General features: G+C 43.0%; 3 protein-coding genes across 7 annotated transcripts in view; all 3 read left to right on the plus strand.

Moving 5' to 3' along the window:
- Positions 1 to 45195: 45195 nt before the first annotated feature.
- RNF217 (ring finger protein 217) lies at positions 45196 to 136577 on the plus strand. 4 transcript variants are annotated; one of them, XM_059733471.1, is made up of 7 exons: positions 45212 to 45763; positions 86272 to 86505; positions 100427 to 100591; positions 115000 to 115201; positions 126183 to 126254; positions 128748 to 128817; positions 130737 to 136577. In XM_059733471.1, the coding sequence occupies exons 1-7, from the start codon at positions 45359 to 45361 to the stop codon at positions 130768 to 130770; spliced, it is 1182 nt and encodes a 393-aa protein (XP_059589454.1). In that variant the 5' UTR covers positions 45212 to 45358; the 3' UTR covers positions 130771 to 136577. The 4 variants fall into 4 exon arrangements, 2 of the variants coding, with proteins under 2 accessions (XP_059589459.1, XP_059589454.1); XR_009464394.1 differs by having other exon boundaries at positions 45218 to 45763; positions 128748 to 129751; XM_059733476.1 differs by lacking the exon at positions 86272 to 86505 and having other exon boundaries at positions 45196 to 45763.
- A 7201-nt stretch (positions 136578 to 143778) lies between these two features.
- On the plus strand, positions 143779 to 176317 carry LOC102567042 (synaptonemal complex protein 1). The gene is made up of 11 exons (XM_059733477.1): positions 143779 to 143878; positions 148069 to 148113; positions 150970 to 151060; positions 151234 to 151312; positions 156194 to 156308; positions 163425 to 163609; positions 164461 to 164615; positions 166977 to 167139; positions 169419 to 169577; positions 172762 to 172929; positions 174764 to 176317. The coding sequence occupies exons 3-11, from the start codon at positions 150972 to 150974 to the stop codon at positions 174986 to 174988; spliced, it is 1338 nt and encodes a 445-aa protein (XP_059589460.1). The 5' UTR covers positions 143779 to 143878; positions 148069 to 148113; positions 150970 to 150971; the 3' UTR covers positions 174989 to 176317.
- Positions 176318 to 187224: 10907 nt separating this feature from the next.
- Positions 187225 to 288358, plus strand: part of TPD52L1 (TPD52 like 1) — a 102337-nt gene continuing 1203 nt past the window's right edge. The window contains exons 1-7 of one of the 2 annotated variants that reach the window (XM_014611028.3): positions 187225 to 187385; positions 220560 to 220675; positions 228943 to 229091; positions 266362 to 266463; positions 277687 to 277725; positions 281122 to 281182; positions 284114 to 288358. The exon at positions 284114 to 288358 is cut by the window's right edge and continues 1203 nt beyond it. In XM_014611028.3, the coding sequence (XP_014466514.1) occupies positions 187367 to 187385; positions 220560 to 220675; positions 228943 to 229091; positions 266362 to 266463; positions 277687 to 277725; positions 281122 to 281182; positions 284114 to 284239 (612 nt within the window). In that variant the 5' untranslated portion in view covers positions 187225 to 187366 and the 3' untranslated portion in view covers positions 284240 to 288358. The remainder of the gene's footprint in view (positions 187386 to 220559; positions 220676 to 228942; positions 229092 to 266361; positions 266464 to 277686; positions 277726 to 281121; positions 281183 to 284113) is intronic. The other variant, XM_014611029.3, reaches the window with a different exon arrangement.

A 288358-nucleotide genomic window follows, 5' to 3' on the forward strand; every position in this document is an offset into this window, starting at 1 on the left:
GCCTCCTGGACTGCTGTCACCGAATAGCTGTCCTAAGGTTGTGCTTTCTGACTCTTTCATGGCCTCTTTCAGGGTGCACACTTAGAACTCCGGCTTTTCCTTCCAACCCATTTTGCAGAATTGTGATTATTCCCACGGGGCATGAATTTAGTTCACTGGCTATGACTCTGCTTTCTCATACAGAGGCAATGACTCTCACCAAGTATGGCATATTTTAGTAGGATAAAAACATTTTGAAGGCCACACAGAAAGCAATAAGCAGTCTTTACTCACATGAGCTTACCAGGTATCAACCACCTGCTACCTGGGTTCCTGGCAGGTACAGACACAAGTTTATTAGCACGTTGTTCCAGCGTGAGTCTCTGTGCCATAGCCTACATCAGGTCTCAGATCTAGGGAGCCTGACCCCTCCCCAGCTATAGACTTGTCACATTATACCAATCTGCTGGCTGGTGCAGACCCCGCTGGGCTCCTTCCTCCCATCCCCAGCAGCACATGGGAAGCCAGCTTCAGCTGCATGCCACTTTTCCTGGCTGATGCTGACCTGGTTGGGTCCATCCCATCCGGAGCAGCATGCAGCTGAAGCCGGCTTCCCACAAGCTGCTGGGGACGGAAGGAGCCTGGCCGGGTCTGCACCAGTCAGCAGAAGTGGCAGCAGAGCCGTGTGCAACTCGGGATGGGAAGAGCCCAGCCGGAGCAGCACGGACTCAGCTGCATTTTCCCCCTGCCTGTGCCAGTGAGTCCCGAGTGGCACACAGCTCTGCCGCCACTTCTGCTGGCCAGTGCAGACCCGGCTGGGCTCCTCCCATCCCCAGCAGCATGTGGGAAGCCAGCTTCAGCTGCATGCTGCTCCGGATGGGACAGACCTGCCCAGGTTGGCACCAGCCAGCAGAGGCGGTGGCAGAGCCATGTGCCACTCGGGACTGACCAGTGCAGGTAGGGGGAAAGTGCAGCTGAGCCCCTGCTGCTCCAGCCAGGATCATCCTGTCCCGAGCAGTACATGGCTACTCCTCTTCCCATACGCACCGCATTGGCAACGTCAAGCTGACGCGGTGAATGTAGGAACCTTGTCCCTTCCCCAACCCTTCAGCAGCCATTAGGAATCTTCTGAGGGGCTGGGGGAGGGACAAGGGGTGGGAACGAAAGTAAACCGTGTTTACCTGCATTTCCCGTTGCAGCACCGCGGGCCACAGAAAATGGCTTGGCAGGCCACATGGCGGCCCGCGGGCCGTATGTTGGACAAGCCTGGTCTAGCTCCATGTACTTTGTAACTACCCCTCAAGCAGTTGAAGGCTGCTATTAATTTTCCTCTCAGTCTTCTCTTCTCCAGACTAAATAAGTCCCCTCAGCCTTTTCTCATAAGTAATACGCCCTAGCCCCTTAACCATGTCTGTTACCCTCTACTAGACTCTCTCCAATTTGTCTACATCTTTTCTGTAGCAGGGGGCCCAAAACTGGACACAGTACTCCAGATGTGGCCTCATTAGTGCTGAGTAGAGGGGAATAATCACTTCCCTCCATCTGGCAATGCTCCTACTAATACATCCCAATATGCCATTAGCCTTCTTCTCAACAAGCATACACTCTTGGTTATCTATCATGTACACCCTGCGTCCCCTCACAGCTTCTGTGTTCTAAGCAGGCTGTGCATGTGCTATCTGCTCAAGGTGGAAGAACATACTCCATGTTTGCAGGAATAGAGCAGAATTTTCTCAGCAGTAGCTTCTTCCTGAAGGTTGGGGAGCAGCTGAGGGCTCCCTGGAACCAGAAAAAAACTGAGAGGAGGAAGACTCTCTCTTTGCTGATAACGCTCTTCTACTGGCACTCAAGCAGTAATGAAAAGAAGACTGACAGCCTGACTGGACTGCAGAGAGGTGAACAGGAAGCCCAGGTGGTCAGGAGACGGGGGACAGGCGCTGAGGGAGTTACAGAAACCAGAGGATGGGGGAAGCAGAGCAGGGAAAGGACAGAAATTGAGAGCTGGGAGGCTAGATAGGACAGAGAGTTAAGAGGCAGTGAAGAGCTAAATCCTAAACATGCCACCTTCAAATCTACTAACAGTAATACTGTTGCCTGTGCAACTTTAAATCTCCTCTAAAGCGCTAAAATTCTGCAGGACAGCCTTAATTATGTGAGCACACATTGTTTTTTCATGGGATCCCTGCCTTTTAACAGCTCTGGGAATGAATCAGGGTCAGGTAGGGCTCATTTGTGGCTGATGTTAGCAGGTGAGTAGTGAATGAGGTGGAAGTGTGCAAGTAGAGAAAGGATGGTCCCATGGTTAAGTTAAATGCCACCCTTGCCATCCATACAAAAGCCCATGAGGAAATAAATAATTCCACATTCATGGTAGGTTTGGAATGGTGCTGGTAAATGCAGCCACCCATATTGAATGGGGAAGAGAGTCATTGGATGCTTAATCACTGACTAAGACAGTTTAACCAACTACCATTTGTGCTGTTTCCCATCCACAGTCCACAGTACCCTAGATCCAAGCTAGACCCAGACTTCTCCAAAGTAACTATGCAAAGAACCAGTATTTCAGAGCTGATCTGATTCTTGTTGTATTCCTCATGCTTACAATACATAAACAGAAGAGGGAGCTCCAGGACCAGAATGATTCTCAATAAATAAACTCAGTAAATAAACTCCCTCCCTTAACCAAACTCCTGAAAAAATAAGAAATATTTGGCAAACCAACAAGGGCAGTTAGAACAAGAAAATGTTTTTGGTTCTTATTTCAGTCAATATTATGTTTATGTTTATGTTATTGTTTCATAGCTTTGGTGCACTGTGAGTACAAGCAGTCCCTGGACTTACGACACAATTGCTTCTTGAAAACCACATCTTAAGTCAAAACTTCATCACTCGGAACCAATTTTCCCATAGGAACAATGTTATAAATGGGGAATTGGTTCCTGAACCAAGGCCTGATACCCTATTTTCACCATAATAACACAGAATGTTGTACTCAATCAATTAGAGATGAGTAATATAGCTACATTAATGTACAGGCAGTCCTCAAACATGTTCGCTGTGTCACTCATCTCCCTGGAGAACATCTGTCCAAACTTCCTTGGACACTTTCTTTAGGAAAGCAGACAAAACTCCAGAAAAACCTTCAGCCAAGACTCCTGAGAAGACTCTAGCCAAGGACCCTTCAAAAAGTCCAACCAAGAGCCTTTCAAAAAGTCCAGCAAAGTCACCTCAAAGAAATCCTTCCAAATCAATATGATTGCTATTTACAATATAAATACATTAATGTAGCTATATTACTCATCTATAATTGATCGAGTACAAAATTCTGGGGTATTTTAGTGAAAATAGGTTATCGGGCCTTGGTTCAGGAGCCAATCCCCCATGCATAACATTGTTTCTTATGAGAAAATTGGTTCCGAGTTACAACGTTTTGACTTAAAACGCGGTTTTTGGGAACCAATTGTGTCGTAAATCCGAGGACTGCCTGTATTTATATTGTTAATAGCAATCATATTGATCTGGAAGGACTTCTTTGAGGTGACTTCGCTGGACTTTTTGAAGGGCTCTTGGTTGGACTTTTTGAAGGATTCCTGGCTGGAGTCTTCTCAGGAGTCTTGGCTGCAGGTTTTTCTGGAGTCTTGTCTGCTTTCTTAAAGAAAGTGTCCAAGAAAGTTTGGATATATGTTCTCCAGGGAGATGGGAGACACAGCGAACTAGTTCACTGGCATGGCGTCATGTCGGATCAAGCGTAGTAAGTCGAAACTGACATCAGAAAGTCAAAAGTGTCAATTTATAAACATTGTAAGTGCCGTTTGTTGTAACTCGAAACGTCTTAAATCAAGGATTGCCTGTAAAAGCAAGTCACCTAAACATGGCTTTAGGCTGGGTAGGTACCATTAACAGAGCTATGTAAAATGTCATAAATGCAGAAATGCTTGCTTAGGGTTGAGGTTTTTTAGTTAGCTTGTTTGTTTCTTTGTGCTATAGTAGGATTCTCTGCTGCTTTGCAGCAACACTAACTCCTCTGTTGGGAGTTGGGCACCAAATGTGATGGGATCAGAGGGTCATTGATTTATTTTATATTGGCTTTAGTCAATAACTGAAGAATGGGTCAGGTTCCAGAGACCACAAAGGATCAGGCTGTCTTGACAGACAAAACAAATTAAATTGAAAGAATAGGAATGAGAGGGCTCCTAGTAGAACTTTACTCTCAGAGAACTATGAAGCACAGTTGGCAAGTAAGGATGAATTTCCCTAGCTTAATCCTTCTATGACTGGTGCTTTGGCATGTACAAGGGCCTGTATAAGCTGCTTGGCTTTAAATGTTTATCTTGTCTTGTAAATCATGTAGAAACAAAGATTATCTTTCCCCCTCATGACTTTTTGTACAGGTATCACTGAACTGGTTACTGTGGCTTGAGTCCTTACATGCAGATTGGATCCTTAGCCAGCTTGGTGCATGCACGTTTACTGACTCCATACTATATTTTGACAAAAATTGTAAACAGGTCTGTTCCATCATCATTAAAATAGGTTAAATGAACTCATTGTGTTATAGCACACACGTCCCACAATATGCAGGTTAAAAGACTGTACTAGGGCCAGCCATTTTGGTGGGAAGGTTTTCACCATCTAGTGCACTATGAAAAGGAAATAAAAAATTACTGATTTATATTATGGTATTTTCCTAAAAGGGCTGGATAGAATGTCACTAGACTCGAAGCAAGAAGAAGGCTTGGAGGAAAGAGAGAACTGACAAAAGATCTAAATGTACTTTTTTTCCTTGGTCTTTATTCATCCATTTTTTCCCCATGGACTAGAAGCCAAATACTGTTTGTTGTTCACCATCATGACCAGAAAGTATCTGAATCATCTCCTTGAACCAAGAGATGGAGCATCTTATTTACTACTCCTGGTGAATTCCTGAACCAAGAACCTGCTGGATTAAGTGAATCCTGAAGGTGTAGGGGACACTTGTTGTTTTCCTTTGCTGGAAATGCATGAATGGAGTGCATTTTAACAATCATTGCTTGTTTAACCACCGATGTCTTCCTGCTTCATCTGTGTCCAGTTAGGGTGCTTTCGGTGTCTCTGGGCAATATACTGTGTAGTTGATTGTTCAGTTTCAAGAACAGGTTAGACAAGGTCTTGTATAGGATTGTTTAGATAAAGATAATGCTGCCTTGAGCAGGGACTTGGAATAAATAACCTCCAGAAGTCCCTTTCATTCTTATCTTTCTATGGTTGTGTGATTCTGCATATCAGTGGAACTGGGTTTGTGCTCCAGGGGTGCCTGGGACACCTCCTGGTGGCCCTGCAACCCTTGTCCTGTACCAGCTCTAGGGTGCCTTCCCCTTCCCACTCGCCTACCACATCTTTGATGTAATTGTTTGCCTAGAAGGGAGGCTGCAAGGGTGGGCAAAACAGCAGATCCAGCTGTCAGCTGGACTCCATTTTCAAGCAGCCCTAGAAACATTGCTACAGCCAGTTGCCATGAAGACCCCAGTAGCAATGGCACTATGACAGCGCGGGGTCAGGGTTTCCATGAAGAACCGTCCCAGCAGCATTGGCAGGGTGTGCCTATGTCTCACAGAAGTTACCAATTAATGACTTAGGTGGGCACTTGGCCCAGCCCAATACCAAGCCACCTCAGCCCTTTATACCCTCAGCCTTCCTAGCCTCAGCCCCTTTTCTCTTGCCAGTTCCCTTTGCCTAGGGAAGCCCACTGTGCTGGGTCTGACTTCTGGGTCCCAGGCCAAGTCTCGCCCTCTCAGGTTGTGCCCTGTTTGAACTATAGGCCACTGGCCCTGATCTCGCCTCTCTAGGACTGCCTCGACCCTGCCTCTGGCACTGAGCCTGCTCTGGCTCCATTTGGGTCCTTGGCCAGATTTCACCCCTCTAGGGCTATTTCTGCCCTGCCTCAGGCATTGAGCCTGCTCTGGCTCTGTCTGGTCCCCTGGCCCCAATGTCCTTTGCTCTGGCTCCCTGGCCCCATCTCTCTCATGCACAGAATGACCCCTAGCCCTGGCTCTGCCCTCCCCAGGCACAACCCCTCCCTAGCTGATGCCCAGCTCCTGTCCAGACTAAGCTTCAGTCTTTCTTTCTCTCTCTCTCTAGGTTTGGACCTGCTCCTCAGGTCTGAGCCTCCAATCATGGCCCTTAGCAAGACTCTAAACACTGGTATCCTCCTGGCACTCCCCAGGTACCAGTCAGGTGCCCCACCATGGTCTCTTTTCACTCCCCAGTTCACTCCCCTTCCAAACCACCAGGAGTGTAACCCAGGAGTAAGCCTTCTAGCAAACAAAAATTAAGTCCCTTCTGGGTCCAAACATAAACAATGGCTATCTGCCTGCATAACAAGGCAATAACTCCAGGCACTATTATCCCAGGCAATGTTCCCTTGTAGGGCATCAGCACTCTGATCACTTTCCTCAAGGTAGCCCTGGTGCCCACTAAGAGAGCTCCTGCATTCTTCATTCCCCTTGCCCTGGAGCCTCCAGGGCCAGACTGCCTGCTCTGGCTCAGGCCCTGGGTTCATATAGCTGGAAGCCATGCCCTATTTGGTCATGTGGCTCCCTGAGCCATGATCCGCTGCCTGCACATCCATTCCCAGGCTCCAACCATACAAAAGGTATTTCCCGAGTAGGCTTGCTAAGTAGCCTCCAGTAGAGCTTGTTGCTGCTGGTCTCTGCTGCAGCACAGCCCGTGCTTCCCAAGCAGGGTTCTGCCCTGCTGAATTATGGAAGAATAAGCAGCTCTGTGATAGGTACTGCTAGCTGCTGCATCTTCCCCTGGTTGGCTATTCTTTTTGTAGTCACCTCCACCTGCTACTCTTTACTCCTCAAGTAACAGGAGCCTCCTGGCTCTCTGTTATAATCAGGAAAGTATTTATTTTTATGTAGTGCATGATTATCTGGGGCTTTGGGCAGTCAGTGAGATTTTTGGCGGGGAAAACTTTTGATTTGACTGGTTTTCCGACATTAGCTAGTTCAAATTTACCCAAGCCGGGTACTGTCATGAAGAAAATGCTGCAAAGGTTCAGTCATGGAAGCTTCTATGTATTAGTGAAAAACTATGCTAAGTTTCAATATTAACTGCCTGTGTCCACATGAATTTAAGGATGTTTAGCCAACTGATGAAAAAAGGTCATTTGCAAAAGTTTTAGCAGTCCTACAAAACCCAAGAACAGTAATACCTTCTTAAGCACCACAGACTAGCCCTCATCTATACAGTCTTGTATGGTTCAGACAGAGACAACCTTGTTCCAATTGTTTGACAGCATTTTATCTTTTCTTTATTGTACCCTTGTTAAGAGTTACCATCATGTGTCTACATCATTTAGTAGCTAAATCCGTGCAATGTAAAATTAAACATCCTTTTGCAGGAGCATAGCTTTAAAAATTACTTAGGTGCTTTCCTCCTCCAAAATTGCAGATGCTGATACAGATTAATGTGATTCTTAGAGAATGGGCTTGATTAATTAGAAGTGCTAGTTAAATTTGGCAGCCTATCATTAGGGATTTTTCTTCCATTCTTGGAAAGAGGTCTTAAAAAGAGACTAGAAAAAACTGAGGGTACTATTAATAACCATTATTCCTATATTTTGAAGGTATTTTGTATAATGTTTACTGTATTTTGGATTCCTACTTTATCTGCATATTTCAACTGTATAGCCATCTTATGATTTTTGCAGTCATAACAAAGTATATAAGTGAAATGCGCATGTCTTGGGGAGGAGGGTTAGTAACGATGCTTACCTACCTTTGTAATGCGATAAGAGATGTACTGAGGTATCATATTCATAGAATCATGAAAACTTTAGACCTAAATCCTATTTGGCCTCTGAGATGTCTAAGTAGTGTTTAGAAGTTACTAGGCGTGATACTATTTCACCTCTACTCAGTAGCCATAAAAGCATAAAACAATGAACCCTGATCCTTTTCCACCTATGTCTAAGTCGATGTAGCTGCCTAAGTGCAGTTCCTTTCCACCCTAGTCAAGATCCTGAAAATCCAGATTGAATCTCTTTGGTAACACACCATCCTCTGCCCCTTCAGACTGAGTTACAAAAGAGAAGCAAGAAGAAGGACCCACTAGCCTTTTTCATTTATAGTTTTTCAGGGACTCAATAGAATTCCACTAATTCCACTTAGCCTAAGTCCACTTAAGCCCCTAATAGGTGGAACAGCATCTTGGCCCAAATCTTTGGTCTCCTGAGGGAACCAAAATGGCCACATAAGCATCCAAATCCCACCTAAGCTTTGTCACAATCCAATTCCATCTAGAATGCACAGACATTCTGCATAAATCTCCAAATCCTCCGACAGGGAAAATTCAAATCAACTTACTATTTGATGCTGAGATCATGCAAGCAGTAAAAAAATCTAGTGCTTAGGATACATGCCTAGGAAATAAGAGGCCTTGGTTTTAGACTGCACTTGCTCTATAGGCTGTTTATGCAATAAACAGATTGGGAGCAGGGAGCAGAACCCAATGATTGCTCCTACCAAGTTGGATATGTTCTAGGCCACATATTCAGGCTCCCTCTTGTTTCCTCTCCTTTTGGCCCCATGACTCTTGCATTCCTTTCCCTTCAGCAGGTCAAGTTCAACAAGAGAGAAGAAGGACACCCACCGCCCTCCATATGCCATAGCTTTTAGCACTTTTCTAGGAAAGCAAGAGATGTGGTTTTCATTCCTTCAAGTTGGTCAAAAAGTAGATGGGTCCTCCTTCTTCTCTTTCTCCATGTAACTACATAGGCCAGCTCTGGTCCCGCTGAGCAAACTGGGTGCTGATATGACAGGAATGAACAATGTTGCCCATTGAGCAAGCTGTGTGCCTCTCCAGGGGTGGAATAAGCTCTCTTGAGCCTTGACAGATGAATTTGGAGTGACTGGGTGTGTCTATATGTTCAGTAATGCACAATAGCTACTGCCCATTTAGTTTAGTACTTGCTTAACAAAGTGCCAACTAAATGCTCAGTGACTACAGTTACTGCACAGTAGCGCCAGTACACGATTTTTCTGTGATGCTTACTGCACAGTATCCTAATACTACTGCCTGAAAAAATGCAAATTCTCTGTTTAAAAACTCCAAAATAGATGCTTTTCCATGATTGAAATGAAATGCCACTATATATATAGGTATCCGTTGAACACAATGCTTTATTGATATATTTACAATTTTAAAGCAATTTAGAAACCTACCAGTGCCTCAATAAAATAAATTCTAAATACCTATAAATGTTGGCGTTTCATTTTGGATTTTTTATCATGGAAAATCAGAAGTCACCCTTCCCCCTTCAGTCACCAGGATGCAGGTCCAGCTGTGGCTGTCCCCCCACGCACTGCTTTGTGGCTCTAAGTAGTCCTGATATGCCCATGCCATTGCCTCTCGCTCCCCACCCCACACAGCTCCCTGGACCCTGCCAGGGCCCCTAACTCCCCACCCACAGCCCCCACCCTCCTCCCCAGCCCTGCCAAAAGGAGCTCTAGCTGCCAGGGCTACAAGGCTAAGGACCCAGGCCCACAGCCCTTTGCCCCCCCCCACCCCTCCAGCAGCACCCAAGCCCCAGCTGCTGCCTGCAGGAGGTGGTGGCTGCTGCAACAGAGCATAGCCCAGAGCCCAGCTTCCCCTCCCCAACAGGTGACTGGCTGAAGCGTGAGCTGCCTGCTGTGGGCTTGGCCTCCCTGCCACGCTACCCTCCCCCTGGGGCCTCCATGGCCCTGTGGGCGAGATCCAGCATGGCAGGGCACAGCAGGGCTGGGCAGGGAAGCTCACTGTCACAGCTGGAAGCTCCATACCACCATGGCGAGGTGCTCCCTGCTTGCCCAGGAGCAAGTGGCACAACTCCGCACCATTGCTCCACTGCTGCCAGGCAGGCAGGGGCACCTCACTATTGCAACCTGGAGCTTCCAGTGGCATCAATAAACTTCCCTGATGCACTCTACACTGCTGTGCTTACTCCCAGCTGCCAGGTTGCCAAGGCCCCGTAGGGACGGCAGCAGGGTGAGGAGCCCGACCCCACAGGGGGCAGCCTGCCCCCTTCCCACACAGAAATCTGGGGAGCATGTGTCCCGCATGATCTCCTGGGAGTGCATGCAATGATGGGAAGCCAGTCCCCACACCCTGCCTCAGAGGAGCCACCCACAGCCCCATCCCACTCCCTGCCTGGGCCCTGCAGCCGCACATTCCGGCCCCAGGCCCCAACTCCCTCCCTCCCTCCCTCATTCTGGGGGCCTCAATTCCCACCCCTCCCTCACCACTCCAGACTTACCTGCAGGAGCTGCTCTCCAGGCTGCCTGGCAGCTGCCTGATCTCCCTTCTCCTGCTCCCTGCAGCTCCTCGCAGGCTGAAACTCTGCCAGCCTGCAAGAGAAAACCCACAGTTTCCCATGTGCTTTTCCTTTAAAGGATAAAATCTGGGCTTTTCTCCTTAAAATGAGAACATCCAGGTTTTTCTTCTTAGAATAAGAAAATCTGGGTTTTATCACATTTTTCTATGGCAACAGGAAAACCCAGATCCCTGGTTATTAGGCTACTGCGCATTAAGTGTCTCATGTAGACATGCCCACTGAGCATGAAATCATAGATCTGTAGTAAACAGAACATGGACTTGGATTACAAAATATATATAAAAGGCTTAGTCCGTCTGTCTGTGTGTCCATCTATCTGTCCGTAATGCTCCTGGGGGCGTGGCGCCCAGCTGGCCATGGCTTCAGCCAGTGTTGCATCAAGAATGCCTGTCAAGAATGATGGGCAGGGTGTGGCTCCAGCAGAGTGGGCCCAGCAGACATGGAGTGGGGGGATCAGGGGGTGGGTGGCGCAGGGCCAGACATGGAGCGGGGGGAGGGTGGTGGGGGGCCAGACTTGGAATGGTGGGGTGGGGTGTGCTGTGGGGCCAGATGCAGACTGGTGGCAGCTTGGGGTGGCGGAAGCCATGTGCAACCTTCCCCACCCCCTGCTCCTGGGAGGTGGCAGTGGCGCAGGGTGGTGGGTGGTGGATTCATCCCAACCCACCCCTCCCCGACCCTGTCATTCTTTACAGGCAGTTCGCTAGTGTGTGTGTGTGTATATATATATATATATATATATATATATATATATGCATGTGTGAAACGTTTTAGAAAAATGTAACACCGTATTTAGCAAAACTAGGCTTAGGGCCAAATCAATGTGTTGTATAACTGTACTGCAAAGTTAAGTAGTAGATGCCTTTCAGAACCTATTATGAATCTTAAGGTTTTTTGCAATTGTTATTTTCAATATGTAAGCAAAGTTTCTATGCAGTATTCTGAACATGATGTTCTCTGCTTCCTAGATTGAAAGCCATCAAACTGGAACATTTTTACCTAGCAGTGATGAATATTTGGCACAAGTTCAGGTATTTTCATTGTGGACTGCACTATTCTCCTTATTCTGCATCTAAAATCAGAGATACAAATTCCTTTTGCTGTATGTGGCATGTAGGTACCATGAAAACAAAGACAGAAACATTCATACTGGTTTGGTTTTTATCAGAGTTTCTGACAATGATTCTGGCAAAAATAGCCAGGGGACTCCCCTCCCCTAAGCTCTATTTTGTGTGTCACTGAATAAACCTTAGAGGGAGCCAAACTTCTGAAGTTTTAAAGTGACTGGGGACACCCAATGACGTCAATACTCTTGGAATGTTACTCGACCAGTTTGACTAGATGAGATTGTTTACTTTATCCTTGGTGGCAGCCACTGCTTGAGAAACATGCAAACCCTCCAAAATAAATCATTAAGACTTTGCATTCTGGTAGGCTTTTGAGGATGCCGAACTAATTGTGCCGAATGGAAAATCAACAGAGCAGGAGAAAGATTTAGAGTCAAAAGTTAGTGAGAAAGAATAACTGAAAATCATTTAAGTATCAGACTATAAGCCACTCCACCTGACTGAATTCATCTGTAAAAAAGTACATACATTTGTTCAGCAAGTTCTATTACAAATACTCTATCTCTAAAAAAACAATCGAAACCACTGGCCAATGTGAAGCTGCAGGAAAACCAGCAAATATGATGCACTGTTTTTGTTTATTTGGCTGCTTTTGTAAGCAGAGGGAGAATTTAAGGAACTGAGTGCAGAATTTCTGGCTGTATCATTGAAGCAGTGTCTGAAAGGACAAGAGCCTCCAGGAAAGGAAGAAGTAGGGCTTTCTACAGGGCGCTGACAAAGGTGACATTTGTCACGGATTGGAGCCACCCCACCTCATGCCCCACCTCCCCAGGGCCATCCCCTTCCAGCTCTGGCTGGGCAAACCGCAGCATGTAGCGCACTACCCCTCTCCCATCCCCACTCTCTTCCTGAAGACAGCACTGGAGCTGCTGGGGGGTGCTGGCTAGGGAATAGAGGCTGCAGACACGCAGCTCCTTGGTTGGATTGGCTCCAAAGTGGAGCTTGATTCCCCGCACCTGACCCAAACAGTGAACGACTGTTGGGTCGAGGGGGTCACTCTAACTCTAGAGCAGGGACCGCACATCTGTCAGCGCTCAGCAACTGTGTATACTGATCCTGAAAAGTGCTGCTGGGCTCCCATTCAGGAAGGCACTTACGCCATAATTGAGGGAAATCCTTAGATTGCATTGTACTCAGTGGGAACATGTTTTAATTCCACTAGCTTCCATGGCATTTAAGCATGTGCTTAAAGGAAAACATGCTTAAGTGCTTCCATAAATAAGAACACTTTCTCTGAATAGGAAGTCCTCTGCTTTCCCACAGCCGAAACTCAATCCAAAAACCTCCTTTGGCTGACACCAGATTTTCAGGGGCTTTTTATCTTTTCATAACTTCTCTGAGTAAACCTATAAAGGAAACTAAGTCTACTGTCATGCTTCTAGATCTCTTACACAGATTTTGTAGCTTTCAAATAGGAATTTCTCAGTAGTCACCTGGAAGTAAATTCAGGTTAAGCCCTTAGGCATCTCCAAATTGGGCTTAAAAATTCAGTGCCTGCCTACAAGAGATTGATTCGAAGAAAAAAGGATAGAATTTGGCAGCTCCATAGGGTGATTCAGAGAACCAAGCCCCTAAGCAAGGAACCATGGGGAATTAATCTGCTGGAAACCCTAGACGCAGAAGAGTATCTGAACTCTCACAACACTCTGGGGCTTAGGCACTTCTATTCACTTAGGATCCAGAGTGCTAAGTCTTTCTGTGAAGACAGATACAGGTTCTGACTCTTTCACAGGACTAGGTTCTCAGTTTTGGTAAGACATGACTGATGGTAGTGGTGATGACATTTTACATAACAACCTAGTGATTTGATCACTTTCCCAGGAAATGGGAGACCTGGCTTGTAGATCTTCAGCTTGAGTGGATTCAGAATGCATCTCTTATTTAGCAAAAGAGTGCCTTAATCAGTCATTGCTAATTTCAGAATGCAAAGAAATGTGCCTTTTCTTCATCTCATGAAGCTCTGTTTAGGTTTAACTTAATTACGTCACGTGTGTTGTCAGCACAATTTTGCCAATATGAAAAAATAACAACTGAACCTGAACACTCTAAACAGCTCAGCCTACTCCAACAGCACCAGCACATGCTGCACTGAGATCACCAGCACCAGGCAGCCCGCTGCTATTGGAGCAGCTGTAATAGGGTTTAAGAGGAAGGAGAGAGATGCAAAGGAGACTCTCTTGGGAAGAAACCTCATGTGCCTGTCACAAGGGCTGTGTCAATTCAGGCACCTTGAAAATGAGAAACATACAATTAGTGACCACCTGACAAAAAAGACAGTGACAAAGGCAAGAATAGAACAAGTTCTCCTGCTTTTATCCATTTTATTTACTATACATTTTCTGACTTCAGCAAAAATGTACTTTTTCTGGGTTGTGCAGAAAAAAATATATTGAAATGCTCTGATTTTTCAACAAAAATGAAAACACAAAAGAGTTTAGGTTTCTGGTATTCTCCTTTTTTTTCCCCAGAGGATAGACAGAAACAGGCTGGCAGGGAGATGGCCCTGGTAATATCAGGGTTTGGATTGGTATGGCCAAACTGACCATGGCCTGCAGACACTTGAGCCATGTTACCTTGGGGTAAGGGTGAGCATGGTTGTTGCCTGCAGGCAGATGCCCCTGGAAAATTTGGGACTTGAGTGAGGCATGACCAACCAAGCTGGGGTGGATGCCCTGAAAAGTTTGGGGCTTGAAGGAGTACATAACCAGCCATCCATGCTGGGGCTGGTAAGTGGATGGATGGCCCTGGAAAAATTGGGGCTTGGGAGAGCATGGCCAGCTGTGATGGGATGGGCTAATAGATCCCCCTGGAAAGGTCAGGGTTTATGGAGCAGGGAAAAGGTGGGGAGGACACAGCCAGCTGCGCTATGTATATGCTAAACCCATCTGGACCTAGACTTAGTTGTAGTGAAAGAGAGATATATGCTGATGTGACGGGCTTTCAAGCTGGCTCGGCATGGGCAGCTGGCATGCCGGCTGTAATAGTTTATAAACTTTCCCTTGCCACCCAGGTGGGGGGCTTGGTCCCACCCTCTACCTGAGATGAGGCAAAGGACCCAGACCTGGGTGAAAACCTGAAATCCCCCCTCCCTGATTGGACGGTTTGAACTCTGGGGACAAAGGCCCAGAGGATAAAAGTATGGCGTGCCTGACTTTGGGGAGAGATTGACAAGGGACGAAGAGGAGGGACCTTGAAAAGCTGGTGAGAGCTGGCTAGTGGGGGCGGAGCAGTTGCCCCAGAACAGCCCCGAGGCAGGCGGTAGCAGCAGAGCTTGGCTGGAAACAGCTGGCGGTGGTTCCCCACCGCATTCAGGGCAGCCCACAAGGAACCCCCAGTGGGGAACCCCAGCCTCAGAGCTGCAGGGGCAGCTAGGGGTTCTGTTTTCCCAGCAAGAGCCCAGGCAGTGCGCGGCATGCAGCCCTTTGGCATGCAAAGCCTCCATGAAGGACAAAAGCCTGAGCTACAATCACCACCTCAGGCTTTGATGGCTTGGGGAGGGAATCCCTGTTTGCCATACTAGAAACCTGGGTTTGATCCTTGGGCAAGGCAACTGAGAGGTGATTTGATTGAAGAGGGAATCCCCTCCTGAGAGGTGGGTTTCTAAACTTAATTCTCCCACCCCTATGGGGTACCTGTGTCTCTTATATGTTGTTAGCCTGCATCACATTTCATATTTTGTTAACCTGCCTCTTATATTTTGTTATCTATCTCATGTCAAATGAAGGGGGATACCTAACCACTGCTGAGTTCTTCTGTCCCTCCTGGGTACTTGAATGTATTCTATACCCACCTTGTATCTATGTTATGTCCCAAACCCTATCCCCCTTCATTAAAGGGTATATGGTTAAGTCCTAACTCGCATCCTGGCTCTACCCCATAGAGAATATGAAGAGAGCTGCACAACTCAGGCAACCACGTCTCCCACAACGCTCTGGCGCCCATTCTGAATCCCTTCAATTGGAAAGGGGGGTACATCTTTGAGTACCACCTGGGTTACACTAATATCCACACCAATGTACCCAACCTACACCTTCATGGCCAGATCCCCACACCCCATGACAACTGGATCTACCCATGGACACCCAGCCCCCAAGAGCACCATCAAACACCATGGAAGACCCTTGCCCATCTTTCTCTGCTATCTAGAGCTGGAAACAGAACTGGACTATAGAGGAAATGGAGAATCTCATTACCATCTGTGGGGAGGATGAGATCTAGGAGCAGCTTTATAGAAGGCACTGCAACAAGGAGGTGTATGAGTAGACTGAAGAGGAGATGAGAGCAGAGGCCACAATCAAGGCTGGTCACAGTACAGGGGCAAAAATAAGTGGATGAAGACCAACCTCAAGTGGACTTCCAATACTAACCAGACCTCCAAAGGCAAGAGGCACACCATGCTTTTCTATGAGGAGCTGTCCAACATCCACGATATAAATGCCTATCATCATCATCTTCTACTGAACCAACTGTGTAGATAAAGTTAGACAAGCTTTTGAATGCAAGACATTCTTCCTCGGGTCTCTGAATATAGGAAGCCAGGCACAGCAAGTTGAGCACAGCATAGAGAAGGGGCTGAGAGAAATTCTCAGGTGTAGTAGGCACACAGCGTACAAAAGAAAAGAAGCTGAGTACCTTGAGAGAGCTTATGAGAAATATGCCCAGCCCCTCCACTCCTGGCTTTCAAACAGCCCCCCAGCCTTGCCCAACTCATCATCAGAAGCAAACTCTCCACTGCCCAACAGACATCAAGTGGGACACAGGCTTGCCTTGGCAACAAATGCTTAACCTGTCAGCACATCTCCACTGCCACTACTATCAACACCCCCATAAAGAAGTCACCAGAATCCATGTTCCTACACATGCCTCTCAAAATGTGGTATACCTAATCCAAAGCACAAAATCCCCTCATGGCAACTATATGGGTGAAACTAAACAGCAACAACACAAGAGAATGAACTCTCACCGAAAAAAAAAAATAAAGGACAGAGATATACACTCATCATTAGGAGCACATTTCTTAAAGAACAACTACAATGGGCACAGACAGAATTGAGATTTTTCATCTGATCTGACTCCTGAAAGTGCTCTCTATAGCTGTGTCATAACACATGTGTATGGCTGCGGAGAATTTTTTTAATGGCCAATTGCACAAAAAAGTAACCCTCATTCAATCAGGTAATAAATGAAGGTGCTCTAAATTAGAGTGCCTTAGGGAACTTGTATACAGTTTCCTACAAGGGTTACCTGTCATGTCCCTGGTCTGCCACAGGGAGAAAGCAGAGTTTCCTTGCTGTGCAGCCAAGGAAGGAAGGGCAAAGTACAGCCATCAGGGGTGAGGATCCTGTCTGGCACCCCCACCCCCAGGGAGGGGGTCCTCAGTTCCCTGAGAGAGCTCCCCCCACCCCATGCACACACATGAGGGATCCCCTGGCAACCCGGTCAGCTGCTGGTGTTTCCCAGGTGGGCAGGGGAGTGAGCCTGGAGGCGCATCCAGCAGCACAGCTGTTGGGGATGGGGGGGGCCCTGGTCAGCACCCCTACCTCCAGGGAGAGGGTCCCTGGTGCCTGATGACACTGCTGGGGGGGGGGGGCACATCCAAGAGAGTCCCCCTACATAGGGGAATCCCTGGCAGCCTGGCTGGCTGCTGGTGTCTCCAGACAGGTGGGGGAGCGAGCCTGGAGACACCAGCCAGCCCGGCTGTCGGGCTTCCAGAGCAGGTTGCACCAGCCAGCCCCCTGCCTCAGCCAGCGCATAGAGACTCAGAGCCCCCACCATCAAATACCGAATGTCTGTTCACTTGTGATGATGCTGTAACTTTAAGTGCTTTGTTGAAGGTGCTTAAAATTACAGCATGATTGATAACGTCTGCAAGTACCCTCTGTCTCTGACTTCACTATCCTTGTGCTCAAGGGAAATCTACCTAACACTTTTAAAAGGTGAACTTGGGAACAAAAATTCATAAGCTGGCTAGACACTAAGAATCAAGGACTAAACACTGATATTGGATTTATGGCCCATTATAATTTATCCAACTCCTGAATACTTTCCACACAAGGAAGGTGAGACTGACCACCCCATTTGATAGGCCTTGATCTCCCAGTATTCAGCTTCTTTCCTTTTGCTAATTGTGTGTCTGCTACACCTACAAATTTCTCTCAGCCCCTCCCCTATGTTGTGCTTAACTTGCTGTGCCTGGCTTCCTATATTTAGAGACCTCAGGAAGAATCTGTGGACACAGAGACCTGTGTCCACTTCTGGGCACCACACTTTAACAAGGATGTGGACAAGCTTGAGAGAGTTCAAAGAGGAGCCACCTGTATGATCAGAGTCTTACATGGCAAGCCATATGAGGAAAGGCTGGGAGATCTGGGACTCTTCAGCCTGAGGAAAAGACGGCTGAGAGGGGACCTGGTAGCAGCTTACTGCTACACTAGGGGTGTACATCAAGGGCTCAGTGAGCAACTGTTCACCAGGGCACCTGAGGGGAAAACCAGGAGTAATGGCAACAAACTCCTGGAAGATTGATTCAGGCTCAACATTAGGAAAAACTTCTTCACAGTCAGGGTGTCCAGACTGTGGAATAAACTCCCTCCAGAGGTGGTGCCATCACCTACCCTGGAAATCTTCCAAAGGAGACTAGACAGTCATCTTGCTGGGGTCCATTGGCAATGCATAAGGGGTGCATGCGGGTGCACGTGCACTCCCTGAGATCGGCTGTGTACCCCCTGCAGGCTCCAGCCACGCAACCAGAAGTGCACTGATTATCCGCTGGGGGACTCCCCCGGTCAGCAATCGGCTGCTGGAGGACCTCCCCCAGCCAGCAATCAGCCGCTGGAGGACCCCCTCCCCCCCATTGGCAATCTGGTGCCCCCCCCAGACTCATGTCAGTCACCCATGCTGGGGTCACCTGACCTCCAGGTATCTTTCCTGCTTGGTGCAGGGGGCTGGACCCAATGATCTTCCAAGCTCCCTTCTGGGCTTACAATCTATGAATCTATGGCTGTCTTGCATTCAAAAGCTTGTCTAACTTTATCCCAACTGCACAATTGGTCCAATAAAAGCCATCACTCTAAGAAAACCTTGCCTTTTGCATAATTTCTGGACCATCACAGCTACAGAATCACTCTTACACTATCATCATCATCACCATCTTCTTTCCAGTCTTTTATTTTCTGGAATATTGAATTCTCACCTTTCTTCATTTATAGAAAAGTTGAGAATTCAATGTAAGACGTCTCAGCACCATGTGCGTTCTCTGAGTGCTTAGAATCATGCGGCACCACATGGGTGTGAATTTTTTGTTCAGTTTGGTTGATACTTTGGTTCTTACCTCTGTGGTAAGTACATTGCTATGAATTTTAGTTGAGTCCTCAGCAAAAGGGGTAACAAAATTATCCCTGTTTGGGAAGTGGGTTAGAGCTTTGGTAAGAGATTTGGTAAAATGATTCAGAGGGAAGAGTGAACTGTTAACTCAAACCTGCATCCTATAAAATTAAGGCTTGATCAGTTACAGTGCTATGAGGCAAAATCACAAAAATGATGACACAGGAAGTATACTTGTTGAGGTGTAGGAAGGGGGAGCCTAGAAGAATGACTGAAGAGACAATATACATGCTTTCCCTTTGTATTCTCTATTAACAGGATTTCCTTGTCACATTGTATGAAGTCATGCAAATATGCCCCCTTTGGCTTAGTGGCAGGAACCATTTCCTCCCCAATGCTTACAGGGAAGAGAAGCTGAAAGAGAGGTCAAGATCTTGGAGATTTGTATTAGCAGATAGCATTTGGTCAGGAAAAAGATAAAGATTACAGGGAAACTTGCTTTCATATGTTCATGGGCTTACACACAGTGAGGTACATAACTTTCTTTCTTAATTTGCAGAAGCCCAACTGCTGTTTTACTGATTTTCATACTTTTGAGTCTACACAGTTTTTAAATTGGTTTAATTATTTTTCAAGGGAATTAATTTTATACCAGACTAGCTAAATCAGTACAATCCCTAATGTGGCTATTGGTTCATCAGTAAAGGAGTACTTTAAGTCTGCATAGCTCTTTGTCTTCTCTACAGGAATAAGTTGGAAACACATTCACACCATATCACTGTACCAGCACAGTTACAGGAGTTCAGTATGTATTTGTAAATAGAAATGTCTTTAAAATTTTACTGTTTTAAGAGACCTGAGTCTTTTCAGCTTCCTTTAGAATTGAGTTTTCATATTCAGCAGCCTGAAGAGATGTGTGTCTTGTCTACTTATATCTAAAGTGGTATACACTTTTTAAAGTTGTACTTTTTAACTATGCTGGAATAGATACAGCATGCAACTACTATAGTATCTATGAATCTATGGATGTATTCAAAAGCTTGTCTAACTTTATCCCAACTGCACAATTGGTCCAATAAAAGTCGGACATTAAATTCTGAATAAAAGTACTTATAAACCTACAGTTTATTTCTAAATGGGAAGGGAAATGTGCTTTTCTATCAATATAACTAAATCAACACTAGAGGCTGTACCAGTGTAACTCTTGTTAAAAAGTAATTTAAAAGTTACAGTGTATAGACCACACCATGATCACTTATCTCTGGCCTGCTGTTAACTGGCTGTTGTCATGCCTTCCCCAATGAATTAAGGACTGCTTTCATACTCAATATTTTTCCCTGAAAAGGAACTGTAACCATATCCATCTTCTTTCTAAAAAATTAAACAGAGTGAGTTCTTTCATACTCCCATAATTAAGCATTTTGTCAAGCCCTTTAGTCAGTTTTGTGGCTCTTTTCTGCACTCTCTTTGAACCTCCAACATGTGTTTAAAATGTGGACCCTGGCCCAAGATTCTAGCAGTGGACTGTATACTGAGGTAGAATTAATTCCCTACTTCTACTCACTACCCTCCTGTTAATGAATGTGAAGATTGCATTGCCCATATTTTTCCACAGCATCAAACTTGGAGTTCATCTCAAATCACTTGTCCCCTGAGTCTTAGATCCTTTTCAGGGTTTAATTCCCCATTCCATGGGACTGACCACTATTCCTGCATTCTAGAGATATAGCTTTGGCTGTATAAAAAGCCACTTTGTTTGTATAGCTTCCTCATACCAAATAATCCAGATTGTTCTGTATGACCAGGCTGTGCTTATCATTGTTTAACATTCTGTCATTCCTTGTTGTACCATGTGCAAATTTTATGTATTTCTAGTTCACTGATGAAAATATTGAATAGTGACAGATCTACTATCAGTTTCTGTGGAACCCTGCTAGAAACACTACCATTTAATGACTCCCCCTGACAACTGCTTAGATCTCTGCCAGTTTGACATGTGCTTTATTGAGATACTGTGGTGCTGTTTTTTAAAAATCTGAATGTTATGTGATCCTAGAGCAGATGACTTGCAATGTCTAAAGATATTACATCTATTTGGAGAGATTTTTTGATGCAATAGGAAGTAGTGGGATTATTGTAGATGGGGGCAGATCTCACACTAGATACAGTAATGAGTAGGCACACATACTGATTTAGTTAAATTAATTGTACTTTGTTTGTGGGCATTTTTACATTGGTTTAAACCCTATTTATATTTTGCACTCGAAGTTGCACTAGCTTAATCTCATGCCATTAGTTAAACCAGAAACTGACCATACACCTATCTTTGTATTCTAAAGGAATCTTGGATAAATCTATTCATAGTAAAATATTCCCAATGATATTTAGTGAATGACACTTGGTTAGTAGTGTCAGCACATTGCAGCATGCAGTTGTTTCACATCTGAAATTCTTAGCCAGCACATTCCCACCATTAGATCCATTTAGCTCTGAAAAGCACATTGGCAATAAGAATGCAATGTTTGTTTTCCTCATCTTCTATACTGTGTATTCTTCCTATATTCTCTTTATAGTAGTCCTCCCCTTTTGTAGAGGTCAATTCCTCCTAAATATGGTCAGATTCAGTGAAGCAAAAATGGACAGGCAGAGATCCCTGCTGCTTCACAAAGATAGGGAATGCCATTTGTTTCCAATTATTTTTACTGGTTTCTAATACTTATTAAAATCTGGCACCTCTGAAACAAAGGGAAATTGCATGGTTCATGACCGAGCAATAAGAAAATAAGATTTGAGCTTCTTCTTACATGTTAAAAGCATTGTTTCAGGTGTTCAGAGACTTATGGGATGTGAGTTGGTCTTAATTCTATTCCTGATGAGCAAGGACTCACTTAACAAAAACATTTGCCATTATCATTGGCAGTCTTTGCAGACAACTTTAAGTGAAATCATAGAGACTTGTGTACAAACGAGCTGTTGCTGATGTTGTTGATTAGAATACAGGATCCATAGGACCAATTTTGAGACCTAACAGAGGGCAAATACATCTTGGACTTTGCTCTTCTATTCTGATGTATTCTTATTTAAATACTTTGGGCCAGATTTTATTCCCCTACTTCACATGTAAGTGCATTTAGGTATCTAAGTGTGATTCTGTTCTAGCTGCTTGAGCCCCTAAAAAATCCATTAATGTGTGTGCTTTTGAAACAACCACCATCATGCCCTTAAGACTGAGACACACAAAGGTATGAGGAGGAGGACAAGGACACACACACCTTTTTATTAACAGTTGTTCAGGGAGCAGGGGGGATAGAGTCATGCTCAGGTGCTTAAGTCCACCTACATGGCTAATACATGGAATAGAATCTAACCCTTTCTTTCAATCTGGACAGCAACATTTGTATGTTACGTTCTCCCCCTACAGTAAGAAGTCTATGGAGCCTAGGTATGTAAATATAATTTTAAAAAAATATTCATTTAGCCTCCTCTAATTATATTGGTTAAATGAGTAACCAAAACATAGTAGGGTTACCATACGTCCAGATTTTCCAGGACATGTCCGCTTGGGTCCTCCAATCTCTATCTGGGAAATTTTTTGAAATAGGAACAAAAGTCTGGGATTTTGCTGATAGAACTGCATTTCCTGGCTTGTCCTAGTGGCATGCATGTTTACCAGGGATCCAAGTTTTCCATTTGCTGTGGAAAAATGTGGATTTTCCTCTTTAAAGGAGGAAACTGCAGGTTTCCCCTTGCAGGCTGGCAGCCTTTCAGCCTGCAAGGAGCTGCTTGGGGTGATTGGAGGCAGGGGGGACCATGTGTGTCTAACCTGCACATGCATGTGGCCAGCATACAGCCAAGCAGGGTGATGGAAGCAGCACCAGCAGCTGGATGCAGGTAAGTCTAAGGGGGGAAGGGGTTGGAGGACCAGAGCTAGGGGACTGTCCAGGAGAGGCATGTGTGTGTGTGTGTGCGCGTGTGTGTGAGCATATATGTGTGTGGAATGGGTGTGGAGGGGATGGGTGTGTGTGGGGCAGTTGCTTTTTGGTGCTAAGAAGATGACTGGATGCTGGGGCTGTAACAAGGCACGGGGGTGGGGGGCAAGGGAAAGGCACCTGCCCCTCCGGTAGGGGAAGGGGGTAAGGGGGTATTTTAGGGGTGGCAGGAAACTGCGTGGCCAGGCCAGCAGCACCAGAGCCGGTGCCTGTGCTCGCAAGGGCAGGTCGGCTGGGGAATACTGCCCAGAGGGGGCTGTGACCAGGCCACCTGGTGCAGTGTGGGAGCCCCAACCCAGGATGGGGGGTGCCACAGGCTTCCTTTCCTCCTGCCTCCAGTCTGTGCCAGGGCTATACTCACTGCTGCTGCCCGCACAAGCCACTGAAGCCCCCACACTGGCCTGGTCAGGATGGGGGCAGCTGGGGGCTATGGATCAGGATTGGGGGGCACCTGCAGGGTTAGGAGGGCTGTGGCTTGGGAGTGAGGGGCACTGGGGATGGGAGGGACTGGGGGTTGGGAATTCAGGGCACTGGCAGCGCCAAGGGGCTGCAGGTCAGGAATGAGGGGCACCAGCATGGCCTGAGGGTGGGGGGCAGGGGTACTATTGTAAGGAGTGACTTAGAAACCACTACTCAGAGATGAAGCAGAAGAGAATGTTATGTGACAAATGCCCATCCGCGATGATAAGTAGGAGACAGTCCTAGATAAAGGGGGCTTGAAAACAAAAGCAAGAAGCAAAGTACTGGGTTAAAGGGCTCATTAAAATACTAAAAATCACGCCCCTAGGTGGGGAAAAAGTATGCTAATGAAACATACAAGTATGTAAATGAGATACATGGCTAAAACACAGATATAGAGACATGCTCAGTAAAGAACTCCTTGCGTCACTCCTTTATAACCAATCAGCAAACAAGGATGCTTATGAAGGCTCAAAAACTCCTGTATAAAAGATGCTTAGAAATAGTAATCTGGTGTGCTTGTTATGTGAAATATTCCGCTCGCACCTTTTATTGCTAGCAATAAACCTTCTTTGTACTTTCACCCCTGGTATCTTTATTGGCCTTTGCATACCGGGCACGATCCCAGACTTGAACTGGGGCTCAACACTATGGATTTGGCCTGAGGGGGACCAGCAGTACCCAGGGGATGGGGGATTGTCCCCACACAACCATATACACCACCAAAAGTGCCCTCTTTTTCGGAACTGGAAATATGGTAACCTTAGACAACACAGCAGCTCAGACACAGCTGCTGCTGGGAGCCGCTACTGACTTCCAGAGCCCTTTGACTAGGAGGAAAGGTGGGGGAGGAGGCAAACCCAGCCAGACAACACAGCCCACCTAAAGCCCTGTGTTTCAGGGAGCACCTGTGAACAACCAACTAATTGCTTAATTGATAAGTGATAGGCTGCTCCCTGTTTTCCTGTTAGGCTACAGGTATTAGTCCCCCTTGTTTCTTCTTCCTCTCTTCCCTGCTCTTCCCTCCTTCCCTCCCTCCTGCCTGCCTGCCCGCCCGCCCACCCTGTTGCCTTCTGAGTCCTGCTAGGGTACTATGTGGCTTCCCTTTCCTACCAGACTGTGCCTGCTCTCAGCTAAAGGTAACTGGTAAGTTAACCTGTTATTATTGGACTTATCAGTTAAATGATTAATCATGTAACCTTTCATGTCCCTAATGGAGACCTCTAGAAGCTCAAGGATAGTTTCAACATCTTTGTTCTTTTTAAATTTTTTTTCTCTGCACTTTTCATCCAGGCCATGGCACTGTACTATCTAAGGAACTATCCCTCTAGCAGAGATGTATGGTAATGCCACTGCCAAAATGGTTAAACTCATTTCTGTATCTACAGTGCACTCATTGCCCCCTTACATTCATTACAGTATTCACTGTCACTACCAGTTTTGGGTCACATTGATTCAGTTTTAATGGTTATATTTTTATTTCTTAGTTAAAAGCAATAAATGCTAGTCCATCAACAACTGAAAAAAATGTCATTAGTGACTGACTTTAAAAAAAAAATGGTGCTCAGGGTTGGGTGCAAAAATGCATGTACTGTTGTGTAAGGAATTATTACTGTTGCATGTACTAATGGACAGATACTTAACTGCCTGTTATGAAAAATCAGGGAACTGTACATATGATGTGCAATAGTAGTAACTGCATACATGAATTGCATGCAAACTGCAAGTGCATTTTTGTTTGGTCTTTTTAGTCAATTGACCTTTACAGGATTAGTGTTCCAACCACTTAGAAAGTGCTTGCTAAATAAAAAATTGCCTCTAGTATCTTATTTTAACCTGTTTCCATTGCCTGTAGTTCTCACATACAGAGATAAAGTTTGTTACTGTATTAAGCCCCAGTAACACTTTACAAGAGATCCACCATCTGACATTGCATTCATTTTGCATTATGTGCTTGATACATACAGTAGTAAGCAAACTGTTAAGCATGTGGTCAGAACCATTTGCTGCCTCTTCCAGCCTACTAATTGCCCTTGATTTCCATTAGTCCTGCTTACGCTGCATCCTATCTATAGAATAATCAATATACAGTTGGTCTACTTCTGCCGACTCAGTAATAATTAAGGCAGAGAGAATTACCCCCCTTCTTATTTTCCATGATAGCTGAGGGTTTTGGGGAAGAGCATGGCACCTCTCCAGTAAGGCTGTTATTTCAGCTGGAGAAATATCATGGAACAGTGTAGGGTCTGAGTTATCTTATGAATGTAGTGCCAAGCATTAAAATGCAACTTTATTTTGATAAGTGACTATGGGTGCCTACAGATGTTTAGGGGGGGTTCTCTAACTCATGAGCTCATGATGCTTTACACAAAGAACCATGAGTTAGAGCCCCACCCCGCAAAAAAAAGACATTCACCTGTTGGCGAGGGGGGCTTGAGCCTGCCTGCACCAGCCCTGGCCAGCAGGCAGGGGTACTCCAGCAGGCCCCCAGGAGATGGCCAAACTGCTTCACCCCCCAAGCTCCAGTTGTGATAAAGCCAAGCCAACAGCTATGTGTTGCACATGTCAAGAGGTTTGGGTAGGAGATGCTGGAAAGGGGGGCTCACTTCCCCCACCCTTGGCCCCAACTTCTTCCCAGTGGCAGAATGTAGCTGTCAGCTCACAGCTGCCAGCTAGGCTCTGCTGTGAACAAAGATGGAAGGGCAGGGGAGCAAATAGAGCCTCCTTGTCTTGCAGGCCCAGCCCAGTGACCCCAATATTCCAGTCTGGGTAGCTTGGGGAGGGGGTGACTGCAAGGCTAGGGGACTCCATTGCACCCCATCACCCCCAGCTCCTGCCATGGCAAAACCCAGCCAGTAGTTGCACACTGTCCTTTCCCTCCCCCTCTGCACAGGGAGACTTCCTCCTGTGACAGCCCTGCATGCAAAAACTTAACCCTCAAGGGAACCTGAACAGAAGTTCCCTAAGGCATTCTGCTTTAGAGCACCTTCAGCTAATAGCTGATTTATTGAGGATTAATTTGTCATACAATGGACCATTTTAAAAGTACTCTGCAGCCATGCACATGTATTATGTTGTGACTGTAGAGTACTTCCATGGGCCTGATCGTGCAAAAAATGTAACTTGTGTCTGCCTACTATATAAACCTGACATCATCTTGCTCCAGAGAATAATCCATAAACAGTTACTTTTCATTTTGCTGACAAAATAAAGTGGGCAGCATATTTTTTAATAATATTTTATTCCTATGATCCCTGGAGAGCCATCAAAGTAATAGGATAGAGGGAGCTAGATACTCTTCTGATCTGTGCATCATCTGTGGAAGTGTTTAGCTAAATTCAAGCTATGGAGCCAAATTGTGTTCTCAATAGAATTATAGTATCGTAGAAAATTAAGGTTGGACACGATGGACCTCAGAAGGTCATCTAATTCAACCCCCTACTCAAAGCAGAACCATCCCCAACTAGATTGTCCCAGCCAAGGCTTGGTCTACCTGACTTAAACCTTCAAGGATGGAGCTTCCATAGCCTTTCTGAGTAGCCCGTTCCAGTGCTTCACTTCCTTCCTAGTGAGAGACTTTTTTTCCTTATATGTAAGTTAAATGTCCCTTGCTACAACTTGATACTTGTTCTGTCATCTGCCAGCACTAAAAACAGTCTAGCTCCATCCTCTTTTGAACCACCCTTCAGGTAGTTGAAGGCTCCTATTAAGTCCCCTCTCTGTCTTTTCTCTAGACTACATTAGCCCAGTTCCCTCAGTCTTTCCTCGTAAGTCATGTTTCCCAGTCCCCTCACCATTTTTGTTGCCCTCTGATGGACTCTCTCCAATTTGTCCACATCCTTCCTGTATTTGGGGGGTGGGAGCAGGGGCAAAACTGGACACAGTACTCCAGAAGTGGCCTCACCAGGGCCGAATAGAGGGGAAGAATCACTTCCCTTGATCTGCTGGCAACACTCCTACTAATGCAGCCCAGTATGTCATTAGCCTTCTTGGCAACAAGGGCACACTGATGGCCCATATTCAGCTTATTGTTCGCTTTAACTCCCAGGTCCCTATTTTTTGCAGAGCTGCTGCTTAGCCAGCTGGTCCCCAGCCTGTAGTGGGGCATGGGTTTGTTCCATCCTAAGTGCAGGACTTTGCACTTGTCCTTATTGAACCTCATGAGATTTCTTTTGGTCCAATCCTCCAATTTCTCTAGGTCTCTCTGAATCAGTCCTATATACCAGTGTATCTACTACTTCCCCGCCCCAGCAGTCATCCGCAAACTTGTTGGGAGTGCATTTCATCCTATCTTCCAGGTTACTGATGAAGATATTCAACGAAACTGGACCCAGGACCAACCACTGGAGCACTCCACTTGAGACTGGCTGTGAACTAGACAGAGAGCCACTGATTAAGCCAGTTTTCTGTCCACCTCACAGTCCCTTCATTGAACCTGTACTTCCTTAGGCTTCTTTCGAGAATGTTGTGGGAGATCATATCAAAAGCCTTGCTAAAGTCAAAATATATCATGTCCACTGCTCTCCCCACATCTACAGAGCCAGTCATCTCATCATAGAAGACAGTCAGGTTGGTCAGGCATGACTTGCCCTTGGTGAATCCAATACACTGAGGAAATCCTATTACTAAGATGGCTGCTTACAAAAAAATTAATATTAAAAGTGCATAGAAAAAAAAACTCATACAATACAAAAAATAACTGCATGCAGTACAACAGTGTTGCATATGTATTTTTGTTTACTTCCATAATTTAGGCAAGGTGTTTTGCTAGAAACATTGCAGCAACTTTTTCCCCCGCAAATGTATGCACTTCAGTTAGCATATTCATCATGAGGACCAGTATGTGAAGAGTGAAGTCTTATGATGCAGAAGTATTTTATAGAGCTTCAGGAAAGTCCTTTATCTTATCTTTTTCATCTACTGTATTTCCTAGACTACACCAACTTCTCCATCTTCTGCTGACTTATCGCAGACCCTCAAATTAATCAGTTGTCTTATCAGTCTCTATTCTACAGGGGCGGTGTTTTGCATTTCTATTTGACCCATAAGATCTTTAAAGACACTGTAACAGGTGGGCTGCCAGGGGTTGCTGTAATACCCTCTAACATTTGCCTCCACCCAGCCTGGCTCTTGCCCTCATCCCCTCCAAGGTCCCACCGTGGTTCCTCACCTGCCACATCTTGTTGTAAAACTTGATAAAGGGAGGCTGCCCTCAGAGGTTGGTGAGCTGAGGTGTTCTCTCTTTCTCATGGTTCTCTCTCTTTCTCTGCTGCTCAAGGGCTAAATCTGTGGCCTCCTTCAACCCCTACAACCATGGCCATGCCTCATCGAAGTTACTCTATATATTGCTTTGTCCCTTGTAGAGGCCTCAGCACTTTTGGCTTCCTCCAGCTGCGGATCTCCAGCCGTGGCCCTCTGATTCAGGACCAGCTCTCTGTCTTAGCCCTATCAGTTCTTTGCATCTCTCACTTCTAGGAGGCAGGCCTCTGCATCTCTCACTTCTGGACCAGCCCTAAGTCCTCAGGGTGCCTGACCCCAGGGGCTGGGCTGCCCTCACTGTTTCTGCCCTAGACTCTCTGATCCCTTACCTTGGCTGAGCTACTTGCTTCTCCAGTTCTCAGCTCTCTAGTCCTTGACCCCAAGCCAGGCTGCTTGCCCTCCAGCCCTTAGCCCTCTGTTCCTTGACTCTGGCTAGGTTGCCTTAATCTGAGTGCCTTACCAGGCACTCCTCTGTGGCCTCCAGACTTACCCTGTAGCCACAATCCAGGCCCCTGGTCTAAAGCCTATCTCGCCACATAAATGGAAGTCCCTGCTCCACAGCAAAAGAATCTACCCAGCAATGTGTCATGGCCTCCCTACAGGGCCATCAGCTCCCTTTAGTTCCCTCTGGGAAGCTCCAGGAAACAGCTCAGGTGCCTGCCAGTCCATCTGCCGCAAGCATCTTCCTCAACAGCTCCTCACTATTCAACATCAAGGGTTAGACTGCCTGCTCCAACTCGGGCCCTAGGCTTATATGCCTAGAAGCCACACACTCCCCTTTGGTCACATACCTTCCCCAGCTCTGTACAGGGTTTTCCCTGCCAATCAAGAGCCAGCCTACTCTCCTACAGCCATGGCCCGACAGCCAAATAAGTCTTCTACATCTTCTTATGTGGGCAGGAGCTTCCTGGTTCCCTGCCACAATTCCTTCTGCTCTCCTACCCTTACACCCAAGACAGAGTCTGGGTCCCCTGTTACAGTCACCAATTGGCACATCTAAGGAATACTCTTCCACATCACTCTTCATTCCTTCAAAAGCAATCCAAACCTTACAGAAACATTTTGTGATACTATCTGGTCCAATTTGTTTAGTAGCAATGGAAATACAGCAGATGGTAACCAGCACTGAAATCTTTTTCATCAGTTCAGTGACATTTTTACAAGATGTCAAGTGTGCCACTAATGATTGCAATTCTGGCTTTCTTTAATGACCAGGGATCCTGCTTTTTCTCTTATTTTAAAAAAGAAAAAAAAAATCCCCAATTTTTAGAGTAATCCACATTTTTCTATGATTTAAAACAAAACCCCACATATATTAGTGGTTTCATTTTAAATCACAAAAATGTGGATTTTAGGTTACTTTTTAAATTTGAAAACTGTAGATTTTTTAAAATTTATTATTATCAGAGGAAACCAGGATCCCTGCTAATGACCCTTTAGAACAGGGGTCAGCAACTCCTGGCACATGTGCCAAGCATGCCACCACCAGCCCGGGCTCTGGGCTGGCTACAGCCAGGAGGCTACAAACATCTGTTTCAGGCTCTGGCATTGGCTCCATACCAGCAGGTGCACTCGCGCATTGAAGCAGACTTTGTCCAGTGGCCCAGGAGCCCAGCTCCGTGTGCCCACGCATCTGCTTCTGTGCATTTGTCTGCCTCTGGGCCTGTATGCCTGTGTGCACACATGTCTGGTTCTGGATGCGTATGTGCGCATGTGTCTGTTATGGGTGTGTTCTGGTTCTCTGTGTTTGTGTACATGGTTCTCAGTGTGCGTGTGCCTCGTTCTCTTATTTGTCTTTTTTTTTTTCCTCTCTCACTGCAACATGCTCAACAAAAAAGAAATACACAATAAAGGCAACATTTATGCTTATTAAATATACTAATATGCAGTGCATCCTGCCGTGTACACCCACCCCACAACTTTGTTTTTCTGACATGCGGCACTCTGGCACCTTCCAAGGTAGACATTTTGGTTTTTTCAGCACTCCGGCCAAAAAATGTTGCCTACCCCTGCTTTTAGACATTTGATAACACCTTTGTCCATGAATTGTTACATTAGTTGTGTTGAAAGAGAAGCAAATTAACTTTACATTCGAAGGTTCTAGGGCAGGGTGGCATGCATTGTTAATTAAAAAAGAAAAAATATGCCTTTTCCTTAATTGTTGTTGTTGAAAATTTGAGACCAATTTTCTATTGAACTAAACAGCATCCATGTACCCCAATTTACAGGCAAGTCATCCTCCTTTAATGTTTTTGAAACATCATGGGTTTAGAGATTTCCCTGTTACTAGATGTTTCTCCAGTTTGCAATTTGAAAAACCACACACCAATGAAGTCACTCTTTTGAAAACTGTAAAGCACATCAAGGGAAAAAAAGCAAAAAAAAAAAAAGTTCACATTCTTTTAGGCAATGCTCTAAAAACAATCCTGTCTCATCACAATTTGCTACCCTTCTAACCTTGTAACCTTTGATCAACAGTTTAACACAATCTAACTATTCACTCACCAATTCTTTGTTAACATTGTTGGCCCTGATGTACACTTGGTTGAAAACTCTGTTACATCAGCCTCAGAAACTCTCCAACCATCTATCTGATGCTTTAAATTTTTGCTTTCCAAGCTTCTCACCAACTAATTTTCCTTGCCGTTGCAGAATTGTCCCTGATACAGACAGATTTCTTGCACAGGCACTTACAACTATTAGTTAACAACTGCATTCAAATTAGTTGTGTGTGGTCCAAGATTTACATTTTGATTTTGTATGATATGCACTTTGCAACCACTCATCCCTAAGCTTGTCTTTTAAAGAGTAACGTCTTGAAAATCTGTGTCTTCTCACACTTAGAACTTACCTGTCAACTGTGTAGTACTTGGCTTTTCTGCTTCATTAGTGATATGGCCTCAATCTCTTGTTTCAGTCTTAGTGTGTTGGTTTTCCTGCCTTTTATCATGCCAGGGATGTAGTCTACTGAATAGCCTGCTATGTGCTACTGCACTATGAACTAGTTTTAGGGAAGACACTAGTGTGCAAATAGCAAAAGGAATTCTAGTGGTCCCATATTCAAATCCCAGTCTTTCCTGTCGCACCATTAATCTGTTTAATAAATACACATACACACAGTTTCCCTTTTTAATTTCAACATTTTTACATATTCTCCAACCCTATTCTCACAAAATGTAGACTCACTTTCTGTGGTATACAGAGGGATTCTACAAATGGGCCTTAAACTACTTTTTTGGTAATACATTAGTTTCCAATTTATACTGACCAAATATAAATAATTCCCTTTAAGACATACTGGGACCATATACATTTTCTAATGACCAGGTTTCACTATATTTGGAAATTCAGACAAGTGGAAATGTTAAATTTTCCCAAGGCAAAGGTGGGATATAGAGGATGAGTCAGTTCTCATGCTTTTTGGGAATGTAACCCAGAGTTCATGCACTTTGCCTGCACTGAACCTGCACTAATGGCTCCTACCCATCAAGACTGGTTAGGGTGCATTAGTGACTTTTAACAGACTCTACTGTGCTCTAGTTAAATGAACAAGGTAAAGGTAGAGAGAAAGAAATAGCAACGTGGGTGTATGTATTTATATGTGCATGTCTCTTGCTCAGCCTAGCCATGGTTACTTGTATACTATCTCACAGACCGTAACAGTATTGGGTCTTGAGATGATTATTATGTATGTTGCAGTAGTACTTAGAAACCACAACTGAGAGCCTCACTGGGATAAATGTTCTCTCTTAATATGTGCATGTGCAATTCTTGCCACAAACAAATTGCATTTTAAAAAGATGAGAGAGGGTGGAGAAGAAGCAAAAACACAGTATAACTTGCCAGAGGTCACACAGCTGGTCAGTCACAGAACTGAGATTAAAAACCAATGTACCTAATTCCTATTCATTTGCCATATTTATGACACCACAGTGCTTTTCCTTGTTGTTTTTTATAAAGAAACATAGTGGCCCTTCTCAAAAGCAGTAACTCTCAGTAGTTCACACATGAAGTAAAATGAGATTCTGCTAATAACAGCAGGTTAGTTGTTATAGACATGATTAAAAAAAATTCTTATGCTTATTCTGAAATTCTGCTATAAAGGAGCATAGAACCATAATTAAATAGCTCATTTGAGAGCTATGTAGCCCTACAGTCTAATTAGGTTAATAACTTAATTTAATTATATTCTGGAATCCTTCTAAATTACTAACATTGAGAGAACCCTCTGGCACCAAATGATAAAGTATAATTTCATAATCCTGAAATATGGGCCGACAATTGTTTTAACAAATAGTCAGTCGCTTTTTAGAGCTCAGGCCAAGAATAAAAACATAGCAATTGGTATTTGCACATCAAAGAACTACACATTGAATTTTGAAAATGTAACTTAGTTTTACTTAGCAAGCATTCCATTTCGGTGTTATTGTGAGCAGTTACTTTATTGGGTGATTTTAAAAATAAAATTTTTTCCTTCATAATTTATTTGTCAGGTTATTCTATTGAGAGGTGCCACTTAAAAAAATCACTTCCAGGGGGTATTGATGGCAATGATACCAAAATAATGGGTTTCTATCTTTGGGAGAATCTAGAAATAGAGGTAGGGTTTGAAACTCATAGTTCTGTAATTGGTATTTTCAATGGATTGTTACTTCAAAATCCAAGAAAAATACCAAGAACATGCCTGGAGTACTGGCACTGATGGGTATAATCTGTTCAGGAAGGTCAGAAGAGGAGGAAAAGGAGGTGGTGTTGCCCTATATATGAAAGGAGATGTACACATGTTTTGAAGTGCAGTACAGAGTGGAAGGTAGGCCTATTAAAAGCCTCTAGGTAGAGGTCAGAGGGGACAGCAGAAGAGAGGTTGTTATGGTCAGTGTCTTCTATATGCCACCAAACCAGGAGGAATTACTGGATGGGGCCTTCTTTAACGAACTAATGAAAATTTCCAAATTGCAGGACCTGCTTTTCATGGGAGGGGCAGGGGGGCGGGGCATAACTATTGGGATACCTGCTGGCAGGGAAATGGTAGTGTACAAGCAGTCCAGTAAATTCCTGGAGTGTGTTGAAGATAACCTTTTTGATACAAGTGGAAGACAGGCCAACCAGAGGGGAAGCTTTTTTTTAAGAGCAGGTTGGACACACTTGGCCAGAATGGTTTAGTCAGGGATAATCTCAATGAGAAAGGGAATAATTGGTTGAGAATGCAAAGGTGGAAGGTAACATGTCTGACAGTGACCATGAAATGATGAGTTCAAGATCCTAAGAAGAAGGAAGAAGAGCAGCAGAATGAAGCACCGAGTTTCAGAAAAGCAGATTTCAACAAATTCATAGAACTGGTGGAAAGGATCCTTCAAGAGGCAAGTCTGACAGAAAAGGTTCAGGAGAGCTGGATGTACTTTAAGAAAAACACATTAAAAGGGGGCAGGAGCAAGCTATCCTAATGTGATGAAATAATGGGAATCACAACAGGAGACCAGCCTGTCCAGACAGAAATCTCTTCAAGAGTTGAAACTCATAAAGGAGTCCTACAAAAAGTGAAAAATTGGTCATATTACTAGGAAAGAGTATTAAAATGTTGCATGAGCATGCAGGGATAAAAATGTGAAGGCCGAAGCACACTTTGAGATGCAACTGGCAATGAACTTGAAAGGCAATGAAAAGGGATTCTACAAGTATGTTAGAAGTAAAAGGAAGACCAAAGACACTGTACATCTTTAATAGACTATAGAAGGCAATCTAGCTATGGATGATGCAGAAAAGACTGAAGTATTTAGTGCTTTTTTTTATGTCATTCTTCACAAATAGGGTCAGATATCGGATGACAAACACAGCTGCCAGCAGAGAGAGGAAAGGAGACAAACAGCTTAGGAGTAGAGGAAGAACAGGTTAAGAATTACTTAAAGATGCCAAATGCTTGCAAGTTGGCAGGGACAGATCGGATGCATCTTAAGGAAGGAATTAGTTGAGGTAACTTCTGAGTCATTGACTCTTCTCCTTGAATTCAAGGAAGATGAGTGAGATCCCAGATGACTGGAAAAAGGCAAATATAGTGCCCATCTTTAAAAAGGGAAGAAGGAGGATTTGGAGACCTACAAGCCAGTCAGTCTGGCCTTGTTATCTGGAAAGATCATGGAACAGGCCATCAGGAAATATATTGTGAAGCACCTAGAAGAGAACAAGGTGATCAGAACATCCAGCATAAAATTAACAAGAACAAGTCATGTATGATCAACCCGACTTTCTTTTTATGATATGGTGACAGGCTCTGCAGATGTGGGGAGAGCAATGGATGTGATATACCTTGACTTTAGCAGAGCTTTTGACACCGTCTCCCATGCCATTCTCATTAAGCTAAAGAAATACAGACTAGATTAAAATACTAGAAGATGGACACACAACTGGTGTACACAACTGATCATCAGGGGCTTAATGCCTAGTTGGGAGGAGTTGCCAAACAAGGTTCCCCAGGGGTCTGCCTTGGGTATGGTACTGCTTAATGCTTCATTAATTACTTGGATGATGGGATTGAGTATGAATTTAGCAAATTTGTGGATGGAGTTGCAGACACTCTGGAGGGCATACCTAGGATCCAGAATTACCTGGATAGTCATTCCAGACCATTCTACAAATAGTATGCAATCAATCAGATGAGATTCAACAAGGACAAGTGCAGAGTTCTGCACTTGGGATGGAATGACTGCATGCACATATGCAGACTGGGGAATGAGTGGCTAGGCTGCAATGCTGCAGAGAAGGACCGGGGGTTATAGTAAACCATTAGCTTAATATAAGCCAACTGTGGGGTTTTTTGCAAAAAGAAGTCAGCAGCATACCACTTTGTATTGAAATAAGTGTCTCTTTCTATTTGGTATTGGTGAGGCCTCATCTAGAATACTGTATCCAATTTTTGGCCCCACATTTCAAGAAGGATGTGGACAGATTGGAAAGAGTCCAGCAGAGACCAATAAAAATTACTAGAGGCCTGGGAAGACTGATTTATGAGGAAAGGCTGAAAGAACTAGGGTCATTTAGTCTAGAGAAGAGAAGACTGAAAGGGGGAGGTAGATGTGATAACAGAAGGGGAAATTATAGAGAGACTTTTTCTCTGTGGCCATATGGGACAGAACTAGGAATAAAGGCCTGAAGCTTCAGCAGGGGAAATTTTGGTTGGAGATTAGGAGGAACTTTCTGACTATATAAAGATGGCTAAGCAGTGGAGTAGGGTCTCTAGAAGTGTTGTGGAATCTCCATCCCTGAAAAATTTTAAGAGCAGGTTGAACAGACACTTGGCTAGGATGGTTTAGTCGGGCATAATCCTGCCTCAAGCAAGGAGCTGGACTACATGATCTTGAAAGGTCTCTCCCAGCCCTACGGTCATGGGCATGGCCCAGATGTGGGGATTCCTGGATGGTAAACTATCAAAAAGCTCTTGAAATAACACTAACCATGCATCTTGCAGCTACCTGAATAATTCCTCTCATCCTCAACCAGAAGGTTATAGTAATGGATGAAATTAGTCCCACAGGGGAGATGCCCATGATAGAGATGGGTGCCTAACAAGATTTTCAAAAAGCACTTAGGCACTCAACTTCCATTAATTTCAATTTAAAAGCTGTACAGTTTTTCCTTTCCTTCCTTAAGCTATTGAAGAGATGGGAGATGTCCGAGAGATGGACTCAAAGATGGAATTGGATAAATAAAATTGGGCAGGAAATGCAAATATAAATTTGTTGGCCTTTCAAGTAAAAGTGGCAGCTGAGGAAAGTGGGTGGTAGATTCACAGAAGTTTAGGGCTGGAAGGGGCCTCATGAAATCACCAGGTCCAGCCCCTCTCCTCTGGGTAGGAAAGACTGCAGGGGTCAAATAACCCCAGTAAGGTGTGCGTTCAGTCTCCTCTTGCAGATCTCTAGGGTAGGTACCTGTACCACCCCTGCTGGGAGTCTATTCCAGAATTTGGTCACACAAACTTTGAAGAAGTTTTCCTTATATCCAGTATGAAACCTTCTTCTAGGAGTTTATGACCGTTGCTCCTAGTATTCCCCTGGGGTGCTTTGATGAAGAGTTGTTTGTCTAGTCCCTGATGTTCTCCCCTGATATATTTGTAAGCTGCCAGCAAATCCCCCTGAAGTCTTCTCTTTCCTAAGCTGAACAGTCCCATATCTGTCAGCCTTTCCTCATATGGCTTGCTCTTCAGGCCTCTAATCATACAAGTGGCTCTTCTCTGAACTCTCTCAAGCTTCTCCACATCCCTCTTGAAGTGTAGCACCCAGAACTGGATGCAGTACTCCAGCTGCAGCCTCACCAATGCAGAGTAGAGTGGGAGAATAACTTCTGTAGTTTTGCTTGAGATGCATAAGTTGATGCATGCCAGCATATTGTTTACTCTGCTAACTGTAGCATCACGCTGATGGCTCATTCATTTTATGGTCAGTTATGACTCCCAGGTCCCTTTCGGATGTGGTGCTAGCTAGTGTCACACCACTGAGCTATGTTTGATATGGATTTTTCCTCCCCAGATGAAGCACTTTACACTTTTCAGTGTTGAACAGCATCTGGTTCTGGTCCACCCATTTAACTAATCTGTCTAGGTCCACCTGGATCATCAGCCTAACCTGGTGCATGGCCACACTTCCCCAAAGCTTAGTGTCATCAGTGAACTTTGCCATTGTGTTTTCACCCCCATATCCAGATCATTGATGTAGATGTTGAAAAGCACTGATCCAAGTACTGAACCCTGGGAGACCCCACTAGCTATCTTCTGCCAGGTGGACACAGATCCATCTATTAATACTCTCTGGGTCTGACCCCACAGCCAGTTTCCCACCCATCTGACCATTGAATTCTTGAGCCCATAGAACCCTGGTTTTACTTTGAGAGCTTCATGGGACACCAAGTCAAAGGCTACTAAAGTCCACTTCTCTTTGAGTTAGGAAACAGACAGGTGGAGTCCAGTGTTAACCTTCTCACAGGTGTCAGTGGACCTGGCTCAGGGCAACTGAACTTCTGTATGTAGTCTGTACAGAGATAGGCAACCCCCAGCATGGGTGCCATGCATGCTAAGCGTTGTGCTTAGCATGCATAGCTCCCACCAGACGGCAGGGAAGAGGCCAGAGAGCTGAGCTTCCACAATCAGGATCAGGCCCCTTGCAGCTCCCCTGCCATCTACCCCTGGCATGCCAACATATTCCAAGTCAGTTGCAGGTGTTTTTGGCACTCTGCCCAAAAATGATGCTGACCCCTACTATAGTATCTTGATGAAGCTTGTGGTGTAGAAATCAATACTTTATTATTTACAAGAGCTTATTTAAAGAACTCTTTACAGTAAAGAACAAACAGTCTTGAAATTGCCCTTGCAAAAGTTTGGGACCTCATGTTGTTGCCGTTCTACCGCACCAGGAAGCTCCTGTCGCCTCATCTAGACCATTTCCTGGGATGCCACATGTACTGGACATTCTTAGCTTCCAGAAGCACTTGCTGTATGTCACACAGCCAGCTATGACAATGGAAACATCTCTTTCTCTATATTCTGTTTTCTAAAACAAATTGTATACCTGTATCTTATTTGTGGGTGTGTGCTATACGAAAAAAAATATGGTTCTAGGCAAATGTCTAGGACTAGTTTGGATCCTTTCAGGAACAAACCAAAATGCTGTATTCTGACAACTGCTTTCATAGGTACAGATACAAATGCTGGCACAGTCTATTGTCAAAATGCCTTCTACAGCAATTAAATTGGATATACCATCATTTATCCTACTTCATTCATAGATTATCATAAGAAATTATTATATGTCGTTCTTTCTTTCTTTTTTCCCCCCACAACTGCTCTGGAGAGAGAGGAAAGAATAGAAACCCAACAAACTAAATTCTAGCTGCAAATCATTAAAACTATACTGTTAAAGTACCGTTTTTTTTTGGTTTTTTTTTTTTTTTTTTTTTTTTTTTTTAGACCTATTGTACTTTAGATGCCATGAGATTTTTCTTGTCAGATGAGATGAAGAGTAGAACCATGACTAAATTCCCTGAAGGCCTTTTTTATTTTTTTTATTTTTTTCTCTCCCATGACACAAAATATATCCAGCCTATCCTAACTCATAAATATAGGATGACTTTCAAGAGTTTTGTTCTCATTGGATGGTCTTAGAAAACTTTTGCCATCACAATAGTGTTGGCTTTAAAAATTTCCCTCCCAGAAAAATATAGATATTATCTAACTGAAAACCCCAAGTCATATGAGGAAGTAATACATCTTCCAAAAAGAAAACCACCATGTAGCCAATTAATAGCATCTGAAAAAAACAGAACTGGTTCTGAAGATTTATAGGCTACTAATTAAGCATATTCTTCTTTATCAGTACCACATTGAGAATATGAGACAGTATTATAGAGTATGCTCAAAGTGACTTGGCTGTGAGTGTATTTGCTCTGATGAAGGGTAGTTATAGTGAAAAGCGTGAGTAGATCAACCATGAAAAAGAGATGCAGTGTGTCTTATTGTGTGTATTACTATATAAAATAATGCAGAAAAACAGTTTTCCTCCTATTGTGATAAATGATAACCAGCTTATAACTATTTCTTTTTCAGAAAAGCATATCAGAAAAACATTTTTTTTTTTTTTTTTTTTTTTTTTTTTTTAAAGACACTTGATATAATATAAAATGCTTTGGCAGTAAGAACACAGGAGGTTTCATACTGGGTCAGACCACAGGTCCAGCTAGCCCAGTGTTCTGCATCTTACAGTGGCAGAGTGGGTGCTAAGGGGAAGAGTATATACACAAGGCCTATTCAGATTGGTCTGTCCCTGCCCCTCTTCCCTTGCAGCTTCTAGCATTCAGAGGTCTAGGACATCCTAATTTGTAGATTTCACCCCTGACTACAAGGCTTAATACACACTGATTGGCCTACCATGCATGGACTTGTCCAGTCTTCTTTTTTAACCTTGTTAAATCATCAGGCTCTACATCATCTTGTGGTAAATGGTTCCACAAGTTAATTACACTCTGTGAAAAAAGAGCTTCCTTATGTTTGTTTAAAACCTTCTTCCTAATAATTTGTGATACTGGGAGAGGCAGTAGAAGCATATCCTTATTTACTTTCTCTGTATCATTCATGATTTCATACTTTTCAGTTGTATCCTGCCTTTCTCATCCTTTACCTAAGCTAAAAAGTCCTAACCTAGTCTTTTCTCATAAATTCACTCCATACTCCTGATAATCCTTGCTGCCTTTCTCTATACCTTTTCTAGTTCTACTATATCTTCATGGAGATGAGGCGTCAGAACTACCTACAGTGGTCAAGGTTTGGACATACCATGGATTTATACAGTGGCATAATGACATGTTTCAATTTTGATTTAAATTCCCTTCCTAATCCTAACACTCTATTTGCCATTGTGATTCCTCCTAAAAACCTGGCTGATGTATCCACAGCAACTAACAATAACATGTGAAATATTTCATAAAATACAAAATATAAAGACAAAAAAATCACTGTGAAAAGAGGATCTCAGAAAGAGCGAGTTCAGTACCCTGTAAGCTGCTGCAGCAATGCCAATGCTGTAAATCAAAGAACAATTCTTCTCTGACTTCCTGAGAGGCAAACGACTTGTGCCATAAAGGCCGAATGTTATTTACTCAGATTAATTGTACAAAATTAATATTTGTAGATGTTGTGAATTCAAATAATGTTCACAAAGGGTGCCAGAATAACAGCTTTGGAAATTGGATCCCTGCAGTCAGGTGCAGAAGAGGTAGAGACTAGCAGTGGGCCACAGACCTGTATTACACCCCATTTAAGATGCATTATAATCTGCCTGACAACTGACTCCCCAGCCCAGCCCCTGATTTCTTTACTTTTCATTCCATCCAGGAAGAGTACACACCAACTTCTGAAACTTCCTTAGCCTGACGAAGGGTTTTTGAACCCGAAAGCTTGCTTATTAACTATTCTCCAACTATTTGGGTTGGCCTAATAAAAGGTATCAGATTCACCCAAGGAGCCTTGTCTGCCTATGTCCTTAGACCAACACAGCTACAACCTATACCCCTACCCCATTTAAGAAGCATTTCTAGAAGTAGAATTTTTAAATTTAGTGAAAGCCTAGTTTCCTTGTAACAGTGAACTGCACAATTTGATTACAACTGAAAATACCTAAGCAATAAGTCATGATGGGAATTGTCAGCTAAATGTTTTTGGTTCCTTCAAAAGTTTAAAATATAACTGCAGCTGCCCATCCAGAGCCCTTGATTCCTGTTCGATATATAATAATAAGATCATAAGTAAAAGCACTGCCCACAAATCTCTCTCTCAACCTTTTCACTCCTCAATGGTCTTACCAGACAGATGACTCTGTGCAAAGGCATAATGGGAAAGGCATTACACTAGTGTTGGACCTGTTGCAAGGTCATACCAAAAGAGAAATGTCCGTTATTTTCCTTGATTGATATTTCCCTCCGATATTATTTGACTCTGGGACGTTCAACACTTTACCATACAGTCTACATAAATGAATCCATATAAAATGAATACCCAGACAGCTTTGTTGTGAAGTGGGCTGCTACATATACAACGTATGTGGCACTAATCTGCAAAATCAGGTAAATCAGGTTTTGTAACAATATTTAGGTTACGAAGAGACAGTCAAAAAGTCTAAAGCTAAATCGATTCAATCTTTGCAGGTTAGTTTAAGCTCCATAGACTGAACCCGCCCTGCAAGGAGGGGTCTATGGTAGAGGTGCAAAGCATCCTGGGATGCTAGGGGACTGAGTTAACTTGAACCTGGAGAGGATCTGGGACAGAAGTTCAACAAACCACTTTAACCTAAATCAGTCAAGTCTGATACTACACCCATGCAGTTTTACCTCTAACTGGTTTCAGCCATTTTGAAAGCAGTTTATGTGTACTGAACTTCTGTTGTGTTACAGATTTGAACTGGTTTCCGATCACTTATACTGGTTTATGTGTAACCTCTGTCCTTAGCCCATAGGTCTACCCACAGACTCACTTGACCATTATCATGTACCATAGACCACAGCTCTCAACCTTAATTCAGCTCCCACCTTTCACCCTTCTGATTACCCACCCCTTCCAAGACAATCTCTCTTTACCCCCCCAGTGACAGTTGTGAATCCTTGCTACAGTGAGTGAGTATGTTTGCAGAGGGTGGTTAGGTAAAGAGTTGTCTGTGGGAGAGTGGCTAGAAAGGGGGATGAAAGGCTGGCATTCCAATGGTGGCACCATTGAGATTATCGTACGTGGTCTGTGATCTGTAGTGACTGAGGTAATGGTAAGGTTTATGTCTGAAGGAGGGGAAGTAGAAGGAATGTATTGTTTATTGGCCTGTCTTGCCATTTCCTTGCTTTTATGTGTGCTTCAGAGATACTGTATGCAACAGTTCTAAGGAAATTTTCTTTGCATGTGAATTTAAATATTTATTTTGTAGTATTTTATTTTTAAAAGGTAAAGATAGACTATAGAGGCTAGAAGGACAGCTGCTAACGTTTCTTATTTGTCACTCATCTCATGAGCTCTAATATTCCAGCAGCTGCAAATGAACCCTGTTGTTGGATAAAAATCTGATCTGTCGGAGAAGTTTACACATGCCCTGCTCTCCCGGTCAATAAGGTTCATTTACTTCAAGTTCCTAAATGTTGTGTGCACAGCACACAACTCTTCAGCTGAAACATGCAAAATTCCTAATTTAACCCTTCGGGATATTGCCTTCTACCAAATTTTGTGTGGATAACTCCTTAAAATACCACTTAACAGTCAACAGTGAAAAAGTAGGATTGTCCAAGAAAACTCCAAGCCAAATCCTGAGATCAGCTCTTTCCTACTAAAATTTATGAAGATGAACCAAACTAAAATATATAAAAATATCAAAAGATAAAATACTAATACTTTAACGTTTTGCATCAATCGGCCATGTAGTTTGTAGATGAACTATTTTAAGCCTATATCAAAATGAAAGCCTCATATGGAATTGCTACTGGGCACTGCCATAGAAAAAGCTGTAGCGCTGGGTTTTTAAATTCTGGCTCCAAATGAGAGGGGAAGAGGAACTACAGAAGGGTTATGGTATTGAAGACAAAATTAATAACCACACAAAGCAACCATTTCATCAGAAACTGAGCAGCATTAAAAGTGCCCTCAAGTGTGTGGGGTGCATATATGAGAATTACTTGGTCATTTCAAAGTGAATCAGAAAGGCTTCATTTTGAAGGGCTGGGAAGCCACAGAAACCACTAAAGCTAGACTGAACTGACCTCTATCCGCAGGCATACTGAAACTGAAACGCAACAGACCACTAAATTATCTCCAATCTAGATTTTGTATCCTGTTGTAATTACCCAGAACCTCAAGGTTAACAACACCATAACCATTTACAACCTAGAAAGTCTACAACCATCTGTTCCTGACAGTCTAGGCCAGGGGTGAGCGAAACGGTGGATCCAGGCCATGGCAGACTCCATTTCCCAGCAGCCCCTGCCAACACTGCTGCAGCTGGTTTCCATGGAGACGCCAGCAGTGGTGGGGCAGGGGGCCAGGGTTTCCATGGAGACTGGCCCCAGCAGCATTGGCAGGGCCACAGCTGGACTGGGAGCTGTTGCGCAGCCAAGGCAGGAATCTTGCTTTGGCAGTGTGGTCCGGAGCTGGGGCAGAGCCGTGATCCAATGCCTGCGGGCCCCTGCCCAGGGTGTGCGGGCAGCGGATTGCAGCTCTGCCCCAGCTATGGACCGCACTGCCACCACTGCAAGGTCCCAGCCCTGGGGCATCTTCCCGCCCAGCTACACGTCCTCCCAGTGCCACTGGGACTGGTCTTCGTGGAAACCCTGGCCCTGTGCTGTCACAGCCCCACTGTTACTGGGGTCTCCGTGGAAACCAGCCGCAGCAATGCAGGCAAGGGCTGCTGGGAAATGGAGTTGGCTCCAGGCCAGACTTTGCTTGCCCGGTCCAGTCTCTAGAAGAACTAATATTTGTGAGCAGTCTAGGTTATAGTTGAGGCAGCGAGAGTGTGATTTTAGTGCAAGTCTCATGATACTCAGCTGCCCCTTTTCCTGGCTTTCTTTAAAGCCTCAGCTCCTGAAGTCCCGAGTATGTGAAAGCCTCTGGCTTTGTCCTCGGGTTTCACAGACATACTTGAAAACATAAATCCTAATGTGCTTTTTAAAAGTCTTGTTCTTTTAATCAATGTAATGGTTACAGCTATTGTGATATTTAATCCAACTATGTGTTGTTTTCATAGGTCTCCTTTTTTAATGTTTGAGGTTGGCAATTCCAGACTATTGAGCTACAGATGGATCAAAAACTCTAGTCTAGACAAAGTCTAGAATGAAGAACAAGTGCCTCTTGTTAAATGCTTCCACTGGTCCAGGGTCAGCTCTGCTATCTTCTGCGTCTGTTTTGATGTCAAAGATACCTTAAGAAATTGTTTGCTAGCAGCAGCATCTGGCTCTTTGGCAGGCTTTCTTAGCAGAATGCACAGATGTTTCTCTAATCCTTTTATTTGCAAGTGCTCCAACCTACGAGACATGTTCTTGGGCCTATACTGATCAACCTGCCCACAATTTGTTATTAAAACCACTGTTTCAGATCTTATGGTGCTACTTGTATTTGGTATGCAGATCCTGAAGTTGTAGCTCACTCTTAAACCCTGATGGCAGCAGAAAGGTAAAGCCGCTGCTTTTGTTTTCTGGGGTTTGTTTCCTTTGGAAGTTTTTTGATCAGACACTGGTCTTTTTATTCAAAATATGTCACGGGCAAGGGACAATGCTTTGAAACCAAGTGATATTTGCTTCCCAATGAGCACGCTCATCTTCTCTGGCTTAACTGTAGACAAATAAAAGTGGGCTAGGTCCTAGGTGACAAATGCTTCCCAGAGCAGGATGAATGATGGTGTCTTGCCTCTTCAAAGGACCAGCTGCCCCTTCACACACTCACCTATACCTTCAAACTCAGCTGCTCCTTCATAGACTCAGATCAGGCTTGAAAGACTCAGCTGCCTCTTTATAGCTCCAGGGCCACCTTCACAGACTGAGAGCGTGGAGGGTCCTGCAAACCATGCTGCTGAATTCACAAACGAATGTAGGTTTGCAGGATGCAGGTTGAAGTTACGAACCACACTCAAGTCCCCTTCTCTGAGGTGGGGCAACCGGGTGCCTGGATAGACTCAGCTGCCCCTTCACAGACTCAATCTGCCTTGAGTGGCAGATCATCTGCCCCCTCATAGCCCCTGGGCCACCCTGATACATTCAGCTTCCCCTGGGGCTATGAAGGGGCAGCTGAGTCTCTCCAGGCACCCGGCTGCCCCCACCTTGGGGAAGGGGGCTTGGGGTTCAGCTTTGTAAGTCTGACCCGTGTCCCACTAAACCTATATCCATTTGGGAATTCAGCAGCATGGTTTGCAGGCCTCTGTTTGTTTGCAGCACTTCCCAGGACCTGATTCTGGGACGGGGTAGCCGAGTGCCTCGGGGTACCCCTGGGGCTACAAAGGGGCATCTGAGCCTACGCGGGCGCAGTCGAGCCTGCGAAGGGGCGGCTGATCATCAAAGTCCACCGGAGTTTGGGAAAGGGCAGCGGAGCGTCTCAGGTGCACCTGGCTCCCAAGCCGCCCCCTCAGGCTGAGGGATACGCCGCTCCTTCAGCAGCACCCCGGCCGCAGCCGAGCCCCTTCGCGGGCGGGGCGGCCCGCGAGCCAGGCCGGTCCCCGGAGGCGGGGAGGAGCCGGGCCGGGCCGGGCCGGGGCGGCGCATGAGGGAGTGGGGCCGCGGGCCCGGCGCGGCGCGGCGCTGGGTGCCGGCGCGGGGCACCCGGAAGGACAACGGGGCGGCCGGGCGGGGAGGCGGCGGCTGCATGGACAGCGGCGGGGATGGGGCAGCAGCAGAGCGCGCCGAGCGCCCCCCCGCCGCCGCCGGAGCCTGGCGAGCCCGAGCCCCGCGGCCCCGTGGAGGAGGAGGAGGAGGAGGAGGCGGTGGCGGCGGCGGGCGGCAGCGGGCTAGCGGCCGGGCGGCGGCACGTGTGCTGCAGCGTGTACTGCGTGGAGAGCGAGCGGCCCGGCCCCGAGCCCGACCCCAGCCCCGGGGAGGAGCCGCGGGGCCCGGACCTGGACTTGTACCTGCTGCCGCAGCCCTTCCCCGCGCTGCTGGCGGCCGGCTGCGGGCCCGTGCTGCTGCTGGGCTGCCGCGTGTGCCTGGAGGAGAGGCCCGTGCAGCCGCTGCCCTGCTGCAAGAAGGCGGTGTGCCAGGACTGCCTGAGCCGCTACCTCGGCTCCCAGGTCAGCCCGGCCCCTCCGGGGCTCCCCCCGGCAGGGACACAGGCGCTCCTCGAGGCGGGGGGAGGCAGGTTTCAGGGGCTGCTGGACTGGGCCTGACTTGAGCCCCCGGCTCGGGGGGGGGGCACAGCTGGGTCTGGTGGAGTCAGCTGAAGAGGGCTTCTCTGCCTTCGGGGCCTCGAGGCTGGTTGTCGGATACCTGGGTGGTCTGCTTGGAGGCTGGGCCGCTCCCAGGGTTGTTGCCTTTGACCCATGTTGCTGGAGCTGCCGGGCTGCTCAGTGTGCACGGGCTCCCAGTTCAGCCGTCTCCCTCCCTTTCCGTGCATGGGGTTAGGGCAGGGGTAGGCAGTGTGTGGCACGGGTGCCAGAGCGTGCCATTTTGTTTGGCGCGCACACCTTCGGGTGGACAGTGGGGAAGGGACTGCCCTGAAAGGATCAGGCCCTTCACAGCTCCCACGCCATCCGCCCCACCATCTGACAGGTCAAGGTTGCAGGTGTTTTTGGCCCACTGTGCCCACAAATATTGCCAGCCCCTGGGTTTTAGTGCCTTATGCCTCAAGTATGCAGCCTGTTTGCGGGGCCTTGCAGTGGATAGCCATCTATGAGACACGTTATTGGACCTGTATCGATCAGCCTGTCCAACACTTGTTATTTGGAGCTCTTTTTCAGATCTTGCGGCGTTATCTGTATTAGGTACGCAGATCCTGAAGCCAGGTGATAGCCAGCAATCACCTTGTCACCTGAATAGGCTGCTTGCTTGAGGCATAAGGCACTCTGAGAAGAAAGAAGGTAACGGGCCTTAAGAGAAGGGAGAAGTTTAAGGAAGCTTTTTCCCGTAGTTCAGTGCTGTCCAGCCTTTTTGGCAGGTATCCTACAAATTAAGCCCTGGGTAACTCTGCCAATTCCCTCAGGGTGTCCAGACTGCAGCTCAAGGTGCTTTGGGTAGATGTGATATCTTTTATTAGGCCAACTAAATAGTTGGCAAAATTGTTCTCTGCAAGCTTTCAGGCACAAACTGCATTGTGTGTTGCTGTGCTGTGCGTCTCCTCCTTGGTCTGCTGCTTGCCACACAGAGGTCAGGTCAACGGTATCACTTGTGTGACAGGTTGGCCAACCCTGTTGTAGTTTAATGAGCTGCATTTATAGTGAATTTTGGGTGAGAGAACAGCATTTCTTTTCAGGTTGGAGATTATGAAGTTAGACCAGTCAGTTTTGCTACATATTTCATATTGCAAACATATTGTGTATTGCGGGCCAGACCTGATGCCAGTATATTGCCTAAAAGTATATTGTCCAGTATATTGCCTAAAAGTATGGTTGAGTTTTGTGGTGCACTTTATCCTGCTTTGCAGAAAACCACTAGTATTTCCCAAACTACTTCCAAACTAGATGACACTTTGACTTTGTGCTGTTTGCTTATTTTAATAGCATATTACTGAAACATTCATACTTTGCCGTGCTGTTGACTTGCAATGAGTCTAGCTACTATCCACCTTTGTATTTTCATCTTTTTTTTTCTAAATTGTTTCTGATATCATTTAAATTGCTTACTGTAATATAACATAATACATAGTTTCCTCCAACTTTCTTGAAATTCGAAAACAGGGCATAACTATTGCATTTGGGGGTTCTTTTTTGAGATGATTATTTGCATGGATACAGGCATTGCAATAAAATTAGCTATGATTTCTTAAATTCTAGTACACAAGAAATGTGTGTTTACAGTGGGCAAAAAAACTATCAGTTCATACACAGCCATAATGGATTTGTGCACAGCGTTCAAATTGACATGGGCTAGTTCTGCTTCCAGTATCCTGGCTCTGGCTGGAAGAAGAATTCATATCAAACTGAAAACTAGTGAAAAAATGTGAAAGCTTTAGCTCAAGTATTTGTAACTTAAAAACATGTCTCTGCTTAAGAAAACACCAGTTAAATGGTTCCTTGCAACTCAAAAAGGAATATCACTGAGTAACACTGTTAGTAAATGAGTAGAGGCATTATGGTTAGATACTTTCAGGGAGTGCTGGAGGAAAGCTGTGAGCAGTGTTCCTATCACACCAAGATGCTTGAGTTAGGACCATCACTATCCTATTATTTTCAGGTTGGGGAAATCCTGGTCATATCTCAGTTCTCCCCAGCATTTTCAGTGAAACCAATATTAACAGTATGAATGCTCTGTCTCTGTATTCTAGGGTGTCTCTGTGTCATTATCGTCAAAAGATTTCCAGAGTCCAGTTAACAGTTCTGTGTTGTTTCAAGTGAATAGCTTGGAAGCTGGTTAGTCGCCTTCATGGTCTTGTATCCAGTCTGGGAAGCAAAATACATTTCCTGTCCATACAAACACTGGGAAGTAGCCTGTAGCCTCCCCAGGTTGAATCTCCACTACAAAATCTCAGACTTGGGGAGAATAACAATGGAGGCTTCAGGTAGTGCATCTCTTTCTGGGCCAACAGGAGTGGGATTTTTATCAGAAGTGTCTTCAACAACAACAAAAAGGATCCTTTCTAACAACAATATCTTCTTTTATTTGCCTGATCGATGTTGCCATTCTAGCTAGTTCAGGAAGCACTACTTCACAGTCACGGCGGCTAGGATCTGGAACCAACTTCCAAGGGCCGTGGTGCTTGCTCCTACCCTGGGGGGTCTTCAGAAGGAGGCTAGACAGTCGCCTAGCTGGGGTCATTTGACCCCAGCATTTTTTCCTGCCTAGGGCAGGGGGTCAGACTTGATGATTTGCTCAACCCTACCAACCATGAAACTAGTCTGACCTGGACTACTCCATCTTTCAGGAAGTCTTAATAATGAAAGGCTAATAGTTCAGAAAATCAAATGAGATATGTGTGTGGGGGGGATGGGTAATTCCAATACATTAAGAGAATTAAAAGTCAGCTGGAGCCAACCAGAGACCTATTGGCAGCTTCAAGCATGAATGACACCTACATTGAACTAAGCCAGATCTTGAATTTAATCATGTTTGCTTTCCTTATGGAATTGGTTTTGGTCTCCCTTTCTTTTCCCTTCCCCCGTTCCCTGTGAGTTCACTAATCGCAGAGACCAACAGAAATACTTGGCGCTAGCATGTAGCTGTGCTGCCTGCATTCTTTGCTGATATTCCCAGAAGACCTTTAATCTAGTAGTGTAAGACTGTTACCACTAGATACCATAATACCCTTTGATTGCAGGAAATCAAGAGATGCAGATCCAGACAACAATTGACTGAAGAGTTCTATAGAAAGTTAGGAAAAAACATGTTGCTTCCCTTTCAGATCTCTATCAGTGTTGTATTTCTCTTTTATTCTTGGACTTTAACATGGCAATGAATTGGAATGGCAATACTTTTTCTGAAGTGTCACAAAACTGCTGGCCTAGAACTTGTATCATTTTTCAATAATTTAGGCAGTAGATTGCCTCTAAGCCAATCTCCAGAAATTATGCTTTGAATGTGACTTCTCACTCAAGGCAGGACCTTGTTAGTTTTAAAAATTGATTTGTATTACAGTAACACTAGGCGGCATCAACCAGAATTGTCCAGGCTGGTAGAGGGCATTGATCTAAACCTGTTGTGCTCACATTTTTGGCCCCAAAGGTCAGATGAATGGTGCAGGGCCTATGAGGCCCTACACTGCCCTTGCAAGCCAGGATTAGGCTCCATTGCCCCTTGCTGCCTCCACCTGGAGCCTAATTTCAGTCAGGCTGGGGTGGTACAGGGCAATGGAGCCATATTGCAGGGGTGGTGCAGGGCCTCAAATGTGGCCAGCTGGGATTGGTTTCTGGGGCTCCATACCAGCCCAGCCTGACCAGGATTGGGCTCCGGGGCTCCATGGTGCTTCACATACCCAGTATTGGGCTCCGCATTGCCCTGAACACCTGATCTAGCACACTGGGTTGTGACCTGTGGAGAGCCCTGTGGGCTGAATTATATGATGCCAGGGGCTGGATCTGGCCTACAGGCTGGGGATTGAGCACCCCCCTGGTGTAAGTAGTTGGTATACAGATTACTGAGAAGACTTTGTGCACTAAGGAGCTCATAACAGCTCTCTATGCTTTTCTGAGCAATGAAGTGAATAATATGACAATGTTGCAGAACACAACAGAACAAGGCAGAAAAGGAGAATTGGGTAACAGGACCATTTAAAGGCCTTTATTCCTAGAGGAACAAAATGTCTGAAGACATTAGTTTTAAGGCAGGCTTGTCCGACATACAGCCCGCCGGCTGCCATGCGGCCCATCAAGCCATTTTATCTGGCTTCCCGCAGCGGCGCTGCCGCCGCCACATAACGTGAAGCTGCGGCCGCAGCAGCACGGAGCCGGTGGCAGCGGCGTGGAGCTGTGGCAAAGGCGAGGCGGGGAGGGAGCACAGTGAGGTGGGCAGGCAGTGCTGTATAGTGGCAGCGGTGTGGAGCTGCAGCGGCGAGACAGGGAATGCGGAGGCGAGATGGGCAGGGCTGCGGTGAGGCAGGCAGGGCCGGCCCGCGGGCCCTAGCCAGTGGGGAAGGGGAGCTGCTTACCCCTGCGAGGTCCGGGGGAGCGGCCCCACATGGGAGACCAAGCAGCGGCTGCTGGCAGTGCTGGCCCGCTCCTGCCTCCTAACCCTCCCCTTCCCCTCCCCCCACTTCAAGCCTGCCCTGCCCTGCCCTGCCCTGCCCCACAGCAAGGCGACGCCTGCTCCCCCAGCCAGTCTCCCCCCAGGCACTGCTGCTCTCCAGGCCCAGCTGCCTGCGCATGAGGCCCCAAGGGGGCTGCTTCCCATGTCCTGCTGGGTTGGGAGGAGCACGGATGGGTCTTCTCCGGCCAGCAGAAGCGGCGGCGGAGCCATGTGCCGCTTGGGACGGGATGAGCCTGCACCAGTCAGTCCCGAGCGGCACACGGCTCCACTGTCTGCTGGCCAGTGCAGACCTGACCGGCCTCCTCCGTCCCCAGCAGCACATGGGAAGCCGACTTCAGCTGCATGCTGCTTTTACTGGCCAGTGCCTGACCCGGTTCTGCCCAGGCAGGTCCTGCAGCACCATGTCAACCCAGGCATGGCACCGGCAGGCTGGGCGGGCCCCCAGGTTAACCCCGGGCTGGCCCTGCGGCTTCTCCGGCACCAGGTCAACCTGGTTGTAGCCAAGCGGCTCCTGCAGCACCATGTCAACCCAGGCATGCGTGCCATATCAACGAGCACCATGTCAGCCCCTGCAACTTCTTTGGTGTCAAAGGTCACGTGACATCACTTCCTGATATGATACCACTTCCTTTGACGTCTTTGAATATGGCTTGCCAGCCCACTGAGTGATAAAAGTTCGTGATCCGGCCCCACATTCAAAAAGGTTGGACACCCCTGCTTTAAAGTACGTTGCTATTTTTCTGTTCTTTGTGTGAGGGATGTGTGTAATTGTAAGTCCTGATCTAAATAAAGATGACTGCATATGAGTATGTGGAGACCCATCTCAAAAACCTCAAATGGCTGGTGACATCTGTTTTCAAGACTGGCTTTTGAGTTTTTGAGGATTGGTGCAAAAGTGGATAAGATAGATTTGCTTTTACTCTTCTGACCTAGTCTTGTTCACTGTGACTGGGCTTCTCTTCTTTGGGTCATTCTGGGGATTTTGGCCTGACTAGTAAGATTATTTGGTTTAAATTTATGGTTTCTCTCAATCTCAAATTAAGGGACCATGTGCAAAGGTATCTAGGCTCCATCCTTTTGTGGAAGGCTACCCTACCTTCTGTCTTACTTCAGACTAGCGCTGCTAGCTACCGTTCTTCATCCTTTTGAGTTAGTGGAGATGAGCTGCTTGTTTTTGTTAGTCCTGCTGATTAGATGTTAGCAGTTTATATCTATTTTTGAGGCTGTCTTTACAGGAAAAAAGCTAGAAGCCTCTTTGACCCTGTTTCTCCTTCCTATTTCTAACCTCCCACAACAGAGCTATCTGCTATTGCTATGGCTTTTGCATGTTCAGAGTGTTTATTCTATGTGTTGTTGCTCTTACTGAAAAGTAACTGGAAATGTTTTCCGCTGTATAGTGGGCAGCAATCTGAAGATAAAGTTGTTTTCTGCCATTGGCCTTCTGTTTTGCTTTTGTAGAAACCTTTGCATTAAATTTATCTGCTGTTTAATTTTGCCATTGCATCCTATATGAATAGGAGTAGGTACTCAAGCAAAAGGTGTGTGCATCTCTCAACTGGAGAACCTAGTTTGAGGCTTATGAAAAGAGATGATATTTACATGGGTGCCAAGTGGTGAACTTGTTATGAAACTATATTGCCATTCCTTCTAGATGTATATTCCATTTAGTTACACATTTGCTCCCTTTTGTTCCACTTCCCCATACACACTGAAGGAAATTTTCAGCTTATATAGCAATAGAACGAAACGTAATATTATGAAGCATTAGTCTGTGCACATAAGGACTGACAGGAATTTCTGCTGTGAATGTTAATCTTGTGATGACTGTGAGCCACCAATGTGATAAATGACAAAGTTGCATGCAATCTTAGAATGTATGGGACAAAGGATAGGGAAGTATGCATGTAATTGTGCAAGGAAATGGTGAGACCTCATCTGGAATGCTGGGTACAATTTTGGCTAACCATTTTCAAGGAAGGTAACTTCAAACTGGAACATTTCTTGAAGAGGGGCGCTAGGATGAATAGAGGAATGGTCAGTCTGTCTCACCAGAGAAAACTAGAAATCTTTAGGTTGTGAGTGGGTGTGGTATTTCCCTATGAAGACACTAGGGAGGGAGAAGAGTTTAAACCAGGCTTGTCCAACATACAGCCCGCGGGCCACCATGGGAACTGAGTACTTGATTCTGGGCAGTCCAAGGTGATCCAACATAATGTCACATGGCTCCCTGAGTGCTTTTCAGAAAGAAGCTTGTGTGCCCTAACTTTGCTGTCCCTCTGTGCTAGTAGGGAAACTTGTGTCTCCTGCATGACCACACAAGTGCTTGGTATTATTTTTTGCTGCTTTTTATATATATATATATATATTTTTTTTTTTTTATTTTAAACCACATTTCCAGACCCATTTCATTGTCACTTCCTGCAACTTCATTGGTGTCAAAGGTCATGTGACATCACTTCCTGATGTGATACCACTTCCTGTGAGATCTTTGAATATGGCTTGCTGGCCCACTGTGTGATTAAAAAGTTTGTGATCTGGCCCCACATTCAAAAAGGTTGGATACCCCTGGTTTAAACTAAACAACAGTATTTCCAAAGTGGGAAAATAAACTAATCCTGAATAAATTTAGACTGGACGCTTTAGAAGAAAGTGAAGTTGTGGAACACACTTCCTTCAGGAATAGTGAGGAATAGTAAGTTTGCAAATTGGTTTGTATAAAATGTTTACTTGCAGCAGCCAGTGACTAGGGGTCTACCTAAATCATGGGGGACTTACCAGTTTTCACGGGTTGATCACGGATTTAAAAGTTCTCATTCCACAGTCATTTTGCATTGGCCCTGCCCTGCCCCTCAGCACTGATTGGCTGTGAGGCCCTGGGGAGGAGGAGGGACAAGGGGGTAGCTGCTGTCTTGATTTCTGGCTGCCCTTTGTGTGGCCTTTTTGGTGCTGATTGGTGGAGTAGTCATGGCAGGAGGAGGGATGAGTGGGCAGCAGCCATCTTGTCTATTACCCCTCATGTCACCCTGCCAGCCAGTGTTTTCCCCTCCCATTGGGAAGCCAGCATTTTATTTTGATTACAGTTTTTCTTATTAATTTTGCAGATTTGAGATTTGGTTTCCATGAAATCAGCAAAACCGTGAATTAAGTAGCTCCCTACCTATGACTTCAAAGGTCCCTTTGAGTCCTATACTTATCTGATTTAAGGAACATGAATCCAACATCTGAATGGCTGTTTCTAAACCTAAATCAAAGAGGTATGTGATATCTGCAGGCATAAAATCTGGCCTACTTTGTCAAGAATTTATCGAATCTTCCCGTCAGCTCTGTTGGAGATAATCTAAACTTAATGAGAAAATGGTTACAAGGATTCAGATTGCATGACATCTGATTGTATTGTTTCTTGTAGCTGCTCAAGCACATCCACATATCAAGGGGATTTCTAACAACTCTCATGTGTAGCCACTTGTGGTACACTGTACAACTGCAGAGTGAATTTTGTAGCTTGTAAAGCATTTACACAGTATTATCTGGTACTTCAGAAGAAAGGTAGCTCTTTGGTAATTTTAAAACGTTGCATTAAATATTCTTTTAAACTAAAATAAAGGGACATTTTCCAGTGTTTCCTTTCCACACAAAGGAGAGGTTGCATTGCTTTTACTGAATTTGAACTAAAGTATAGAGGAGATATTACTTCCTGGAATAACTTTCCAGGAGAATTGATGCAAGTGGCTTTGTGCAGAAGCTTTAAAAACAAAAATGGATATGCTGCTAGAAAATAAATTGGAGATGGGGAGAGAGAGGCACTAAGGGAAAAGCGCAAATGCTCATTTACTGTCATTCTGTGATGATCTTATGGAATATATAGAAATATTTTGTATCTAATCCTTGTTAAATTCAGTTAATAGTAAATGTACTGCACTCTTAATTTAACTCTCTACAAGGTTTTGACTTGTAGTCTAGCTGAGTTTGTGAATTAAGTTGGTCCCATGAATCTCTTAGAACCTGGGTGTCAAACATATGGCCCTCAGACTTTTGCCCCAACTCTGGCCATGATGAGGGACCTTGCCATGGCAGCAGCTAAATGCCCAGGATGCCAGGCATCTTCCCACCACATTTTTGACTGGCTGGAGCAAGCACCATGTGTCTTGGATCCATCTAACATGGAGGGGAAGAAAGGTAGTCTGTGGGCGTGGTCCAACCGGCAGGGCTCTCCCTGCACCATTCATCAGGGAATGATGGACTAGTCTCATACCACCAGGTGAGTTTGACACCTTTGCCCTAGAAGAACTGCATGATTTGATCCCTGTCCTAGCAAATAAACAGCTTTATTGTTGTTATAGTCTAGTTTCCTTGTGAAAAATCTGTTGCCCAATCTGAACAAACAAAATTTAGCATTTTGAGGCTTAGGCATTGCATTACATACAGCTTCAGCTAGAGAGGTTAAACTTTAAAATGTTTTTTATGTTGGAATCTGTTGAAAGTCTTTTTGAAATCTGGATGCTAATAATGTTTTAAGTGCATTTGATATGCATAGTGAAAAACTAATTGAAGAGTGCCTTATTCTGGAATGTATCTCATGACAGAACTTTTTAACAAGTGGTCTCTTGAAGTACTTCAGAAAGACTGAGCTGTGGCATTGGAGGCAGGAAAAGTCTGATGGAATTAAATGACTGTGGTTTTTTAGTGTGTGGATCTGGAGTGGGATATGAAACCTGTATTTATGAGGAAGCTCAGCTTCCTACCATAACCATAATGTTTGTGGTTAGCTGACAAATGCTGTGAAGTTACTGGTGAATAATTTGTCCTTCATGACTCACTGCCTTCCTGACCTTCCCCCAGATAATTTTTCCCTTCCTCCCCTCCACCTTCAGTAGCTCTTTACTGTGGCCTTTCCCCTCCATACCAGTTCTTTCTTTACAATCTCCCGAGTCTCTACAATGAAAATACACAACTAAGTTTTGCAACTGTAAGGCTGACTTGGCTGTGTTACAGGTTATTTGCGAGTGTGTTTAAATGAAAATTGCATATTAAATTAAACCAAACATCTGTGGTAAATCATGTGGCTTTGTTTTAAATGACTTGGTTATCTATACACTCTCATAGTCTGTTTATCAAGAAGGTGTTTCATCTCTTACATTCTCCCATTTACTGTATACGTTGAAAATAAATCCCTCATAGGAGCAGGTTACCTTAATTGTGCATAAAATGCTATTATTGTCTGTCTTGCTTGCCTTATACCAGCATCACTACAAATTTTAAATTCTTCTCTGGTTTTTTTTTCTTAAAGCTGGCCAAATTTGGTGGTGATGGCACCATGCCAGCACAGTTGCAAAGACTAGAGGTACTTAAATGCACAGTAATCTCTGTTTTTTAAATACGGAAGGGGAGGTGCTCGAGTCATATTCTTTGGGAAGGGTATCTGAACGTGTTATTCCTTTGTGGCCCTTCAGAGCCAGCCAGCTCTCCCAGCAAGGGAGGGGAGTTGAAGTTAAATGCTCATGACTTTTGAGTTAGTAATGTGATTGGGATGCAGCAACTTGAGCTGCAGGAGCTCATCAGATGCTAATAGGATCATTCTGCATAACTCTAATGTAGTGTTCATTCATACCATCTGACTGACAAAATAGATTATTGCCTACAAAGACTCTCTGAACCAGATAGTCTCTAACATTCCCTTCACTACTCTTTGTGTTGTTTCTCAGTGGGGTTGTCCTTGAGCTAGGTTGAATTAACATGTTCAGGTTGCTTCACTTAAGCTAACTGTGGCAGGGAAGACAGAGCCTTAGATACTTTAGGAGCATCCACTCTGTCATTACTAACTTGTGTGTTTGTAACTCTTTATTAATTCAATAAAGATTGATTTGATTTGTTTTGCTTTTCTTTTTTCAAGAGAGTGCAATGGGGGGAGAGGCTGCCTTTGAGAGATGCTTTCATCTGAATGTTGTAGCTGTAACACATTGTGCTTTTTGAGCTGCATTTAAAAAAAACAAACAAACCCATCTTATATGGATTGTTGCCTTTTTTGCTGTATAAAATCAGGTACATTTCTGACCTTAATCAAAAGTACGTGGATAAATTAGAAAGGAATGGAGGACAATTGAGGAAGTACCAACTTTGAAGGAAAGACTGAAAGTTTAAGTATGCTAAGGAATGAGTTCATAAATATTTGAAAGTGTAAATACCCAATGAAGGAAAAGAAGGGTAATGAAACAATAGAAAAATTTATGGACACAAAAGCCTAGGTTGTAGAAGAGTCTCCCTGAGAAAAGAGATGAAATCCTGATTAATGCACTTTAAACTGAGGCTGACCATAAGAAAATCCGTGACATATGGGACATTCATCCAGGGCACTTCCCCTGCTTCCCTTCCTTCCCCCTGCACTCTCACAGATCGGCAGGGTAGGGTAGGATGACGTGTTGGGCAGGCAGCAGTGCCTGCCTGCTAGCCTCCAAGGCTTACTGTGCCACTGTGGCTCCGGGCCAGATGGTACCTTGCACCCCTGTGTGACCAGGATGCCCATTATAATTCTCAACAGCTGGCTGGGACCAGCCTCTGAAATCCGGGACTGTCCTGGCTAAGCCGAAAGAACATATGGTCACCCTATTTAGACCTAGACTGGAAAAACACATTGTAAGGAAAATTGAATTATCCAGGTTTCTTCAGCTCTCACAATTATTGTGTTGCCTAGGAATGGCTCTCGTGCCATCCCTTAAGTAAAGATTACTTTTTTTAATATTCAGGGAGCTCTCTTTCAATCTATTATTTTCATATTTTATCAAACCAAATTCAATAGACTACCTTATTCCTTTGAATATAAAACATACTTTTCAAATTAGTAATTCTTCTAAAAAATGGCCTGTCTTAAATTAAATTATGAAAAAAAAATTTTTATAGGCACTATAGAGTTTGTATTCCTATAAATGTGTCTCTATTTGATATTTTATTCTTTTCTTGTTGAGAATTGGAGAATGTGGTTGCATCTTTAAAATCAATGGCATCTTGTGTTCAAAGGAATGTGGCATGTGCAGTAGGGGACCAACATACCACATTTAGAAACTTTTGTTTCTTTAACTATTTTTGATTTACTAATAAGCAATAAAGTCAAATGTTAAAAGTGTATCTTTGTAACTCTCAAACCGCTAAGGGGATGTTCCACAACATTGTTCAGGAAGTGGAGGAGAAGACTACTAGGCTGTGATTAGGGTTGGAAAATTTTCACCTTGAAGGAGAATGGATAATAATAGGGAGGTTTTATAACAAATTCTACAGTTAGAACTCTGAATTGTGAAATGCAGATAGTTTTCAATGAACTGGGCTAGGGGAGCCTAGCAACTTCTATATCACTTATCTCATGCTACATAAAATGAAGTAACAACCCTATTTCAGGGGTGTTGATTGTAGCCATGTTGGTCTAAGGACATAGGCAGACAATATTCTTTGGGTAAATTTGATATCTTTTATTAGACTAGTTCAAATAGTTGGAAAATTTCTTCTTCACAAGCTTTCAAGTACAAACACCCTTCTTCAGGCCTGCTCGAAAACTTGCAAAGAAGAATTTGTCCAACTATTTGAGTTCGTCTAATAAAAGATATCAGATTTACCCAAAGAACCTTGTCATAACAACCCTATGGAATTTGACAGATGCGCTTCATTAGAATACCTGGTGCTTCATTTTGAATGCATTTGGACTTTAATACAAAGGCATTTTGAGTCAGGGTAGGAAATCAACCAGGTAGATCGGGGTGGGCAAAATGTGGCCCGCGGGCTGGATACGGCCTGCCAGGCCATTTTATCTGGCCTCCAGGGCCCCTAAAAAATTAAGAAAATTAATATTTATTTGCCCCTGGCTACCTGTCATGCAGCATTTGATGGCTTGCCAAAACTCATCAGTGGCCCTCCACCCGAAATAATTGCCCGCCACTGAGTTAGATAGTATGAGGTGGCCAGTAGGCAGGGATGCGCTTATGACAAACTAGGAAGAAATGGGGCTTGAGAAGGACAGGACAAATACAGGCTTAAAGCAGGGATGTCAGAGATGCAGCTTGTGGGCTGAATCTGGCCTGCTGAGCAGTGTTGTCTGGTCCACAGGACCCTCTACAAGGCTGGAAATATGGCGGGAGGGGATGAGCTATGGTGGTAGTAATTGCTGTAGCTCCAGGAGGTTCCAGGAGCTGAGGCAATTAATGCTGTTGCCATTCTTTCTGCCATCAAATTTCCAGCCCTGTAGGAGTCCTGAGGGCCAGATCCCACTAGAGCAGTTTCAGGGCTCATGGGGCTGTCTGCAAGACTGGAAATTTGACAGTGGGAAAAGCAGCAGTTAGTTTGCTCTGGAAACCATGGCAATTAATGCGGCTGCTGCCAAATTTCAAGGTGTGCAGAAAACTCTGTAGGGCAGATGATGTATACCTCTGCACTCTAGGGCTAACCCCATGCTACTTGTCTGGCCCATGGGGCCAGATGAGTTGATATCCCTGGCTTACATGTTTGCAACATTATGACTAGCAAAGCATATATAATTATGGTAAAAGTGTATTGGTTTACTGTACCACTCTCTGAAGCTTTTATTTTTTATTCTGAGAACTAAATTACAGTATCACTGGTCTCTCTGAAAAAGAAAATGCATAAATATCTGCTAATATAGTCACTTCTGGACTCTAAACCAACTGTTTCAGTTTTCGTTACGATTTGGATTTGTTTTACTTTTTTTAATATTGAAGGCCATTGCAGAATATGGCTGAACTATGGTTCCCTTCCAGAAAATTTAAGAAAACAGATGAAGATATTTTTGTTAGTATGGTTTAATTTCTACTCTGTACTACATTGTGTGATTTGTTACATTATTAACATCTATCTACATGTGGATTTCTCAAAAAACACAGTTTCTACTGAATTTTATAAAGCTGGATTCACTGTATTTTACTTCCATTTGCTGACCATAAAAATATTTTAGACTCAAAGTCAGATTGTCTTTAAAAAAATACTGCTGTTTCTACAGCATTCTGTCTGCTCTCTATTTGTCATACTAGTTATGTAAGACTGAAAACAGCCAGCTTCTGTTACAATGGATCCATCAGTTGCCCTGGTGCCTTAAGGAGAAGAAAACTTGCTTTATAGAGAAAAAGATTCTCTCATGTATCCTATTGGAGTTGACAGCATGGTTGTAAAAAGACCCTATTTTCAGTTGTTCACAACTGCCAAACTTCAGCTGTGATGCATGTACAAGTGTATTAAAAAAGTTCAGCCATTCTTAAAAATGAGGTGATGGGGAAAGTATATTTAATTTGCATATGTGAATAAAAGCAAAACAGAAGGCAAGGTAAAGGTGCAACTTATAAAGTAATTGAATCAATGATGCATAAACTTCAGATGCATTTGATGAAGCAAGCACTTGCTCTACCCATGTGCATCTCTTTCCAGCCTGCTGCCTGATTTCAGACTACCATGGCTAGCACTCTGTGTTGAAAGCAAAACATAATATTAATAGGTATTTAGGTGAGAATCTAATGCTTCTGTGATTTGGAGCAGGGACTTGAAAGTTAGCAGGCTAGCTGTCTTTGTACCAGGATGTACCTTTAAACATCCCTATGGAAGACCTGCCCAAATTTTAGCAGGTTAAACACCTATGGAAAATTGCAGTTAACTCGGATGTGTTAGTTTAGATAATGTTAGATAGTTTAGAGATGTCTTATAATCCTTTGAGAGCTGTAACTTCATCATTCAAGTCTGGACTTGTCCAGAGTTTGAGCAAGATTAACCACAGTTGTTGCTTCTGGCTACTCTAGGGCACTGGGCTTGCAGTTGCTGACACAGAACCAAGACACAGTTCTCCTGTGTTCCTCTGTCAACTTCCAGGCAACATGGAGGAAGAGAGCCATAACTCAAATGCAGATGAGGCAACTGAATGTCCATAGGGAGGTAGAGGGAGCAGACTTACTGGGACAGGGAACCTTGTGGCTGGGGTAGACTGGGACAGGAACAGGGAATTCATGGTTGGCCCAGGGTATTAGTAGCACATATGTGGATGAGAGCAGGGCAGGCTGGGCAAAGATAATGGGAATGAGATGATGGGGTGAGGGCAGCTGATACAAAAATGGACTTGGAGGAGAAATTAATTGAAGAGGTCAGTTTGGGCAAATGAGAGAAAGTGGCAGAGGAGTCTGTTCCGACTAAAACGTGCAACAGAATCTGACGTTCCAGGGTCTCAAAATGCTTCTCTGCAAGTGAGAATCCCATTGGCAACTGTCTCCATTTCCATCTAGTGGCTGGTCTACAAAATATGGCAACTGCGCTAATTCAAGTATCAGTTTTGTGCAATACATATACAACTTGCAGATAGCCAGTGTCATAGCAAGGGCAGGGGGCGAGCGGGGCGACTGCCCCAGGTGTCAAAGCGAAGGGGCATCAACAAGTGCTGCCCAGCCAGGGTGGGCATGGAATGGAGCTGCAAGCATCTCATTTGGGGGCATGGTGGCTCCTGTGTGCACTTCCGAGCAAGCATTGGGGGGGGGGGGGCATGTACCCTCCTCCCCCCCCCCCCCCAATCTGAGTGCTGGGCGAGGGCTGGCTGCCACTGCAGGCTTTTCCCCGGGTGCCAGACTTCCTTGCTACAGTACTGCAGACAGCAAATGAAGTATAGTATGTGGTATAAATTGATACTTTTTGATGTCGTAGAACTGTTGCTTGCTGTTTAAAAACAAAGCAAGGAAACTTCCCCCCAAAGTGAGAAGCTTATTTATTGAGGCTGCAAATTCAGACAGTCAAATTATGGAATGCCAGGATTAGGTTGCCTATATAGCCTTAATATGGTCTCTTATGCCTATGTTGTCTTCAGTTTTGTATGTTTGCACAATTTTTTTTTCTTCCCAGCAGTACCTCTTCCTCATTCAGCATATAGGGCTCGGTTTGGGAATGAATCAGGCTTGTGTAGTGATGCAGGGTATTGTCTGTCAGCATCCCATTTAACTCACTTGCTGCAGACGTTAGAAAATGTTTAATGAATGTGAGGTAGGGTACTGTAGGAAAAATGGTCTTAATGCTGGGCAATCCAAGTAGTGACCTGCGGGCTGTATGATAGCCCCTAAGGAGTTAAACTGCAGCCCCCAGGTTCCTGGTTGGGTGCCACTCTCCCCTTTGCTTTTTGCTGCTGCCTTCCCCTCTTTCTTCCAGCTTCTGCTTCTTATCCCTAGATCTGGGGTGGGAGCAGAGTAGCACAACCTGTGAGGCTGACGGACCTGGAAGGATCTGGGGACTCATGGCATTCCTGCTGGTGTTGTGCAACAGGATTTACCTGCTGTGCAGTGGGCAAGGTAGGGGGTGAGGGCAGCATGTGGGGGTGGAGGTAGTGTTGCGTGTTCACGAGCACAAGATTTTTCCCTGGTGTGGCAAGCTAATGTGGCAAGGGCGCATGTAGTGTGGGGCTGAGGAAGAGGTTGCACGACAGCTGGGGCCTATGTGATACGGTGTTGCAGGGAGGTTATGACATGTTGGGGGCCTTTACAGTGCAGTAGTGGGGGGCTTGCAGACTGCATGGCATGCAGCTTGGGAGTGTGTGGTCCATGGGGTGTGTGCTGGGGGGCGGGGCGGGGGGGTGGTTCTGCATCCCCTGGTCACTCAGAAGTTGGACAACCCTGGTCTAATGGTGAGGGCTGAGCAAAGCCACCCTGGAGAATTAGGTTCTTTCTGCCTGTCAGACTTAAGTGATTCTAGTTAAGTCATTTAAATCTAACTTCTCACAGGGACAGCTAATTACGTGTGGTGCATTTGATGTTTGTTCAAATTAAGCACTGGATAAGAGCCACACTTTGAACAACTAAAGTGCTGTGTAATGCTGAGTGCTTTTGGCTGAGGAGTGGAGGATCAGGTCCTAAACACCTCAGATTGGGTTTATAAGATTAATGATAGCTGTGATCCTCATGCCTATGCCTCAGTTTTTCCCATTTCTAGAACTGGGATAAAATTACCTTAAAGGAGCCCTTCTCATCACTGCCTCCCCTCCCCCACCTTCTTTCCCTCACCGTCTTTTGTATTCAAATCTCTCTCTCTCTGATAGCCAGCACTGTACATGTCCTTTCATAGCATCTGATGAAGTGAGCTCTTGTTCACATAAGCTTATGCATCTCTTGTTCAGTTAGTCTGTAAGATGCCTTTACCTTGCCTTCTGTTGTGAAGCAGTGTATTATAAAATACATTCACACTTGTGAAAGGTTCAGATCCTATAACATAAGTGTTAGAAAAACCTTTGAGAAATTAATCATTGGATCTTTGGAGCATATTTGATTTAATGTGCAGTACATCATGTGAAATCATATGCTGAATGAGTGGCTATCCAGTTATAAAATTATTTCCAGTTATTTTATTATCTACCCTTATTCAATGAATGCAAGCCATCCTGCTTGCGAAATGAGACAGGGGTCTTGTGGAAAGAATAGTATGTGGGCATATGTTAAAAATCACATTGTAATGCATAAGCATACTGAGAACTGCATTTAGCATTGCTCATCTTTGTTTTGCCATTTCCTAACTTTTGACTCTTGTAATTTTAGCTGCATTCTACTGTTTTTGTGTGTGAACTAGATCATATATAGCACATGCCCTTTTGGTAGGCATGCCACAAATTAGACCTGTAGATGCTTAAGTGCCACTCTGATTCCCTTCTCCTGCCGGATATGATGCTTTGCTTTCTGCTTCCTGCCCAGTTGGCTGTTGTCTCTCCCATTCCATCTCCAGTCTGCTGCATGTTACGCGTGCGTGCGTGCGTGCACACGCACACATGCACACACAGAGTCTGCCCATGCCATTTTTAGTGTCTCCATTGAAGGTTGGCCACCTGATATAGCACATCATGTCTGGCATCATAGTCTCATACTGCCGATGTGCAGTGTGTCCAGAAAGCTGAACATTTAAGGATTCCACCTGTGTAACAGACTTATGAGATGAGTTATTCATTATAACGATTTTTAAACTATTCCCCTGCAGTGCAGTGAAAGTTTTTTTTTCCTCCCCTTCCTACACCCAACGTTGGATGATGCCTTGGGACTGTTGGAAGGTTGACAGTAGTTTGGGAAGTTGCTGCAATCTCTAGAGATGACTATGCTTAAGAGAGTAGGACACTGGTCCTTGTATAGTTAGCCAGACCAGAGAATCTCTGGAACTTGATAAATTTTGCCTAGACGCTCTTACGGTGAGTCAGTTAAGTGTTTGGTGATGGGAATCTAAATGGGATGGAGTTTTGAGAAGTGGTGGCCTTCAGTGCTTGTGTATATGTGTATTAGTTCACACCCTAAACCATTATCTAAGATCTTATACAAAATTTTAAATGCATATAAAAGCTACATTAATCTGCCCACAGTTAAGAAACCCATGAAGCAATTTAAAAACAAACAAAAACATATATAAGACTAATTACTCTGTTGACCTGCATTTGTTATCTGAGGCCTCACTCTTACAAGTTAAAAGTCAGTGGAACTGCTTTTGTTCTTAAAGTTAAGCATAACGACAAGATTAAAGCCTCGATTTAAGTGCAATATGACATGAAACTACACAAGATAGTGTGGCTATTGCATTCCTAATCAGTTAAAATTAGATCAGTTTTCCCTAATTTTTTTTATGAAGTCCAGTTTCTAAACTGAGACAAATATTCTGTATGTGAAAATCTGAGTTCTCATTGAATCTATGCCAGTAGTCTTGGGCTCCAGTTACACTGTGGCTGATATTCATTTTATTCCACAGTAGGGATCCAATTAATTTTATCACAGAACAAAAAAATTGCTTGTCCTGAAATGCCACACGTGTGTGGCAGAATGCACAATTTTGGGGATCTGGAACAAAATTTATCAGATCACAATTGAACATCTGTTGGGACTTGCAGCTGGCTGCACCCACCCAGCTAGGCACCAGGATCATGGAGCTAGCTCCCCAGTACCCAGCAACCTGAAACCAGCATGGATACAGCTAGCTGCCTATGTGCTGGTAAGCGTCCTGTGACACAGGCAACTGTGGATTGAGGAGCTCCTTGATCCGTAGCTGGCAGCAGATGTGCCTATGACAGTTCAGCACTGTGAGCAGCTTGGAATGGGGGAGACTCTGGGCTTTTCCTGTGCAGGCACTGCACAGCATCAGGCTACATGGTGGGGCTATAACTTGTCACGTGTTCAAAGTAAACTACAACATAAACCAGCCACCAGTATGTTTTGCGTCATATATGTGGAATGTCTTGGTTTTAATCCACAACAAACCTAACATCTACAGAGGGCCTTAGTTTCTTTTCTGTCTTTATTGATATTTAGCATTCTTGCATGTTTACATACACATTTTTAAAGGAGATTTCAGAAATGGTGAGAGTTAAGCTCCAGTAGCCATCTTGCTAAAATCAGCTTCATAATTAAAGTACTCTTTGCACCAGAATTCAACAAAAGATCAGTTTGGGCTTTAATATAAATGTTCTATCAAATTGAAATGATTCTTTTAACATGCTCTTAAATTTTCCCTTGATGCTGTTTCATGCTTCTTGGCATTGAATGGCTTGCAGATATAAAAGTAATCCTCTTTCTGCTTTGTGATGTTTGTCATTTTAGTACTTGAGTGACCCAGAAGGAGACTTCAATAAATAGATTTTTAGTATAAATCTTAAGATATGTTTTTCTCACTGTCATGGAGTTGGCCACACAATCTAACTCTAGCAGCAGAATATGGCTTCAGCGCCTGTGGTTTTATTTGTTCTGGCTGGCAGGCTTTTTCTGGAGGGGGGGCAGTTATCTGATGCGAAGCTTTTCTCCATTTTACAACACACACAACGTATTACAGTATCAATATAAAATGTTACAGCATATTGGAAAAGGAAATTCGGCTTATATGAGCCAAAAATTTCAAAATGTCATTTATATTGAATGTACTATTACAATAAAAACAAATGTAGTGTTTGTATTAATTCACTGAAGTTCTCAATCTATTGCAGAAAATTCATTGCAACTCGGAAGTTGTCATAGAAATGAAAGTTAGTTGTTAGGGTGCTAGAAATATATTGGTCCTTGCATATAATCCTTTCCCCCCTCACCACTAGAATATCACCTTTAACTTTCTCTTGTAATTTGTTTCTGCTTCCCTTGTCCATATCTACATATCACCCTCTGATGACAAAGTGTTCTCTTCAAAATAACTTAAGTATACTCATGGACAATTTTGATTTTGGCATCAGGAGTGGGGCATCAGGAGGAGCTACATGGGCAGCTCTAGGATTTTGAAGAGAGGGATGCACATAGTGAGATGCATCATTACATTTAAAACAACAGATTTTTCCAGGCAAAGAAAAACGAGAAGCTTTTCTGATGTGGTAGGGCTACATTATTCAATTTAATACTTGAAGCAAAAACAAATCAAAGCTAGAGACTCTGGCGGGAGCATGGAAATGGGCGCGATGGGACCGGGCAGATTGGTGTGGCTCACTTCCACCATGTGCACCTTGGGAACCAGGCAGAAATGTGGAAATATGCACTATGCAGCCAGGTGGGTCTGGCCCTGCTTGCTGCCCCCACAAGCCACCAGAAACTGAGGCAGGAGTGCAGAAATGCACATCATGGGGCTAGGCAGGCTGGTCCCACTCACTGCCACCATGTGCGGCTGAGGAATCAGGCAGGAGTGCAGAAATGTGCACTATGTGGCAGGTGGGGCTAGCCCCGCTTTCTGCTGCCATGTGCAGCCCCAAAGACTCTGGCGGGATCACAGAAGTGGGCACTATGGGGCCAAGCAGGCTGGTCCCACTTGTTGCTGCCATGTGCGGCTGGGGACTTGGGCATACAGTGGGGCCAGGCATGGCTGGCCCTGCTCACTGCTACCACATGCAGCTCCAGGGACTTGCACTTCAGGGACTCTGAGGACCCCTCCCTCCCGCACACACATCCTCCCACACGTCCCACCCCCACCATACCCACACACATTCCCACATACCCATATATACACCCACCCACCATACCCACACACCTTTTTGCCCAGCCACATACAATATACAAGAGTAAGTCTGTATTTTAAGCTAGTATGCAATTGCCTATATATACACTATGCAAATGCACACATATCAGGACAAAAGGAAAATTAAAATATGCTATAGTAGATATTTGATTTTTTTTTTTTTTTTTTTTTTTTAAGTATAATATTTGGGTTTTTTTCTTGGTTCCAAGATGCCAACCCTTTTGCCTCTCCCCCCTTCTGCCCCCCCCAAAAAAACAAACAAACAAAAGAAAAGAAAAAGAAAAAAAAAAAGAGTACTTCTGGGGTTAGGGGAAGGACTTCAGGTGGCAAAGGTCAGGGGTTAGGGGTAGGACTTAAAGTCCTAAGATGCCGAGCAGGTCACCTGTCAAGGGGTGGGTCTACCCTTGCAGCCATTGACAGCTCACAAAACTTGTTAAGCGGCCTTCCAGCTGAAATAATTGCCCACCCCTGAGTTTACCCCCCTTTGCTCCCTGAGCAGACCCGGTGGATTGAGGCCCCCCGATAGCTAACACCACTTCTGCTTGCCCTGCTGCCATAGGTGGGTCTGGATCCAGCCAGCGAGGAGCCCTGCAGTCCTAGTCTGACCAGGGAGCCAAGCAAGTTTCACATTCCTGCCATAGAGGAACAGTGCTATCTTCTATGGTGAGAAGTGGTGCAAATTGACACTATCTTAATCATCATCATGAATATAAGTGTATTATCCTGGCCACCATTTTAAAATGTATCTGAGTCACTGGTACCTTCGCTTGGACCGATCTAGAGAAAATTCGGTTGGGTGGAGGAAAATTACATTTTGCCTCTCTTTATGACCTTGATTTTGTTTTGTCTTCTGTATCAAATTCTCAGGATTAACTTATTCTAGCAACAGAACAGTAAATAATTGCTTCTTACATTTCTTAAAATATACGACAAAAACTTAGTAAGGGGTACTGTACCTAATCTGACCTTATAACGACGTTCTTCCACACTTTTGTTTCGAGCCATTTTGCACCAGTCTTTGTTTTTAGTATAAAATCAATGGGAATTAAGTGCTAATAGAGTGCCTCATTTTACTTCTTAGGAAATTGCTGAAATCTGGAGTTGAGTGATTGAAGTGTTTGCATTTAGTTGGCCAGAATCTCTCTCAGAGAATGTTTGACAACTTGTAACAAAATATTACTAATATCCTACATCCTTTTATGGTTTGCTTTAAGAGGTTAACTTTGACATATATTCTGGTTGCATTTCAATCAAGGTATAGTCAAATCTAGTTTAATGAAGAATTTCCAAAACTATAAACATTGTTTACAAGAAATCTCATGTGAAAATGCGATCTTTAAAAAAAAAATAATTAATTAATTGATTGATTGATTTGTAACTTATTAGTGACCGGCTTGTTGGAATGTGTAGTATATTTGAATATTGGCTTAGTTTAATCATAGGCTCATGGTGAGTGGGGCAGGGAAGAAGCAGGAAGATAAAAGATGCAGCAGTTTCAGATAAGATAATTAAGATAATTCACTATAGATTAGGAGGCAGTATTTGAATTGTTATTACCTGGAAAAATATTCCCACCTTAACTCCAGTTAGGTTATGCAGGTTTTTTAGCCAGTCCTCAGAACCAGAGGGTATGAAATCCAGTGTTGAAGTTGAAGCAGTTTTGCTACATTTGTATAATTCCCAACTTGTCCATAGGTGGTAATTGGGAAGTAACAGCTGTTCTCTTTGAAATGTTCCCTTTTTGAAACAGTTCCAAATATATGTGCCTATAACCAAATCAATAGGACAATAAATGGTTAAACATTTACTATACAAAGATGAGGAAGTTCAGGGGAGCTGTTTAGGGAAAACTTGCTGAAATGTACATCCATTTGTGAATTCTGTTCTGGTAGGCTAAGGTGGAGGTAAGGCTTAAATAAGACAGATGTGCCTCTAAACCTCTAAAAAATAGGGGTGCACTAATAGAGATTTGTGGGGCTGATACCGATAGCCAATTTTTAAGGAGGCATATCGGCCAACACTGATCCGATTTCCAATCCAGCTGTGTGCAGCTGCTAAGTCTGTTGTGAAAGGGGAGGGGAAGGGCGTGGGGGGGGAGGGGGCGGATGAAGGTCCCTGCAATGAGGGAGGGAGTGTGGCTGGGACTGGGGTAGGTGCTACCCGGACAGGGCAGATGTGGACGGAGCAACGGCTTGCCCGGGGGTGGAATGGGGGGTGGGGGGCGGCTCTCGCTGCTGCTCCTGCCACTCATTCAGGAGGGCATGGTGGGGGGTGGGCATGTCTCCCCATATCTGTGCTGGGCAGGCTAGGCAGGCTGCAGTGCTGCACTGGGGGCAGGTGGCAGCAGCGCTGGAGGCGGGCTATGGGTGCTGCAGCCACCCCAAATTTCACCATAGTCCCCCCTTTTGTCCCCTCCCAGTGCTGCTGCCACCCACCCCAAGCACACTGCAGCCCCCAACCTGCAGCTGCAGACCGCTTCATGCAGATCTGGGGATACGTACTTCCGTCCCAGATGAGTGGCAGGTGCAGTGGCGGGAGCTGCCGGATGAGCACCACGTAGCAGTGGGAGCTGCCCCCTCCCCCCACACCCCCTGCATGAACCGCAGCTCTGTCCCGCACCCGTCCTTCCCTGACTGGGCAGCACCTACCCAAGCCCCAGCCCCACTCCTTCCCTCACTGTGGGGGACATTGATCTGCCCCCCATACTCCTTCCCTCCCCTCTCCCCTTTCACCACAACAGACTTACCAGCAGTACACTGCTGGGCTCTGCTTCTCACTGCCTGCATGCTTTGCTGTGACTGCATGCACACAAGGGCATTCATCGGCCAAATTATTGGCCACATCAGGCCAATTTCCGATATAGTCTATTTTCTATATATTGGTGCTGATCTGATATCGGACTTATGTATTGGTGCACTTCTACTTAAAAATAATTCAAATTTGTTTCTGTTCCTAAGATTAAACAGTATTTTGAGTGGAATGTGGTCTGGTGGTTATGTGTGTTAATAATTCCTTGAAAAACCTAAAGAAAAAAGAAAGAAAACAATCTCCTCCATGTCTTTCTCAGTTCCTACAGAACAGCTCATACTTGGCTCCTAGTCTAAGAGTTAGTGAATCATGGGATTTCACCTGGTACCAGGCCTGAGAGCTGAGAGGGTTGCACTTAGACTAGTGGACAGGTCAAAAATTCAACAAGCTCTGTAACCCTGACTTTTCTAGTTCAGGTACCCATCTGATCAAAAAAACTGAGATATAGATTTTTTTGGTGGATAAAGTGTAAATCTGAATTGGCACCATTGTAGCTAAAAACTCTATTTGGTATAAGTCTCTGTATGACCAATGCCCCACCCCCACTAAAAAGAAATCCCTTTAAAATGGTTGTGTAGGTTTTTCTATGGCAGTTTCATGGTTAAATATGTGGATTTTGGTGTTTCTAACCCAGAGGTGGGCAAAATACGTCCCACGGGCCGGATGCGGCCCATGAGACCATTCTATGTGGCCCACAGGGCCCCTAAAAAATGTAGAAAATTAATATTTCTCTGCCTTTGGTTCTTGTAAAAAATGGCAGGAACCAAGGGCAGTAGGGCCCAGGAGAAGCCTAGCGGGCTCCCACAACAGCGGGGACCACCCAGCCCCGCCCCCCAGTCAGAAGCCCAAGCTGGGGCTTCTGGCCTGGGATCATGCGGCTTCCCTGGCATGGGAAGCTCAGGTTAGGGGGGGGACCCCGGACAGAGAAGGAGTGGAGGGGAGGGGGAAGCAGCACCTCCCTGCCCCATACCTGGTGCCCCGTTTTGCAGCTGCTCACAGCCCACCTGGGGCTGCATGTGCCCACTCTGGACAGTCCAATGAGGGCTGCAAGCACCAACGGCAGGGGGCAGGCCATTTCCGCCCCCGCACTCAACTTTTCCCTGCGTGGAGAAAAGCAGCCCCTTGCCCACCCCTTGGCCGGTGCTCCCTGCTGCAGGTGCTCACAGCTGTCTGGAGCAGGCACAGGTTGCCCCAGGCAGGCTGCGAATGTCTGCAGCGCAGGACCTCGGGCATGGGGTGGGGAAGGGCTGCTTTCTCCCTTCCCCCTGCGCTCAGCACCAGCTTGTAACCCGTCCCCACTGCCAGGCTAGCTGGCAGTGGGGCGGGTTACAAGCTGGTGCTGAGCACAGGGAAAAGTGGCCCTTTGCCCACCCCATGGCCAGCGCCCTGCATGAGGTTGCCTGTGCCTGCCCTGGACAGCCCTGCGCGGGCTGTGAGCGCCTTCAGCAGGGAGCACAGGCAAGGGGCTGCTTTTGCCCGGGTGCAGCACCAGCTTCTTCCCTGCTGGCGAGCAGGGGGTCAGGGCTGTGCACTGCCCCCCGCCTGTACCGTGGGGCTGGGAGGGGGGCACTGGGTGTGAGTGGGTGGGGAGCCAGCGGGAGCACAGGGCCTGCAACAGTGTCCTGGGGCCAGTGCCGGTGGGGCCCAGAGCAGGGTAGCAGGAGCACGGGGTCCCAGCTGGCAGGGGCTCTGTGGAGATGAGGCAGCTTCCCCCTCCCTGCTGGTGCAGCCCAGCCTGGCTCCACAGACCCCTGCTGGCCAGCACCCCACTCTGCGCCCTACCTGTGCTGGCCCTGGGGCATTGGTCCCAAGACATTGGGACATTGGTTCCAAGTTGGTTACCAGGGGGTGGGGCACCTGTCAAGGGGTGGGACTACCCATGCGGCCCTCGACAGTCTGCCAAAACTGGGTAAGCGGCCCCCTGCCCAAAATAATTGCCCAACCCTGTTCTAACCCCAGCTAATGTTTATGAGGAATGTGCAAGCCTGAGAGACCTTTTGGGAGGGATAGGAGCAGGAAATACTGGAGGAAAAACATATTTTCAGTTTTACACCTTTTATAATCCTGAAAATTCTAGTTCTCCCTCTCAATAACAGAATAGCAGTTTTATTTTAGCACAGTAGGGTCATCGCAAGGGGAACAATTTCTTCCTCATTGCGAATTTTGAAATACTAGCCAGGAATCTAACCTAAAGTCATTTGAATTCTTTTCTCTGTCCAGTGTACATGAGAAGCCAGAGAGCAGCAGCTGCTAATCTAAATTAAATTTAGAAATTTAAAGTTTAGCTTAATAAACTGGAAAAACACTTAAACTCATTAATGAGATGCAGTCTTTACTATACCTTTTCAGGCTGTTAATCTACAGATGCATGTTTATAATACTTAACAAAGGCAGGCAGCAGAAATTGCTATTTTAAACCTTTTGATTTGGATTAGATCATGAAACATTTAACTTTAGTAGCAGCTTTGTTGCCAACATTCCTTCTACTTCGTCTTCCAACCCTACATCATCTTTGGGTCTGAGTCTCAAAACAACAGTAAAACAGGAAAAATTGAGCAGTTGTCATTGTTGTTTTGTGTTTGTTTTTTTTAAATAAACCACTTTCAAATAAGTGTCACTTCTGACACACACACATGTGTTTTATATATGCAATAGTGATACACATCTGGATTGATTTTTTTTTTTTTTTCCAGAGGGTTCTTTAAATGATGTCCCTAAATATATATGCTGCAGACCTCTACTTCAGGATTCTAGATGTCATTGAGATTTGAGTTTGTGCTCTGCGACATATCCTGGAAGAGTCTGTAGAGGCCAGGAGAACATCAGGAAAGAGATCATTTTAGGGGTGCCATGTAGAATTCTGCTTTTATATACCCTGGATAGATGAGAGCAGAAGTCCTGAAGTGGCTCGGGCTTGAATTCTCTCCTGCTCACCTTTCTGAGTACGTTTTTTTTGTGAATTATTTATACTTTGGGAAGGGAATAGGGGGAGAACAAAAATGTTCTACCTGCCTCTTTTGAAGACTACAAAAGTCTATTTCAGTGTGTGGAACCACTAAATGCTTTCATCAGTGAAGAATATGCCAAGTTGCATTGTTGTTAAAATATTCATTAATTAATTATATATATAAGAGAGTGCAATGTACAGTTTGACATTTAGAAAGAGATGAACTGTTTTTCTTCAGTTTTAGATTTGGAGTGAGATACCCAGTTTGTTCTTTGATATCTTCCCTCTTGTTTTGGCAAATCTGATGAGCAAATAAATGTTTGCAACTAATGGCGCACAAATTGAGAGAGATGGCCTGAATTACTTGATTTGGATGTTTAAAGTTGAGTTCTCTTAATAGTTGGTTTAGGTGATAATAACAAGAATAATGTAGTATATGTATTGTTTTGAGCACAATTAGGAACAGATTCTAAGTGGGCTTCAGCACCTCACTGTGGTTCTGTTCCACCCTGCTCAGTTCCCTGAAAATCCATTAATTCATAGACTTTTGTAACACATCATTATCTTACCCTTAAGATTGAGTCACAAAAGTGTAGTGAAGGGGAGCCAGACCCACTCACCTTTTGTAGTAATAGTTCTTCAGGGACTCAGGCATGAAGAACACGTGGGCACAGGTGATAGTGTTTGAGCTTGTCTCTTGGGAAGAAAGTCTACAACAGTGTTATCTCCTCATTATTACCAAGAGTCTATTACGGGCAGTTGAGCAAAAAAAATGTATATATGTATATGTGCTTTCTCTCTCTGAACTTAACTACCCATAATAAACTCTTGGGGGTGAGTGCAAGTGGAGAGGAGGGTGTAGTGGAACTAAAACTATTATGCACCTGTTTCTGTCTTCATGCCACACCCCCTGTGTAAAGTGCATAATTTTATTGTAACTTTAGGTTTGGAGGTAGGAAGGTGAAAGGAAGAACTTGTGTAGTTTCCTTTGGCATATAAGAGGTTTAAATTCTCTCTCTCTCTCTCTCTCTCTCCTTATGGCTAAGTACAGACAATCAAAAAGCCTGAGGCTGAATCAGTTCAGTCTTTGCAGGTTAGTCTAAGCTGCAGAGAATAAACTGAGAAAGAAGTGAACAGACATTTACTTTTGATTCAGAAAATGCAGCCACATGCCTGAAGTGGCTCAGACCAGAATCCGGGGGTGCTAGAGTACACATCTCTGGCATGTAGCCAGCATGGGTTGTGTATTTTCTTTCTCTTTCTGCTGCCCCAGAGATCTCCGGGATTTGAACTCCACAATCACAGCAGCAGGACTCTGCAGGGTTGCTCATCACTTCCTCTTCCTGCTTCCATGTGCCTCTGGGATTTTTAGTCCACAGTCACAGCCAGCAGTAAGTTTAGTAGAGCAGGGCAGCTCTGTACTCAGGGGAAGGGGGTTTTAACCCCCCCTTCCTAGCCCCAGACCACAGCCAGGGATTACCTGGGGCGCAGTCCCTTCTTTTGCCCTCCCCTGTAACCCTTCTCTCCTGGAGCAGACAGCACAGCACAGCCCAGGGCTGGAAAGCATGCTGGGATGCTGCAGGGACTGTGATTTAACTTGAACCAGGAAGGGGTCTGGGACAGAAGTTTCATAAACCAGTTTGACCCAAATCAGTTGATCTGATACTACATTCACTAAATTTATCTTAAACAGTTTCAGCCATTTTGAAACTGATTTACATGCACTGAACTTCTGTTCTGTTACAGGTTTAAACCAGTTTCAGATCACTTAAACCGATTTATGTGCAACTCCCTCTCCCTCTGAGAAATAATCCATAATAGACAAGTTATAGCAGAGGTGAGCAATTATTTTAGCTGGGGGGCCACTTAATAAGTTTGGAGACCTATTGAAGGCCACATCCCTTTCTGTCTCCCTCTCCTGCCAGAAGCACCAAAGCTCAGCTGTGGACCCAGATGGGGACTTCTGCCACAGTAGGTGGGCGCAGCTGGCAGGTACCAGAGCCTCAAGGTAGAACCTGTGAGCAATGTCATACCTGGTGCTGCTTCCTGCCCGGCATGGCAGAAACCCAGCAAGCTTGGCCAAAGCTGTGTGAAGGGCTGATTCTGCTGTGTGCATGCACTTGCCCGCCCGGCGTCACGTGGCAGCAAGAACCACCAGCTGCTCGCAGACCAGATCCATTGAGTTGGTAGTCATCCACCTGCAGGCCAGATACGAACTGCCAACAGATTCTATTTTGTCTACCCCTGAGTTATGGTGTACCTCTAAAATACGCTTTGCAGATCATCACACCTAACAAAGGCAGCTCTTTACCTTACAACTGCATTGATTTCGTCCACATGGACAATTGCTATTATAAAATAACTATGTTGCTCCTTTTCCAGAGAAGTTGTCAGTAGAGGTGTTTGTGTTAACAGTTTCTATATTTAAATGGTGGTTTGCTGGTGAGATGTTTGTGTTGCATGGTGCTCAACTCTGGAATTTGCTTCAACTTCTGAATCAACATAAGCAAAGTTTAACTTTTAAAAATTTTGGTTCCAAAGATTTTGTCTGGTAACGTGCTATGGGAATGTGTTTTTTGTTTCAAGATGTTGATTTCTTAAATTTTTATTTTACTGTTCCTTTATTGTGACAGTAGTGCAATTGGGGAATATCTTTGGCTTCATAAAGTATTTAAAAAAAAAACTTTAAATGCTGGTGTAGAAATTGACTTGAGTTTGTTAAAATAATGTCCTGTTGGAGGGTATAGTATATGGTGTCTTTCAGGGCTTGTATACCTAGGAAATGAGTGGGAGAGGTTTTTGCTTGTGTGGAGATTTTAAGTTCCTAGTAACAACCATGTCAGTTTTTTAATTATTTATTTACATGAGGAAATTATTGCAAATGCATTAGTGCAAATGTGCAACACTTGCATGGAACAAATGAGCATTTGTAGGTAAGGGCAGTGGATTAGCAATGCTATTCTGTATTCATACTCTATGTTGCCCAAAGACAATGAGATGATGGTTTCTTTTCCCAGGGAAAAAATGTCCACAACACAAATCAGCTGGTATGAATTGGCAGCTAGTTGGCAACCTCATACTGAATACGTATGAGACCTGAAGTGTGATCCCTCCGGATTTGAGATTTTGGGACCTTGGCAGGGCTGCCTCTGTTTGTGCTTTCACTGTTCTGTGACTAAACTCAGGGCTGATCTGCTGGCACCATTCATGAGCAATACATTTTCTCTTCTGTCCTTGACAAATGAACAAAGGCCATATGTGTGGGAGACGAGGGAGGCTGTTCAGGACTACCTGACTATTCGTGCGTTAATAAAATGTGACTTCTGCCAATCTTTGACTCACTAGTTCATACAGGAGTTTTGTTAATATCTGATGCAAAACAGAGATAAATACTATCGCTGGGCATCCACTCTTAGTTTTATGTAGTAGTAGATAAGCAACTAATGATGTTTGACAAGTTGCTCTGGTTAATGGACCAGCATTAGAGTTACTGTGCCAATTGCTAAAGATAGAAGCACTTCTGAAGCACTCTGGAGCTACCACTTAAAATAGAAGGAATTCCTACTTTTACTTGGTGTCCTTGTTTTTCAGCCCTGAGAAACAATCTGTTGGATTTCAACACTTTTATTTCAGGCGAGATCTAAGAAAATAAAGCTCTTGGATAGCAGTTGTCCTTTAAAAAGAAAATGACAAAGTCAAGTTAGTGAACATATGCTTAATAATGGAGGGGAAGGGTATCACCAGCTATTTGAGAACAGAATCCTGGTGCTGCTAACATGCTGTGTCTGTGCTTTTAGTCGCTTGCAAGCATGTTAGGGTTGAAATTTCAACCTAAGTTTTAACTGAAGGTATAGAAGCTAGATGTGGTAGTGAATTTAAACTGCGGTCAGCACTGAAATGTGCATAGTAAAGTGCTTCAAGACGCTTTCCCAGAGACGAAAGGTCAAACCTTGGTTGTACCAATCGTATTAATAATATTGCAGCTGCCCTTTTTTGCTCATGTGTTCTGCTTTTGTAAGCAGAGGATATAAAGTACTGCAGAGGCTTTAGCAGTAATTTTGTATGATGTGTTGGGGGAAAAAATTAAAAGCAAAAAGCAAATATAGGGAAAAATCTATATGTCATATTCTCTGCTTTTGTGAAGAAGAGAGATGGTGGCTTAGTCCCATGGCTCAGTGTCACTCCTCAATGCCTGGAGCAAGTAGGGCACTTGGCCCTAAGTGCTTCCTTTGCTGCAAGAAAAAAGGGGGCAGGAGTTTCTCTCCAGCTCCTTCCAGAAGCACCCTGTCTGCTTCACAGGTGAGGAGGTGCAACAGTATGAAGGGGAATTGGTTGACTCAACACACTTGCACCATAATAAATAAATCTATTTGGATTAACTCCTTTTCTTGTTCCAGTGTAAGTCTGGGTGATCATGCTTGTTTAGGACTAAGTGTATTGTTTCAGTTTGACTTAAGTGCAGTTTGTTTGTTTGTTTTAACTGACTTAAGCATTTCTTTTATTGGAAGAAACATTTACTTGGAAGTAAGGAGCTGAAATAACCAAAAGTGTGAATTAGCACTAATTTTTTTTTTTTTAACATATTGTGGTATAGGTGCATAGATGAAACATCAGGTCCTGGAAGTCTTCCTGGCACCTTTCAGTGCTAGCAACAAACTGTCCTCTGGTGTTGGATTTGTGCCTTTAGAAAAGTAGCGTGGTGCATCTCAAATAGATGTTGCAGGTGTTGTCCTGTGGGGCCAGGCCAATGCTCAGGATCTCAAAATTGCGCTGTTAGACAGGAGGGTATGACACAATTGCACATGCGCACATACAGAAATCAAGTACACACGCACGCACGCATGCACACACACCCTCTCTACCATCTCAGGCACATACACATCCAGTACACATACATGGATCACTCATATAAAACGTGCATGACATATGAATATATATATATATGTTTGCATGATATATGAATGAGTGATAAGTGTATGTGCCTGAATTGGTGGTGTGTGTGTGCACTGAATTGATTTTTTTTGTATGTGTACATGTGCAATTGTATCACATCCTCTTATCTAACAGTGCAATTTTGAGATCTTGAGAGTTGGCCTGGCCCCACAGGACAACACAGGAAAGCTTTGGAAAGGGCGGGCAATGTGATAAAAGGAAATGGGGAAAGAGTGTAGTGTGGATTACTGTGGAGGAGGGGAAATGAAAAGAAAACACAGAATATAGTCTGTAAAATAATGGGAAGTGAATATAAATTCAGGTTCAGGCGTTTGAGGGTGAAATTGTTAGGAAGGTTAAAATATAGGAAGACCAGCCTTTTTTCTGCTCTATTTTATCTTGCACTTGAAAATCTTTAGATGACTGCACAGTCTTTTGGTCAATCCCTCTCTGTCTGTCTTCTGCTGTATCACAGGTTCATGCCTGCTTCAGTTGTGTCTATACAGCAGCCAGCCTAGAAATCCTGACTGAAACCTTTGAATGCTACCTGACCATGATGCTTAAAAATGCATTAAAAGCCCTTTTTTATAAACAACAAATGTATTCTTTGGTGTTGGCAGTTTTTTCCAGAGAGTTAAAAGTTCACTATATAAGCAGGGATTTTGCTTACAGGTGCCACTAGAAAAAAATCAATGTGAAGGGACCTTTGTTCCTCAGTCCTCTATCATCCTGAGTTCAAAAAGGTTATGGAAGCTACATTCTTTTGATTTGCCCAATTGCAAGTTTGCATATGTGTATTGAACGGCAGAATTTAGGCCTGTGGTAGGAATTTAATTACTTCAGTGACAGGAGAGACTAGCTAGAGCAGTGTTTCTCAACCTGTGGGTTGTGACCCAAAAGTGGGTCGCAAGAACATATGAAAGGGTTGCGAACGAACTTTAAAAATGTATCAACAAACTTGAAAAATGGATTCTCCTTTAAAGAAGAAAAACATGGGGAACCATGGTTTTTCCCTTGCAGGGTGACAGCCTTCCAGCTCCCCCATGCCTCGCACACTGGGGCTAGGGACAGTACACATAAACTGGCTTAAGTGATCAGAAACTGGTTTAAACCTGTGACAGAACAAAAGCTCAGTGCACATAAACCAGTTTCAAAATGGCTGAAACTGTTTAGATAAACCTAGTTGAATGTTGTGTCAGACAACTGATTTGGGGCAAACCGGTTTATGAAACTTCTGTCCCAGACTCCTTCCTGGTTTAGGTTAAATCACAGTCCCCCAGCATCCTAGCATGCTTTCCATCCCTAGGCTGGGTTGTGCTGTCTGCTCAAGCAGAGAAGGGTTGCAAGGGGTGGGGAGAGAGGCAGGGACTGCCCCCCCCCAAGTTAAACCCACTTTCTCCCAAGTACAGAGCTGTGCTGCTGCTAAACTTAGTGCTGGCTGCAACTATGGACTACAAATCCCAGAGGGACATGGAAGCAGGAAGAAGAAGTGATAAGCAACTCTGCAAAGTCCTACTGTTGTGATTCTGGACTTCAAATCCCAGAGACCTCTGGGGCAGCAGGAAGAGGAAGCGAACACACAGTCCATGCTGGCTAAATGCCAGAGAGCTCTGCTCTAGCACCCTGGGCTTTTGGCTTGAGCCACTGCAGGCATTTCCTGAATCAAAATGTGGCTGCATTTCCTGAATCAAAGGTGTGTCCAGTTGTTTCTCAGTTGAATCTCTGCAAACTAACCTGCAAAGACTGAACTGGTTCAACCTCAGGCCTTTTAACTATCTGTACTTAGCTTGGGGTGCAGGGGGAGTGGGTCAGGAGTGAGGGGCACTGGGTCAGGACTGGCCATTGATGTTCGCAAATGGGTCCTGATACAAAATAGGTTGAGAACCACTGAGCTAGCACATGGTTCCCTCTCAGCTGCCTGGGGTTCTAGTGGGAGAGAAAAGTAGTAAATGGTTATTCTATTTGGTGAAATTAGCAAATATCTCTAAACACAAGGCAGGCTACTTGAGCAGAAAGATGCCATTTTATATGCCCATATTTTAGGGTACAATGTTGCATAAAGTTCAGGAACAACCTGTCTCCCATACATACCCTGGCCTGACTATATATTCCATTCAATTTCAGCAGAGTGAAATTGAAAGGTGCAAAGGTGTAAATTGTTGCTGACCTTGGTGCTTCTGAGGCCGGAGGAATTTTGCATTCTGTGTATGTAACAAAGCCTTCCTTAAAAGAAAGCTGGAAGAAAATTTCATAATGTTAAAACTATGGTGCCCTCTGCTTCTGTGGTTTGTTACTGGTTCTATAGGATTCTTGAATAATAAGTGCTGCATTTTTTCCCTCAACATAAACAGCCTTTTTCAGGCAAAGTAGAAATAGTTTGACCCCTTGCTGTTCTGGCGTGTTCTAAATGTTAGTATTTTTATAAAATAGAAGGCACGTGACCCTACATTCAAGCTTTGAATTATAAGCTTGTGTTAGTACCTCCTGAGATGCCTGAAGAAAGAGACGCACAGTTGATGATTGAATGGTGCCTGACATTTAGCACTCTGCTGAAGTTCAGTTGCGATTAGATGAATCCAAGTCATCCCTCAAGCTGTGAAGATACACCATGCTGTTGTGTTTACTGAGAAGTAGTTTTTAATACACAGTGGCTTCTTAAAGGTAAGGGAAAGGTTTTAAATACAGTATTTTGGTGCTGTGGCAAACTGATCCTGAGAAAAAAGGACTTTGCATTTTTAAAAATAACCCAGGAAGAGAGAAGATAACTGCTGTTTTTAGAACCTAAAAGATTTTATTGTGCTCTCTCTAACCGTGTTGGATCTGTAACTTTGTATCCCTGAAGTTTACAAATGCAGGGTTATTTTAGCATTCCACTTACTTAATGCCTGATAAGTACTGGTTTCATAATTAGTAGAAGAGGCAAGATACATTGCTGGACCCTTCTCTGATTTATAGATATGCTGCTGATACTAGAGTGGATGTTCTGGCTGTGATGTGGTATTCCACTATGGCTTGACTTCTTGGCAGAATATTTTCCATATCTTGGTGGTTAAAAATGTGAGCAAGAGAATAGGCTTGTTTAGCCATGCTGTTTAAACTACTGAATTCCAAAGTTCATAATACATAGTTATTTATGTTAGGGCTCAAGTTTTCTCAACTCAGAAGTTTTGTGGTTTATTGAGATATGCGTTAGATGGCTCTTGGCTTTTAAAAGCAGTTCTTTTGTTTGACCAACAGAAATATGAGTTCTTATATTTAAAACTCTTTCTTTTTATAGATTGTCACTCTACCTTAGGTACAGTAATTGTGATAAAAAGCAGCAGTATCATTCAGCATTGGCTTCATCTGTAACTGAAGCTGAAGTGACTACTATGGAACACGGACTTTGAATTAATAAGGCAATTTATAGTTGATTGAATATCTTGGTTTCATTTATATGATGCGCTTCCCCAAAAAGGTTCAGGGCAGCTTAAAATACAAGGTGATAAAATAACATATAAAAGGAATAAAATATTAAAATAAGATAGAATAACAAAACATCCACTTCATGACTGTATGTGAAATAAATATAATCAATAATTAAAATGCAGAAACCTTTTCTGATGCTGAAAACAATAGGAAAATCTTATATTTGTGTGGGTGGCTCTAATTTTTGTGAGACTGACTAAACTCAGTGGTGTGATTTAAAGGACCGATGGAGCAATTCCAACCTCACAAAACTTATAAAGGATGTCAACCTGCCCCCTTCTCCCATATACCCCTCCCCCCAGCACAATCATCACCACAAAACCACATACTTAGGTTCAGTTTTTATTAATTTCTGGGCTGAATTTTCTAAATTTTGAGCAACTACAATAAACCTCATTATAACAACCCCCCTGCTTTCAACAATCTAAACATTGAAATTATTCCCTACCTCCCACCCCCATTAGGATGATGCAGTAAATTGACTAACTTTTAATATTGGATTTTTCTTTTGGTACCATGTGAGTTCATTATAATTAGTTTGTATTCTGTTTCCATTTTTAACTAAATTGAATATAAGCTTTTGAGGTAAAAAAAGTTATTGGAATCTGTAAGAGCATTCCTGGAGTGTGTGCATGGAAACCTGCTTAATTTCAGAGAGTAGGTGTTGCAACACATCAGTTACAAAAAAAAATAAAATTCATTCAATGCCACTGCAATAGACTAACACCTTTTTTTTTTATTAATAAAACAGGTGTTGACACAAGCATCTGAAAAACAGGAGAAAAATAAAGATCTTAATAATTCTTTCCTGCTCGTTTTTAGCTATTTTAGTATGGCTTTTTAAATTTATTTTATTTTTGTGCGCTTTCTCCCCTCTCTTCCTACTCCCCTCATAAGGTGAATGTACTCATCACAATCAGTGACCAAAGTAAATTAATACTCACATGGCAGGAATTGTTAAAAGGGGGAAAGAACTTTAAGGGTTTTTTTGTTTTTGGGATGGGGGGAGGGGGTTGTTGTCTTTTAGGCATTCAAGCCAACAACACAAATTCAAGCTGATTATCAGATTATATGTTGACTGCATGCTGTTCCCTTTGACTGGTGTTGGTTGGTGTTACGGTTTCTTAGTAGGCCCAAAATGATTTTCATTTTCAGATGCCTTAAGGTTGGCACTCAAAATGAGTAGCTTGTTGAAACTGTGGATGTCAGGGTTGATCTGAACTTACTATATTTACCCAAATCCAAAGTGACTCTGAACTTAAGGGGACCCTCCAATAATAAGATTCTAGACATGTATAAATTTGTGACAATTTTCCATTTTCTATGTCTAGAATCTAATTATTGGAGGGTGGTCTTAAATTAGTCTCTGCCACTGCTGCCTATTCCCCCTCCACTTACCTCCTCCCCCCCCACCCCCCAATGCCTGTGTGCTTTAGTGCCTGCACCCCCTGGCACCTCCCCCTCCCCCCACTAATGGTCCTTCTCTTTTCCCGTCCTCAGCCTCTGCCCAATCACCGCATGTGCTTCCACTGCCACTTACCCTCCGGCTCTGGCCCTGCTGCAGCCTGGGGCATGGAGCATGTGGTTACTTTGGCCCCAACCCGGCCAAGCAGCAGCGGTTTTAGTGGCTCCTGGCCCTGGCTGTTGCATGGCTGGACTGGTGCTGGAGCAACCATGTGCTCTATGCCCTGGGCTAGAGCCAGAGCCAGAACCAGAAGGTAAACAGTGCCAGGGGGGCAGGTGGGGCAAAGGCTGTGGGAGGCAGCAGTAAGCAGAGGTAGTGGTGGGGGGGGGGGAGGAGGGATGGTGCAGCTCTGATTCTGACCCTGACTCCAAGAGGCTTTTCCACCATGTTAAATGGGGGTGGGGAAAGCCTTCTCTTAGGCTCAAGCAAATACAGTAAGTTTTGCTGCTTTGTTTGCTAACGTAAAGCAGCAAACCTCTTGAGCTTTACCATATTCAGTTTTACCACAGGAAAAACTTTTTCCAGTTTAGAAATTGAAATGAGCTATACTGGTTATTGTGTAACACTTGTTTACTCCCAGGTGACCAGCTGTCATTTTGGGTAGTACTCACTCCCAGATAAACAGCCGCAGCCATTTCGTAACCAACCACGCTTCTTGCCTTAGCTGTTAAGCACAACCCCAAACCCTGGGGAGAGACCGCCATATAAGGGAACGAACAGAATACTAGAAGCCAATTGGCTTACAGGGATACATACAGGCGTGGTAGCCTTATAAATCATAAACCCGGAAGAGAACACGCTGGAGTCTGAGACTAAACGAGCAGGGTGGAATCTGGTCAATTCTGCTTCCAACCTCGCGAACGCCCACCGATATCCAAAACCTAGGGCGATCCCCTTGTATCCCGAATAAGCGATCTCTCCCAGGGGAGCGAACAACTGCAGTACCTGTAACCACAGCAATAACTGATTACCGCTTTAAGAAAACTGAGCCTCACTACCAACGTGAGTACAAAAATAAAACTTTTTGCATTATGCTTTAATTGCCAAGGGACTCTGCCTCTGTGTTATTACCTCCTTGTTCTCGCCCGGGGCGTTTAACTCGACATGTCCGCGACAGTTATAAGGCATCTTCCTTTGTCAGGAAAAACAGTCATACCTTTAATCAAAACAGTTACAGCAGTACAACCCAGCTGTAGACTGGCTCCAAGAGGATTTTGCTTGAGAATGCTTTGAAGCAGAGGAAAAGATCAGGCTACAGTGGTACCCATTCATGCCTAAATGTTGCTCCAGTCAGTCAGTAGTTCTCCAACTTACTTGCACCATTTTATAAGACGATGATGAATCTTTTCATGCACCCTCTTCTTTTCTCCAACTGCAGGGAGCAGCAGTGCTATCAAGTCCCTGTTGTCCTGCGTGCCATTTCATTTCAGAATGAGTACTTACACATTATTTTGTTGACTTTCCAGGAAGATCACTTTGGTGATGCCATATGCTTAGTTTTTACATATTGCAGGTCACAGCCTCTCATTTCAACAGGGACCCCAACTATAATACAGTAATAACTCCATTATTTCATTACCTCCATTAGGTATTGAGACCTAATTCTGCAGATGAGTAGAAACTAATGCTTGTGGAGGGGCTTTGAGATCCTTGGAGAGAAGGCATTGTGGAAGAGAGAACTCCTGTCCCCTATATGCCAATATAATGACCGAAACTAGATGATCATACATTTGGTACAGGGATCAACAAAATCTGATTTGTTTGGTGGAGTGTATGTCACTAGCCATTCTGATTTTCCTTGTGTGTGACACACCAAGGTATACTTAAAAGGACTTTCAGACAGAGCATCTGGGATGACTCCTGGCAGCTTGGAACATGCATCTTACACCTGGGCTGTAAAGTAGTAGTGGAGCTGTTTCAAGTACTTAGAAACAACAAAATACTTGGGAGGTCTAATAGTCTTTGCTATAGTTAGAGAAGTTGAAATCTTTGGCATCTGTGAATACATTAAAAAAAAAGTAGTTTCCCTGTGATATTGAAGCGGATACATGTGATATACCTGTGGGTTTTTTTTAAAACTTGCATGAAAGCCCTCTACATTCATGAAACTTTGAACATCATTCTTTCTGTGATTCCAAGCAGTTCCTTTCATAAAGGGGGTTTTATGTCCATATCAAATGCTATGGAGTTTAAGAGAATCAGCTCTGGGCATTGTTTGCCTTTTTCACTAAGCTAATCAAAACATCGCCATCAGTGCTTCTCTCCTCAATGAATAACCAGATGTGAGGTCAGAATAATGAAACTGCTTTGAAGTCAGAACCCTGATGTGACAAGCTAGTCACAACTAAGTGGTGGGTTGGCTGAATTTCAACTTTGTAATGGGGAAAATAAATTAACTAGTTTATGTTTGTATGAGGCTTTCAACACACTTGATACTAGGAGGGAAAATGTTCTTGTGAAGGCGTAAGATTTACAGTAGTCAGATCAGGGTTCTCTTCTTGTCCTCTCTGAGCTTATGCAGTGACATCAAGCAAATTATCTATGCATGGACTTTCAGACATAAATAACCAAGTAGATAATTAAGCATTTGATTTCAGTGCCTAGTGATAGATACCCATGTTTGAAAATTGTGGTTTGAGTTCCTTTGCCTTTTACAAGTATAAAATGGGGGATTGTACAATTTAATTCAGTGCATTTTTGTTGAGTGCAGCAGTGACTGCCAGTAGACAAAACCTTTACATCTGTTTTGCTGACTCCATTTTTTTAAAGCGTGTTGATTGAACAGTATTAAGTTAACTGCTTTATTCAAAGAACAGAGAGAAGTTGACAGAGACAGCAGAATCTTCAGAAGTAGGTGTAAGAGCACTGATCCAGAAAAAGCAGCCCAGAGCTTCTGAAACCAGTGTAAATCTATATTCAGTCTTAAAAGATGGATTCCTTTTTCTCTGTGCAAATTTGCTTTTATACTTTCTGCATACCTTTGAAAATACATTCTTTGGCTTCTTACATTGCATAGCACAGTAATGCAGCAATGTGTTTTTCGAAGCAATGTGGAAGTTAAAACATTAGTATTTACATCCTCACTGGGTCACATACTGGTGTTGGTTTGTGTGGCTTTTTACGTTGAGACCTGGCAAACGTTCATGAGAAGTAAATTCTTCAAGTGCTTGTCTCTGTGCATTCCTGTCTGTATGTGCATGTGCTGTATGCACCCAAGACTAGACATTTTGCCAGCAGCATACATTCCATTGGCAAACATGCCCTAACCATCCTCACACACCAAACTGAAGGTATATATGTGGCAGTTTGGGACTGACTGTTACTTCATTTTTTTTTCTCTACTGCTCTTGGTTTAAGGTGGAATATTAGCATCTTCAGCTAGTTTCATTTGCTGTTTGTTTTAGTTGTAAATGGTATGAAAAAATAGTTTGTCTGGTTTCTTCGTTATAATTTTAGATCCTCTCTTTTGTTGAGTGATGCAACTTGTGATACAACTTTCATGTGAAGTGAATCTGAGGTGGCATGGAGCTCTTTAGTCGAACTTCCAATAAAAAGTTGTTCAGCTGGTGCCCATGCAACGTCATTAGCCTCCCTTAAAAATATCTCATTGATATGTGTGAACAGCAGTGTGGGTCTCACTTCTTTCAAAGATGGTGTGCTCAGATGTAAACCTTTCAATAAGACCTCTTACAATTCAGTGTATTTGCACCAACCTCTTAGTATACTGTTTGGAAGTCCTGGCGAATGTTTGTCCCTCTGTATTCTTTTGCTGGGGAGAAAATTATTTACTGGTAATGGAACTGGAGTTCTTAGAGGTGAAGAGTCCCCATGTATGTTCTACTATCTGCTCTCTTTGCCATCTGCTTTGGCTTCCTATGCTCTTATTTATGTAGCTATCTGCAAGAGAAAGGAGTACAGAGAAGGTTATTGTCTGCTGCTTTATAATATTGGTAGACTGACTAGATACTGAATTTCCAGTCTTGGGGCAATGAGGTGCATGTGTGCCCACAGTTGAATTCAAACAGGAACAAAACTCAAACTCCATTTGCTATATTTATGAGTAATGTTTCTGTTGGGAAGTGAAGGGACAACATTACTTTATGGAAAATATTTTAAAATGGTATTTGATTGCAGTAAAATAAAATAATTTTAGAAAGTCATGGTGATTGTGGATTATTAGGGTGTTTCAGGTTAAAGGAATTTTATTTGCAAATCTATAAATACGTGTTTTGAGTGTTTATTTTTATATAGTTGACACTAAGTGTTAGATCTACCAGGCAAGAGGTTATATATCTGTTCTTTACCCTTCTCTTTACATACAGGTGCAGTTGGGGCAAGCAGATATAAAATGTCCCATCACTGAGTGCAATGAACACTTGGATGAAACAACCATCCTCTACAATCTGCCACACAACGACATCATCAAGTATAAATATTTCCTGGAACTCAGCCGTATTGACTCCAGCACCAAACCATGCCCTCAATGCAAGCACTTTACAACCTTCAGGAGGAGAGGCCACATTCCAACTCCTACCAAATTGGAGAACAAATACAAAGTGAGCATGCTCGCCAGAGCTAAGCATTAAACGGCACAGCTATTAAACAGCAAAAGTAGGACAGCATGTGGTGGGCATTAAATAGGCTTTCTTCCATTACTGGAGCCTAATATAAGCTGTGATTTAGAATATGAACCCATAGAATCATATATCTGAATGACTAGTCTATTTAATGGTTGAAGCAGTTGAACATTCTTTCTGTGTTGTTGGTGCCAGGACTGTTCTGGCCCACTAAATTTTCACTGTGCCTTGAATAATGATAGTGTCCTTCACTCAGCTGTAAATATTAATTTAGGTAGAAGAGAGGTGGGTACAAGGAAGGTGGGATTACTGAAGTTCATTTTTCAAAATTACCTAGATGTTTTAACTGCAGTAACTAGCTAGCTAATGCAGGATTTGTGTGTCTGAATCCCCTGGTCAACATTAAAGTTTTAAAAGGGCATTGGAATCTTCTGTTAAATGTGAGGTGTGCCAGTAGTATAGTCTTGCAGTTCTGAGTATTTGTGCATGACTTAAGGAAGGATTTTTCTTGGGGTCTCTTCTGTTGTTCTAGGTCCACATACTTATAGGTGTGACAATCTCAATAACTTCCTGCATTATAAATCTTCAAAATTATTCTGATTTACAGATTAAGGGTTTTGACGCTATCTCCCATGACATTCTTATTAACAAGATAAGGAAATACAGACTAAACTAAAGTACTGTAAGTTGGATACATAACTGGTTAGTTTATCATGTTTGAAGAGTAATTGTCAATGGCTCAATGTCTAATTGGGAGGATATATCAAGTGGAGTTCCCCAGTGGTCTGTCCTGGATCCATTATTGTTCAGCATCTTCATTAATGCTTTGGATGATGGGACTGAGTGCAGACTTAGCAAATTTGAAGATGAAATTAAGTTGGTTGGAGTTGCTGACATTTCAGAGGGTAGAGCAGTGATCCAGGATGACGCGAGTAGGCTGGAGACATGGCCCATAATCAACCAGATGGAATTCAGCAAGGTCAAGTGCAAAGTTCTGCACTTGGGATGAAATAGTTGCATGTACAAATATGAGTAACTAGGATTCAGTACTGCAGAGAAAGACTTGGGTGTTCTAGAATTACATAAACTGAATATAAGCCAACAGTGTGTTCTTGTTACAAAAAAGGCCAATAGGATACTGGGTTATTTTAATAGGAGTGTCACTTGCAAATCAAGAGAAATGATTCTTATACTCTATTCAGCACTGGTGAGGCCTCACCTGGAGTACTGCATCCAGTTTAGAGCAATTATGATTCAGTCATGTAGCCTAATGGCAGCCACCCTTTTTGGGCTAGCATATCACAAAGTAAGGGCCCCCTCCCTAAGTGCCTCTCAGTCACCTTCCCTTTTCTGCTCTGCTCACTTCTCCCTGCCTGATCCAGTGCTCTGTTGTCCTCCCTGCCTTCTTGATGTTGTTCTTCCTGCTCCCTGCCAGATCTGCTGCATGCCAAACAAAGCGCCTGCATGTGTCACTTGTGGCATGTGCCATGGATTGGGCACCCCTGTTATAGTCCTTAGCTCAGGCACCCATTATTGTTGTTAGATTTGTGACAGCTTGGTAAAAATATGTTGAGGATACCTACAGACAAGTGTGGAGGCTACTCCGACATGCTGGAATTTGAGCATGTTGGAGCAGACTTATTTAATTGAGTCTGCTGAAGTGTGACAATTGCTGTACTTTAGCAGCCTCCTATATCTCGTGTATCAGCATCTCGTGCTTAAAGTTGTGGCGGGGATGCTTGATTTAAAGCTCATTGAATGAGCTTGAGTTTGAGCCCCCCCTGCTGTCATGTTTAAGCACAGGGATGCTGATGCATGAGATGCAGTGGCACTTTATTTAGAGCAGCTCTTGGATCCGCTGTAACTAAAGTGCTGTTCCTCGCCCCCTCCCTTCCCCCAGAGCACATGTAAACTTGCCCTGAGTCCTGAACTTTATGTAGAATTTCTAATCTGTACAGAAAACCCAAGGATCACAGGGGTACCCTTATAGCACTGAATCCTCTAGCAGCTCTTAGATGGGTAGAATCCTGGCATGATCATTTAATCCCAGTTTTTAGGACTGTGTTGTGCCACTCTAGCGTAAAAGTATATATAAACTATAGGCTTTTCCCTTCAGGCATCTAGTACAAAATATTCATATGTGAAATAAAGCTATCTTGTAGCACTAATTGGATATATTTTTAACTTTTTCTCCTTTTTGATAAGACTGCTCTAAAATCCAATTCTGTTATCAGGATCTGTCAGATTGTGTTTTCTCAGAGTGACTGCTGTGATGCCTTTCCACAAATACCCGTGGAACTGAGTGGATTTGAGTTTTGATTGTTTTATAATCTGATACAAAGCAGTAAACTTTCTATGAAATATTTGATAATGGGAGCGTTACCCAGAAGAGCTGTTCAAGTCACCTGCTTTTGTTTCTCAGTCGCACTTGAAAGAACGAACTGTGTTGACCTGGAGGCATTTCTCAGAGTATGTCCGAGCAGCTGCTACGTTTACAGTAACATGGCCGTTATTCCTTGCAAGTTGTGTGATTTCTTGTTTTGTTCAGCATTAACAAGTGTGAAGTGTAGAAAGCCCCTAAGCAGTCCTGTGCAGAGATTACCTTTCCCTTCTGATGCTGCTGTACTAAACACCTCTTTTCCCTGTGACTTGTACATGTAAGATGCAGCCTGCCTTATGCATTCTTGCATTTTATCTCCTATTGTCATTGCCACAATTTTCTTTGCTCAGGCTTGCAAATGTAGCTTTGCCTCACCAATATCCATCCAGAATGCCGATGCAAGGAAAATTGTCCCAGTTTGTTGCTTTAATCACCTCACCCTTTTTTCATCCCTCTGCTGGTTTCTTAGGTTCTAGCACAGAGCTGTCTAACTTCTAAGTGGCCAGAGGACATACACCTTACAGGCCCTGCACTGCATGCATAAGTGGGCAGGCACCCTGGACCCACCATCAGCTCCCCTGGTCTAGCAAATCAAAAACTTTCTGTCCCTTTCGTTCCTCATGGAAAGATCAGCTCCCAGCTTTAGTCAGTCCTTGGTGTCAGCCTCCATCATCTGCTTGGTAGATTTCTCAAGCAAATATGCTTAGGAGTTAGCAGCCTGCGAGTATCCTCAAAGTTACCTCGTTATTCTTTTTCAAATCCCTTCATAACGCTCTCCTTTGGCATGATCCGTTTTGTTTGTTTTTGTTTTTTTTACGTTACCTTGCTGATTTGCTGAAACTACTGCTCATCATGCTGACAAAGGGCCTTGTTACCCAGTAATTCTGGATGGCTCCTGGAAATATGAACCCCTGAATTGTCCTGACATTGACATCTGAAACGGGCTTCAAGCACTCATTATGCGGCTTAAAGTTACGCCACTCCAGAGCAGGATTATCATCCGTGCTACTCAGCTCACATTACACTAAGATGCAGTCACTTTAGGCTACATCCTAGTGAAAATACCCCATTCGCCCCCACCTCCAGTGGTGGGGAACAGTGGGCTCTATCCAAGCCACCAATCCGGATCCCCGCTTACTGCCCATCGGCCATTCCCCACTCCCAGCTTACTTATGTCTACCCATGTTGTTAACTGCCTGCCCTGCTGCTACTGCTACTGCTCCCTGGGGCAGAAGAACATCAGCAGGGCAGTGGTGGCAGCTAGGCAGGGAGGTTAACCTTTCCCTTCCTGCTCCGCCAGGATGGACAGCATGGGCAACCACAATTTAAGTAATGCCTCGTGGGTGTTTAGGAGGTAGGAGGGGAGCCCCAAGAGGCAGGGGACGAAAACTGGGGGGAATCCCAGGGGGGCAGAGGAAAAGCCTGGAATTGGGGTGGGGGGGAGATTCTTACTTTTCAGTCCTCCTGGCCCCTTCTGGCCTGAAATGTGACTGCTTCAAACTCAAGCTAGCATTAACGCCCATCAACATTAGTGCAGCTCAGTGTGAGATGTAACAAGGCCCTAATATTAACTACTTGTTTCCTTCTGTACTGTTATCTATCTGGTACTTAGTGTAAAATCTTTGGGGACAAGGAGTGTCTTTTTCTTTTGTTTATGCTGTGCCTCACAGATGGGATCCTAGGCTCTGACTGGGGCTCCAAGTTACTATGCAAATCTAAATAATAGAAAATAATTGCATCTGGGGACATCTAAATTGCTGATAGGAAATGTGCTGCCTCTGAATGATTTGGTTCATACACATGATGTTTACAGAATGGCAGCAGAGGGACCAAGGTCTAGGAGTAGCTCAGCAGTGGTGCTGATACTGCTGTGTGCAGTATAGCACAACTCCTAGCTTTTAAAAGAAAAGAGTAAACTAGCCCTAATGACATATCCATATCCGTGTGTGTGTGTGTGTGTGTGTGTGTATACACACACATTCTGTTCTATTCTATTCTATTAATATATAAAGAGCTTACAAATAGTTCAACACAAGGCTTACACATCCATTTGTTACACCTCTTAATCTGAATACAGGTTTTCAGTTTAGTGTGTTGTGTTTTAATGGCTGAGGGCTTTTTTGCCAATGAAAACAATAGGGTGGGTAATTGTCTAAAAGTAAAGGATGGGCTCCACCCTGAAGCCCACTGTCTGAATTAGGGATAGCAAACTCATTCTGTGGTGCTGGACAGGTTTACTTTTTTTTATTAGTCTTTGGGTCAGAAACGAGAAGTTCATTAATAGGAAATAAACTTTGCAACCACAGAAGGGAACCTCCTCGGTGAAATTTAAAGAGTGACATGTTGGTCCCATGGATTGAAAATAAATTAATTTGGATTAAACTTCCTGTCCTGTATCCATTATTACCCATCCCATTAATGAACTTTTCATTTCTGACCCAAGGACTAATCAAAAAACCCACCCTTCCTCCCAGCATAAATTGCTCCATAAATTAATATGCTGCTTAACAGCATAAATGAATGAACAAGGAAAATGGAGGCAGATTTGTCCACCGTCTCCCTTGCTTCTTTAGACTTCATTGCTTGAAGGTAGGATCCTGAAGTTTCTAAACTTGAGTGTGAGGATGAGGGAAGTGTATGTGAAATGCTATATAGAGGATCAACAACATGATAAAAGGAAATGAAGTGAGGGAGATAGAGGAAATGTGAAGGTTGAAAATACTTTTTCATTCAAGTAATATAGTGCCAACTGCCTGCTTCTGTTTATGCGTTCTTTAAAAGAAGGATGAATAAAACGGCTTCAAAATCACTGACTGCCAAACCTGAGTAAAATTCTTCCTTTGAGAAAAATACTGGCCATTAGAAGATTAAATCCAGCTCCATGTGCAACAGGACAACATGACAACTCTTAAGTGTCTGTTCTTCTACCTCACATACTGAAATTGGGATTTAACACCATGTAAAAAATGGTAAACTGTTACTGGGGAAGACAGGATACAAGGGTATTACTTAGATTTCAGAAAGTAAGACATCGTTATTTTGAACCAGATGGTTACTGGAGAGCTTCTAATCTCAGTAATGGGTTGAAATCTTTTAAAATCAAAGCCATAATTAAATTTAGCCCTGATGAATGCCAAGGAGGGTATGGCATGGGGTTAATCACTGTGGATACAGCCTGCACATATGCTCTCCCTCTTAAGCATTTCTTACCGTGCTGTGGGAGATGGACCTGTTTGTTGTGTGATGATAAGAAACTATGCACCCTCCCTCAATGGATGGAGTGAGGCCACTAAATGTACTGCAGCTGATTTTATGGCACAAATTATGATAAAACAGAAATGGGAGTGCAAGGATAGAATAACAACTAGAGAGCTAAGGGAGCCCAATTGGAGAAAAGTTTCTGTGTTAAATAGACCTTGGTATGATCCCATGTATGCTACTTATGTTCTTACAATTGATGATTATCCAACATCTTATTACTGTGGGCCCAAGGTATGAGTAGTGATTAGGAGACCTCTGCCTCTGTTTCTGACCAGCAGAAAGGTAGCTATTTGTGTGCAGGGATGAGAGAGCTACTAGGTACTAATATGCATCTTTGAAATTAGGCCCCTTGGAATTTATGTAAAGAGCGTTTTCATAAGGCTCCAGCTGATGTTTCAGTAATGGACAGGACTTAGAGATGTTTGAGAAACTGGATGTTTAAAAAAATACTAAGAATAGGCTTCAACAGTGCCTGGAAAACATATTGGATGGCTTCTAACTGGGGGACTGAAGCTTTACCAGTCAACAGTAGATAAGCAACAGCAACACTTGTGAAAAGGCAGATTCCCTTCCTGTTCTCAGTTGCTAGAAAATAAGAGGATTTGGGGGTTTTTATCATGGTGCTATCCCTGGATCTTGCCTTGGGACCCCATCTTGCACATTGGACTCTGGCAATAGATGTCTCTAAGGCTAGAAACAAGTCACTGAATGGAGCAATTGTGCTGTGCCACAATGTGTGTTTCTGTTTCACTGAGCAAAGCACTCATGACCCCTTGTCCTACACCAGCAAGGGTAGAACAAGGGGCAGTGTGATCTCTCCTCTTTCCCTGCTGCCCAAGACCCATGGTGCAGGTCTGTGGCAGTGGGGAAAGCAGGGTTCTCTCTGCCCAACCAGCCCCTCCTACAAGTACTGTCAGTATGCCAAGTCTGCTTGGCGAAAATAGGTGGGAGATTGCTCTCAGTAGCTGCTTCTCAGCTTTGGAGCTCCCTCTCTCATGAGACTCCCTAGAGCCCAAACCTGGACATCTTTTAAAAGCACTGCAAGACTTTTGTATTTGAGCTGGAATTTACCAAACAAAGCTAGAATTAGATGTTTATGGGGTTTTCTGTTTTATTTTGGTATAATTGTTTTTTGTTCTTCTCAGTCTCCTGTTTTAAATTATTCTGTTTTCTTATGTAAGCTTCCCATAACCGTTTTTGGAAAGGGCTTCATATAAATCAAATAAATAAATATGTATAATTATGATATAATTATAATAGACCCCATTATAGTAATTATAAACTGAAAAGTCAGAAATAAGCAGCATCCTTCAAGCAGGTAAGAAAAAAATACTTAAAACTTATGGGAGAGAGAACTAATGGAGATATTAGCTTCCGTGAAAGAGATCACAAAATCTTAGGAAGGTAGGCCTGGACAGGACTCCAGGAAATTACCTAATCTAGCCTGCTATTCATGGCAGGATCATCCCTGTCTAAACCACCCTAAAAAGATTTTTGTCTAATATCTGTTGAAAGAAGAATACAGCAAAATGTTACTTTCCAGTAAGTTCTTAGAGTGCATACAGGATAGATATGCATGATACAGAAAGTTGAGGATATAATTAAACAGTTATTTATTTTCAATTTTGTTCTGACCAATAAGGAAGAATTGGTTGCAAATATGAAGGTGATTGGAAATTTGGGAGCAAGTGATCATGATATGACAGAAGTCATGATTCTAAGAAAGAAAAGGCACAAGGATTACAAAGTAAGACACTGAAATCCAAAAGTCAGTTTTCAACCAGTTCAGAGAATTTGTACACAAGATGCTATGAACAGCAAGAGTGAAGGTTAAAGGGAGCCAGGAAAGAAGGCAGTTCTTAAAGGCTGTAATATTAGAGGGTCAACTAGAAGCTATTCCAGTACAGTGGAAGGATGAGAAGAGCTGCAGTTAGGAGACTGACATGGCTACACAAAGAGCTTCTTAGCTACCTCACAATCAATAAAGAAATGTGTATGCAGTGGAAAGGAAGGTGAGTCATTAAGGAAGCGTAACAAGGAGAGGCAGGAAAATGATCAGGAAAGCAAAGGTGAAAAAGTGATCTAATTGACAAAGGATGTTCTAGATGACAAGGAAGAGTTTGTTCTGAAAAAATTATCCATCAGAAAAGGTGGACCAGGGAAACTGGGTCAAGTGGTCAATAGTGAGGGACAGATACTGATGGAAGATGCAAAGAAGGCAGTGCTGCTTGATGTCTCTGGATGAGTACTTTCATCTTAGTCTTCAAAATAAAATAAAACAAAACTCTGGGATCCAATAATTCATAAAAGCTGTATCCCTAAAGAAGGGGAAGAGATGTAGTTTCCAATTATGTATTTATTTATTAGATTTATATTCTCTGCTTCCCAAAAAGGCTCAGAGTGGCTTACAATAAGAGAGAGAGTTTCTAGAAACAAAATAAAATATTAAAATAACAACCCTCTCCCCCATCCTGGGCGGGTAGAGGTGGGGAGAAGCAATCTACCCCACCTTACCCTCTCCAATTCCCACCTCCCTCTTCTGACCAGAGAGAATGACCTCTTCCCACCAGTCCAACTCACCCTTCCTCCCAAACTTGCATTTAATACCTCCATGGGGGGGAAGAGGAAAAACAGCTTCCCTCCCACCCATGTTCCTTCCCATCTCCATCCACTCCTTCTCCCCTCTGTCTTGGGGAAGAGCTGGGGCTATGCCGGGTGTGCTGCAGCAGTGGCACTGGAAGGGAGCTACAGCGAAATTTGGGGGTGGCTGCAACCCGCATGCCGCGAGCCCAGCCCCTGGCGAGAAGATCCCTGACTCGAGCCCACAGCTGCAGCCTGTCGGCTGTGCCCCATGCATATCCAGTTACAGTATTGGTTTTAGAAATAGTATATCCTTTGTCTATGCAGAAGTTGAGCTCAGTTAACCCCTGGGGTCTCTTCCAGCTCTGATTCTTTGACTTTTTATACAATTTGACTGAAGCAAGAGTCATACTTTGTTCACTAAATATTAATTTAGGGTGCGAACAAGTGCTGAAATTATCCGACTCAGATTAGTCAGCTTATTTTGAGCCACCTAAATCTGAGTTGGGTTCTGTCACAAGCAGCATTCACCAGAGGTAGGTCAAGGGGTAGGGACTGGCAGGTCTGGGCTGCAAAGAGTGTCTGGGCTTTCTGAGCCCCTAGACTATGTTATGCAGGCATTCATTAGGCCACATTAACCCATTTTAGATCAGGATAACCCAGGCAGATCTACAGTTATTTCTTCAAGTGAACAAACTTCAGATCAGGCATGCCATTTTAGGGTGATATAAGCCTTGTGAGCACACTTAGTCATTTAGATTGCCCCAAGCATGGTTAGGGCAATCTGAATGTAATGCTTCTGCTTAGCCTTAGTCATTAGAAAAGCTGAGAGACACTTTGAGGAAAGGTGAAATGGAAGTTTGAAATCCTCTTATAATTTTCACTTGTGTGCACCTTCTCAAACATACCACAATCTCACATCTAAATCCAGGGGTTTGTGCGTTTGAAACCACCAGCCTTCAAAACGGAAGTTGTTGACTTTCAGGAGTGTTTACCCCTCCCCCCACCAAATTAATGTACTATCAGACAACATAGAACAACAGTACAAAGTGAAGTGGCATAATTACAGTAATGAAGGGAGGGGGCGTGAGGTCAGGAGAATAAAGTAGGAGGCTCCAAACCTGGTATTATACCAAACATAGGGCTTACTCTAGTGAATAGTCTAGTTCACTTCAGTAGGGTTACTTGTGGTTATGAGCATTACATTTAATGCAAATACTTGAGGATCATGTCTGTTTGAGTTGCCCTCTAAGTAACAAACCTGGGGTGAACTTGATACCAATTTTCTTGATGTATTTTTATTAATACATTTCCACCAACTACCATATTTCATTAACATCAGTTGCACAGGACAGTACAGGGATAGGGCATACAAACATGTCAGTTTTAGAATAAAATGACTTTTGCTCCAAGTTATGGTGATGCTTTGCCAGGCAAGATACTTCAGTTATTAGACTTCCAGAGAGAAAGATTTTGATCTGTATTACTTGACACTTCGATGTCAACTAAAAACTGAAGATCTTCATCAGTTGCAATAGCTATTTAAAAGACATAACTATGGCTATCGATTCATACTGAAGTAAGGGTCACAAGCTTTGAAAAGTGGTACAATAGGTTTTTGTTTACTGTAAATATTAAGTACATCATGCCTGACTAACTTATTTTTGTGACCAACATATAAAAGTGCATGTTCTTTAAAATCGTCTAAGGGGGGCATTGTCCAGGCCAGTAAACCAATAATTAAAACTGAAAATGTTGGTTTCTAGAGAGTTATGATCCCTATTCTAGTCTTCTGAGCCACTCAGGTAGTGAAAGCAGTAAGGGCCCGATTCCACTCCACTCAAGGACCTGATAACTGTTAATGCAGAAGGTGGGTGGGTGTCCCTTTTCCTTGCTTTATTTTACTTATTTATTGTCGATTCAATGTTAAGGGTAAGATTATGGTGTGTTACTAAAGGAGATGCATTAATAGACTTCGGGTACTTGGGCTTGTGCTATCATTGTGTCCTTATTGTGTCCGTTATGTGTGCATAAGCAACATGTTGCCCTTTATAGATTCAGGACATGGAGTTTTTTTTTAAATGGGGAAATGTCAAAAAAGGCTAGGGCCTATAGACCTTCAATAAGACTTAAGCTTCAAAGTACAAAAATCGGGTTAAAAACAAGAATTAATCCCCACTGACACTTATTCATAACTAGGCCAAAATGCCTAAATCCTTTAAAAAAGCAGAAAATCCTACAATTAGGAATAGCCCATCAAATAAGTAGAATAAATATGGAAACTGTATCTGGTATACTGTAATCCTTTTTATTTTATTCTTTGTACCAGTTTGGGCACTGAAAATAGATTAGTTACTTTCACTTGAATAATCTCATTCACTTGCTTTCAAGGCTGTAATACATAGTTTATAAACTTTGTGAACTAGAAGATAGATAGACCAGTTTTATGTTTTTTTCCTGGTATCATGGGAAAAAATGGAATGACTTTAAGTTTTGTGCTGCCCCTCTTAGATAAACTCTCATTTAATTACACATACACTTAGCTTGCAAGATGCTAAGCTGATGCCCCCAGGCTTCCACCCAGCCCTAGCTCCCTGCCATTGCTGGCTGCAACTCTTCCACCCTTCTCTGACTTCCTTTTCCTGCCCCAGGGTCACAACAGGTAGCATGGCATGGGGAGCTGAAGTGAAGCCAGGGCTGTGCGGGCATGCAGAACAGCAGTGGGTGGCAGGGAGTACTGGTGTGTGGGCATGCAGAGGAGTGGGGGAGAAGAGCATCCATGTGGGCATGCAGGGCAGAAAGGGAGGCATCCACACAGGTGGGCACGCTGTCCCCCCCAGTTGCTTAGAAGTTGGACATCCCTAGTTCAAATATTTGTTTGCATGCGCAGGGTCTTGTCACACTGAATATGTTGAAATAATGCATGTAAAAAGTAAATGGTTGTTACGCAGTGTACTATGAATCCTGTAATATGAAGCAGCTCATATTTTGCTATCGTGTAAAGACCATCAGACTTTATAGCTTGCTTAGTTTCAAGTCAGCCAATTCATCTTTTCATTTTTCTCCTAAAAAGAGAATGTGTTAGAAGTGGTGGATGTTTAAATGTGAGGCATAGTTTAGAGAAAAGAAAATGTGCATCAAACATTCTGGTGGTGATTTTTTTCTGCCTTGTCCCTGGTGTAGTCATTTGCATCTGTAGAAAGTGAATGAAAGCACCACCACCAAATCAGTGGAAGGCAGGTGTGGATAAGCTCTTCCAGGGCAGCAAGGATGTTTTGGATTTATTTGGACTGGTTTAGGTAGACCCCTGTGGACATATCACTTTAAAATGAAATACATTGGTTTATCTTGACTGTCTGGGCAGCAACTAGGCTGAAAAGGACCTGGGGGTTACAGTGGACAATCAGTTAATATGAGCCAGCAGTGTGACCTTGTTGCCAAGAAGGCTAATGGTACACTGGGCTGCATTGGTATGTGTGTTGACAGTAAGTCAAGGGAAGTGATTATTCCCCTCTATTCAGCACTGGTGAGGCCACATCTGGAGTACTGTGTTCAGTTTTGTGCCCCCCACTACAGAAAGGATGTGGAGATATTGGAGAGAGTCTAGCAGAGGGCGACAACAATGGTGAGGGGGCTGGGGGACATGACTTATGAAGAGAGGCTGAGGGAACTGGGCTTATTTAGTCTAGAGAAGAAGAGATGGAGAGGGGATTTAATAGCAGCCTTCAAATACCTGAAGGGTAGTTTGAAAGAGGATGGAGCTAGACTGTTCTCGGTGGTGGCAGATGACAGAACAAGGAACAATGGTCTCAAATTGCAGCAAGGGTCATTTAGGTTAGATATTAGGGGAAATGTTCTCACAAGAAGGGTAGTAAAGCACTGGAAGAGGTTACCCAGAGAGGTGGTGGAAGCTTCACCCTTGGAAGTTTTTAAGACCTGGCTTGATAAGGCTTTGGCTGGGATGATCTAGTTAGGGCTGGTTCTGCTTTGAGCAAGAAGTTGGTCATTAAATGACCTCCTGAGGTCCCTTCCAACCCTAATTTTCTATCATCTGACCCCCATGAACTTACAGGGGCAAACTGAACTGCAGTCAGTCAACATACTGAGTCAAACTGGTTAAAAATACTACTTTCAGTTAAATTGAATGCAAACAAGACCTTTTGTGCTTATACCATGCTGAACACAAATGAAGCTAGAATTACTAGGCATTACAGTTCCTGTAAGTTATGAATGGAAAAATATAGCCCACTGGCCAAATCCAACCTGCCAAGGGACTCTATCCAGTCTGCGGCGGGTCCCTCAGCCCTGCCTGGCGCAGGCACGGGGGGCAGCCAGGGCCATGGCGTGTGTGGCTGGTCCTGCCACCCCGGGATGCATAGCAGGGCAGCGCAGCAGCTGGTCTCCACTTCCCAGCAACCCCCACAGTGACAACTGCTTCCGGCTCCTGCCGCTACTGTCTCCACCATCACCAGACCTGGCCCCACTGGGCAACTCAGCCCATCCACCCCACAACCACTGTCAGGGGTGTTAGATGGAGTGGGCAGGGTCTCCGTGGAGACTGGCTAGGATCCCTGTGGGCAGGACACACTTAGCCAGGCAGATAAGATGGGGCCAAGGGCTGGCAGGGAGCAGCATCTGGGAGCCCAACAGGCAGGCAGGGGCCAGGACCAGGTTTGTGAAGCAGTGATGGTGCAGGACTGGGACCACTCCCCAAGGAGCGGATCCTGACTCTGCCGTGGGCACCAGCCCTGCTCTGTCACCGCCCCAGAATCCACCCTGCCCGCCTGTCCCACTGCCAGACGCTGCACCCCGGCCGCATCCCATCTGCCGTGGCTCAGTGTCACCAACAAATTTCACAGGGGTCTACAGGGGTCCCAACTAGTTTCCATACAGATTCTGCCTGCCTTCTCTGTAAGGCACCCCTGTTAGTGGATGTGGAGTGGATAGACCTGGGTGGGATAGCTCAATTGCTGCTCCCCCTCCTCCCCTCCCCCCCCCCCCCACCACATCAAACCAGGTCAGCATCCCATCCCCATTTCCCCCTCCCCTGGCCCACAGCAGCTCACTAAAATTGATAAATTGGCCTTCCAGCCAAAATAATTGCCCTCCCCTGCTTTAAGTTCATAAAAATAGATATAATTGAGCTATCATGGCAGTCACAATAATGAATATGTAAAATATGAAATAATATACGTCTATTTAAAAGAAACTTACACAATACTAAATCTTGTGGGAAGAGTAAACTTTACTTCATCACACTTGGTATCAAATAAAAGTGTGAATCAAACTCCTTGTACCAGTAGGCAACATTAAGGTTTGTGCATTCAGCATTTACTGTGGCCATGCTCCAACAAAGTACCTAGAATGTACTTAATTGCATTGAATTAGTCTGTTCATATGCTTAAAGTTAAGTATGTACTTGAACCTGATATGAGATGTTTGCTTTTTAGTTTTTGAGGAACTAACCATACAGGTTTTAACATAGTTCCATACATTAGAATAGTAAATTGGTCCCTTTTCATTATATTTTACATTAGGATTCTTTGAGTTTTTTGACCTTTGTGGTCATATACATACACAGTTGACATCCTTATTAAAAATGCTCTTGTTCAAGGTGGTCTTCTGTGTGTGTTCTGTGCCCAGTTTTCAAATCTATTTGATTTTTCCTGTTTTGTGCAGATCCAGTGTCCATCTTGCCAATTTGTCTGGTGTTTTAAGTGCCACTCTCCCTGGCATGAAGGCGTCAACTGTAAAGAATACAAAAAAGGGGACAAGCTGCTGCGTCACTGGGCCAGTGAGATTGAACATGGGCAAAGGAATGCCCAAAAATGTCCCAAATGCAAGGTAGGCAACCCTCTGGTGCCTCATACCAAAGTTTATGAGCTAATTATCCAAACTGAAGATTGTACTTTACAAATCTTTAATAGAATGTATGCTTAATATGGAGGTGCTGGACTCTGGTCCACAGATGAGATGGAATTGACTTCTGCCCCTAATTTAAAATTTTAAATAAGTTATTATGCACAAAGAATGTGTTTTCTGTGATATTGTATGAATTGTTTATGGACTAAAGAATTCAGTGTCTTTTAGTGATAAATGTATTTTAGTAACAAAATATTCTCAGAGTTGGTCTTTAGAAATTTACCGCTCAGTTCACTTGCATCTTATAATTAGGCCATACTAAAGCATTTTTAGGATTAATGGTCAGTTTTTCAAATACTTATTTCGCTAAGCCACTTCTTCAGCAGAGGCTGAAGAAAAATGTCCTACTACAGAGAATGCCATGAGCTGCCTTCTTCAATAATGGCCTCCATCCTCAAATGTTCTGATGGGACAAGGGCACAAGCTGTCCTTGAAGATGATGAACTCTCGCATTCACCTGTTTCTCACAGTGCTCCTTTCCAATTTCTAATATTATTGCAAGCCATGGCTTTTCCTGAAGATATTCTGGCTTTTTATAAACCAGTGGCTATTTTAGCTTCTTGCCTAGGCCTATTTTCTAATCACCAGTGAGCACAGGATGAGAAAACAAAGGTTGGACGTGACTAAATGTGCAGGAAAGAGGGAGGAAACCTGGTGCATATGTGTCTAACATGTAGAGCTTGGTAAGGAACAGATGCCAGAAGGAAATGAAGGATTAAAGGATAGGTGCACATACAGAGATAGCAGAACTAGGAGGAAATTTATAGTGCAAGCTCCAGCTGTTTTGTGGTGTCTTGTTAGTGTAAAGCAGCTGTAAACCCAGCTGAACTGCCTTTCTGGACTAGCTGCTTTGTGTTATCACGTAGGGTAAAATAGGTAAAGTGTATACAGAGCTACAGAAGTTTAAACGTAACAAATTAATGTTTCATTCTTCAAATGATAAGAACAATCTCACTAGAGTGCTTAGCACATATGATTAGAAATGCATGTAATTTTAAAAAAGGCAGCTCTCTCAAACTATATTTATGATGGAGTTAAGATTGAAAGTAAATTTCTTTTAAACAAAATACAATACAGTAGGGACATATTTCTAACTTTTCCAAGCCCAGGAAAATCAAAGTTAATCTTGAGACGAAATCCAGATGTAAGTTTATAGGAATGCATGCTTAGGGCACCCAAATGATCTTAACTCCATCATATTAGGGGTATTGCACAATAATGACATGATTTAAGATCAAGGCATTTCAGTGGTTTTCCTTCTACACTAGATGAAATTGATTGCCAACTACTGATGGATTTTGACTAAAGAAAGACAATTCCTCTTCCCACCCTTTACCTACAGAGTTAAGGTTGTTAAAGTGCCCTATCCATGCATCTGCATCTCTTAGCCCTATGAATTATTTAAATGCAAGTCAAACTTCGATTTTCCTGAGTTTGGGATAATTTATTCGAAATTACTGATATATTTACTTTCAGCCATACTTCAATTAACTAAATATCCAAAATCTGAGTGAAAAACTGACTTGGCTTAAGTGTTCCAGTTCAGCCTCACTTGCCGTTTAAGCTATGAAAAAGTAATTTTTTTCCTTAGTTTCTCTCTGACATTAATATCACTATTCTTGGTGTAATATTATGCAATCATTATCAACTCATAAATCTTCCAGTTAAACAAAACCAACTTTTGGCAAATCTTCAGCTTTAGTGCTACAAAAGTTTGTGCTACTTAAATAAGAGAATATTTATCAGTTTACAGACTGTTTTATGCTGTGCATGGGAATGATGAAAATACCCATGATGTCACAGTATTTAGTAAGGTTTTTGTTTGGAGAAGGGGCAGTATGTTCCACTTTTCAGAGCTTTTTTCATGACAGTTTGATTTAGTGATCATTTCAATACTCCCACACGTTAGATAAAAAGGGAGTGTATATGAATTTGTTGTTTTCTTCTCAGCTGATGCTGTCACAAGCTATCCTTACTTGTTCTAGTTTAAAACCCTTTTTAGGAAGTAAAATGTTTCAAAACATGTTTGCATAATGTGGCTGCGGGGGTGGTTATTTTGTTTTTCAAGAGTTTTTCTATACTTATCTATATAGCTATGTAGTTCTAAAGGTGTATATAGTTCCACTTATTATGATACGTAACATGGTCATATAAAAAGCCAGAAGTCAAAACATACTTGTTTAAATCAGTATTAGGCATCGAAAGATGTGAGCTGATTTTTATGGAAGTACTAGGGGCACAGTTGTTTTTTCCTATTTGCTTTGAATGAAGATGCTGACTATTCTTTCCTTTTTTGGTAGATCACTTCTTTAGGAGTCTAAAGATGGGCTCCTGTTTTGGAAAAATTGACCAAAGACTTGCTTAGAAGCTAAAAGCTACCTTGCATTCCTCCTTTCACTGAACTTGATAGGAAGGACTCTGAAACATGGGATAGAATTAATAAATTGCTCCCTCAGTGATCTGTACAGTAATCTTTGGTAATCTGTGGCATAGTAACATTTTAATGTGGGAAAGGCTGACCATTATTGTCTACAGACTTACAAAGAATGAATGTGACAGGTCCTCAAAGTGTTTTTTTTATTATTTGAAGGTGAATGCTGGTGACTTTCATGTGACACAGGCTTAGTTTCTTTTCATTATGATATGGCTTCAACTGCATTAGAAAAGCTGCATTTGAGAGGAAATTCAGATTATTAATATCAGCTGTCAGTTCTAGTACATTTATCTTCAAGAGGGAAGGAGAATCCTACATGCTTACAGAATCTGTGAACTGTGTATCAAAACGTTTGTTTAAACAAGTGATCCTTAACCAGAGTTCTGTGAGATCCCTTTCAGGGTGCTGCACAATACTAATAATATTGGCTGTGTAGCTATCTATACATGATTCACAAGATAAACCCAGAGATTTCAAATGAGAATCCATAGTGTCAAAAATATTTTAATCTGTTATAGTCTTTCTGAGTTCTTTGTAATAGAAGAATTATTTCTTCCATATTTAAGAAATGAGTGCTATGAAGGGTACCTTGAGTCCATTGAGGTTGAGAATTGCTGATTTTTAAACAATATCTTGTCTCTGTAGCTGGTACAGCATTCTGTGGTGTTGCTGCCCTCCCCCATAATATTATAGCACAGTTATTAATAAAAATACCTAGTTCTTACATAGCACTTATCACCTGTCATTATTGTATTTTGATGCATGCTGAAATTCTTCTAAAAACTTTCTTACCTATTCTGCTTGGTAATTGCATTTGCAATGTGGTGAGGTCAAAATTAGCCAATGAACTGAGATACCACCAAAACACACAAAGTTGAAGTATTGAAAGAGCGCTACTGTTCAATCTTATTTGCTTTAAAAAATGCTATCTTAAATTGAGACTAGCAGACAAACTGGTTTCAACAAGGGGGATATATTGTGGAATTATCTGTAGCCCCTAGAGTGCATGGTTGCAGATGATATTCTGCCTCTTCATATAAGCAGCTAGCTATTGGGTATCAGTCTATTAGCTGTGGTACAGTTTGTGTAAAATGTCAGTCCATATCAATGTCAGTAAAGTGTTACCTGAACTGTGGCTCTTTCTGATTGTCCCATTACACTAATGCTCTTTCTGGGGAAATGAAGGGATGCCTCTACATGCACATTTCCTGGTTTCCAGTATTTTTGAAAGAGGAGGTTTGAAACCTCAGCTTCTGGAAAGGTACAACTTCAATTCTACATTGTGTTTTTTTGTAAGTGACTGCTACGCACTAGTTCATCTCAAGGAAGCAATTTATATATAGGGGTGGCTGAGGCCTACAAGATATATTTAACATAAGCCAGCAAAAGTATTACATGGTGTCAAAACACAACTGCGGTATTTGCCTTTAACACTTATAAAGTAAAGAATAAGAATCCTTTGGAATGTATATTTTATATGAAATCCAATCTTCTATTTTTAACTCTTCCTGTTCTAGTCTTGTATGCATTATTTTGGTACCTATTACAGTTTGGCCTGTTCTAAAATGGAGCTGTTTTTTTGGTATATAAAAAAAAATCCTGTTTTTGCTGTTGGGCAGATGCATCTAGAGCAGTCTAAACAACCTGCTATGTAAAAGTCCTGTGAAAAAGGAACATAATCAAAATGGCTGTTTTGAATGTCTTGAAAGACTGTGATTTAACTCTTTTATAAAATCTGCCTTCTTCCATAAGCACAGTTATGAAATAAAATGAGAGAGTACTCTTCAAGACAGAATCCGAGGCTGAGGAAGTAGAAGGATTGTGGGTTAGGCTACATGGGGGGCAAGGAGAAAGGGATTTGGTGGTAGGGGTCTGTTACAGACCCCCACACCAAGGGGAAGAAATAGATGCGGGGCTCCTGAGGCAACTCTCGGAGACCATAAAAGCTAAAGAGGCGGTAGTCATGGGGGACCTAAACTACCCGGACATCTGCTGGGAGACGCAGACAGCAAGGTCCCATCGCTCACGCAGGTTTCTAACTTGTGTACAGGACCTCCACCTGACACAGGAGGTGTATGGTCCCACTAGGGGGAATGCCATACTGGATCTGGTATTGGCAACGGGAGATGACATGATAGGGGACCTCCAAATCGGTAGCTATCTGGGAGACAGTGATCACCTTATGATAGAATTCAACATAAGACGGCGAGTGGGTAAGGTAACTAGTAGGGTGAAAGTGCTAGACTTTAGGAAAGCTGATCTCATTGCACTCAGGCGATTAGTCAGGGAAGCACTGCAGAGTAGGAGTTTTGATGGGATGGGTGCCCAAGAAGGGTGGCTGTGCCTAAAGGAAACGATCCTTTGGGCACAAAGCAAGACGATCCCCGAGCGAGGCAAAAGAGGGAAAGGGGCCAGGAGGCTTCCATGGCTGACCAGAGAAATCCAGGGCAGCCTAAGGGCCAAAAGGGGAGCACATAAAAAGTGGAAACAGGGTGAGATCACTAAAGATGAATATACCTCCTCTGCTCGTGCTTGTAGGGAGGCAGTTAGGCGGGCCAAAGCTACCATGGAGCTGAGGATGGCAACCCAAGTAAAGGACAACAAGAAATTGTTTTTTAGATACATAGGGAGTAAAAGGAAGGCCCAGGGAGGAATAGGACCCCTGCTAAATGGGCAGAAGCAATTGGTGACAGATAGAGGGGACAAGGCTGAACTCCTCAACGAGTTCTTTGCCTCAGTGTTCCTAAGCGAGGGGCACGACAAGTCTCTCACTGGGGTTGTAGAGAGGCAGCAGCAAGGCGCCAGACTTCCATGCGTAGATCCTGAGGTGGTGCAGAGTCACTTGGAAGAACTGGATGCCTTTAAGTCGGCAGGCCCGGATGGGCTCCATCCCAGGGTGCTGAAGGCACTGGCCGACGTCATTGCAGAGCCACTGGCGGGAATATTCGAATGCTCGTGGCGCACAGGCCAAGTCCCGGAGGACTGGAAAAGGGCTAACGTGGTCCCCATTTTCAAAAAGGGGAGGAAGGAGGACCCAGGCAACTATAGGCCGGTCAGTCTCACCTCCATCCTTGGTAAAGTATTTGAAAAAATTATCAAGGCTCACATTTGTGAGAGCCCGGCAGGACAAATTATGCTGAGGGGAAACCAGCATGGGTTTGTGGCGGGCAGATCATGCCTGACCAACCTAGTCTCTTTCTATGACCAGGTTACGAAACGCCTGGACACAGGAGGTGGGGTGGATGTCGTATACCTGGACTTCAGGAAGGCCTTCGATACGGTATCCCACCCCATACTGGTGAACAAATTAAGAGGCTGTGATGTGGATGACTGCACAGTCCGGTGGGTGGTGAATTGGCTAGAGGGTCGCACCCAAAGAGTCGTGGTAGATGGGTCGGTCTCGACCTGGAAGGGTGTGGGCAGTGGGGTCCCGCAGGGTTCGGTCCTTGGACCGATACTCTTTAATGTCTTCATCAGCGACTTGGACGTGGGAGTGAAATGTACTCTGTCCAAGTTTGCAGATGACACAAAGCTATGGGGAGAAGTGGACACGCCGGAGGGCAGGGAACAGCTGCAGGCAGACCTGGATAGGCTGGACAAGTGGGCAGAAAACAACAGGATGCAGTTCAACAAGGAGAAATGCAAAGTGCTGCACCTAGGGAGGAAAAATGTCCAGCACACCTACAGCCTAGGGAATGACCTGCTGGGTGGCACGGAGGTGGAAAGGGATCTTGGAGTCCTAGTGGACTCCAAGTTGAACATGAGCCGGCAGTGTGACGAAGCCATCAGAAAAGCCAATGGCACTTTATCGTGCATCAGCAGATGCATGACAAATAGGTCCAGGGAGGTGATACTTCCCCTCTATAGGGAGTTGGTCAGACCGCAGTTGGAGTACTGCGTGCAATTCTGGGCGCCACACTTCAAGAAGGATGCGGATAACCTGGAGAGGGTACAGCGAAGGGCAACTCGTATGGTCAAGGGCCTGCAGACCAAGCCCTACGAGGAGAGACTAGAGAAACTGGACCTTTTCAGCCTCCGCAAGAGAAGGTTGAGAGGCGACCTTGTGGCTGCCTATAAGTTCATCATGGGGGCACAGAAGGGAATTGGTGAGGATTTATTCACCAAGGCGCCCCCGGGGGTTACAAGAAACAATGGCCACAAGCTAGCAGAGAGCAGATTCAGACTGGACATTAGGAAGAACTTCTTCACAGTTCGAGTGGCCAAGGTCTGGAACGGGCTCCCAAGGGAGGTGGTGCTTTCCCCTACCCTGGGGGTCTTCAAGAGGAGGTTAGACGAGTATCTAGCTGGGGTCATTTAGACCCAGCACTCTTTCCTGCTTATGCAGGGGGTCGGACTTGATGATCTATTGAGGTCCCTTCCGACCCTAACATCTATGAATCTATGAATCTGTGAGGGAAACGTGAACTTGTTGGGGATTTGGGGAATTTTTAAATAGAAGTGTTGGCTACAAATGTCCAACTTGGGATCCTTAAAATTCTAGTTTATTAGGCAGATTGAAATACTGTAATCACAAACCTTGGGGCTGGTCCCCACACACACACACACACACACACACACACAGTAGCAGGCTACAGAGTCGGGTATACCTATCCTACAAGCGCTGGAGTCTGTCGTTGAGGCTTCTTTCAGCGTGGTATCATCTTCCAGAAGGGGGTCGCTGGCTGGTCATTCTGGCTGGACAGGTCTGGTCGAGTTGGAGATCAAGAGGGCGCCGCTGAGGGTCACTTTTCACTGCCTTTTATCTGTCCTTGGCAGACTTTGGTGACTCCCCAGTTTTCAGGTTTGCCCAATCCAGGGGTCATTGACCCTCGTGGGACTTCCCCCCCCTCGGTGGCTGCTGGACGGCATCTTTCAGCCCCAAAGGTCATCCGCATGTATGTGCAGGTTTGGGAGTCCGTTGATGAATTTTTGAATAGGGCTCTGGGAGCAGTTGATCTGAAGATACTCAGCCCAAAAGTTGGTCCCCGGTGTTGATTAACTCAGGCCAGGGCTCCTAGCCCTTGATCAGTGACGTTTAGAGATTTCCCGGTTGTTACATTGTCTTCTATTGAGTTCTTCCATTGGCTGATCTGCAGCTTCCAGGTGTTAATTGCTGCCTGCTGCTACAGTGTTACACATTCAATCACTGATTCACACGCTCTTTCAGGGGCCAGCCTGATACAGGGAAGGGCAGTTTGATTCCTGCCCTTGTTAACATTGTTACAATGTATAACTTACTTATGAAACTAAACACATTTAGTTGAAAGGTGAGGAATATAAAATATAAGCTACAAATGCCATGGCACACAAATAGATAAAAATACCAAACTACAAGGGGAGATACAAAATGCACACATACAAATTTTAAAACACAATTCCTTATCTTAAAGTGAAAGAGAGAGGAAGGAAGAAAAGGTAGAAAAAGAGAAACATATCCAAAGAGGGGAGAGCAAATGCAGGCAAGAGGAAAAGGGGGCTTTCTGCTACAGCAGAAGGTGGCTCTATGACCAAGAGAGCAACTGCAGATCAAGATGCGCCTGCACTCTTTGTAAATCACATACTCAGATTAATATGGACTTTTGTTAAATAATTCAATGAACAGATAATGAAATTGCATTTAGTTCTTCTTTTAAAGACTTACCTAGGCTCCTTATTAACCCTCTGTGAAAGAGAGACTGTGAAATTCTATGGAAGGATTCAGAGATTAAGAAAGTTCAGGGTTGGGGGCAGACGGGCAACTGCCTATTCTTGGTCCAGTGTGCAGGGTGGGGTGTTGGAAATGTTTGTTTACAAGGTTTTTAATACCTTTGTTTATAGAGGACTTTCACTGGATAGAAAGGTATTTAGAGAAGTACCAGCAATGGATAAGAAGCTTAACTTTATCAGCTAACTGATAACACATTAAGCAACATACGGCATAATAAATAACAAATAGTAATTGTCAGAACTTAGTAGTTAAGTGCCTCAGCACAGTGGAATTTTCTAGCACAATGAAGCTTTTCAGCACGGTGAAATTTCCGCTATGGTGGAGAACCCCGATGCAGAAAATCTCCCGCCATCCCTATGTAAATACGCACACCATTAGTGGCCGGTTCTAAATTATTCCTACGTGGCGACTAGCAATTGGTTCGCTAGCCATATAAAAGTTAGAGCAGTTTCCGCCCAAGTTGGAGAACTCCGCGTCCATCTCGGAGTGAACGTGGCGGACTGATCACCCACCAACGACTCCCCGTCATCGACTTTCCCGACATATCCCGTATCCTGCATGCTCGTTGAATTGTTGTACTCTGTGTTCTGCATGCTCGTTGAATTGTCACGGACATTTCACCTCGGTTTAAAGAGCTCTCGTCCGGTTGTAACTGAAGCTAACTTTCTGCCTATGCTGTATTCATCAACGGTGTAAGTAAAGCAATCTCTTTGTTTAACTGATACGCTTCCGTGCCTAATTCTGCTCCATCGGTCAAAAGTACCCGCCTGCCGTTTTGGGGCTACTGGCCACAGCCCGGCCTACCACTCGACCGCCACAGTAATAAGTGCATACAATATAAAATAGTGTTCAGAGTGATTTAGTTAATGTAAAGAAATATGGAGCAGCCTCTGTTTAAAGGTACAGGCAATCCTCGACTTACAGCGTTTCGAGTTATAACGTTTTGCACTTACAACATTTTTAAATTGACACCCTGTTTCAACTTTACAATGCCAGTTTTAACTTACAATGCTTGATCCGATGCAATGCCATGCCAGTGAACAAGTTCACTGCGTTTCTCATCTCCCTGGAGAACATCTGTTCAAACTTCTTTGGACACTTTCTTTAAGAAAGCAGACAGGACTCCAGAAGAACCTGCAGCCAAGACTCCTGAGAAGACTCCAGCCAAGAACCCTTCAAAAAGTCCAGCAAAGTCACCTCAAAGAAGTCCTTCCAAATCAATATGATTGTTATTTACAATATAAATACATTAGTGTAGCTATATAACTCATCTATAATTAATCAAGTACAAAATTCTGGGGTATTTTTGGTGAAAATAAGGTATTGGGCCTTGGTTCAGGAACCAATCCCCTATTTATAACATTTTCTTATGAGAAAATTGGTTCCGAGTTGCAACATTTTGACTTAAGACACGGTTTTCAGGAACAAATTGTGTCATAGGTCCGAGAACTGCCTGTACATGTACAGTATAGTTATTAAAGCTGCAAGTGAGGAAACTTTCTGGGGTATACTTCTGTGGTACAGGTTGTCAATCTAAAATGGACATAATACTTTTTATAAAAGCACTGACTACTCATGATTAAAATGCTATGCAAGTACGCTGCTGGGGTTGGTAGTGTGCCCTTGGGCCTGAGTGAGAACTGCATGCTTATCACCAAGGTAAGACCAGTAATGCTAGTGGATTCCTCAGAGAAGGAAGTTATCTTGGAGTTCGTTTGTTCTCATGTCTGCATCCTGCTGCTCAAAAATGTGGAGTTGTCAAGCAACTGTAATATACATTGAACCAGCTAACTCATAAATTCCTGGCTTTGTACATTCTGTCTGGTGCCTGTTGCTTGTCACAGTCCTGCTGTGCTTCCTTTTGGGGGAAAAATATGCAAATGACACTTGATCCATTAATCTTCATTTTCTCCATTAGATACAGACTGTATGTCTGTTAGAGGATTATGAAGGAGAGTGGAGGGGGGGAGAGTGAAATGTTTGTATGAACCAGAGTTGGGGTCTATCAGATGGAAAGTCACTTGTGAGTTTCTAAGTAACCTGATTTGATTATACAGACTTCACCTGGCACTTTGCTACCACATAATATGGACCCCAAGTAGCAATGTTAAAGTTGTGCAGCCAGTAGTCTTATACCAATATCAGTATAATCAAAACTTTGAAGAAATTAGCTTTCAACAATGGTGGTGGAAGAACAGGTAAGGGATTACTGTGAGAAGCTAGGTGCTTTCAAGTTATATCATATTTGTCTTCAATGAGTAATGTCTGGAAACTAGGGACAGGTGTACTAGATGTTTATCTACAACAAAGAAGATGCATTTCACAGTTGAAGTACTACAAAAGATTCATTCTTCCACCAAGGTCCCCCTTAATTATTTAATAGTTGGATAGCTATTTAATAGTTACCCAACTACAAAACCAAAGATATTTCACATTTGATCTAGCTGAATGACATGAAAGTTCTTTGATTTAACTGAATTTATTCAGTCCTGATAGACCTCCAAAGCAAGGTCATGGTTCCTGATAAAAGGGTACTTTGGATAAGTAAGGCTGAAATATGCATGCTTTGCAAAGTGACTTAATCCCCTAAAAGGAACATAAATAATTCGCAGTAAATACATTTCCTCTGAGAATTGTCTATTTGAGGATGCACACACTTCAGAACTTTATCAGGTACAACTAACTAGTAGAGGATTTGCTCTTGGGAGCACAGTTGATGGTGTTCACTACCAGCTGAATTTCTGATAATGAAGACTGTTGTACTCAATAGGACAGGAGAATGAGAGAGAACCAGGCTAAGCAAGTAGGTTGTTGTGAGTCCATTTAGGTATAATTTCAGTGGTTTGGTTTAATATTGAAGAAAACTATTAAAAGCTTTACTCTCATTGCTCCCTTGGGCTTGTATCTTGAGTTTTTTGGAAGTCTTAGAGCTGAAGCCTTATCTGACTCTGAACTTACGTGACTGAGGAACTATATTGCAAAACTTAATATTTTTTATTTTTGGAATTTGGGGGCAGATTTTAAAGTTTGCCAACTGAACGCACAAACACACTGGCAATGTAGTGGGAACATGGTTGCGTGAGAGACATGAGTTTAACTAAAGGGTCTGCAAGCTGGTGCATTTTAAAATTAATAATTTGTTTTTTTTATTTAAGGTGCAGGTGTTTGGAAGTGGTTGTGAAGAAGGTGGTTCTAATAATGATTTTGAATACATTCTTCTGGATGATGTAGCAACACCACTGACAGTGATTTGAGCTGTTGCTGTTTCGGAAATGACGCTCTGACCATGGGGGAAAAATTGTTGAAAGAATGGAGGAGGAAAAATTAAAAGTTGTCAAAGAGAGTGGTGGGGCTGGCGGGGTAGGGAAGTGCAGAAAGTGATGCTGATGCTCAGTTTAAAGGAAATGGGTTATTGTGGTTTTCACTGTTTAGTAAGCAAAAGTTTATAAAGTAGGCTAGATTTTTAATGTCTAGCTGCTGCATCTTGAGTAGACATGGAAAAGCTTGCTTTAAATACATAAAACCTAAGTTAGCTCAGATACTGCAATCAGTGCAGTAACCATAGCACACATCTTAGCAGAGACAGGTTTTTCAGACTGCTGAGTTCCATAATGATGTGACTGTGCTGCCAGTGGTACCTGAGCTATCATGTATATCCACTATGCAAACTGTAGTGACTGACTGCATTGTACACAGTTTCTACATCAAGCTGCTTCTAAGAAGAGAGTCAAGCTGGGGAAAGGATACAAAATACAATTTAAAATCCAGGCAACAGCAAGTGTTTTGTTTATGACAGAATCTGTTTGTTCTGTGGGGCTTGGTTGTTCTGCTTTTAGTGAAATTTTTTCAGGATGGAAGGCACCAACAAGGCAAAGCTGCTGAAGCAATGGGATTTTACATGTAATGGGTGGCGGCTGGACGTTCTTGGAAAGCAGCTCTAGGCATAAGGGATAGCCTGCAAGAAGACACAGACATTTCTGAAGGAAGAGGAGGATAGAATGTACAAAACAGTATGATCAGCATTCAGCTGCTCACAATTTCTCACACAGAAGTTCAGTTAATTTACTTGCTAAAATTAAATATTTACAAGTATTCTTGCCAGATTTCAGCTCTAGGTTTTTCAGGGCTTCAGACAACAAACTCAATGTGTAGCTTCCTTGTGGAGTTTCTGTAGCCTTCATAGTATTTAGGGAGGGGGACATAGAAAAAAGCTGGGGATGTTTAGCCATTGTGGCAGGGATCAGGGTGCTTGTCACTATTGTCCAAGAAGGCTTGCATCTGTCACCTCCACTTTCAAGGTAGAAAATTTCATGAGAGGTCAACAGTCAGAGGAAGGTGCTAACAACAAGAACTCCAAAACCACAGTCCTGTGCACATGTACTCAGGATGTGTTTTCATAGAGATAGTCAGAAAAGCTAATCGGTATTTAATTTCAAGGTAGGTTACTGAAACCCGGGGTGAACACTCACTCAGAACTCATTCGGAATCAAAGTGGCCTTAATTCAACCTTGTCTGCCTATGTCCTTAGACCAACACAGCTACAACCAACAGCCCTTAATTCAGTATAGCTTAATTGAATAGGGCTGTTTGTCTGGGTTCAACTCTGCTTTCCATTTTCCTGAAATACTTTTTTTTAAGTTTAAAAATCGCACTTCTTAAATTAATACTTAAGATAACTGTAACTACATCTGGAGGTGGAAAGAAGACTTCCAGGTTCCTCACAGTAAGTGCAAAGCAATAAATGTAGTTTGAATGTAAATCTTCTCTAGTTATCACTGATGTTTATGAGACTTGTGATTGTTTAGATATTTCTGAAAAGGAAGCCATAGTTATATAGACAATTTTCCCCTTTTGTGATATACAGAGGAAAGTTACTTTTAAAACTACAGGAAACCCTCGCTATTCGCGGGTTCAGCATTCACAGTTTCAAATATTCGCAAATGCTAAACCCACTTCTTAAAGGAACTTCTCAGGAGCTCCACGCTTGCTGCCGCTGGGCTCCTACTGCTGCCGCCAAGCTCCTACCACTGCCGTTGTGCTCCCACTGCTGCGTTCCTGCCGTCGCCAGAACAGCCATGCCCCCCCTTTTCTCCCAGCCACCAGGGGCACTGAGTTTATGAATGCGGATGGTGTTCATGAACGCAGTGCCTTATTTGTGGATTTTGCCTTTCATGGGGGATGTGAGAATGTATCCCCCATGAATGGCAAGGGTTGCCTGTACTGAATCTGGCATAGAGATTTGAGCAGGTAGGCTGAGACTTGTAATGAGGTTTGTTGTTTTGTTTTTTTTAACTGTTCCTTTTTACTTAAATTCAATCATATCAATGTACTGAAGCTAGAAACCTTTACAGAAGTGTGCCATTTCTAATAAAGCATCTGCTGGAAAGGTTGCTCCGGTACAGGATAAAATTTCTGGTCAAAACCAGAAAGCGTTCATATGCAATTCCAGAATGTGCAGTATCCCAGTGCTAAGGAGAGCATGAACTTGTACTTGGGCCTCCCACATCTTGAGCAAGTACTTGGATGGGGTGGGTTGCCCCCTTTGTTTCCTGCATAAAACTTATAAATAGTTGGGTACCATGTGGAACAGGCAGCTTTCTGAAAGCTGAGAAGTTCTTGGAAGGGAAATGTTTCCTCCCAGCTCTACTTAACTTTTTGTGCAAGATTTCTATCTGGCTGTGTAATTGCATTTATGTAGTATAACCTGACTGATAATACTTAATCCCTCACTCATCCCTCCTGCCCTGTTGAAGAGGCAAGAATTTAGTACATGTAACTTGAATAGGCAGGGTTTCAGTATTTAAAATATTTGTTTGGATTCGTTAGGAAAAAAAACACTTGGGCTTTTGGCTGGGATGCAAAGTGATTGTTTAACATGAAAAGAGGCTGAGGGATGAGTAAGTAGGACTGAACTCATCCACTGAAGCTGTAGAAGTGAATTGAACTAAAATGTTCTGGTTTGCTGATCCATGAACAAGTTCTTAGGACTTCAGTGTAGTGGTAGTCAGACCAATTGCATTATTGACAAAATAAGATAGGATGGTAACAAAATAATTGTAATTCAATGAGTTACTCATGGTGAGTCTTTGTCCAATGCTGGTTCCATTTAATTATTGGGTAGTTCCTAATCTAATGTTTTCTTTGAGGAGGGGTAGAATAACGCTTTCTTTTTTTCTTCTGCTCATAAAGATCCACATCCAGCGAACAGAAGGGTGTGACCACATGACCTGTTCACAATGTAACACTAATTTCTGTTACCGTTGCGGGGAGAAATACCGCCAGCTCCGTTTCTTTGGAGATCACACGTCAAACCTCAGTATCTTTGGATGCAAATACCGCTGCCTCCCCGAGAGACCGCATTTAAGGAGATTAGTGCGAGGCTCTGTCTGTGGTGAGTGGATGACATATCTTGTGGAGAGCTGCGTTATGAAGTGATTACCGATAATCATTAATGTATTAGAGAATTGGTCTTACTGATATAAATTGGTCTAAAATATAGCCAAAAAATTTCTCATTATGAAATTGGCTTGTCCAAATAACACTGCAATAAAAATAAATTTAGCATTTGGAATCTTTTTATCAAAAGGTTACAGACAGCCATTCTTTACTTTGCTAATGGAGTTCTCTGGTATTCAGCTTTTTAAATAGCACATTACTCTAGCAAGCGAATTGGTAAAACTGCACACCAGTGCTAAATAATCCAGTATTATGCTTTAGAGAAAATTGTCATGTACTCACACTTTAAGATGCAGCAATGATATAAATTACAAAAAGATAGGAATTGGAAATGTTATGATGTAGCTGTTATATAGCAATACCCTTGCAATTTTAACCCCAATTCATTCAGGTTTAAATTAAATAAATTTTTAGCTAACATGTATTGCTAGAGAAGCCTGAAAACATGATGGTTACATTGCTCCAGAGCAGCAGCTCCGTTTTCCCTTTAAATCAGTGTAAAGTTTTAGATTTGTCCATAACCTAAGTATTCTTTTGCTGTGACTTGAAGTACTTAAATCACTTCCAGTCCCTCAGTCACCACCTCTCCTCAGGGTACTACACCTAGCAATATAGAAGCTCCACCAGAAAATGATGTAACCCAACAGTGTCAAAGATAATGGCTTCTGGGCCAGATCTGACCGATGGAGCTGTCATCCAGCCTGTGGAGCTGTCTACAGGGCTGGGAACTTGGCTGTGGGGGGCGGGTGGAACTGTTAATTGTCTGTTTCTGAAGCCTTGGCAGTTAATGCTGCTGATGCTCACCCCATCACCAAATTTCTGGCCCTTTGAGCCAGATCCAGAGTGCAGAGCTGTGTCGTCTGCACGCCTGAAATCTGGGAGTGGAATGAGTGATGTCTGTCCTGGCTCTGGAAGCAATGGCAGTTAATGCTGCCACTGCAAATTACCAGCCCTGTGACGATCCCCATGGACCAGATGACGTACTTTGTGCTCTAGATCTAGCCTGCGGACTGATCTTGAGCAACTCATTTGGTCTGTGGAGCCAAATGAGTTTAAGTTCTTTGCTATAAGCTATTTGGAAAGTTACTGCAACTATATGTTTTCTTACTGATATGAATAGTCTTTAAAAACAAAATTTTCCTTAATCCAGTTGTATAGAGTCTGGATGGAGAAGAGGGGAGAGTTGGGGGAAGGAGGGTTTTTTTTGGGTTTTTTTTTTTAATAAATTCGGCCTCTTATTTCCTTGGGATACCTACTGGGTACTATTGATGAGATCTAGCCCTTAAACACCATATTTTCTTACACACCACATGCCCTCAAATAAGACATGTAGCTTGTTTTGGAATGGCAGAATGAAAGAGAAAAGATTTTTCCAAAGCTATCCCTGCCACAACATGAGTTCACAAAAATTGCTGGTGATTTGGCAGTGGTTTTGATGGGGTTAAAGCTTGAGCTGTGGAGTTTGTAAGGACAGAGTGAGTGACCTAAGCAGTAGGTTTTGCCTGTCTTCCTGAGCCTAGGAAGGGTTGGGATGGTAGATTCTGGCAACCATTACTGTGACCATATGTGTCAATCCAGAATGGAAATCAACTTCCTCATTTAACAGAAGCACCCCTATTATGGAGGGCTAATACTGGGGGGAGGCATGTGTATGATCTGTAAGTATAGAAGCTCTGTAAAACTGTTGTGAATTAATAACTTATGGAGGAGATAGTTGAGTTTCCAAAAGTGTTTCAGAACTTTATCTGCTATCTTGGGGGCTTGGCAGTGAGTTTAATGACCACGCATATTAACCAATTTTCCTTGCTCTTTTGTCTCTTTAAAAAGGAAATTTCTTTGCATTATTCCATATTAAAAAAGAGGTGAAGTTGTCAGTATGCACATAATGACCTCACCCTTGACTGTAAGGGAGAGCTGAAAGCTTTTTTTGTTCTGTCTCTCAGCTTAGGTTGGAAAAATGTATAAAGTGGATCTTCTGACCAAACCCTGGGTTTCATTTTGTAAAATCAGACCACTCAAATTTGTCTTTTATAGGAATAGGAAAATGCTCAAACTTTGAAACAACTTCCTGTGAACTTTGGTTCAGGCTTCAAACAAAAATAAAGTCCTAACGGGCCCATCCCTATTACAAGGACCAAACTTAATGCTTTTGGTACTGTGGGTATGTCTTTTATCATTTTTTTTTTTTTTAAGTCAAGAGCAAGCACTTGAAAAAGAGAAAAAAGGAAAAGAAAACAATGATGTGCTGGATCTGCAACTCCTATAATTTGTCATAACTCCAGAAAAAACAAGAAAAAAGCAGTATGCATAACTTACTTGTTTGATATGTTGCCTAGAGGGGAATTCTTTAAACTGGAGAAGATGGGGATTAGCACAAAAATTGTAAATCTAAGGAGCTTGATAAAAGATTGATAGCATGTTGCATAGAAGTGAGCTACCACGCTAGAGGGAAGTGACTAGTAGAATTTCTCAGAATTAGTTTTGGACATAATCTTGTTTAATGTTTTTGTTAATGACCTTGCACAAAAGGAGGATTTTGCTAATGAAATAAATAGCAGAATACTACAAAAAATCAACAAATTTCATGCTGAAAACTGAAAAGAACTGAATGACTTGAACCTGATTTAAGATTCATAAGTGTACCTAATGTCCTCTTGACAGATTAGATTAGGATAAGATTCAGTTATCTGCTGCAGAGTAAAGTTTGATGTATTAATCTGTTGTGAGTTTATCTCCTGACAGCAAAAAAAAAAAAGAAAAAACCCTCTTAAACTCTGTTAAGAAATAACTCATTTTTAGTTCAGCCAATGAAACATGCCATCTTAATTGAAAATCTTTGTTAATCGGATGTTCTTATAACATTTGGATCATCTTTGGGACAGAGCCTGTTCTTAGGAACTTTTAAATGCCTCTGAACCAGAACTGAAAAATAATTTCAGAGTGGTTTTTAATATGGTCTACAACCAAATTTAAATGGGGAAGTTGGATTTTGTAAATGTGAATCCATATCTTTCTATGCAGCACCAGAAATGGAGAGGTGGAGAGACTCCACCTATAAAATTGTTTTAACTCTATCTCTCTTCCTTAAATGGAAATAAAGCATGTTAGAAAAAATATGTAGTGTAACTTATAGTAATATATCTAATGAAGCATGGTAAGTATGAAGTATAGTATAAATTAGTCTTACTGTAGCAAAAAGTGGGAATTCCTGTCTGTCTGCACTATAGTAAAATGTATTGGCTGCCTATATGCATGCTTGGGGGAAGAGGTGTGTTTTAATTAAAGTGGTTCCTGGACAGCTGCTCTAATTGAAACAGCTTATTCTCACATGTATTAAGCCCCTGCACATTTCCAAATGGCCATGGGATGCTTTATCTAAAGCTCATTCAATGACGTTTAGATAAAGCTTCCCCATGGCCGTTTTGAAACGTGGGGGCTTAATACACATGACGGTGAGGCAACACTGGAGCATTCCAATTAGAACTCTTAACGAGTACGTCTGTAGGCACTCATTAGTCCTTAGGGCTAGAACACACTGAGTATATAGCATTGTGGTGAAGGAATGGTGCCTTCTCCCCTTAAGTTCCAAGTTACTAAAATATCTCTAACAGCATTTCACTATGTGCTCTATCTTTTTGGGGGAGGAAAATCTTTGTCTTTGAACAAAGGTGTTGTCTTGGAAATAACTAAGACTATGATATAAAGTTTCCTGGTTATGTTTTTACCCTGCAATCCTGATTTTAAGTTTTATTTTTATATATATATATATATATATATATATATATATATATATATAAAAATAAAAGGAAAAGTTGCACAGCTGACTTGGTGGGCTGGCATAATAGCTGCTTTGAAGCAAATATTTCAATTTGGAAAAACTGCTTTTGCTTATGATGATAGTCCCTTCTGTACTAAAAAGGGATGATGACATTGCCTAGTAAGAATAAAAACATACCGTAGCTCATAAAGATGAAACTAATAACTCCTCTTGAAAAATATAAAGAATTAGAGCAAAGGTACCCACAGCCAGCAGGTTTTTTAAGGGACTTAGTCCCCTGCATCCAGGAAATGCAGTAAGATAAAGAACTGGTGCCTTCTCTTCACAGGGGCTGAGAAGTTCATGTAGAATACAAGGTAGATATGTACCTTATACACTAACTAAATCAAATATAATATAGCATAAGCTTTTGTGTGAGGTCAAGATCACTTAAGATGCCGTGAAAGGAATTTCATCCTATCCTCTGGCTGATTTGTCAAAACAATGGCGTTCTGAACTCAAGTTGGAAGGAGCTGGGACTGCAAATCCCATAGACTGTGAACAGTGGGAAGAGGGGAGGAGGTAGGGGAGGGAAGAAGGGAACATCTCTTAAATTTTTTTAAACTACTTAACTGGATTTAGAGAATGTTTAAGTGAATTAAGCAGTTAATCTTGTGCTATATATAGTACTAGTTACTTGCTCCATAGCAGTGCAAGCTCATAAACCATAAAACTAATTATAAAGACTGAAGGTTTTTACATCGAAGGGTGTGGACTAATGGACAAATAATCCAAAATTTATGGGGAGGCTAAAATCTAAACTGGTGCAGTTTACTTGCAAATGAAACAAATGCCGTATTACCTGGGTTTTGCTTCCACTTACCACAGAATAGAGCAGACACACAAAGTAGTTGACATGCATTGACTGCCTTTAATCTAGAAAGATTTGTTCTGTTTACACCCACAAACAGCTGTTCATTTTGTCCTAGATCTACAATTCAGAAATGGTATATATTCTAATGTCTTCAATTTCTACTGCAACTCCAAAACTGAGTGCCTAATTCAGTTAATACGTATATTTTTATGCAGTTCATGCATTGCAAAAATCAGTATGTTTTCTCAGTGTCCAGTCTTATTAGACAACTATGTACAGAAGCCAAGCATCTTGCAATCCATCTGGTTGATAACAAGGCTTCACATTCATTTGATTTTTAGTCTTTTTTTTTTTTTTTCCCCCTCTAAATCCAGATCGGGATTGAGGTTATGATTCGAGACTACTTAGACTTGTCTGTTTCTGTTGATGTGCATCATGGATACAAAAACTGTAGCAACGCTGTTGTTAAACAGGTATTGAGATTTGCACTCAAAGGGCTGTTTCCATCACTAGTGTTAATCATCAAGTTTAGCAGTCATTCTCCATAGGGCAATAAATACTCTTGGGCAGGGGTCAGCAACCTTTTGTGAACACAGGCCCCAGCTTGCAACCTGGTAGGCCACCATTCCCCTGCAGCTATTCCACCAACAGTGCGCAGAGGCAGCAGAGAGTAAAAGCAGCCCTCTGTGGGCTGTGGCAACTGGCTGGAGTTACTGAAAGTGATTTGGCTCGCCATTAGCAAAAAGCAGGCCAGATCAAACATCTGGGGAATTGGCACGTCCTTAGTAAAATGTGAACCCAAGTTGGACTTTAGTGGGCTGGATCCAATCCTTTTGTGGGCCAGATCCAGCCCACAGGCTGTACATTGCTGACCCCTGCCCTTAATGTTTCTTTAGTAAAATTAAATTGTGCAAAGTAGAAGATTTATTGAGGAATAAACAGATTCGTCAGCACATAGCAGTTGATTCAGAGTACCAGCTCTGTCACTTTGAAGAAAAAACCATTAAGGGCATGTCTACATTGCAAATTTACCATGCCAGGCAGTGGCACTATTTTGTGTGTGTTAGCATCATAAGCTGGAAACTGTGTAGTTTTGTTTAGCACTTACTGGTCTGCCCCTAGCACCATGTGAACGCAACTACATTGCTTCCAGGTTGGGAGGTGGCATATATGGAACAGTGCAGGTGTTTGAGCTTGCTGCTGCCAAGTATGCTAAGTGTGCCATATAGATGCACTGTGAGATGTTAGCAAATATTTACAACTATTAATGAATTGATCCTTCTTGTGCTTGACGGCAGCATCCATACAAGCGTGGATGTTTGTTTCCCCAATGACAAGAAGCACCCTGTGCCACTGCTACTTGTCTCTGAGGAACACCTGTGCCACGCACTCTCTGACATATGGCAAGTTACCCCGGGTAGGGAAGGGGAGGGTTCTGGGGCACTGTGCTGGCAGCCTTATCTGGGGGCCTCCTGGGACTGCATCAGCGGCGATCCTGCAGCTGAGAGCCTGGCTGGCAGCCAGAGAATGGCTCTGGCCAGGCAGGCTCCTATTTTGGGTGATATGCGCTGTCCCCACATGCACTGCCCCTGGGATCTCCTGGGGTCAAAAAACCCACCTGTGCTGCTACCTTGCAGCATGAAATACACCTGAATACTGCATAGGCGCACTTGTCTGGACGTGGCCAAAGAGCTTAAATTTCACAAAATGTGTTAAGTGGGAAATAAATGACCTGGCAAAGGATTAATTTTATTATCATAGATCCTTGGGCTGTTCATTTTGAACCAGAACCCTATTCTGGCAGGCCCTGTACAAACACAAAACAAAAAGATGTCCTTGCACCAAAAAATTTAGGATCCAAGATAAGAGAAAAATAGATGAGGGAGATGGGGAGCACAAAAACAGAACAGTCAGGGATGTATCCTCTAGCTCTTGTATCAATGAAAGCAGATGCCAGGGAGGGTATTGAACAAAGGAGAGATTACCTGCATACCCTGTTCATACATTACCCATCTAAAGCAGTGGTAGCCAAACTTTGGCAGGCGTACTACAAGGTAAGCCCTATGCTCCAACCTCAAGTGTTATTCTGATCTCCTTCCCCTCTGATCTGCCATATGGCATGCACAGATGCTAACCATGCCATGGGTGAATCACCACTGCTTTATTCTGTTTCTGTTAATACAGTTTATAAATCATTAGTGACCCCTAAAAAGTAGGAACTCTGATAATTCTAGAGCTGGGTGTCAAAAATATGGCTTATGGGCCATATTTTATCATCTTAATCATCTGTCCTGGGTGCTGCCTGTGAGTTTTTTGAACTGGCCACACACCACATACTCGTCCTCATTGTGGCCCTGGCCCTGAACCCACATGCCACATGTGCTGCATACGGCATGCATACTGCACACAGCATGCAGAGATGGTTCGAGGCATGTGCTAAGTGCAGCTGTGGGGCCAGTCTTTGAGCCCAATCCAGTATGCAGACTGGATCCGCACCCTTCATGCAGCCCATGGGGCCAGATTCATTTGATACCCGTGTTCTAGAGGGAATATATTAAAATGTGCATTGAGACCACTGAAGTTCTAAAAAATGACTGCTGCTTTGAGACAAACTCCTTACATAATAACTGAAACCTAACATTACTGCATATCTGCTACAAATTTAATAATGCAGTTAATATACCTTTAGAGTGTATATCCCCGACACCAGATGTGTAAGTTCTGGAATGTTATAAATGACAAAGCTTTGTGGAATTCAAGATTTGTCTTGGGCTTTCATGGTTTCAAAGACCAGAAAAACTAACTATGAGCAGGGAAATAAAGCAAATAGGCTCTTCTCTCAGGATTGTCTAATGAATTTTCTGAGCAAGAAACAACCATTCCTGGCAACTGCCTCCCCACTGCACATCTCTGGAGCAGGGGGTCAAATTCTTATGAAAAGACTTTGGCAAAAGATGTGACCAGTGTTGAGAAGCACCAGCTGTATGACAAGTCAGGAACATCAGGGAAACTGGATGCAGAGAGAAACCCCACATCCTTCCAGGAGTTATGCAGAGTAATTGGAGCAGTTGCTAGAGAAACATAGTGGTATAAGGTAGGGCAGTGTATGGGGGGGTGTCGGGTCAGGTCGCAGTGGCACATTCTCATCTCCCTTTCAGGTAATGCTGCTGGAGCAGCAGCCAGGGACTTTTAAGTCCCCTAAGTAGATATAAATCCACCACTCCTCTGACTCTCAGCACCTGCTCCCTTCTCCTCTGTGCTCAGCAGTAGCTTCCTTCCACTCCTTTTCCTCCCTGCTCCCCTGCCTGGCCCTGCCACTGTCCCTGGCTGACCTGGGGACAGGGGAACTTCAACGCTGCTCTTCCCTGCTCTGACCAGGCTGCAGGTGGAGCTGGGTTCAGCTCCAAACATTAGTGGTGACGGGCAGATTCTGCCTCCTGCCCACTCCCCTAGGTGTTCCCCAACAAGAGTACATCCCTGTCCCCACCCCCACTGCTGTCCCCAGCAGCAGCTGCAGCTAGGACAGCATTAATGATAAGTAGGTCTCTGAGCCCAGAGGCAGAAGTAGAGAGTGAGTGAGGGAATGGAAGGGCAGGGGAGATGCCTTTGAGCATAGAGGGTGGGGGAGAGGGTGCCAAAAGTGAGGAGGGAGGATTATTACCTGTCTCAAGGACTTAAAAACCTAAAAAAAAAAGTGCCCAGCTGCTGTTGCCACAGTGTGGTCTACCTACCCTGGGGGAGAGACTGAGAGCAGGGGTACAGCCACCCTTGTAGCACTGGTTGTTGCTCCTGTATCTCCCCTTTAAAAACCATAGAACTGCATATACATGCTGTAATTATTTGAAAATGTAAACATATCACAGCTGTGGTTCCTCCCTAGCCAGCCATTGCCCTGCTTTTCTTTGCCTCTCTGAAGGGAAATATCATAGAGCAGTCTCTGAATTCCAAAGAGCAGTTTGTGCTCACAGGTGAAACCAGACAGGAAATGAGAAGTGCTTTTTGAAACCTCCTCACCACATGCATCAAGAGAAGGCACAGGTATAAATAATAATGCAATGAGGACAGATGCAGAAAACCTAACTTAGCAGACACCACTGTGGCTGTTCATCATTTAGCTCACCAATTCAGCAAACGTAACTGTGCCTGTTTGTTTCTCTGGAGTTAAAAGAACTTAGGGAAGTAGCTGCATGGAGAGCCTAGCTCAGCTGAGGACAATGGCATGCAGACTCCTTCTTCCAGTGCCTGCTCCTGGCCAGTGGGGGGATGCCTGTGGGGAGAACAGGTGAGGAGGGAGCAGGGGCTGGAAGGAAGAACCTGCATGCTATAGCTGCTATCACTGTCTGAGCCTGGCAACCCATGCAGCCACTTCCCACACCCCCTGACTGGAGTGGGGTGGAGGGGAATGAGCAGCCTCAGCCCTGCACATCCACAATCAGCTTCTGAGCTCCCTACTGAGGTCAGCTGGGGACAGCAGCAGCAGTGCTGGTGGGGCCAGGTTTATCCCCTTGTCATGCACCTGCTCCCTGCCTGGCTTCCCATGTCATTCAATCCATGCCTTGCCTTCATTCCCAATAGTTCAAGGGGCAGTATGCCACACCCCCTTTAGTATATCCTGGATCTGCCCATGCACTGTTGTGTCCTTTATTACAGAGTTGCTAAATGTTGTGGAAAACTGAAAGTTAAATAAACTACAAAACCTGTGCACAACTATGTGACTTTATTTGCTTTGTAGAAAAAACAGATTTTAAGAATAAATTAAGAAAAGGTCTCTCTTGTTGGATGTTCTTGCATAAGTGATCTTATTCCCTCCCCCATCTACTGCTTTGCTCCCAGCCAGGTCTGTCTTCTCTGCCTTTCATCCCCTCCCTGCACCCTCTCCCTCCCCCGCATCCCACTTTGCTTCTCCCCTGGTCAATCTTCTACTTCTCACTCTCTCCTTCACCTACTGCCTTGATCCCAGCCCAATCCCACTTAGACTCTCACCCCATCCCAAATCTGCTCCTCATCCTTGCCTCAACCTGCTGCTCTGCTTCTCACCTTCTTCTGCCACTTGGTTCTCTCCCTTATTCTTCATTCCACCCCCTGCCTTATCTGCCATGTGCCAAATAAATAGCTTCACTTGTGGTCCATTTGTGTTACATGCGCAGCAGGTTGGCCACTTCTGCTGCTATTGGAGACAGGATGCTGAGCCACATGTACCACTGACTCAACCCATCATGGTATTTACTATGTTCTTATTTAAGGAAATGAGTAAAAAGTCACTCTGCATTAAAATCATTTTTGGAACAACTCCTTTCTGAAATAAACCTGTTTTAAAAGTAGATGTGAACATTCACAAACTATATTGATACCCAAATTTACTTTGTTAAAATAATGTAAATTGATTTAAAAAGAAAATCAAGTGGTATATGTTCTCTGATGGAATTTTAGGAAACAGTTATAAAATGCTGTTTTTGTATATTTAACTGAATTCCAATCTCTATTCAATTGTAGCTTGGATGGAATCCAAATCTTCATGGTACAAAGAATGATGAAGCTGTTAGTCAATATTATAGGAAGTATTAAGTACCTTTAGTCTTTCCCATCTTTCAGTGCATGTATACTACACTCCTTACGTCAGTGAATAATCAGTGTTACATAAACCTAACTCAGCTAGCTTTAATGCTTTGACACATTGTACATTGAGTGCAGTTTGCTGATGGACCTTCAGTACTTAGAAACCTCTTTGGTGCCTGGCTTTAGTCTTGTTCCAGTGCTCAGATTCAAACAGATAACTGGACCAGAGAGATCAGAAAGGAATTTTACACCAGACCAGATTGGCAAGAACCACTATGACTTTTTGCCGCCTTGTGTAGCTTGCAGTATTTTCCCATTCCTAGGATCATCTGAATATACTTTAACCGAAGTTCCTTGCCATTGTAGTGTCCTGAGCCTTGCTTACACCTTTGTACCCCACTACTCTTGGCCTGTGACATGTCATAGGATTTTTTTATACGATGCTTTGTAGCTGTGATGTACAAGGAGGGCCAGAATAGATGGTTATTTGGATCATTTTGGACATGTGGTTGCCTGTCAACGTAGGTGACCACACTCAGTGGCCTGGAGCACTTTTCACGTATTTTGTGGGTGGCTGGAAAGATTAAATAATATTGGGGATTGGATGAGGTAACCCTTGAGGTCCTTTCTGGCTCAGTGAGTCTGTGGTGGATGTCTTGAGTCTAAAAAGGTTGAGGACCCAATGGTCCATGGTAACACTCATTTATTTAAATTATTTTTGTTTTTCAGCTGGAAAGTTGCTCATTACACCCCTAATACTGGTTTTGGGACTGGCACTGGGAGCCATAGCTATTGTAATAGGTAAGAACTGCATATAATGTAACGCCTAAAATGTGATAGCTATTTTGTCATGTGGAAGGTTGATGTTAACCAGCTATTTTTACAAAGAATAAGTCAAGAACACTCAAAGTTTGTCTACATTAAAGAAGTTTAGTCACTTTGACTATACGACTGACAGTAAAAACCTTTTTTGTGATGACTCCGTTATTGATTTAAAACTGCTTATATTGTTGTTACTTAATCCTGGTTTGTGTTAAGCAAATTAAAGCTATGTTCAGGCTCAGGAGTCTTTTCTTCATATAGATATGTCAGCATGCTGTACTGTCAAAGCACTTCTGCAAGAGGCAGCTAGTCTTGCAGAGCTGCACTCTGCCCTATATAGTAAGAATCTTGCCAAAGGTGAAAGACATGGTACTAACAGAAGCAGTGTTTACCACTCGAACTGACTGTATGGGCATTTATAGACATGCTGCAGTGGGCAGGGGGCACTATAATTAGCATGGCTCTCTGAGCTGCACTAATTAAAGTGCCTAGAGCATTGCGTGTATCAGCATCTCTGCACTGAAAAATGGCGGTGGGGGCACTTTAACTGAATCTCGTTCAACGAGCTTCAGTTAAAGTGCCCCCGCCACCATTTTTCAGCATGGGGATGCCGATACACATGACGCTGGAGTCTCCTGCAGTGCGGTAATTACCACGCTTCAGCAGAGTTGATTGAGTCTGCTCCAACAAGCTGTGATTACAGTGCATTGGAGCAGCCTCCCTGCACATGCATTGGAGCACTATGTTAGGGACTTCAGGCATGGTTACATTCATCACAGAGCACGGCTTTTTGCACCTCAACAGCACTGTTATGTCAGCAGAAGTCTGTAGTGTAGTCCCGGACTGAAATATACAGGTGTAGGACTCCTTTAACCTGGTATAACAGTGTCTGTATGTATAAGTCTTGAAGTAGGTAGGTCAGTAAAGATTTTAAAAGTTGAAAATGTTATTACTTTCTGTAAGTATCCACACATGTAATTAGCTTGGTTTTTCTAGGAAACTGTTTTAAAGATGAATTCCAATTTCCAGTAAAAGTTCGCATCCGTAGCTGATAGAGTTATAGCAGTATAACTTTTCTAGCATGCTCCAAATTGGTAAGGAAAGTACCTGTTAGTTGACTGCTGTATTTGGGGTATTTTACCTGTTGATGACCAATTCAAACATTGTTCATAATCAGAATCTTGAATCCTAAGCCAGTTCCAGTTCTAGTACACTGGACGTTTTTCTAAGCATCAGTTAGTAGCATGGTTTTGGGGTAATATTTTTGTAGTGACCAGCAGACAAAACACTACAGTGATGCTGAGACAAAATGCTTTTGCTGGCAAAGGCTATTTTTTCATACCAAACTAATATAAGCCGTACTGGCAAAAGCACTTCTTTGCCTCTGTCAACAGTATCTATGCTAGCAGGGTTCTGCTGTGTTATAACATGGTATACCATGGCAAAATATTAAATTGTAAACTAGGCTGTGATCAGATTACTGAGATGATCATAAAGAGCAATATTGTGCAGTTTCAAAGACATATTGATTATTTATAGTAAATCTCTGAAATTGCAGTAATTATAGCAACATGTGCTGCCAACTTAGCTATAAAAGTAGTTTTCATAGGAGTTGTGAACCATTCAACAGACATAATTTCACAATCTGTATTTGACGGTTCTTTATGACATTTACCAAAGTAAAGGTAATGACTTTAGTAGTTTTTTGTAATAGTATGGTAGAACACTAATCTCTGAAAAACAAGGCCTCAGCCTTCTTACCAGTATGCATGAAGGAAACCTCAGGGCACCACTGTTTCAATTTGGAAGCTTAACTTCTCTTCTAAAAACTATTTTTTCACTATTACAAACTTGATTGTGGTAAAAAAAACCCCACTGTACTTTTACAGAACAACTTAAGAATAAAATAAGGTTTTGCCTGAAATGGGCTAAAAAATATGATATTAGCTTGTGTGTGTTAAAGACAAGGAACCTTTCAAACATGGTAAACTGGTCATGTTAAAACCTATGGGGAATCTTAGACTTTTAACTCAGCTAACATAGCATCTGCTAAAATAAATGTATCTGTGTACTTTAATATATTGGTTGACATATGCTAACATCCAACTTAATGACTAGCCTAGACAAGACTTAAGTGAAGGACATGGAATAATGTCACTTTTTAGAGAATTTTTTACGTAATGATCTGACTGCTTCACAAATATTAATGAGGATAGTCCGTTTGAGGAGGCTCAAACTAAAAAAAGGAGTGAAACTGTAGAGTAGTTAGTGACTAAAGAGAATTTGCTGCAACACAGTATCTTCCATACTTGTCCAAATGTTTTTCCTAGGCAAAGTTCACAGAAATTTGTGAAGCAATATTTGAATACAGTTGTGGACGCTAGATTCAACATATGTGCACATACAATTAACTATAGGTTTATTTGTTTGTTGGTTTGTTTTTAACTTGTTTGTTTTGTTTTTCCTTGGCAGGTTTATTTGCTTTCCCTATCTTTTGCCTTTGCGAAAAGCAGAAGAAAAGGTCACGGACAGGAATGCCCCGGTAAGAGCGGGCCTTACCCAAACTGAACTGGTCCTGCAAAGTCTATACAAGACTTGTGCAACAAAGCAATACAGTGCTGGGTAACACCTTCGAAGTCATCGCCCTTGAAGAAAAGAACAGGGATCTTCTGCCATCTTCCCTTAACACAGTACACTACTGCAGACCAGAAGGCCCCCTTGCTCTTGTATGCTTTGAATAAGAGGGGCCTGCTGCTTAACTGTTTGTTGTTTTTTATTTTATTTTTTTTAATTTTTAGTTTTATGTTTCTTACCTAGACAATCAAAGTCTGTATTGTAGCCACAACTCTACTGATTGGCCTGTGAAGAAAACATTTAATTTGTAATGTGTTCCTTTTATGTTTGGGTTAGGCCTTTCAGAAGAACTGCTAGAGGTGTTTGGACTTTTGCTGTACACTGAACACCCTAGTTCTTATGTTAGAAACTAATTCTGTAAATATCTTTCGTCTCACAGTGTTTTGTCCAGCATACCACCATGCAAAGTCACGTGCTGGAATATAATAGCTGGTTATCTTATGGGTTGATTTTACCTTTTGACTAGGGAGTTTAATGACCTGCGTGGCAAGGATTGCCACTGCCAAAATATCAGTGCCTCAAACAAAAGTAAAAAGTAAAATGATTAGAACCATGTCAATGATTATTGTTTAAGTATTTATATTATGTTAAGAGTATGTACTATGATTTGGGGGGAAAAGTCATTCTGTAGGAGAGTACATTGTTTTAACTTTTTCTTTAACAAAGAAAAAAATAGCTCTCCATGGTAATGAGACAAGTGTCTCTGTCCCGCTCTGTCTTTGGATACATAATAGGCTGGGATGGACAGTGAGACCATGGGAGCTTGAGTTCATGATGGAGCTAGAAACATACACCTTCTGTTGTTTTTTGGCGTATACCAAATACTACATACTAACAACCAGGTAAAAATTCAGTCTGAAATTTTTATCATCTAAAAGGTTATACGTCTTACGTTTTTAAAATGTCTAATCAAATCTTTAAAGGATTTGAGAGGGAGGCTAGGGGAATAAGACTAGAGACACGGAGAGGAAGGAGTCATTTAGAGGCCATGTTACTTGTATTCCATGCTTTCAGTGTTTCTTCTTTCTTGGTCTCTCTCTCTTTTGATATTGTACTGTGATGACAATATCTTTGTTTGAAGAGCTCAGCTATCCATGCTGTTCAGTCCCAACTTAAAATCATACAACTGTGATTGTTGAACTTTGAAAAAAGTCAAAATCATAACAGTGTAATTTAGTTACTGAGAACACTTTGAAGTAAAAAAAATTCCCACTATTTTACTGTTATGCAAACATCCTAAAGTTTAAAAAAAATTGAGAAGGAAAAATTGAATGCAAGTAGAATGCCTGATCTTGGGGTAAGGGGGTGAGGGGAGGACAGCAAAGGAGGTTAGAAAGTCCTGGTGGGCCTTTAACAAAAGAAAACAATAAGATTGCTTTAAAAAACACATTAAGTAAATCTAATCAGAAGTTTGTAAATATGTGTTTTCTCTAATCTCCTTTAAGCTTTTTAGGGTTTTTTAAGTTGAACATGAATACAGCATATCATTGTAAAGTAAATATTTCGCACCCATGTCCTTTAAAAACCTCCTGAAACCCGTATACAGCTGTGGCAGTTAAATGATCAGTGTTAATTCCTGCAGTACAATAGTTCTCCGTGAATCATACAGTACATATCTTGACTTCAGAGCCTTGGTGAAAGAAACTTGTGGGATTTGTTTACCTGGCAACATGAATGTCAGATTACCACAGTTGACTAGTGCGTGCATGTTTTCAGGTTTCAGTCTGCCTGCTTTTTTGTCTTGCCGAAACACTGTGTACAAGCATGTTAAAGTAGCCATAATAGTTTCACAGCATCTCTTAATTCATTTTTTCCGTTTGATTGAAGGGGTACTCTGACCCAGCAGCGGCTATGGAAATAGTACCTTTCTTAAGAGTTGCAAATTTATAAGGTAAGGCAGTGACAAGAAAATCTATGTATTATATCACTATCTTATTATATATGACATATCCCTATTATTTAGTTGTATCTGCAAGTTGGCAGCTGCCTTAAAACTAGTCTGTTTTCTGAGGCCATACATATCAGTTGTCTTTGGCTTACTCAGGGATTTTTATTCCTTCCTTTAACTGTCTAATAATTTTAGGGATATTTTTATGTTATTTAGAAAACCTTCAGACCTCTAAAATTATAGATTTGGTCTTTGCAATGCAACTTTAAAATAGTGTCAAAACAACTATTCCATTTAAGTATACTTCAGTACTTGAGTTTTCCTGTTATTGATTACATGGTTGAATTATGGCATTATTCTTCCTGGGTTTTTTTTATAAATATTTTGCAATTTTGTTACTGTCTGTAAACTGTTTTGTAGCTTTTTCATTGTGGAAGGTTTAAGATACCTCAACTCCCATCTGAAAAATATGATGTTAAGATATTAGGAAAATTAAATGAAAAGCACGTTTCCTTATTAGTGCCATCAGTGTGAGTAAGGTAATAGATTCCTTTACCTTTCGTTTTTAAACAGAAAGCTGTTTCAGAGAACAAAAAGCATGTCATTAAGGGGAAAAGAAGTACAAAATACGCATCTCTCAATTCCTCCAGTATCATAATCTAAGGCATTTAATCTGATGGAGGTAGACAAATTCAAATCAAAATGGAACTTCATTTTGTTTGTGCACATAACAAAAACAGGCAGCATTTTTCCTAATGCATTTTTTGAAGTGAGGAATTATACTCCAAATACCTTTTGTTATGTATATGTTGTAATTTGCCTCCTGGCTGTCTGGTTTGAGGGGGGAAAACTAAATCCTGGATTGCTTTGGCTTTTTATAGTTCTGTTTTTTCCCCTTAAATAGAGATGCCTTTATTTGTACACTATAGTTAAGATTTTTATATTTAGTAATTATTCCATAAATGGCAAAATATTTGTATTTGAGTATTCAACAGAAATTTGTTTTTGTTGTTCTTTAGACCTCTAAACAGTCCTTTAATTTCATGGGAACATTTAAATATTTGACTAGATAGTAAAAAACAATGCTCCCTATATCATTTCTGATATGTAATATACTGAAATTTGTGGCATGGAAGAATTTATTTGGCCACCCTTATAAGTAAACTAAAATGATTCTCATTCCCCCTTGCAAAGGGAACACATTTAGTAAGCAGTTCTGCCCTGCTGCTATCAGTAGAACTCTTGCATTAAACACTTGAGGTACAAGTAGCAGTCTACCCAAGTCAAGGAAGAGGTTGGCCGATTTTGTAGAGAGATTGTGGGGTCTGGTGCCATATTCATGGGCTGATCTCAGTGGCTCGCCCCAACCTCTGATTGGCCGAGGGGCCCCAACGGCCTTGTCTCTTGCCAGTGATTGGCTGTGAGGGCTGTCTGCCATGCAGCCCCGCCCCTCACCACTGACAGGGCCACATAGGCAGCTTTCTTAGCCAATCAGGAGCAGGGGCAGCAGCCCTCTTGGGCTGCCCTTCAGGTGGGCGGCAGCAGCACCTCTTCCCCTCCCCCACAGGCTTTGCAGCCATGCCACAGTGCCGTGAAGACTGCTGGCTCCCTCTGGGAAGCCAGTATTTTATTTTCAGTACGTTTTCTTTTTTTCTTTTTTTGCGGATTTTGTGGGCAATGATAGATTTCTCAATGTCCAGGAAATCACAATTTCAGCAGGTCCCTGGTTATAAGTTCTTTGGATGCTTTGGGACAGTTTTTCTTGTATGTGGAAAAAAACCAGATCCATAGGCTCTGAGAATTAGATGCATCAAAATTATTTGTTCTTTAAGGAATTCCTTCTCACCCAGATCAATCTTCTGATTAATTCTAGAGTATATTCTGTAATAGCTGTATAACACAAGTATTCATCTTTGTAATTCATATTGTCTCTGCTTACCTTTTTATAGCCTGGTTCTGTCTTGCCCCTATTTTCTTAAAATCCCACAATGGAATAATATAAGAGCAAACCAGTGGAGATATGATTGCCTAACCATTCCTAAGGAAATTTCCAAGCAAAAACAATACACCATTAACTTAAACTATCTTTCTGCAGCCACATCTCTGCAGTTGTGGATGGTTTAAAGGATGGTCAGCTGCCACTGTATAAGCCTTATCTAGATGACTTGAACTACAGACCGTGGACAGAGGTCCATATAAATGGCTCTGCCTCCTCTTGATCTGGTGTATGTGGAATATTGTTCTGTGGGGAATAACTACAGTCCTCAAAAAACCTCATCCTTAGTTCTTTCTCCTGATTTCTTTAGTAGAAGAGGAGAAGTGATCCTATGTACTGTTTTGTCAAGTTCATAGCTGCCCTGGGCTAAATAAAATCTGAGGCTAAAGGCTATATAGTGGTTGTTATATAACAGAGATCCTATTAACTCAGTATTGTTTATTAACATATGTATCCCCTCAACTTGGCATTTTGAATGGCTACTATAAATATTCGCTCTGAATGGCTAGCACGGGGGGTCAGCAACCTATGGCTCACAGGCTGGAGCTGACCTGTGAAGCCATTCAATCCAGCCTGTGGAAATGGGACTTTGACAGTGGGGAGCTTTGGTAGCAGTCACTTTCCTGTGCCTTTGCAGGGAGAAGTGCTGGCTGTGGGCATTCTCCCCATTCTGCCACAGGGAAAAGCAGTGGTGGCTAGGTCCCACCTGTCTGCTTGCCCACCCCTAAGTGGGTCAATCTGGCCCACAGTCTTAAAAGTTTGCCAACTGCTTGGCTAGTGCCCTTGGCATTTCTCATCCACATGTCCATACCCACTTAGCTACTTGATTTGTTATGTGCCAATCTAATCCTAGTTTCTCTAATAGTTTTATTTCTCGTGCTGTTGTTCTCTCTTAGTTGCCTTCCTTCCACTAAGAGTAATTAAATTCTGCATAAATAAAACCAAGTGAGGTTACAGAGTGGTGAGGGCACCAGAAGGTGAGACAATCCTGTTTGTGGTGGGGATGTTAGGTAACTCTGAGTGCAGTAGGCTTGTAGAGTGGATATGTTTACTTAATAATCATGTGGCTCTTACACAAGGATGCTTACATACGCTTCGTGTGATAAATCCCTACTCCTTGAGCAAGTAAGAGTGAAGTGAATCATTTGAGAGGCAGGACTGCAGTTGTGAGAGAGCTTGTGCTGCAGTTGGCTCAGTACTTTCCATTTCAGCAGAATATATTTACAGTATGTTTTCACTTGTATATTAGTGTCTCTAATATAAAATGCAAGATTGTAGATCAGTTGCATCCCAAAATCTCTGTGCTAATTCAGAGGGTTGAGAATCTAGATTTGGTTGGGGTTTTTTTTTGATACTTTGGTTGTGCTCACTGAACAGCTATTGATGAGATGGGGTCTTCTATTTGCATTGGTTTACTTCAGTTCTGAAAATTCGAACATCACATAGTTTTACTTTTTCTGTATTATGTGAAGAGTTTACTGACAGTTAAACTAGAATACGTTTGCATTTCTACTATAACTTCCATTTAGTCAGTTGACTGCCTCTCTTGAAATCCATAGTGACTAGTATGACTTTAAATGGAAAGTACAGGAGGATATAATCCCTTTTTTCATGAAGGACAGACTGTAGTGATGAAATGATTCTAGAGGATTTCATGGTTTCTCTTGCCAGTTCTATTTGGGAAACCAGTTCAAAATCAGTAGCCAAATATGTTACAGACTTAGCTTTTTTACTGTTCTTGTGGCATTCCTTTCTGGAGCAGACATTACATTTTTATAATCATTGGCATGGTTATAGCTGTGCAGCTCCAAGTTGTGGATGTGACCCATGGGCTATTATTACCTTATAATCTATATTAGATCACTACGAATTTTGCTAATGGGGCACCCAGATGATGGGAGAAAATGTCTTGATTTCTTCCTTATTTGCAGTGGGTCAAACTCAGTGCTGGTGTTCGAACCAGCTCCATTGAAAACAGTGAAGCTGCATCCATTTTTACACCATTGGTGAATTTGGCCTGTAATGTGTTGACCAAATTACCTGAATGTATGTTTAAAGATGATAATGCAGAAATTGAAAAAATAAGATTCGCTTCTGAAGATCAGAATTTTTTCTTGTAAAAAGACCTCCCATTATTTTTAGGCTGTCAGAAATCTTGTGCAGCTGCTTCTGAGTAATTCTAGCACTGATTATTTTTGTTTTTGTACATTTTTTCCCTGTAGCACTATTTAATTAAGGGCAGTTGTCTTGGTTACAAATAGTTTTTTCATTAAATTTCCCTGTAAGGAAATACCAACTTGTACTTATTTTCTCCTTGAAATACTGATAATATTAGAAACCACCTCTTCAACAGTGTTAATTTAAGCCCTGCCTTTTTCAGTATAACCCTCACGTGCATGTTTTAGAAACTTCAACCAGCACAATTCCAGCTTTAAAAGAAAGACCCTTACACTGGGACAAACTTGAATGTGTGCACACTTAATCACAAAAGCAGTGTGTGTTGCTAATGTTTTTGGTATTTTATCTGCTTAGATAAGGAGGCACAGAACATGGCTTCCCCATCTGTCTAAATCTACTATGAAGTCAGTCCTGTGATTCAAACAGTTAGATGTGGAAATTACTGGAGTTGTGATTTAGCGTTGACTCAGTGAAGCAGAAGTAATTGGCTTGTTTAGGAGGTTAGGAAAATTTAGAGAATGAGCTGAGTGTTTAAAGTGTGACTATATGTGAAAACCTCCATCCCATCATGCTGTCTTACTGGAAAAAATACTCTTGCAACATAGTTTGATTTTTTTTTTTCTTTAATAGACCGTATAGTAAAAATGCACCTTTTTACTTCCTGTTCACAGTACTGTCATTCTTTTGTCCATGTAACTTTAAGAACAAGGACTTATACATCTATATATTTTGCCTTCCTATAAAAAGTGGAAATTTTAGCATTGAAAGGCATTTAATCTCCAGTGCTGTTTGTAGCCTAACATTAAAACATTTGTCAACATACATGCTTAGAGAGTTGGAGCTTGATCATAGAATGCATGATGTGTTTGAGGTGTATGAGTATATAAGTAACTATTGTTAGTTGTTCCTTTGGAAAAAAAACAAATTGTAATATTAAACATATCTCCCATTATTTCCCCTATATAATGCAGTAAGGGTCCTGTCCCTGATTGTAATCAGGAGAGAATACTGCATGTTGTGCAGCAGAAAACCTGTTGAAACCATACTTAATTCACATGAAACATTGAACAGTAAATCCAAAAGCTATTGGATGGGATCAAAGTCAGCATGAGAGAGGTTTATATGTAAATTATTAGCAAAATGTAAATAGTCACATTAGGAATGGCTAAAGTAGAAAATGTAAAACCCTATTAGAGATCACTGCATGCCAACCTTCACCAGCCATCATGTGGCATAAAGCCTGGAAACAGCAAATAGAACATTCCTGGAAAACGGGGGGGGGGGGGGGGGGGGGGGGGGGGGAGAGAGAGGGGGAAGCGTAGTAAAAAACTATTAGTCGCAAGTTGCTAAAATATGAGCACCTCTCCTTGTAGATTGTTCACAGTCAAAAAATGCAGTCACATCTAGTGCAAGCCCACTGTATGCAGTGGATTGTTTTGTGCCATGTCCCCATCTTTTTATATAGAAATGTATTAAGAATGTTTTGTGTTACCCCTTTCATGTTAATCTCTACATTCTGCTGCTTCATATCCAAGGACAAAAAAGACGAGGAGAATATACATTTCACTCTGTGTATGCCATCTCATAATAAAATGTGTTTACCATATTGCCTGTTGTTATACATTTTATTTCATCATATTCTCCATTTTCTGACTTTTATGGGAAATTTAAAAACAAATTGACATTATCTATTTTTGTCAATGATTGTCAAGTCTTATTTTTATCTGATCTTAAGCTGTTTGGAGCCAAAATTCTTACCAGCTTTTAAATCATTACAATAAAAGCTTTTATATATAGTAAAGATAATAGATATCAAGAGAATAAAAATATCATTTCTATTTCTGGCATCTTCTGGAATCTAGAATTTGAAATCATGGCAAAGCATTCCTCTCATACTGAGCATGAATAATTCTCCAAACATAAGATCAATTTGGAGGTATATGAAAAGAGGTAATTACGTCATCTTAATCTGCACCTTTTATGGGGTCAGCAGTGAACTAAAGTAAGCGGTTTCCAGTGTTAAATTTTTAACAAATTTAAAGCTGTACACAAGGTAGCAAATAGAACTGCTATATTTCATTTCATTGAGTGACTGAAGTGGGGAGAGGTCAATAACTGGAGAAAGTATACACACATTCAGCACTTGCTTTGCAGCTTTGATTCAATGCGTTGCCTGTCAAGGAAATGTTTTTGTTTAAACACTAGTATGAATCAGTTGGGTTACCTTCTCTGTTTGGTATGTTATGGTAATTTTTGTCCAGTAGACTTCTGCATATGTATTTAGGCTAAAAGTGATCCTGTCTTGTTCTAAAGCTGGGCTGGATCAGTGAATGCAGTACATTTTAAAAGAAAGAAGGGTAACCTATTCTGTTAAGTCTTTTTAGTTTTTTTAGTTTTTTAAAATCCTGTCTTTCTGTATATTTTAGCTTCATTCTGTTCCCTTCCTTTTCTCGAAATGCATACAAATATGTGCTGTCAGTGTTCAGTTAGGGCTTGAGACCAAAAAAAAAAAAATCATTGTGGTGCCTAAATAGTAGGCACATTTTTAGGTGTCTACTTACAGACGTGGAACCCAAACGTCAAGTGCTGAGGTATGTAAGAACATGTACAGTACATGGGGAGTTAGGTGTTTCTGAAAGACAAGTGAGAAAAGCCACATGCTGAGCAGGGAGTTGCTTAGAGCTGTCCAATCCAGTAAATTCCTAAATACCCAGTTTTTCTCCAGTGCTTAGATGCCTAAATCAAGATGGCAAACACCTGTGTTTAGTCAAGATCCAGAGCCCAGAATCCTTTCCAGAGGATAGGCACTTGTAATTAGCCTTGAAAGAGTGTGCTACTTTTTTCTTAAAACAGGAGGTAGGGGGAAGGAGTTGGTGATGGCCATCTTTTATTTAGTAACCTTGGGGCTAGAACGTGTGTCAAAAAATGGGGGATCTGGATCCAGGCCCTCAAAGACTTTCAAACTCACAGCTCCCACCTGAAGTGGGAGATGCAGGTTAGAATTCCCTTGGGCTGTGGGGACAGTTAACCTAGATCTTCCACTTACTTGATAAGTGCTCTAGCCATTGGGTATTATAGTTAAAGATAGGTAGCATTATTATGGCTGTTACTGCCACATTTGACAGCTCCACTTTAGAAGTAAGATGGTTTTGATGGCGGGGTTGGGGGCTATCTTACGGATTTGTTTTAGTCAAACTCGGCGCATATCCGCTTAATTGGAGCCCTTGGGGGATTCGTGTATACTGCTCTACCTAGTATTTGGATCCCATTGGAGCTGAGGTGGGAGGTAGGTACCTGGCTGCTCAGATTGGGGCAGTTCTGGGATATGTAGACACTTCAGGGAACTTTCAAAATGTCTAGCGCAGTAATTCTCAACCTTTTTGGACTTGAGGCTCCCTTCCAATAACTTGTGGGCTGAGTGGCACCCGACTTTAAAAACAAATGTATATATTTCCTTCTTATCTCCTTACACAGGGTCTGGGTAGTAGGGGTGGTGGATAATCTATGCAGGAACAAGCCTGAACCTGGCTTTATCAGCTTAATTTATCTGCTTATCTCTCCGCACCTCGCAGCACCCTTCAGCAGATCGGGCAGGATACCGCAGCACCTTCATTGGGAATCACTGGTCTATTATGGGTCATGTAATTCCAGCATTAGGCAGTGCTGAGCAAGAGTTCTTTGGATCATAATTTTAGATTTACCTGCCTAAAACAGAACTTAAACAGAATTTGGCTACCTAAGTCCTGTTTTGAATCCAGCCTTTGGTCCTCCAATAATATTAACTCTGAGTTTTGACACAGCTTTTCAGGCAACATGTTGGATAAAACAGTAAATTACAATTCTAAATTAGAGAAATTGTAGAATACAAATGAATTGCATGTCCAAAGAGTTCTCACTTCTTTTGGTCAGAAATTTGTGTGTGTTGGCTTTAGAAAAAAAATACCTTTCTAAATTCCCATAGGTTGATGAAGTACCATCGACTCTGGAGAGAGGTAATTTAATAGATTCAGAAAGAGAGGTGTTTTCCCTGAGGGAGCAATTATCAGCAGCTATGCTATAACTGTCACCGCAGCATGCTCCTGTAGCCATACAAATAAGCTAAAGAACTGTAAATTCAACCCTAAAATAAAATGAGGTTAACATTAACAGGTTTGCAACACTTGGATCCCTACAGGAGTATGCAGATTTAATAGTGACATTGGACAGTTACTGATCAGCTGCACATTTTCATAAGCATTCAGGAAATGGTGATTTGGTGTTCTACTGTATAGTACTCATGAGTAGATTTTTTTTAGTCAATTTGGGATTGGTTTGGACTGCACTAATTAACTAGCTTTTTGTTGTCCCAGTAAACAGAATTGCATCCTACTTTTTAAGGATTCTCTGCTTTTCTTCCTTCATAGTAATACTGGGTGAATTCTTAGCCTCCATAGGCTTTAATGTGGGGTAGGATTTTAGATTATTCTAGATTAGGGAAGCGCTTATGTTTTATACATTAATTCCTTTTTGGCTTTCTTGAAATCTGGCATCAGACGATAAAGGACTGGATTCCCCTTCTACGATTTTGTAACTGCTGTGAGCTGCTCAAGATATTAAAAAATCAACCCCATAAACATCAATGAAAACTTGCTGCAATCAAGCAACTGATTTTTTTTTAAATTAAAATTAATGTTTCATAAAGTCAGATTATCATCAGTGATAATGAATAGGCTTCCCTTTTATATATTGTGTTTTCTACAACCTAATTTAACCCCAAATAAGTGGTATTTATTATTTTCAGAATCTTTTGTGCTACTGATATTTTTCGGCATCTATCCGGGTCTGCTGCCCCTGCATTAAATTGCAGAAGCAAGATGTTTGAAGACGGTACTATCACCTGTAGTGTATCTTAACCAGAACTAAATCAAGCTTTTTACTTGCAGCATATTCTGAGTCTGAAATTACTAGGAACAGGGAATTTGGCTTCAAGTCTTACTTCAATGGAACTTAAATGAAAGACAAGCAACACTTTTTTGATACCCTGGTACACAAATAGCTTTATTTCTGTTATCCTCTATTCATCAGAATTAAGTACTCTGCAACCCACTGAAAAAAAGGTGTCATATATTTAAGATTTGAACTCCACAGGAATGCAGAATATTTATGTAACCAATTACTCCCTCAAATCATCTCCCTCAAATCATTCTACACTTAGAATGCTGATGAGTTCTCCATTATCTTGTTTGTCTGAAAAAAAATGTTGTTACAGATTTTAGCAATAATGGTTGCCTGATATTAAAACCGTAAGAGTTAAATGCACATCTTCATGCTACAGTAACTCTCAATAGTTTATTTTTAGGCAATATTTTAGTAGTAGTTTACCTTCTAAACTGGTACGTTAGAACTGTAGCACTAGCAATTACTGAATGTTACCTCCACAGTTTTTTCAAATTTGCATCAAAATGGGTGTGTCTACGCATCACCGTGCTTTAGTGCTTCCTTTTGGAAGTACTAAAGTACGGTGCACCTTGTGCACAGCGCAGGGTTAGATTTTGCCGCTACGTCACCGTAGCACCGTGCTATACCAAGGGAGCGCACTGCTATGGCAATGAAGCTGATGGTCACGTGTAGATGCACATGATCACTATGTCACTGTGGCAATGTTGTACATCACTATGGCAATGTAACGTGTAGATGCACCCAGTTTTTTGTAAAGATTGGGGGGGGGGGGCTACCCTTTTTCAGAGTGCCTTTGGTTTTAGGTGGCCTATAAACAACTATTGTCCTCCACAAGTTCACTGTCAGTCTGCCAGATTGCTGTCTGATTTGAATTTGCCTTGACACATGTAACTAATATTCCTGTTGTTTAAAAATGTGTAGGCATTTGTTGTATATGCATATGTACAAAAACATGGGAAAGGAAATGTTTTCTGCCAACATGTATCCTGCTGGACAGGATCTTTTGAATTAAGTGGGGGGGTTTTAAAGTTTATTTTCCCAGTCTGAACTAATATTCCATGATGGTTATGTCCACTTTGCTAAATCCAATTATGTTCACTGTAGGCAGTTCCAGTAAGACAACTGTTGGATATCCTGGGGTAAATTTGATAAATCAAACTTACAGTGCTTAATTTCTTCTGACTGATGAAACTCAAAAAGAATGCAGAATCCCAACCCCCTTTAATGAGCAAAATTGAAAGTAAATTTCCTTGTGCTGTAAAATAAAATGTGAATGCACTCTCCATCTCAGAATATTGGGAAACTGTTTTGTGTGTTCGGTGGATCATGTGAAAGCACATCCAGGGGAGGTCGTCACATGCATGCTGAGGACTAAACTATGCCATTGGTAACGTCTACTCAATAAAGTTTTTTTGAAGGAAAAAGGCTGCTGTGTTTAATGCTTCTAACTTATTTTCACCAAGTAAATATACAAACTACTGTTAGCTACTGTAATTTAGTCTTAAGAGTTTTGACTGACCATAGTCATATTAGGCAGGGCTATTATATTATCTCTTTGAAGCATACATAAAATTTCTTACACAACTGGAGAAAGTCATCTGTCTTTGTAATTTAAAAACAAGTTGTTGTATTGAATTTTTACTTCCCTACATTTACTTTTATCTGCAATGTCAGTCATTCTTCACCTTTTTAGTATCCCCAAACTTCTTAGAAATTAATTGCTTGTGCCACTTACTAAATTGTACTAACCCATAGAAGGGTAACATACTTGATTAGTTATAATCAAGGTACAAGAGAAAATATAAGGTGGAACACATTGAAATGTGAATTTCAGTTCAAGAACCATGTTCTAAAGCTTATTATTGCAGGAGAACAAATGTTTTACAGTAAATTGCATTTGCAGTGACTGTAAATGAGTAATGTGGCCCTTTCCTTGATCAAGGTACTCTGTGCTCAAAGGGAACTTTTTTCATAATTGTGAAATTAGGAAGACCTGTATTCCATCTAATCCATATATAAAGACACAAAAAATGGTAATCCTGAACAGGATGCTCTCAAGTGTAAATTGGTTTAACTAGTACAGAGCTCCTTACTTTATAGAGCACATAGGAGGAGATGCAGGCATGTCTCATGAATTTAAGTTGGAGTAAAACAGCAATTATGCCTTGGCTGCCTTTCTTTAAAAAAATATACAGTAGGCTAGGGTATATGTATTACATTTTATTGTAATATAATTTGACTCCCATGCCAGAAGTTTCTGTACAGCTGAGGGTGAAGTCTGCTCTAAGAAAGGGAGTCTCTGAAGAGAGCCCTGTGACTCGCTCCATCCTTGGTCCTTCTACTGGAACCTTGTAGAACACTGGACAAATGGCTTTAATTTGTCAGCGCTGCTAGGTCCCTGCCATTTGTTTAAATTAAAGCTGGATAGAAAGTAGCTATAGAGTTGTTACACACTTTCAACCACTAACTTTGTAGCGGGCTGGCTCTTTCTATAGTTGGAAAGTCATTTTTGTAATGTGAGAATACTTTGTGCTTGTGACTGGTCTACATTTATTGCACGATTTACCAGTCAATGGCATAATATAGGTAATATGTAGGAGGGGCCTTGTTTCCTCCAGCTATAAAATATAAGTGAAAATGCCTCACATGGTCCAGTTCTATCCACAGGCAGTAATTATTATAAAATTACTATATGCCGCTACAGGAAGTGTCGAAATATGAAAAAGAGAGCTATGAATACATGCATCTTGAGAAAGCTGACCTCTAGGAACAGAGAAAGGTATCTAGGGCAAAAGGTGTCTACTGCACAATATATGGGGAGGCGGTGGAGAAATCTCAGCCTGCAGCCTACTCGCCTCTGCGGAAAGACCTGCAACTTCTGCCGTTTGCTGCTTCGTCCAGTCTCCAATCCAGCCTTTCTTTATGGTCTGCTCCCAATATCCCGCACAGGCCACTGCTGGTGTTAGTGTTGCCAGATCTTGTGGGGTGCACTGTGATGCTACAGCACATCTCAAGAGATGATCCACAGTTTGTTGCTTCTGCCAAACTCATTGTTTGGTTGCATGGAGACCCCAGGCTTTCATGAGAAAGATGCAGCAGCAGAAATTGCAATTGTGGCTCAAGGATTGGACTCCAGGCAGCTGAGGACCCATCAAGCAGCGGTGATAAAACCCATCCTGGAATTGGGACATTGCCACTATTGAGGGCATTGTCAAGTTAAAGATGAATTGTGGGTTAATACTGCAGCAGGCACTGCTGCCGCAGGTCTGTGGGGAAAGGGCCTAATGCTCGAGCTCATGAGCCCCAAGTACAAAGGTCAGAGCAAGTGCCCTTGGAAGAAGGTGACATGGGGGAGGGGGGTGGAGAGAGGAGAGACCATGGGGGCCCTGGTGTCACCCAGCCACCGAGGAGCACTGCCCTTAACCCTGCCCTGCTCCAGCCCAGCAGCCCTAGTGACTACCAACCATTCCTGCCACTTGGGGGGGACGGGGAGGGTGTCATCCTGCCCCCACTGCTTGAGTTGTAACGTCAAGCATCTGAGGGGCCCTGTGGCGTCATAGGCAACCAGTTGCCTCTGCCACGGGAGGGTGAGGCTTTCTGCTGCTCGTATGGGCCCGACTCGACGGGGGTGAACAAGTGACGTATACATGACTGAAGTGTGTGTAAGAAAACAAGTGACGTATAAATGACTGACGTGTGTGTAAGACAAGTGACATATCAATATGTGTGCACACGTGTAAGAAAACAAGTGACGCATGTGAAATGTGACGTATCAATTACTGACGTGAGGTCCCGCTCCCATGCGCTGCTCTATAGAACGCTTCAGCCCCGCCCCCTCCTGCTCGACCCCGCCCCTTCCCTCCCAGCGCTGGACCGGGCTGCAGTCGTCGCTTCCGGGTCTGGTTGCCGGAGCAACCGACGCCGCGCGCGCAGCCAGCCAGCTCCAACCGTTGCTCGGCCCGTCCCCAAGTGAGGAAGCCGGCCCGGCCCCACTCTCCCCGCTTTGCGGCGGGGCCGCCCGGGGGCCAGGGCGTACGCGCGCGCTTGAGCATGATGTCAGGCTTTGTCCCTCGCGGGCAGGGGAAGGGAAGGAACCCTGGAGTTCTCAGCCCCAACCGCAACGTCACGCGGGGCCGGGCACGTGCCTTGCAGGCGGCTGCTTGCTGCCCGCGGGGGGGCGGGGCTTAGCCCGGGACCGCCCCCTGGGGTTGAACCTCAAAGGCATGAGGGGAGGAGGGAGGGCCCCCTAAAGCAGGTGTCCCGGAAGGCAGGGGGAGGGTCCTGGAGGTTGGCGTGGGATCTAGGCTGGCTAGGTTAGGCCCTCGGGTGCCCCTCCTGCCTGGCACTGGTGCCCCCGCTTGGCACACTTGCTTTAAGCCTACAGCTTCGCTGCTGTCTCCGGTCTCTCTTTCGTTGTCTCCCGAGCTCAGTTGATGCATAGCGGGTAGCCCCCTCTCTTAGAGGGCTCAATCTTGCTTTGAGGGTGTAAGGCCAGTGTTCCTGATGTGTGTCTAACTGGCCTGGCTTCGGACGAGCTGGGCTACCCACCTCTCCCTTGGATCCAGTCATTGGAACTAGGAACCAGCGCAAGCGCTGACCTGCTGTCGCTGTGATGGGCAGCTGGTTTATCCTGATGTTGCCGCAGCATCTGCTGAAGGCAAAAAAACCCGAAGAAGAATAACTGGGAAAACCCACCATTGCTCCTTTGGGGCCAGCGGGGGGCAGATTCCAATGTAGCCACCTCACCTGCTCTCAGCCAGTGCTAGATACCAGGCAAGGTCTGTGAAGGGTCAGAGTTCAGGTTGTTTGGAGGGGTGTAGGTTGTAGCCGTGTTGGTCTGAGGACATCGGCAGACAAGGTTCTTTCTTTAGGTGAATCTGATATCTTTTATTATACAAATTTAAACAGAAAAAAGAAATTTTGCAAGCTTTCGGGTTTAAAAAAACCCTTTGTCAGGCTGGTGAAGTCTCTGCAGTTGGTGTATGCTTTGCCTGGATTGGATGAAAAAGTAAAGAAGCCAGAGGCTGGGTTGGTATGCCTGCAAGACGAAGATGTAAATTGAGTAGTCAGTGGGTGAAAGACAGGCTGGATGGAGGGGAGAAGTGGGGTAAATGTAGCAGCTAAACGGTGAAGAAATACCTGGGGGGTCAGATGTCAGGTAGGTTATAATGTGCCATAAATCCAGTGTCTATATTTAGTCCATGATTTGTAGTATCCAGGAGGTTGATGAAGTGGAGTTCATAGCCTCGTCTCTGGGAAGCGTTTTGTAAGTTTCCTTGGAGAAGTAGAACCCAAAGATTGGAGAGAGAGTGGTTGTCTTGTGAGAAATGTGCCCCCACCAGTAACTGGGTGTTCTTGTCTTTGATAGATTTCCGGTGTGCATTCATTCTGGTGCGCAGTTGTTTGGATTCACTCACTATACACTTCTCCGTCTTTAAGGCCTCAGATTTCTTGTAGGACGAATCTCCTAAATTTATAACAGTGAATCGGGGATCGCTGCCATCCCTATAACATTTTCCCCTGTCTTGCTAGTGGAAGAAGGCAGCACAGGGTGGTACGTCAGAGGATTCTCAGGTATCATTTCAACTTTACGTAGCTTTGCCCTGGCAATTATTATTAAAGTTGTAGAGCAGGCGTAGGCAACAATTTTTGGCTGGAGTGCTGAAAAAACCCACAATGCCTACTTTGGAAGGTACTGGAGTGCCGGCATGCTAGAAAAACAAAACGAGGGCAGGGGGTACATGGCAGGATGCCGGGCTTGTTCCCCTTGCCCCCCACTCAAAGCCCCTGCCCCCCACCCAGAGCTCTGTCCCCCAGCCCAGGCTCCGTGGCTATCAGCAGCTACCCAGAACCTGGGGTGGCTGCAAACAGCTGCTGCCTCCCAGCCCTGGGTTCTGGGGAGGCAGCAGATACGGGCAGTGCTCCCCGCTGTGTTGCCCTCACTGCCGCTTCTGCAGAGCAGCACGTGGAACCGGGCACAGTGCAGGGCGCAGAAAGCTGCCTGCCACTCTGAGCTCCCCGCTGCCCTGCCACACTTCCCCTGCAGGCGGGGGCAGCAGCAAGGGCCACAACCCTGCATGCTGCCCATGCTGCTTCCATGCACACAGGGGAAGTGTGACCCGGGCAACGCGGAGTTCGCACATGCTGCTCTCCGGAGGTCCCAGGGTGCTGCCTGGGTCACACTTCCCCTGGGTGCGCAGAGGCGGTGTGGGCAGCACGCAGGGTTGTGCCTTTTGCTGCTGCCCCCATCTGCAGGGGACGTGTGGCAAAGACAGTGGGGAGCTTGGAGCCGCAGGTAGCTTTCTGCACCCCCCAATGTGGCCTGCCACGCCGGGTTCTACACGCTGCTTTGCACAAGTGGCAGCGCAGAGCATCGCCGGTATCTGCTGGCTCCCGGGAGCCCAGGGCTGGGGCTTGGACTGGGAGGCTGCAGCCGGCCCAGGTTTTGGGTAGCTGCTGATAGCCAAGAAGCCCAGGCTGCTTTCAGCAGGGCTCCAGAGCCTGGGTCGGCTGCAGCCGGGAGGCCACAAACAGCTGCTGCCTCCCCGCCCCGGCTGTGTTCTTGGCCCCGGGCTCTAGGAGGCAGCAGGTGCTGGCACTGCACCTGTTGGGGCCGGGAGGCAGCTGCTGTTTGTAGTCTCCTGGGTGCAGCCAGCCCAGGCTCTTGAAGCCTCCCAGGCATGTGCTGGGAGTAGCCCAGGCTCCCTATTGGCAGCAGCTACCCAGAGCTGCAGCCGGCTGCAGCCAAGAGGCTGCAAACTGCGGCTGCTTCCCCACCCCGGCCACAGCCCTAACGCATGCCGAGGAATCTGGATTCGCGTGCCATCCTCGGCGCGCATGCCGGGGGCTGCCGACCTCTGTTGTAGAGCATAGGGGATACAATCCTGAACCAGAGACCTAATGAACAGGGGCACACAAGTAGATGAGCCTTTTCCCTTGCTGCCTATCCCCAACCTTTTAAAATTGATACAATTTGCCTCTAAACTATAGTAAGCATTACAGAAGAGTTGCCTCTTTTAACTGTCCAGTATACAAATAGAACGCAAGATTTAAACCAATTGCCTCGCACTAAATAGAGCCACTAGCTTTCTGAAAAGGAAAAACTGTTCGACTGCAGCAGAACTATGGAAGAGTCCAAGGCAAGTTATGAAGAGCCCTGCTGAATAGACCACATTCCCTTCTCCTCTTCCTCCTATGCTTGGCATGGAGATTTGCTCTAGCGTCTTTGCTTAAGACTGATTTGGATTTAATTCTGTCAAGCAGAAAAGGCAAGGGATTGTACTTTGCATTTTTTTTCTGCACCACGTATTTAATGAAATTGTTTTTTACATTTGGCTCCATTAGTTTTATCTGGAGTTTATGAAATGAGTAACCAGCCTGATTGAGTATTAAACTGGCCAGGTGGCAAGTCTTTGCCAAATGAAACAAACAGTAAATCAGTATGCATTTCCAACAAGGCCTTCGACTGTTTGGTACTTTAAGCATGTCTGCTGCTGCCTATTCCTTACATTCCTTTAAAACAAGCCCCTTACATCACAGAATTAGTTATTTCTGAAAATACCTTCTGTAGAAGCATAAGCAGACTGCACCAGCTATTTAACTCTCATCTAGTACTCTTTTTCTTATTATCTTATAATTTATCTTCTTATCACAGTATTCTGCTATTTTATTAGAAGTTTTACACCTCTAGAGTTTATAAATGATCTTAGCAATATCTTTATTGCTGTAGCAATGACAGGGAAAGGTAAAATGTATAAGGTACTTAAAAACTGATTTCCTTTTCTTACTTGGGTCCGTAGATTGAAATGCTTTCATTAATGTGGTCTTACATCATAAGAATTTAATCTTAGCGGTATGGTCTTAGCAGTGAAACAGTGGATTTCATGTTAAGATAATGTGAGTCTGCTGGTTTTGACAGCAGGACAAAGTACTATATGCAGTCTTCACTTGCACAGAAACACTAGTATCCAGTCCCAGAGCTCACTGTTACTAAATGTATCCTTAAACAATGCTGGAAGCATTTTCTGAGACTAACATTAATGTCATAAAAGCAGATTTCTGAAGGTACAATGAACAATTAGATTTTATGAGTAAGAAGAATAGGATTTTGCTGTTTAACAGTTACTTCATTAAAGAACAATTTTGCTGTTCTCTTTTAGCTCACACAGTCTCACAACATGAAAGAATAATACTAAATTCATTTGGTAAGTATGTTATTGTGCAACATTATTGGGGTCATTTTTTTTAATTGAATATTTTATTGACAAAGCAAGTGCTGTTCTGCTGGAACTGCAGCAGATGTGCGTTACAGCATATGAATTATCAAAGGAGGCAGGAACATGAAAATGAACTGTCTTCTGATATCATGGTCTGCACCAGAGACCAGAGAGAAAGATACAGGGATCTTTGAGTTAAGAAATAACCTGTCCCTATAGGAATGTCATATTAATTCCTAACAGAGGTTACTTTAAGACCTGAGCTTACCGTTTTCTATTTCTACCAAAGCATTTCATAGTATTTATTATTTTAACTCTGATATTTTTGTTATCCATGTCATTTTCCCATCATGTTTTGAACCTTCCTAATTTCTTGGTTTCCATACTGAGCTCAAGGGACAACTAAAGAGAGAACTGTTTCAATACTGTTTGTTGACCAATGAATTTCATGATCTGATTACAAGTCATGTGGGAAATTATTTTCTTTCATTGTTCTGGAATTTGTCCCCTTTTATTTCACTGAATGCAAGGTTCTGTTGTACGATTGCTGAACCTGTTTACACTCTTCTGCTTTGCAATGTAGGAAGAGTTAAAAATGAGCATTACATGGCTAAACGCTCAGCTCATGCCAGGTGGCTAAGTAATACTTTGAAAACTAAGACACCTGTAAGTTGTTTAGTATAATTGCATATTCGGCTGTATCCATCTAGGGTTATTTGAAGTGAATGTTACAAATTGGACACTGCACTAAATATGGATTAACCCTCAGTGTATATTTTGTGTGAAAGATTGCAAATTCAAATAAATGCATGTAACACTTCTGCTTTCTTCCTGTTTTTGGAAATGGATACTTTGAGCACTTCAACATTTACTGAAAGGATTCACAGCACTTTGTTTGCTTGGTGCCTTGTGAAGAGTGTGGATTGATTTAAATCAAAATTATTTAAATTGCCAGTGTTAATTACAACTTGAATCTGCAGATAACTCACTGATTTTAGTCTTGTTTCAAATTACTTTTTAGTAATTTTTCAGAAGGAAGGTTGATTCTCATTAGCTAGTACAGCAGACTAGACTCTTTGCAGGGGTAGCAAAGAGGATGAGGGTTAGCAAATTAACAAGGGTTACATATAAGCACAGCAAACCGTGGTGAAGGACAGTTGAAGTGTTGGAACTGCTTGATGTGGATTTTATTTTAAAATGTATCGCCTTTCCAATTAGCTATGCTCCAGCTGAGTTGAGAAGTAGTGCCTTTTGAAGTAAAAGCCACAGAAATCAGCTGAGTAGCTTATTCTTAATTCAGCAACATGATGCAAACTAAGCAGGTTGTGAAACATCCTTGTGTGAAAATTCCAGGTTCTGTAACAATTAAGACCCGTTGATTTGCATGTAATTGCAGTTTTGCTATATACACATTAAAATAATAATGTTTCTTAATACACACTTTCATAGTGGAAATATTTTGTTACTTTAGAAACTGGGAGTAAACACTTTCTGTTTAACATGATATTTTTAGCATTTGCATTAAGCTGTTTATGGCCATTAGAAAGCAATTAAAATATAGAAAATCAACATGTTAACATTTTTGTTAGTTAATACTAAATTAAATATGCTATTTACATTAAAAAGTTCATCAAAATGTGTTGTATTTATAACAGATTTTTTAAATAAAGGAGGAATTATCAGTTATTAGTAATTTGATATGATTGGTTTTGCCCACAATGTCTTTTGAAATGTTAGAGTTAGAACTCAGCCCTTTGTACCTAATTTTCCTTCATGTGCTGGAAGGAGAAAAGAAACTGTCTTGCTTTTTCTAGTCCTAATTAGTGTCTCAAATTTAAATGCATTAGTTTTTGGACTGAACTAGCTGAGTAAACTGAAATTAAAAAAGTATTCTCTGCCTACCTGCAGAAGAAGCTGCTGCTGTCAAAAGCAGGTTTATCACTTCACCTCAACAAACTGGTTCCAGAAATGTAGCCAGTCACCTCCCCAGTTGATCTTTATAGATTCAGCTGATTCTATATAATTCTAAATATGCCGACTGAATATTATTTTTTATTTATTTTTAATTATTTCAATAGATTATACTAAGTTTCAGCCTTAATATAGGTCATAATTTAAAATTAATTCATAAATGTGATTATTTTATTATGCCTATATTAAATAAATTTAAATGGAAGGAGCGGGAAAAGAGGCTGGAAGGAGCACTGAAAATGAGCTAGAGGACAGATAAAGCAGAATTTTGGTTAATAATGAGATTATGTTGGGGTTTAAATACAGGAATGAAGGAAAAGAATTACAGGGCAGAAGGGTGTTGATAACCTTGTTAAGAAAGACAAGAATCCTCAGACTTTAGAAAGGTAAGGAGAAGAACTGTTGTTATTTTCATTTCTTGCTGGCATAATGCACTGGCTTTTTTGTCTTACACACATCTCCTAACCTGGTGAGTATGTATCCGACCATCTTGATTGTTGAGAAGTAGGATCTGGTCATTCTTTCTGCCCTATTGCAATTTTGAAATCTATTTATCTTTCCCAGCTAGACACAGTCTTCACATGCAAAAATAATGCCCCTTAGGGTCTTTTTTTTCTTGTGTATATATATTTTCCTGAAAAACTGATTAGGAAGTCATCTTGTTCTTAACATTGCCATTAAAGTATAGCAATAGTAACCAAGTTTCCTTTTGGCAAGTACACATTACAGCGTATTGAATAAAACCAAAGAAAATGTACAAAGATGTTTAGAAGTAGTAGAATAAAGAGAGAAGTGTACAGATAAATAATTGTGAGTACAGTAGTAAAAACTGATACTTAAAAAGTACATATAGTTAATCTTAATCGTTTCTAGCTATGGATAATACAACTTCAAGTATAGAATCTGAATACATTCAGAACCTCCAGCAGCAGATCTACTTCCTTGAACTGGAAGCCAGTTTTCTATATCCTTCATGGTTCCATCGGTATTTTCACCTAAAATGATCTAGAAAGATACCCAAAAAAAACTTCCACTGAAAAATCATGTAAGTAGAGAAAAATGTTTAGTGTTATGATTTTGATTTAGTTACTTATGCAGATCATTTTTAATCATGTATGACCTTAACTTCTTCATCACTCGGACGCAGACTAAAAAAACTACAGATCTTCAACCCCTCATCATTTCTGAAACTGAGCATGTGTTTAAAAAACTCCAGGTAATATATTTTTTTCCATATTCTAGCACAAATAACTTCATAGTTTACTTTTATTTTAGCAATTTTTCTATCTTTTTAATGCCGATAGAGGGGTTTCTTAGAAAATTAAATTTAAAAAATATTAAAGGTATCTTGTCAAATTCAAATAACTTAAAATAATTTCAAGCTATTGCACTTTCTCTAAAACCTCTTTAGTTCTGTGATTTTACAATCATATTTTTTTAAGTTTTCCTTAGTTCTGTTTTAGAGTGACTTAACAGAATCATAGTAATAGCAGAGTAACTGTTCTGCTATAGCTATATCAATATAATTTCTTCTATATGGGCAGTATATGCTGGAATAAATGCAACTTCATTTTAGAAAAAAAATCAGAAATATATTAATATTTTGGTAAACAGCGTCCACATGCAGGTGTTATATCCATATAATTATAGTAGAATAATCACATTTCTGTAACTACGCTAGTCAATTTCCATGAATAGATGAACCCAAAAATTGTTTTAGACAAGAGAGGAACTATGTAGTTGCCTAAATCATTTGCTTATTTTTGCTTGCTTTTGGAAAAGTCCATTTTTCAATAGCCTCAGTATATTTTCTAAATATGGAAAAAATGTTCCTGTTCAGTTTGGTTATATTGGCAAAGATGTGAAACCTTTAGGAGACCAAATACCTCATTTTGCTAAATCTGGAATGTACATGCCCTATTGATAGACCACCACACCAGAAAAAGGAAATGATCAAGTGAGTTGAGAGGTGACATTAGATTTATTGTGTGTTAGTGGCTACATCATGTTTAGGTACTATTGTATGCGGTGCTCTAGTGTTACCAGGCACTTAATGAATTTGTGTAGGAGTTAACTAAAGTTAATTGTGTGGGCCGGGAGCAGTCCGAGGCCCTTTTTTTCGCGCGGCGGGCTGTGGCCAGCAGCCCGGACACGCCGGGTTGGGGAAGGCAGGCAGCACGCTAGAATTAGGCATGGACGCTTAATGGTTGTTTAAGATTGTTTATTTACACTGTAGATGGTTGCGGTGCAGGCTGGAAAACTTCCAGGAATACTTCGCTTAAGTCCCAGTTTAAGGACTCGGGCAGAGCTCTGGATTCACTCACACGAAGTTTGTTAGGCTCCGTGGAACTTGTGCGCGCAGGGAAAGGGTACGTCAAGGATTTCGCTCGGCGATGGGGAGAGGCAAGAGGCTGATCAGACCCCTGTTGCCTTCTTGATATTCACGCTGGGTCCAATAGGCTCCGCAGCGCTTAGAGATCTTCATGAGACGTGAAGTCTCCTCCTCCTGATGTTCGTGGAGTCCTCCAACTTGGGTGGAAACCACTCAAGCCTCTTATACGGCTAGCAAGCCAATCGCTAGCCGCCATGTAGGAATAATTTAGAACTGACCAGTAGTGGGGCACTAATCTAAATACAAATGGCGGGAACTCCTTGCAACGTGCATTTCTGTGCTGCAACGAAGAAATGCACCCTGCAAAGAAAGCTACAAATGACGGGAAAATAATTTAGCAGTGCCGAAGCACACACAAAAATCACACCCTTGGCTTGTGACATTAATAACAAACTAGGTAAAGAAGCAGCACATCAAACATTTGTTGTTATTAATCAAATGAAGGAATTTTTATGAGATGTTCTGTATATAATAAAAAGAGAAAAATGTAGCCATTGACTGAATAAGGATATTGTGTTCTTTGCTCATGAATTGGAAAATTAAGTCACAACTAGACATATTGTCTAAGCTAAACTGAAAGTAACATTTTAGTTGAGGAGCGAGTCTTTAAAACACTAGAAACTTACACCCTTGAAACATATTTACATAACTGGCCCATAAAAAACATTACTCTTAAGAAGTGTTAATTTCACTTAAAACGTGAACACCCACAGATGCGTTCAAGCAGGAAAGCACATGCTAAGTGCGATTTCATCATAGCAAATAATGACTTTTTGTGAGAGGAGTATCTTCAAATCATATTAAGCAACATTTGTGTAGCTGTTGTAGGACTGTTCCACAGAAATAATATGAGTTCAAGATTCCAGTGCAGTGTTGGGGGCTGTGACTGACAGCCAGCTGAATAAGTAACTAAATGGATCTACCAGGAGGAGCAGAGCCCTCTCCCAGACTTGGCTCCCTATGCCTCCCTCCACCCATTGCCAGCAGAGTAAGTAAATGGATTCCCTAGCCTGGACTTAAAAAATTCCAGTTGTGTATTTCCATACAGCACAGGGTTTCCCAGTCAGAGGGTAATATATCCCCAGCTGATTGTCAGTCCTAGCCGATTCTCACTGCACCGGAGTCAGCTCAAGAGTGCAAGTGACAAAGACTTGGCTCACCCTGCAGACACAGTGACAAGTGTGGAACCAGTGTCAGGAGTGGCACCCTCTTCTGGGCTTGGCTCTCCATGCCTCCTTTCTGCTACCAGAAACAGAGGCCCAGCTTGTGCCTGAATGTCGGAAGCAAGCACTCCCAGACCAGGGAGTGCTGGGCATGAAGTAAAAAAGGATGTGGGCTCCACATGTGGGGGCTTCATCCTCAAGGACAGATGTGCAAGCTGAGGTGCCTAGTGCTGGGGCCAGTTTTGTGCGGTGGAGGTGGGGGGACATAGCTGCCTCCAATGCCACCCACAACAGGTTGAGATCATTGTAAGTTTTACCATGCAACTGTGAAGAATATGTTATAACTTTTAACAGGATGTAATAATGCTTACTAAGATCTAAATAAAACACGTACCAAGTATCCTATGCAGCAAAGCCCAAAGTTTCAGCAAGGTATATTTTAAATAGATTTTAGCTACATGCACAATGTTCATTTTACTATACATTAAGTGCCAGGGTTTGAGGCAGGGACTTTCTCATTTTTTCTGGGTTGTACACTGCAAAACAAACACATTGTTGGTAATAAAAAAAAAATGTGGTGAGAGGGGAGGGAGAGATGTATAGTAAGAGAGAACCTAGGGGCATCAGTTTCCTTAAAATGGAAAATATTGGTTCTAGGGTTCACTGTATAACTGTAATTGCTCCCCACTTATGAATTAGACCCCACCAAAAGTTTATGCCCCACCTGATAGTCATCATCAAAAATGATAACAATCTTCCTAAAAAATTCATGTCACATTTCACATTTCATTCAACAGTATATATCTGCTGGAAATTTGGAGGGAAACAATTTCTCTCTTTTTTTTTTTTTATCTGCTGCAGACTACTTGAAAAATTTCCTAACTATTCCCTATATATCATCATATTCTAAAATGCTTTGGAGCGACTGAGAAAAAGTGCCATTTAGTTTTGCGGGAACAAAGCTAATGGTGGAATTGCAAAGACCTATGATGAAGTAAACTTCAAGGCATTGAAACATACACTCAAACCAAGCAAAAAAGCTACCTCTGTTTTACATGTTAACAAAGTTAATTCAGCTTCCAAATATGACACAGTAACTTTGCAGAGGACAATTTTTTGTGAAGTACTTAATTTTTTACAGAAGATTTTTTTTTTTTATTGAATGGTCCTTCTTAAACATGTCTGACTTGATTCCCTTGCATGTCTCAGTTCCTCTGAATGAATAAACAGAATTCCCACAAATTTCACACTTACCACCTACATATGGTCTGATAACATTTTTAATATTTAAAATTACTTATTAAGAGCCGTTCACTAATTTGAAGTAATGATTCTGAACTGTACCAAGATAGCCAATGGAATTTATGATATTTCTAAGTTACTTCCTTTCTTTGATGCTAGTAGCCTAACACTGAGATTTGCCACACATGGCTCTACACACATTGTTTGTGTGTGTTTGGAGCCCAACAGGCAATCAAAGAAATAGAGGTAGGCACTGTGGAGAAGGGAGGTAGATATAGGTGGTCTTTGTGCCATGATATGTAAGGTCATGGAAGAAAAAGGACTGTATACAGTGGTGGCACAGCTAGAGTGGCTAACATTCCAGTGTTTCTGTGCCAAGATATTGGCACATCAAAGACTCCCTACAGCTCTAAAAACCAAAGCAATAATGCCATCCACAGCTTTTGGTGCACCAGTATCTCAGCATAGATGCACTGGGTCTCTCCTCCTTTGACCCCTAGGCCCTCAAACTACCTCTGAAAAAGCCAACATCCCTTGTTACTCCCACCATCTCCATTTGAATTTAGCTGTAAGTAAACATCAGTTTAAATTTGCCACCCTAAGGAGCGTCCAATGCTTTTTTGATGACATTTGATACAGTAAATCCAAAAAAAGGATTGCTTTTTTTTTTAAATGGGAAACAAACTATTCTGTTATTTATATCACAATTCATTGGCTGGCTGAAGTATTTTTTAGACTTGTTTGCTAAAATGTTATTTTAAAATGATTATTTTTTTAGATAACTAATGTAGCTAGGTAAATTGCCATCTTTGCTTGTTTTTATGCCTATTAACGAAACATATTTAAAATACTTTTGTTGAAACTTTCTTGTAAGTGCTACAACAGATGAGACCAACAGTTTACATTCTTCAGTTTTAACATGCCTGAGCTTACCACATTCAGTATGCAATAAGTGTCTTAATGTACACATTATAGAATATGAACAGACACTAAGGGAAAATTTACTAAAGCATTTAAGTGCATAACTTCCACATTAAATTAATGGAATTAATTGACTGATTGACTCCAGGAAAAACTGGAGTTAGGCACATCATCAATACCTTTATGAATCTTGGCTTAAATATACAATTTGTATCAAAATATATTTGTTAATATGCGGGTATTTTTAAACGTGTATTTTTCAGCTGAGAGGCAAAAGGCAATAGTAGATGAGACAACATTCACAGAAATTATTTTTAATAACTAGGTGACTGAGCAGATGATTTTTCACCAAAAAAAATGTTTAATACTTTTTTGACAGGAATTACAAACGCAAGCTGATGGCCTCCACTTGGAACTAAAGCGAAAGGAAAGCAGTTTGAATATGCTGCAAGCAGACAGAGAGCGAATTAATAACCAGATCAATGTAGCAAATGGTAATTATTTAGGAACACGGGTTTGGAAAGAACCATACTCCGCTCTAGAGAGAAAAGTGAAAACCCCCACAGTTCTTACTAGTGACCTAGAGGAAAGGTTCCTTCCTGACCATAGATTTGGGGACTAGTGTGACTCTGAACAGAAGAGCAAGACCCTACCACACTACAAAGAGTAACCCAACCTAAAGAATGCATATACATAATTCCACATGTGAGTATAGAGCCACAACTGCCTATCATGTTGTGTTATCCCTTCCATAAATTGATCCAGTTTAATCTTTAAATGATTCAATTTATTTATCCCCTACTATTTGGCTTGAACAACCATTCCAACCAAAACTTCACCCCTCCAACACACATCTTTTAAATTCTGATCTAAATTTATCTATATCCAGTTTGTAACTATTTGATTGTGTCCTGATGTTGTTTTTCAGCTTACAATCTCTTCTCTTTCCCTAATAGTCACCCCAATAATGTACTTGTAAGGTGTAATAATATGAGGATATGACTAACATGCTGTCAAGCTCTGTATTATTTAAGGTAAACCAAGGAGCTCGACCTTTGGCCCACAGGGCTACCTATGGGTCTGGAAATTTGGAGCAGGGGATTGGTGGCACTGCCCCACACTGTCAAAACTTTGGACCCATGGGGAGCCCTGGGCCATGTGAACTGGATCTGGTGCCCAATCCCAGCATGCATGCTGGTGGGAGGAAGCAGTGCCAGGCCTGTTGTGGGGAGTGGGTGGCACCATGCTCTGGAGTTCCAACCCTGGTGCAATGGGGATAGCAGCAGGCCTCCAGGGCCCAATCCCAGCATGTTGGGCAGAGAGGGAGTGATGGTAGGCCATCAGGTCCCAATCCTTGCGCGCAGGGCAGGGAGGGAGTGGTGCCAGGCCCCAGGGCCCAATCTGCCCATAAACAGGCCCTGTGCCACTCATCTGGCCCATGGGGCCAAAAGGTTGACCATCACTGAGCTAAACAAACCAAACTTCTTAAACCTCTTGTAAGAAAGAACTCCATTCCCTCAATAGTCTTAGTGGTCCTTCTTTGAGCACGTTCCATTTTGCTGCTCTTTTTTTTTTTTTTAAACATTAATGACAAGAGCTGCACCCAGTATTCTAGATGTGGTTTTATCAGTGCCTTATACAATGATACTTTTGTCTTGTCTGCCATGCATGTCCTATCTAATATGCCCTAAGATTGCATTAGCGTTTTTCATAGCTGCATCATGTTGGCAGCTCATGGTCATCCTATAATTGACCAGTACACCCAAGGTCTTCTCTTCAGTTGTTTCCAGTCTGTATTTCTCCAGTTTATATCTGAGATTCTTATTATTGGTCCCCAAGTACATGACTTGTCACTTATACTTCTAAACTTCATCCTGTTTCTAATGCTCCATCCACAAGATTATTAAAATTTTTCATGTCAGCACTACCCTCAACTTAGTGTCATCTTCAGATTTCATGAGGAAACATCTAGTTTTAGTACTAAGGCTGATAACAAAATGTTAAACAAGATATGTCCTAAGACTGACCCCTGAGAAACATCACTGACAACTACTCTCCAGCCAGAAAATTCTCCAGTCAGCATAACCTGCTGTAGTTTCTCTTTGAGCCAACTCTGTATCCACCTCATGATTGTATCACTGATCGTCATTGCTGCTGCTCTGCCAGTAGGTAGCCAACAAGGGCACACAGGTATTTACAGCAGGAAAGTGGATGTGAGTGTCTGTAGTATCCTGAGAGAAAAGGCTTTCTCCTGGGAGAAATCTGTTTACAGCTTTTGAGAGCAACAGTTATGGTGCCAGTCCTTTACTTTTTACAGGTGTGTTGCCTCCTGATTCTCCAGTTCCTTTCTGCTTCTCACTTTAGAGGGTATCAAGTTCCTTAAATTAAGAAAAAGTATTTTTAGGTCACAGACACAATGGAAGATGGAACAGCCAGAATAATGTAGGGGTTAGTTATTCTGACAGACAGGTCTGTCTGCTTCACTGTCAGAGGAATGGGGCATCTGATGTGCAGCGAAATAAAGGTCCAATGATTTCCCTCTATCCACTAGTGACAGAAGACCTGAACTGGTAACCTGTCTGTGTTCAACAGCTCCTTAACTAGGAGACATTCAGGCCTTAAGAAATAGCAAATGCTCTGCTGGTCCTTTCTACAAGATGTTCCATTAGAAACAATTTTTTTGCCCGTGGTTGAATCTACAGAGCTTATGACTTCCATGCTTTTTCACACAGGACCTAGGGCTCATCTTCTTCAAATGAATCATTCTGTGGGTTTCTTTCATAATGGATTGGAGCAGGTGTCCCACTAATCCAATGTCTTGTCTCCAACAGTGACCAGTACCTTACTTCAAAGTGGAAGAAATCCTGCAGTAGGCAATTATTAAATAACCTATCCACAATTAGAATATCTTCCTAAACCCCAGTAATGGAGGATTGAGATGCATCTTGAAGGAAAAGGGTTTGTGCTATAACCCAAGTCTTTGTTTTGTTTTATTTTCTATTTTGTTATTCCTGCTCTTGGTTTTCTTAAATATTTGAATGATGCTAAGGTTTTTCTCTCAATTATATGAACTATATGAAGTGTTTTCTTTAATCTCTTATAAAGTTTCACCTTTTCACTGAAAAGATTCAGTAGGCAGCAGTGGAGGAAGACGATTCATAGATGTTGAATCTATGAATTGTCTTCTGCTGCCGCTGCCTACTCCCCTAGCCTGCAGCAACCTGCCCTGAGCGCCTGGCACCACTACAAGGAGGTGGCAGGTGACAGGTGCTTCACCTCCATCCGTTGTGACAGCTTGCTCTGCCACAGCTACCACCACAATGGACCACCACAGCCTGGTCTGACTTGGGCCTGTGACCCCGGGGCCTAAGCATGGACTGGCCTGCAACAACCTACACCTCCCACTCCCAGCGGTGGCAGTGGTGAAGCGAATCATCACAGTGGGCGGAGTTAAGGCACCTGTCAGGTGCTGCCCACCTGTGGCAGCACCAGGTGCTTGGGGCGGGCTGCTGTGGGCCTGTTGCTGTCTACACCCTGGTTTGTAGAGCAGGCTTCGGTGGTCCACTGCCTCCTCCACCACTGCCCACACCCTTGGCCCATAGCAGCACACCGTGAGTGCCTGGTGCTGCCACGAGCAGGTGGCAGATGACAGGTGCTTCACCTTCCCCCACTGTGATAGTTCGCTCAGCTGCCGCCACCACTGGGAGAGGGAGGGGGACAGGGAGCCGCATTGCAGCTGCAGCCACCTGCAAACTGCAGTCCCTGCATGGGGCTGCAGGCAGGATGAGACAGGTGCTAACCCCCACCCCCTGGTGCTGCCTCAGCTCAGGCTGCGCTGCTGCAGCAGGAGGCAACAGTGAGTCAGGCTCCATAACTAGCCCCGGCTCCCCCCACCAGCGCACCTGCAGCCAGGTCACATCCCTTCTGCCCCCTCCCACTGCCCACAGCCGGCTGGCTGTTCCTCTGAGGAACTCGGCCCAGGCACTGCAGCACAGGCCCTACCTGAGGCAATCTTCAGCATGGGACAGAGCCGGCGTGGTGTCAGTGCCGGCACTGCTGCTGGCCTGCAATGGGGGATTAAACCCCCACCCCTTCCCTTAGGCCATTACTGTCTGGCCACATGAGCTTATTGGTGCCTGCACCAATCCTCCCCTGCAATGTGGGGGTTAAACCCCTGCTTTCCCCCAGGCTACTGGGGTCTGGCCCCACCCCTGCTCCTGCCACTGGAGCAGTGAGGAGGGTGGGGGCCTGGGGATGCCTGGCAAGGGCTGCTGCCCCCTTGCCAGGCCTACCCAGCAGCACTTCATTACAGGGTTTTGCACCCCCAGCCCTTTCTCAGCCAGTCGGAGTAGTGACAGTGCTCTGGGGAGGAGGGGGCAGGGCCAACACTGCTTGGCTAGAACAGACAGCCCTGCCCTGCCCTGCCCAGCCCAGCCCAGGGCTACTGGGATGCTAGAGGACTCTGATTTATCTTAAACCAGGAAGAGGTAAGAAACAAAATTTCCACAACCCGGTTTGACCTCAATCAGTTAAGTCTGATATTACATTCAACCAGGTTTATCTCAAACTGGTTTCAGCCATTTTGAAACTCTATATGCACTGTTTTTATGTTCTGTTACAGGTTTAAACCAGTTTCTGATGACTTAAACCAGTTTATGTGGCACTTCTGTCCCTAGCCAGGGTAACTACATATGAAAAAATACCTTGTAGATTTAAATGTTTTCCTTTCATACAAAATATGAGTATATTGTATATGTTAGCCATCCATTAAATAATAGGAGTATGATTGTTTGAAATACGCTGTTTAGGTTTCAGATTAATCCTCATAATTTGTAAACCATTTTGTGTTTATTGTACTAAATTGGAATTAGGTTGTGCTAATTCCAAAATATAGTTTTGTGCCGATGCCATATTACACTATATGTAATTGTGAAGGATTATCTACAGCTCATAAATAACTGCAAAAAATCCATCCTTAACTGAACCAGGAAGGGGTCAGATTCATTTACAAGGATTTACTAACTGGGAAGCCTACACCACAGAGACAGAACAAAGGAAGTGACAGCTGTGGTTGACTAGGTTGCTATAAGGCAGAGCTCAGAGATACCTGACAGGTAGGAAAGCCATAAAAGTTGTGGTTTCCTGTGGAATAGAGTAGCTTTCTCAAAAACAGAAAGTATAAGATTGGATCCTGGGAAGAAAATCTTTTACTCATATCTTTCAGATTACTGTATTGAAAGGCTGAAATTGACTATCTTGTTGAAATGAGAACCTCTGTTACATGATTCCCCATTTTACTTGGGCAACCCAGTTTAAAAAAAAAAAAAGCTTAATGAATTATTGCATGCATATGTTGCATTATTTTTGGTTCTTTTTTGGTTTCTGGTATAAGTAGCTTGTGACTTCAATCACAGAGGGTTAGGCGATGGCTCTGTTAAAATGTTAATAATTTGTACTGTCCGTCTGGCTAATTAGATGTGTGTGAAGAATTTTAGATGTTTGAAGGTAATAAATTAAGTGCTAAGATCATTGAGTCTCAATATAATCATTAGTAAATATTTCAAGACTCCTCTATGTTAGTTTTTTGCGCATGATAGCTAGGTTGCATATTTCAATATATAGAACTCATATTCTGTATTAGAAGGATAGTGTAGTTCAGCAGAAATTTCTATCTAGTGGTTAAAGAATAATTAAAATAGTCCTGGCTGTCAGTGTGTAATCTGCTCCTTGCCATGATGGGATTTAAAACAGTCGCCTTCTTGTAAGTTTCTTTTTAGTGAGTATGAATTTATTTTACACAAAAAAAACATGACCATTGCAATTTCCTCTTCTTCTGATTTGTATCCTGCTGTGGTCACAGGTGAATAATAAGGAAAGATGATCAGAAACATAAAGAGAGAAAAAGGATTCAGAGTTAGTAAATTTGAAACAAGTTGTATCTATAGATATCCATTATACTATAAATTTGTACACATTTTCAGAAAAAGTAAAAAATATGTTCACATTTAAGTATAAACGTTTTTGCAAAACAAGATTTGTATTTTTTAAATTACCAGTTTAAAATGTATATAGATTTGGCACCATCAAGTGGAAAAATAATGTACTACCACTTCAGATCAGCAGTCAGTATCTGAGGGAGCGGTATGCAGAACAGACATAGTAGTAACACACAAGAACTATACATCTAAGATTTGGGGTTTTTTTCAGTTTATTCAGTTCTCGTTTTCTGAGGTTTTTTTTAGATTAACTCAGACATAAAATTGCTGGATTTAAGCACATGTTTAAGAGCAATTTTAGGAATAGCTATTGATTTTTATTTTTTTTTTTCCAATTTTAGGACTAATCCAGTCCAATTACCAGGAAGATTCCTGGGCGTTTAGGGTGTAGAAAAAGAAGAAAACCTCTCCATCTGGCCTTGATCTGGGCTGCTCTAGATATTGCAGTCTTAAGGGTGAAGTAAAACTTGTGAACTTACTGCATATAACTTCTATGACCCTGCTTCCACCTATCCATCACTTCTAGTCAGCTCATGCAGAGTTAATTGATGCAACTGGGGACCAGATCTCTCAGATTCTTATTCCATTGTAATAATAATAGTATCAAATGTGATAAATACATTGTCTCAAGAGTCTGTATTCTAAAAAGACAGAGGAAATATACGGAAGGTGGGATGAAAGGGTAGTTTTCCCTATTTTTGTTTTCAGTAAAATCATAACCGTTTCTTAGCTGGCACATTACATGACCTTTATGAATTAGTAATATTGGCCAAGCAGTCTCATGTCCAATCTTGTATTTTGTAATTTTTTTTCAGTGATTGTTGATAAATTTAATGGAAATAATATTACAATTTAGTTTTCTTCTTCTTGATTTTTTAGCATAGCAATCAGGGATTTTTTCAAACGTGGAGTATGTCTGGCAACTATTAAGAAAATGACATTGTAGTATTATGCAAATGTAACTTTGCCCTTTCACCATCTCGACTAGAATTCATCATAATTTTCAATATAAATATATTTCAAGCTAATACATTTATTAAAGTTACTTAAAAGGGAGCATCACAGAGAATCATTTAAATATACCTATGCAGATGAATACATAAAGATTCTGATAACAAATGAAGAAGCTATGTGCTTTTCTCTCATTTTCCCTTCCATGTAACAATTTAAAATTGCTCATCTTAAAAAATGGGAATATAATTAATATTGTGCATTATTAGCATCCATGTTCATTGTCTTCTCTGTTGGTTACAGAATAATGCTTGAACATGGGTAACTGTGAATGAAGAAAGTTTGCAAGAGACAATTGTAAGGAGTCAGGAAGAGTAAAAAACATACAGAGGGTATCACAGAGGAGTAAAACTATTTAATTCATAAAAACTTACTTATGCTAGGACAGTCCTGTCCTGCATTTAGAAGAGAGTCTTAATTAATTTGATCAAATAAAAAATTGGCTGATATATTAGATAAAATGATACATTATTAATCTTCCTAACTGGTGTCAAAAGATTTAAAAGTTTAGCAAAATCTTGACCTATTTATGTGGGAAAAAGTTGAAATTATTAAAAGCACCCCTTAATCACTTTATTACTTAATCACTTTATCACTCATTAGAACTTCATTCTAAAGAAAAGCAGGCTTTAGTAGAAGAGATCGTACAACTGAAGAAAAGGAAAGAACAGGCATATAGAGAAACATCTGACAAAGAAATGGAGATACTTCGTGCTAAGCAGGAGTTGGAACAGCAAGAGACCAACCTGAGTAACAGTGAACAGAAAGTCCTTGCAATACAGTCAAAGGTATGGTGTCTGGTGTTCACTGATGAATAATCAGCATCTTTTGTGAGGATTGAATTTTATTTGAGGCAGGAATAGAAATCAGTGTTCTATTTACTATTACTGACAGTAGCTAGAATTCAGTGGATTAGGAAATAATTTTTTTTATTATCATCATAACTTTTAGCTTATATTTCTGTTGAGCTATTTGTAAGTAAAATCTTGTTATAATAGGCAGAAAAATAAGAATAAGAGACAAAAAAAGAAGGCAAATACATTAATACAAGCATTTCTATCATCACTAATACTCATTTACAGTTACTAGTTACAGCTTATACAGTTACTACATAAACTGCAGTCAAACAAGTGCTTATACACATTAACAGTCCAAATAGCCCTGCTGATTTCAATAAGACTACTCGTGCTTAAAATTACTGGCATGTTTAAGTGTATGCAGGTCACAGCTGCCCCTTTCATATTATTTTGCTGTTTTTTCAGGATTCAGGTATATATGGTTACTTCAAATAGTTTCTCATTTTTCAAATACTTCTATTAGATGTAGTAAACTCAAGTCCCAACCATATACTTAGGATTATATTTAGATCTTTTGCCATCAAAAGCATGGTCTCCTACCACTTGGGCTTTATGTATCTAGTCTAGTTTCAAATATAAATATGATAAGCCCAACATTTATTCAGAATACTAGCCAGTTTAACAGTAGCCGAGTTAGTTTGAACCAGATTAATTATTGGAACTACTTGATGGTTGATGTAGTATATTTTACTCGCTGTTTTAAAAATAAACATAATATATGCCTTGATTTCAGTATTCATTCTGTGGCAATTTTGTTTCTTTTTATGCATTTGGACACCAAGTTGAAGCAGCGGTCAGAGCAGCAGAAGGCAGTGGAGGTGCAGCTTTCTGAAACGAGAATAGAACTTTTGAAATTGCAAACTGCAGTGCATGAAATGGAGGACAAAATACTTAAAAAAACAGCAGTGATACATGACCAGATCACACATAATATCAGGTATTAGCTAAGTTATTTGGAAGGTTTTGAGAGAATGGTTGGGATTTGGCATTTACTAACTCATTCAGCTTCAGTTTACCAGTTTCACTTTTCATTATGGTTGAATTCACTTTAAGTTGGCATCCATTTTTTTTGTAACAGATCCCATGGAATCATAATGTGTTGATGTCAGTTCTTGCCCATTTGCCAAAAGATATTACACTCCTTTGGTTTTTCAGGAGAAAGACAAAAGACAAGGAGAAAATAGAAGCCTGGCTTTCCTTAACAGTGGCAGTCCCTCCAGTGAGATTGATTAACGCAAATAGGGCAATGTAGGAGAGCTTGTACTACAGCTCCCTGTATACAGTCTAATAGACAGACTTAGTCACCATGGTTAACAATTGGGCATTCTTCAGGAGCTTTCTTCCTTTAAAAAAGACAGTACTTTTGACAAAGTGGAAAATATTTTTAAAGGATTCTATCATTTGGTTGATAGAATCTTTTATGCAAGACTACAAAGCTACCCTTATGATGGGCTTAATATTGTCATACAGTATTAAACTTCTGAAAGAGAAGATCTCGAATGTAAAATACCACAAGTTTTATTCTTTAAGTAAAGAATGTTTTAGGTGTTTGCCTTCATTTAGAATTATAATACACAAAATAGCTTATGTGATACAAAATATGTTTGAAGGGGTGTTTTTGCCACTTAGTTGATAAAGAATTCTGTTATATTTGTAGTAGCAATATTTCCCAGCATTGGGGATATGAGCCATTTAATATGCTTAGATACGCAGATCAGCATCTTCTAAATGAATCGAGTCCAAACAGCTCCAGCCCAGCTTGTTTTGTCCCATGTATGGTGCAAACCAACCTTTTTGTTGTCTAGAATGTGATGCAGCTTCAGAGTGCTGAGTTCTGATTTTTACATCCTGGACAGTCAGCTCTTGTCATGGCTAAGGGCTTCAGTTTGGTTGTGTTCAAATGCTGCAGGGATCATATTTCTTCACTGCTGGTCTCTCTTCTCTGTTCTTTCTGTCTTATCACAAAGCAAACTTCAGGCAGAAAGAATAGGATCCCTGCTAGTCCCAACAGTGCATCACAGCTGACTGGCCCATGGCCAACCTATAATGTTACAGTCAATTCCCTGTTTTTGTTCTGGATGACCCTCCTGCACTCCAACAGGTATCAAGTTTTCTGTAACCAGTCTCTTTGCTGCTACCCCATCCCTAACTGCTCATAGCTTTCTGTAAAGGGAAAGCTCTACACTGTCCACATAATTGTTCATTTCTAATGCCCCTCTCACTTCAGCATCTAGAACTGACTGCATCTGGAGATTGAATTATTACTGGGGACAGGCCAGTGTACTCTCAGATCTTTATTCCGTGTCACCAGCAGAAGAACAGCCATAAATCATATGCCTCTGAGACTGACCAGAAAGACGTTGATATAGCTTAACATGAAACAAATCCCACTTATACTACAAAAACAAATAGAAGGATCAGGGGAGGAGGAGTGAACTTTTTGCTCTGAATTGAATAGTTCAGTGCTTGAGAGAATAAGCAGGAAGGGCAGAAAGCTACGGATGTGCCTAGGATGCAAGTAGTAGAGGAAAAATACAATGTACCCTCCAGCTGCTTTTTTGTTTTTCTGGTGTTAGGCAACAGCTGCTTAACTGTCTGCTATACCCTTGCTGCTCTACACCAGTTGAGGTTCATAAAGTAGTAAGATCTGGCCCTAAAATATTGAATCAAAATTATTTTTAAGATTGATACTACAAATGTACACATCTTCACACTTGTAGAACTTTCACACGGTAGCATGCTCTTTGGTTTTCTTATATATGGTCAATGTCTGTAATACTTTTCAATTTTTTTAATTTAGAAATAATTCTATAACTTTAGTGTCCTAGGAATTTTTAAATGGTGTCATATATATTTAAATATTTGAGTCTTGCTAATTTCCTTGCTCTCTCTGTTTTGAGAGAAAAAGAATGCGTGCGTGTATGTGCATTATGAAGTAATTCTCCATTGTTACTGCAGGGTACCTCCTACGAGCAAGATGTGCCTTGCTAGTGAGTCAACCCCGTTTTTAGAATTTATCGTTATTTAATAGGCATAGATAGATTTTGATAATAGAACTCAACAAGTTCATTTGTTTTTTTGACAGATGTTGCATATACTGTTTATGAAAAATGCTGGATTTTGATTAAATTATTCAGAGCATTTGAGAAATCTGCTTGAAATGTCCTATCTTTAAGACCTGACCAGTTTTTTGTAATATTGTAATGTGCATAATTTTTAAAAAGCATATGGCTTGTTAGTAATGCTCAGATAGATTTTTAAAAAATAATAATAAGCCTTTCTCTCTCTCTTTGATTAGAGGTGAGATAAGTTTTCTTCATCAGCAAGTGCAAGAGAAAGAGCTACTGGCAGAGCAGGATCATTTCTTAAGAAACAAAATGATGGGTGATTATGCATCCTTGACCAAAGAAAATACTATGCTGAGATCCCAGCTCTTGGAGCTAAAAAAACAACTGGACATAGTAAGGATAGGATACGGAAAGAGCAGTACATCCCACATAAAATTAAAATTTAAGAGATAAGTTAAAGTTTTAATAAAATTCATAAAGTTAAGATTTAGGAGATTACATAGACTGAACTAACCTGATGGTGCTTTTCCAATGCATTATGTTAAAAATACATATTTTTGCCATGCAGTAATGTTCAGACTTTACTAAGTTCATGTTTATTGTTTGCAACTCGGTAGGACATCTGATCCAAATTAAATGGTATCTGTAAACTTCTGAAGGTAAATAAATGGTCAGTTAAATTCTTTCTTCCTTTCTATTTCTGGAGGGACAAAACATTCATTGTTTTGAAATGCAGGCACATAATTATGCAATTCCCTCATTTTTATTTAAATATTCAGACTCTTGTTGAATCTTCCTGATACTTGGAGTTGGTATCTTTTTTGTACTTTAATGATGATAGCAGATCAGAAAATTTGTATATCAGAGTCTGTTGGTGTGCATCCTTGGCATCATCATTCACAGAGGCACAAATGTCATTGCAACCACAGTTGTCTCTAAGTTGCCCATGACAGTAAAAGTGAATCAGTCTGTGTCTGCATAGTGCCCTTCAGTACATTTTCCAAACCTAGCCTTTCATGGCTGAATAGAATTGATTCCCCTTTTTCATCTTTATTTTTTTCATTAAACATATTTTTTTGATTGAAAACATATTTTTTCTGAAGGTTTTGAACCACAGCTGCTTAAAATGAAGAATACAAAGGCTTTAAACATGATGCTGATTTCAGAATTTGGTTTGGCATTGAAGGCTCTAGGCTAAGAGGCACTCAGACTATGCAAGTGTTCTTAAATGTGGTCACAGACTAAAGACATTGTTTAGTTTTATGGGATAACTCCAACTACTCCAGGAGCTAGAAGAGCCAAGTTCTGGCAGATTTTCTCAGCAGACAGTCTGTTTCCAATCATGAATGGTATCTTCAGACTGATAAGTGAACAGTATGGAAACCCCATTATAAATGTGTTCACCACCAAAAAGAACACATAGTAATTCTATTTGGTTTGATTTAGTTGTTTTGGTCCAGTAGGGCCAGAGTCCAAAATATTTTTGTATACCATGAGCTTAGGCTCACATCTAATATACAGAGTGATATAGGAAGCTGAAAAGGGACTTTTGATCTTGATAGCTCCTATTTGACCAAGGACATTCTGAATTAACAGACCTCTAACAAAAGTAATTTTGGCTTGCTATGCACCTGCTGACTAGATGTAGTATCAAAACACAATCTGTACCTTATACGCAGGGCAGATGGCTGACTGGTTGAGTTCTGTTGATAGGCTGTTCTTTCCAGTAACAAGAAATCACACTGCAAAATAAACCTTATTCCTCAGGATTTTCAGTTTGGGTAGTTAACCACAACCTTGATCAATTGGGTGTTCCTGTTCCCCAAATCCTTAATTTCCATTCAGGATCTGAAGCTTCCAGGACTGTTACTTAATTCAGCAAAAGTCAAACTTTCCTTCAAGATGGACTTTTTTTTGTCTTTTCTTTCCATAACCCTATCCTTTTCCAGAGTGAGGAAACTTCATGGTTACATTTTTCTTGAAGAAGATAAAGCTGTTTAGATAATCCTGCCTTTTCCTTGATGTTTTTACTATGTCTAATAGATGAGACATTTCTTCCTGGAGAATATTTAAATGAATTATTGCATGTATATCAATAATGTATTGTATAGCTGATACATTTGTTCCTCCAAATACTAAAGCTCATTGACCTAGAGCCCAGAATTCTTCATTTGCCTGCTCCAGAAATATGAATATATCTGAGATCTGCAAAGAAGCCACTTGGAGTAATTCCGTAACTTTTGTTGAACATGTTTTCTTCGACCTGGTCACAAGATCAAATGACAAATTTAGAAGGGCAGTATTACAGCCATTGTTTAGTTAGTGGACTACCCAATCCAATGTGAAGATGGGGTGCTGCTTGCAAACAACTAATAGAGTAGTCCCTAGCCCATGTCACTATCAATGGGAGATTAGCTTATTTTTTATTAGGTATTAAAATGGATTAGAAGTATTTATTTGAAGTGTTTTCTTTTATCAGTTTTTTTGCAAGAGGGTTTGCTGTTTAAGTCTTCATGGAAGTTCATTGTCTTGGTGTTGATCCTTAGCATAGCACATTTCATTGTGGACATGTGCACATTCAATCCACAGCTGAAAGATACTAAGCTTTTGAGAATGAATTAATTGTGTTTTAGTAGATATTAATGAAGCTATGTTTTTACAATGCATTTCAGGAGAGAGCACTCAGGGAAGAAAGCTATACATCACATTCTTCCAGCATTACTCAGCTTCTAACCATGAAGGACCATGAAGAGGATCTACAGCGTGAAATCAAGAGACACCAAGAGCTTTTGATGAAAGAAAAGAACAACTTCCAAGACCTTATGGAAAAGGTAGTCTGTAACTAAACTGATTTTCTAAATGCATCTTCATTATTCGAAGATGAGGGATGATTCTTATCTGTAAAATTCTTTTGTTAAGAAGTATGTGGTGGAGCACCACTTGGGGATGTGGCAAGCTCTGGGGGAGCTTGGTGACTGAGCAGCAGGGAGAACCCTCCCCAGGAACCATATTAAGGGGGAAGGTGGGTGCCGGGGCACTCGGGGTGCTCTGCCACTAAGAACTGGGGCACGCAGGAGACAGGTGAGTGGCCTGGCGAGCGGCCATCTTAAGCCTCAGGCCAGCTGGGCTGGAGGCAGCAGTTGCTGCCTGGTGCTGAGGAACGCACATCTCCCAGTGGAGCTGCTGCTCCACAGACGGTACAGAGGTAAGGGCAGGAGCGATGAGGTGGGTTGGAGGTTCCTAGTCCCAGGCATGACCTAAAACTGCACCCTGCCGTGAAAGGGAGGCCTGGTGGTCCTGCCTGTGGTGGGGCAGGGCCAGCAAATGCCAGGTGCAAGGACAATCATGGTGAAAGGCTGTTCAGGGCACTTTAATAACCCCTGCTCCCACCATCTGGTGGATTACTACTAACATCGGAGAGAGCTGGTCCAGGTATGTCCATGTGGGACACCTGAGCCTGTTGGGGTGCAAGGCCCAAAGTGGGTAGTGGGGCCAGGCATGGCTATGGCCACCTGAGCCCGTGTGGGGTGTAAGACCCTGGAGAGTGAGCGGTTTGGGCCAGGCAAACCAAAGAGTGGCACCTGAGCCTGCAGGGGTGTTCTACACCAGGCCTCAGAGAAGGGGGTGGAGGATGTGGCTTAGTGGAGGCGGATGTGCAGAGTGGGGTGCAGAGGGGTACCTGAAGGCCTGCAGAGGGGTACCTGAAGGCGTGCACAAGAGGGGCCATGGTGAGGCCCTGGAGAGAGGAGTGAGTAGAGAGAGGTATTTGGGATGCCCTGCAAGTAAGGGGCCTGAGCTGAGATAAGGCCCTGCGAGAAAGGGGCGTGAGCTGCGTCCCTGTGAGCAGGGCACTTGAGTATAGATCCTGCTAACAGGGGACCTAGTTAGGTCCAGGTAAGCCTTCAGGCACCTGAGGCCAATTGGGGGATGGCAGAGGAGGAGAGATGAACAATGGGGTGAGTCATGAGCCCCTTGATTGAGAGCAGCTGGGTGAGTGACCTGGCAAGAGACTAGAGTCAGACCAGTGTTTTGCAAACCGTCCAGAGCTCATTCAGATGAGGGTGGTGGGAGATGCTCAAAAGGCTGTGTGATTGTTGGCTGGGGAGGGAAGGGAACCAAGCCTGAGGACCCTCCGGGTGAGGGCAGGGTGAGTGTGGCCCCAGGGAAAGGGAGAAAGTTTGAGTGAGGCCTAGCAAGGGAAGTATGAAAGAGACAGGGTGAGAGCCGGTGGAGTGAGAGAGGCCTCAATGAGAGGGAGGTGGTACAAGTGTGGCCCATGATAGTGCAGAACGCAAGAGGCCTAACGTTGTGCCGAGTTGGACCTGGCCTCAGGCCAGAGCAAAGCACAGCTGTTAGAAACATCTGCTAGGCTTTGGATGCAGTACAGGGGTGGTTGGAGCTGTATACATAGGCCCAGGAGAACAGGGCATTCAGTGGGCAGCCTCCTGCCTAATTAAGACCTTAATTACTTAATAACAAGGCATGGCAGGCGAGATAGGTGGGTGGCATGCCCAGAGGCAGTGGAAGACCAGCACTGTGGCTGGCTAGGGACCTCCCACATTTGTAACAAAGTTGTGTTAACAAGATTATTTTCATTTACTTCAAAAGCTCATAGTGGTCTGTTTATCTTATTGAAGACAGACTCCATTGTAATTTCTTTTTCAGTATCTGGAACTGCTGACCATGAATCAGAAATGTGCTGGTGTTTTCAATTTGGTGTAATTTTATTTACTGTTCAGTGGTCATGGACCTCTAGACCACATTCTCTCTCTTTTACAGTCAAAGGTTTTCCCATTGGAGTACTCTCTTTCTGCCTTAGTCTCTTGTTCTGGGGTCATCATGTAGCATCACTGTTTCCTGTTTCACTTTAACCCCTACTCTCATTGTACTGACCCTATCAGGTCAGAATATGCAGACTCCAACAGAGATACTACCAGTTGGTTTGGTTTTGTTGTTCACCCAGTTTAGTGCTCTGCCATGAAGTAGAAGCATTTTTTCTTGCCCTCTGAACTTTAGTTTCTTGTGTGCTAACATAATAATGCTGTAGATTACCTGACCTATGTCACCAGCCCACAAATAATTAATACAATACCAAACACTCATTCAGGACCATTCCCTAAGGGCACAGTTTACTAACACAGGTATAAAACGGTAGACAAAATATCTACACAATAAAGTTCTTCTGCCCATCTTAATTTCCAGGAGCTTTTATTTCTTGCTGCTAAAAAGATGACACCTCTTTCTCCTCAATTCTCCAGCTGCAGGGACTGCAGGAGATTGTCTTTCTTCTGCTGATCAATCTGAGCTCTCTACACAGATGGCACCCTTCACAGATGAGTCAACCAAACAGGGATGGCTGGCTCTAACCCTCTAGAGGGTTTTGGGTTTTTTGTTTTGTTTGTTGATTACAGGTTGTTTTGCTATTAATTTGCAAATAAACCCACTGTTGATTGCCAATGTAACTGCTGTACATAAAAATAACTGAAATTGGAAAATAGTTCAGCATTCTCATGTCACAGGCAAGCAGGGTACCAACAAAAGTGATGGGTCTTCTGGGTAGGAGTAAAGAGGCAGTGAGTTGCTGTTACTGAACACTCCTATTGATAGTGCTCTTAAATGTTATCACAGACAGAAAGTGCTGATGGTGGCTGTTTTGGATAGGGATATATGAAAAAAATGGCTGCTTTATAATCCAGAAGTGAGGAAAAGAAGACCAAAGTTCAATTCCTGAATATAGATAAGTTATCCCAGAAAGATCCCAAGCTTGAATGTCTTTACATTATTTAAAATTGACTTTTAAATAAACAGAATATGAGGAAAGTGGCATAATCTCCGGTGTTCAAAAAGCTTGCATGATAGGAAGATTTTTTTTGCTTTATATAAACTGTCAATTGTATTTCAGATTGATTCAAGCTTGTGGGTGGGGTTGTATGTCTATATAGAATATAATTACTGACCACTATTTAATATAGTTAAACCTACATCTTTGCGTCTTGTTTTGGCTTGTTCTCGCAGATTCATATTTTGGAAACAGGAAGAACATCTCTTGACTTAAGTATTGCAACAATGAATAGTCGAACAGCTGAACTGAAGGGTATGCTGGCTAAAGAGGAACAAGACAATATTGAACTGCAAAGAGATAAAGCTTTATTGATTGATCTTGTATCTAATTTACAAAACCAGGTAAATTACTTTATTTAATTTATGCAATGAAGTTAGAACCCGTTCCAAATGTTATTGAAATAAATGGGAATGTTATGATCTGATCCAGCATACCCTTACTGTAGGTTTCCTGGGTTTCTGTGATGCCCTGGCCACCATTCAGACTTTCCTTTTCATTCAAAGCTCCAATGGAGAGTAGACTTGGAAGCACCCCCTTCCACCCCTTTCCAGATGCATTCTCCCTTAAGTACAGAGAAGGTGAATCTAGTAATAGGATTGTATCACATACACAATAATCATTATTTATCATCTGTATTGCTTCAGTGACCAGGACCCCAGTATGCTAGATACTGTGCAAACCTGAACTAAAAGAAAGCCTGTCCCAAGGAGCTTACAGTCTAAAGAACTGCTTAGTTACTGTTGTTTGTTGTATCCTGACACACAGATATTTTATGTTATCTTGTGTATTTTAATTTGCAAAACTGTGATAATTATTAAGTATACTTTGGATACAAATATATATGAGAAATTGCAAATGGTAACTTTACAAAGTGTACTTTATTTTCATTTTGAAGATGTTAACAAATTAACATCAAGTAGATATTAAAAATTTAACTTAAATGCAAACTAATAAAGAACTTTTAATGTGAGGAAGTGAATGACTAGTACTGTGTGCAAAAGCAAGATATCCTGATGTCTTCCACCTTCATAGGTTGAAATAAAAACTGTCCAGTATCACCCTGGCATTTCCCATCCATGTCTGTAACTAGAAAGCCCTTATCTCTCAAAATTGACAAATCTAATTTTTTTACACTAGATGAACTTCCACATTCATTGTGAGTTGCCGTTTTTCTCATGATGTCACTTCAGATATGTGCTGTAGGTTTATTTAATGCATGATCATATAGCCTAGATAACTGAAAATCTGTGCCAAAATGCTGTCCATTCTGAGACTACCTGCTTGTGATGGGTATGAGTCATGTACCACAGTTCTGTCTCATTATACAGCAGGAAATTAATGAGAGTTGAGCGCACTCAGCAGGCACAGACAGAAATGCAGCTCCCAGACCTAATTCATGGAGCTTTACAGAAGGCACCATAAGTTAGACTGATCTTCCTGACTCAACACACATCAGCTGTTGGGTTGGGAGGGTGGGTGAGTGATTGAGCTTTAATTTAGAGCCCATCCAGGGAGAGAAGGTGCATCGGGGGAGTGCAGAGTGGGGGCTCCAATCTACCTGCTACACCCTCCAGCACCAGCTGGGCAACCCCCAGAATGAACTCTCTTCACTCCCTTCCCCCCTCCCATTCTGAAAACAGCAACAGGAACAGAGCTGGGCTACATCTGCTGAGCTCTGTTTCCGGCACATGCAGACAGAAGTTAATGAAGGCACTTCACATGGGAGTGCCTTCATCTCAGGGTTCAGATTGTGGCAGGATTGGGCCCTTTTAAAGTGCTCAGCAACCACGCACTTGTGCGGTCACAGCTGTAGAGGTATTTCAGGGGCCAGATTGGGCAAAAATTGTCACTTTGGCGCCTAGCACATCTTGCAGTGCCATGCCCTTAATTTCAGCAGAAAGGATGTAAGGTTGATAACATAAAACAAGTAAAGGTTGTAAACCACTTAAGGTTTTCACTAAATTGAATGTTATGACTTCAGTATGCATGTCATTAGGAGATTTAAAAAAAATCTTGTGATTATATATGAAATATTTCTAATAAAACTACATATTTGCATTTGATTACTGTATGTCTTTAAAAACTGCAACCTAAAAATGCACACATGCAGGTTTCATCAGAATTTAGAAATTGAAATAATTTAGTTTTATTCCATTTGACCATTTTTTGTTTCAGCTTACGTTTCCCTCATTACAGCTTGTTGGGAGGGAGAGTAAACTTTCTCAAGCCTCAGCTATGATGCTGCAGCTTGATGAGAATATTTCAGCATTGAAAAGGAAGCATGAGTTACATCAGTCTCTTCAGTCAGAAAAGTGGCAGGAAATCTCCAAAATGGCAAGTTCGATGAGGAAACTCACAAAATCTGTGACGGATGTAGCTGAAATCATGGGGAAATATTAGGCTGTGTGATGTGATCAGTAGATGTTATTCTTTGGATAGAAAATCGAGCACTTTACTACAAAATGAATTAATTTCAGCAGGGTATCCATTTTTACAATCACATTTGTTTCCAACACAATTTCAGGATTTTAACATAAAAGGAGAATATTCATATGTAAATAAGCTGTTTCTTTTTCACTATTTTTGATGCCACCAGAAATATTATAAACAATATCAATTTGTTTTCTCAAATGTATTAGAAAATCTAATAAATGTAAGTCTGGTAACATTGTGATATTATATAGGTTCTTTTTACACAATCATGAATAAGGTATCTTAGATGGAAAAATAATTAATCTTGAAGACTTCATTAACAAATCAATTTGCTGTATTGAAAGAAAGCAAATTTAGATCTAAGATATAGGCCTAGAATGGATGTTTAATTCTGCTCTGCAAAGTGTGTGACTAAGCTTTTCAAAGATGTAGTTCAGAGGGACATTAGATGCACAGAGAGTATAGATGTCTAGTTTTCATTTAAACAGAAATAACTTTGAGAGAATCTCCACCCTTCATTTTAAATAAGATGTATTAATTGTACTCTAGTCAGTGAAAAAATTATAGAAAGAAAGAGAGTAATATTTCTGCTGTTTCACAGAGTTAGGGTCATATCCTGTCATTAGTGTACTTGATTTTTTTTTAATGCAAAATACCCATCAGCTTAAAAGTTATTTTTGTACAGACCTACTCCAAGTAAGATGTCTCTATCTCTGCATATCTGTTTAAAAAGATATGAAACACAGAAATCCATTCTTTTCACAACCACTACTGCTTTCACCTTTTCATAAATAGTAGACTCTGTAACCCAAAGAAATGTACAAATCTCAAAGGGACAGGATTGCTGGGAAAACTTATTCATAATTTAATATTTTACAATAATTCAAACTCAAAAGTAAAAGCATATGCATATTAAAGCAAACCTTTTCTAACATGTATATAAAATAAAGCTGCCTTAGGCAGATCTGATGCTTTAAAGTTTTGCCCTAAAAAAGAAAAAAGAAAAGCTGAGTTGTAGTATGTGAGAGCATTAAATGAGAAAAGTATGAGTTGTAAATCTTGTTGGTCTAATAAAAGATATCATCTCTAGTACAAGTCCTGATTGCCTTTTCCCCTAGACCAATACGGCTACAACGTGGATAGCTGAGCTGTAGTATGGAATCTGTACTTTCCAGTGTTCAGAATTGTTTTCCAATAAACAGTCATTTTTCCTACTTGTAAATGGTTGCTTCAGATTACGTTGTACAACTGTTTTCTTTCATTCTTTTTTTCTTAATTAAAGAAATTAAAATGAAACGTTTCATACTGTGTAGACCCACAAGCAAGGGTCTAATATTTCCCTTGCCTGAAGTTACCTTTTTGTCACTTTCATGTTGTACTTAAGCCTCTGACAAGGCCAGGGGGAGCTGAGAGCACTCAGTACCCAGATCTTACACTGTAAGATCCTATGACAAGGAACAATCTAACAAATATATATAATTAACAGGCAACCATACATGTGACATTGATAAAAAAAATTATAGGAACATAGGAAAGTAGAGTTGGAAGGGACTTCACAAAGTCATCTAGTCCAGCACCCCGATCAAAGCAGGATGAGAGCTGAATTTTAGATATGAAGGTTTGTTTAAACTGCAGATATAAGGGAGGTGGTGATCTCCCCCAAATCCCACTGGTCCCCCCTGATGAGTTTGTACATGGCCACCAGATCCGCTATCAGCCTTCTCTTGTGGAGGCTGAATAGGTTCAGGCCCTTTAGCCTGTCTTCGTAGGGCCTGCCCCTCTGCCCCTTGACCATGCGAGTGGCCCTCCTCTGGACCCTCTCAATGCTAGCCACATCTCTCTTGAAGTGCAGCACCCAGAACTGGACGCAGTACTCCAACTGTGGCCTGACCAATGCCACATGGGGGGGGAAGGATCACATCCCTGGACCTGCTTGAGATGCATCTGCAGATGCATGACAATGTGCAGCTAGCCTTACTGACCACTTCCTCGCATTGGTGGCTCATGTTCATCCTGGAGTCAACAATGGCTCCAAGATCCCTTTCTGCCACCCTGTTGACAAGAAGGGTGTTCCCCAGCCTATAGGTTTGTTGCTGGGTCCTTCTCTCTAGCAGCAGCACTTTGCACTAGTCTGCGTTGAATTCCATCCTATTCTCATCCGCCCACCTCTGTAACCAGTCTAGATCTAGCTGGATTCTGTCCCTCCCCTCCAGCGTGCCCACCTCGCCCCACAACTTGGTGTCATCAGTGAATTTGGACAGCGTGCATTCCACACCCACATCCAGATCACTGATAAAGATGTTGAACAGTGTAGGCCCCAGGACCGAGCCCTGGGGAACTCCACTGCCCACATCCCTCCAGGTCGAAAATGACCTGTCCACCACCACTCTCATGGGTGCGACCATCTAGCCAGTTTGCCACCCATCTGACTGTGTAGGCATCAATGCCGCAGTCACCTAGTTCTTTTAAGAGAATGTGGGAAACCGTGTTAAAGGCCTTCTTAAAGTCCAGGAAGACGACATCCAACCCAACACCCTCGTCCAGAGACTTTGTGGCCTGACCAGGTTAGTCAGGCAGGACCTGCCCCCAATGAACCTGTGTTAGTTGCCCCTGAGCATTACCTCCCTTGCTGGGCCCCCGCAGATGTGCTCCTTGATAATTTTCTCAAACGTCTTCCCAAGGACCAAAGTAAGACTGACTGGCCTATAATTGCCGGGGTCCTCTTTTCTCCCCTTCTTGTAAATGGGGACTACATTGGCCCTTTTCCAATCCTCTGGTACCTGGCCAGTGCCCCATGAGTGCTCATAGAGGGGGGCTCACTATGACCCCTGCCAATTCCCTCAGCACCCTTGGGTGAAGAGCATTTAGACCTACTGATTTAAACACATCCAGCCCCTGCAAAAGTTCCCTAACTAGGTCGTCCCTGACCCTAGGCATGGCAGTGCCTCCTCTGGGTCCATCTGCAATTCTAGTGGTGGAGATGTCCTGGTCTCTGTTCAGGAATATGGAGGCAAAGAATTTATTAAAGAGGTCAGCTTTTTCATTTGCCGCAATCACTAGATTGCCAAGCCTGTCCTGTAGGGGCCCCACATTACCTGGTGCTGCCTTCTTACTGTGTATGTATTTGAAAAATAAATTTTTATTATCCTTAATTTTGGTCACTGGCCCTAGCTCCATCTCTGCCTTGGCCTTCCTAACAGCCTCCTTCCAGTCCTGAGCAACAGAGGTGTAATTCTCCTTGGTGATAGCCCCTTGCTTTTACTGTTTGTACATCTCCTATAATTCAGGCTTGTCCATGATTTGAACCCAGGCCCTCTAAGCAAGAATCATACCCCTAGACCAACGAGCTCTCAGTCTTTTCTTTCCCAGATTAAACCGTCCTAGTTTTTTCAGACTTTCTTCCTAAATCATATATCCCAGACCTCTAATGATTTGCTGGACTCTTTCCAATCTGTCCACTTACTTCCTGAAGTGTGGGGGCCCAAACTGGACACAATACTCCAGGTGAGGTCTTGCCAGTGCTGAATAGACCAAAAGAACCACTTCCCTTAATATGCCCCAGTATGCTGTTGGCTTTTTTTTGTTTGTTTTTTTGCAACAATAGCCCACCATAGGCTTACATTTAGCTTATGGTCCAACTCCTCCACAAATCCTCCACAAAATACAATTACCCAGGATACTGGAATTGGGAAATAGCTATGAAATTACTTAAGTAAAAACTGAAGCATTCTGCAGTCTACCCTGAACTACATATTAACAATCTTCATTCTTGAATATACTCTTATATAGAAGTGCTCCAGCTACTATTAAATACTAAGATTTGCATGTATATATCCAACAATGTACAGAAAAACTTTGTTTTTTTAATTAGGTAAATAATAAATATGAAGGAAAATTTCAGTATTTACAGCATTTCTTTGACCTTTTCAGTATCCTTACTAAAAGAAATATCTTGACTATCAGATACATTGAGTTTAGCCAGTTATAAATCATATGTATATACCTAAGGCTGTAGAAGGTTTTCTGCAGTACAATTGCCACCACATAAACTTAGAACTGTTTGTTCATATGTGATTAGCACTTAAGGGATTCATAATCTAATAAAGTTGGATGTTTGGTGCTTCATAAAATGGAGAAGACACAATTTGCTGCCTCTGAACACATCAGCCAATTCAGTGAATGGAATAAAAAAAAAAGAATTGATTCTGGCAAAAAATACATAGCCAGAGATTAGTGGGGGTTTTTTAGATATCTTAATTGAATAATGTGTTAAGTGTTGTAATAGAAATGGAGGAGGGAAGGAATTGAAATTAAGAGATTGGTTTGTGAACCAGCTCAGGAAGCTGAAGGTAATCCCTCTAGCAGTCCTTTTGTTTCAACACAAGCAAAAACAGTAAAGACTTTCTTTTCACATGTATATATGTACTTTAAAGCAGGTATGACTGAGCATGTGTAGACTAAATTTATTCAATAAGATTGCACCATTCTTATGATTGCACCATTAAATAAGATTACACCAAAAGAGACCGCGGGGTCGTGACAGAGTCATAGAATGAACATGAGCCACCAATGCAACGCCGTAGCCAGCAAAGCAAATAAGACACTGGCATGCATTCACCAATGCATCTCAAGCAAGACTAAGGATGTCATTCTCTCGCTCTACTCAGCTTTGGTGAGGCCGCAGCTAAAGTACTGCATCCAGTTCTGGGTGCCACACTTCAGGAAGGATGTGGAGAAGCCTGAGAGAGTCCAAAGGAGGGCCACGTGCATGATTAGAAGTCTGGAGAGCAGGCCGTATGAGGAGAGTTCAACCTGGGACTGTTCAACCTGGAAAAGAGAAGACTTAGAGGGGACTTGGTGGTAGCCTATAAGTATATAAGAGGCGTACATCAGGGCCTGGGGGAGCATTTGTTCACCAAGGCACCCCGGGGGAAGACAAGGAACAATGGTCATAAATTGCTAGAGGATCGCTTTAGATTAGACATAAGAAAAAACTTCTTCATGGTTTGAGTGTCCTGGGTCTGGAATAGACTCCCCACCTCAGAGGAGGTACAAGCACCTACTCTGGAAATTTTCAAAAAATGTCTTCAAAAGGGTGTCCAGCTCAGGGTGGCGGAACCTGATGATCTTGTGAGATCCCTTCCAGCCCCTAACATCTATGAATCTGCAGTCCCTGTTCAAACTAGAATATGATGTCTACTGGCTAGACTTTTCATTGCAATTGAAATAAATCCAATGTGTTAAGTTGCTATGTGATATGCATGAGGCATAACCTCTACAACAGAAGAGCTTAAAAAGAGCCCAAAAGAATTTAAGGGCTAGATCCAAAAATGGATTTAGGCACTGCCAAGCTGAGTACTAAGATACCTACTATATAAGCAGCTGACACCCAGACTGGAATCTAAAGGTTTGTTTAAGGTGTGTAGTCTCCCTATATACAATGTATAGGCAGAGTTGGAAGCCTTAGAATGGGATCCAAATCAGCTGGTGTGCTGAGCTTGAAGCCACCTAGAGTAAGCTCCTCAAAAGGGGAGCAACCTGGAGTTATCCAGTAGGAAACACTGGACACATCTACATAAGATGCTTAATACACAGAAAACTAATTCTACTGCGCATTAGTGTGGCAGGCAAAGCCTGTGCTAATATGCAGTAGATTTAGTTTAAGGCACATTAATGTCACTAAAAAAAGGTTTATCTGTGTTAATGCTCGAGCAGTAGCGCCGATTACAGCACATTGAGTTAGTACCTGTCATTACATAAACTTAATGAGCTGTAATTATGGCATATTAATGAATGTGCAGATGTGCCCATTGAGGGTTAGATACATTCGTACTGCAGAGGTGTTTCTCTCCACACATAGTCTAAAATCCAAAATGTCTTGCCCATAGATACCTAGGCCCTTTCATCCAGAAAGAGCGTGTGTCAGTCTTTTCTTTAGAAACCTGAGGGGTCAACAACCTGTGGCTAGTAGAATCATTTTAAATGGCCTGCAGAGCCAGGGGGCTTATGCAGTGTTTCAGCAGTGGGGGGGAGAGGGTTTACCTGGGCAGGGAGGAGACACAGTGCTGGCACTGCAGCTGCATTTCCAGCTCCAGCACCATAAACCAGGTTGGAAGCAGCTCATGCTTGGAGCTAAGCTCTGTTAAAGTGTCCCTCCCACTGAAAAAACCTTGCAGACCCCTGCAGAGCATTCAGTCATGTCTGCCCAGTGCCAGCAGCATAAGCAAAGGCCAGTCGCATAACTCTTGGCAGGTTTTCAGTTTACTCACATAGGCTTATCACTTTCCACAGGTGTGCTAGCTTCTGTGAGCTTGGGAGGCTCCTGAGACATAAACAGCTCCTAGCTGTTGAACCCCCTCTCCTGCAAGGATCCCTCTGTCCATCTCTCCTGTATGTCACCCTCAGTTTTGTAGCGGGGGGGGGCGAATGGGGTGACCGTCCTGTGCACTGAAGGGGCACCAACAGGCGCTGCCCAGCCGGGACAGGGCGCAGGACAGAGAAGTGAGCAGCTCATTTGGGGAGCCATGGGAATGGCTCCCGCCACTGCATGCACTCCTGGGCAAACATGATGGGGGGGGCATGTACCCCCCAGATGTGTGTGCAGGACAAAGGCAGGATGCCGCTCTGGGCTTTGCCCCAGGTGCCAAACTTCATTGTTACAGCACTGGTCACCCTTGTCTGCTGTGAAGAGTAGCTCAATACTGGCATCCCTTGCCAAAATCCTGTCTTCCTTTGGTTAAGCAACCTGGAGCTCATTTTCTGTCCTGATCTACTTGTAGTTCAGGTCCTCCGCCTTAATGCAGCATTGCCTGGCATCATGCCTGCATTCCTTGATTTCCATTTCCTTGCCGTTTTCTTCATCCACTTCCTGGCTACAATGTCTGCAGTCAAGGGCTCTGAAGCACTTTTTCTATGTCCCACAGTACAAGAGCATCCAGGTTATCAGAGCCACTCCAGTTGCAAATGCAATGAGCAGGCATGTCAAAGAGTTAGCACAAACAGAACATAAGTGAGCTCTTAAGGTGTGTGTTCCTGTAACACCCAAGTGCAAGGAGCAAGAATATGGTTGAGGCCAACATTTAAATAGCAAGGTGGCATCCAGCCTCCATAATCCCAGGGTAGGAAAGGGTATGCAAACAAAGTATAGAACAGTGGGAGCACAAGCGGTGTTGGGAAGCAGCTGGCAGACCACCAGAATACATTGGAGCAGGAAAGCATGGGTGTGAACACTGCTCTGAAGTTACTTGTCCTTGAGAGAAAACTACTTGCAGAATAAAATTTGCAAATTTTCTTTGGATTTATTCTGACACAAGGCTGTATCATGTAGCCCATCTTTTTCTTCTTCAAAACAGCAGGATTCAAGCTGTGATAATCTGTGCCTACAAGCCCTTTCAAAAATTTGACAGATCGATTTCAGGTGCTGGGCTTGCTTCGGAGCTGGCTGCCAGATTTTCTGATTGAAAAAAACCTAGAAGCAGAGTGCAGTCAAGTGAACAAAGCAAAGAAATTAGAGGAGGGCAAAGTATGTTTCCCTATAATCGTTCAGTTACAGTTATCTTTTGTTAATTGTAACAGCAGCAAATAAAACCTGTATCACTCAGACTGTGACTCCACAACCACCTGCAGCTTTTCACAGCAAATGCTAGCAGCTGGTTTCTTACTGCATACATTGAGTATACTTTTCCAGCAGTCTTACACTCTCTTTTGCTATAGCACTGTCATTTAATCTGGAGCGTGCTTGCTATGACTTGCATGGGGAGCACATGTTTCGATTAACGGGGATTGCCTGTGTGCCTCCTGAGCCTGACAGGACTGACATATAGATTTCACAGATTTCTAGGGTCGGAAGGGACCTGGCAGACCAACAGGCCTGACCCCCTGCTCCAGACAGGAAAGAGTACTGGGGTTAAGTAACCCCAGCCAGATGCCTATCCAATCTCTTCTTGAACACCTCCAAGGTAGGGGAAAGCACCACCTCCCTTGGAAGCCCATTCCATATTTTGGCAGCCCTCACGGTAAAGAATCTCTTTCTTATGTCCAATCTAAATCTATTCTCCTTCAGTTTGTGGCCATTATTTCTGGTAACCCCGAGAGGTGCCCTGGTAAACAGAGTGCCTCCTATTCCCTGCTGAGTTTATAGACAGCCACAAGAGTGCCCCCTATTCCCCAATGAGTTTGTAGACAGCTACAAAATCATCTCTCAGCCTTCTCTTGCAGAGGCTACAGATATTCAGGTCCCTCAGTCTGTCTTCATAGGGTCTCACCTGCAGGCCCTCAACCATACAAGTAGCCCTCCTCTGGACCCGCTCAAGGTTATCCACATCCCTTTTGAAGCGTGGCGCCCAAAACTGGACGCAGTACTCCATCTGCGGCCTTAGTAATGCCTCATAGAGGGGAATTATCACTTTCCTAGACCTGCTCGTGATGCACCTGCTGATGTAAGAAAGAGTGCAGTTAGCCTTGCTTATTACCTCGTCACACTGGTGGCTCATGTTCATTTTTGCATCAACAAGGACTCCGAGATTTCTTTCCACTGATGTGGTGCTCAGAATGATACCGCGCAGTCTATAGGTATGTTGGAGATTCCCACTTTTTCCCCCAGTCTATCCTGCCTGTATAGGCTGTGCCCAGTCACAGGTAGGGTCCCACCAGGTTTCTGTTATACCAACCAGGTCGAGATCTTTGTCTGCAAGCAGGAGTGCAAGTTCCTCCTGCTTGTTGCCCATACTTCTAGCATTAGTTTAGAGACACCTTAGCCCCCCCGACAGGTTCCCTTAGTATTCCCCTATTCTGATTCTTAGTGGGCCCCTTAGTACTTACCTGATCAATTCCAGTGTGTGGTTCATGGCTTGTCCTCCCCGATCTCATCCTGAACTCGGCATCCCCGATGTAGGAGGTCTGCCAACCTGTAAGAGAACAGACTCCAGGGGAGTGATTTGTGAATTGATAATATCCCTTTATCACTTGCTTCTCAAAAAAAAAAAAAAAAAAGGCCTGGATTTGCATCCTGCCTGTCTCTAAACCAGTGATTCTCAGCCAGGGCACCACAGCCACCCTGATCTTCTTCAGAGTGCTGGGTGATGCAAGCACAGGTTTTTTGGGGGGTTTTTTATATAAAATTTCATGTTCCGGGTCAAATCAGCCAAATCAATTCCAAATCATATTGACTGAGCAGAACTCAATCGTTTCAACAACCATATCGATTGAGCAGGCAAAACTTGATCGTTCTAAACATGCGTGGTAATACATCTGGTGAGTATGCTCGGTCTCAGGCTCTCACCCTGGGAGATACTCCCACTTCAGATACTCCCAATTCCATTGGCAGGCATCCTACGTGCAGACCCAAGCCCGGAGGTCTTGGGATTCGGATGCTGCCAGATACTTCAGGCAAGCATCCTCCATCCCTGACTGGGACTTCAGATGCTCCCTACACTTGATCTTGAACAGGTGTACACTTGATCTGAGCCAAAAGACCAGAAGTAATGCAAGCTGCAAACCTAGTTCAGGAGGGATTCCAAATAGGAAATCAGAGTGCCACCAACTTCCTGCAGGCGGGATCTCCCCATTCCCCCATCAGTTTGGCCCACAGTGCTGACACACAGGCACAATAAGCTAGATTGTACTACAGGCAACCCTGACATAAAGCAGTTTCACTTACCGTTTCACTATAGCGCTTATTTAAAATACATACCCAGTTTCACTTAACGCTCAGAGTGTTTCGTTATAACACTCAGTGCGGGGCTGGAGAGAAGGAGCAGCAGTGGTGGCAGCAAGTTCAGAGGTGGTGCTGGAGCTGGCGGAGAGAAGCGGTGGCAGTGAGAAAGCAGGGCGGGGAGGGCATGACCACGGAGCCCGGGCTGGTGCCCAGGGTCAGGGCTGGTAAGGCCAGGGTGGGGTGGCAGGAGCCTGCAGATGGCAGGGAGGTGGGGAGGAGTGGCAGCGGCAGCAAGAAGGGGCAGGTGGGCAGGGGGCATGAGTATGGGGCCCTGGCTGGAGGGGTGGCGGGAGCGGGGGGCCTGGGGTGGCAGGACACATGCATTTTCCCTTGCTCTAGGCCGCAGTGGGGCCGAGCCTGCGGAGGCCCCCCTGTTCCTGGGCTGCAGCCCATGCCTCGTTCCAGTCACACACACACCCATAGGGCATGAAAACTGACCTGAGACTGCAGCAATCTGGCAGTGGCAGATAGTTCCAGTGTTGGGTGCCCTGGAGGGTGTCTTGCTGGGCGGAGCAGAGTGCAGGTGCTGGTGGGCGGGTGGCCCCTCTGCTTCCCACGTGCCAGCTGGAGCCCCACTAGGTAGGGTCTGGGCCAGCAAGTTGTGCAGAACCAATTATATTTATTTACATTAAATCCTATGGGAACCAGGTTTCACTTAATGCTGTTTCGCTTAGCGCTCTGTTTTCCCAGAGCCAATTAAGAGCGCTAAGTAGGGTTTGCCTGTGCTAATTTTAATCAGAGGTCCCCACTGAGCTCAATGGTCAGGGTTGATGGTAATTTTACTGAGAGGTTAGATTATGGATTTGTAAAGGATGGTTTGGATAGGGATGATCCTACCTTAGGCCTATCTGTCACTCTTTAAAACATATGGGCTCAGCCCACCAAGCCTCAGGGAGGCTACGGAGGGAAAGGGGACAACAGATTTCTTGTGACAAATAATGAAAAAAACAGGAAAGGGAGCAGGGTTTGAACTACGCTTTGACTCTTGTGGAGATCTGCAAAAAAAATTGGTCTGCCCATCATGATGCCCACAAGCAACTGGTAGGAGAGGTATGGGGGGCACATGCCCCCACCGAAATTGACTCTCAACTCGACACCGCTTAGGGTGGGACAGTTTTTTTGCTGTGGGCCGGCAGCGTGTTGGGGGGCACTAAGGCGCAGCACAGAAGTATAGGAGTGGATATGGGCCCTTTGGCCTGCCCACAAATTGCATCCCCCACCCCGGACTCAGGAGGCACCAGTCACCCCTGACGATGCCCTAATAAAATCAGAGACCCCCAGGTTATGATTTTAAAATCTTACAGGGGGACTCTCATTTCTTATGGGGGGGGGCTGAGCCCCCCGAGTTTCCCTGTCATTTAGACCCTGGAGGGGAGTGTGGATCAGAGAGTCAAAAGAAGTATGCCCATGAACGCTGTGTGCCCTCCGAGGCTGGGGGAGGGCATGGCAAGCTTCCGCCGGCAGCAGTGGCACTGTTGGCAGTGGGAGTGCGGTGGTGGCAAGCGGGGAGCTCCCACAGACAGCTGCAGCGATGTTGGCGCTGGGGGGGCAAGTGCCGATCAGTGGTCGGCGACACCCACGGACAGCGTTGGTGGTGGCCAGCAGCGATTGTGGACTGCCTGCAGACACCACCGGCGGTGTCGGCAGTGAAGGGGGGTGGCGAGCGGCAACTGCCCACAGGCACCTTTTTGCACTGCCACGCTCAGGGGGTGCACACGCACCCGTGTGCATCCCTTACACGTCGCCAGTGAGCGTGTTGGATCCTGCCCCGTCGTGGCCTTTTGGTGGCCTTGGCAGCAGCAGAGATGGTCTAGGTAGGGCAGCGTTTCTCAACCTGCGTGCCCCGGCTTGAAAGTGGGTTGCAAGCCTATGCGAAAAGGTGGTGAACAAACTTAAAAAGCGGATCGACAATGTTGAAAAAGGGACTTTCCTGTCAAGGAGAGAAAATCTGTGGGGACCCATTAGGAAGAACTTCTTCTCAGTTAGAGTGGCCAAAGTCTGGAACGGGCTCCCAAGGGAGGTGGTGCTCTCCCCTACCCTGGGGGTCTTCAAGAGGAGGTTAGATGAGTATCTAGCTGGGGTCATCTAGACCCAGCACTCTTTCCTGCTTATGCAGGGGGTTGGACTCGATGATCTATTGAGGTCCCTTCCGACCCTAACATCTGTGAATCTGTGACCCGGAGCTTTCCCTTGCAGGCTGGCAGAGGTCCAGCCTGCGTGTGAGGGGCTGCTTGGGGCCTCGCCGGGCCCCTAGGGCTGGGGGGCAGCGGCGCAGCCGTGAGGGGCCCCGGGCGGGGTCTGGCCATCCACATTTAACAAATGAGGCCTGGCAGGACCGGCTGAGGACCGCCGCTCGCGCGTGCTCCTGCTGTGGTGCAAACCCGGCAGTGCGCATCCCTGAGGCGGCGCCTGTACTCCGGCAGGGCGTTGCGCCCTGCCCGCCGGGCGGTGCCGGGATGCCGCCCAGCCCAGGGGAGCCGGGCCGCACGTGGCCGGCAGGCGGCGCCGCGTCCCGGGGAGGAGGCGGGAGCCGGGCCGGAGCAGCGGCGGCGGCAGCAGGGCTGGGAGGCGGAGGCGAAGGCAGGAGCCGTCCCTGCTCCGTGCAGCGGCTGCTCGGAGCTCCCGGGACCATGGAGGCGCCGGCGCAAGGTGAGTCCCCGCTGCGGGGCTGGGACCGCGGGCGCGTGGCGAGCTCCAGCGGGGCCGGGTGACTGTCGGGGGGGTCCTCGCCCTCGCCCTCGCCCTCGCTAGTGTAACACCACCCACACAGCAGCCCCTGCGGAGAGGCATAGGCTCGTTGTCCGAGGATGCTTTCCAAGCAAGGCAGGCGGCATGGCATGTCATGTCATGTCATGTCACAAGTTGTTTTCGGAACTGTTGCGTCTGGGAGCGTGTCTCTGTGCGGTGCAGCGGGCTCCCCTCATCCTCGCAGCCCTGCTTGGCACCTCCTGTGCCAGCCCCAGTGCGCGAAGCCGGCTGCGTGGAGGTCGCTTGTGGGCAGAGGAGCTGAGCCAGGCAAAGGACTGAGTCACCGACTCTACTTGCTGCCATCGTGCTTGGCTGTCCCGGGTGCCTGGATGCAGGGGCCCCCCTGTCCCTCTGTCCCCCCCCCCCGCTCGGCGATTCTCTGGCAGGGCGCCGCAGCAGCCTGGGGTTGCCTCCAGGTCCGTTCCAGGGTGCCACGCTGCGGTGGCGCTGCTAGGCATGCCGGCACCGCTCTCAAGGTAAAGCCAGAGGGGTCCCGTGGGAATGAATCCATGGTGTAAAACCGTCCTGCTCAGTTGTGGCATCCCCAAGTTGTTTGCAATAGAAAAGTTGCTCCGTTATCTTCCTGCATTCAAAAAGGAGCAAAAAAAAAAGTCAGAGGCAGCATTTTCAGCCACCAGCTTTGAATCTAAGGAAGGGTCCCTGGAGTCTGGGGAAGTTGAGAGCCGCTGGAATAAAAAATCGGGCATCACTACCCTAGTACCTACCCCGGTATCTAAGAAGGGGTCCCTTGAGTCTGAAAAAGTTGAGAGTGGCTGCTCTGGAATAAAGAATCAGGCATCGCCACCCTGGAAAACTCCCTGCATAGGCACAGCCCAGGTGTTCGAAGCCTTCCCATTCAGGGAATAAGTTTCTCTTTTTCCCCCCCCTCTACAACTTGTGGTCTGAATTATAGGAATGAACACATGCATGAAACCATGCTGCTCACGCCACTCTGTAGCATCCAGACCTCTGCCTGGCTCTCGCTGTTCCTTCTCCCAGGCAGTTTCACAGCTAAACCATGTGGATTCAGCCTGCCTTTGACTGATCTGCCTCCTGGAACTTTAAAGGTTAATACAAATCTGTTGGCCACAACTCAAGTATCCATTTTTTTTATTAGGAGGATGATGAGGGGAGCCCACTCTACTGTACAGATAAATACTCTATTGACCTCTTAGAGATTAAACAGTTCTGAAAATAAATTGTGGGCTTTTATGTCACTAATGACATGCTGTCTGCCTTGTTTTAAAAGCATCCTTTGAGATCTAGTATATTATCTCCCCAGGGGTTTGCACGGATTGCTGTGTAACACAATCCAGGATGCAAAGGGTAGGTATCTATCCCAGCAAAGTGTCCTGATGGTTCCTTGTGGGGGTGGGGAAACAAATCTCATTCCTCTCTCTGTGTCCGGATCCCAGAACAAAGTTTCTTCTGACATTATCTGGTTTCTGTTTTTCTTTTCACTAGTTCTCTGCATCCCACTTCAATATAGCATATTTATTGCAGTAGCATTTTAACAATTAGCTTTCCTTTTTTGAAAGCAACCCCTATTTTTTTAATGCCTTATATCTGCAGTTTAAACAAACCTTCATATCTAAAATTCAGCTCTTTCTAACCTTCCCACACATTGAAATTATAATCCTTGTCTTGTGACAGTGTCTGAGAGAGACGCACACAATAAACTAGATTGTGCTACTAATTTTAAACAGAGGTCCTCACTGAGCTCAGTGGTCAGGGTTGATGGTAGTTTTACTGAGAGGTTAGATTATGGATTTGTAAAGGATGGTTTGGATAGGGATGATCCCGCCTTAGGCAGAGAGTTGGACTAGATGGGGGTTCCTTTCAGACCTATTTCTCTAAGATTCTACGACGCTTCTATTGTAAAATGAATAATATAATCTGATCCAAAGTGTAATATGCAGTTTTAGTTGCTTATAGTTAATAAACTATTTTACTGGTAGTTACAGTTTAAGAGAAAATATATATTGCATTTATTTTCTTTTTATACAGTCATCTTAGAATAATGTGCTGAGTACTTTCAGCTATTGTTAGATCAAATTCACCACTGCATAAGTTTATTCGGCTGGCCTGTAAGTGGTGTGCTGGCCAACATAAGGTGTTATGCATAGGGATGAATTTTGCCTTGACCCTTACTGACTCCTTTCTGAACTGAGGAGTTGGTTGCACATTGCTTAGTAGTGTCCAAAATCACAGTGGTCTATATATAACCATTATTCTGCTGGTAGCATGTTTAGAAAATGTACTTGAACACAGATGGACTGAGGAAATTGAGAGACTGGAGGAAGGGTGACAGTTTGCTACAATAAATTAAGGCTGCTTTGATGATTATTAGAATAGGTAAGGTTTACATTAAATGAACCAAGTTAGGCAAGTGCTTATTGCAAGCAGGATGCTTATGTCTTTTTGCAGGGGAGTGCAATGAGGAATTTGGCTTTTGCTTAGTTTTTAAGATGTCACTTTTGTAGTGCTTGGTCCCAGATGAGGAGCAGACAGTCTTGAGCAACAAGTATGTCACTTGCGTTGTTGTTACAGATTCATGATAAGGCTGGTTAGCAAAATAAATGGATATGCAGCTGAGCCCCTGGACATCTTTTCTACAAGACTGTACTGGAGTGGCAGCCCTAGACTGCAACTTGGACTCTTGTGTCCCAATTATACCATGATGGGCAGTTCTTCAGTAGCTCAAAATGATGGCAGTGCTTAGATTTCTTCTTTTTATTCATTCAGATCCTGATGTTTAAATGTACATAGTGCAGCAAAATCATAACAAAGCTGTTTGCTCTCTAATTAACAAGAGGGTATGCTTATGGGATGGCTTAAATTTCAGTTCTGCTGTTTGTTGTCCTAATATGCTACTTACTGACACAAAGGAGCCTTTTTGTTGAAGGAGCATTTTCTTACAGCTCTCCATGGTATTGTTTAGATTTCATGTTGTTTAGCCTTATTTTGTGATTCACTTTTAGCCATAAGCTTTTCTAGCTATTAGGTACATAAGTTTCTTTGTCCTTAGCCAGAATATAAAATGTATTGTAGGAATACAAAACAGACGTTTGCAATACTTTTTTTCAGTTACCTTTTCCCACTGTTTTTTCACTAATTGTATCTCAGGCTACTTTAGGAAATCTCTGTTAAAAAGAATTGGGGGGGGGGGGCTAACATGGGAACAGGGCCCATCCTACAAGCTTCATAGCACTTGATTACCTGGAAGCTTTTTGTTCCGAGTCTCCTTCTCCTTTCGTGACCCTAGTCAACCCACATTACTGTACTTCTAGACTCCAATTTCTGTAGCAGCAGAAAGAATTGAACCTCAGTGCCTTTAATGCAGTGGGATTCAATTAAATACACTTAAGTGCTGGCCAGAAAACTGAGTATGTTCAGTTGTGTTATGCTCTGCAATTTTCAAAGCATAGTCATAGCAGGTAACTAACAAAGTGAGAGCAATTTGCTTTGAAAGTGCTTCTGAATTCAAGTATGTGTTTAAGCAAGAGGAAGAAACATGAACACATTTTAATGAGTTTATGAACTGCCTTAGAGTTACCTTTACATGCCCACGGAAAAATGAATTCTGAATAGTTCGTTTCAGCGTGCGCAGCTGGAGGACTGCATTCCAGCTGACAAAGAGTGAGAATGCTAAAAACCTGAAAGCATGTACAAATTCCCTATAGTTTAACAGCTTATGGTATTAAATGACTTTTCACCTGCTTGGAAGGCTTCTTTCTACACAGTCATGTTCTTTGTGCCTCTTGATGATGGTACATGATGAGGAATGACATAATTCAGCTGATGCACACACATGCACAATTATAAAATGTGGAGCTCTTTGTAGCAGGGGCAGGCAGTGTGTCAGCATCTTCCATTTTATCAGAAAAATCAGCATCAATTAGCTCTGTAAATCTTCCCAAAATTGCACAAAAAAAAAGTTTGTATTACTATTAATCAGCTGCAAGATGTTAGTGCCTAGAAACACCAGCTAAGATTAAGGCTTCACTGTGTTGGAGCTCTGCGTGTGCATAAAGCAGTAGGAGATGATCCCAACCTTTGATTCCGTTTTCAACTTAAAGCACTAGAAAAGTCCCATGTCCTTAAATGGAATTCCTCATGTGTTTAAACATAAGCACCTATATGACCATTTGCAGATTTGATTCCTAATTAGTCACTGGGAGGGAGTAAGAGAGCCCAGGTAGAAGTGCAGAGAGATGCAGGTTTACTCTTGAATAATAAAACACACAAAATCCTTGTCTTTCCAGCCTCTGGTTGCTTTTATCTTTTTGTCACTTCAGCTGTCAATGAGGGTAGGACTGGTGCTGGAACACACTAGTTGGCAATAGCAAGGCTAGGTGCTGAAAGTACCAATTTTCCGAGTAGTCTGGCCTCAGTAGTAAGAGACAGTTTCAGGAGTGGAGATAATGAAGGGTGGGAAGGTCAGTGCTACATATTCACCCAGACTAGGGACAGACATTACACACAAACTGGTTTAAGTGATCAGAAACTGGTTTAAACCTGTAACAGAACAGACATTTGGTGCATGTAAACCAGTTTCAAAATGACCAAAACCAGTTTGAAATAAACCAGGTTGAACATAGTATCAGACTTAATTGATTTGGGTCAAACTGGTTTATGCAGTGTCTGTCGCAGACCCCAAAGCTTACCCCATACTGTACAACACCATCATCCCAGGTTCATGCTTACTAACTCCTTACTCACCAGTTCATCTTTTCATCATAAAACCAACATTCTCTCCAAATACTTCATTCCTTCTGGCCCTCTCTCTAGACTGAGACTTACAGTGTTACCAATAGCAGCACATTACTCTCAATTCATTTTTTCCCTTTCAGCTCTTTCCTACGCTGTGCCATAACATGGGGCATGTATTTTTCCTTCCCTCTTCAGTCTAGTGTCTTGCCCCCTTCTCTGATGGGATGTAGTTATTTCTAATTCAGCTGTATGCAGCTTGGTACCCTCTGGCCTTGTACCCCAGTGTCCCTTGCACAGCTTGCTTTCCTTCTGCTGTGGAAGCTGATACAAGAGTCTGTTTTGGGATGTATGACAGTACAATGCTGGAGAACAGCAAAAACACGTCCTGGCAGGAACAGGATTACAGCAAAGAAAACAGCACTAAGTACAGGGATATGCCATCAGCATTTTGGAGAGGGGCTTCCTCAAACTTAGTGATACATATGACACTTATTGGCAAAGCCCTCTCTCTCCCCAAACTTCCTCTTTTGCCTCCCTGCAGCACATGAAACCCTGGTCTTCCCATCCTTACCCTTTGTTTCCTTCATCACCCCTTGTTTCCCTCTTCTCAGCAGCCCTATCTATGTGTAATTCCATTCCACCTAAGACTCATCATGCTCCCCCCGCCGACCCCCATCAGCACTTCATGAAGTCTTTCAGGTGATTCCGACTTATTGGTTATTCACTTTTCTCCAGGGGTGGGTCTTTTGCCAAATTCACTCTAGCATCTTAGGAGTAGTGGGTTCCCAATCTGTGGTATCTCTGGGAGCCCCTTCCCTTTCCCTCCTTCTCATACCACTGGACTAGTTAGCAGAAAATAGACTTGGGCTGCCTAGAGCAGTGTTTCTCAACTGGTGGGATGCGAAGGCTGTCTAGGTGGGATGCAGAGAAGCGGCGCACCAACTCTCCCATTCATCGTTTATCATGGTGGGAGCAGAGTTTTTGGGACCAATAGTTGGTGAGGTGTAAGGTGGAAAAGGTTGAGAATTGCTGGCGTAGAGGTTCCCTCATGTATCCCTAGTAACAGTACATCCTGTGCCCACTCCAACACAAGGGGAGCTCTTCTTGTGTGCTTAAATCACTAGAAGGTGGTTCTTTGCTGTGGGAAGTGCCCTAGGGGTGCAGCAAGCAGCTTAATCCTAACTCCTGGGCTAGGGATAGAAATTACACTCAAACTGATAAGTAATCAGCAACCAATTCAAATCTGTAACACAACAGAAGTTCAGTACATGTAAACCTTTCTCAACATGTCCCAAACAGTTCCAGATAAACCTGGATGGATGTAGTATCAGACTTAACTGATTTAGCTTAAATCAGTTTATTGAACGTCTGTCCCAGATCCCTTCCAGATTCAAGTTAACTCACAGTCCCTAGCATCCTAGGATGCTTTTGCACCCCCGCCCCCCAAATCCCTCTTTGCAGGGTGGTCAGGCTAGCCTTGGCCCAAGCTGTCTGCTCCAGCTAAGCAAGGAGGCATGCTCTAGCACCCCCCCAGCACTGGTCTGAGCCACTGCAGGCATGTAACTGCATTTCCAGAATCAAAAGTGAATGTCTGTTAACTTGCTTATCAGTTCAATTTACACAGTTTAGACTAACCTGCAAAGGTTGAATTGATTCAGGCTCAGGATTTTTGACTGTCTGTATTTAGCCTGGAGGGTGGCAGAAGCTTTAACAGGCTGAGCTGGCCTCAGGGTCTTGGGGGAGCCTGCAACACAATGTGTTGGTGGTTCTATATGATCAAGTGCTGCCTACCATAATCATGCCACTCTGCACTGGGCCAGTCTAAGGATCTGAAGTAGGATTATTGAACTTGATCTTTGAGAGTGAAAACTGCAAACTCAACTGACTCATTTTACATAAGTGTGCTTTGTGCAGCAGGTGGGGTGGAGTGGTCTTTAGCTTCCCCACCCGGCCTTTGCGTGATGCAGAAGTACAGCCCAGCTGTTTGTTCCTTTTAGTTCTGTTGATCAGTTTACATTTCCCAGGCTATCTTTACAAGAGAAAAAGCTGGGCACACACGGTTTTGTTTTTTTAATGAATGCTGAGATTCTCCTTCACAGAGCTCAAAGGTCAGCTTGGTTGCCTGTGAACCCTCTCTTCCTCATCCTTGCTTAGCTCTAGAGGAAAGTAGGAGAGAGGAAGCTGAAAAAAGTCTTGGAGATGGTGGATAAGAACAAGGAAGTAGTAGTTTACATAATTTATTGCAAAGAAAGACTCTTGGTTAAAAACATTGGGTGAAATTAGTGCAGCTAGAATTTATAAAAATTGGATTCTTAAATATTTAGCAAAAGTGCCTTGAGCAAGAGAGCTGCTTGTTTAGTATTTATACTTTCTTTACTCATTGGAAGAATTACATATACATAGAATAAGATATCAGTAATTTTTTTGGATTTTAAGCAAATGTCAAAAACTAAAAGTGTTTTGTTTTTTTACTGCACCTTTTTTAACCTGTTGTCTTCCAGCTTTGTTCAGACATGTGTTCAGTTACAGAAGTAAATTCATTTTGTGGAAACTGAGAAAATATAGGTAGGATAATGTTCTACAAGGGAACTGAGAATATGTGGTGGGTAGCGAACACCATAGACAGACCACCCTCCCATCTTAAATCTATAACAGTTTATTTGAGACAGTGCAACTTTGCCAATTTTATGAAGCAAAATGGTGAAGAAAAACACACCCAGAAATACTTGCTGTCTGTTTGCATGTTCTGTTTTTCCTCCTGAATTTCATTACTATTTTCCATTGGAGTACTGATCATCCTTGCTCTGGAGAGAGAGTATAAATATCACATAGTTCTCTACCAATGCACTTAAGCACTTTAACAGAAAGGTTAGTTGTTTGTAATCCTTTTAATGAGCTAACAAGTTGCTTAATAAAGTGTGGAAACATTTGAACTCTGGCAATTTAATTTGAGGAGTTTAGTTTCAGGCCTCCCACTGCTTAAAGGCTGATTGCAACAGAGCCAGGGCTGGTACAAAAATGCAAAACAGTTGAAATACGCTTACATGCTAGATGGCAGTATTTAGGAATTTGGGTGCTTGTTGCTTAGCAGCATGTCTGAAAAGTGGAATATTCCATGAATCTTGGCTTTTAAGAGTGTATTCAATTCCCCATTTCAGGAAATGCCCGAAAGGTAAATTAAATGTTTCTTACTAACTAGAAACAGCCAGTACAGTTATATAATTAAAGGGTTGGATCAAGGTAAATTAGGTTAATTTTAGTTGCCTTTGTGTAAATCCCACAGAAAAGAAACCATAACGCATACTCTTAAGTTTTAATTGCAAAAAGTAAATGTATTGTCTTGTAGTAAAATAGAGCCTTTTGCTATAGCACTCTCTGGGTATATTAGGCACTGTAAGAGGATGGGGGAAATCAAAAAGGTCCATTATTATCAGATTTGTCACTGACCTCCTACATGACCGTGACCAAGTCGCTTGATCAGTGTCTAGCTTAGTTTGTCCATCATAAATTGAGGACAGCTATATCTTGTAAAGAAACTTGAGGTCCGGAAATGGAGAGCGTGACATAGCAGCTGAGTAACATTATTATAATTACATTTTTGTATGTCTGGTACATTTAAATGTCACAGAAGAGTTTCTGTGAAAGAACTAACAGCTGATCAACAGTTTCCCATGCCACCGTGTGACACGCCGTCTTGGATCAAAAACCTTTCCCATCTTTCTTCTTCCCTTTTTGCTAATGTTTTTACAATGTGTATTCATACAACATTAAACCCTATGCTCTAGTAGTGAGCAAAAGTAAGTAATGAGCCTTCTTGCTTGCAGGCTTCCTCTCCTGTGGGTACAGGACATGGGCAAAGAGTGTGCATGTATAAGGAGACACTGGTTTCAATGCAAGTTTCACCATAATCAGAAGGCTCATATTTTCCTTGTACACACAGGCCATAGGCTGTCTGGAGAAAGAGCAAGTCCTTAAAGTAATTAGAAATGTCCCTACAAAGGCATTTTTTGAAAATTACTTTTATACAGGATTTCCTTGACCTGTTGCTATTGTAAAATCAAGTTGTTCCAGTTGAAAAAAAAAGAGAGAGAGAGTGTACAGTGTGTTGTGTATTGTTTATTTGTAATATGGTAGAGCCAAGAATTCCCAGTTTTGGATATTTTCATGCTGTACAACATGAAACAAAAACATCCTTCCCCAATGAGTTTACAATCTCAGGGAAATCTAAGTATATGTTTGCTAGTTAACAAAGAAATGTAGGACTTAAAAAAGCAAACACTATGACATGGATCTTGCTGTTGTGCTGAAAGAAAGAAAGCCCTCATGAAAAATAGCTTGTGGGCATATTTTTTAATAAGCTTGTCTTAGTGTCACTGATGATGGGGTGTTTGCCACATTGGAATTTTTGTTGTCCCACTAAATACATTGGTATTCAAATGAATTTAAAATATATCCTTGATATCAGCTCACTTAAAATGCACTTTAGAAAGAGAGAATCTGTTTTCTTATATGTTTTTGCTAGTAGTGAAAGGTGGAGCTTAAAAAAAGTTTGTAGCATTTTGAATTCTATTATCCTTACAGTAGAATGATTTGTTCAGTCTCAGACTGACAAATTTCAGTTGAGTTATGTAAAAGAATATAAAATTCATAGTTACTCATTCTGCGGAGTATTTAAAATTAGGCTATTTGTGAAGTAGGTTTAACCAGGGACTATGGCAGTGGCCAAAAGTGTGTTTTGACTTTGGCTTCTGTAACCACTCATGAGTGATGGACGTTGTTTCTGTTACTGATGCATAAACACTTCTGCAGCAGAGCTAACAAGCTTTGTATGTTTAGATATTCATTATAATTGTCCTGTAAGCTGTGGGAGACTTAAATCATATAAAGCTAGAGTGGCACCTGATTTACTGTAGCATAAAGACTAATCACACCTTTAACGGGTGTCTCCGAGCTTTAATATACTCCTGTGTAAACTTCTTGGAGAAATTGATTTCATTTTTCACTAAGTGGAGTTAGTAGTAACTGGCCATAGCTTTAAATACCAGTATTTATCCAATTATCTTTTGCGTATTTACTTTGCTGCTCTGATGGAGGCATCAGTCCCTGGGAAAGGTCTATATAGCATCCTGCAATTGCTTTGCAGTTCGTAATTAGAGTTTCTAGACTGCTAACCTTCTGTTGGTTTCAAAACCATTCCTTCCTTTCCTTTTTCGTGTTTTTGTGACAAGGTATTTAGCAGAATTTGCAGATTTTATTGGAATCTGACAGGGCTACGCAGTAAGCACTTCTGCTATGGCCTCAACCTTGCAATCTCTGGGCTGCTGCCAACTGTGCCCCTTAGCGCCCACAGTGTCCCAGCAACCATTCCTGATCAGGCACCTTTATATATGTATAATTGCTTATTATAAACCTTAATTTAAAAGGTTATTAGCGGCAATTTAGGAATTTCCAGGTATTTGGTTAAGGAGTTTTCTCAGAGATATATGAAATGTATGTACATCCCATGTGTTGAAGGGCAGTCATACCAGAACAGGCAAGAATCACGTGTTTTTAGTAGAAGATAGAGGCAGATGGCTGCTGTTAAGTTATTGTGGGAGGAAAAAACAAAAGGCATAATCTGGAGGAATGGTATGCCACGTAATGAAAGCGCTAGATAACTACTGTCTGTTAATTATTTGTGATGGAGGAGATTGTACATTACAACCAGTGAAGTATCTAGGCCTAATGACATAAATTGCTAGCCATATTTACAGGTTGCATAATGAAGGAAGTAAACCTAAGGAAAGCAAAGGAAAAATATAAGAAAACAAAGACTTATTACTTAAAAATATACTCTTCATAGCACAGGCAAATTCTCACTATAATGCAGCTTTTTTGTATAGAATCTTTTTTGCAAACTGAATCCCAAAACAGTTTTCAGAGTCAAGGAACATCACTGCAGGGTTAATAATTGTTATCGGCAGGGAACTGAAAGTAAGAGGTTATAAGCATTGGAAGAAAAGCATTTTTGTCCTGAGATTTCCATTGATTTGGAGATTATAAAAGGCAGAGAAGCATAAGAAGGCTATTTTAAAAAACTTGAGCTGAATAGATGCAAGAATCTCTCTGTCAGTGGCAAGAGAGAAAGACAACAATAAATAGAGAACAGGAGGAGAACGTGAACATCTTTGGTGACAGAGGCTGGAGCTATTCCATGGATTTTCCTTTTCTTTCTTTCTTTCCTTCTTTTTTTTTAAGATTGATTCGCAAGTAGACATGAAAGTTGGACTGATATGTGAAGAAAGGTGAGCAAGTTCAGAAGGTGGTTAACAGTATTCTAGTTGAAGCATGGGTGTTATGGTAATCTAGGCCAAAGGAAGGCCAGGGAGAAAGGGATTCCACTAATCAAGTTGAGGAGAGGTGAAGGCATGAAAGGATGGTATCAGCAGAGATAAAATAGAGATGACTTATTCTTCTCTGAGAAGAAGTAAAAATAGGTATATATTGCATTATTGCATTATATCATCCTTTATTCTTTTCAGTGATACTTTCTACGAGAGAGAGAAGAGATTTTTCTGTGTTCCTTTTAAATTTGAAAGGTTCCCAGATATCAGTGTCATGAGCATGGTATGAAAACCAGTGCCAGATTCCTTGCTTATGTGGCCAATGCAATCTAAGGGTATGGACTAATGTACTCGAGTAGCCTCTTCAAAAGGCAGTGGAGTACTGCTGCTCAGGAGCTGGCAGCAGCTGTTGCATTGTAACTGTTACATGTGAATGAGCCTGTAGCCACCCAGGTGAGCCAGGTCACCCTAATTTGGGCCTTGCATGAAGCAGGATTAAAGTTGAAGTGGTTTTTGTTACACTTGTGTCACTACAGCTTCAGGTAAAGGGAACAGATGCAGTGTAACAGCTGCTGCATTGATTGGAACAGCATCTCCCACTCCACTTTTGAAGTGGTTAGAAATTTGCCCATACTTTAAGCCCGGGCTGTCCAATTGGTGGCCCCTGCTTCCAGCCACCGCTGTCCTGCTGCTGCCACAGGAGTGTCTGGGTCCTACCCTCCTTCCAGCTTCTGCTGCCTGCCCCTGTCCTTGCCCTTGGGGGTGAGGCAGTGTGACCTGTGAAGCTAAGGGAGGTCATGACTGAAGAGGATTGGTGGGACCTATGGACCTCAAGTGGTGACATGGAGATAGGGGGCACTGGCTTGGTGCAGCAATGGGGCACCCATAGTGGGGGAGGTTATCCCATACTTTGTTGAGCTAATATCTCAGCTGACTCCTGCGACTGAACTGAGCATCTTGAGGGTAGAAATCATGAGTCCGTAACAGCTAGAGTTATAGACAGGCTTTGTTTCTGGAGGCCATAACATTCTCATGTTCTTGGACATAGTACAGGGAAGAGTATAACACACAGTGACCAGTGGGTTACACTTCCCTTGTCATCCCCAAATCTTTCCAATGGAAAGGAAGAATTCAAGAAACCTGTTTCTCTGGGAATATTGCAGATTTCCAGGATCCTTAACTCCAGATGTCTCTACCTACAGTCCACCTATGTGTAAATGCACATATACATTTCTGTTTAGTAATATGCTATACAATGTGGAATAAGTTAAGGAACTGCAGTTATTGGTGCCAGAAGCTCTAAAACTTTTAGCAGAGTGCTTATTAATAAAGAAAAATACATTTAACCTTTTGAGGTACCTATAAGATGTTCAAGAAAAACAAATGGACAATTCAGTTGATCAAGCTTTCATTAGATGGTTATGTTCCTAAAACCATAGCTGAACAAGCAATTTGAAGCAAATCACGGATCAGGCTAGCACATACTAACAGCATGTTTATCAAAATCACAGCAGTCAGCAATGTCTGCATTGCTGTATGACATAGTTACCAGGAAGCAATATGATCCATTTAATATTAGTCTATTCTGATTTATTAACATTCATTACCATTGCCTTTTAGGGTAGAGGTTCCCATACTGGTCTCTGTGCTGATTTTGGGGGCCTTGCCTGTTAAAGGAGAAACCTGTGACAGGGAGACGGGATTTCTCAATGTAACTTCTTTTATTTGTATAGCTGTGCCAGTCTATAAAATAGAGACCATCACCAACAGCACACAAGGAGACCCTCTAAAACACCAGTGCCTGGTTCTCAGGAAACAACTCTATGCCAAGAATTGACTCTAGTTAGACTAAGGCAGAGAGCAAACTTTCCCATTACATGTTAAGATCAAAAATAGCTGCATTGCAAAACAAACATTGTAACACATTTTTAAAGGTTGGACTGTTGCTGAATTAAAAAAAAGTAAAACTAACAGCAGAGTATTGTGACACCTGCTCTAACAACACTGCAAGTGTGTTCTGTTTGACTGTATTACTCCCTAGCATGGTGTACAGACAGTGACTTACAGACAGTGCTGTAAGTTGCTTGCTAGACTTGTCTCTTTTTAGAGATGTTATGGCTGTAGTTTGAGTTCGGTTAGCTTGTGTTTTGTTTTCAAATGTGGGCCCTCTGACAAAAAACCTCCCTTCTTTGTCCTCTACAATTCTATCTTCATCATACTGTGGAGTTTGGCAGTATGTCACTGGTGATACCCATGACAGCCCTGTCATCATATCTGATTGTGAGGGATTTGTGGCAGCTCAAGTCAAACTACTTGGTTTGCCTGACTCTTTATTAAAATATCATAATGTAACATTACCACTTAGATTGCCAGCCCTGTCAGACTGAGCAGTCCTAACCTAGGAAAGACTGACAAGAGAAAAAGTCGGATGTTTTTCTTCTCTTTAACACAACTTTGATTTGCAGATTTATATACCAGACCAATGAAAGGGAATGCTTTCCCATTCTCACTAATGCAGTAGAGAGACTACAAATAATATAGAGAGGAAGTGATGGCTTTATGTATATATTTTAATGGCAGTAGAATCCAGTTGGAATTAAACATTCCCAAGAATTGGACAGATTCACTCAAGAGAAATCTGGAGCATATCCACAGTGTCAGATATTCCCTTTGAAGGGCAATGGTGCATTGGTACCAGTTGATTAATCTTAGCCCCCTGGCATATATTCATGTAATGACACAATGGAATCTGATCCCTAATTTCAGTAAACATGTAGTTTGCCATGCCACCCATGCAGGGGGTAGGGGACACAATTTTGGGATTAGGAATGAGTTCCCAATTGCATCTTTCTCCTTGCCACTGCAGGGGGAGCCCAGCAAGTTAACAGCCAGATGCTTGCAATCCTTTGTGACCCAAGGCTCTCCTATGGCATGCTGAACGTCAGCCCCAGCCCAAGTCTCGGGATGGCTCCAGGTGGGCTGGAGACACCAGACTGTCCTGGGCCTTCCACCTGGGGCTTCAAGGGCCTCCTCTTGGAGAGCTTAAACCCCACATACAGCAGCTCTCATGGGGCTTCCTGGCACTAGGGCTCAGAGGCTCCTGGTATGGGGAACTAAAGGCTTTTCCCCACTGGAGGCATTGAACCATATTGACCTTTGATCTCTGTGCCAAGTGTAGAGGCCACAGGGCATCCCCAGAACCAATGCTGGCAAGATTGTCAGCATCACCTGTCAGAGACATGAGGCTGTTCAGGGCTGATTCTGACAAACAGCTGATTGTTGAGCATCCACCCCTGACATTGTGTGGACATGCTGCACGTCCAGTGTAAGGCTTCATATAAGCCAGTTATAAACACATTCTTCATTATATGTGGAGCATTTTTATGACTGGTTTGCCATTTTACAGTGCCTTAAATTGGATGCACATGTAGCACTCTTGCCATTTATAATGCAATTAACATATAACTTGCAGCATAAACGTAGTGTGTGCCGGGGTCTTAGTTACAATGTGGGATTAAGAGTCAGGAAAACCCATCAGTACACAATACCAGCAAGGGGTAAGGCTCTGTAGAGTGAGCTGATTTAGTACTTTCTGTCAGTCTCCTTATACAAGTTAACACTGCCTCTGCAGAAAATCTTTAGGGGACAGGAACAATGGTAATGCTGTTATTAGTTCTGGTCAGTTGTTACTAATTTGTAATTTGATAGTGATTACAAGCCCTAGCCATGACTTAGGTTCCATTTTGCTAAACGGAACCAAAACTGAATAAAAAGAACTATCTTGCAACCTTCCCTTCCCTGATCCAGGGGTCTTAGTTGATGCATAGAAATGTACGTAGTTTGTACCTCCTCATGCCAGGGTTCCTAAATCTTTGACAGTACATAAAAAAAAAAAAAAAGTCATTTCAGATGTTACAATTGCTTGTAAAAGCATAAACAGACTATTTGCCAGATGCCCAAATACAGTATATCTGTTTGATGTGCATTTTCCACATCTGCCTACCAGCAGTGAACTATGCAGGTAAAAAATAGCATGTCAACCACAATATAGATTTTGCTCCACTTAAATTAGTTCCTTAACATTACTTTATAGTCTTTTATACTTTTTGTGCCCTAAGATAAGAGCAGGGCAGGATGAATATTTGTTTTATAAAATGTTTGTGCAGTGTTTGTGCTGCAGGAAATGATAAAGAAATTTTCTTGAAATGTATTCAGCAGGCCTGTATTTCTTTTAACAGCAGGCGATTATCTATAGTAGTCAGGGAAAATTTTTATTCCACGATATTATTGCATGTCTAAGTCTGAAAAAAACCACAAGAAATTATTAAAAGGTTTTAGAAAAGAGGGGCCATTTTATTAGATCATAGATTTTCTGTGGCCCTGATTCAGCAAAGCACATACTGAAATTCCATTGAAGCTGATCCAGGTACCTTAGCTAGCAGATAGAAGAACATATCCTCATACATTTTAGATCATGTAATTGTATATTTTAAAACTGACCATCCCCTAACTATTGGTAGGCATGACTACATGCGCAATTAATAGTACAGGGGCTTACTGCACAGTAATATATTGTGCGGTAAGCCTTTCCTGGGAGCACAACTACACGTGCTCCCTGTTGGGAGCTAATCTGCTCCCAGTGGGAGCAGCCTGGTGCAAGGCTGCTCCTATCCTGTTCTGGCCCCCTGCAGCAGTCAGAGGGAGCTCCAGGCTCCTCTGGGGTGCCAGCCTGGGGGCTAGCAGGGAGCACAGGACTAGGAGAGCTCTGTCAACTGCAGCAGTAGCTGTCTCCTTGCCCTATGCAAATTAGAAGGGGTCCTGATGTGCACAGGGCTGGAAAACAGCTGCCACTGCAGAGCTCTTCTGCTTCTGTGCACATGGGAACCAGCCCCATGTCCAGCAGGGCTTTCCTGCACAGCCAGGAGCTGTCCCGCTTCTGGGGCAGCTCCCAGCCAACCCTGGGCTGGGTGGGGATTTCCTTGGGCAGCCCCAGGCTGAGCAGGAACTGCCCTGCTTTTGGGGAATATGCATTTCAGCTGATTATAATTCCAGCTGGTGTACTTGTTTAATATTTAACCACAAAATTCCCTCCAAGTTGAGTAGACATACATGTAAAAAGAAAATCTGTTATGAAGAAAAGAAGCAGCAATCTTAGTTGCATCGGTACATCAGATTACAACGCTGTTAAAAGCATTTGAGTGAAGTTGTCAGTTTCCTAGAGACAGCAGAAGTTGGAGTCCTGCTTGAAGAAATCCCTGCCTAGCCCGCGGCTGGCTGGGAGCTGCCCCAGATCTGGGACAGCTTCTGCCCAGCCCTGAGAGAGCTCCCCAGTCCCGGCACTGCTTGGCTTCAGGCTCTTGGGGGAGCCGAGAGCTGAACAGCGCCAGGACTGAAGGAGTTCCCTGTCCCCTGGTGTTAGGACTGATTGGGAGCAAATTTGTTCCTGGGCATTGTCTACACATGTGTTACTGCTTAGTATCTACTGTGCAGTTAGTTTGTGACTTGTATTTACAGGTAGTAGCTAACTGCATAGTACGCTAATTTACTGCTTAGTAAATGGTGCTCAAGTGTAGATGGCGATGATTTACTGCACAGTAATTAAAGTACTATGCAGTAAAGCGTCGTGTGTAGATGCAGCGAGTATTTCTCTATTTAAGCTCTTCTCCATTCATTCAGCTCTAGTCTAACGTCGTTCTTTTCTTTATTTCTTCACTTGTTTTTGGCAGATCAAATTGTTTTTAAAGAAAAAATTATAGAGAACAAGTCTTTTTATAGCCATGTTGCCCATTTTCTCATCTCCTACTTCATCTTTTCTTCGTTACAGTCTAAAGAAAGGAAAGAGATGATAGCCCTTCTGTTTGACACATTTATTTCTACTCCCTAACTCCCAAGGGAAATAGTGAAGAATGATCAATAGAAACCATAGGGGCCAGAATAATACTGTTGTTATTTTCTGTACTGACATTATAGAGAGAAGCCTCTGCTGTCTTAGAACAATTGCAGTATGTTGCAGTGCTTTCTTTTTATTAGTATACCTTCAATTTAGAAAGCAAAGCCACACTTGTTCCCTCCAGCAGCCAAGAATATTATATTATACAAAGTGAACTAGATGCAGACAGATGAGATGTTAAATATTAGTTATACACAGATTTCCTATGTATTTCAAAAAAGGATTTTGGATAGAGGGTTATCTTGAGTTAAAGTGTAATAGAGTTGATGCCAGTGAGTATAACATGTTGCTGCCTTGGTGCTGGCTGTTGCCCTTAAGGGGTTCTTGCTGTTATAGGGAGTGTCATCTGAACACATGGCCCAGGTGTAGAAGTTTTGTTGCTCTTACTAGGTGCTGCCACTAATAAGTCTTGACAATAATTGCTTTCCATAAGCAATATGTGTCTTTTACCACTGCTAACCTTTCATTGCTTCTGGCCACTGAACTTCTCTCTCTCTCCAGAGGTGACAGTACTATTCCTGTAGTGACCTGCAGCAGCGCTTCCCTGGAAAAATTCAATTAGGAATCTGTTTTATTTATTTCTAACATCTCTTTTAACATGACTTATTAAAGGATTAGTTCGTTGGGCAAGGAGAACAAACAAATGTTCCACCAACTGCAATTTGAGAACCTTAGTAAAGCACTGGACCAGGTTACCCAGAGAGGTTGTAGACTCTCCATCCTTAGAGGTTTTTAAGACCTGGGTAGACAAAGCCTTGGCTGGGATGATCTAGTTGGGAATAGTCCAGTTTTGAGCAGGGGTTGGACTAGATGACTTCCTGCGGTCCTTTCCAATCTTATTTTTCTATTATTCTAACCTGTAAGCGATGGTATTTTGAAATTAGGGCTAGATTGTGGGTTTTTAGAAATGCAGAGACAAGGAGCTATGAGATGCTATTCTTTTCTGTTGGGAGCACCAGCAGACAATCTTCCTTGTGAAGGTAGAATCTCTTTTGAAACTCTTGAGTACATGGAGATTCCTGATCATTAGTTCTCTTTTTACAGGCATTTGAAATAGTTTCTTCCTAATCTTTGAATCTGGTATTAAAATGATATGGCAAAGGAAATCAGAGTCACTAATGCAATGTCTGGACAGTTCCATTGTTCAAATTACAATTTCAGTAATGTGAGCAATTAATTCCAGTTGAAATATGAACATTTTTTTTCTCCTGAATATTTCCCTAATAATAGAGATGCAGATATTTGTCTCCTAGGCATTAATGGCAGAACTACATAACACCATAATTAAAATATTTAGAAGATGTAGCTAATTAGCCTTTGATAACATTGCATTCTTTCTTCTCAACTTTAAAAGCCATAGTTGAAATAATTTTGGGGGGAAAGCCCTGGATTTGAAATGTATATTTCAGCTGATTATAATTCAAGTTGGTATACTTGTTTATTTAATATTTAACCAGAAAATTTCCCCTAAGTTGAGTAGACATGCATGTACTAAGAAAACTGTTATGGGGAAAAGAAGCAGCTGTCTTAGTTGCATTGCTACAGCACTCGGATCACAACATCATTAAAAGCTGTTGAGTGAAGTTGTCAGTTTCCTAGAGGCAGTAGAAGTTTGAGCCCTACCAAATGACAGGGACTTCGCCCACATAGCAGATATAAGTTCCAAGGGGATGTAGCATTAAGTGAATGAAGCTGTGCCTGGACTAGGAAAGGTTAACCACAATAGCTATAACAGCAGCCCTCCTAATAGAGACAGGACTTATACTAACAAAAAGAATTTGGGTTATTTTTTTCCCCCCTTTGCTGATGTATCTAAGGCCAAAATGTAAATCACAACCTAAGGGTTAGACAAAGGTTTTGGAATTTTTGCTCAATTTCCTTCTTTAACTAATATAAAAATCCTGCACAAAAGCTCTTTTTAATTTAAAGGTCAGATTATGTGTAATTCATAATAGGACTTGAGCTTTGTGTCCAGCCTAAACCCAAAGAACAGTAGTTCCAGACATATTGTCATTTCCTCATTACTAGACTACCTAAAATTATAGTAGTAGTGATGATGCCCTTGAGACTGTTTCTCTAATTAATAATTTTTAGAATGTAGGGCACTATCCTTCTTCTTGCCTGTGGCCTGCCTGCCACTCAAGGTACCCCAATACAGCAGGAAGCTAAGAGTGAGTGGTATGAAGCAGGCTATGGTGACTTTAGATTACCTGGGAATTTGTCTCCAAAATGAGAAACCCTGTTTGTTCCTTTAAAGCAGTGTTTCTCAACTCGTGGGTCACGACCCAAAAGTGGGTCCCAAGAATAGTTGAAAGCATTGCGAGCAAGTCCCAGAAACACACAGGAAAGCAGGTTTCCACTTGCCAGTGGGTTGCATTCCAGCCTGCAAGGAGCTGCTTGGGGTGATTAGAGGCAATTGGCGTACGTGCATCTGCATGTGCACATGCACCGCGGCTGGCATGAAGCCAGGCAGGGTGGTGGGAGCAGCTCCAGTAGCTGGATCCAGCTAAGTGTGTAGGGAGTGGGGGTTGGAGGGCCAGGGCTTTGTCACTATCTGGGTGTGGGTGCGGATGGGTTGGGTGTTTTGGGGGGGCCAGGAGGGGCGGTGCCTGCCAGCACTGGGGGAAGGTGGCCAGGTGCTGAGGCTGTGTCAGAGCAGGAGAGGGTAAGGTGCCTGCCCGTCCAGTGGGAAAAGGGGGCAGAGGGAGCTGTGTGGCTGGGCCAGCGGCACCAGTTCGGTGCCCGTACTTGCTAGAACAAGACGCCCAGGAGACACTGCTTGGTCAAGAGGGGCCGTGACCAGGCCACTTGGCGTGGCATGGGGCTGCCACAGGCTTCCCCTCTTCCTCCCTCCAGCCTGTGCTGGGACCGGATTCACCCTGCTTCCGCCCACGTGAGCTGGAGCCTCTGCAGCCACCATGCTGTGGCTTGAGCAGTATGGGGGCAGCTGGTGGCCCCCTCCAACAGGGCTATGGGGGCATGGGGCTGTATGTTGGGAATGAGGGGCACCAGGAGGGCCAGGGGTCTGTGGCTTGGGAGTGAGGGACATCAGCAGGGCCAGGGAGCTATGGGTCAGGAGTTGAAAGGTACTGGCAGGGCCAAGGGGCTGTGGGTCAGGACTGGCCATCTATGTTTACAAATGGGTCCTGGTACAAAATACATTGAGAACAACTGCTTTAAAGCGTGTGGAAAAGGGACTGAGGGTCTGGCAATTTTAAGGAAATTCCAAGCTAAGTTTATATACTGTGAGACACCAAACTTGATGTTCTGTTCAGAGACTCATACCAATGAATGGAAATGTTCTCACTGACCATCATCAAGCCAATCTGCATTCAGGTGAAGGTTTAACTTTACATAGAGATTTCATTTACCTGTGAAGACTGATTATAATTATTATCCATAATTATTATACGTGAAATTCACATTGAGATGTTAAAAATACACCCGCTTTCTCCAAAGCTGTTACCATCTATTTGCTTAATCCTCCTTATTTTGTGGATTCATTTAGATAGACTATCAACCATTATACTGTATCATGTCAGTCTGGCTGTCAGCCAGCTAAACACAATACAGGCAAACACTAGCAATGTAAAAAAAAATCCCTTATATATTAAGAAAAAGACCAACAACCTCATTATGCAGATACAAAAGATGATTAGTAAACTTTAGCCTTATAGAATTTCTTATTGTAATACCCAAGTGTTGATATACATACACCTCAACAGAGACGATGTGAGTTTTACCATTTACTTCAATGGCATCAGGATTTCACCTATAGAATCACTCCTTTAAAACAATAACCAGAATATTTGAACTGTATTGTGCATGAAAAGACATCTTAACGTAATACGTTGTATGTGTTTAGAGATCTTTCTGGGGGTGGGAGATGCTTTTATTTGCCTTTTTTGTTTTTAAATATCTTAAACACAGATTCTTTTTAAGTCTCCATCCTAAATAGTCTTATGACTAAGCTTACTTTTAATGGTAAGCAGTCCCAGTGAAGTGAATGAGGCTATTTCAAAGCCCTGATCAGAAGCCTGTGGAAATAAAATGAAGTTCATAAAAGTAAACATAGGCATATGTCTTTGCAGGACAGGTACAAAAAAATGTTTAAAAAAGGAGGGATAGGGGATGGCAGGTGATTTTGTGAGGTCAGGTAATGATTTTTATTGGTATACTTCAAGAGCACAGGAGGCCCACTTTTCCTTCAAGATACTACTAATATTCAATATACCTAATTGGAAATATTTCTTTCCCTCTCAAATGTTGATTCTTTCATCTCTGGGCTATCAATGCTGCAACAATGACACTGCCAAAGAATTTATAAAAACATTTGTTTTTTGAACTGAAATAGATGTGTGTGCTAAGATCAAGGCATCTTATTTTGCCTTTGAAGAAGCTGCAATTTATTCAATAGAAGGACTATCCTCTAAATGCATTGGTACAACATGACTACATGGCATGGCTTACACAGTTGTAGTGAAATAATGTAGCACAACATAATTATTGTTGTTCTATATGATGTAATGATGAACTATTGTTCAATGAACAGGCTGGTGGGAGCTCATAAATTAAAAAAAATGGTAGAGAAAATTAGTACAGGCAGTCCTCAGACTTACGACACAATTGGTTCCTGAAAACCGTGTCTTAAGTCAAAACATTGTAACTTGGAACCAATTTTCTCATAAGAAGCAACGTTATAAATGGGGGATTGGTTCCTGAACCAAGGCCCGATACCCTATTTTCACCAAAATTACCCTAGAATTTTGTACTCGATCAATTATAGATGAGTAATATAGCTACATTAATATATTTATATTGTAAATAGCAATCATTGATTTGGAAGGACTTCTTTGAGGCGACTTTGCTGGACTATTTGAAGGGCTCTTGGCTGGAGTCTTCTCAGGAGTCTTGGCTGCAGGTTTTTCTGGAGTCTTGTCTGCTTTCTTAAAGGAAGTGTACAAGGAAGTTTGGACAAATGTTCTCCAGGGAGATGAGCGACGCAGCGAACTTGTTCGCTGGCATGGCATTGCATCGGATCAAGCGTTGTAAGTCGAAACTGGCGTTGTAAAGTTGAAACAGGGTTTCGATTTATAAACATAAGTACGAAACATTGTAACTCAAAACATTGTAAGTCAAGGACTGCCTGTATAGCGAAAGACATGTAAAGCAGTAAAAACAGTAGTATAGTATAAAGTATAAGTAGTAAACAATTTTTTTAGATCACAGGAGAATTTTCTGTTAATTTTCCTGAAATTAATTTTGGGGAATGTACACTAGCTGAAATCTGATATTCTTGTTTTTAAATTTACTGTTCCTGTGGATGTAGGTTGTAGCCATGTTGGTCTAAGTGTTATGCAGATAGCATAAATTCCAGCTTTATGTTAGGTAAATAACACGGAAATAGACTTTTGCCTATTGCTTTTAATTTTATGTATTTTCTTGAGTTTTGCATTGCCTTAATTAAGAAACTCCATTTTGTATTGCTCTGTAGCTTGACATAAGTGCTTGACCTTTTACACTTTTGTATGCTGTTGGGGTGAGTGTGTTTATGGAAAAGGAAAACATCAGCTGGTGACTGGCTGTGGAATGCAGACAGACCAAACAAGAATAATCTGTCCCAGAACAGCGAGAGAACAATGACAGTTGACTTTCAAGAAAGAACACAGTAATAACCCAGCAAAAGCCCTGAGGATTGGGTGAATTGACAAGGCTATAAAAGATGGGGCGAGACGTATTGATTTTGGGTCTTGTTCTGCATGTCATCCTGGAGCATCGGTTCATCTAACAAGATGAACCAGCAGGAGCCTGGCTCCCACTTGTGATCAACTTGGCTGGCCACTAAGTTGATCTGAGCACCGATAAAACTGATAATGTGTACCAGAGCAAAACAAAAATTGGAGTATAAATGTGGTGTGTGTATATTAAGTGCTTAATCAATAAACACAGCACTTTACCTTATCCCCCTTATAAGGTCTTGCTTGTAATTTAAGCAATTGGCAATTTATGTAACATAAGGACATAGGCAGACAAGGTTCTGTGGGTAAATCCAGTATCTTTTATTAGACCAACTCAAATTTAGTGTTGCTCTATTTGAGTTGGTCTAATAAAAGATATCAGATTTACCCAAAGAGCCTTGTATGCCTGTTACTGTGGTTAATTGTACAGGTAAGACTGCCTATAGTATGTTTTCACATGGTGTTTTGTACTTAGCTTGACTTATTTGATGTGGAAGACTACAAAATGAGCTTTCAAAGAACATGTCTTACTGCATACTGATAAAAACAAGTGCGTCCTTAATCTCCAGATACCTGAACAAATGTTCCAAGATCTATGGCAGGACCAGGGAGCATTGTATTTCTTGGTTAATTAAAACTCTGTGGACTAGTTACATATCTCATAGTATCTAATTGGCATATTAATTGTCATTGTTGTTTTGAGGATTAAAGGAAAAAAATCCTTATAAAACAGATTTAATATTAACCATATTTTTCAGGGTTAAATCAGAGGAGCAGTAAACTTTAGGCCTTTTACTACTGACTTTATGTTAATTGTGGCTAAGATACTTGGAAAGTATTCTACACTGAGTATGGAATGTTTAGCATCCTGTAATTTCTTTTAGGTTGATTGTGATGTCCTGCCATAGAATTTTTTTAAAAGGTTATTTAATTTTATTTGCATTGTTCTCAATCCCCTTTTAAGCCCATATGAATAATTCAAGACAGGGTTGACATTTTGATCTTTCTGCATTGAATACAGTACTTTGCACTATTAGGGATACAGAAACAAAGGAATTACTTTACTTGTCACTTCTGTGTATTTTCTTGAGCTGCATGGAGCAGTGTTTGGTACTAACATTATTTTAAATGGTTTATATGGCAGTGTATCAAATAATTGTCCCTTCGGACATCAGTGTGTTCTGACGCACTTTTTTTGAGAAGTTTGCAGATAATCAGACTTACAAATCCTGGTTACCATCAGAGGAGAAATCAGTGAAACCTGAATCTGTGCAAATTGTAAGTGTAATTTATTTTGAAACACATGTGCGCACCACCCCCCCCCCCCCCCCCCCCAAACAGCATGCAGCAGACGATCCTTTTTTTAGTAAGCTGAGTCCAACACTAATGTCCATTTCCCTGGGAGCAACTCTTCATCAAGGATTGCTGTTATTTTGATATACCCAACCTGAAAAGCAAGCTCATTCCTCCCTCACTTCCAAAACTGCCTCTACAACAAGCAGTGCATACCAATAACAATATTATGCCTCTTCCCAAAAGTCAAAACTTAAATGCAGAAAAAGTGTTCTGGAAGACTACATTACCATCCAGCGATGTTGCCTGAACACCACAGTCATGCACAGTCATCCATCACAAAGCCTGGGCTGTTCACAGTAGGCAGTGAGGAGGCTGCAAGCAACTACCAAGGTCTGTATAGCCCCAGCATGACTCATTGTGGGTGGCAGGTGCACACCCATCTCTGGGTGGGTGGCAGGGAAGGTGCCAGGGCTGCACTGCTACAACAAAGATCGGGCCCCTTGTGGCTCCCTCACCATCCACCCCGGCACATCTTCCAAGTTGAGGTTGGGGTGTTTTTGGCACTCTGCCCAAAACTGTTGTCAATCCCTGGTTTGGCAGGTTTTATACTTTGCCATTTCAGATTAGGTAGCCAGTGGTCATCCTGTTGCAGTGGAATTATTGTGAGTTTTGTAAAAAAGAAAATGATCAAATAAATATACAGGCATAAGAATCTTAATATTAAACAATATACCACATCTTTAGCTTTTCATGCCTGCAGTTAAAGCTGCTTTCCTTTTTTTTTCTGCACATAAAAACCTATCAGTAATTTGACAGTAATGAGCTTGAGTAGACATTTATTTATCACTTCATGTGGAAAACTAATTTAGTCATTCTAAAATGCCTTGTCATTAAATTTTATGCCTGGGATATATTGCTAAACATAGCCTGAACTGATTTTTATTAAGTAATAAATATTTTCACTAAATCTGTTATTTAAAAGAGAATATAATTTCAATTAACTTTACAGCTTCCTGTAGTTTCATTAACTCTAGAGGAAATCCAGCTTACTAACTTAGGTTAAAACTTCTGCCTCGCTGTTTTACAAAAAGTAGTTATTTTGTCTGAATATGACTCAGTTGATGTAAGCGGACCTATTTGTGGAATAAGACACTGCTGACTGTGAGAGTAGCAAAATTTGGTTCCTAATGGCTTATATAGTAAGGAGGTATAGTGTAATAAAAATGTTATATATAAATGGCATGGATGATTAATTATGGCTTAAGTAAAACAGTGATAGGTGACTCAGTGGACTCAAGTCAATCAACCACAAGTTAAAAGAAATAAGTGTACTTTGTCCAGAGATCAGCAAATTCAAGTTCAGTTGCACCATGAAGAGAAATGAAATGCAAAAGTCAAGTCCTTCAACTGGGAAAGCTTTGTGAATTGTTCTGTGATGTTTTGATTAAAGTAATGATGTGTAAGACAGAAAATGGTCTCAGGTAATTTGGCTTAAAGGTACGAGCATTGTTTTAATGACAGGGCTGAAGTCCACAGAAAAAATACGTGCAACAGTCACTCCATCGCATACACAAAAGGAATGTCTATACATGCATCTAAGTATAGGAAACCCTCACTATTTGCGGGTGCGGCATTTGTGGTTTCAAATATTCGTAAATGTCCAACCTGCATCTTAAATACGCTCCTGCTGCCGCTGCCATCGCCAGCGCAGCCGTGCCTTGCCCCCGCAGCCGCCAGGGGCACTGCGTTCATGAATGCAGATGACTTTCATGAATGCAGCGCCGTATTTGCAGATTTCGCCATTCACAAGGATCTCCAGAACGTATCCCCCATGAATGGCGAGGGTCGCCTGTACTACATACTAATTCTCCTATTTAATTGTTCATTTGCGGTGCATGATTTCAGTATTAAAAGGGACATATCGGAATGTAAAAATAAACATTTTTTTTGCTAATACAACCTCGGATCCTTTTGCAGAGCAATTCAAGTGAGTCAGCTCAACCTCTGGTAGTTTTGATAAGTCATTTTAAGTTATCTCCAAATAAAGGCCTTGATCCTGAAAAGACATGCACTTAATTAACTCCACTTATAAGTCTTTATATTTTAACAGTTATTGTTCTGCTGTGGTCTGTATCTGGCATATTTACAGACAGCACCTGAAAGATCTCTCTTCTCCCAAACAGGAAGGGATCGTGGGAAAATAGGGTTGGAAAGGGACTACGTGAGGTCATCTAATCCAGCACTGTGCTCAAAGCAGGATCATCCCCGTCTAAACCATCCTAGCCAAGTGTCTTTCTAACCTGCTTCTGAAAATGTCCAGTAATGGAAATTTCCATATGTAGTCTGTTCCAGAGCCTGACTACCCTCAGAGTTGGAAAGTTCTTCCTAACCTCCATCCTAAATGTTCTCTCTGTATCAGGGATGTACTGTTTGTCTTAAATATATTCTAATATGACCAAGAAATGCATTTGGAAAAGTGAGGTTGCACATGCTCGGTAGAGGTTCCTTAGCTTTTTAGCAACTAAATTCCCTGATGATTGCGATAGGGATGCTGTAGGCCAAAGGTGGGCAATTATTTTGGGTGGAGGGCTGCTTCATGAGTTTTGGTGAGCTGTTGAGGGCTGCATGGGTAGCCACACTCCTTGACAGGTGACCCACCCCCTGGTTGCCATCTTGTTACTGGAAGTTCCTCCTCTTAGCCCCTGACCTTTGTCACTGGAAGTCTCTGCCCTTGCTCCCAAAACTCCTTTTAGGAAGGGGGTTTGCCATCTTGGAAGCAGGAACTAAAAACCAAATAGTTTCATAGTTACTAGGGTCGGAAGGGACCTGAGCAGATCATCAAGTCCAACCCCCTGCCACAGGCAGGAAAGAATGCTGGGGTCAGACGACCCTGGCAACATGTCTGTCTAGCTTCCTCTTAAAGACCCCCAGGGTAGAAGCGAGGACCACTTGTTTTGGAAGCTGGTTGCAGATCCTAGCCGCCCTGACTGTGAAGTAGTGCCTCCTGATATCCAGCCTGAATCTGCTCTCTGTCAGCTTATAACCATTGTTCCTTGTTGCTCCCAGTAGTGCTCGGGGGAACAGGGACTCTCCCATTGCCTGCTGGTCTCCCTGGCCAGTTCATAGACGGCCACCAGATCTCCTCTCAGCCTCCTCTTGTGGAGGTTGAACAGGTTCAGATCCTGTAGCCTATCCTCATAGGACCTGCCCTGTTGCCCCCTGATCATGTGAGTGGCCCTCCTCTGGACCCTCTCCATGTTGTCCACATCCCTCCTGAAGTGCGGTGCCCAGAACTGGACACAGTACTTCAACTGGGGCCTGACCAAGGTTGCATAGAGGGGGAAGATCACCTCCTCGGACCTGCTCGTGATGCATCTGTGGATGTATGACAAGGTGCAGTTAGCCTTTCTGACTGCATCCCCACATTGGTGGCCCATGTTCATCTTTGAGTCAATAATGACTCCAAGATCCTTTTCTGCCTCTGTGCTGGTGAGAGGAGAGTTCCCCAGCCTGTAGGTGTGCTGCTGGTTCTTCCTTCCCAGGTGCAGTACCCTGCACTTGTCAGTGTTGAAACCCATCCTATTCTCACCCGCCCACCTCTGTAACCTGTCCAGATCTGATTGCAGTTTGTCCCTCCCCTCTAGCGTGCCCACCTCCCCCCACATCTTGGTGTCATCTGCAAATTTGAATAAGGTGCTTTTCACCCCCTTGTCCAAGTCGCTGATGAAGATGTTGAATAGTGCGGGCCCAAGGACCGAGCCCTGTGGAACCCCACTGCCCACATCCCTCCAGGTCGAAAAAGAGCCATCCACCACCACTCTCTGGGTACAGCCCTCCAGCTAATTGGTGACCCATCTGTAGGGATTGACACCACAGTCGCCTAATTTTTTAATGAGAATGGGGTGAGAGACAGTGTTGAAGGCTTTTCTAAAATCCAGAAAGGCGTCGCGGAGGACGTAGTCTGTGTCCAAGGAGTTAGTGACCTGATCATAGAAGGCCACCAGGTTGGTCTGACAGGACCTGCCTCTGATGAACCCATGTTGGTTGCTCCTAAGCATACACTCCCCTGCTGGTCCCTCTCAGATGTGCTCCTGGATAATTTTCTCAAAGAGCTTCTCCAGGACTGAGGTAAGACTAGCAGGCATATAGTTTCCTGGGTCCTCCCTCCTCCCTTTTTTGAAAATGGAGACCACATTGGCCCTCTTCCAGTCCTTTGGCACCTCGCCAGAGCACCATGAGTGTTTGTAAAGCTGTGCTAGGGGACCTGCAATGAACTTTGCTAATTCTCTCACCACTCTGGGGTGGAGATGGTCAGGACCTGCTGATTTGGACCAGTCTCACCAGGAGGTCCCTGACTAGGTCCACTTTGACCCTGGACCTGGCTGCGCCTCCCCTGGGACCATCAGGGATCATGATGTGGGGGGATGACCTGGTCCCTGCTCAGAAAAATGGAGGCAAAGAAGTTGTTAAATAAGTTTGCTCTGACATCTGGTGCGACCACCAGACTTGCTAGCGTGTCCTGCAGAGGCACTACGTTACCCGGAAACTTCTTTTTACCACCTATGTATTTAAAAAAGGATTTCTAGTTATCCTTGATCCAGGTCACTAGTCCCAGCTCCATCTCCACCTTACCCTTCCTAACAGCCCCCCTACAAATCCGAGCAACGGCTGTATAGTCCTCCCTGGTGATGGCCCCTCCCTTCCATTGGGTGTACACCTCCTTTTTAGCCTTGAGACATTCCTGGATGCTTTTTGTTAGGCAAGGGGGCTTTTGAGCACTCTTGCTCCTTTTGACCCTTGTTGGGATTGCCACCCTTTGAGCTTGGAGGATCATCTCCTTAAGGAACGACCACTCTTCTTGGACTCCTAACTCCCCTCCCCTCCGGGACCTCAGTCTCTCCCCGACTAATCTCCTTACCTCATTGAAATCCGCCCTCCTGAAGTCCAGGGTTACTGTCTTGCTGCAAGCCTTTGCTGCCCTGCGCTGGATGGTGAATTCCAGTAGGCGATGATCACTGTCGCCCAGGTGATCGAGTACCCGCAATCCCCTCACCAGGTCGTCGCCAAGTCGATATACTAAAAATCTAACATCCACAGTAACTTATTTTAATTTTATTTTTAAATGATTTTTTTGTCCTGATTTGTGTGTGTTTGCATAGTGTATATAGAGGTGATTGCATAATAGCTCAAAATGAAGTCTTATTCTTGTATATTGTAGGGGGTATGGGTGGGGGGTATGGGGAGATGTGTAGGTGGGTATGGAGTTTATGGGGTGTGTGGAGGGGGAGAGTGTGTGGGGGTATGTTTGTAGTGGCATGTGTGTGGGTAGTAGTGAGCAGGGCTTCCCCTAGAGATGCATGGGTATGCATATGTGTGTGTGGGGGGGTGTATAGAGAAGGGTGTGGGGGGTGCAGTGTTTGTGGGATGTGTGATTGTGTATGGGGGAGAGTGGTCATGGGGTTTCCAGGGGAGGGTTTGTGGGTATGGTGGAGTGTGCATGGGAGCCCCACGTGCCCTATGGTGCCTCCCCACCACTGCCAGCAGTGCACTGCCCCAGCGCACCCCGCCTGCTCCTGACTGACTTCAGCAGGAGCAGAGCAGCCACTCTCCACTGATGCGGGCACAGCTTCAGTCCAGCCCACCCCATGCCTGCTCTGCAAAGCCCAGCCATGGCGTGTCCTGCCGCTGCTTGGGCACACAGCAAGGCTAGGGTGGCTCTGCACTGTATTGTCTTTCTGGCCGGTGCAGGGCTGGGGCTGGGAGTACTGACGGGGACCCGCACGCAGCCCCGACCTGCCCTGCGCCTGCTGCAGACCCGCCTGCTTACGCTGAACAGCTGCAGCAACAGCAGCGCCGGCAGGGCAGAAGTGTGCTCGGCATGGGGGAAAGTGGCCTCTCCCCCTCAGCATTGCCCAGCACTTCCTGCAGTAGCTGCGTGGAGCCTGCGCTGGACTGCCCTGCAGCTCCTCTGCAGTGCCTCCACTGCCCCACAGGGCAGCCCAAAGGTGGCAGTGGTAGTGCAGGGCAGCCCAGCACAGGCTCTGCACTGCTGCAGGAAGCACTGGGCAGCACTGAGGTGTAGAGGTCGCTTTTCCCCTGCACTGAGCACACCTCTGCCCTGCCAGCACTGCTGTTGCTGCGGCTGTTCAACGTGAGCAGGTGAGTGCAGCAGGCAGGCTGCATGCGGGTCCCTGTCAGTATCATGGGGGTGGGGCTAGAAGCTGCTGCCACCACCTGGGCTGCCTAGAAAGGCAGTCCAGCATGGAGCTGTCCCAGCCCCACTGCGTACTCAGGGGGCAGCAGGACGCGCTACTGTGGGACGATGCCAGGGCCAGGCGGGACTGAGGGACCCACCACGGGCCAGACAAAGCCCCTCCGCAGGCTGGATTTGGTCTGTGGGCCATATTTTGCCCACCTCTGCTCTAGGCCAATGAGGGCCAACCTTTTTTCATTGGTGTGCCACTAATAAGCCCCATGCCCTCCACAAGTGCAGCTCCAATCCTGGTCTGCTGCCTGATCAGCTGCTTTGCTTTCTGGTCCCAGCCCTGTGCTCCCTATGTAATTTGCTACTCTATTTTCTTCTTTCCCTGTGGTGCCTGCCTTATTTGGTGTTTTGTTTTCTGCTTCTCCTATCTACTGCAGTGGAGCCTCTCCACTCCTGAAACTGCCACGTGGCGCGTAGAGGCTTCCTTTCCATGCAGTTGCACATCCGGGCATTTGTGACCTGTACCAAGTTCATGCACTCAAACAGAAACCATCTGTGCTTTTAGGAATCACTCTTCTCCCTTGTGCCCAGGCAGCATAGAGGAGTAAAGGCTGCTTTGTTCAGTTGCATAGAGTAAAAAGGGCTACTTGTGATGAAAGAACAGAAAGAGTGACTGCATGAACAATGAGTAGAAAACAAAATACTGAATCACTGACTGCAGACTAGTAGAGAGCGTGAGCTCTAAGCTGGAAGAGAACAAGCAGACCGGTTAGACTGGCTTGCAGTCTAGACCTGGCACTAGAATATTATGCACATTTGTGAGCACTGAGCTAGAGTGATATGCAGCAGTCCTCCTTGCTTTCTTCCAGTCAGCCACCATTGTTACCAAGGCACTATCCAGTTATGCTACTAAATTCAGTGATATCCTCCTGGTAAAGCACAAGCTGTGTAAACTCCATCCAAATTCAAACTTCATCCAATCTTCAATAGGAGATGAGGTTCACTTTTCCATCACCATTTTCTTTTTCTCTCTCCCCTCCAGCTTCTGTATCTTGGGGACCAGACTTGGCCCCAAATTAGATTTCAGAGTCTTCAGTTTTTATTTCCTCTATCCTGAGCACTGTGAGACCATTGCACAGAATTGGGATGACATTTATCAGGCAACTGAGGTTATGCACTTTGAAAAGCCATCTTTTGTTTGGGCTTGAGTCTCATTGAATAAATGTGGTTGCAGTGGCTTGAAAGAACATCCTATTAATCCAAGTTTCAGGGTCTAAAGTAGAAATCTACAGGCATGGTTGTTTTGACATACTTGTTGATGATGACAAATTGGATAGAAAAGCTGAGAACCTTGAATAATCTTGGATAGCCCTTGAAATCTAGTTTATTCTTTTTGTTTTTTGGGTCTCTGAAAAACCTGTTCTTAAAACTGCTTATAGTGGAAATACCAACCACAGAGTTTCAGAAATCATTAGTTAGCCCCCACCCCTGAAATCATGTAATTATACTATGGGCTCTTTTTTGTTGTTGTTTAAATGTATTATTATTATTATTATTACTTTAATGTACAATGTATAACAATTTGTATTATCCACTTTTCTCAAGTACGAAATTGATATTTGTCTCTGTTACAAGAGCTCTGGTCTCCATGCCTGCTATGCTTTCCCCAGTCATTAATTCCCCACCTCCCTCTGCACACATCAGTTCTCTTCCCTTATGAGTTAGTTCTGCATGCTTCTCAGTTCCCATGTCCCCCACAGCCCCTTGATCTCGCCTTTCTCTGCTCCTCCAGGGGTTCTTTACCTTCCACCTCTGCCTACAGGCACCTGCAGCAGGACCTCTTTTCTATCATAGGCCAGGACCACACTGCTCCATGTATTCTTTGTATCTTTGCCCCTGTCCTAGAAAGTAAAATGGAAGGGAAGAGGAGCAGGGGGTGTTGGAAGAGCAAAGTAGCAGAGCTTGCATTCTGAAGAAGACTGAAGGAAGAGGGAACAAAGCTCAAACCTGCTGGACTCTTTTTTAGCACTATCTTTGCTTCCACCTCTACCCTCTGAAGAACTGTCTGGTCTTAAGGGAACTCAGAGAGAGTTCTTCCTGGTTCCTGCAGCAGCCCTGATAGTCAAAACAGAATCGCCCTTTTATTTTCTAGTTCATAAGTGATTTCAGAGCTCTGCATAAGCATATATTTTTTTAACTGACTTATTTTGAGGAAAAAGCTAGGTTTTTCTTCTTTTCTTCTATATTTGATATTTTAGTACTGCACCTTTGTCCAAGTACATTAAAATGTCTTGGTCTGGTTAGTGTTTTCACATTGGTATTATAATAAAAAATATAAGATTTTTTTTTTCTTTCAGAAGCCAGAAGGTCATTTGAATTCTGCTCTTATATCAGAAAGACCTGAATAACTCTAGGGCATTGATACGCAATCTTCTGGGCCTGCAGGCCAGATGAGTGTTGCAGGGCCAATTTTTGGGCTAATTCTGGCACATACCAGCTCAGCCCCAGGAGCCAACCAACCATGGCTGCATGCTTGTGTAATCTCATGTGCAGGACCATTTCATCTGGCTTGGGTGGCTCCCCACAGGTCTGTAAATTTGGCAGCAGGGAAGCTACAATTAACATTGCCACTGCTCTCCTGCTGCCAAATTTTCAGACTGATGGGAAGCCCAAGGGCTGTATGACATGCCTTCATGGGCCATATCTGACCTACGGGCCAGAGGTTGAGCACTCCTACTCTAGGACGTGAAGTGAGGATGATGCTGCACTTTAGGTTTCTGTTGGTGGTTAGCACTGTTGGTGAAATGATTTGTAAGCATTTGATTGACTTTTATCTCGTTGTTTTCAAAGGACTGCTGGAAGCACAGCCGTTGCATGAGGCAGATGAAGACACTGTTACTGATATTGACTTCACCACCATGATTTCTGAAGAAGAGAAAGAAGAGTTAAAGATTGAGCTAGCCAAGGTAATGCTTTTGACGTTCCCTGGGCATTAATATTTTTTACCTCCTGAATGTGGAAGTTTATAATTAGCAGAATGAAGTACATGCGCCACAAGATCTTTCCTTTTAATATAGTTTTTCTAGCCTAGAATAGTGCAAGATGATTCACTCTATCGGATTATTTTTGATAGCTTAGTCATCTATTACGTGTTAAAACTAAAGGTTGTGCCACTCCAACCGACAAGTTATTTGGCATTAGTTTTAAATTGACAACATTTATAATGAATGAAAGATCCTGAAATAATTAAATCCATGTGAATTCCAAGGGATGGTTACGTGATATGAAAATGAAAAGGAATTTTAACATGTTTCAGTAAAAAAGGCACTAATGATGATCATAATGTCATGACAAACAATAATACAAAGAAACTTTATAAAAAATAAAATAAATCTTCAAATAGTGGAAATCCTGGATTGGCTATAATTACATAGTATGGTTGAGTTAGTATGGGTGAGTTAAGGAGATGGTCAAAGTCAAGTTTATAGCAGAAAGTGAGATGCAGCCTTGTCTGCTATTGGATACAATAATATATGAGATTCATAGGCAGGAAAAGACGACAATGAGCAAGAAAAATGAGGAATCTAAATATGAAGTGGAATTGTAAAGATTGTGCTTCTTGACTTTTACCTCTATTTTCTCTCTCTCTGACATGGTAAGGGGATATGAAATAATAATTGTTACAGAAAAGGTAGCTGGGGAATTTCTGCTTATCCTCCCATCTAACAGAGCAAGAAAGAGACATTTAATAAAATTGTCTAGTCCAAATTGAAAATCAGTAAATTTCAAACAGTCCATGTGGGCAGTTATTCTGTAATTGACCCTTCCTCTGAAAGGGTAACGCTTGAAAACAGGATACCTGGTCTGATCCACAGAATAGTTCTTTATATAGAGACTTGTTCTTCTCAGTTGTACAATATAAATATTTATATTATAGTTAATAGACTTTTGTTTGGTTCATGATTTCCTGGACAAACAAAGGCCAACTGCTTACTTTGGTCTAGCTGGGCTAAAGCTATGAAATCTGAAATATGAGTTATTTTTGTTTCTCTAGTGAACTTATACACCTGTAAACAATACGAAAGTAGTTTAATTCTGACTTTATTGCTTTTATTACAGTATCTAGGTCAGCTAGGATTAATAAGATTGCTCAGATTTGCTCATAGTATGCAATTATGTCCAAAGAAAAATATTTAAGAATTGCATCTAGAAAACTTTGGAAAAATTGAAAAGTTTGGAAGATTCAAAGTCTATAATTAAGCATCAGTTCCATGAAAGAGATTTTGAAAAAGGCGTGCACATTAGCAGCTCTTATGTTAGTAACTTCAATGGAAATTAGACAAAGTTGCCTTTTGTGCCTTTCAAAATCTCCTCTTGTCTTTACCTTCCAGTTCTTTAAGCCTTCCCAGCCCCTTCCACACTACATATGGCCCTTCAGTGGCACAGCATTCTTATAGTTACATCTATGCTTTCTTCCATGCTACCCTTTTTAGAAGGGCTTGTTTTTGCAGTGACAGTCGATAAGGATTAATACCTTTTCCATCAAGTCCTTTCTCAAGCACCTTTTTCTTTATGCCTACAAGAGATCAATTAATAACCATTGGTGATGGATTGGCAGGTGTACTTAATATGGATTTATTTAAAATAAGTAAAATAAGGTACATAATGTCATGGGTACATGTGTAAAAGACTTATATTTAATTGTATATCTTAGTACATTTTTTTAACTTTTCCTGACTTTCTATATTGCTCATCTTGGGTATAAAGAAGAAAAATAGAAACTAACAATTCCATATATTATTTTCAACACTCGTTAAACTTTGCTTGCATGCTGTCTCCTGCTTGGTACTGCTTTTGTGCCTTGTCTTTTTGAACTGTAAGCTTTTCAGGGCTTGGGGCTTCTATTTTGTGTCGGTCTGTCAGCTGATATTGATCCTAAATGAGGCACCATTTACAATGCAAATTGAAATGGAACTAGAAATAATAATGGATAGAAATCCCTGTGTCTGAAGCACTGCAGGTCCTTTTTTATTCCAAAAAATATGGCAAACCTGTCACAAATTTGCTAGAAGACATGGAATTTCTATCAGAACATGAATCATAAACAAAGGTTAGCCAGGTATAAATGATTCTGAGTTTCAGAAGAGAAACAGATTCTACAAATGCATACACATGTGAGTAATTTCAGTTGTATGAAGATTCCTAGTGAAGTCAATAGGAGTACTCACACAAGTAAGATTAATGCATGTATTTACAGAATAAGTGCCTTAAGAGCTAAACTTAATGCACTGTCTGATGTGAGTTAGAGGTGTGACTCCCTTTGTTGGTAAATTTATTGTTAATATCCTAGGCTAAGTACAGAGGTTCAAAAAGCCTGAAGCAGAATCAATTCAATCTTTTGCAGGCTTTTCTAAGCTGCATAGGTTGAACCAATAACAAACTGAACTGACATTGTGTGCAGGTGGCTAAGACCAAGAGAAGTCTGCGCTGGCCCAGGCCAGGAGCCTGGGGGTGCTCATGTGCACCACACCTCATGGTGACACTGTCTAAGGCTGCTGAACCCAGCTCAGCAGCAGCCATGCTTTCCTCTCAGTCAGGCAGCTGGGGAGGGGTTGGGGCTGGAGCCATCCCAGCCTGGGTGGCCGGGGGGGGGGGGGGGGGGGGGGGGAGGGGTGAGGGTGTGAAAAGCCCCTGCAGTTGGGGCTTTCCTCCCCTCACTGAGCAGACCCCAGCTGAGGCGGAGGGCAGTGCCAGACCAGGCGAGTGCATTTCCCCGCTGCTCTCCACCTTTTAGAATCTGGCGGCTGGGGAGGGGCAGAGCTGGGGCAATTCCAATCCCGGCTTGCCCAGCTATGGGGCGGGGGGCAGGGAGGGGGGATGTGCAGTGAAGAACCCCACTGCTGGGGCATTTCCTCCTCTTGCACTGTACAGACCTGGGCTAGGGGAGCCTGGTGGTCCATTCCCCTGCTCCCCATCTTGCCAAGCTGACAGGTATAAGCAGGAAACAGGCTAGGGAGCAAAGGCTTAACTGCCTCAGCTCTATGACAACTGAGGGCAGGGCTGGCCCTGGTTCACTAGAACAGACAGTACAGCGCAGGGGTTCAAAGCATCCTGGGACTCTGGGGGACTGTGAGTTAACTTGAGTTGAGAAGATGTTGGGACAAATGTTCCATAAACCAGTTTAATCTAAATCAGTTAAGTCTGATACTACATCCATCCAGATTTATCCAACCAGGTTTGGCCATTTTTAAGCTAGTTTGTATGCAATGAACTTCTGTTCTTTTTCAGGTTTAAACTGGTTTCTGATCACTTAAATCGGTGTATGTGTAACTTCTGTACCTAACCCTAGTATTTACATGCCTGCAACCAGCGTTCCCTCTAAGCTGCGCGGCGTACGCAGTTGCACAGGCACACTCATGCTGCGCTGCCAGGCGCACCTGTGCGGCTGCGCACACCACGCATCTTGGAAAGAACACTGCCTGCAACCATTGTACATGAAACACTAAAGCAGCTGGTAGCATGACTTTACTTACATAAATCTTTCAACATTCTTCCTATTATACTATTCAGCAATGTTATGTAACCTGTTGGAATTTTTAACTCTTTTTAGGTCCCATGTAGAATTTAAGGAATAATTCCTTTGTCTTATTTCTACTAATGATTAGTGAATTATGTCCTTGCTACAGTCTAGTGTATTTACAGAGTATATACCAGGTACAGGGGCTGCAATCCCAATTCCTTGAACACAAGGCGCCAACAGAAGTGACATTTGTTGCATGACTGGCCCCTTGAAAGTGCTCTACAGCTGGGCTGTGACAGAAGTGCAAAGCTGCAGAGCATTTTAGAAGTGGCCTATCATGCAACAAATTAACCTTCATTGATGAGAGATCAGATGAAGGTGCTCCAGCGTGGAGCATCTCAGGGAACTTGACCAGTCCCTGCACAGGATTAGAGCTGGGCTGCTGCAGCCTAGCTCTGCCCCCAGGGCTGTCTACAGGGAGCAAGGGAGGAGGCAGGAGCTGCATGCTGGGGTTTGCCCAGCCTGAACTGGAGGTGGTGTGGGGATTGGTGAATTGGAGCCCCTCTGCCTTGCAGTCCCCTCCCAAATCCCATTCCCCCCAGCTGCAGCTCCCTCCCCTTTCTCTCTTCCTGCTGACAGCACTGGAGCTGGGAGGGGGAGCAGAACTGGGGTGGAGGGAGGCTGCAAGCAGGTAACTTCTCCACTGGATTGGGTCTGAAGCACTGTGAGTTAGAGCAGGGAGCTGCACATTTGTCAGCACCCACAGGAGAAATTTAACAGCAGAAGACCGTTTCCTTGCTCACGCTCCAAATCTTTCCAGTCATCATTTAACCCAAAAGCACTCTTAGCTTTTTCTCTAGGCCATGCTCTGTGTGCTTCTGTGGGTGTCTCTGGTCCTTTTACATGATTTTCTTCATTGCCTCCTGTTATGCGTTCCCTACATCTTTCTCACCAGGGGTACTCAACCCCCAGCCCACTCCCTGCTGTCAAATTTCCGGGCTCCCTGAGGTGGGATCGGTCCCAGCCGGGCTGCCCTGTGTAGAAGGATTGGTCCCGTTCCTGCATGGCTGAATCAAGCTGGAGCCTGATTTAGCTGCTGGAAACAGCCGACACAGGGCCCAATATAGTTGTGTGGGGCCTGTTGTAACAGTGTGGAGCCAGTCTGATGTAGCTGCATAGGAATAGCCTGACAAGTGCCTAATGCAGCTGGACCATTCCCCCATGGGTCCACAGATTGGATCTGGCCATGTACAGACTTGGCACCACTCATCCAGTCCATAAGCTGAAAAGGTCAGCCACCACTGGTCTACACAGCAAAAAAAGGTGCGATTCTTGCGCAGTATGGTATTCTTATGCTTTCTTTCGTTTAGCTAGCATTGGTAATGACAGTGGCAGAGAGTAGCAACCACAGTATGTACCCAGGGTGCCTGGAAGGTTTGTATTGTGATAGTGCTAAAGCTTGTGGCACTAACTCTTTTTTCTGCTGTCACCTGTGCCAGTAAAATTAAGCCTAGTACGGGGCCCTGTACTACAATCATATATTTGCTTTATACACATGGGCAGTCCACTGTTAAACACAATAACCAGCACAGCCCCTCCACCTACTTAGTTCAAATTCCCAAGCAGCCTCACATGTACCTTTGTAGTGCATGGTGGCATTGTGCCCCTGCATGACTTTGAGGTACCTATTGTTTCCATTGCTTGCCTCCAGAAAGGATTGTAGTAGCTTGCTTCATTAAATTGCCTTCTGTGAAGGTTGATCGTTATACCTCCTGCCCCATATTTTGCTGAAGTGTATTCATCCCATGACCATTTCCCCCTCCAGCTCTCACTTAAGCACATGCATGTGAAGGAGCTAATGTATATTTCCAAATATAATTAATAGAACTATATGTTGTGTTTTGTTGCTAATAAACAGGTATTATTATATTTCCTAAGGTCAGGTGGAGACATCAGTAGCAAGGCTCCTTTCTCCCATATAAGTACTCAGATAGATACAGTCCCAGTCGCAATGTGCTATGCAAAAAGTACATGGTACATGAGAGAGAGGAGAAGTATATGCTGTAGGATCATTTTTAAAACTACACCATCAACTTAAAATTTTATTACGCTTTGAAAATGTATGGTCTTTAATTAGTACAAGAAACCTAAAAGATAATTATAAATTAAACTACAGGAAAGAAGTAAGTTTTCTCTTGTTTCAGAGGATGCATAAGTCAGACTGGTCTGGGTTTTTCACTGTTTTCTCTGCAATGGCAGTAAGCCTAGAATTTTCAGAAAGATGATGCCAGATGCCATTTTTTTTCTTCAGGTACTCAGTTTCAAAACGGAAACAGATTATTTCTAACAGCTTGTTTCAGATCTAACAGAATATTTGTGAGAAGCACAATTCTGGGGAGTAGCCACCTTCCCTTATCATTTGCATGGTTCTTTCACTCATCAGTAGGAGACAAAAGCATCAGGGGAAGTGTTTCTAAAACCCACAGCAAGTGGCAGGAAGACTGTGTGGTTCTCAGCTGACAAAGGCTTTCCCTATGTGCTTTATTTCAGGCAACAGATAACATTTTCAGGAGGGTCTCACCAATTCATTAGTGTAATCCATGTTTATTTTCAAAAGCAGTCTAATAGTGAGATTTTTCAAACAACCCTGAGCAGGTTTGATGCCTTGCTCCCATGGAAGGGTAGAAGCATAACCTGCTTAAGTGCTTTTTTAAAAATCTGTCTAAGTCCTTAAGCCTTTATGTTCAATACTTAAAAGTCCCAAGTCAGTGTTGTTTGGACACCTGAGGAATGTTTTGTACTATCTTAAACTTTTTTCTTTTAAACAATGACATTTTAAGTTGATGGTGTCCTTTTTTAAAACACAAATTTATTTTTTTTAAACAAAATGCTTTTCTTTCCTTTAATAGTGTATAATGTCCACATCCATAGCATTATGCAAAGAGTCAGTGCTTACATGAGGATTTGAAGATTTAGTTATCTAACTGAACAGATGGAAAGTAATTTTAATCAAAAGACTTTGAATAGTCACATCCAGGTATGTAATGAGGTGTCTAGTGCTGGTCCCCATAGGGAGCATTAAAAAGTGTTTAAGTATCTGTAAGGAATAGAAGTAACCTAGTTGTTTTGTTTTAATCTTGAACAGTATCATAGTGTTAATGAGGCAAACTGACACATTGGACACTTTGTTTTTGAGCAAATAGAACAGTTTCACTAAATTAATGCCTGCTTTAAATCAGACCTGTTTAATTTCTTTTCTTTTTTTCCTACAAGCATTTGCCCAGTTACCCCTTCACAGATTCTGGGTGTTTTCTAATGATTCCGAATCTTAACTTTGCTGCTTCTGTAATGTCGAAAAGAGGAGCACTTGTTAGTTGTTTTATGATCGCTAAAATGGCAAGCAGTTCTGGATCTTGGTGATCTTGAATTCCACAAATGAAATGACGACACTATCACAATCTAGAGGAATTTTAGTATTGACCTCAGTCCAGCTCTGTAGGTGCCTACAATTTCATGTTTATTCCTGACATACTTGTATAATTTAAAGGCCAATGAGAAGCCAATAGGCTGAGAATTAAACCATCTGACTTGTAAAGGGCCAATGAGTCTTTGGTCAGTTTTGTGGAGTAACACAATGTATTATTTAGGCAGCATAGAATAAAACCCTGAGGACTAAACCCCTGTCAAGTATACAAGCGCACAAGAACATTTATTACATGTATGTCCCTTATCCTCACCAGCTTCAGTATTACAGGATGCCGCTTGCCTTTTTAGCTTATGAGCCTTTTCTGCTAGTGATGTTAAGCTCAGGCAGATTAGAGTGTTACTCACAGCATGAGAATATTGAATAAATGGCCAACTGTTTTTAGCTGTCCTCTTCTTAGCCAGATGTCCTATTCATATGCTAGCTAACAGAATTATTTTTGTATAAAATGAAGTCTGAAAAATGTTGTTTGAAAAGATATGTTTGCCAAAGAATGAACAGTAGCACCAAAGAACCCCTTTTGACTGAACATATTCTTTAGAATGTATTCATGCACAAATTGGCTAGATCAAGATTGGTTCCTGGTTTTTAATTTCTTTTTCCTCTTTAATTAGCAAGGATTAGGTGCCAGGTTAAAGGGCCCGATTGTACTTTTCTGTATAAAAAAATATCTCCCTACAAATAAGATTGAATCTAGTCATCCAGCCTAAAAGGATTTTAAAAAATAGATGGTCCCTAAATTCATCCATTTCCTTGCTGGCTGTGGAAGAGTGTTGGGAAGCACAGTGAGTTTAAGGCATCTCTGCACTTTTGGTACTTTTAAGGGCTGATACAACTTTTATGCTTAGGGTGCAAATGAACCCGTTTAGCCAGTGGTCATTTCAGACCAGCTGGAGTAGGGAAGCATTCTTTAGTATGCCCTTCCTTTCCTCTACATGTTAGCCCTTCAAGGAGCCAGTAACTCTTCTTCTAGCGAGCTGTATTTATAGTGAGATGAGGATGGAATAGCATGTTTGCAGAGACTTGTATTTTGAGTACAGTTATAATGTAAAGTATGTTTTGGGCATCTTAGAATCAGCAAAGTTACTTAAATTCTTTTTTTCTGCTCTATACCTGTCAAGTGCAGATTCATGCTAGCCTCAGTATGACTTTTAAAGCTTGGCATATGGTATTTCTTTTTTTTTTTTTCTATGACCACATAGGTTAACATTTTTCTTCATTCCATTCAGCTAGAGGATGAAATTTCAACCTTACGACAAGTGTTAGCAGCCAAAGAGAAGCACCTGGTGGAAATCAAGCAAAAGCTTGGTGTCAGCTTGATGAATGAGCTGAAACAGAACTTCAGCAAAAGCTGGCATGATGTACAGACCACTTCTGCGTGAGTACAAAACTTGTTTATATTCCTTTTTTCCATGTTATGCAGCACGTAATATGTTTTATCTTTTTGGAACCCTTGAGCAGTGCTACCTGCTGAAAAACTGGCCACATAGGAGCAAACTACAGGAGCTAGCATGACAAACTCCTTAAAGCACCAAGATGGTTTGAAAGAAACCTATAGCAACTACTGCATAACCTGTACTACCAAACCAAGTCCTGCCCTTATCTCACAGACCCCAGATACAAAGAAGAATAATATGATCTCTTGGTCCTGTACATGTGTCTCTACTTCTAATTTTCTTTTCTTTGTAGAAAAACTGCAACTACAAGAAATATACTTATGCATGAATTAAAAAGGCCTCTGGTGCTCAAAAATGCTTAATACACAACTTCATGTGGGAATTTCCATCAGTTTTCATAATTTACTTCAGTAAAGGAATTAATAGACTATAAGGCTGGAAGAGACTTCAGAAGATCATCAGGTCCTGCACCAAGCAGGAAAGATAACTGAGGGACAGGTGACCCCAGCAAGGTGACTGTCCAGTCTCCTCTTGAAGATTTCCAGGGTAGGTGATTGCACCACCTCTGGAGGGAGCTTATTCCTCTCTGGACTTATTCCACAGTCTGGACACCCTGACTGTGAAGAAGTTTTTCCTAATGTTGAGCCTGAATTGATCTTCCAGGAGTTTGTGGCCATTACTTCTGGTTTTCCCCTTGGGTGCCCTGGTGAACTGTTGCTCACTGAGCCCTTGATGTACTCCCCTAGTGTAGCAGTAAGCTGCTACCAGGTCCCTTTTCAGCCTTCTTTTCCTCAGGCTGAAGAGTCCCCAGTGCCTCAGCCTTGCCTTGTATGGCTTACTTTTTAAGACTCTGATCATACTGGTGGCTCTTCTCTGGACTCTCTCAAGCTTGTCCATGTCCTTGTTACAGTGTGGTGCCCAGAACTGGACGCGGTACTCCAGCTGCGGTTTCACCAGTACTGAGCAGAGCAGAAGAATCACCTCCTTGGCTTTGCTGGGGATGTAGTGATTGATGCATGCCAGAGTATTATTTGCCCTACTGGCTACAGCATTGCACTGCTGGCTCATATTCATATTGTGGTTCATTATTACCCTCAGGTCTCTTTCATTTGTGGTGCTGGTCAGTTTGGTGCCACCAAGCCTGTAGGTGTGTTGGGGGTTGCTCATCCTGAGGTGGAGCACTTTACATTTCTCGATGTTGAACTTGGTCAGATTCTAATCTGCCCAACTTGCTAGCCTGTCTAGGTACACCTGTAACTGTAGCCTGTCTTCAAGTGTGACCACACTTCCCCATAACTTGGTGTTGTATGCACCAGTTCAACAACATTAAGAAAATAGTCAGCTATAGGAGCAGCAGTATTGCCTTGTGTATGAAAGAAGGGACTTGAATTCATGAGTCCTGATTCTGATCAGGGCTTTGATATTGGCTTACAGTGTAAGGTTGGGTAAATATTAACTAATTTTAGTCTCTGCTTGCCGGTGTGTAAAAGGCATATCACTTGAACTTACCTCACTGAAAAGCGTGTTGTGAAGCTCAAGTTGTGTGTATAAAGTGCCTTGAGATCCCTGGATAAAAGGTAACATAGAAGTGCCAGCAATTTTAAAACTCTCATATAAATGGATGTATCGTATTTATACAAATAGAAGACGAAGTCCACTCCCCCCCTTCCAGCCAGCCCCTCGTCTTAAAAGAAAACCACATGAAATACATTTTCTTCTGTTAAACACCTGCCAAAAGCACTGTGTGCTTAGTAATAGAAACCAATTATGGAGCTGATTAAATGCAGCCACCACTGAGATTGTCTATAAAACGTATGACCCAAAATGGGAAACATACTGATGAGAACTTTTTATTGTGTATGTATGGCCTTAAAAAAAGTGGTAGTTGTTCCCCCAGGAGGGAACGAGCAAGGTCCAACACCCTACCCTAGTGCCAAAAAGGATAATTGGGACCTTTTTGGGGCCCTTTTTTGTGGCCAAAATCATACAATCATAGAAAATTAGCATTGGAACGGATTTCAGGAGGTCATTTAGTCCAACCCCTGCACAAAGCAGGACCATCCCCATCTATATCATCCCAACCAAGGCTTTGTCTAGCCAGTTCTTTAAAAACTCCTAGGATGGCGTGTTTTACTACCCTTCTAGTGAGAGAGTTGTTCCTAATATCTAACCTAAACTTCCCTTGCTGCAACTTGAGACTGTTGCTCCTTGCCACCACTGAGAATAGTCTTATCTCCATCTTCTTTGGAACCACCCTTCAGGTAGCTGAAGGCTGCTATTCAATCGCAACTCGGTCTTCTCTTCTCTAGACTAAATAGGCCCAGTTACCTCAGCCTCTCCTCAAGTTATGTGCTCCAGCCCCCTAATCATTTCCATTGCCCTCCGCTGGACTTTGTCCAATCTGTCCACATCCTTTCTGTAGTGGAGGAGCCCAAAACTGGACAGTACTCCAGATGTGGTCTCACCAGTACTGAATAGAGAGGAATAATCACTTTTCTTGATTTCTTGACAGCACTCCTACCAATGCAGCCCAGGATGCCGTTAGACTTCTTGGCAACAAGGACACACTGTTGGCTCATATTCAGTTTATTGTTTACTGTAACCCACAGGTCCTTTTCTGCAGAGCTGCTGCCTAGTCAGTCAGTGCCTAGCCTGTACTGGTACTTGGGATTGTCCCAGCCTAAGTGCTTATTTAAACTGATGAGATTTCTTTTGGTCCAGTCCTCCAATTTCTCTAGGTCTCTCTGAATCCTAATCCTACCCTCCGGCATATCTACTACTATCCCCATCTTGTCATTTGCAAAATTGATGAGGATGCCCTCTATGCTATATTCCAGGTCATTGGGGAAGATATTGAAAAGGCTGAGATACTGATGGGAACCTACCAGAAAGATAGGTTAGCACAGCCCATCTCGATAGGAGATATGGCAGTGGCCACTAAGTGCAGTCCCCCTTAGCGCTGACTCTTTTTCAAGTCATGGTAAACCACTGCCTTGTAACTTCTTCACTCCCACAGCTGAGCTGTGCCCTTCTTTCCCATTTCCAGTCATTCCTGTTTCTTCAGCCACCATAAATGCCTGGCAAACATCACCAAAAGGGGCCCCAAACAGTTCACCCAGAATCTCTCTGTTGGCCCCTCTCTCCACTTGGCATATATGATTAGTGTGGTCCCACCTTCCACAAGGTGGAGTTTGACTAGGTTGCCCTGTGTATCGTCTACATGTAATTTTTTTGAGAGTCCCAGGACTTGTGACAAGAACACCCAGTTCCAGTCATGAGTGGGGGATAACTAGGCCATGGATCCTTCATGGTGGGTATCTGGAGTACACACATATACTGAGCAATACTGAGCTGTGGGGTTATCATGGCTTGAAATACTGTTGACTCTGATGGGTCCCAGCCCAGTGAACTATATTTTAAATCACGTTGACTCTGATGGGTCCCAGCCCAGTGAACTATATTATAAATCATGAACCTTTTGGCTTTGGATTAACATCATGCATAATTTGTACTACTGTGTAAAGAGTGCTGCTTAAAAGTGTGTTTGTGGAGTACCTAGGCACTTCTACACGTGCAATTGTGGCATCTGAATAAACTGTGGAGCTTATTGCCCCGGGCATGCTGTATGAATGGGCACCCAGGAGCAATTAATTCTGGAGCAATAAACTGCAGTTTTTTCAGGCATAGCATATAGAGCCTACGAGGAGCAGCCCTGGCTGGCAGGGGGCTCTGGGAGTTTTCCTGCCAACCCCAGGGATGCTCCCTTCAGCTTGGTGTGCTATGAAGGGGCTGGGTAGGGCACGAGAGAGCTTCACTGTGGGGCTAGCCAGCAGGCAGCCCCCTCGCTGAAGCACCTTCATGCATCAGCTAATCAGGCAGCACCTACACGTGCTCTGCTGCTGGGTAAATTAGTTTACTCCAGCCTAATAGAGGTGCACATGTAGATGCCAAAATGTTTACTGCACAGCTACTTAGTCAACTGCACAGTAAACATCTCATTTAGACGTGCCTACTGTGCTCAAACTTGCAGCCATTTAAAAAAAGGGTAAAATACATCAATTCTGGATGAACTAAGTCTGTGGATACCCATAGTAATTTGCCTGCATGTAAATTATCACAGGCATGTTCATTTCAAAGTCAGTTGTTTTCAGATTGGGCCCTCACTTTCAGGTGCTCAGGGAGAGCAGGGTTGAGAGTAAGGGGGGGTGAGGCGCTATGAGGGAAGAAGTTGGGGTGGGGGTAAAAGGAGCCATCTGACCCCCCAGATTCATTTTCCCTGCTGTAGCAGTCTGCGGGGGACAAATTCAAGGCAGACTTCCAATAATTAGATTCTATACCTGGAAATTGATAACTCATTTATAAATGTTCTATTTATAGAATCTAATTTGGGGGGGATAGTTTTCTGTCCAGGGTTATTTAATATTTGAGTAAATATAGTATTAATACACCAGGTCACTGAAAGTCTAATTTTTAAACTTAAAAAAAAAAAAAATCACATATATTGCAATGTCCTGACGGCCTAGCACAGGTGTTTCTTGCCAAGAAGGTGCCACTTTGGTTGTTTTTAGGGTGGGAGTTGATTTTCTAGTTGGGTCTGCTGCCAAGGATTGACACAAGCCTTTTGTATAGCATAAAGAAAGGAGCTAAAGTGTACATAAGAAAACAGTGAGAAGACTCACCCTGATTCCACCACAAAAATGTTCAAACCCAGCTTTATCTGAGCTGAATTTTTATTATTATTATTATTTTGGTATCTGAGGAAAAAACTGAGTGGAAGAAAAAGAGTTTCTGCAAGATGCCTGACAGGCAAAACAGCAAGCTTTAACACTCTAAGAAAACCTACATTAATTCTTGAGGTACTGGTCTCAACTCCATATTAATTAGGATTAAATTATACACCTAAAGAAGGAATTCAGCTCTTTTGTTTATGAACGCATTGTACCAGTCCTAACTTTACAGCGCTTGCTGACTGAGTACTGAATTAATAATAATCGAAAGAAAAATGCAGCTTATTTACAGTGCTAGTTTAAAGTAACTGTCAAAACCACTTTTGATGGAAAATTGGGTTTTTGTTAAAAATGATCTTTTTCTCAAGAAATCTGCTGTCTTTGTAAAGTGTCTTCTTTCAAAAAATCCAAACACCTACAGCCAAAAAATCAATTCAGAAAGGCCACCACAGTATTTTGTATCTGTTGTATCCTCCTCTCCTCTGGCTTCACAGCCAGGGCTTGTCTTCCATGATGCACATCGTAGCCAGGGACACCCCTGCAGAACTCAGTAGCTCAGGAAAAGAGACTGTGATACACTGCGAGGAAATGTAGTTCAGCCAGGGAGCCTGTTCCATACAAGAGAATGGGACATTAAGCACCTGCAACACCAATCCCATGAGGTATTGTAACAGAGTTTGAACCCAGATGTTCATTTTTCAGCTGAAGACTTGGGGCCCTGGTTTCTCTCTGGTTATATTTATTTGTACTAGCAGGTATCTGTAGAGAAAGTGATTTGCATGTAGCTTTATCTTAGAACAGCTACTGCTGCTAAAAATTAGGTAGCAGAGTCTCAAAGGCACAAAGGGCAGATAGGCACCTAGGGGGCTTTTATAGACGTGCTCTGGGGCTAGTGGGGGGTGCTTTATTTAGAATGGCTCTGACAGCTTTAGTTGAGCGAGCTTTAGTTCAAAGAAAAATGACCCCACTGCCATTTTTCAGCATGTGATGCTGGAGTGCAGTAATTACCACACTCCAGCAGACTTGATTAATCAATTAGCCAATGCCCACTGAAAGCTGACTGGGTCTGGGTACCAAATTGCTATTTGTACCTTTCAAAAATCTCACCCTCCAGGGTCCAATTCTGCAAGGTTCTGGGCATCCCAGATTGTTCTTGACTTAAGTGAGAATGGAGAACTTTCAGCACCTTCAAGGAGAAGACTGCAAAGATCAAGAAATAGACAGCGGTAGGCATTGTTAATTTAAGAGGCTGCATGGAGTTTGGTGCCTAATCTATAAAGGCATTCTGTTTTACACTTGTTTTCTTCCATGTTAAATGAGCAGGAGTGGATCCAGGATTTTTTAAAAAGCTCACTGGCATGGAGGGTGGGGCGTGTGACTCACGGGGCAGACGGGCAGTTGAGACCAGAGCTCTATGGTAGAGAGCTCACTGTGTGTGCATTATACCTTTGAAGTGAGGACTAGGATTGCACCACTGAACCCCCTGGATCTGCCCCTGATTAGGAGTGAATCAAAGGGCAAATATTTGGATGCCTACAGTTAGGAGCTTTAAATTAAAATGGCCTGTTTTGGGGTTTTTTTAAGTGCCAAAAACTTTCAGCTTTCATTGAAGCTGAATGAAGAGAGTTAATGGGATCTACAGATACTTTCAAAAATGTAAGGCCACTTTTTTTCAAAAATACAAAAAGCAGCAAAACACCACAAAAAGTCACCACTGATCTCTGTGAGCTCTTCATTTTTTAGAAGAATCCTCATGTGGTATCCTAAAAAGAAATCAGCCTGAATGAAATGTTTCATTTAGGGGATTCTGTCTAGCAGAAAACATCTATTGCTTTCCTTATGTTGTGTAGAAGACCATAATTATAAGTTCCATGGATCTGAGTTTCTCATACACTCACACCCGTCACACAATCACTGTGTAGGTTCCTGTACAGAATCCATTTACTTAAGACACACTAACTCAACGGTGGCCAACTTGTGACAGGCGTGGCATGGGCAGCCTCTGTATGACACACAGATAGAGGAGGGGGGCAGGAAGCAGAAGGCAGAGCAGTGGATCAGGCAGAGTAGGGGATCACAGTGACATTCAGAAAGAGCACAGAGCTTAATTTGTGACATGCCTGCCAAAAAAAGCATCATGTTTGTGACAATAGCATGCATTTTTTTGCAGCAGAACAATTTTTTTAGAGGAAAACATGGAGTTGTCAAATTTTTCAGCTGTGAATACAAAATATTATCTATTTGATCCAGTTCATTTGTTATGTCATTTTAAGCCAGTTCATAATGCATTTTGTTGTTACTCTTTTCCTTTCCTTTATACCATGGCCTGACTTTTAGCAGAACCTGCATGTCTGGGGGGCGAGGGGAGACTTTGTTTCCCCAAGCCGTCTTACCTGCATAAATTATAAAACATAACAATAACTCTGTGTTCATTTTGCATTTGTGCTGGTGAGAAGGAATTCAGGTAGAATTATCCATTTTTTTGAGATCACGTTAGTAGCAAACTACAGACTAGCACACTTCGGTTAGTTTAAAGCAATGAGTGATTATTACTCTTTAAATTATAATAATTGCATTTTAATGAGATGCTAAAAGGATAGTGTTGGTGACTTTTTAAAGGTAAAGTTAACAATCCTTTTGGATTCAGGTTTTTTTTACAGGGTACCTGGCAGTTAAAATATTAAACAAAACAAATTAAAGTATGTTTTCCTAATTAATATTTTGCTACCAAGAAAAGGTCATGTGTAAGATAAATACTTTCTTGACTGTGGCTGTTTGTTTTGCATTTGATTAGCTGTATTTCACTCCCCTTCAATATTTTAATTTTTTTATTTGAAATTAATTTCACAGTTCCCTGAATACTATTTTGGGCAAGAGGGAGAAATGCAGACATACTGATCTTTACCACAGCGCAGTATAAATCTTTAATGCATAGTGCACTAATGCCATGACATAGCCTTTAAGCAAATGCACTGTTTTTTATCCATATAAACAATCCCTAAAGAATTCAGCATACTCTAACACAGTGTCTTCCATAACATCTTATATGCAGGAAACCTCAGCAGTCAAATTAATTTATCCTGCTACATATCTGGTGACCAGTCTCTCGTATGAAGTGTTGGAAATGTATCTTGGCCCCCTGATGAGCATAATTATCTTCACCATGAATAATCCTTCAGAAAGAACATTTTCTGAGTTTTGCCCATCAGTGTCTGCCTGTTCCTCCCCAGTAAAAGCAGCATGATATCACTGAGTCATCCTGGGCATCATCAGCACCAGGATTAAAGAAAGACCAGAGAGTAATTATGCTCAGATTCTTTCTATGGATTATTAAACAGCTGTTTCTCTGGCATCTCAATCTGGTCCAACATCTTCCAAAAGAGACAGCTAATTGTCCTCAATTTATGCCACCAACTATTGCAAAAACCTCTTCTACCTAAACCCTTCAACCTTTCAGCCCCACAAGCCAGATGAGTGACCCAAGACCTCTCTGTGGCTGGCAACTTGCACACTGAGATCATGCCTTGTGACACCCCAGCTTGGCCCTATGTCACCCCAGCCCCACATACCTGGTCTAGTGTGCAGGGCCATGCCCTGTGCACTCTGCACACATCCAGAAATTTAGCAGCAGGGAAGTGGAATTCATGCTGCCACCACTCTCCTGCTGCCAAATTTTTGGACCCATGAGGAGCCCAGCATGCCAGATGACTTAGCTTTGTGGGCTGGGGATTGAGCACCCCAGAGCTAGACACATCCTGTGGAATCAGATCCTCTTTAAATAGATATCAGTTCACCCCACAACTATGTGCATGGTTTATGTAAAAGAGAAAATGCTGGTTATTTTTACATAAAAGAAAAAATGCTATTTATTTGTTCAATTTTAAGGCAGTGAAATCGAAGCATTAATACAGTGTAAGAGACCAAGACCATGGTTATAAAATCAAGTATTGAATAATGAATTGTTTAAAATGCATCATCATTAAAATCTTAGCTTTGTATCCCTGGTTCTTTAAAGCTATTTACAAGACAATTACATTACATATTTATCTAATCTCAATCACAAAACATAAATTTCAACAACAAATACTGGAAAAGTATTTTGGAAGACAACTCCTTTAAAGGGGATTCAAGTGTATACATCCATGCAGAATGCCCAAACTTTATTTGTCATGTTCTATTGCTTTTGAGTGGAACTAGTGGGAAAGTGGGTGGGGTTCCATTTGTCTTCAAGGAAATCTATGCCTTTCAAAACAAAACAAAAGAACATATATATATATTTTGGGAGGAAAGGTATTTTGATTCAGAAATGCTGCCATTCATCCTAGAACTTGTAATTCAGGTAGTTTAGGCTCTCATTATCCAGTGAAGAATTGAGGGGAATAATTACTTCCCTGCTGGCAATGCTCCTACCAACAGAAGCCAGTAGGCTGTTAGCCTTCTTGGCAACAAGGGCACACTGTTGACTCATATCCAGCTTATTGTCTACTGTAACCCCAGGTCCTTTTCTGCAGAGCTGCTGCCCAGCTAGTCAGCCCCCAGTCTGTAATGATGCATGGGATTCTTCCGTCCTAAGTGCAGGACTTTGCAGTTGTCCTTGCTGAACCTCATTTCTTTTGGTCCAGTCTTCTAATTTCTCTAGATCACTGAATCCTAGCCCTAACCTCCAGTGTATCTACTACTCTCCCCAGTTTGGTGTCATCCGCTTTATCTTCCAGTCTATAAAACCAGATCCAACAAAGGGAAAAACTAACAACCTAATTTCAGACTCCTATCCACACTTCATCTAGTGATAGTGATGGGGACCAGTCCTTTTCCCTTGAGTCCAATCCCAAAAGCACATACTTCTCTAGTGGAACTGTGAGAATCAAGGTGACTGCCCCAATCCCTATGCACCAGCTCCAGCAAACATAGCTCCTATGTTGCCAGGACCTCATGTAGATGCAATCTGAGTAAGGGAGGAACCTCCTTATGGGGAGCTTGTGCACTGGGAGGGCAGGGGGAAGGTTCAGAATTGTCTGTATGCAATAATTCATACCCTTTATTTATGTGTTAGGCAAAGATTGGAGAATTCAGCTGGGATTTCTTGTCTCTTCCCCACCTGCAGAGGCCAAACAAAGATACCACCCTCAGTTAAGGTCCCTGTGCATAAACTTAGCTCTATTCACAAGGAACTTTAGAACAACATTCAATTATCCTGCAGTATGTGGGAAAGCCAGATATTTCAACTTGTCGAAACCCATATTTTGTTATGCAGATTTCTACCAGTTAATGAGAAAATAGAAGCCAGTGGGGCTCTGTGTGTGTTTGCAAAATTTAAAAACAACAATACCTGGGACCTTCATTAGCGTGACTTTAAATATAGAACATTTCCAGAGAAAAGGAGTTTTTCATGAAATAAGCCATAATTTATGGGGCAATTGTAATCCTGCTGTGGGGTTTTGTTGATTGCAATATATTAGATTCCCACACAGAACTAGGAACAAGCAGTAGTGATAATTAGAAATAGAAATGTGGGTGTTTTTTCTAGTTTCAACATGACACTGCCTTCAGAGATTTTTTTTTTTCTTTAAAGAACACTTCATTTACTTGAAATTTAAAGTGAAGAAATAAAAAATTGGTGCTTTGGCATGTTTAAGCCCCTTCTGAGTGCTACCAAGCTGCTTGCAAGCCTCTATGACCTGTTGAAGGGTGTTTTTGGAGTAGCCATCAGCTTTTCAGGGTGTCATTGGTCATATCAGGCTCCCTCCATTTGGGTGGTCTGTGCATGCACTATCAGGATATTGTCTGTGCTGTTGCTGCTGCCAATAGCAGTTGCCTCTGATGACCTTGTCACAGAAAGCACAACCATAGCAGAGGTCTAACTGCCCAGGACTGCACTTTCTTTGGGAGGCACCAATAAGCAGCTGAAGTTCGCCGCTGCCACTTTTTTTTTCTATTTTGTCACAATTGCATATATTGAATGGGCAAAATTTTTCTGCTTCCAGTGGCAAAAATATGGGGTGATATCTTCTCCCTAGCAGCAGTGAATGGCAGAGGCCAGGCCACTTGACAAACCTACATTCTTCACAATGTCCTTCAGTTGCTACCGTGGTCTGGCACCACTGCTGCTTGATGCTGGGGCTGAAGCTGAATGACAACCGTAGGATGGGAGAATGAGGTGCTCTCCACCTCTGCTCTAGTTTGGCGTAATACCCTCTCCCCCCTCTTTAGGCAGTGCTTGAAGATCAGGCCCCACTCAATCACCCATCTCTGTGCTACTATGCCACAGTCCCAGTTCAAGGTGACAAACGCTCAAAAAGTCTTATTGCCTACAAAGCATCTAAACACTAATGCACATAACCAGACGATCTATGGTATAGGTCAGAATACTTGATGAATACTTGCAGGCATGATTTGTAGAAGCATCTTTTAAGCCAAATTTATTTTATATGCATCAAGGGTTCCCAGATCCTCTTTTATACACCAATTAAAAAAAAAAATGTTAACAGCATGCACATCTTGGTTCTCACCAAACGATAAAATATGATTACCGGCTCACCTTGATCTTTGTGCCTTGTATCCTTATTTTGGGGTTCTGCTTGGTCTTACCAATCACTCCTTATCTGTTACCTTGTGAGTCCAATTTTCCCAGCACCTTCTAATTTATGCCCATGTAAGCAATATATGGTAATGCCTCATTTCATTCTCAGTGGATTAGTCCTACTTGGGTCAATGCTTGGTCAATACACTCATGGATGGAGGGTAGGGTCTAGGGCTATGCATGGAGTTAGGGGCGAGGACAGTAATAAATGGGAGGTAGGCTGTTAGGAGGCAAGCTGGTGTGATAAAGGACAGGGGGGAGGTGGTCCATGGGTCTTGGCAGAGGACTGGAGGCAGGTTGCAGAATCTGAACGGATCTACAGTAAATGCTACTATTGAGGAGAATTTAAATTCTGCTCCGACTTGTCAACTGAATATAGGAGATGGAATCAACACCAAGACAAACGAATTACTTAAGAAACATTACTTAAGAAAGAGGATTTAAGCACCTGTAACAACTGGTGTAGGACCACATGGCTCAGTCCCCCCCTCTTTTATGCAGTTTATTCTGAATAGAATACACAATACGTACCACCTTCAGCAGATTTCAAAGCAATGAGCTATTCCTGTATTGTTTGTGTCCTCACGTTGCACGATATCATCAATCAAAGCTATTAATGGCAGCTGCCATTCATTTTAAATATCACTGAGTTTCAGAAAGCATTTAACATGCAGACAAAGTGTTCCTGGGGCAGGTATATAGATTCCCCAGTAAAATTATCTAGATCTAGAGTTTTTCTAAGGATGGAAATGTGCTGTGACCTACCAAGGATTAATAGCCTATTTTTTGTTTTGTTTTTTGAGTTAGATAAGGGTGCGTCCCTTCCCATTTGTATGGAGCTGCCATTGACTGCTATGCCACAGACCTCTAGCATGGAAAGGTGGAATTGTATTGGTAGCTTGGGTTGTTGGAGATCTGGACTGTGCTAATGATATCTGTCTCTTGAACACACTGATTAAATTGCATGAAGCAAACCACCCTCCCCCAAATAATAGCCTATTATGGGTTGCTAAGTAATTAGATCAATATGAAAGTCAATATGACTGAAATAACCATGTGAATTAAGTGCTCTTTTTGGGGGAAGCTCCCCCTGCTATAGAAGTGTAACATCATCAGGCCTCACCTGTAGATCTTTAATAGCAGAGTCCTAAACACAGCTCAGAGTCATTGAAGACCAACAAGTTTGTTCCCAGGGAAGATAAACAGCTATCAGCTACCTGTCTTGGTATTCAGAATGAAGTGGGCAGTTGGAATAATGATAGATTTAACAGCTATATTCTGAGAATGCTGGATAACAGGCTTTGCAAACAAGTCTTGTTTGTTGCTGCCCAAGGGAAAAAGAAAAGAGGTCAACACAACAGGTTTCCAGTGGGTTAAGGTCTGAAGCAGCAAATTTACAGGCTAACAACCTGAGCAAATTAGAAGAACTGGCTCAGGGCAGGATGACTTGGTGAAAACTGACCTCTGCCCTACTCACCTCACAGGGTGAGATTTGGATTGGATTGATCTGATTTTGTCATGTTTGCTCTGCTCCCCCAGCCAAAGCAGGCCAAACCCTAGTGGCTCCATGTTTAAGGAGCGCGTGGTGAACTCTTAACAATCATTGAAACCCTGCATCAAAGCCCAATGAAGTAATGGAGGGAACTTTTTGTTCACTTTGGTAGATTTGGACCATATCTAGTAAAGGCAGTTATGTTCATGGTTAGCTGCTTTCATTCTTGTTCAGACTTCTGATACCTTGACACTGTAACAGGGAGATGCCAATCGCAGTGAAGACTCAGCAGCAACAGCTTTGTTTGTAGGACTGTCGATTCTGAAGGTCTTGTTTTGCGGGATGTTGATTGTGGTGGCAGTGGAAACATGTTGATGGATTGTGCATTTATTGTGAAGATTGGGTTGTGTCCCATTTTGTGTCTGTTGATCAGCAGGGAGTTTGCTTCTGCTGATGAGTTGGCTGAGGTTAGGGAGTTTTGTTTGAAGGCCAAGGAATGGTGCTGGGGAGCAGGGGAGGTTTTGGACTATTTCTCTCAAGGTCTGATCTTTTACAAGCTGTAATTCTTTGATGATCTTTATAAATTACAGTGCAGGGTAGTATGTGACAACTAGGAATGAGCGGCTAGCTGGGAGGTTTCTTTTTGTGTTGTAGTAGATTGCAGGGTTAGTTGGGTGGCACATTCACAACTACAATCTTACTCTGTGTTGGAGTGTCTTTGCTGGGTAAAAGCTGTTTTCAGATTGGTGAGGTGGGTGTTGCAGATATTCTCCTTAGAGCAGAAGCAGTGGATTCTGATTACCTGAGTATGGATTACAGCTGTCCTGGTGTGTCTGGGATGATTGCTGGTTTTGTGAAGGATCGTCAAACAATTACAGCCTATATTCAGAAAAGACCACATGTCCTGTGAAATATAACTAACCCCCACCTGCACTCCTAGCCTTATGTAACTTAGCCTCTGTCTGCTTCCTTCTCTGACCTGATAGCAAGCAAACACTTTATGCCTAGTAATTTGTCCAACATCTCTCAGCTTTATAGTTGGTCCAGTAAAAGGTATCACAAAAATACTTCTCATCTCTTTCCTGAACCATCATGGCTACAACAACAACTCTATTTCACAAATATTTCTGTTTCGAAATCAGTGAGAAAGCAGATGAGGCAAGGGGAGGAGATTGGAGTGACACTCAGAGAGGAGTGTGGGGCTAATTTGTGCCACACCTGCCCTTGCTGTGCTAAATAGTGTAATGAACCCCAAAGTTGGACAAGAGTGAGATCATCAAACTCATTCTGATTACAACTGCATGTGAGAATCCACTGCATACACAAACTTACATATACAAGTTTTAGTTGCATGGACATACTTGTACTAAATGGAAAAATGATGAAGGGTTGTATTCAGCTCTGTTAGAGCCACCCAATCCTAGGGAAAGCAGCAGTTGCACAGATATCATTGACAGACATTACAATTAAGACGCAACAAAATGAGAAAAAAGCCACAAAAATATTCCAAAGATGTGTAACATGTTTGTGGTTGGTTTCCATTGTGACTTAAATTGAATGAGTGGCAGACTAACCTGAATCAGTTCCAGACCCAGGTGCGATCCTGGGGCTGGGACTGGCAATCAGTTGATTGTTGATCCCAGCCCCAGGATTGCATGGAAGTCTTGACCCAGCTCTGGTGTGATCCCAGGGTTGGCATGACAAGTTCAGCCCCAACCCACCCTGAGCCCCAAGACTACTGGATCTGATCACAAACCCTGGTGTTGTCTTGGGGCTCATCTTGCCATGTGTGTGTGGCATGTCAGGAAGTGCAATTACTGTGATAGGGAATGAGATCCCATCACACCATTAAATTAAGGTGTGCCAGGGGCCTTGATTATAACACTCAACATTCAAGAATCTTTTTCCATTACCCAGATTTTCTTTCATGTATTTTCCCTGTCTCCCCCCAATCTAACTGGGTACAGAATTTTCTGCCTTAGTAAACAGACATACTTAATTATATACTGAAGGCATTTGATGCAAATACATTTCACTTGAAGGTGAAAGAGTGAGCTGTCGGCTGCTTTACGGATCAGCCAGGCCATAGTTCATCTTATATTACAGTGCACAAATGCATCTCTCAAGTAATTGTATCACAAGGCATTTCACAGTTTAAAGTATTTTAAGATGCTGGTACGGTACTGTATATAAAAATCCGTAGTAGTCACTGAGTGCACACTGCTCAGTCCTGTGGGTCTCCTTTTGCTCACCCTAAGTGGAGGTCTGATAGAGCATAAAGTCAATAACAAAAATCTCATAGACTTTGACACCAGAATTTCACCCATGAGTATCCAGGGAGCCAAGACAGGAGATCTGAAAGGCTGTGCAGAGTTCCGGATGGACATTTCAGGTCTCAACAGATCCCTCAGGATCTGCAGGCTCTGTGGCGGAGGGGATATTATATCCCAGTGCCTGATACCTTTGGCATAGATTTCTCTGCAGGAGGGAGAGCTCCATCAGGGGCATAATTCTTATTGGTAATTTGAGGTGTAGATTCCCACTAGAGCCTATATAACTTCCAGTAGTCTGAATATATTTGCTGAAGGGAAAATGATTAAGAAACTATATGCAGCTGCTGTCTCTCATTAGCAGAGTTGGAATTAAGCTCAGGTCAGCAATAAACCTTTATGTTCATCTGCAAATGAAGCTGCAAGACACCAGCTCACTTTGACATTTTTAAGTACATGCTCTTGGCTGTATCTTTAAAGAAGGAACTGTTCACGCAGCATTCATCACTTGCGTGCATTTTAAAGCTCAAATGAAATAAGTGTTATTGAATTAAATACCTTTAGCCTTCATGTGAAACCCACAGCAGAAGGTCTTTATGCCAAGAGTTTCATAAAAACGCAGCTGTTTTATGCTTGTTCCAGAAAATGTCATTCTTAAACTGACTAATGGCTTGAGCAGAAAAAGAAGCAAGCTCTGTAAAGCGTGACTTGTGCTACCAGGCTCTGCTCTTTTGTATGGTTTTTGTTGTTAATTGTTTGTGTATTGTTACATCTTTTGTACGCTTTGTTGCTGAGGAGAGTTTGTAATGGATTAATTTTGCAAGTTAAGATCAAAGAGGTAGAACAATACTGAATGAAGGTGCATTGGTAATAGTACCTGTTGGTAGTATTTTTTATTGAAGTTGATTTTTAAAATATTTATGCTCTATTATACCCTATTAAATATGTGAAACTTGCCATGACAGAGGAGAATAATATATTTTATACCCTGCCTCTTAGAGAAGAGGCATAGCTAGCTATTTTGGCACCCCTGGAAGAGTGGGGCAGAGGGAGAAGTTGTGCTGAGTTCAGAACAGGGGTGAGAGGGCAAGCAGAGTCTTACTGACTGTAGCCAAGGCATATGTAGACACACATACCCGGCAGGGGGTTCAGAGCTCCAGCTGCATGGATTCAGGGGAAGGACTCCACACATTGGCCTCACTCCCCAGCAGCTGTGGCGCTAACCCTTTCATAGGTGCCAGAGAATTGTATGTATAGGACTGTAAAATCCTTAATTCAGTGGTAGCTCTGATAGGGTTAACCTGGTAGCTGTTGGCTAGGCAGGCACCTTCCTCCTGCATTTGCAGTTCCCCCCCCGAATAGGTCCAGGGAGGTGATACTTCCCCTCTATAGGGCGCTGGTCAGACCGCAGTTGGAGTACTGCGTGCAATTCTGGGCGCCACGCTTCAAGAAGGATGCGGATAACCTGGAGAGGGTCCAGAGAAGGGCAACTCATATGGTCAAGGGCCTGCAGACCAAGCCCTACAAGGAGAGACTAGAGAAACTGGACCTTTTCAGCCTCTGCAAGAGAAGGTTGAGAGGCGACCTTGTGGCTGCCTTTAAGTTCATCACGGGGGCACAGAAGGGAATTGGTGAGTATTTATTCACCAAGGCACCCCCGGGGGTTACAAGAAACAATGGCCACAAGCTAGCAGAGAGCAGATTTAGATTGGACATTAGGAAGAACTTCTTCACAGTTCGAGTGGCCAAGGTCTGGAACGGGCTCCCAAGGGAGGTGGTGCTCTCCCCTACCCTGGGGGTCTTCAAGAGGAGGTTAGATGAGTATCTAGCTGGGGTCATCTAGACCCAGCACTCTTTCCTGCTTATGCAGGGGGTTGGACTCGATGATCTATTGAGGTCCCTTCCGACCCTAACAATAATGAATCTATGAAGGGCATCACAGGCTGGAGTGTAGAGGGTTGGTCTCTTTAAAGAGGAAAGCAGGTGGCAGCCTAATGACTTGTCAATTAAACAATTAGCTGGTTGTTCACAGGTGCCAGGAAGTGAACTGGAGGTAGACAAGAAGCTACTTGAACCCCTGCCCAGAGGGAGGGTAGACAGTAAGAGTATTGTAGCTGGACTGGAAGCAGCGGCCATGGAGGAAGGCAGGTGAAGCAGTGGTGGAGAATTCCTGAAGCCCGAGTGGGAGAATTCAGCTGCAGAGAACCAAGGAATTGCTGTAAAAAGAGGCAAAGCAGCTTACTGGCGAGATTGGTATGTGGAGAGAGAGACTCCAGTTAGAAAGGGTACAAGTTTTGGCATTTTCTTGGCCTTTTTGTTGGCTTTTTTTGCCATCCCAGGGGTGGAAGATGTTTATGTGTCAATGTAACTTAAATCAATACTGAAACTGAAACAACGCTTAAAATAAACATCAATATCATCCATCAAAATTATAAAAAAATGAAAATTGAACTCTGCAAGCCTATCCATAGTGGAGGGGGAGTGACATTCGTAAGGGGACTCCTGCCCCAGTTTGATACAGCCACAGGCACCAGCTCCTGCCTCCATTCTGGAATCCCTCATTAGTCAGTGCGTGGGGTTTATGTCCACCTTGCCCACCACTATTATGCTACTGTCTTAGTGACCCAGGTTTGGGTCTACAAAGTGTGTGGGCCGGGAGCGGTCTGAGGCTTTCAGGGGCGCGCGGCGGGCTGTGTGCCAGCCCTGGCACGTGGGTCGGGGAATGCAGGCCGGCGGACTAGAATTAGGCACGGACACGTAGTGGTTGATTAAAGATTATTTTACTTACACCGTAGATGGTCGCGGTGCAGGCAGGAGAAAACTTTGCTTAAGTTGCAGTTACAAAACTCGTACGAACAAGACCCATAGAAAAACTCGAGCCTCTTGAAATACCTCGGAAAGAGCTCTGGATACACACACACACACACACACACACACACACACACACACACACACACACACACACACACACGAAGTTTGCTAGGCTCCGCGGAACGAAAGCGCGCAGGGAAGGGTACGTCGAGGGATTAGGCGGCGACGGGGAGAGGATAGAGGTTGATCAGGCCCCTATATCCTTCTTAAGGCACACGCTGGGTTTGTTAGGCTCCGCAGCGCTTAGAGTTCTTCACAAGATGTGAAGTCCTCCTCCTCCTCCTCCAGATGGTTGTGGAGTCCTCCCTTGTGGGGGTTCTCCTCGGAGTTCTCCAACTTGGGCGGAAACCGCTCAAGCCTCTTATATGGCTAGCAAGCCAATCGCTAGCAGCCACATGGGAATAATTTAGAAACAGCCAATAGTGGGGAACAAATTTGCATGCGAATGGCGGGAACTCCTTTGCACTGGGGTTTTCTCTTTGCAACTGAGAATTGCACCGTGCAAAGAAAGCTCCTTGTGGCGGGAAATAATTCTGCAGTGCCGAAGCACACACAAAATCATACCCTTGGATTATGACACAAAGAAAAGTCAAACTTTCTCTGACCAGTCATCTGGTCATGAAGGAGTCTTAGGACGATCGTAAATTGCCCTGGGCAGCCAAACTTTGATAAGATTTTCCATAGAACCTCATGGTTAACAGTTGAAGACTTTGGTCAAATCGATAAAGGCCACATACAGTTCCTGGTGCTGTTCTTGGCATTTTTCCTGGGTCTGCAGGGCCTCAAAAATCATGTCCATGGTGCTGCTCGAGGGTCTGAAGTTGCGTTGAGACACAGGAAGGATTTCCTCAGTAAGAGAGAGCAGTCAGTTCAGCAGAATTCAAGTTCCGATTGTCCCAGTGATGGGATAGTTTCCATAGTAAGCCTTATGTCCCTTTTTTAAAAGGATGATATTGGCATTCCTTATGTCAGCAGGATTTCCTCAGTGTTCCACTTTTTAAGAAACAGTGCGTGGAGCTTGTTCATCGTAGCTTCCCCACCAACTTTGAAGACCTCAGCTGATAAGCCACCAGAAGTAACACTGCAAATGCTTAGGCAAGCAGTTTTCTAACAAAGTGGTAATGTGTAGGATTCATTGTGTAAGGAGAACAAGATGCAGCCCACCAGCTATCATCAGGAGATAAAGCAGAAGCAAATCCTTGGACATGGTGCTGAAGTCAGCAAGAAACCAGAAAGAACCAGCAAGTGACCAGAGGAAGCGGAAGTCAAAGTCTTGAGCATGTGCACTTAGCAGGGAGGCATGTAAATGAATGAAATGCATAGGCAATTCCATGCTAATGAAGTAAACAGTAAGCAGAGACAGAGCTTGAGATAGGAGATATGGATGGAACTAAAGGAAGGGCGAAGGTAGAGTAAATGTTAATGAGCATGAACCAAGGTGTATAAAATGTGAAAAAAAACTAATGTTCAGTGCAGGTCCCCTGGTTCATGGGCTGTGTGTCTGTGAGGGACTTGGCCCGAAGCTGTCTCCATTCTGAATAAAGCTGTTGTGAGCAGTGTGTGCTGATGTTTGCTCCCTGCTTGCTATGGCTAATGAATAACAGGATCCATGAGCAATTGGATTGTCATCTCCCTAGTCGTTGGGCACCGCATGGAGTCGGGGTCTAATGTTTTCATCAGTCACTGTCGATTCTCAATTCAGGAGCTTTTGGTAATGCTCCTTCTAGTGGTTTTTGATAGACTTGTCTTTGAAGAGTATACTGCCATCTTCAGATCTAAGTGGGGTGAGTCCACAAGAACTTGGTTCTTATGCAGCCTCGATTGCACTGAAGAAGTTCTGCATGTCATGACTACCAACAAATTGTTGGATTTATTTCACCACCTCTTCCCACCACTTGTTTTTGATTTCTTGAGTCTTCCTCTGGCCTTCAGCTTTAAATCATTGAAAGCCTTCAGGTTTAAGCCATCCGGCTTCTGACTGGACTTTAGTTTACTTTTGCCATTCACTGAAAGCTTTTCTTTTCTGATCAAGAAGGGCTTTGATCTCGGCATTGTTTTTGTCAAACCAGTCCTAATGGTGTTGTATGACAGAGCCAGTTGATTCTGTGCAAGCCTCATGGATGGTCTCTTTTAGAGCTTGCCAATATTCCTTAACACAAGTGTTATCATTTTCAGTCTTAAGACTGGTGAGTTTCTTACTGAGATGTGTTTGGAGGGCTTTACAGTGTCTAGGGGTCTGAAGGTATTTGAAGTACTGTCTTTGGATTGATTTGGGTTATTTTCAATGTTCATTGCAACCCTGATGGACATGATTGATTTCACTAAACAATGATCAGTCCAGCAGTCAGCTTCTCTCATGACCTGTGTGATATGGAAGTCTTTTTAGATCATGCTCTCTTATGATGATGTAGTCAGGAGGTGCCATTGTTTCGAGTTTTGTGGTGGGGTGTTGCAGTGTTGTTTTGTACCTGTCATGTTGTCTCAAGATAGTGTTAGTAATGACAAGGTCATGCTCTGCACTTTTACTGAATAAAAGGATGCCATTGGAATTAGCCTTGTCCACTCCTTCCTTCCCAATGGTGGCCCTCCATATGTTTAAGTCCTGGCCAGCTCTCATATTGAAGTCTCCAAGGAGGATGATCCTGTTCTCTTTTGGGATGGTAAAACTCATCATTCTATTCTTCCTTGGCATTGAGTGTTAATAAGTTAGCTAATAGTTAATAAAGCCTGCAGAGGAAATGTAAACTTCTCTTTTATTAAATTCTCCATTTAAATTTAAATTAAATTGCTAAAGCAAAAGTTAATGAGCAAAATTCTTGAACTATTGCCACAGTTCAACAAAAATGAATAGCAGCAACTCTCATACAGGACTCCACTGGGCCACACAGGGCTGCGGGCACCCAGCTTTCAGCTTAACAGTCCAGGGGGCGACTCCCATTGCACTAGGAAAAAAAAGCCAGCATGATTGAGATCTGATCCGTGATCCCAAAATCACACCTCCTGTCATATACATGTGGATGGTTTTTAAATGAACGTGTGCCAGAGGCCTTTGATACAGGTAGAGTAATTTCAAATTTAGTTCAATGTAAATTGGGAATACATATGTTGAAGCCAGCATCTGATTGTCCTGTTACACTGGTGTGAATATGGGATGACTGTATTAGGCTTAATGGAGTGATAGCAGTTTTACCTCAATTTAAGGAAGATCAGTTTCAAGCCTAATGATCTTACTGTTTAAAATTGACACGAGTTAGTTAGAAAGTCTGTCTCTACGTATGCTCACAGGGTGGGGGCGTTAATTAAAGCAGTTCTCAGAGAGCTACTCTAAAATGCCAAAGCATAATGTCTATTAAGCCCCTGCATGTTTAAAAATGGCTTACAGATGCTTTAACTAAAGCTCATTCAATGAGCTTTAGTTAAAGCACCCCAGCAGCCGTTTTTAAACCTGCAGGGACACTGTGGCAATGTGTGATGCTGTGGCAATGCTAGTACATACTAATTAGAATGTGTTGGAACACACAGATAGGCACCCAAAGAGATCAATTGTTTCTTTAATTTTGTTGCTGTAAATATCCTCAGTTACTTTCCACTGAGGTTCCTCTGTCTTTATACTAAGGGTCATTTGATCCTATTTCAACCAGTGGTCAATTGTCACTTACATCCTATAAAATTGTAGAGCATTAGGTAAAATTACTATAGTTCAAGTGACCCATTTCATCAGACCATTTTGGAGTCCAGGAAGATCATTAATTAAAACTGTTTTCCCCCTCCTAGACAGGGTGGATTGATTTAAGTCACCGATTTAAATCATGCTTTCAACTACCAAGCCAAAAGCCTGACTTAAATCACTGATTTTTTTTTTAATCAACTTTCCCATTGTATTTTTTTTGTTTGCCTGTTTTTAAAAGAAAGTAGACATTTCTTGGTCAATATATCAATTCAAACTTGTAGATTTACAAGCACATTATGTTTTGGGTGTTTTTACAGTAGATTTGATACATATGTTTCCTAGGTACACAAACTAATATTTGTGTTTCACTTAGCGCTATTTTGCTATAACGCTCATTTTAAATTAATATCTGATTTCATAGATTTCATAGATATTAGGGCTGGAAGGGACCTCGGAAGATCATCGAGTCCAGCCCCCTGCCCAAAGGGCAGGAAGTCAGCTGGGGTCATAGGATCCCAGCAAGATAAGCATCCAGTTTTGTCTTGAAGGTGTTTAATGAAGGCGCTTGAACCACCTCTGGTGGCAGGCTGTTCCAGACCTTGGGGGCTCGGACAGTAAAGAAGTTCTTCCTTATGTCCAGCCTGAAACGATCTTGTACTAGTTTGTGACCATTCAACCTCGTCATCCCCTGGGGCGCTCTGGTGAACAAACGTTCCCCCAGATACTGGTGGTCACCCCTGATAAACTTGTAGGTGGCCATCAGATCACCCCTGAGCCTGCGCTTTTCCAGGCTAAAGAGCCCCAGGGCTCTCAGCCTGTCATCGTAGGGTCTGCTTCCCTGACCTCTGATCATGCACGTGGCTCTTCTCTGGACTCTCTCAAGCTTCTCCACATCCTTTTTGAATTGTGGAGCCCAAAACTGGACGCAGTACTCCAGCTGCGGCCTCACTAAGGCCGTGTACAAGGGGAGAATGACGTCCCGGGATTTGCTTGAGAAGCATCTATGGATGCAAGGCAGCGTTTTGTTCGCTTTACTAGCCGCAGCATCGCACTGCAGGCTCATGTTCATCTTGTGGTCAATGATGACCCCCAAGTCTCTTTCTTCCTTAGTGCTAGCCAACATAGCACTGCCGAGCCTATAAGGATGCTGCGGGTTTTTCTTCCCAAGGTGGAGAACCTTGCATTTATCGGCGTTGAACACCATCAGATTCTCGTCCGCGCACTTGCTGAGCCTGTCCAGGTCAGCCTGGATCACCCGCCTGTCTTCTGGTGTGGATGCTTTGCCCCAAAGTTTGGTGTCATCAGCGAACTTGGCCAGTCCACTTCTGACTCCAGTGTCCACATCATTAATGAAGATGTTGAACAGTATGGGTCCAAGGACAGAGCCTTGGGGGGACCCCACTGGTCACAGGACACCACGATGAGTGACTTCCATCAATTACTACCCTCTGGGTCCGACCCCGGAGCCAATTTTCCAGCCAGTGGATCGTGGAGGACCCAAGGCGACAATTGGCCAGTTTCTCCAAGAGGCGATCATGGGAAACCAGATCGAAGGCTTTTTTGAAGTCAAGATATATGACATCAATCTCTTCTCCCTTGTCCAGGTGATAGGTCACCTGGTCGTAGAAGGAAATGAGATTGGTCATGCAAGACCTACCCGCAACAAACCCGTGCTGGCTATCCCTTAAGATGTTGACGTCGGTCAGTCCATTAAGGATGGCCTCTTTAATAAACTTTTCTAAGATCTTCCCCAGGATAGAAGTCAGGCTGATGGGCCTATAGTTAGCCGGATCCACTTTCCTCCCTTTCTTGAAGATAGGCACCACATTGGCCTTCTTCCAGTCTTCGGGCACTACACCAGAGCGCCAAGAGTTTTCAAAGATCCGTGCTAGAGGCTGGGCTATGATGCTCGCCAGTTCCTTGAGTACCCTGGGGTGAAGATTGTCAGGGCTGGCTGACTTGAAGGTATCCAGCTTCTCAAGATGTTCCTTCACAAAGTCAGCATTAATGGAGGGCAGGGGATCACCCTCACCCGGACTTCCCGGCCCTGTAGCGGGCATGGGCGTCCCATGGGGCTGATGAAAGACTGACGCAAAGTACCTATTTAATAGGTTGGCTTTTTCCTGGGCGTCAGTTGTCAGTTGCCCCATCTGGTTCAGCAGTGGTCCACTGTTGCCCCTGCTTGTCCTCCGGCTCCCCACATATCTGAAAAAGGACTTTTTATTGTCCTTGATGCTTCGCTTAGCGCTCAACAAGTTTCATTATAATAATGCTTGCAGTTGCTATTGTGGGTCATTAAAAACACTTGTGGTCACCATCTTGGATCATCAAATACTTTGTTTCACTTAACGCTCGTTTGTTCAGGAACCAATTAAGAGCACTAAGCAGAGGTTGCCTGTGTGTGTGTGTGTGTGTGTGTGTGTGTGTGTGTGCGCGCGCGCGCATGCATGTATATAGATACACGCATACACATATATAGCTTAACATATTTAGATTATTAGAAATTCTACATTTGAATATGCTATAAAGTGATGAAATATAGATTTCTTATTCATGAGATGATTACCTTTTTGCTCATATTTGTATCAAGCTACAACACAAAACCTGCACTTCAAGTTTATTAAACAAAACTTTAATGCTTTTGATACAGAAAGTTTTTTTTTATCAAAACATGGCGCACATTTACAGCTAATTTACTAAACACTAGTATTAACTTCTATAGTATTAAAAGTATGAACTGTCACTAGTAAATTAAACCAATGATATCCGGTCACGTGGGAAAATTTTCTAAAATGTCTAGGTGAAAGTCATTTGAACTTAAGGTCCTACTTGCCTGGGCACATATGCATGTATAAATGTTGCGAGATGGGTTTACTCCAGAGTAAATTTACTCTGGAATCAACCCACCCTGGGTAGGCTTCTATACGTGGATGTGGCAGGTGTGCCCAGTGGTCCCAGTCAGTCCCCCCTGGCTGCAAGGACATGCAACCCCCAGCAGTGTCCTGGGATGCAGGGGCATGGTACCTGGCTGTCTGGGTAGAGGGTCCCTCTAGGGAGCAACTGGAGCTGCTGAGAGCCAGTGGTGGCATGGCTGCCCTGGTCTCCTGGGCAGGGCTGCACACTCAGAGCTGGTAGAGCAAGTGCTGGCCCGAGCTCCCAGAGCTGCTGGATGAGGCCAAGGCAGGAACCACGGCGGGACAGGCTCCTGGCAGCCCAAAGGACCCTCCCTTATTGATGCTTTGTCGTGGGTGCCAGGCTGCAGGAGAGGCTCAGGCAGGCTGCCCCTGCTGAAGTAGATAGCACAGTTCCGGCCAGAGGCCCAGGCCATGAGGATGTTGTCCAGCTGTTGTATAAAGAACATGGACTTGCGGGCAACCCCTGACCAGCAGTTGTGGTCAGTGATGGTGACCCATTGTGCCCACAGGGCCTTGACTCTTATGTGGTGCTGGTGCGCTGAGTGATTGTGCCTGCGCTCCTGCATGCGGCCTGACAGGCCCTCATAACCATGTGCATTGGAGCACCTACTCTAAGCAAACTGGGTGAGGACCTTGGTCTTATCCCACAGCACCATGAGGTCCATGGTTTCCTCCTGGGACCAGTTATGGCCCCAGGAAATGGCATGTGTTGTTGGGGATGATGCCAGTATAGCTCCCTTGACAGCTCACTGGGCCTATGTGTAACAGTTCAGGTGCTGCCAGGTCTGGGCAGGTGCACAGCAACTTTGTGCCAGGGACCAGTGTTAGGGTCCAGGCAGGCTCCTGTGGCTGGCCTGGAGCCACTGGAGCGGAACTCTGTGGCCAGAGGCTGGCTGCAGATGGCCCAGGATGCAATACGACAGCACGGGATTGGTAGCCATGCAGCAACACTGTGCCGGGAGCAGCACTGGGGTCTGGGCAGGCTGCTGTGGCTGGCCTGGAGCCTCTGTTGTGTAACCCAGTAGACACAGAGTAGTGGCAAGTGACCCAGGGCCCTGGCATCCCCACAGGCCTGTAAGGGCTAGGGACTGGGGTAAGTAAAGAGCTGCCCCAGCCTGGGTCTGAAGAAGCTTCCAGCTCTGTGGCCCTGGGGCTAGGTTGTAGGAGGCCCCCTGGTGGCAGGGCTGACTGGGAGCAAATTTCCTCCTGGTCAGGATCTACACATGCAGTAACTACTCAGGAATTAATTTGCTATTTGTATTTGTAGGTAGCAAATTAACTCTTGAGTAGAGACACACAGTAAGTGTCTACACATGTAGACGGTGATGCTTACTGCACAGTAATTTGCTCTACTGTGCAGTAAAGTGTCTTATGTAAACATGTCTGCCTAATTCTCTTTAAAATTATGACTGAAATAAAAAAAAAACAAGCTTTTTTTTTTTTTACCTTTTTTTTTTGAAAAGCAGGAAACTTTTTCAACTCCCAATCAATTTCTCAGCTTTGACCAAGTCTAAATGAAGAAAATATTCTTTTTGCACCTGCAGAAGATGCTACTGCTGATAGAAGCTGGTTTAGCAGTTTAACAAACCTGGGTGACTTCCACCAGTTCAGTAGCGTGACTCTCTTTAAAATATCCTCAGCAAACATGTACTGCTTGAATGGTTCACCTCTAGCCTTGAAATGTTTTATGGTTGGCATGACTGATGGGTGATTAATAGATGCCCATGTCATAGCAGCATTTTCCTCTTTAACAGTTACTGGTACTTTGTGTTAAGAGTATTGGCAAGAAAATTCAGTGGACTGAGTGCTTGGTCTATCTGTTTCTTGGCTGCCTTCAATTTAATTTTGCTGTTGGGATTTTCTTTCGTTGTTTCTTGAAGTTCTTTCCAAATTTCAGCAACATTCACAGTACAACAGCAATCCTTCTGTAGTTTGTCCAAGAGTATGGAAATAGGTTTTAGTGTATTCAGCATATCATCTCTTTAGTCCACTGTAGTCCAATGCTGACTACTCTAGCTGTAATATAATCCACCCAAAGTAACAAACACTATTGTCACACGTTTTTCATTTACTAGCATTACAGTGTATAGTAAGCAGTTCCTACCACATAAGTACGAGTGATTAAAAATTGTAAATTTACTAACCAGGTGATTCAGACATGTCCACATCACCATCTTCAAATTTGTTGCCTTCTAAGAAGAATATTTCATAACATTGCTTCTTTGAGGCTTACATCTCTTTTTTGCACTGATTTGTTTACATTTGGCATGTGTTCTTCTTGTTCCCAATGGCACAGGAATTCCTTGAAAATATTCTCAAATAGGGGGTTTTTTTTTTGCAACCATACAGCCATGGCAGTGTTTTACTCCACTTTCCAGGTGTTGAAATCAAGACTAATCTATGCTCCACAGAATGCTTGTAACCCACCACACCCTTGATCTTTTCCCTTCCCTCTACAAAAAAACCCACCCAAACCCTTACCCCCAACAGTCTATGATTTCTGCTATTGTAACCCCCGGCCTTGTGTGCTTCCTTATTTTGGTTTAGAGACATGGAAGGAGCACTTGAGAAGTTAATATTTATATCACAGTACATATGCAAAAAGGACCAAGAAAGGCCATTTAACTGAAATACATAGAAACATTCAGAAGCAAGAGGTTGGTAGTTACTAAGCAGATAGTTGTTTTTCTTTGAGCTGGAGAATAGCTTTCATTATGGGTGCAGAATCATAAAAATTCATAATTTGTGAGCTGAGCTAATCAGAGTTCAGGTGAAAAAAGAATAAAACAGGATTTTGATACCATCCCTGACACGTGCATGCAGTGCTGCAGAGTGCTTTTAAAGTGGCCAATAGCATGACAAATTAACCCTCATCAAATGAGGGATCAGATGAAGGTGCTCCACTTGTGTTCCCTAGGATTAATTTTTGGTGCAATTGGGGCTGGGCTGATGCAGCCCAGCTCTGCCCTGGAGACTGTCTTCAGAAAGGGGAGGAAGTGAGCTACCGGCTGGGGTTTGCCTGGCCTGAGCTGGAGAGGGCGTGGATTGGAGGCCTCACTTTTCCTTGTGGTCCTCCCAATCTCCCCCATCCAGCTGAAACTAGACAAACCCTAGCTGGCAACTCACTTCCCTTCCCCTTTCCCTGTTCCCTCCTGCTGACAGCCTGGGAGCTGGGAAGGAGGTGGCTGGGGGAGAGGAACAGCTCCTCGGCTGCAAGCAGGCTCATTGGGCTCCTGCAGACAGGCTTGAGTTCCCTATCACTGCCACCCCCGACCCAACAGGCAAACATCTGTTGGGTTGGGAGGGAGGGGCAGCCTCTAACTCATGGTGCTTTATGTAAAGTGTCATGAGTTAGAAGGGTCTGCACATGTCAGCGTCCATGATGGTGTCTGCCAGAGTCAAAGGCCAGTTTCCAGCACCTGTGATGACTTTGCTAATGCTTTGCATCTGCTAGTATAGATCCTGGATTCTTTGCAGCGTCAGGACCCTAATGTGTGAAATATTGTGCCATATTTTTAAAGCTTGACCTCAAAAGTTAAATGTTTTTCCCCCCTCATTTCTTATGTAGAAGAAAATCAACTTTTAACTCTAGAGTTTTTAGCAGTGGCTCATTGACTCAACATATTATTTTATTTAAATTAGTTTAATAGTTCATACTAAATTTATATTTTAGCTATGCTATATTAAATTCAAATTTCATTTCAAGCTGCATTATTTTCAAAATGAGAACTTAATTATAATTAAAATATAAAAGCTATTTAAATAAAAAAATCTGATTAATATTTTTTTTAATCTGATTTTTTTTTAATCATCAATTTTACTCCATCCTGCTCCTAGAAGAAATGTGAATTACCATTTATAGTTTTTAACTGAATTTCATTGCTATTCTTGTAAGCTGCTCAAACCATGTAGGTTGTGCAGTATTTTAAAAAAATAAAAGCTAGAGAGCTGGTGTTACATGAGAATGTGAAAATGGTTGTCTCAAGTTGTTAACGCTCATGACAGTAATGAGGTCACCAAAAGTCAGGAGGAACACTTAAAGAGGTCATCACTTAATATTTTTTATGCGATATTAAATACAGATACTTATGAATAGAAATATAGCATGAAAAGCCAATATCATTTAAACTAAAATTTTATATAGAATATTAACACGTAATTTAATAACTGTGTGTATAATGAAGCAAAGCTGCTAAACTCTGTAGAGATGTTATTTGTGAAAAAGGATTGCATCTCTCCTAGCAACACAAGAGGATAAAAATCATAAGGGGAACTTTAGTTTCTAGCTGAGACTAACCCTTAGGGACTTTTAAGCTGTGGAAAGTCGAAGTTCCTCTTTTTCTGAAAGCAATGGTTGTTATTGTCCAGTAGTTGTTTTCTTTCATTATTTTCCCCATCCTTTGGGTGCGGTGGGGCGTGGGGGGTCATAAAGGCTTTCCTATTCTGGTGCTGCCATTTTTTCATATCACCACTCAGCTTTTTGAGGAGCCGGTGATATTATTTGCTCAAAAAATACCAAATTGCATAACAGTCTTACATGGATTTATGTTATATAACATCTGATTTATTACAAATACACATGTTGCAGCCTTTTTCTTCTCTCTAATAAAAACATCAGGGAGGACAATATATATATAGAATCTACAAGAAAATTAATACTAGTTGAAGTGACAAAAACTGATTTTTATTTTGCCTTGCCTCTACAAGGAATGTGTGCTCTTAGCAAAGAAATATTTTAAAATATACAAGTTTCTTTTAATTTGTATAGTGATGTTTAGCAACACAAGCCGTGCTTGTCTGCTAGTGATTATCCTGTTAAAATGGTGTGCTTTGTTAAAGACCTTACAGTACATAAATTAAATGTAAGAGGGGCTTTGACATATTGGGGTTTTTGCCTTCCTTTGTAGCAGGGCATGAGAGTCTTCCTTGAATCTCCTGAGTGCATTTTAGCAACCCTTGCAGCAGCAAGACAAACCTGTGTTCTTCTGCTTTACCTGTAGCAGATTAGAGTCCTCTTAGTGTTTTGGGACAACGCGCCTTATAGTTGTGGACAAAGTTGATCGAGTAGTTTTAGGAACAGGTCAGATCAGTGGTGCTCAACCTTACACCCCCATGAGCCAGATGAATTTGGCATGTGAGGCATCCTGGATCTTTCCCTACACAATGGCCAAGCCCTGCATGCCAGTTCTAACTGCATGTGCTGGTCCATCCCCATGTGCTGGATCCAGCTATGGAATGACCCTATGCATTGGCCCAGTTGTGCATCAGCACAGTCTGGTGCACAGGGCTGCATTATCCAGCCCAAGCAGCTCCCCACAAAGCTGGAAATTTAGCAACAGGAGAACAGCAGTTAATACTGCCATAATCCCTTGCTGCCAGATTTCTGGACCTGTGGGGAGACCCATGGATCAGATGACATTGCCTTGCAGGCTGAAGGTTGATCAGCACTGAGTTAGATAAACACTTGTATGGGATGCTTTGGATAGGAATGATCTTGCCTCAAGCAGAGGATTGGACTACATCAGATGTCTTCAACCTGCAGCATATGTGCCACAAGTGGCATGGGCAGCCTCTGGCTTTGGTACACAGTAGACTGGGGTGGGGAGAGGCAACACGGAAGCAGGCAGGGCATGGAGCAGAAAGAGCAGTAGATTGGGTAAGGACACAGGGCAGAACACAGAATGCAAAGCAGCCAGTGGGGCAGGGAAAGAGACTAGGAATAGCGCTCAGGGAGGGTGCAGGGCTAATGTATGGCATGCCTGCCAAGAAGGTTGGACCCCACTAGACTAGATGACCTGCTGAGTCCACTTCCACTCCTATTTTTTATTATTCTCTTGCTGTGTATGCTCTTGTGAAAAAGAAAAAAAATGTATGCTCTGAGGTACTTCCCACATTCAGCTCTGAATTATATGCATTCTTTTTTCATGTGTGCTCCCCGCTTCAGTTAATAACATACTATTTCCTAGAGTTTTCTGTTCCCTGGCATCAACCTTCATTAAAGGCACTAAAAATGAATTACCTTGTGAAATGCTCTTTATAAGCCCGCCAGAACATGTGGACCTTGAAAATATCCTGCTCTTTTTATTATAGTTCTAATTCATAGAAGCATCCTCTATTTAGAACTATATTATGGATGTGCTGTAAGTTAAGCGTGAACTTTAATTGTTTTCCTGAATTGGAGGGTGAGAAAGGGGCAGACAAGGGATAAAAGGAGCAGCCATAGCATTGGAAAATTACACATTTTAAAATTGGCATCTGCTGGTTGAAATAATTGAATGCATTTTCCCCTCTATTGAAAAGAGTCACCAAATTGCATATTGCATTTGGCTGTTCAGTATGTTTTAAAGCTGTAATGAGCAGGACTTTTATACCAGGACTAGCCAATTGCCCGTCAAGAATGACGGGGTGGGGAGGGGGCTGGGATGGAGTGCCGCCACCTAATGCCCCATGCTGCCACTGTTCTGTCTCTTGCAGGGAGCGGGGTGGGACAGCCAAGGCCAGCACTGCTGGCCTCGGCTCCCCCACCCTCTGTCCAGGCCTCAGCACCGCTTCGGAATCATGGCGGTGCTCCCCCATGCTTGGAGCACTCTGATTGGCTAGCCAATTGTCCTCCAAGAATGATGGGGGGGGAAGGGGGGGGACAGAGCCCTGCCCCCCCCAATCCAGGCCCACTCCCCCTTCCCTTCTGCTGTTTGGGGTCCAGGCCCGCTCCCCACCTCCCCACTGCAGCCCCTACTGCCACAGCGGGCCAACTTTTCCTCCAGCTCGGGCTCATTTTCCCTCCCCACATCAGCCCCGGGCCCACTCCTCCCCTGGCACCACCATCACTGCTGACGCCATGGTGCACCCGCTCCTCCCCCCCACCGTATTGGGCCTGCTTGGGGACAAGAGGAGTGGGCTCGGGGCTAAAGCAGGGGAGTGGGATGGGGGAGGAGAGGGCCCGTGCCTGAAGGGGGGAGGAGGCCCGTTCATTCCCTCCCCCAGCCAGTGCTGCAGCTTGTCGGGCTGGGCCTGCTGTTCACCCTGCCTCCTGCATCTGGGCCCACTACCCCTTCCCTCCTGCTGTTTGGGGTGTGGGCCTGCTCCCCACTTCCACTGCTGCAGTAGCAGGGGGAAGGGAGGAGCGGGACTGGGCCCAAGGGTGGGGAGACGCCCAGCTGCCATGGCAGGAAGGCAAGAGGGAACAGTAGGCTCAGGCTAACCCGGCAGGGGGATGGGAGGAGGACGGGAGCGGGCTCAGGGCCGGCATGGGGGAGCAGGAGTAGGGGAGGAGTGGGCCTAGGCCCTTCCCCCCACAACTGCCCTGTTGGGCTGGGCCAGGCTCGTTCCCACCCCCCACTGCTGCAGTGGGCTGGTTTTTCCCCTAGTTCAGGCTTGTTTCCCCACCTCACCTCAGTGTCGGGCCCGGACCCGCTCTTCCCCTGGCCCCACCATCACTGCTGACGCCACTGCGTGCCCTCTCCTTCTTCCCGCATTGGGCCCGCTCGGGGATGGGAAGAGCGGGATCAGGGCCCACATGGGGGGGGCCCAGAGGGGAGGAGGAAGCTTGTTCCTTCCCTCCCCCAGCTGATGCTGCAGCCACGTTGGGCCAGTTGGGCTGGGCCCGCTGTTAACCCTTTTCCGCCCCCCGCCCCCATCGTGGCGGGTCCCCTGCTCAGGACTGCTCCACCCCACCCCACATTACCAAGCACCCCCACTTCCATCTGCTCTGTTGCCACTGCCTTCATGGAGCAGAGCCGAGGTTAGGGGTAGGGTCTCTGCTCCATCCCCTGTGTCCCCACCATTGTGGCAGTGGGCTGCCTTCTGTCAAAAAGCTTCTTTGCACTCGGATTGGCTGTTTGTCAGACAATCAGAGCATGAATAAAGTGTTACGGACAGACAAACAGACATAGGCTTTTATAATATACGTAGGCTTTTATAATATTAGAATGAGCAGACTCTGGCAGCCAGAATTTAGAGATAAGTTAGAAAAACAAACAAGCAAACCAGAGCAATGTGAACAAAGGCATAGGATCAACAGGAACCTTGGGGGGTGTTGAATGAGGTTATAAGGGGAAAATTCTCTAGTCCTTCAAATTATTTAATGCCCATATACTAATTCAAGAAGTATGGGAAACTAGCAGGAAGAACTATAAGTCCTAATATGCAGCCAAGATATGATTTAATTGGGATAACTGAGAGTTGATGGGCGAGTTCACCCACTGGTATATTGTCATTGATGGGTAAAAGTGTCAGCCAACACAGACAAGGGGGAAAAAAGAGGAGATTTTACATTATATATTAAAGACTGATCAAACAACTATCAGATAATAATTTCTGTGGTCCTAGACCTGATGTGCATCTGAATTTAAAGACTTAGGCCTTCTATAGGCATTCAGTTTCTCCTGAGAGAGAGTTGCTGCTCTCCTAGAAAAAAACACACGTGTAGATATTCAGGCCTTTTCTCCCAGAGTAAAAATGGCTACTCTAGGAGAAAATAAATTGGGAACCATAGTTGGTGGAAGGCTGGGGCTAACAGGGCTTAACCTCCCCAAACTGGGCCGGTGACAGGAGCACCAGCACCACTGCGGCGCTGCACCCAGTGCCCCTGCCATGCACTCCTCTGCCGCCACACGCACAGCACCAGTGCATGCCTGCCCCAAAATGGCCCTGCAGGAGGGAGGGGCAAGGTCAGGTTGGCGCACTCTGCACCGCCCAGCCCCCCCCCCCTCCCCCAAATAATATAATAATATTTTCCAGTGCCGCTTATGATTATTGGGAACAACCAGGATTAAATTATTCCCAGAAGACTTTCTCCTAGGATAGCAAATGACTGTAGATGCCTTAGCATCTCTCAAAAGAAAACATCCCCCTACCCCCCTAGGGGGACACTGTCACATTTGGACTCTGCTGCTCCAGCAAGAAACACAACATAGCCCTTTAACAATCCCCATGTGCTGCAGGGAAACACAGACTGACCATAGGCGGTTTGGGTTGTCTAATCAGGGCTGCCCTATGCACTACTGTCATCAGTTGCCAGGATGATAGAGCCTGCAGAAAAAACCTTGGAGAATTCTCCCAGATTATTTGAAAATGTGTACGCAGCCCTAGATTTTGAAAGGCTCTGGGGTCTACATTCCTATCATGTGAGTGAACTGAACCCCTGAACACACCTTTCAAAGGTTACCTGGACACAAGAAGGAAATTGGTTTGTACGTAGCTTCTGTTTCTTTGACGCAAAAAGAAGGCATGAAAGATTTCTTCGAGTTCTGCTCTAACTCCCACGCTTATCGTACTTAATTCCCCTTTCCTCAGAAAACTTTCTGACCAAGTGGATCCTTATTCAGACTTTGGCTGACTTTAGTAGAATTTGAAGAGGGTCCCTGGATTGCTCCTGGTATTATTAAAGTTATTAAGGGCATCTCAATGTTAAACTTGATACACTGTGAGGAGGACTAAAATCTTTAGTAGCTGGCAACAGGAAAGAGAGGGTAAGTTGGGGCAATGTTAACCCCCATAGGTACTGACCATGCTGATGCAGTGGCTCTGGAAACTGTGGTGAGAAGATTCACAGCCTGAATCCAGAGGTGGGTCGTCTGGCCCACAGGGATATTGTAGGCTAGATATCCCACCCCTGGTGGTGACCTGTGTCCTGGCTGCTGATAGAGAATGTCATTTGAGTTTGACACCCCTGCTTTAGCACGTGCGCTCCTTACAGCATTGGCATACATGTTTCTGACAGCAGGAGTAAAACTCATCTCTTCAGCAGTTTGAGGGTGAGATTATACATTACAGTTAAATTATGTTAAGAACACTTAAAACTTGAATGATTACACATTAAGGCTCATTAACTAGTGCCAAGTGCCCACTGGGTATCTTAAACTTACGCTACTTTGGGCAAGGATTATATATGAACTGGGCTACTTTGCTTGAGTTAAATTAACTTTTCACCTAAGATAAAACCAGCAATTTGCAGTTCTCCAGTATCACATGAGGCACTGCTCCCAGGTGGACTAGCTGTCATTCAGGATTCTATGGTCCTGGACTGACAGCTGGGAACAGCTGGACAGTAGGTGCATGGGTGGATGAGGATGGGATGTGGTATGGGGGAAGAGCAGGAATGGAGGGGGGAAGGGGAGAGTGGGTGGGAAGCTGCTGCCCCCTCTGGCCCCCAAATCACCCCCTCTACCTCCAGATTGCTCCTCTGCCACCCCAATTGCCCCTTTTGGCCCTATTAATCCCTCTACCCTCAGATCACTGCCCTGCTTCCCCAATCAGCCTGAGATAGGGGGTGTTTCCCTCCCTACCTGATCTTGGGGTCCCCACAGACCACACTGCCCCAGCACACTCAGATCCAGGCCCTGCAACTGAAGGGGAGGCAGGGGAGAAAGTGGGGGTGGAGGGCATGATTTAGGAACTTGAATCCAGTGGATTTTGGATTCAGGTGCATGGAACTGGCATAGGCTGCAGAGAGCCCGAGTGCAGGCAGGGAGAGGGCTTCCCCCTCTGTTCTCGGTGCTCATCTTGAGCTGATCAGGGTGGCAGGGAAGAAATCCAGGGGTGGAGAGGGGATCTAGGGCTAATGTGGGGCAGCAGGGTGATTTGGGCTATGGAGGGGGTGATCCAAGTGACTTATGGGGGCTTCTCCCCCTCCTCCACAGCCTATACTGTGGTTAGAGAGCTGGTGTCCAAGGCAATCATGGAGCAGACTTACAGCCCCTAGCCCCACCCTGCTCACCAGCTCTCTAGCAGCAAGTCTGAGTAGTGCACATTAGAGAGGGTATTAACCCCAAAAGTGGAACTGATCACTAGCGTTATTTAACTTAACCACAAACTAACGTTCCTTAGAAGTAGGCCTTGCTAACTCTAATGTGTAATTTCATCCTGACAAACACTTATTTTTAAGGGTGAGTAACTATATACAATCCAGGTACGCTCACATAGGAGCATCTTGATAGAATGTGGCTTCTGAGATTTTAGAGGGGTAAGGAGCAGGGTTTACCCTGCAGCCTTAATTCTACCTCTAGAGAATTGACAGTAGATATGATCAGGACTATAACAGACCTAGCTTAGAGGTTAGCGTGACACATTGAGTGGAAAATTCTAATATTTTACTTAATTTCCTCCCTCCCCTTGCCTCTCTAGAGCCAAGTTATTTTCCTGTTTATAGTAGACAAGAAAATGATATGCTGCTCAAGGATTTATGCAATGGGGTTCCTTAACTGATCTCTAGTGTATGTTGTTGTAGGTATGCAGCAATACACACAAAAAAGTATAAGATCAGTGAAATAATAGTTTAAAATGCTTTGACATACATTTATACTGTTCTTTTCTGCAGATGTAGATATCATTTTATAAGGTATGCTTGCTGTCATTTTGTTGTTAGGTCAGTATTTCTAATTGTGGGCTAATTTGCTTCACAATGTTTTACCCTACAGAAGGAAGCTTTTAATATAATCAGAATTAGTCTACTCAGCAAAAGAACTGTTGGTGCAGAAAAGAGGAATGATTAATTTACGAATTATGAAACAGTTTAAAGCATTGAAGGGAAAAGCAAGTAATGACAAGTCAAAGCATGTCTTAAAAATCACCAGTGTGTGTGGATTAAGAGGATTGTGTGTGTGAACACACATGCCACACATCCCAGGGGTGATTGAAAGAAAAGATTCAGAATTACTTTGAATATGCAGCTTGTTGGCCAAGTTTCAATACTCAAGCATTTTTTTCTTTTTGTATTTAAATGAAAATTGCAGTACCTAAGATTAGAATAACATTTTTTTTAATTGCAAAGACAAGTAAAATAGTTATCTAATAATCAAATGTGAACAAATTGTTTTGACAGTTTTATAATACAGGGAGGGATCCAGATAATTAAGCCACTTCCTTTGCAAGAAATGCTGTTCCTACACCCATTAAAATGCAGGGTAAAACTCCCTTTCACTTCAGTGGAGTTAGAATCAAACCATAAGTAAAAAAATGTATTTTTTTAAGGATATTAATAAGACACTATAAAAAAACAGCTGATTAAACTATACAGAAAGCGCAACATAAAGGAGCACAAAAGAGCTAGATGTAGTTTTTACATACAAGTACTTATTCAAATATCTCTATATAAAATAAAACTAAAAGAGAAATATCAATATATATTTTGAAAATGTGGATTTTGGGTTACTTTTTTAAACCCGAGAAGTGGGGATTTTTTTTTAATCAGAGAAAACCGGGATCCCTGGTTATCACCCTGGAGTTTAGTGAATTCCCCCCTACTGCATTTTTGTCTGTCTCTGTCTTTATATCAGTGATTCTCAACCAGGATACCATGGCACTCTATGTTGCCCTGAAATCCTTTTAAGGGTGTCAGGGGTGCCACACAGTGTTAGCATTATTGTGTGTACAAATATGATTCACAAGATAAACCCAGAGATTTCTACCTTGTTGCAGTCTCTGAATTCTTTGCAACAGAAGAATTGCTATATTACTTTTCTGTAGTCAGAAAATGAGTAAAAACTAAGAGCTGGCATTTTCTGGGGGATGCCTTGGGTCTAACAAGAGATGCCTTGGATCTAAAAAGGTTGAGAACTACTGCTTTATAGACTGTAGCAGGGACTGTGTTTTCCTAAGTGTACCCCCCTTTGTTTTCTATTTCAAAACTATTCCTAATCATGAATAGTTGATATTTTTCAAAATTTGTTTTTTCATAGAAACTTTGAATTTAACAGCTACTCAGCACTGTTTTGTTTTTATTTCTAGGTATAAGAAGACACATGAGACTTTGAGCCATGCAGGACAAAAGGCAACAGCTGCTATCAGTAATGTAGGAACAGTCATCAGCAAGAAATTTGGAGATATGAGGTATCTAGGAATTTCCTTCTCCTATGTTTTTATTTGGGGGGAAAGGGGAATAAAGGCGCATGAGTTTTTCTTTCTGATTTTAAATCAGTGTTTTTAAAGGTTTCATTTGAATTGCTTCCAATACTGTTAAATGAAGTGACTTTATAGCGTATGTTTCTCAGCCTACAGGAAAGAATCTTTGTATATTAAGACGTATTTCTGTTCCAAATCGAAGTAGAAAAGAAGGGTGTTTCAGCCTGAAATCCCTTCTGATTAACTTCACACAGTAGAGAAATATAGAAATAAGGAAAATCCAGCTAAATTTTCATTGCTCTGATTTTATTCACAAATGGAATTTTAAAGAGAGGTCTTGACAGACACACTTCAGCCTTTTATTTAGTTGTGTAAGGATAACTAAGGTACTTCAGGCATTTTTATCTATTCAAGTAAATTGTGCTGGATGAAATAAAAAATTCAGCCAAACCATGAACTTGTTACAGGGGTGTAGGTTGTAGCCGTGTTGGTCTAAGGACATAGGCAGACCAAGGAACCTATGAAGTTGTTACACACTTTCACTAAACTTTTGTTTGGCAAACTCCCATTGACTTTCCTTTCCTCCTTTACTTGCCTTCATTGTGTCTTATCTGTCTGTTATTGTCTCTAATCCTTATCTATTTGTTCCAGCTTACTAACATTTTTTAAAATTTTTATGAGGTTCCTGCTTTTTGCTACTGGTTTGTCCAGCTCGCTCTGTTGTGCATTGCCTTCCAAGATAGGCTCATGCTGCATTTTATTTAGGCAGGTATAGTGTCTGCCCTTCTAGATAGTCTCCATTATCATGGATCTTTTCTACATCCTACAACCTAATAGCCTCAAGAGGCATAGCAGGACAGCTCTACAGCCCTAGGCAGGACTGGTGTTATGGTCAACTATTTTAGCATCCCATGCCCTCCTCCCCCCAGTCTCCTCCTGGATGCCTCCCCTCGATTATATACTATTCCATCCCTTACTTCCGCACAGGTCTAGTAGGTCTTGTTGCAAGAAGATGACCGTAGCCTTCCAGAGAATTTAAGAATTACAAAAATATCTTGGACCTAGCCAGAGATAGAAGCCAGGTACACTTTGTCCCACTGTGATGCTAGGAATTTCCTCTTTCCAATTATATAAAACTCCTCATTCTAGTCATAAAGAAGCATGGGGTATCTACTCTACCACTTGTCTCTGGTACATGGCTTAATATTGCCCATCTTGGAATTAATATGTCTATTGCCATTTATATTTTTAAAAATAAAGTAATATAGAAATGAGATTTGCTTTGTCTTTGTTTTGCACTTGGCTCAGACAACATGTACATAGACTTTGTTTTTAGATTCAGTGTCAAGCTATCACGTGCTGGCTCATGTCTTCAAATTGTAGGTTGCAAACACTGTACAAAATGCTCAGAGTTGGAATTGTATAAATTAAAATGTAGATGCTGTGGAAGTGCCCATATTTTTATACACAACTTGTATATCTCTACGTGGCAAAATGATGTGCTGTGCAGAACTGACTGAGCTAACACAAAAACGCAATCTCAGGCACCAGAAGTAAGACAGTTGTATTAACTTGGTACTCTGCCAAGGCTAATATATTGTCTGTTCCAGCCTGCTAAAGTTTTCATAAGAAACCCGCTTTTACTTCCCATGAGACTCTTGGCTGCCACAGTGCCAATTGTGGAGGTGTGGCCAGCCACTGCTGTGGTCATGACTTTTTTTTGCGTCTCACCACAACAAAGGCTACTGCCCCAGGTGCCTCTGGCTGTCTCCCCTTAGTTATACTACTTCACCCTTGCTCCGTGCAGGTCTAATACAACTAATTAGCCCAGGCAGAGAGCTGCTCTAGTAAAGGCATAACTAACAGTTTTGGTGCCCTGGGCAGAGATTCTGTTGAGCACCTAATGCTGTTATGTGCTCACAGAAACAACATTTCAGAAAACAGTATTAGAACATTTCAAAAACCAGAATTTAAACAAAAAATGATCCTATCCTAAAATATTGGAAAAATGATCGGAAATCAGCAAGCTGAAATCCAAGTGGGGACAATACAAAATATATCACTGAAGGTGGAAAAGAATAAATGCATAAACACAAAATTGGGAATAACTAACTAGGTACGAGGACTGCGCAAAAGGATCTGGGGGGGTCACACTTGGATTCAGCTGTAGGAACAAGGCCTCAGGAAAAAAACATTTCCCTGAGGTCCTGTTCCTGCAGCTAAATCCATCTGACCTTTACTTAGTGTCTCTCCAGATCAGTCATTCACTGTCTTATAGGGAGGGCATCTCAGGTGGAGTTTCACAGGGATCTGTTCTAGGCCTTGTACTAGTCACTATTTTCATTAATAACTTGAACATTGGCATAAGGTGCATTCACAAAACCAACTGAAACAGCCTGCAGATGCTTCAGAAGACAGAATTAGAAAACAAAATGATCCTGAAATATTGGGGAAAATGATCTGAAATCAGCAAGCTGAAATCAGTGAAGATGGTACAAAATATCATACTGAAGGTGAAAAAGAATAAATGCATAAACACAAAATGGGGAATAGCTAGCTAGGTAGCGGGACTGCACAAAAGGATCTGGGGGTCATACTGAACATCATGCAACCAACATAATTCCAGGACATGAAAACAGAAGTGCCATATGTAAGAAATGGGAGGTAATTATTCTATTCTTTTCGACCTTCATATAAAGCCTTACCTGGGAGTTCAGTTTTGGGCATCTTTTTAAGAAAGGTATAGAGAACTTGGACAATGTCCAGAGGAGAGCAAAGAAAGTGATAAGAAGTCACGAAAATAAAACTTGTGCATAAAGTTGAACGAATTAGGGATGTTTAGTCTATAAATGACAGTTTAGATATTAACAAAACCTTTTAACTAATAATAGTTAAACACTAGAACAGGTAAAGACAAGGGTTAGACAAGGGTTTGTTCTGGGTTAAGGGTTATTGTTGTTAAAGTTTTGGTTTTAGGGGTAACTAATCCTGTCTCGATATAGCGGGAAGTAATAGATCATCTCGGGAGGTCTCTTCCGGCCCTAGATGTTTTGCAATTTCCATGATTTCCAGAAAAGCTGAACACTGATTTGCAACTGAAGTGAACAGGAACTTTCCTTTGAACATAAAAATGCTCTAAACCTTTTTGTGTGTGGGGCCGGATCACGAACTTTTTATCACCCAGTGGGCTGGTGAGCCATATTCAGAGACCTCACAGGAAGTGGTATCACATCAGGAAGTGATGTCACGTGACCTTTGACACCAATGAAGTTGCAGGAAGTGACAATGAAATGGGCCTGGAAATGTGGTTTAAAATCCAAAATAAAAACAATATAAAAGCAAGAATGAAATAATACCAAACACTTTACTAAAATAAGCACTTTCGCTTTTACTCACTTCTCAATAAATGAAAGAAGCATAATGCAAGTCGGCAGATCAAATGTCAAAAAAATATCAGCCAGAGTGGAAACTAATCAAAGCAACAAATATGGACATTTTTGAGAATAATCTTCAAGAAGATTTACTTTTATTGAATTAATAACTAGTTATGACTAAAGGTTACATAATAAAATCCTGGTTTTAAATGTTGACCATAATTTAAATAGCAACATCAGAAGGGCTTGTCAGCATCATCCAGTCTTAAAATAAATTGCCCTTTTCTACACAGAGATTGATGGCAACATGAAACTTGACCGCTAGGGAAGCCCATCCAAAGATATGTGCTCCCTTCATACCTCCCTACTCATTCCTACACATGTTCCCAACAGCCCCTCTTTCTCCCCCACACAGATGCTCCCTATACCCTTCCCTACATGCACCCCCTATTCATCCCTACATCCACTCCCATCTCCCCCACATCACTATGAATCCCCCCCCCACACACATACTCCTTATTGACCCTTTCACCCCAATAATGCCCTCGCATACGGATCCCTGCACCCACACCCAACACACATACAGGCAATACTCGCCCACCAAAGTGTCAAGGGACCCGCATGCAGCCTCTCACCCTCATAAGATTCCAGTGATTCAATTGCTGGCAGCCTGCTTCTGAGCAAAGTGCATCTAGAGTAGTTCCCATGGTGCACCAGACCAGCAGCTCCTACTTTTAATAAGGGCTGGGGCATTAGGATCCCCAGTTGTGGCTGGACATAGAGTGCCTCTGGGCTGGGCTCCTCCTGCCTCCCGCCCAGCCTGGCTCCAGCAACCGTGTGCCCCGCAGCCTCGGCCCGGCCCCGAGGCTCCCCCAGCTCTACACGGGAACTTACCTGTGCCTCTGTCCACCACGCACGTGGGCAGGGCGTGGGCCATGCTGCAGCGACCCCGGCCACATGCCGGGGGCAAGGGGCAGAGCCAGGGAAGAAGGTGCACGCGCTGTCCCCAGCTCATCTAGTCAGGTGCGGCTGGGGCAGCCCCGTGCCACGCACCCCTCGGGGCAGTGGCAGCAGGACTCAGCTCACTGATGAGACCGGCACCACGGGGGTAAGCAGTTCCCCTCCCCTCGCTGCTAGCTGGGGCCCGCATAGCTGGGGCCCGCAGGCTGGCCCTACCCTGCTGCTGCCGCTGGTGGCGCCGTGCTCCGCGGTGGCGATGTCTCTGTGCACTCCGCGATGGCAACACTACCACCGCTGCTGTGGGCCAGATAAAATGGCTTGGCGGGCCGCATGTTGGACAAGCCTACTCTATATAATACTGTTCTCTGAAATATTTTTGATTCTCATTTTGAGACCTACAATTAGTGGAACATTTTGAATTTGATATCTGAGCCTCAACTCCCCCTCTGTATAAGGGGGATAACAATACCATCTTTTAAAAACATTCAGCTACCAAAAAATCAGGCTATTTTGGTAGTGCCCTATTGCACAGAAAAATGCTGAGTAGGTGATTGGAGGTGGCCTGCACCAGGGAGACACGTCCAAGTACATGAAACTTGCCTCATGTTAACTATAGCATACTGAGAAAACATGTCAGTGGCTTCTGCACCAAAAAAAAAATTAACAGCACACCAAAACATACGAACATATCCAAGATTTATTTCTTCATACATTCTGTTGTTGTTACCTGCCTTTGATTCATTTGCCATAACAGTGAATGTTATCTTTACCCCTCCTGACCATAGTAATGCTGGACTGCACTGTGTGAGCTCTATTGTTCTGCTCATCTGCAGTATGTTTGGTGGTCCATGACACATTGTGGTTGTACCTCTTACTGCTGTTACCGATCACCTCTGTACTCGGGGTATCATCTGACCTCTGTCAGCTATAGCTAAATTCTGCCATAAAATATAGCCATAGTATCAGGTTGCTGCACCAGTCTGGAAGTATCTCTGGCAAAACTCTGCTTGCTCTTTAGTTTTTTTGCTAAGATGAAGTAGCAGGCCCAGAGTTTGATTGTCCTTGTGCATGTTCTTACTTCCCCTTTGTGGCCACATTGTCTAGTCTGCAATCTAGCCTTTAGTTTCCACAGTTACCAGTGTTTATTGGTGGATAACACTGCTTGAATGTTTTCTTTAATGCTCCCTCTACACATTACATCTGTTGTGCAATTATCTGGTTAACTGCACAATTAAATTAAGGCCAGCTATTAAATTAAGACCAGCTATACATGCAAAGTGCTTATCATGCCATAAGAGGCTCCAACCATCTATAAAGTTAGACCTCAAAAATGTGTACTAACTTTATAGCTGGTTGCTTTTGAGCTTTAATTTGCACGTGTAGCAGGGTCTCCCTTGCAGCTGGGACTGAGAGTCCCACAGCTGAGGGGATTCTCAGCCCCCACAGCACTTGGCAGCTATGAGACCCTGAGTCCTGTGCGATCTCCCAGCCCTGGGGGACTCCGCGCACCTCTGGGGCTGGGAGGCTGCAGTAGCTGCAGTCTCCCAGCTGCCGGGTATGTACCATGCTCCCCACAGCTGGGAGATTGTAGCAGCTGTGATTTTTCAGCTGCGGGGGATGAAGGTCCACTCATCCGGCAGCTGGGAGATTGCAGCAGCTACACATGCATGACAAAAGGTGTGATTGTGGGATTGCGCATTAGATCCCATACTGCCTTATTGCCAGTGAAGGGGGAGCCTGATCCTGTCCTCCCTGTGCACTGGCAAGAAGCAATTTCCTGTGGCTGGAAGCACCCTCACCTAAAGGGGTTCCCAGCCACAGAGGCACACTCCACAGCTGGGAGATAACAGCTACTACGACCTCCCAGCCATGGGAGCATATGGTGTGACAATGCAACTGGGAGCCCCTTCAGCTGAGAGGACTCCTCCCAGTCACAGGAGCTTGCTTCTTCTCAGTGCAGGGGGAGCCCAAGATCAGGCTTCCCCTGCACTGGCAATAAGGCACTATGGGATCTAACACAATCCCACAATCATGCCTCCTGCTGTGCATGTGTGACATGGCAGAAGGCATGATTATGTGGATCACGCATTAGAGCCACATAATCATTAGATCCACGCATTAGAGACTTCACCTGCATGTGTAGAGGGGCCCCAAAGTACTCCATAGAGTTGCATTTAACAAGTTTCACTCCTGGAGTATAACAAACAATCCCTTTCCTTTTCAGTTGTATGTCATTATTTCAAACTGTGTATTGGATTTTTTTGACCACTAAGAAGAAATTGCCAGGCATTTCCCTCTTCCAGCTGAAAATTCATTATATACAGCATGGAATATCCCAATTGTTTGTCTGATATGTAGGCTTACATTATACAAGAGATTAGAAGGCTTATAGCAGTTTATGGAGCTTTCTTTCCATCCTCCCCCTCTCTCCCACTCCTTCTCATCTTGCTGGTATTGGAGAATTAAACGTCTTTTTTCTGAAACAAGGACAAATATGGATTGGGTTTTATTTTAAGTGTGTGACTGTTCCTCTCATTTAAACAAATTTATTTCTGTGTATGATATTGTCTTTAAATATAATCCATTACTGCTTGTGTAGTAGGTTATGTGCTAAATAAGAATCTTCCCTTGTTATGTAGGAAAAACTATTCACTCAGTCTGTCAAGGAAAGATGGCAATAAATCTTGAGCAAAAGAAGGAAAAAGTGGAAGAATGTATATGTTACTTGACTTTGAGTAGCAAAAGTACTAAAAGCTATAGCTAAAGTTGGCCGGAAATCTTCTAAATGACTTTTCAGTGGGTGATTGGGTTTAACTGACATTTACTTTTTTATGTTCTAAGATTATTTTTTTCTAAGTGAGATAATTGTTGAGGGGATTTTTTTAAATTGTTTTGGAACCAATAACAATTTTTCTTTTCCAGTATTTTTCTGTGTTTGAACCTTTACCAGTTGGAAAATAGACTATGTTTGAAATACTCAGGGAAAAAAATCATTTTTTCATAGCCAGTTAATGTTTTCCAACTTTTGTCAATTGGGAAACAGTATCGGTGTTGAAAGTACTAATGCTTGAGCAAGAAAGGGTTGTTTACAGTAAAACAGTAAAAACTGTTTTTAACCTCCTTTCCCTTCATTTTCTTACTGTTTCTATGTAATTTTTTTCCAATTAAGGGCTGGTAACAAACCAAAATGGAGAATGCTAATGATTTACAGCCATCCTCCTCTAGAGAAAGGGTGCTATATGGACAGCAATGTCTCCAAGACATACTGCCTCTTGCAGTTACTCCTGGAATGACGTAGCTTCATGCTAACCTTTGCCTAGGACTATGACCAATCTAGTTCTGTTTCAGTATGGATGAGCTAAGTGTGTGAGAGAGCATAAATCTTTGTCTTTAGAAAGCTCTGATTGCAATAACAAGGAATGTGAGGAGTGCCTCAAATAAGGTGGGTGGGATGAAGATTGTGCAATTGCTCCCTTTATTTGGGTGTAGATCAGTCATCTGGAGAACAGAATACTAAACTGCCCTTTTGAAAAAGATGTAAAGGCTTGATTCCAAAAGTCCATGTGAGGTACACAACAAGCATGAGCAATTTTACAAGCGTAAAATTAAACATTGGATGCAATGTGAATGGGGGCCCTTGCAAGCACATTTACTTACTCTAATACAGTTCCTAATACGGTTTAGGATTTAGAGACTTCTCCCATTTCTATAATCTTTCCACACACAGCAGTGGCTGCTGGTTCAGAAAATGCATGTGTGCTAAAAATGCATCGCTCCTTATTAATATTTCTTTTTGGTTAATATTTCTAAGTATGAGCGATTGAGGCCTGATCCTGCAAGTTCTAATTCACATGCACTGGGTAGTGCCTTTGATTTTAGATCAGAGCCCAGATCGTTATTAATCATTTAAATGTGTTGTGCCCTGCTTCTTAATCTCTGCCTTATTTGAAACCTCACTAATTAGTCCAATGTACTTGCTGTTCTACCAGCGTCAAACAAAACCACTACCTCCACCTTATCTTTCTAAAAATTGTCTTCCATGTCGGCTGTGTGTTGTTCTAAGCTCTTACTGAACCAGGCAGCATCTATTGAAAGTGTGATCTAAAACAGCTGAAGTAATCTGAGCCTACGCAAAGTTTAATGGACTAATACCTCATTTTCTGCTGCACATGAAAATGTATAGTTGGTTTTATATAACAAACCGATGAGTGAAAATTATTGAAAGAAGTTATGTTTTGCCTTGAAGGAGTCTCAACATGATCTTCTGGTGGGAATTCAAGGATGGAAATTTTGAAGCATATGATTGTATCTTTTTCTCCTAAGGACACTTTGGTACTTTTTTATGGGCACACATTTGGGGTGTTTTTTTGTTTTGTTTTGCTTCTTGGCTTAGGTTTGTTTAGGGTAACTCATAATGCTTGCTGTTTTTCCTTTGTGCTGCCACCACAGATCACATTCACTTGGGTAAGATGCACGTTTCTCTTAAATGCGACCACTGTTTTTGGTTTGGTTTATACCTCATAACATAGTGCCATCTTTCTTGCCAACATTGTTATTCAAGATAAATAAATGCATTCCATTTGATCCACAAGTCGAGCTGAGCTTCTTTCCATTGAGAATTTCAAAATTGTGGAAGACAGAGACGAGAGGGGGAAAGAAGGGTTGCCTTTGAAAACAAATTGAAAAATCTTGAAATACTCTACTAAACAGAGTTGGTATTCTCTTCCCAGCTCTCTCCATCTTCTTAGAAAGCGAAGCTCTGGCAACCTTATAGGCACCTACAGCAACCGAGAACTCAGGTTTCTGAGTTACTGTTAACAGAAGATCCCCTCACCATCCTGAAAGGCTGTACCTTCTCATTTCCTATTGTAGCAGTTCAGTTATTTAAAGTAATCAATAATATACTCTAGGTTTTTTTTCGCGTGAAATAAAAGAAAATAGCCTGCCTACGAGAAGCTCAACACATGTACTCTGTGCAGCTAGAATCCATCATGTAACCCATCTCAGTGAATCCTGAATTAATGTAATTTTCGACTATAATATTCTCTTTGCTTAAAGCTTATTTTTGGTACTGTTTTGTGGTTTGAAGATCAGCATATCATTTTCTTAACCTTGTTTTCTACTGTTTTGTTATGTGGAAGAACTAGGTGAAAATTTGATTGTTTATCCTGATTTGCTAATTATTCTGAGCATTATGGGAGAGCTGAAACCCAGGGTCCATGATCATACTGCATTTGTGAAATGTTCATGTTTGTAAGATTTGCAGTTTGTAAAAGCACTGTGAAATAACTGAACAACCCTTGTATTGCATTCAGCATCATTATTCATCACACAGCATATTAGGGACATTTTAAATTCTCATTGAACAAAAGATTAAAACATACCTAATGGAGAAATGTTTGCATTAGCAGGAAGGTGAGTCAGTTCTAATTTTTGATTCTGTGTCTGTGTACAAGAGGGTGATTGTTAGTGTATATCTGAAATCTCTTTAAGTGTATGTACAACTGAGAAGTAACTTGCTCATGTACCATTTATATGAATGTCTGTCTTAATGGCCAGGTTTAAGTGGAGGCATTATACCTCCACTTATTCCATCACTGGTATAAGTGATCAGAAACCAGTGTATACCCATAGCAGAACACAAGTTCACCACACAAGAAACCAGTCTATGCCCATAACAGAAGCTGGGCACACACAGACTGGTTTAAAAATGGAATCTAAGATTTGCCCTCTCCACCGAAGGGCAAATGTGTGTTCTGTTTGCTTCTGACCTAAACTACACTTACAGAAAACTGTGCAACTTAGATTGATTCTGCCTTAGCTTTTGTAATGTCTGTACCTAGCCAAGTATCCAGGTTGTAGCCATCTTGGCCTAGAGGAAAAAGGAATCGGAACTTGCGTTAGAGATGATATCTTTTGTTAGATCAACTAGCTTTCGGTCACAAGTACTGTTCTTCAGGCATAGGAGAAAACATTGTAAAAGTTCTCCTGGGTAGAAATGGAAGTTCATTTTTCATAGGAGAGTTGAAGGTGTGAACTGTTCCAAACAGGAGATTTTATCACAGCTTCAAGTCTCCTATGAAATGTGAACTTCCATTTCAACCCAGGAGAACTTTTCCAATCTTTTCTCCTATGCCTGAAGAAGGATGCTTGTGCCCAAAAGCTTGCAATTAAAGACAATTTTTTGCAAATATCCAGTTGGTCTAATAAAAGTTATCACCTCTACCACGAGTTTTGATTCCTTGTACCTAGCCAGTGCACATCAGCCAACTTTGATACCAGCCAAATTCTGGTGCCATGTTTCTTTCTGACCTACTTAGGATTGGGATCTGGCTACCAATCAATAGTGAAGGTAGCAATATATGAATATTTGGTACAGCAGCTATTCCTGCAGTGTACAAAGTCCTCCTAACCTACGTGCTGAAACCACTTTTACATTTCAAATGCAATTCTATGTTCACCATGAAAACCTAAAATACAAGTTCTTCGTGCACTGTAAAGCTTTTTACAGGGCTTGTACCTCTCAGTTAAAGAATAAAACTGTAGCTCCATGCTCATGTGCATGGTACTATAGCATGCCTTTGAACTAGGAAGGCTTTGAGTCCATGATCATGAGTGCTAGCAGGAAGTCTTTTTCAAAGTTTCTTTTGAGGCCTGTTCAGTCTCCTTGATCAGTGATACCGAGACTGGGGTAGACAGAGCTTCAGAAAATAAACTCAGGGGCTTCTCTCCAGCAGGAGCTAAGTTCCAGCAAACGTGAATACATAAAATAAATGAAAATGCCGTAATGCCTTGTAGACTGTCTTGCTCATGTTGAAAAGTGGTGTTCATAGTGCTGTCTTTTTCTCTTCCCTTCTCTTTTGCTTTCACACTGCAGTTACTCTATTCGCCATTCCATAAGCATGCCTGCTATGAGGTAATGTGCCAACACTATTGTATCTAAGCTATGCTGAAGTAAAACAATGCATATTTTATTTGCATTCAATGGGCCTGACTGCAGTGTTTACTCAGCTGAGTAGCCTCGCATAACTCACTAAGATTACTCGTGTGAATGCAGGCCTTTGGGTTCTTTCTAATTGTATTACCTATTAAAACTGTGTACATGTATTTAGGCACGAGAGAGGCCATTGGGAGAAATTTAAGGGAGCAGATGTTTATACCCTCTATTACTGAATGTGAAAATTAGATCATTTCAGCACAGTCAAGACATAATCCAAAGCTTATTGAAGTCAACTCCAGTGGGCTCTAGCTCATGCTCTCAGCACAGAAGTTTCTTTTGCTGAAGGACACAGTTGTTCTTTCCTGTTGGAAAAGTAGTAGTTATACTTTTTGACTGAAAAAACCCAGTCTTGCCACCTTATAACAGATGGCACCTTCCCTTGCTTACCACAGACACCTCCATCTTGCTCTGGCTGTTCATGCCATCAGCTTTAAAGATAGAGAAAAGTGCATCATTTGTTTGTGAACTCAAACAAGAATACTTCTGATGATCTTTCAAGGATAGGGCAAGTAGAAGCAGATATGGTCAGATAAATTAATGTTTTATATAATATTTTGGATTTTTTTAATGCACGTCTTCAGCAAGCTGTCATTGTGCCCTTTCTCCTCCCCTCTCTCCGTGTGGTCTCATGGACAGGATATCCCAGGCTAGGCTATGCTGTTAAGTATTGCTCTTTTATATGCATCAATCCATATAGGGAACAAATGCAAGTATAATTGTCAGAACTAATTCTGATAGGAACTGTACTCTTCTGTGACTGGGAGTAGGATCTGGGGCTTTTGTTTTTAAGTGTCTTTTGTTAAACTCATTATAATAAATAAAAATTCAATTAAAAGAAAAGTGACGGACAAAATACCTCTTCCCAACTTGTTAGTGTAAATCTGCAAAGGCAGTTCATGAGGATGCAACAGGAGCCTGTTGCACATTCTCTCTCCAATAATAATAGATGGGAATTGCAATATGGATTAAGTTGTGGAGTTGGGGATAGACTTTGGGGGATACTATACTGTGCTATCCCTTTATCTGCTGTAGTTTATTTCTCCCTTTGCCCTGACTCAACTTTGTTTCCCAGGGTGGAAACAGGTGTCACCTTTATGCCTCCATAAAAAATGTTTATGGCAGCACAAAGTGAAAGCAAACAGACAACCATACCTTCTGTCATGCCACAAATGCTCAAATTGGTGGCCACAGTAGAAAGTGGTAACAAACTGGGCCAATGTATTGTGGCCCACATGGGTTTGCTTAGGGTGGAAGAGCTCAAGCAGCATTAAGTTGAATGGGCTCTCTAGCCTCCCCAGGGTAGAGGCTCCTTGGGCTTGAGGGGCTTGGTCTTGCACACCACTACAATTCCCGGGCAGGATCAGGCCCTTCAAGCCTTAGGAGTATCTCAGAAGCCTCACTTTCTCAGAGATACATCTTGGTAAGCAGGTAAGTCAGGGCTTGCAGACAAACACCTCGTACAGCGTACGACGGAGTCCCTCTGTAGGAGACCGGGCTCACATTCCTAGCACCAGTGCAGACCGCAGGCTGCAAACATGGAGCAGCGAGTGTGAGTCCCCACCTCTCCTCTTTGCAGACACGCATGGGGGATATCCTTTACAGAGGGATAACCACATGTGCACCTTCAAATGTGGAGGGGAGGGACCCACTTGCAGGCGAATGTGGGGAAACCCCTGTGGGGGATTCTGCTCCCCAACATGGGAGCCTGTCTACAAAAGAGGATTTTCCCCTTACTTGCAGACGTGCCCCAGACAAACCTGAAGCATGATCAGCTTTGCCGCGAGATGTCACAGCACAACTCATAACACTCCAATGAAGATACCTGTTTCTAGCCCCAGCGTGTTTTAAGGGCAATCAAATTTCCACCTACTCCCTGGTCCGTCTTACCTATACCCCACCTACCTTGTGGGGGATAAGTGTGGGGGATCACAAGTCGCAGCCCCAAGGAAGCTACTGTAGGCCAGAATGGAGGAGCCCAGCTGGGAAACTAAGGGGCACTTTCCTCCTCCCTACAGGATAGTCCATGTTTTGGCCCTAAACAGCATACAGTGATCACAGCACTTATGTTCACTGTGTTAATCACATTTTTTTTTTCAGTGAGTGACATTAAAAATTGAAACATTAAAAAAAAAAAAAAAAAAAAAAAAAAAGCAAACCCCCTCCCCAAAAAGCTGTGCTTTATACTTGGGAGCAGGGGGGAGAAGAGGGGAAGAATATAGTTCCCAGGAAGATTGGCAGATTATCACTGTCCTTGAAAATTTCAGTTTGCTGCAGGTCACTTTTTTCCCACTCCTGGGACAAAGGGCCAAACAAAGGGCTTGGGTCTGCTTTTATTGGGAATCAAATGCAAAACCATATAATCAAGGACAAAATTGGGTGCAAAATAAGGCCTTTTCCTGCCAAAAGCCAGGCATCTCCAGTGTCTGCTTGAAAGTAGTCAGCACCTCATGGGATCAAGGCACTGACGATTTAGATCCTCCAAGGCATTTAAACACCTAGGTCACCTATACACAAGTGCCAAAGCTGCTCTGATACACTGGAATTCAAGTGCGTTGGAGCCAACTCAATCGAGTCTGCCTCCAGCAGCCTCCTGCAGCTCGTGTATCAGCATACCCACACTTCAAAATGGGGGAGGGTGGGGTGGGGTGGGGTGGGGGTGCTTGAACTGAAGCTCATTGAACAAACTTTAGTTCAAGTGCCCCCACCACCGTTTTGAAGCACAGGGATGCTGATACAGGAGACGCAGCAGCACTTTAATTAGAGCAGCTCTTGGAGCCGCTCTAATTAAAGGACTGCCCACGCCCAGAGCACATGTAAAAGTGCCCCTAACTTGACATCTAACCTAAATACCTCTGTCAGTCTGTAGCTGTTGTCTTTAAAACAAATTGCCATGTTCATTTAGTTTACTACTATTCAGGGGCCCAAAACAGTCATTTGAATGTTGCTACATAACCTGATAAAACCAAGCAAATGAAGAGTGAAAGCATGCATTCCTTGGTTACTAAGGGGAAGATTATGGTAAAAATGCATCATAAGATGGTAACTGTATCACAGTATTTTTTTTTCAATTTAAATTTGTTACATGCCCTTGCAAATTTGTTGCTTAAAAAATGCTCATCAGATCCGGGCAATTGGATTTGACAAATAGCAACACAAACGACTGCCAGTAGATTATTGATGTGTACTTGCTGGAAACCAACCTTTGTGCTGGCATCATTGTCTGGTGGAAGTTGGGTGAGTGACCCCCACTGTTACTGGACACAATTGAGTTTTGAATGTAACTTTTTCTTTTCATTATGTTTTTCCTCCTAGGAATTCTCCAACTTTCAAATCTTTTGAGGAAAAGGTTGAGACCACTGTTACAAGCCTTAAGGTAAAGATTCGGGACTGAATTATGTGGCTGTGTTTGTGAAAGTGTGACAGCTTAGTCATCACTGTCATTTATGCCAAAACCAGATTGGATGTCACTGCTCTGTCAAGGATTTCATGGAGCTCTATGCAGTGAAAGAAAATGAAGGCAATATTGCAGATAAATGTCCTTTCCTGGCTCCTTGAATACCAAATAAACCGTTGTTGGCCAACATAAATCCTTTTAGAAGGAACCCACTGGGGTCATATCCTTAAGTGGTATAAATGGATATGTAGACCTACACTGATTCACACAAGCTGAGGATCTGGCCCCACATCTTTGATCACTTTTAAATGTTCTTTTCCATGTAAGAAGGGTCTATTTTCCAGCTCATGCAATTGCTTTTTCTGAATTTAAACCTTCAGAACTATATGAAAGTTTGTACTGAACAGGTTGTCATTTCTGATAGTAATTATTCCCCTCTACTCTGCAGTGGTGAGGCCACATCTGGAGTACTGTGTCCCGTTTCCCCACACTCCCCCCCAAAAAAGGATGTGAAACAAATTGGAGAGTCCAGCAAAAATTGTTAGAGGACTGAGGCACATGACTTCTGAGGAGAGCCTGAAGGAACTGGGCTTAAGGGGCATTTGTACACATTCCTGGCATAGCACTGGGCTCTTCTAATTAGCGATCTGCACTAATTAAAAGTTCCTGGCACTGCATCAGATATGGGCATGAGCAGTATGGCATGTGTCAGCACTGAGAAAAGGGCAGCAGTGCGCTCTGAACTAAAGCACATCAAACGTGTTTTAGTTCAAACCGCACCACCCACCATTTTCTCAGTGCTGACATGTGCTGCGCCACTTAGCCATCCGCACATCAATAATATGCACCAGTTCCAATGCACTGGATTTCCAGTGTGTCAGAGCAGACTCGCCGCATGTGGGTAAGTGCCCATTTAGTCCGGAGAAGAAAAGACTGAGGGGGGATTTGTTAGCAGCTTTCAACTACCTGATAGGTGGTTCCAAAGAGGATGGAGCTAGACTGTTCTAAGTGGTGGCAGATGACAGAACAAGGAGCAATGGTTTCATTTTGCAGCAAGGGAAACTTAGGCTAGATAATAGGAAAAACTTTCTCACTAGGAAGATACTGGAACCAGGCTACCTAGAGAGGTTGTGGAATCTCCAGCCTTGGAGGTTTTTAAGGCTTGGCTTGACAAAGCCCTGGCTGGATGAGATCTAGTTGGGGCTGGTCCTGCTTTGAGCAGGGGATTGGATCACTAGACCTCCTGAGGTTCCTTCCAACCCTAATTTTCTGTGATTCTAGAGCGATCACCTTAGCTCAGGGCTATATCAGACACCAGCTTGGAAGCCCCTTTTTGGTGCTGCCACATTCACAGGAAATTTGAAGTGATAATCTAATTTGTACTAGCTGATGAAGCAAAGGATTATCTGGGATTAATCCTTTGGAGACTGAAGGACTATGTTTCATGTAATTAAGATCATCTTCCTCACTCCTTCCCTGGTTGCCAGCATTTATTCATGTTACTTCAGCTTTAGGATGGAGTTTGTAGTAGGGCTGTGCGAAATTTCGGCAGCCGTTTCGTTTCAGAGGTGTTTTAGCCCATTTCGGCACCCAAAACACTGAATCCAAAATGAAACGGAAGGCTCCAAAAAATCTCCGAAACAAAATGAAACCACCCGATACGTTTCGGATGTTTCAGAATGTTTTGGAGGCGCCCCGGGAAGAGTCCAGCACAGCCCTGCAGCCTTCTTTTTAAAGTGCCGGGAGGCTGGAGCTGAGCGGGGGAAGCGCCCAGGCAAGGCATCTATAGGTGCTTCTCCCATGGCACCCCCAGAGGCAGGCACAGCCAGAGGAGCCGTGGGAGAAGCCCCCATAGCTGCCCTGCCCAGCCCCATCACCCTTGCAGCCCACCAGCACTTTGGAGGGGGAAAAAATAGCCCCGCACTCACCAGCTGTAGCAGCGGTGATCAGGGCCTCTGAGGGCTTGTGGTAGAGCCCCCCTGCGCAGCACAGGGCAGTAGGGAGCAGGGAGGATTTCCCCGCCGCCCCCCGGTTTGGCACCTGCGCAGTAGCTGTCACATTGCATGGTTGCACGGGTGCAACGTGGCTTGGCAGTCAGCTGGAGCCTGGCGCGGTTTGGCCCCAGTGGCCCCAGACATCGTGCAGTGACCTGCCGAGCCATGCTACACCCACACCATGGGTGCCAGGTGGGGTGGGGACAATCCCCGCTGCCCCGCACTGCATAGGCGGGGGGGGCTCTGCCACAAGTGTCCAGAGGCCCCAGTCGCCACTGCTGCAGCCAGTGACTGCAGGGCTTTTTTTTTTTTTTTTTAAGTGCCAGGAGGCTGGGGCCAGGCAGGGCAGCCAGGAGGGCTTCTCCCACCGCTCCCTCCACCAGGGCAGAACCAGGCTCAGTCGGAGAAGCCATGGGAGAACCTGCAGCCACCTGGCTGTGCCTGCCTCTCCCCGGCCAATCTGAATCTCTGAAACAGCATTGAAACTCCAAAACAGATTCAGCTGAATCGAAACAAATAGTGATCTAAAACATCTCAACAAATCACTGTCCTCCGAAATGAGAATGGAACATAGCTGTTCTGCACAGCCTGTTTGTAGGTGCATAGCACCAGATGAAGCTACTTTGGATCATTGAGTTCTGTTTCCTGCAATTACAGAAAGCCATGCAATAGCTATTAAACTCAACAGGGTCCACAGAATTATTGGCTCCAGTGTGCTTTGAATTACTACCTGCTCTTTAAAAGAGCCAATAATCTGCTTTCTGCATCTTGGCATGTGTGCCTTCTCAGCTTGTCTTGCTTTCTTTTAAAACAAAATTTTGAACATTTCTTAGGGGAAAATAGAAGCCAAATTAGAATCCTTCTGGACTGGAATGAAGAAACTTACTGTTTTTATCCCCTATTCACCTTATTTCAGACTAAGGTTGGTGGAACAAACGGGGGAAGTTTTGAAGAAGTTCTCAGTTCTGCAGCCCACGCCAGTGCTCACAGCTCTATTTCAGATACACGACTTCCTGAGAACGAAGAGGAGCTGCAGTGTTAGGCTGTTGCCTCTCCTGCTTACCTTCATCCTCTGCACTGAGACTCGCCCATCAACCATTTTATATACTGCCTTCCCATACTAAGCTTGATACAAGTCTCCATAATACCTTGCAAAAGGCCTCGCTGATGTTGTAGTGTAGGAATTCTTCTGTACATATTTGTACTTTTAATAGGCTATTTCCTCATTAAGCAGTTTGTATTCTATAGAAATTGCACACAAATTACCAGTTTTTAATGGTCCATTTTCTAAAATGTGAGTGACCAAACAGCTCTTGCTTTCTGGAACTCCCCCCTCCAAAATCTCCTGAAACCTCTGGAATTTTATATGGAGGATTCTGTTGGATATGTAACCCCATTTTCAGTGCCACATCAGACAGATGGATCCAGAGCTGTGCAGGGGTTTCTGCAGACAGTAATCGGCTTTATGCAAGCTATCCACCAAATGAGGCCAGGTGCCCTTTGCTGAGGAATATGTGCGCACGGTCCAAGCTACTGCAGGAGTTAAATAGAATAATTTATTTTTACAGAAAAAGTCTCTTCCTTATTCACTGCCTTAATCTGGTGTTGAACTTCACTTCATCATGAGAGGTGAGGGGCAGTGAAATGCACAGTTATTTAGATGAAGACTAAGTTGATACAGCTATTCTACCATAGCAAGAAGAGTTGCCATCTAAAAGCATGCGCTATTACTTTTTGTGTGGTTGGTAAGACTTGATGGTGAAACTTCTGTCTTTCATTTGGAAATAAGGGGAAGCTTATTTTTGACTGAACTGAACAAGTTGCACCAGAATTAGAGCCTTAAGAGAGACTACGCATGCAGTAACTAACTCAGTATGTGCCATAGGTTAGATAGAGGGCCTATGTCTTCAGCCTACAAAGCTGGTAATTAGTATGAAATCTGAATTTTGCAGTACACAGATGAGTATGTGAGTTGAAGTGAAACAATGACCCATATTCTTTCCTGCATTAGTGAATCTCAGGACAGATTTTAAGCAATTAGAAACAACATTGAGCCAATCACCAGAGATGCCACAATTCCTTATATCCTTTTTATTGTACTATAATGTTTAGGGGAGAAGCTCTACATTCATTGTAATGATCTGTCAGCTCTCCAACTTAGGCAAAAGAAGTTCCACTATTCAATCTGCAGTATCACTGCACCTTGTATTACCCAGTTTACCAGATTGAGATGAACACAGGCTCATCAAGTACGAAACTGGACTGGGGGTGGGTGGGGGGCCAGGAAGGGAGCTTGGCCTATTTTCAAAATGGGTTAGTTTGCTTGATTCTAATGCAAAGCTTCAAATCAGCTGTTCCAATGCTGACTTGTAGATTTTGCTAAAAACTCATTAGGAAAATCCAGTTTCAACTGGTTTTCTGTACAAGTTTTTTTTGTTTTGTGAGGTTTGTATGTTCTAGTTCTTGTACTGTTAAAATTCCTCCTTAATCCATGTGACTAAACACAGTTTGACTGTGAATACTCATGTTACCTTAATGTGATTTATTTTATTATAGAAGTAAATTGTTAGTTTTTCAAATAGTTTTCTTGTGACAGTTTACAGCTTCTGTTGCAGTGTTTCTGTGCATAAACAGAAAATTTATTTAAAAGGAGAAAACAATTATAGGTCAACATATATCTTGTGTAATGAAGTTAGTGCTATTCTTATTAAAAATTAGTTTATAAAAATGGAGTCTCGTTACTTAAACTCTGTATCTTTAGCTGTCCATTGAAATGAACTCTGTAGTGCTAAGCAGATACTGCATGTAACTATTTGTAACTATCAAAAATATTGCACAAACTGGTGGTTTATACCAGCAAAATAATTTATAGCTAGACTCCACCTTATAGAAATTACCCATCATTATTTAAAGCTCTGTAAACCAGATAATGGAATCAGTGCATTGGCATAACTATTTAACTGTGTATAACCCTACCCCGGTACCTGCACAGGATGGAAGCATTTTTCTAGAGTGACATTTCCATATTAAACATTTTGCATTGATTTACCAGCATATAGCAACCCAGCGATACCAAGCATATGTGCAGGTAAGCACCTTGCTTTAAATACTGCTTCAGAGATTTAAAATAAGTTTTAACAGAGTGGTGCTATTTTGCCAGTCTCAAAAATTAAATAACCTTATAAAAAATTTAAAAAACTTTTTAAGCCCGCTCCATCAAAGTGCAGGCTTAAAAATGTTGAGCTTCTGGAAAACAGCCTATTCTGGCTTTTTGCTCTATTGTATTTTCAAACTTTCCTTAACAAAGAAGAGGGCTGAAATAGAAGGTTCTGTTGTATTCACAGGGCAGGGACTCCATCTTTGGAAAAACTTTTAAGAATTATGAGATTTGTGAGTGAAAAAAATGCAGTATAGCAGCTTACCTCTCCCAGTACCAGCTCTCTCTGATACCTAATCCCAGTCCAGGTGAAGCTTTACCATCTGAGCCTCCTTGCAGAAGTCCTCTTCTTTTGCATTTTATCATCCCATCATGAAAGCTTCTTGCTCCTTCAAGGCTCTCTCAGACATAAGAGGCTCAACTCCACACAGCATCTAGGTTTCCACAAGCTGCAACTGCACTGCCACCACCTATCACCTCCAGGCCTTTGGCTCTTTGTGGTTCCAATAAAAGCTCAGAGAGGCTTTGTACACTCATGTCCTTTTGGTACACAGCTAGGCCTACTATAATGCCCAGAAAATGCAGGGATAAGAAACTGCAGTGACAGATCCCAGTGACTTCACCTGACATTGTAGCACCTGCTTCTCTGTATTCAACCACTTAAATCCATGACAGTGGAAAGCCATGCACCACATCAGCTACTTGATCCTTGACAGCACTAACTAATCCTGTATCCAGGTTTGCTCTCACCCGCACACACAAGGTTTTTGTTGTTCTACTGGAACTGGTCCTTTCCATGTTAGCTGACCTGCCAGCAGATATTCTATCTTGGCACAGGGTCCAGCACCATCTTGTACAAGTTTTGCATTTGCCTCCAACACAACTGCCTTGGATCAGTCCCATTCCATTCACTGCTAAAATCCCTTCATCAAATATGGCACCACCTACCTCAGCCTGGCTGCCTCTGGATACTCTGCTATTCCTAAATGCAGTAGTTTAAATCAAGAGGGGTGATGAGGGGTCAAGACCTGGATGCTGAATTAGACTAGGAGGGAGGTGCAAATAGTGGCTGCCTTGCCAGTGGTTCAGTTGCTACCCTGTACATTTCTGCAGTCACCCAGGGCAAAGAAGTGCCCAGTTACTTCATAAATAGGCTTTTTGGCCTTGGAGCTTTCACTAGCTCCCAGAATAGTGACACAACTGATCTTCTGATCTCTCATTCCTCAGTGTCATAGTTTCAGTTTCTAGGGTTGGAAGGGACTTGAACAGATCCTCAAGTCCAACACCCTGCCCTGGGCAGGAATGAGTGCTGGAATCATAATACCCCAGCCAGATATCTATCCAACCTCCTCTTGAAGACCCCCAAGGTAGGGGAGAGCACCGCTGTCCTCTGTCCCTGCTTGAGTCAATTTTAACTGTACTTGCTGATTGACCATGGGCCCTCAGATCAGGAGCAGACAATTATTTTGGCTGAAGGGCCGCTTCATGTGTTTTGGCTAGCCGTCATGGGCCGCATGGGCAGCTCCACCCCTTGGTCACCATCTTGGGGTTGGAAGTCCTTCCCCCCAGCCGCTGACCTTTGCCACCGAAAGTCCCTCCCCTTGACCCCCGGAAATGCTCCTTTTAGGAGGGGGTGGTTGCAATCTTGGAACCAGAAAAAAAACAAATCATGTTCTACAAGTCAAACACCTGCTATAACATATTTCAATTTTATTACAAAAAATGTTTTTGTCATAATTTGTGTTTGTATACTGTATATAGAGGTGATTGCAGAATAACTCAAAAATAAATTCTTACTGTATACTGTGGGGGTATGTGGCTGGGGGGTGTGCGTATATGTTGGGATGTATGTGTGTGTATATGGTAGGGTGTGGGGTGGGTTTGTGAGGGGATGTGGCTGTGGGGGGGCATAGGGTATGTTAGGGGACTGTGTATATGTGGAGGATTGTGTTGTGGGTTTGTGGGGTGTGGGTACCCCCCCCACTCCCCTGATGGCAGAACAGC

This window comes from Alligator mississippiensis, chromosome 1 (assembly GCF_030867095.1).
Source record: "Alligator mississippiensis isolate rAllMis1 chromosome 1, rAllMis1, whole genome shotgun sequence".
In the NCBI taxonomy this organism is placed as follows: Eukaryota; Metazoa; Chordata; order Crocodylia; family Alligatoridae; genus Alligator; species Alligator mississippiensis.

Coding starts and splice junctions, on each gene's coding strand:
- RNF217 (XM_059733471.1), top strand. CDS start 45,359: ATGGGGCAGCAGCAGAGCGCGCCGAGCGCCCCCCCGCCGCCGCCGGAG. Junction 45,764..86,271: donor GCCGCTACCTCGGCTCCCAG/GTCAGCCCGGCC, acceptor CTTTACATACAG/GTGCAGTTGGGGCAAGCAGA. Junction 128,818..130,736: donor TCACGGACAGGAATGCCCCG/GTAAGAGCGGGC, acceptor GTTTGATTGAAG/GGGTACTCTGACCCAGCAGC.
- LOC102567042 (XM_059733477.1), top strand. CDS start 150,972: ATGGATAATACAACTTCAAGTATAGAATCTGAATACATTCAGAACCTC. Junction 151,061..151,233: donor GAACTGGAAGCCAGTTTTCT/ATATCCTTCATG, acceptor CTTCTTCATCAC/TCGGACGCAGACTAAAAAAA. Junction 163,610..164,460: donor TCCTTGCAATACAGTCAAAG/GTATGGTGTCTG, acceptor TTGGACACCAAG/TTGAAGCAGCGGTCAGAGCA.